Source organism: Schistocerca piceifrons, chromosome 3, assembly GCF_021461385.2.
Source record: "Schistocerca piceifrons isolate TAMUIC-IGC-003096 chromosome 3, iqSchPice1.1, whole genome shotgun sequence".
Taxonomy (NCBI): domain Eukaryota; kingdom Metazoa; phylum Arthropoda; class Insecta; order Orthoptera; family Acrididae; genus Schistocerca; species Schistocerca piceifrons.
The window spans coordinates 873,535,432-873,823,789 of NC_060140.1; the positions used below are offsets into that span (position 1 = coordinate 873,535,432).

General features: G+C 41.3%; 1 protein-coding gene, 1 non-coding gene and 1 pseudogene across 2 annotated transcripts; 2 read left to right on the forward strand and 1 right to left on the reverse strand.

Moving 5' to 3' along the window:
- The first annotated feature begins 9,276 nt into the window (after positions 1-9,276).
- On the forward strand, positions 9,277-159,699 carry LOC124789334 (tuftelin-interacting protein 11). The gene is made up of 14 exons (XM_047256653.1): positions 9,277-9,435; positions 23,718-23,845; positions 48,481-48,757; positions 50,772-50,955; positions 58,275-58,368; positions 90,970-91,180; positions 91,688-91,877; positions 98,995-99,204; positions 122,018-122,259; positions 142,618-142,814; positions 143,091-143,312; positions 147,528-147,734; positions 147,839-147,987; positions 158,286-159,699. The coding sequence occupies exons 2-14, from the start codon at positions 23,737-23,739 to the stop codon at positions 158,532-158,534; spliced, it is 2,541 nt and encodes an 846-aa protein (XP_047112609.1). The 5' UTR covers positions 9,277-9,435; positions 23,718-23,736; the 3' UTR covers positions 158,535-159,699.
- Positions 159,700-218,553: 58,854 nt separating this feature from the next.
- Positions 218,554-218,628, reverse strand: Trnas-cga. The gene has a single exon. It is a non-coding gene; the product is annotated as a tRNA-Ser (tRNA).
- A 57,553-nt stretch (positions 218,629-276,181) lies between these two features.
- LOC124790648 lies at positions 276,182-276,299 on the forward strand (annotated as a pseudogene).
- Positions 276,300-288,358: the final 12,059 nt, after the last annotated feature.

Genomic DNA, 288,358 nt, shown 5'->3' on the forward strand with positions numbered 1-288,358 from the left:
GTCTAAGTAAGTCGGGTGATGCTGAGGGAATTAGATTAGGAAATGAGGCACTTAAAGTAGTAAAGGAGTTTTGCTATTTGGGGAGCAAAATAACTGATGATGGTCGAAGTAGAGAGGATATAAAATGTAGGCTGGCAATGGCAAGGAAAGCGTTTCTGAAGAAGAGAAATTTGTTAACATCCAGTATTGATTTAAGTGTCAGGAAGTCATTTCTGAAAGTATTTGTATGGAGTGTAGCCATATATGGAAGTGAAACATGGACGATAAATAGTTTGGACAAGAAGAGAATAGAAGCTTTCGAAATGTGGTGCTACAGAAGAATGCTGAAGATTAGATGGGTAGATCACATAACTAATGAGGAAGTATTGAATAGGATTGGGGAGAAGAGAAGTTTGTGGCACAACTTGACCAGAAGAAGGGATCGGTTGGTAGGACATGTTCTGAGGCATCAAGGGATCACCAATTTAGTATTGGAGGGCAGCGTGGAGGGTAAAAATCGTAGAGGGAGACCAAGAGATGAATACACTAAGCAGATTCAGAAGGATGTAGGTTGCAGTAGGTACTGGGAGATGAAAAAGCTTGCACAGGATATCGCCCTCGCCCTCGCCCTCGCCACAGGACATCGTCAGCCTGCATCTGCACAGCTAGTCTCTTCGCCTCCGTCAGCCTTGCCATGGTTTCATCACCTGTTTCTCTCTGCTACCGCCTCCAACTGTTTATCGCAGCCACCTCATCATGCCTGATATAGCAGCTTCTATCCCTGTCACATTTGGAGACATTCTCATCGTTCACAACTTCACCACAGCTCTTCACCATAGTCCCAATGCCACTTCAATACTGTTCAATACTCTCCATCATCAAGTACCATCCTAGTACACCTCCCCACCTCCTGCTCCCTCTGTCACCACATGAAGCATGTCCTCTATCCCACCCCCTTACATCTATCCCTCCTTACCCACAATATCCTGTTCCACCACAGCAGTTACACATGTATCTCTCTCTGTTGTCAGCTGCCCCTATCTGTTTCCCTTTAGCCAAGACTCGTAAGCCACTGCCCCCCCCCCCCACTGTGGCATGTGTCACAGACCTCCAAGCAACAGTTGCGACAGATGACGTCACATACATCACCTCCTGAGCCTCACTGCACCGAGAGCAATGCAAACTGTGCTGAAGGATAACTCTACATCTACATCTACATCTACATTGATACTCCGCAAGCCACCCAACGGTGTGTGGCGGAGGGCACTTTACGTGCCACTGTCATTACCTCCCTTTCCTGTTCCAGTCGCGTATGGTTCGCGGGAAGAACGACTGTCTGAAAGCCTCCGTGCGCGCTCTAATCTCTCTAATTTTACGTTCGTGATCTCCTCGGGAGGTATAAGTAGGGGGAAGCAATATATTCGATACCTCATCCAGAAACGCACCCTCTCGAAACCTCGACAGCAAGCTACACCGCGATGCAGAGCGCCTCTCTTGCAGAGTCTGCCACTTGAGTTTATTAAACATCTCCGTAACGCTATCACGGTTACCAAATAACCCTGTGACGAAACGCGCCGCTCTTCTTTGGATCTTCTCTATCTCCTCCGTCAGACCGATCTGGTACGGATCCCACACTGATGAGCAATACTCAAGTATAGGTCGAACGAGTGTTTTGTAAGCCACCTCCTTTGTTGATGGACTGCATTTTCTAAGCACTCTCCCAATGAATCTCAACCTGGTACCCGCCTTACCAACAATTAATTTTATATGATCATTCCACTTCAAATCGTTCCGCACGCATACTCCCAGATATTTTACAGAAGTACCTGCTACCAGTGTTTGTTCCGCTATCATATAATCATACAATAAAGGATCCTTCTTTCTATGTATTCGCAATACATTACATTTGTCTATGTCAAGGGTCAGTTGCCACTCCCTGCACCAAGTGCCTATCCACTGCAGATCTTCCTGCATTTCGCTACAATTTTCTAATGCTGCAACTTCTCTGTATACTACAGCATCATCCTAGGTAACCATCCTGCAACCCCAAATTGCACATCTGTCCTTCCTTCCAACAGTTATTAAGAAACACACAAAACGTCAAAACACTGACATTTCTCACACTTCTACACCTAAAAAACCACAAACTGAACCTGGCGACACTCAGCGTACACATACAACTCCTCCCCCTCCAACTTCTTCCCCTACCATCAACACCTTCATCCTCTCCAATCCTGACCTAGAGTCCTCAAACCCAAATACCTCACCTTCAAAATAAAATAAAAATCTACCAAGCCACCACATCCAACAAATCTTTCCAAGAAAAGACTCTGTCTTACTAAAGTTCCTGAATCTCAACGTCCATACCGACCTTCTCTCCAAAATTCCTCCCAGTACCTTTTGTTCCAAAGCCTCCTTAACATGTCTCACCACAACACCCAGTTCCAAACAACCCTAACCTTGCTGCCACTTCCACCCTCATAGTAGCGATCATAAAGCTCAACCTTGAGATCATCGATTGATGTAGTGGCATCTGAATGGGACAACCACTCGGATTTAAGGATACAGGGTAATTTTCTGGCTCAATAGTATGTAAAAAACAACACTTATTTCTGTCAGGCAATGTTTATAATGTATATGTTTGACAGATTTTTATGTTGATATCAGGTAATGCAGCACACTTTCTAAACAAATTAGAAGTATTTTGAATATTTTTGAACCCTCTCGGGGTTATTAAAAAATTACAAAGAGATTTATGCATTTTTTTCCAAAATGCTTCCTCAAATTGAGGTACCATTTCATCCAGTGTTATACATTTGAAGGAAACCAAATTTTACCAGATATGCATGACATGATGGCTGAGGTACTAGACCTATTTAATTCGACCTATTATGAATATTACAAGGATAAAAAATATCACTTCTTACATTTTAATTTTTATAATTTTTTTCCTAATAAGAATAATAATTTAGTTGATTCTGCTATGAAGCTTAGGTCTACTACATAAGTATGGACTATTGCAAGTTACAGAAAAATATTAGAGAAATGGTTTATAAACTTTAGGAAATATTTGTATGTGAATTCTGAAAATACAAATTTCGGGAAATTGCGAACTAAGATAAGAGTCCAATTAAGCTGTGCCTCAGAACATTCCTGAAGCACAGTCTCCATCCTGCAGCATTTCTTCATCCTCAAGCTTCCTCTTGGCATTCCTTTTAGCACTTCTTGATTCTTTGGTAACTTGAAGAGCGAATCTTTCAGCCTCATGCACCCATTGTCTGACACACGCAAGCAACTGATCTAAATCAAAACTTGCAACCTTCCTATCACTCCATCATTGAAACATATCGTCTGGTAACCAACTTTTAATGTATTTAGTCCAACAAAAAATTCTTGCGTAATCTTTCCCATATGCAATGGTTGAAACTTTCATTTGTATTCTGAGCGCCCTCATGAAGACAATTACTAAGCAAAATAGGATCATTCAGGTCTCTAAAATTTGCTTCGCTCAGGAAGAGAATGCTTATGAAGGTATATTTGACCACTTTCTTGTGCTTTTTGGTAACCACACCAAGAATCCTTTAGGGGAAGTCAATGAACTGGGTGGTCATCTATGGACAACTTATAAAAGTAGGTGGCCCATACAGCTTTTCTCATTGCTCTAACATCATTCAGAGGTGCAGTCCGTCTAATGGCCAGTCCATGATAACTCTGAAGAAGGTCTATTTCACTTTCTGTCAATCTGCCTTGGCTAGACAGAGATTTTCCATCAGATAGGAACTTTCCCTTCATTTCTCTTCGTAGCTTCCTCAATCTAGCATCCATCCTCTTTTCCAAACGTCCACAACACTCCAGTTTTGTTACCAAGGTATCGCCATAAACATTGATCTCAATAATTTTATTGAAAGCTTTAGAGTCCCCATCGCCTAGGTACTTCGTATACCTACCGTTATAAATGGGCAGCGACGTCTGAAACATTTTTAGAGCTCCATCACACTCCGAACCCCCACTGTAACCATCATAATTCTTAGAACACTGATGTTCAATATCTCCTTCAGTGTTACCATGGCAGTATTTAGATAAGCACTCAACATCAACAACTTTTCCATTCGCCAGAGAAGTAGCGCTTACAACACCATTCAAGAAACAAAGTCCTTGATGTTGCCATGTCCCATGAAGTGCAACAGCATTGTCCCTGGCTCCACTAATATTTACAGTTTCTTCTACTGCTCGTTTCATAGATGCTTTAGACACAGCTGTGAAGGCACCTAAAAGTATTTTTATGTACTTGCTGAATCTACTTGGAGGAGGAGAAAGGTCCATCGAACCACAAAACGTTTGAGCAGCCTTTTTCCATTTCCTATTGCACACATTGCATTCACTAACATCAAATTCACATCATATTAATTATGCACAATGTTCGAAGTCATTTTCGAGTTAGATTTATTGCAGCATCTACACAGAGCAACTAATTTTGAGGCTAAACCCTTCCTACTACTTTGTTGTTCAGTTATTTCCAGGCAGCCTACACCTTCACATTGTTTACATTTCGCCACTTCCTTTGTCAAACAAGATAAGTTGCTCACATCATCAACAACAAATCCACTACAAACTGCATCATCATTAAAATTTGAACACCAGGATGCCTGCCATGTGGGAGTTTCTTCCCTGAAGAACTGATACATAGGTTACTTTCAACAGTGTGGCTTGCTTTGTTTGTGAACTGGTTAACACGGAATTTCCTTTTATTGTATTTCTTCATGCATGGCATAGTTCGTATTTATTGCGCACTAAGGGATATGTACTTCCACAAATATATTTAGCACATGGGCAACAAATATTCATTAACACGTGAACAAACTGCTTCAGCAGAACAAAAGTAAATACTTGCAAAGATAATCATTTACAGACACTAGAAACCTGCACTGTCACCAACACACACAATATATCATATGTATAATCGCCGGAAACAGAAAGTTCACACTTGTTTTCGAATTAATACTTGTTTCTGTAACAGAAATAAAGGGGGCGTGGTGACATATGTGACCATAACTTTAAAATTTGGTATATGTAGGTCATTTTTCATTTTAAACCCTATAATCTATATATCAATGTAATCAGGAAAGATTCTAAAATTTAATGAAGTCATTATAAACTTCGTTTTTTTCCACCATTTATAAGAACCCTGTATCATTAAAAATTTGAAAAGCCCCTCAGATCAATAATGACCCTGGCCTCTCGCCTTGTCTGTGTTGTGTCTGTATCTATCGCCATCATAGACCTTCTGCTTAAAGAGGGAGCCCCAAAATGTCACCACCACCACAAGGTTGACCCTTCGAAATGTTATCCTCAGCCCTATGTTGCCAAAAGTCACCTTACTGCAGATTGTAAAAACCCAGCTACCTGTCCACACTGTAAAGCTTCCCATTTTCTTAAACAGTACCCTTAACCTAGTATCTGCTCCTATCTCTGCAATGACTCCCAACCCAAATGGAATACTAAGACACAACCTACCAAACTTGAGCTCAATGTCTGAATTCATCTAATTGATATCCCCACTCACCACAACAATTTCCTCCATCTGACTTCACTGCTGAAGACATTATGAAGTTCATTACAATCATCCTTCAAAACGTACGTCCATTCTGACATCCACACACCCTCCAACAAATCTCCTTTGCTACCTGCTCTATCTTTCATCTCAACGCACAAGCTAGCTACTCCCATAGGTCCACTTTGTCTTCACCCACCTTTACACGCTTGTCTAATCCTCCTCAAACTTCATCCAGACAATCCGGTCTTATCCCTTATAATTCCGTGAAAGCACTGTAAAATCCTGTTCCAGAAAATCTGCTCCATCCCCACCAATACATAACATTTACTGCATACCCTACCCCAACACAATGTCCATATCTTTATCATTAATGAAACGTTCCTCCAACGCTACCGCACCATCTAAACCTCTCCCTTTATCCTCCACCACACAGATAACCTCATTCCCCTGGCTAGAGGTGGAGTTGCAATTGGCCACAGCAAGAACATCCCTGTCTGTTCCAAAAATTCCGGAACATTCGAAATTTCACACCAATGGTGTGTTAGAGCGAAATGCGGTTGGCATCGCTGTACACGCCTGTGTCCAATGTGAAACTAACAGAAGTTTCATTGTTGTATGTCTGTTAGTTATTTTTCAATGCTGTATTGAGTAGCAATTGTGTCGCACAGTTTTAAAATTATGAGATGGCAGAGTTAGAGATGCAATGCGTCTGCATTAAATTTAGTGTGAAATTCAAGAAAACGTTTACAGAGACACATCAAATGATGTAGGAAACCTATGGTCATGAGTGCTTAAGCTATACTCGAAGTTACGAATGGTTCACACGTAACATTGATACCCCACTCACCTCAACAATTTCCTCCATCTGACTCCCACAAGTCACCACGGAAGTTAAATAAGACCCTGGTTCAGAACGCCCTTCGACATCTACCGACGACGTTCATGCCAGGAACATTAACGAAATTATGCATGCCAATAGGAGACTGACTGTCCGAGAGATTGCAGAAGAATGTAAAATTTCAATTGGATCCTGACAAAGCATCTTGGAATGCATCGTGTTGCCGCCAAGTTCGTACCATGGCTCATGAGTCAAGACTTGAAAGACCTTCGCCTCGCTGTCTGTGAAGAGCTTTTGGGTTCCGTAACAGAATCATAACTGGTAATGAGACGTGTTTCTACAGTTATGGTGTTGAGACAAGGGTTCAATCTTCATAGTAGGCAGGGAAAAGTTCCCCAAGACCAAAGAAGCTCATGAGGCGAGGACAAATATCAAAGTCATGCTGATAGTTTTCTTTGACGTTGATGGATTAGTTCATCATGAATTGGTGCCACAGGACAAACTGTTAATAGATGGTACCATCAGGACGAGTTGCGACGCTTGCGAGAGAATGTGAGAAGGAAATGGCCCAAAATGTGGTGAGACAATTCATGGCTCTTACATAACAATAAGGCATTTGCACATTCATCCTTGTTGGTGCGTAACAGCTGCAAAAAAAAAAAAAAAAAAAAAAATCACTGTGCTGCCTCATCCTCCATGCTCTCCAGACCTGGTCCCTGCTGCGGTCTTTTTTTTTTATTTCGAAAGTTGAAAACCCCATTGAAAGGACGAAGATTTGCAACGATCGACGAGACAGAAGAAAATTCGCAGACAGCGTTTTGGGCGATCCAGCGAGAGGCTAACAAGACTGCTTCTGGAAGTGGAAACTGTGTTGGGATCGGTGTATCAGCTGTGGAGGAGAGTATTTCCAAGGAGATTTTCAGAATAAGTAAACGATAAGCATGAAAAAATTTTGTGGACATAGTTCCCGATTTTTTTGAACAGACCTCGTACAATACGTCCACCGAACACCTTATCCATATCCTCTTTTTGCAGTGCTGTGCCACCAGCTACATCTGACCTAATCACTCCATTTCGTATGACTTCCTATTCTACGTAGATCATATCTTTACCACCTACATTATTGCCACTGACCTCAACATCCAGAACTATTGTAAATCTGCTATTTTTGTCTCCTGCTACGTAGAAAAAGTCTATGACCATGTATGGCATTCTGGTCTTCTTTTCAAATTCCAGACATTCACTCTTACAATTAACTATGTCCACCTTATTGCATCCTCCCTATCTAATCGCCCATCCTTTGTCCATATTAACAATATCAGTTCCCATACCTTCCATCCCACTTCAGGAGTGCTCCAAGGCACCATTCTCTCTCCTCTCCTTTATCTCCCGTACACTGCTGATATGCCCAAACGACCCCTACCAGTCCACCTCCTTCAGTATGCTGACGACAGCACTTTCTTTGCCCTCTGCCCTACACTGCAGAAATGTCAAAGAGCTCTCCAAATCCACCTCAATCAGTTTACTTCCTGGTGTAACCACTGGCTCCTCAAGATTAGCCACTCCAAAATTCAGGCAATAATTACAGGATGAACCATCTGCACCTACTGCCTCCATGCGTTCTACCTTAACATTTACAACCATCCTACCCAGTTAACTAAGCCACTAGAATATCTTGTACTACCCCTTAACCGGCACCTAATGTCGAAACCTCATCTATTAAACAACCAACTGAAAGCTCACAATAGACTAAAACCACTAAAACGTCTAACAGGCCAAACTTGAGGATTACATCCCAACACTATTCTCCACACCTACAAACCCTTATCTGACATGTCCTCTGCTATGCAACCATTGCAGCGATCTCCATCCCACCAAAGTTCTATAAGTCCCTACAAAACTTCAAATGCCTTGCACTTCATCTCGCTTTCTGATCTGCTTACCTACTTCCACACGGATCTTCTACCATGTCATCAAATTGCCACCCTTCCTTACCCACATCGAACATCTCCACATCTTCTATACTACCCGGAAACTAGATTCCATTAACTGCATTGTCTCTCCTCTGTTCACGAATCCTAGTATGCTGGTACGCCTTCGTCCATATACCTACACACACACTCCATATCCTATCCCAACATAACTTCAATCAACTCTCTCTGCCAGACAATGAGATCTGCCCTGATACCGATCCCTCCTAGATACTTTGACTCTTCCCTCCTATCTTTTCCACATTAGGACTCCTCTTTCCTTTTCCCTCTCCATCCCTTTTCTTTTATAATTACTACTCTACCCACACAACACACTACTTATCACCCTCAGTCTTTCCCACCGACTGCATTTCCCACAATCCACCTCAAGTCGTACCTGTCGTCTCCATAATTTTCGTATCTGATACATCTCTATCTTTTTATCCACTCCCATCAACCCTATATGGAACACAATGTCTCCTCCAATAATATTTCTCACACAGTGCAGGCCCTTCAGATTTTAAGATTAGACTAAGTGAAAGTGCATTGCTTTAATGTGCTTTTTAATCAGAAGAGTTTCAATTTACTAAAGTGTGTTTTTAACTTGTATAAATTTTCGTTTTTTAACTGTCCGTTTTTTATTTTAACTTGCAATTAAAAAACAGACTCAAACTTTGTTTCTAATTACAAATTTTCTAATTCCCTTGGCTGAAGACCCGAATATTATACCGCTGACAACCTCTCCCCACCTTCCCCACCCATGTGCATCGAAGGGGATGAAATAACAATAAAGGCGTGCTTTGGCTTGTTTAGTTGGGTATGCTCTTACTCATTGATTACATTCGCAAGTGCGTAACAATCGAAATTATTGTATCGATTGAGACGATAGTTACATATGAATCTGTGGTTGCAATTATTATGCGTATCAAGTCTTTGGTTTTGTGTGACTCCGGTAGACAAGATTTTGTTAAAAAGTGAAAAATATATATGATCGTATAAGTTTTCATGAGTGAAAATAATTAAAACATGTTTTTAATGTGTATAATATGATGCGTATCATACAGTGTAGCATGCTTTAGAGGTATGCTTTAGAGGTAAGGAGAAATATATTTTAGCAAAAAAGTTAAGTAGCGATTGCTTCCTTATTACCACCGTACTTTTGCAATTTAAGAATTACCTTCCTACAGTAAGTCAGTGTAACTGCCAGTAAAGACTGGTCCAACCATACAGTATTGTAAACTTGCAGAGATCTGTACTTTGACCGAAATATATGATTAAAATTAACCACCACCACTTAACTCCGGTTGTCCTTTTCTTACGCCAGAGGCCAATGTATTACCACAGATTTTATGTGACATTCACAATCGTTGATTCGTTAACTTTCAATCAAATTGTCACCATCCAGCCTACCAAGACCTTGGTGTACGTTACCGATCATTGTCACAACAACCAAGATTTTGTGGTGCATGGGGGATCCAATATCGTACTGTAGGACATAACTCGTTTCCAAATAAAGAAACAATGCGGGCGTACTGTAGGACATAACTCTTTTCCAAATAAAGAAACAATGCGTACTATATAATTATTTTGTGACATGTGTTATTAGTGTTGATAGAAAAAAAGTTCAGATGAAATTGATTTTTAATACCACCAACAAAGCCAAGTGAAAAGTAAGTGCATGAATTCTAAGATCGTTAAAAGAGGGTGTGCACTAAACCCACTTCTCAACTTCCAAATGCAAACGATTCGGAACTAAACTTCTTGTTTGCAATATTATGAAAAGGGGAATTGCTACTTGACAGATTCCGTAGTCATGAGTGTGACGCTTGAACTATAGAAATGGACTGTATAATAATTTTAAAATGTCCCATATTAAATATTCCTCTTTCAATGTATATCATCTAAAAGGAAATTGATTACATTACTAAGTCTGAATATAATTTTCTTTTTGTAATTGATGGAAACCTATTTTAAAAATCATAGGTCATGGGTGTGACAAAACTCAGAGGTGCAATGTAGCACATTGACCATTACAGGGAAAAATCTGTGAATTTATGATTGTGTAAACAAATTAATAACTGTATAATACTGAAAACTTACTGCATTAGCCATGAAAGTATCAGAAAGAAACTTACATTATTTTCAGAGTAATAACATAATTTTTGCTGTTGTGGGTGTGACATAATTATGTCATGGATGTGACAAATTTCTCTCAATATTTAAGAGAATTAAAGGGTGATAATGTATTTATTACAAGTTTTACAGTACAAAAAAATCACATTGCTTAATGAAACTGGTGTTGGTGTTAAATTAATAAAAAAGATGCAGTTCTTTAAAGAGACTAACAGGCAGCTCATCTTCAGCCGACACTCTCTCTTAGCTGAACATAATACACAATATGGAGAGTGAAGCATTGTCATGCTCAAATAAATTAAGAAATGAATACCCAACTAGCTAACTAAAGAAATATACACAGAAATACAGTCTTAAATAGTTTCACGAAAGTAATAAAAAACTTTATTTCCTTTCATTTGAATCACAGGAGAATTCAAAATTTAACAACATTCTTTTGTAAAGAAACAGTTGAAATGTTGTTTTCATTAGCAGAAAAGAGTTTGTTTTCGTTCTCACATGGTTTTAAAAACATAACCTTGATTGCATTGGCCACCCACGCTGGTTGGCAAACAGCAACGAAATGCTGTCCATTTCCCCTCTTGATGATTAAAAAGGTTCCAGCTTTAATTTCCTTAGTTTCATTTATGGTTGCCAGTACTTCATTTTCTGATGTTGCTTGGTTATCTTGAACATTAGACTCTTCGGAATCTGAATAAACACAACATTTTTCTTGGATTTAGAGATATCCTGAAAGATTTCATATCTTGTCATTTCACTGCCAGATGTTTCCACAGCTAAAATATGGTGACTGTGATAGTTTCTATAATAATGGTTAGAATGCTCTTTAGGAATAGGAATGACATCTTCTCAAAGCCTTGACTGCCATTCCTTTATCTTGTCTACAGCACTGCTTGAAACGAAGAGAATGTGAACTTCATTCAATTTACCACTCGCATAATCTGAAAATAACTTTGCATTATTCACCACCACTGTCCGACTTCTGATTCTTCTCCAAACAGTTCTCTTCACTGTTCCTCCTATCCCATCAACAGCCCATTTGCCGTGTGAAGCAGCAAAGAAGTTCCACTCAATTTCAACTCCCAAACAGGATTTAGTGCAGCAGAGGTAGAACAATATAAATTTATTTTTAAACTGTGCAGTGCAGTTGTCAGGAAAAATATGAACTTCTTGTAAATTTCGATTCTGCTGTTTTAGATGTGCACCAAATTGCAAATTTGTCATGTGAAAGATAACCACTTGCAATTGCATAAGAAGAACAGTCTTTAGACTATCCCATACATAGCACATAAATAATGTTATTTGTGTATAGCTCCAATGTGCAGCCTAAATTTCATCTTGTGACATTAAAGAAAAGTTCTTGGCGAAGTCAACTTGCATGGCAAAAATAGTTCTTTGTAAGCTCTTCCTTACAAGATTCAAAATATTTGGCTTGTTTTTCTCGTATCCAGAAATGCCTTTTAAATGTTGACATCTGGTCCTCTTAACTCTTCAGTGGCTGCTTTCAGTGTTGATGTATTTTCCACCAACTTTGGCACTCCATCATAGTCCTTCCACTGCTTCCAGGACAGAATTTTATCTTTATTTTCATCAGTCAACCACAATGAGAGGTCACATTTGCACTTACTGCATTTTTGTGTCATGCAATCCTCATTTTCTACATCACAAGTAACTTTCTGAAGCAACTGGAACCACATGTGAACTGCTTTCAGGTAGACATTTAAAATTTGCATGGTATTTGCATACACACACATTATGAGGTGTTTCTGAAACTGGTGGTACATGACTTGGCCTTAGTTCATAAAATGTTGACTTTCCTAATGGATATAAGGGTTTGAATTCTTAAATTCCTCATAGGCCTCACCAACAGTCATAATCATATACCACTTCTGAACATGTTCTCGTTTTCTACTTCTACAGTCTTTAACAGATTTTACATCATGAATACCAGGAGTAGCTCGACTATCATCATCTTGACTCAAATACTCAACTACTTTATTTCTTGTTTCAGTTGACAAACTTCTTGAACCTTTTGGGGATATCTTAACATTTCTTTTAATGTCAGCAAGATCCAGTTCCTTAACCAGTTTCCTGACAACAGCAGTCCATTTCCTTGGACTGTTTGGAAGTGATTTTTTTGCCTTATGTACAGCTTTGCCTAATGTCGGGGAACATTTGTAAGATCCTAGTTCACTGGTATGGTTTGTTTCTGCCATATTTTTATGTTGCCTTTCTCTACACAACCTGTGTCTAGTTTTATCATTCTCTCTCTTAGTAGACTGTGTTAGTTCATCAGCAGTTCCTCTCTGTTCTTCATTCTTCTCATTTTGTCCTATGTGCCCTGTCAGTGACCCAACAACACATAAAACCCCACCGAACATCATAACACGTGAACAATAGACCCAAAAAAAAATATTACTTACCACAAAAAAGTTCTGCACTACACACTAGGTCACTCACTCCAATCACACACACACACACACACACACACACACACACACACAAACCAACCCTCATAATCTGCTTGCATACGCTGCATTTCACTATCTCCGCCACGGGCCCAAAAAGTTGCGGGAACTTAATGACGGACAACATGTCGTGCCCCATTTCAGCCCACAGATGTGCACTATTAAACTTAGAAGTCATATCCATACCTAACAAAAGAAACCACAAATTGGCTTAAACGACTTACCACGCGACAAACAACAAGCCAATAACATCAAACGACACCGCAATGACATAAACACAACAGAAACTTAATTCTTAACTCACTGAAACTAATTTCCATTCTTCTGTAACAGTCACGACTGACAAATGCACACTTCAAGCACCAGCACCCAAATGAACCCAATACACCACATAACACGCAGACCATACACACACCACCAGAGGACATCACCAACCGCAACAAGATGACATCTGCAAACACAACACACTCAAACTAAACTCCGCACTGCCATGATACCACACAACACAACACCCTTACGTCATGGTTCAAAGCTGACGGGTGGGGTCAGATGCCTCTGTTGACCCCAGTATTTTTGTAGTATGCAAGTAATGATGGGTACTGACTTGTTCTTGCCTTTCCCTCTTCCTCTTACATGAGATTTTAAATCTCTTTATCATAACTTACTTGTTTTTTAATGCTTCCGGATAACTGTTCAGGAAAGCAGCTTTCAAATATTGACAGAAGTTGACTATGGAATAAACTGAATTGACATTAGCATCTCTTTCTATACATAGCTCACCCCCTATCACTTTTTTCAACATACTCCTGTTCCCAGTAAAAAGCCTTATTGCTTTGTATGAATCAGCCTCATGATCAGAGACTCAATTAATAATCGAGTACACACTAATTGTTCCAGCCTAAGCTCTACATTATAAATGTTACCAATCAGTGTCTTACTGTCTCTCTGCGCACAAGTTGGCAAACTGTTTGCTGAAATTATGTTGGAACACCCAAATAATGATTCCAGTCCCTTTTTCCATTTGTATCTTTTCCCGAGGGCATGCAACTTTACTGTATGATAAAATGATGATGGCGTCCTCTTGGATAAAATATTCCGGAGGTAAAATAGTCCCCCATTAGGATCTCCGGGCGGGGACTACTCAAGAGGACGTCGTTATCAGGAGAAAGAAAACTGGCGTTCTACGGATTGGAGCGTGGAATGTCAGATCCCTTACTTGGGCAGGTAGGTTAGAAAATGTAAAAAGGGAAATGGATAGGTTAAAGTTAGATATAGTGGGAATTAGTGAAGTTCGGTGGCAGGACGAACAAGACTTCTGGTCAGGTGAATACAGGGTTATAAATACAAAATCAAATAGGGGTAATGCAGGAGTAGGTTTAATAATGAATAAAAAAAATAGGTGTACGGGTAAGCTACTACAAACAGCATAGTGAACGCATTATTGTGGCCAAGATAGACACGAAGCCCACGCCTACTACAGTAGTACAAGTTTATATGCCAACTAGCTCTGCAGATGACGAAAAAATTGATGAAATGTATGATGAGATAAAAGAAATTATTCAGGTAGTGAAGGGAGACGAAAATTTAATAGTCATGGGTGACTGGAATTCGTCAGTAGGAAAAGGAAGAGAAGGAAACATAGTAGGTGAATATGGATTGGGGCTAAGAAATGAAAGAGGAAGCCGCCTGATAGAATTTTGCATAGAGCATAACTTAATCATAGCTAATACTTGGTTTAAGAATCATGATAGAAGGTTGTATACATGGAAGAATCCTGGAGATACTAAAAGGTATCAAATAGATTATATAATGGTAAGACAGAGATTTAGGAACCAGGTTTTAAATTGTAAGACATTTCCAGGGGCAGATGTGGACTCTGACCACAATCTATTAGTTATGAACTGTAGATTAAAACTGAAGAAACTGCAAAAAGGTGGGAATTTAAGGAGATGGGACCTGGATAAACTGAAACAACCAGAGATTGTACAGTGTTTCAGGGAGAGCATAAGGGAACAATTGACAGGAATGGGGGAAAGAAATACAGTAGAAGAAGAATGGGTAGCTTTGAGGGATGAAGTAGTGAAGGCAGCAGAGGATCAAATAGGTAAAAAGACGAGGGCTAGTAGAAACCCTTGGGTAACAGTAGAAATATTGAATTTAATTGATGAAAGGAGAAAATATAAAAATGCAGTAAATGGAGCAGGCAAAAAGGAATACAAACGTCTCAAAAATGAGATCGACAGGAAGTGCAAAATGGCTAAGCAGGGATGGCTAGAGGATAAATGTAAGGATGTAGAGGCATATATCACTAGGGGTAAGATAGATACTGCCTACAGAAAAATTAAAGAGACCTTTGGAGAAAAGAGAACCACTTGTATGAATATCAAGAGCTCAGATGGAAACCCAGTTCTAAGCAAAGAAGGGAAAGCAGAAAGGTGGAAGGAGTATATAGAGGGCCTATGCAAGGGTGATGTACTTGAGGACAATATTATGGAAATGGAAGAGGATGTAGATGAAGATGAAATGGGAGATATGATACTGCGTGAAGAGTTTGACAGAGCACTGAAAGGCCTGAGTCGAAACAAGGCCCCTGGATTAGACAACATTCCATTAGAACTAATGACAAACTTGGGAGAGCCAGTCCTGACAAAACTGTACCATCTGGTGAGCAAGATGTATGAGACAGGCAAAATACCCTCAGACTTCAAGAAGAATATAATAATCCCAATCCCAAAGAAAGCAGGTGTTGACAGATGTGAAAATTACTGAACTATCAGATTAATAAGTCACAGCTGCGAAATACTAACACGAATTCTTGACAGACGAATGGAAAAACTGATAGAAGCCGACCTCAGGGAAGATCAGTTTGGATTCCGTAGAAATGTTGGAACACGTGAGGCAATACTGACCCTACGACTTAGCTTAGAAGAAAGATTAAGGAAAGGCAAACCTACTTTTCTAGCATTTGTAGACTTAGAGAAAGCTTTTGACAATGTTGATTGGAATACTCTCTTTCAAATTCTGAAGGTGGCAGGGGTAAAATACAGGGAGCGAAAGGCTATTTACAATTTGTACAGAAAGCAGATGGCAGTTATAAGAGTCGAGGGGTATGAAAGGGAAGCAGTGGTTGAGAAGGGAGTGAGACAGGATTGTAGCCTATCCCCAATGTTATTCAATCTGTATATTGAGCAAGCAATAAAGGAAACAAAAGAAAAGTTTGGAGTAGGTATTAAAATCCATGGAGAAGAAATAAAAACGTTGAGGTTCGCCGATGACATTGTAATTCTGTCAGAGACAGCAAAGGACTTGGAAGAGCAGTTGAATGGAATGGACAGTGTCTTGAAAGGAGGGTATAAGATGAACATCAACAAAAGCAAAACTAGGATAATGGAATGTAGTCGAATTAAGTCGGGTGATGCTGAGGGAATTAGATTAGGAAATGAGCCACTTAAAGTAGTAAAGGAGTTTTGCTATTTGGGGAGCAAAATAACTGATGATGGTCGAAGTAGAGAGGAAATAAAATGTAGACTGGCAATGGCAAGGAAAGCGTTTCTGAAGAAGAGAAATTTGTTAACATCGAGTATTGATTTAAGTGTCAGGAAGTCGTTTCTCAAAGTATTTGTAATGAGTGTAGCTATGTATGGAGGTGAAACGTGGACGATAAATAGCTTAAACAAGAAGGGAATAGAAGCTTTCGAAATGTGGTGCTACAGAAGAATGCTGAAGATTAGATGGGTTGATCACATAACTAATGAGGAGGTATTGAATAGAATTGGGGAGAGGAGGAGCTTGTGGCACAACTTGACTAGAAGAAGGAATCGGTTGGCAGGACATGTTCTGAGACATCGAGGGATCACCAATTTAGTATTGGAGGGCAGCGTGGAGGGTAAAAATCGTAAACCGAGACCAAGAGATGAATACACTAAGCAGATTCAGAAGGATGTAGGTTGCAGTAGGTACTGGGAGATGAAGAAGCTTGCACAGGATAGAGTAGCATGGAGAGCTGCATCAAACCAGTCTCAGGACTGAAGACCACAACAACAACAACATCTTTTAAGAAGTCTACATTGAAATCTTAGACTACTAACTGTTTCTTCTTGTCTGACATGTAGCTCGATAATGCATTTGTATTTCTCATAAATAGCTGAAAGCTTCGCAAAGGTCATTTTACAATTACCAGAAAAGTATTCTGCAATAGCAATTCACAAGCACATACTTCTACATTCTGATCTTCCCAAGAACTATTTGTTTCAACATATTTCTGACTTTATGTCCAATTTTTACACATGTTTGCAAGTCGTCCTTTTTCCATGTCAACTGTAGACAAAAATGATGCAAGTCTAAAATCCCTGGTATTCAACTTCTTCATCCATACTTTAATGTGATGTTCAGAGAAGCACAGACCATGTATCACCTCAGATTTTCCCCATCTGCTAGGCGTATAAGAAGCCCATCTACCTTATTGTTCAACTCTCTAAAGTTCTGATGAAACAAAATGATTTTATTTTTCTGGAAGCTGCTACAGATACTATATTCATATTTTGCTCTGATTTCTTTCAACATCTATGCTCCATAAGCTACCATATGGTGTGTGGTGGAGGGTACTTCATGTACCATTGCCCTTCCCTTTTTCGTGTTCTAGTCGCATATGGCTCGCAGGAATGGTGATTGCCAGTAAGCCTTCATGTGGTCTTGAATCTCTCTAAGTTTCTATTGATTGTCTTTTTGTGTGATATATGTAGGAGAACGCAAAATATTAGTTGCGTCTTCTAGGAGCACATGCTCTCGGAATAATAAATGACCAAGTGGGACACACAATGCCTCTCTTGCAGTATCTGCCACTGGAGTTGGCTGAGCATCTCCATGATGCTTTTGCACATAATAAGTGAAGTGGTAATGAAATGTGCTTGTCTTCCCTAATTCCTGTAGCAGCCTGTCTTTTACGGATCCCATACTGAAAAGCAGTATTCAAGAATTGATGAAATGAGAGTTTTGTAAGTTACTTCCTTTGTTGAGGGGCAACATTTCCAAAGGATTCTTCCAATTTCAGTCTGGCATCTGCCTTACTCGCATTTTGTTTAATATTGTTGTTTCACTTCAAATTGCTCCATACACATACTCCCAGGCATTTTGCTCCAAATGCTTACTCCTAATAGTTTATGGAGTAACTGCTTCCATTGATTGTTCTTCAATTTTGTACTCATACAGTTAAGGGTCTGTCTGTGGATTCGCTATACTATCCGACTCTAACCTAAAAAGAAGTGCTCCTTCGACTCTAGTAATCACAGGAATTTTCTCTTGTGTGCCTGTGGCTCCCCTTACATTTTCTGCAAGATTTTCAGCTAATTTGCCCTTCCCCTTCCTATTCAGGTGCAGGCCATGATTTGTGTATTCCAATTGTAGCAATAGGCTTGCTAAGATATGAGTTTTATATGATTAAAGTGATACATAAATTGTGCAGCCATGTATTCAAATTGATAAAGAAAATATTATGCAAAAGATGCTGTAAAATGTTGCTGAAACTGCAAAATGGTATTGACCTTGACTTTAGTACTTCAGTTGAAGACATTAATTTTTTGGAGATTAGTCAACAGAGTGACACCAGTGACATCGTGGAAATACAAAACTCAAGAAATGACAAATCAGTGATACCACTAAAAACCCAAAAATGTTTACAAAGCAATAAATGACAAAATAACATATCTCCATGGAGTAGTGATTTTTGGATTTGGATGTTCTTGTTAGTAACATGAAAACACCAGATAATAGTTTAAATATAGAGGTTTTTGCCAGGGATGTAATTGTAACTAATATGCAGTTTGGTGAGAGGTGGCATAGTCACTTTAAGATAGTAGTGACCCACAGTGTAACAGTACGTCTATTTAACGAGGCATGGATTCTATATCAGAACAAGAGATTAGATGCCAAAGGGGGAATATTCATTGCAGTCAATAAGAATATAGTATCTATCGAGGTCAAAAATGAGTCTGTGTAACATGTCTCTCGGAACACAAGTTAATTGTTGGATATCTTTACTGGCCACCTGATTCTGCTGTAAAGTTCTACAGTCATTCAAAGAAAACCTCTGTGAAGTAGCACAGCAATATCCACATCATGCTGTAAAAGGTGGAGGTGACTTTAACCTACTGCGTGTAGTCTGGTACATCTATGAATTTGTTGGAAGTGGTACGTACAGGCAGTCTTCTGAAGTACTTTTGAACACGTTTTCCAAAAACTGTCTTGAGCTGCTACTTTGGCAACCCATGTGCAGTGGAAATATTTTAGACTAGTAGCTACAAATAGGCCTCACCTTATTGACGGAGTCATTTTAGAGATAGGAATTAGTGATCATATCATCATAGTGACAATGATTACTAAAGTTAATAAATCTATCAAGAATGCTAGGAGACCGTTTATGCTAGAAAGAGCAGATATACAGTTCATAACATCCCACTTAGATAATGAGTTGACATCTTTTAGGCTCAGTGTAGTGAACGAAGAGAGATTATGGGCAAATTTTAAATGGATTGTAAATACGCTCAGGAGAAGTATGCGCTGAGTATAAATGAATTAATGACAGAAAAGGTCCCCCTCCCTGTGGTTTAATAATACAATTCAGAAAATGCTGAGGAAGCAGAGACTGTTCCAATCTTGGTTAAAAAAAATTGCACAAATGGTAACAGGCTCAAGTTAGTGGAAATTAGCATGTCTGTAAAAAGATTGATGTTCAGTGCATACAACAACTGTTATGCTTTCGTGAAAGATCTTGCCAAGAACCCAAGGAGATTCTAGTCCCGCGTAAAATCACTAAGTTGGCTGAAAGCTTTTATCCAGTCGTTCATTGATTGGTTTGGGGTGGCAACAAAGACAGCAAAAGGAAAGCCGAAGTTTTAAATTATGCTTGTAAGAAATAATTCACACAGGAGAGTCGTACAAACATACCATTCTTTGAACGTCACACAGACTCCTGTATGGAGGGCTTAGGGGTAGGCGTTCCAGGTGTCAAGAAGCATCTGAAAGAGGTGAAAACAAATAATTCATCAGATCTATATGGAATCTTAATTTAGTTTTTCCTTTCTGTTGTCATATCCTGCAAATCGCGGATGAAGGCAGCAAGCAGATTCCATATTCCTAGATTTCCAGAAAGCACCTGATGTGATGCCCCTCAGCAAACTGTTAGCAAAGGTACAAGCATAAGGAATAGGTTCCCAGGTACGTGAGTAGTTTGAAGACTTCTTAAGTAATAGAGCCCACTACATTGCCCTTGATGGTGAGTATTCATCAGAGAAAGAGTATCATTAGAAATGCCTCATGGAAGAGTGATGGACTGCGTTTATTCTATGTATACGTAATTGATCGGATAGACAGAGTGACCAGCAGCCTGCGGCTGTTTGCTGATGACTCTGTGGTATCATCATTCACTGGCTGTATGAGGAGACAAGCTGACTTAGATAAAATATGTAATTGGTGTGGTGAATGGCAGCTTGCTCTAAATGTAGAAAAAATGTGAGTTAATGCAAATGAGTATGAAAAACAATTGCGTAGCGTTTGACTACAGCGGTAGTAGTGTCCTGTTTGGCATAGTCATGTTGATTAAATATCTTTGTGTGACATTGGAAAGCAATACGAAATGGAATGTGCAAGTAAGGACGATGATAGGGAAGCCTAATAGTCGACTTCGATTTATAGAAAGAGTTTTAGATTTTAGGAAAATGTGGTTAATCTGTAAAGGCAAGAGCATATAGAACACTAATGTGACCATTTCTTGAGTACTGCTTGAGTGTCCAGGATCCTGAGCAGGTTGGATTAAAGAAAGACATCAAAAAAATAGAGGTGGGCTGCTTGTAGGTTCGATCAGCACACAAGTATTATGGAGACACATTGTGAACTTAAATGGGAGTCCCTGGAGGGAAGAAAATGTTCTTTTTGTGGAACATTATTGAGAAAATTTAGACAACAGGCATTGAGGTTGGCAGCAGAACAGTTCTGCTGCTTCTAACATATTTTTTGCAGAAAGACCAAGAATTTAAGTCAAATTAGGGCTCGTATATAGGTATATAGACAATAGTTCTTCCCTCATTCTGTTTTGTGAAGGAAAAAGGAAATGACTGCTAGTGATACAAGGTGCCTACTGCCAAGCACTATACCGTGGGTGGCAGATGGTGTATATAGGTGCATAAGGGTTATCCGGAAATTACGGTTGCGAGGCATGTAGCCTTAGCCTGGAATGTCTGTGGGGGAAGTTGGTACCACTGCTGTGTAGTGGGAATCCAGTGGAAGGAAAGAGCATTCCCAACGATCAGTAGTTTGTTGGTTAGTGTTTGGTGACTGTTAGAAATGAGCGTTCTCATTCTGGCTCCTGCCAAGTGTGAAACGCACACTGTAATTTGCTACCTAAATGCTAAGGGCATGAACGTTGCTGCGATTCATCGTAAAATTGTTTCAGTTTATGGAGAGGATGTATGTGACAAAATTGGTACGGAATTTCAATTCTGAAAGGACTGAGGTTCACGATGAAAGCAGAAGTGGAAGGTCATCTGTTGTGACTGATCATGTGGTGAAGAAAATTGAACATCTTCTCTCTGATGATCGCCATTCAACAATTGACAACCTGCTTGCAGTTTGTCCAAGCATTTCACGAACTATTGTTCATGAAATTGTAACTAATCAACTAAATTATCAGAAGTTGTGTGCATGATGGGTGCTCAAGATGCTTACCAAAGTACACAAAATGAACAGAATCAGTGCTAGTGCTGCATTTCTTGATTGTTTTGAGACTGAACGCGATTCTCGGAATATCATGGTGCCAGTATTTTGGGACAGAAAAGAGGTTGCGATCTTTGATTTTTTGGGAAGAGGTGAAACGGTAAATGCTGCAAGATATTGTGAGACCATGAAGATACAGAGCTATACAAAACAAACTACGTGGTATGCTGATAATGGGAGTCTGTCTCCTTCATGACAACACGGTTCCGCACACCACTCATGTAACACAGGAGTTGTAGACTTCTTTTGGTTACGATGTTTTAAGCCACCCCTCTCACAACCCCAATCTTGCACCTAGTGACTATCACCTGTTCATCACCTGTTCACTAAATAGAAGGAACATCTTCATGAAAATACTTTTCTGACAGTGATGAGATGAAAATCTAAGTGAAGAACTGGCTGAAAAAGGCTGTGGGAGATGTCTATGACACAGGAATCATAAAACTCATCCCATGGATGACAAAATGTTTTGAGGTAAATGATGATTATGTGGAAAAACAATTCAAGACTTATACTACAATGCATGTAAATTTTACTAAAATAAATTCATTTTTTCTATTTCAAAAAAATTCTCGTAACCATACTTCCCAGATTAGCCTTGTGGAAACAATGTATGATCGCAAGTAGAAGTACTTGTGATCATGGACTATTTGGTTTTTACATAATACACAATGTGTTAAAAAAAGAAAAACAAATCAGTTCACATTTGTTGGGTTCACCAGATCACAAAATATCTCCCTCTCTCTCCTGTCCCTGTCACCTCCCACTTCCTCCTCCTCTCTGTACGTCTTTTGTGAAACACAATCTGTGCCACTGCCCCCCTAGTAACTAAATGACATGCTGTAAAGAACATGAATGACATACAAATAAAAACATCACAAACACCAATTATGTAAAATATGTCGTGAAACTTCAGAAAATACACTGATGGCTTGCATTGTTTGCTAGACACTATTTTTGCATAGAATTAATATGTAGTCATTATTGGTAGAACTGTTGGCAGAGGCATGAAGAGCAAGGTATTTTTGTTCACTAGAGACAGGAAAGACTAAGCTTTTGTATTAGTCCAGGTGGTATGAACTTTGATGAGTCTAGATTAGAGCCAGTGGGAAGTCCTGTTGAGGAAAATCTATGAACTGGTGCAGCGGGTCAGTATGACACATTTTTGTATCACTGTGTGCTGAAAGCATATATAAGGGTTCCCTTACTTTTATATTACTTTTTGCAATGAAGATAATGCTGACAGACTTACGCGTAGTGTAGCACAATGTGTGTTAGCTTGAAAAATGTCAGCTTGATTGTGAATTGCTGAAGCCAACAGATGCCACCCAGATTTGGAATGTTTTGATGATTTCCGTAAAATCTCTTAATGAATGCTGGGATTGTTCCTTTGAAATCACGAAGTTAAACCATGTACTTCATTTACCTTTGTTTATTTCATGAATATGAAAAATTCATTGCTTTGCTTCTGTTGATTGCATAACTTTGTGTACTTCTGCCAATAATTCTATCATTATGATATGGAAGGAATTTGTTAGTCAGTGTGTATTTGTTTTGAGGCTCTTATTTATAGGTATGATAAAGCAGAGCCTACGTTGTTAAGACAAATTAGGCAAAGTCTGTCCGAAGGAACATTGCACTGTTCTTAACAGCACAAGCACTGCAGTGTTGTATTTATCTGCCGATACCAGGCAGCGACCTACAATTAAAATGTCGTCCGCAGTACAGGAATTACATAATGCATGGATGAGTACTGGTTGTGATGCAGGAACAATGGCATATGGAAGTTTGGGTCTGTCCGTGAGTGTTGTGCAAGGATAGCCAAAGCGGTTAAGGTGACTGTTCATGTAAAGCAGGAAATCTGGATTTGAGTCATCGTCTGGCACAAATTTTCATTGTTGTCATTACCTTATGCAGCTGATGGGTGTTTGCATTCGCAACTGTGAAGTATGTTTCATGTACTTATTTATAGCTTGTGATTTTTTTATTGTTATTCTGTTTAATTGCAGCTGTGGGTTATTACAAACAATGTCAGACGATGAGGTAGAGAAATTTGAGATAACTGATTATGACTTGGAGCATGAGTTCAATATTAATAGACCTACCAGGAGGCTAACAAAGCATCAGCAGATATATGGTAAGTAGCTCATGGCATAAGAGTAATAACTTTCCTATGAACATGATACTAAACTACATCAAGGAAACAGGTGTCATGAACCAACAGTTGTATGCCAATTTCATAAATGCATGATCTGAATCCTAAACATGCCATGATGGTACCTGAAAAAAGTGTACTGCCAATTCCTTCATGATCACCGGGATCACTATAACATAACACTAATCTTTGTATATCACTACTTTATTTCATTGTGTATGGCTTCTAAAACTTCACCCACTATAACAAAGTATACACTTCATTATTATGGGACAGTTGCTGAGGTATGAATAAAATTAATTATTTAACATTCATTTGCAGTAATAGACTATATGTGCAATTTGAACATGCCTTGTGGGGTGATCCAAGATTTCCACCCTCAGCTGCCCCTTACTTTTGCTTTGTACGTGTGCATCCATGTAAATGACTTTAATATTGGAGTAACTGAATGTGGAAAATATGAGAGAAGTAACATAACAAAATTGCCAGACTTGTTACATTTAGAAGTTTCTTATTTGCTTCCAGTTTTATATTTGCAGTTGTATTTGTACTAATAAATAAGTAAATATTTTGTCACATGTTTAGAACATATCATTTTTGTCTTTTAAGTTACATTGTTCTATGGCACAACTTGACTAGAAGAAGGGATCGGTTGGTAGGACACGTTCTGAGGCATCAAGGGATCACCAATTTAGTAATGGAGGGCAGCGTGGAGGGTAAAAATCGTAGAGGGAGACCAAGAGATGAATACACTAAGCAGATTCAGAAGGATGTAGGCTGCAGTAGGTACTGGGAGATGAAGAAGCTTGCACAGGATAGAGTAGCATGGAGAGCTGCATCAAACCAGTCTCAGTGTCTGCCAACAGCAAAATGTATCAAAGGCTTTAGGAAGACTATGCAATGTTCCGTAACAACACATTGCCTCCGATGAACGTGGCGTCATAACTGTTTACATTAGATTCGTTTTAGCAGTTACGAGCAGGATCGTGTGCATCCGCAGTTGAGTAGTACCTTTTCCCGCTTCTGGCTACAGAAATGTCGCTGTTGGCTGTGTAATAAGCAGTCGCAGCAAGCAGGTAGATGCTACCGGGAAAAATTTTACTGGAGCACCCAAGCTGCTAGATTCTTGCATGCGCAGCAGGCCCAGTTCTAGGAGGAGGGTGGGGGGGCAAATTCATACTATTGAGGGAAAAAACCTTGTTTCACAAAGCGACTAGCATCCAGCGCACGTTAGTCCATCGATTATTCATATGACTTTGAAATGCATCCCCGTCAGTTTTTGAACATTTTTGAACACATTCTAAGTTAATTTCTGAATCAATTGTAAGTTGATTTGTGAATGTGTGCATAGTGTACATGATGTCTCTGTCAGGGTAATCCTTGTCCCATGTAGAAACCAAGTTTCCTACAGACAAAAGGGGCTATACGAGCTGAGCAGAGTAAGGCCGAACGGATGAATGGCAACCGCTGTCTGATTGTGCGGTTGATTGGGTTTGCGAATGATGAGCATTGTTATAATTACTAGCTAAATCCATAGATTCAGACTACAGGAGTGGAAATAAACGAATAACAGGTAATAAAGATTACTTATTACCTTCTCGGTGTATCCAAGAAAATGAAAGTTTGACAGAAAATTTTTGGGCAGATCGCTATACTAGTAAGGGCCAGCTGTACAATCCCCGGCTAGCAGCCGCTTTAAATTCTATTCTGGAAGAAGCTCGGAATACGCGTTGTACAAACATGTAGCAACGCCTTACCGGAGAATAATCGCGGGATAACTAAACCGGTGATTCTGACAGAATTAGTGGAGTTAACCTGCGAATAAGCTTTGACATTGGCAGGAACAGTTACAGAACTAGTGCTAACAAGACAGCTTGTTAGAACGAGGAAGGAGAAGAAACGGGGACATGATATAAATTATGGAACAATATGACGATTCCAAGTTCGTATAAAAATTTCGTACTACTACTTTTCGATCTCATACTTGAGAAACTGCAGCGTATGAATGAAGTGTGAAACTACTTCCTAATGTAAGGCTTTTTGCTTGTAGTAGGCCTGATAGGCATTTGATATTGGTACTTTGTGAATTATATTCTGTCGTTACAAAAAAGACCGTTTGTGCCAAAACAGTCTCGTTTATTTGGCGTGTATTACAATTGTTGCAGTATTAGAAAGGCCTGTTTCGTTTTATCTAGCAGAGAGTGACAAAATAGACGTAATCAGATCAGGAAACCACACCAGTCTTGGGTCCTATTTGCATTAACAGCTTTTTCAGTATTAGACAATGACATTTTGACTTTTCATGTAGCAAAATATTTCACGAACTTTGATGAGGTAATAGATTCTTTCGCAGATAGGAAAGTACGCCATGTAAAGCTGTAGCAAGATTAAAGAGAAAAAAATTCTAGGAGCTAAGGATTGAAGAAGTTTGTATTGTCTTGCTTGTCTCATGTCTTTACTGGGTTTATGTATCCTGTATTTAACTTTATGTCACACAGGGCAGCAAGTTGTTAGCTGACAGGGAATAAAGAGTGCAAATTTTCTGAAGAGGGACCAGATTTCAAACCGGCCAATTGTAAGCAGGAGAGGCACCACAGGACATTTTAATTTCCACTGTCCTGAATATGGTTTGATGGCATTCATTACAAAATATACAATTCCACAGAGCGAAGCACACTGACGTACGACAGAAGAATGCTGTGTGAGGAGGCGAGGCACTGCCCTTTGGCACATTTACGACCAAATAACATGTCTTACATTTCCTCGAACACACGTTTTATGCATCAGACTCTTCAGAAAAATGTGCGCTACAAAATGCACATATTTTTGAAAATTTGATTTTTTAAAAATTTTTGACGTCCTATCTCAAACATTCAAGGGAGTGGCGGGGTATTGCACCGGTTCGGAAATATTGTAGATCCGGGGCTGATGCGCAGAGCAGTCTGAGTTACAGTGGGGTAGTGGGTAGTCTCCACGTGACCCGTATTTACATTTAGTGATTTTGCTTTTTTCGTTTACTGCTCTCACGTCAAATGAAAACAAAACAGATTTCTGATTTCCACCTTTCTGACAGTCAAGAATAAATTGCCTTGCAGAACAATGAAGTTATTTTTGTCGGTTTGCTAAAGAAATTTTCTTTTTAATTCCACACACTGTTCGTTGCATTTCAAGTGCACGTTTTCAACTTCTAGCACATATGACATAATGCCATAATAAAGAACCAAACATGAGATAACACAGTACTGGTACTCCAAGAAAATTTACATCCCGAAAACTACATTGAAAAGCTTAATGTCAGGTCGTGGCCTACTTAACTGGGAATATGGACATACAAATGTGCACTTTAAATGTGGACATTTTAGTATGGGTCTCGAAATTCCGATGCTCTTGGAGTATCCTGTGATGTCTTGTTTCTTCTATGACATAATGTACGATCTTTTAATGCTTTGCATGTATGAACATACGGGCTCCCTGTGACATCGTAGCTGCGCAAGCACGGTGACGCCTGTCATCTGGCGCTTTCTGGTAACTGCAGAAACGACCCTATTTCTAACAGGTCTCGGGAAAATATTCCGAATGGTGGTTTGAAAAGCGTTACCATCAAGGTACCATTCTGGCAAGCTATGTGTGATAATGTACGATGAATTTCTTAAATCACAGAGCGTTTGACTCTCATTTAAAAATCAACTCTGATGGCGAGCCATTTAGATGAATTTCGAGCCCAGATCATCAGACATTTAAGTCGTTATTAAAAATTTTACGATCTCATTTGTTTGATATATCTTAAATTGTAATACGCGCATAAAAGACCAACATTGTATGTGAAAGCTTAACTTCTCTTGCAGCATATTAATCTTACAGACCAATATTATATGTGAAAGCCTTGTGTTTCGTGTAGCAACACTATGTATATTAACCCATTTAGTCCTGAATTATTTGTTTTTCAAAAATTGATTTATATCTTATCTACATTCATTCACAAGGTTGTAAGGAAGAAAGTGAAAACAATTTTGAGTATTTATTTTTATTTAGTATTTCCAAAAATGGGCGTCCTTCCAGAAGGACGTCAGGACAATAAGGGAACATGTTTTTAAAGCATATGACATTGTACAATTAACTTGTTTTGGTTTTTATACTTTCAAATAAACATAAATAAATTTGAATTATGGGCTAAAACAGCTAATAAATACAAAAAACAAAGAAAATAACCTATACACATATTTTATGCACTAGTATGATAAGACAAAAAGCAACAAACATGAAGTGGTTCGTCACATTTTACACACATAGTAGTAGTTTTTTTGTGGCAACTTCGACATTTCAGCTGCTTCTTCTTTTTTGTTATCTCGTCCGTTGGTAATTCAGCAACATAATGTTCTCTTCCATTAAATCTAGAATCTAGTTTCGCCCTCTTTCTAGGACATCCTCTGCTGGTAGTGACTCTTTTGTTACTTTCAAGAATTGCAGTGACAATTCGACGAGGAAATGTCAGATGATCTATGGGTTATTCGTTGTGCTTGTAAAGATCCCAGGCATTTTGCTCTGCAATGTCTATAAAATGTGCAGTGATTGGGAAATACCACTTTTTCCCTCTTATAGAGCATCTATACAGGGATTCATTTTGGTCAGATCGATCTATGCCTCCCAAGTTAGGTTGAAGCACGCTAATCCTTTTCTTTTGTTCCCTGGAAAATCTTGCTACAAAGCGTAGTGTTTGCACTCTGTCAAAGTTGGTGGCTACAGTAACAACATTGTTGTCATTCCAACGTACAATGGAAATCCCGGATGCTGAGACAGAACAAATTTCATATGATTCTCTATTTTCTTTTATCATTTTATCTACAAATGATAGAGTACAATTTTTAACTCTGTTTCCTCTTATTGTTCCTGTTGCTTCCACGCCCCTCTCTTTTAGGTCATGTAGCACAGTAGCATTGAGCTGACTTGCTGGTAATTTATCTACACTTGGATTTTCTTCAGCACCTGAATCTTCATCTGTTACGTCATCAGTTGAATTTAGAGGAGGGTGTAATGTTAATATTCACACCAGTATTAGGTATTTCCTCATCTTTTGATTCTAACATGTCCAAAAGTTCCATAAGTGTACATCGTTTTCTGTGAGTACAAAATGACAACATATTACCCTGACTTCCTTCTGGCAGGACGGTTGAAAACATTATTGAATTACAACTGACAAAACTTTCAATCGTAATATGAGCCCATAAATAATATAGGTTAATTCTTTAAGATATTATATGACAAGTTTCAGAATTATTGACACAATATGAAAGAAAATATACTTATCCATCGATGACAAGGTAGGTCAGTTCGTCCACAGCAAAATCGGCCCTATTTTCAAGACACAATTTCTCACTCACTATAAACGACATCGTCAAACTGACTGTCGCAGCGCGCAACTGACTGCCTACTTCATATAACAATGCGTCACAGTCCGTTGCAACAATGCATTATTCGCAAAAATAAATAATTTCAACAGTGAGTTATGTCGTCCTTCCAGAAGGACGTCAGGGTTATCTGGGTTAATTTAAACCATTAACTTTTTCTATTTGTGCGTTCGCGCTAATTAACAATGATGTTGCTGTTGGCTGACTACATCACGTGTCCTAAGCTCTGAATACCCGCTGTCATCGGCATGTGAGATCACGTGACATGAGCTACGACTGGCTTACAAAAGCGCATCGCAATCTTGATTTCAGTGCTTCGGAAAGTAACACGCGGTGTTTGATGGAATTCGAATTTATGCTTTCGTAATACGAAAATATGCAGCGTATATGTTGCTGCACATCAAAGATCCTTCCAAAACGCGTTTTTTCCCTGTGTTTAGTTTTATAAAGTGCCGGGAAATTCTACTCCTGTGTAGAAAACCATAATCATTCAAAGGACTTATAGAGTTCCGAGAGAAAATATACTGTCAGTTAACAGGGAAAAAGTATGTTTTCACCTGGGAGAAAGTGTATTTTTAACCAGGAAATCCAGGAAATTTTTTTCCTTGTCCACGTATACACTCTGTATTACACATCAGGTTTCAGAGTCTGCTTAAACATCACAGTAAAAGAAGATTCTGTTTCATAATATAACCATTTCTGTCGGCCAGTTGATGTCATAACCATCATTATTTTCCTGTTTGTTACTGAAACTCTGAATTTCTGGTGAATATGGGATCTGAGAATTTAATTTCACTTACCTCAAATTTGGTTGATGCTTTCTTTGCTTTGCTTTTCTAATGATGTCCCTCCAGTCATTTGGAGTGTACATATATGAAATTTTCTTACTGGCTATTTCTACAAACCAAAATCACTATCACTAAGTAAGTAGGAATGCCCAGATACCAAGAATTTGTGATCATGCTCGAATCGTGACATAAGTTCATGAGAGACAATGACATTTTATGGTTGCTATAATGTCGTACAAGAATCTGAATATAAGGTTATTTTACTGTGTGTCGAGGTATGTGCTTTAAGAGGATGCACTAATTATGAAGTAGCTCTTGAAATCCCCTTCCTATCTATAGCTTTTATTTTTCAGTGCGATTTCATGTTAGTCTTCACAGTGTTTTACATACAACTCGAACATTTTTTCGCATTGTTAAATCCTGGTGGAGATATTTCCTTTTCGGATTCTTCCCTTGAATATAATGGATCTGGAAAGATGCTATATGTTCAAAATTTTAGTGTCATCAATTTTATTTGGTGCTCACTTCCTAAACTGGACATCCAATACACCAAAAAATTCATTTTCATTTATGCTTTTATATTGCCTTGCGACAGTACCTAATGGCTATTACTACTGCAGTTGCTCTTCTAAACAGCAACCAGTTGTGTGTTTACTGTGGCTACTTTAGGTACTTGGGCTATGCACGGCTCTGTTTACAAAGAATAGCTTGATGTAGTCATAGGGTCGAGTCACACGTCTGCTTTCATGCCCCGCGTATGGTCTTCAGTCCGAAGACTGGTTTGATAACAGCTCTCCATGTTACTCTATCCTGTGCAAGCCTCTTTATCTCCAAATAACTACTGCAACCTACAGCTTTCTGAATCTGTTTACTGTATTCATCTCTTGGTCTCCCTTTATGGTTTTCATCCCTCACAGTTCCCTCATCTACTAAACTGGTGACCTATTAAGGTTTCAGAATGTGTCCTATCAACTGATCCCATATTTTGATCAAGTTGTGCCACAAATCTCTTGTCACCTCAATTCTATTCAGTACTGCATCGTTAGTTATGTGATCAACCCATCTAATCTTCAACATTCTTCCATAGCACCACATTTCAAAAGCTTCTATTCTCTTATTGTCTAAACTGTTTATCGTCCATGTTTCACTTCCATACACGGCACCACTCCAGACAAATACCTTATGTTAACATATTTCTCTTCTTCTCTTTTTTTGTTATTGCCAGTCTACATTTTGTATCCTCTCTACTCCGGCCATCATCAGTTATTTTGCTACCGAAATAGCAAAACTTATCTACTACTTGAAGTGTCTTGTTTCTTAATTTCATTCCCTTAGCATCACCTGATTCAGTCCGACTACATTCCATTATCTTTGTTTTGCTTTTGTTGATGTTCATCTTATATGCTTCTTTCAAGACACTGACCATTCTGTTCAACTGCTCTTCCACGTCCTTTGCTCTGTCAGACAGATTTATGTCATTTGCAAACCTCAACATTTTTATTTCTTCTTCCTGAACTTGAATTCCTACTCCAACTTTTTCTTTGTTTTCCTTTACTGCTTGTTCAATATACATTTTGAGTAACATTGGGGATAGGCTACAAAGTCTCACCCCCACTTCAACCACTGTCATGCTTTCATGCCCCTCAACTCTTATAAATTCTGTCTGGTTTCTCTATAAGTTATAAACAGCTTTTCAAAATCTATAAATGCTATAAATGTAGGTTTGCCTTCCCTTAACCTATCTTCAGTTAGATAAGTCATGAGGTCAGTATTGCTTCCCATTCTACATTTCTCGGGAATCCAAACTGATCTTCCCTGAGGTCTGCTTTTCTACTAGTTTTTCCATTCTTCTGTAAAGAATTTGTGTTAGTGTTTTACAACCACGAGATTTATAAAACTGATATTTGGTGATTTTCACACCTGTGAAGCAACTGTTTTCTTTGAAATTAGAATTATTACATTATTCTCGGAGGGTATTTCACCTGTCTCATACATCCTGCACACCAGATGGAAGAGTTTTGTCATGGACAGCTCTCCCAAGGTTATCAGTAGTTCTGATGGAATATCGTCTACTCCCAAGGCCCTGTTTCAACTTAGGTCTTTCAGGGCTTTGTTAAATTTTTCTCACAGTATCATATTCCCACCTCATCTTCATCTACATCCACTTCCCTTTCTATATTGCTTTCAAGTACATCTCCCTTGTCATCTCAAGCTAGCCATTCATCTTTTACTATGTTCCTTTCCGAGCATGTTGCCTGGTGCTCCCTCTGAAGCTCTCGACAACATTCTTTCAACTTATCCAGGTCCCACTCCCATTAGTACCTACCTTTTCCCATTTTTTTCAGCTTTAATCCACAGTTCACAACCAATTAATTGTGGTCAGAGTCCGCATTCCCCTGTGAATGTCTTACAATTTAAAATCTGGTTCCTTGAAACCTTCTGGTGTCGCCAGGTCTCTTCCACGAATACAACCCTCTTTAATGTTCCTTAAAATAAGTGTTAGCGATGATTAAATTATGCTCTACCAGGCAGCTGCTTCTTTCACTCCTTTCCCCCAGTCCATATTCACCTACTGTTTTTCCTTCTCTTCCGTTTCCTACTAACAAATTCCAGTCCCCAGTCACAATTAAATTTTCATCTCCTACAACTATCTAAATAATTTCTTTTGTCTCATCATAAATTTCCTCAGTCTCTTCATCATCTGTGCAGCTAGTTGGTAAGTAAACTTGTCCTGTTGTGGTGGGTGTGGGCTTTGTGTCTATCTTGGCTATGATAATGCATTTACTATGCTGTACCAGCACAACAAGGCCATTTTGGTTGATGCTACAAGACCAGAACAGTCAATCATCCAGATTGTTGGCCTTGCAACTACTGAAAATGCTGCTGCCTCTCTTTAGTAACCACGTTTGTCTGGCTTCTCAACATATAACCTTCTGTTGTGGTTGTACCTTTGGTGTGGCTATCTGTAACGCTGAGGCACGCAAGCCACCCCATCAACAGCATGGTCCATGGGGTAGGGAGGGGGACAGAGAATTAATTTGAATAATTTTTATTCAAGAAAGGACATCTCAAATAAACAGAAAATGGTCCTAGGATATTTATTTGAAATATAGACAGAAAATACTGTTATCAAATGCAGTAAAGTCATATTAAGAGCATTACGAGAATGGTGGCAAAATCCCCAGACTAAATAGTAATCAAAAATACGCGAAAACTACATCCAGTTCGCAATCACAATACATTTAACATTCACCCACTCAAAACAGTTAAAAGAGTTCAACTTGATGATATAAAAATTATCACATGTGATACAAGGACTATTAACTTGTACTTTGTCTATCCTCATTTCCATGATACAAGTGGAAAAATTTGAGAGTCCCACTCTCGAGCACATTCACGCCTCTCAAAATATAAAGTCCTTCAGAAGTTTAAGTATAGTAGTGGCCATTCAGCACCCAGTATCAGATACCTCCATGATCAAATACTACTCATTACCACATACAGGTAATGAGCTCTTCACTTAGAAAGCTCTAGTCTCCTCTTGACTCCCATAGTGTTCTGCTGTTGTCTGCTTTTCAATTGGCTGAAGGCCATCCCCACCAAAAATACATTGTCGTTATGTTCTACAGACATCATTTGACTCAACTTGACTGCTTACCAGATGAACCTATTACATTACAACAATATTTAAATAAAGAGGTCTTATAAATATTTGTTCACATTCAGACCATTCACAATAAATATAAATAAATGTTTGTCCAATAATAAATAAGCCAGTATTCTTGCAAAAGTGTGCTCACAACAAATAACAACAGATTATCACTAAACATTGTTTAAACAGTAATTTAGACCTGCTTGTCAGAAGCTCCTTTTGGCACTCTTTTACAAAGGAGGTGTCAGCTAATACACGTAACTGACCACTTCTTAAATTACTGTGCTTTTGTATTGTCAGTTGTAATTAATATTTAAATGAAGTTACTGGCAAAATAGTAAACTGTTCATTAAGTAAATATGCAAGTATGACAAAATGTGTGCTATTCATGCTGTATTCATTTGCTCTGTAGTTATGGAGGAGACAATGTTCTGACAAACATTTGCATTATGAAAAGTTTTTAAAAACATAGTAAATCAAGAAACAAGATAAACACAATACTTAGCTTTCAGAGATGTCAGCTATAGAGCAATGCTATCATCCGAAATACTGTATGTTGAAATCACATGAAGTGTTTAAAAGTTATTAATTCAGAGGTTCATTGTGAAAATTTTTATTCACTATGAAATATTAACTTCTGTGGTTTTCAAGGTATTGAAATATTGTTGTGTCACTGGATGCACCTCATTTTATTTTAGATTGCAGATGTATTCAGACATGCTTTAATACTTAGCTGTTAATTATTATAGGTTCTTGAAGAGCTGTAAGAAGCTCTCTTTCACCTTGCCTGACACGCCACCTTTTCTTGTAGCATTGTCTCCTGCACAAATACCATGTAAGCAACAGCTGTCAAAATTTTCAGCTCTGGGATTTACACATTTCCGGCGACACTGCTCACTTTTGTAATTGGCCTTGGCTGTACCGGTCACCTAGCCGGACCTGCTGCACCCCACCCTGAGCTCTGGGCCCTCTAGTGTTCTGCCATACAACAATTTCACCTTCCTCATATCACTTTCAGGCAGCCAAATCGCTTGCCTATGTATGCGTAATGTTATAGCGTTTTCCCACTAATTTGAAAGGTATTCAGAAAATATTTCTGATGCACCCCTACATATCTTACTCAGTCCCAAGAAATATTTGAAACTAACACTTGTAGGATATCTGGAACCACCTCTTTTCCAAGACCTCATAATCGGACATGGCTCAAAAAGCCTCTGAAGATACATATTGTGCTAGCTATAGTCACTAAGATTCCAGGAGGAATGAAATATGTTTTCTGTATCTTCTTCAAGTTGTTCATGGCGCTGCATTTTGTAGCAGGGGTGTTTGCAGGAAGTCTTAGAACTAGAACTCTTATGCCCTTCCTTGTAGTATACTCTTGCCCTCAGTTCCACTGCCATTGCCTAATACATCTCTGCCACTTCCCAGAATGTTGCGACTTGTCTGCTCTCTGTTTCACCTTGATTGCAGACATTGTTGTCACCTGCTGCAGAAGTACCACTTTTCTCAGCAGCTGTCTCTCTAGTGGCCAAATCAAGCAAAACTTAACACGCAAACTATGAAGTGGTGCGCACACAAAATTGGTAGTTGTAGCACTCCTTTTCCTTTGCGAAGAATTGAGCACTGTGCTCATGTCCATTTCTTCTGTAGTCGACATAGGTTGTTGGGTCATGTAACGAGATGCCATTGGTGCTTAGGGTCGGAAGTGGTGCGAGTGGGGAAGGTGCGGTGCCCCACTCCCCTGTGAGAGGCCATACAGTATGACACGCAAAGCTTGTGCAGCATTCATTTCCTCACCTGAGTCCAACCCCAGGGAAGGAGGTTGTGGCAAAGGTGGCGGAGCAGGTGGCACCAACTGCAGTGGAGGCAGCAGCAGCAGCAGCAGCAGCGGTGTTGGCTGCAACAGTGCAGGAGCCAGGGTCACCCAGGGTCCGCTGACAGCTGAAGGGGGCATCCACAGCACAGAAGAAACTTATGAAAATGTTAGGAATGACGACGGAACCAGCCACAATGTAGGTGGCGGTGACACAGTTGGAGGATTCTGGGGACAGCGGAGGTACACTCGGTGCGCAGCTGCCCTGCGAAGTGAAAGCTGGTCAGTGCGTTGTGACATCCTCCCCTTATCCATGTGAATGACACAAGAGTCTTCGGCCACAGGTACTCTTAACACCGACACCCTTTTCAGCTGACGGCCAAACCTGTGAGCTCAAAGGGTGGCGGTGCCGGTTGATGGCCTGGCATTGACTGAGGCAGATGCAGCAGAATTGGGGGCTGACGACTGTGCCACAAGTTTGCCGAACTCTTACTGCCAATAGTGATGAACTTATACAGGCTGAGGAGCCAGTCAAGAGCTACTTCCGGTGACACATCTAAAACATATTTTTTCATCTGAGTATTAAATGTGTGCACTAGTTTTTCTGCTTCCCCATTCAATTGAGGGTGAAAAGGGGTAGCCGTGACATGGTGAACAACACACTTTTTTTTTACAATTGTCTTCTAATTCTTGAGATATGAACGGGGGCCCATTGTTGGTAACTAAAGCATACGAAGACCTTCCATTGCCAAAATTTTTGACAAAGCATAAATTGTTGCCGTCACAGAAGTGGACAGGCAGCGCACCCGAAACGGAAACTTAGAACCATAAATTACAATGAGCCAGCAGAAATTCAGAAAAGGTCCTGCAAAATTTACATGAATTTGTTCGCAAGGCTGCTGTGGATCCAGCCACAGTGCTGAAGAAGCATGGAGAGCTGCCTGAGAGGTGGCACACTGTGAGCAGGCTGCAACAACTTGGGCTATTTCTCCATCAGCACCTGGCCAAAAATCGAGAGCTGACACTTTTGTACATGACGCAACCCAATGGTCCACATGTAATAAACCCATAACCTCACACTGAAGGGCAGATGAGACTACAACTCAGAGAGCAGTGCCCTCTGTAGCTAACAGCAGCACTCCGTCCCAAACAGAAAGATGATTTTGTAATGCAAAACAATTTCTCAAAGAATCGGAAGCAAGGCTCAAAGGTTTGTCCGGCCAGCCATGTTTCACAAAAAAAATAACTTTACTTGGGACCAGGTTCTCATTCAAATGAGCAAAAAATAGGCAAAGTTTGGAATTTTTTTTGAGACAGTGAAAAGACATAAAAAGGATCTGCTTGGGGATTGTGATTGATTATTTTATTTTAGGAAAAAAAAAATAATAAAATGGTGCTTGCAATTGAATAGCTGCCCAGAACAGGGTTGTAACCAACAAGAGTAACTTTTTTCAGGAAGAAGGAAAACATTATATTGCATAAACGTTTATACTTTGCAAGCCAAAATTACAATGAAACAAGTGTACTGACTTCATTATTTGACTAACAACCACTTGTAAAGGTCACATGTAAATAAAAAACGAAGTAATGGAAAAAATACCATCTTGACACAGAACAAGGTCGTGAACTTCTACAAAAGGACAAGGTTGTAACCAACAACAGTATATAAATGATTGTATTTAACCACAATATTCAACAAAATATTCATACAAAACATTGTCAATACTAAATTTTTATAGATCTGTCAATATTTTATGTGTAGTGCAGAGGAAATAATCTCACTGAAAGTTGTTTATTGTAGTATGCATTCCTTTGTTGGCAACAGCTGAGAATAAAGAAGAGGAATTTCGGTTAGTGGTGCACTGTAAGGCTTAGAGTATGTATTTCGAACCCCTTGTGATACCTTTAAGATGGAATATGCATACCAGGGGTGTAATACATTTTGGTTGATTCTCATACGAACTGTTCCTGGATCATCTGCTGATATCTGCAGCCAATGTGATGATGTTATTTTGAGGCTCGGAACCCTGCTCAGCGGATGTTCCAAGTCACTCAAATCTTTGAAGTCCTCAGGCTGCGTATCATATGCAAGTAAAGGTTTCATTGGCCTTAGTGAAGCAATAACCTCTATTGAATGTTTAGGAACATGCACAGTATGATGTTTCTTTTGACCCTCATCAGGACAAAGTCTCAGTCACACTCCAGAAAACTTTGACCTGATACCAAGAACTTTAGATTGACTGTTGTAAAATATCCCAGAGTTTTTAAGTATTGCCAAAGTGACAACATAAGCCAATTATTGTTTTGCCCTATGCATCTGTCAGACCAAATAATTCGTCTTTTCTTCTCCCCGAGCAAGGGGCTGATAGTTTGAGGTGATGCACTTTAATATACGAAGAACTTTCGGTTGATCCGTGCCTGCCCACACTTTCATGCCAAAAGCACATTGTTGCATCATTAGTTCCAGCATTGTGTGTGGCTTGATTATAACATGAATACTGCCGTTGATATAATTCTGAGGAGTGGGACAATACAGGACAGAAAAGCACTTGCTGTAAATCCATGTAAAGTACAATGTAGTTAGGACTTTGTTTGGCTTTGTTTTCATCTTCCTTCATTGCTTTACAAGCTACTTCAGCCACGGAATGATGTAATTTACTGTGAACTTCAGTAGCTAATCTCTCTCATCTGCTTGTGCTGACATAATACCCAAGTACACCTGTCACAATATGAGCAGGAATCTGCTCTGGGGAGACCAAATTGCAGATTGAAATCTGAGTGAAAAATCTCTCTGTATGTGTGTTGCATTTATATTCAGGATGTTGTTCTCTAAAATATCAAACATATTTTTTAAATGTAGATCAGCAGACAAACAACTCTTTTTTCGGATTTGTGGCAATGATAATGAGTTTCTTGTTTTGACAACGATCATATGTGATTTCGCATAGCTTTTTTACATGGTCAGGTATAGCATAAGGCTGATTTTTGTCTTTGCTCCTCTTGTCACAGAATGACTCTGAACTTTTTATTATCTCTTGCAATTTCTGTATTTGATGAGAAGCTGTGTTATAAGCATGACGTAATATCTTTTGACAAATCTGGTAAGTGCCAGCTGACGGCACTGTTAAGAAATGAGAAAAACTGCAATGTCTATGTGCTCAAGTTTTACACAGTTTTGTACTAACAGTGCTGACTGTTGATCATAACTAAAAGTATAGAAGTCTTGTTGTGTCTTTTGTATACATTGGAATTTGTTTTCATTGGTCGATTTACCTGCAGCTGAATGCCTGAAATCACAAAAAACGATTATCACATTTTGAAGCAGTGTTTGGATGACTATATAGTATTTTTATAAACTCACTGTAATTTGTAATTATTTATACAGTTGAAGACAATGATTAAAGTCTAATGCTGTCTGAATGTGTAAGTCAAGTGCTCTGTTATGTTAGGTTATTATGCATTGTGTTACATAACCTTTTCAGACTTTTATCCATTGTGGATGTGGAACACTGCGACTGTGGTGTGAAAAGGTTTTCAGAAATTACTGCAACCAGTCGCCTTTTATGTAGATGTATTTTATTTAACCATGACCGGTTTCGAGCTGCCTAGCAACTCATCATCAGATGGTATATACATTTAGTGCTTTTTTGTACCCATTGTGTGGGTGGTTGAGTATCTGTGGCTAGACAGAAACGAGAACAAATAATCGCTACATGTGGTACAGTAACACGAAATATTTACAGCATAATTTATGTTTAACGTATAAGAGCAAATAATCACTACATGTGGTACAGTTACACGAAATATTTACAGTTTAATTTACGTTTTGAGGTGTTACTTACAGATAAATCTTTCTGCAGGTATATATATCTCTTTTAGGACGTATTTTTGAAACCATTGTGTCTTGTTTTTCACAATTTCACAAGTTAAAACTTTCACTAGATGTATATTACTTTTATGAGGCACTGTTGGAAACATATATCTTGTTTTTCGTAAACATCGCTGAACACACTTAGCCACAGATACGAATACAGGATTTACACATTATAAACAAGCCAAAGATTGCAATATAACTACAGTATCAAAGATTTCAAGTTGACCAGAGGCATTATTAGTCATCACACACACTGACAAGAGATTTGTCTTTATTACATAGAAAATAAATGTAAATTAGCTTAAACTAGTAAAATGTTTATTTATAAATTAACTGTGCAATTTTAGCAGGTATATAAAACTAGATTTTTTACATTATATTTCAGTTACATTTAAGATTATTGGTATTGAGAGTATTATGACAGCTAAGTTCTTGCTCCTTCCATTGGCTGATCTTGGCATATGATGTCTGGGATGAGAGGTTGATGGTTAACTTGAAATAATAAGTAATGCTGGTACTTGAAAGGGTGTGGAAAAGGAGTTGGCGGTGGGGGGGTGGGGGGTGTATAGGAAAAAGGAGAGGGGGGGGGTTGAGAGGGTGATGTGGAGAGAGAAGAGAGCTGAAGGGGGGGGGGGCATTTTGTTTCTGAATGACTGTTTAGTTTTTTAAGTTCAAAGAATCCTTAAAATTCTGAAAGAAGGAGTTATTCGCCAATTCTGTCTGCTCATTTAAAATGGTATGTGGGGAATTATGTTTGTGGGTAAAAATCTCTAATTGTTCGAGAAGATCCATCTTGAATCCCTTGTCTACAGTGTGTAGGATTTGAAGGTTAGTTTTAATGTCTGTTATGGAATGTTTATTATCTGCTAGATGGGTAGCAAAAGTGGATCTATTTAAGTTGTTTAGGCGAAGTGCATCAGTGTGCTCTTTGTATCGGATCTCAAAATTTCTACCTGTTTGCCCTATGTAGTAGCAGGAGCAGCTGTCACATCTTAATTTATATATACCAGATTTTTGGTAGGGTGTGCTGGCTCTTTTGGTGTTGTGGACTATTTTGTTCTGTATTTTGTTGTTAGTGTGAAAACTTATTTTGACATTATGTGGTTTGAATAGCTTAGCAAGTTTGTATGAGATATTGCCGAGAAACGGCATACAAACGAATTTGGTTTCTTCTGCTACTGAGGTCTGGCTTGCTGGTTTTGCTTTGTTAGATATAATGTTTTTATCTAATTTTTCAATTATGCTTGGGTCATAAGCATTGTTTGATGCTATTGTTTTTAATATATTGATATGAAATCAATATATTAAAAACAATAGCATCAAACAATGCTTATGACCCAAGCATAATTGAAAAATTAGATAAAAACATTATATCTAACAAAGCAAAACCAGCAAGCCAGACCTCAGTAGCAGAAGAAACCAAATTCGTTTGTATGCCGTTTCTCGGCAATATCTCATACAAACTTGCTAAGCTATTCAAACCACATAATGTCAAAATAAGTTTTCACACTAACAACAAAATACAGAACAAAATAGTCCACAACACCAAAAGAGCCAGCACACCCTACCAAAAATCTGGTATATATAAATTAAGATGTGACAGCTGCTCCTGCTACTACATAGGGCAAACAGGTAGAAATTTTGAGATCCGATACAAAGAGCACACTGATGCACTTCGCCTAAACAACTTAAATAGATCCACTTTTGCTACCCATCTAGCAGATAATAAACATTCCATAACAGACATTAAAACTAACCTTCAAATCCTACACACTGTAGACAAGGGATTCAAGATGGATCTTCTCGAACAATTAGAGATTTTTACCCACAAACATAATTCCCCACATACCATTTTAAATGAGCAGACAGAATTGGCGAATAACTCCTTCTTTCAGAATTTTAAGGATTCTTTGAACTTAAAAAACTAAACAGTCATTCAGAAACAAAATGCCCCCCCCCCCCCCCCACACACACACATAAAAGCTTGTACCACTTCTGCCCCCCCCCCCCTTCAGCTCTCTTCTCTCTCCACATCACCCTCTCAACCCCCCCCCCTCTCCTTTTTCCTATACACCCCCCACCCCCCCACCGCCAACTCCTTTTCCACACCCTTTCAAGTACCAGCATTACTTATTATTTCAAGTTAACCATCAACCTCTCATCCCAGACATCATATGCCAAGATCAGCCAATGGAAGGAGCAAGAAATTAGCTGTCATAATACTCTCAATACCAATAATCTTAAATGTAACTGAAATATAATGTAAAAAATCTAGTTTTATATACCTGCTAAAATTGCACAGTTAATTTATAAATAAACATTTTACTAGTTTAAGCTAATTTACATTTATTTTCTATGTAATAAAGACAAATCTCTTGTCAGTGTGTGTGATGACTAATAATGCCTCTGGTCAACTTGAAATCTTTGATACTGTAGTTATATTGCAATCTTTGGCTTGTTTATAATGTGTAAATCCTGTATTCGTATCTGTGGCTAAGTGTGTTCAGCGATGTTTACGAAAAACAAGATATATGTTTCCAACAGTGCCTCATAAAAGTAATATACATCTAGTGAAAGTTTTAACTTGTGAAATTGTGAAAAACAAGACACAATGGTTTCAAAAATACGTCCTAAAAGAGATATATATACCTGCAGAAAGATTTATCTGTAAGTAACACCTCAAAACGTAAATTAAACTGTAAATATTTCGTGTAACTGTACCACATGTAGTGATTATTTGCTCTTATACGTTAAACATAAATTATGCTGTAAATATTTCGTGTTACTGTACCACATGTAGCGATTATTTGTTCTCGTTTCTGTCTAGCCACAGATACTCAACCACCCACACAATGGGTACAAAAAAGCACTAAATGTATATACCATCTGATGATGAGTTGCTAGGCAGCTCGAAACCGGTCATGGTTAAATAAAATACATCTACATAAAAGGCGACTGGTTGCAGTAATTTCTGAAAACCTTTACATAACCTTTTCATTGTGCAACCATTGATTATGTTGTGATATGGTTTGCACAACTTGGTGATGTTTCACAATAAAAGCTAGACAGAATTTTGCTTCACTAGTCACAAGCTAGGCTACTTATTTAAGGTTATGGAATCATAATATTACAATTAAAAATAGCTGTGTGTAAAGTTGGGTTACAACCTTATCTGGTGGAGATTTTGTCACTATTAACTTACCCTCGTTGATATATATTGTTTTTCAGCATCCCTGAGTTGCTTATGTTTCATATCATGCCACTCACTCACATATTGTTTACACTTTTTGCCTCCATTCATGTGTTTTTTAGCACTGACTGTAAGAGGTACGCTTGATGCGTCTGCCACCTTATTTACAGATACAACCTTGTTCCGTGCAACCCGAACTTGTTACCAATCTAACACAAACAGAAGATTGTGTAAAGCAGTTACAATATCCTTACCTTGTGACAAGTACTGTTAACAACCTTTTTCCATGTAAAAACCAACTTTTGTAAAAGTAAGGGTTACAAACTTGTTCTGGGCAGTTATTAAATTATGGTTTGATCAAGGACCTGCGAGTTTGAAGTATGCAGACTGTGTGTAGTGTAGCCACTCTGGAGTTATCTTAAATAAAAAATGGATAACATCAGTCGATAGTATATTAAATTTACGTTAGCTCATACGTAGCCACAATGAAATAACCTTAAATTTAATGTTATAGTGCTAACTTAAACTTTGATTTTGATTTTTGTGGGTTTTTGTCACTATGGTTTTACAAAAAATAGTTAATGTAAACAAATTTCATACATTACGGGTACAGGCTCCCAAGAAAAGTGTTTACTTTTCAGGGGTCAAAGGTAGAAGTTAATAGGTTGAACTGTTGTTATTTTATGCTGCACACAGTTTTGAAAAATCATTTCTCGAGAAATACCTGTTTAAAGTTTAGGGAAAACTTTGAAATGTATTATTAGTTCAATTTGCATAAAAACTACATGTTGTTATATATTTTTGATGTCACTGAATACAAATCTGAAGATAGATTTTCAAAATTCAAAATGGCTAATCCAATATAGCAGACCAAAAATTATATTTTGGCTAAAACTTGACCAAAAAGAGTGTTTCTGTTACTTATGTTTTGTCTGAAGTTCCATATATCAACCCTTACTCTAACTTGAATCATTTCTAAAGAGCAATTCCCTCATTTAGTGAGAAAAGATGCTCTAGCTGAACTGGATATCCTGCATTTGGCAACCTGCACACATTGTTCGTCAGCTTTTTCAGCTAATATGTTTGCTTGCATACTGCAATATAAATCATTTTGTGAACATGCATCACAGTATGACAAGTTTTCTATCTGAGCCATGCGTCTCTGGCTGAGAGCCCCAGGGTGGCCGCGACACTGAATTGAACAATGCACTGTAGAAACTTCTTTGTCCCAAGATTCTAGGCACATATATGTTTCAAAACAGCAATTTAAAAAAAAAAAAAAAATTGAATTTTCGACCATTTTGAATGAGAACCTGCCCTTAAAACAGGATCTGTTGCTACCATGGCTGGAACTTTAGTGCTAGTAATAAGAAAACTGTCATCATTTAGAACTTCCACTTCTAAATAAAAACAAAGCAATTCCTCATTATTAAGTTCTGGATCCAGATCTGTTTTTGAATATGTCATGCATTGCGATGCGATTTTGTAATCCTTGTTTACAGCAATGTTTGACCCTTTCTTCCGAATGTATTACTGCTGCTCTCTCATTGGCGGCATAACACAAACAGCTGACACACCTTCTTTGTGCCACTCGTACCTCATGGCAAGCGCTGACAACATTCCTGCACGAAACATGGAAGTACGCCACTGTCCCTGGTCTAGATTTTTTCCCTGCATCTTAAGGACTGCTTCACTTCGTGCTTAACAGTATTCCCAATCCTGTAACAGTTATTTACAGCATACGGACATGGTTTTTGTGTGTTCTAGAGGAGCTTCATAAATGGTTCTTAAAAGCGAATTAGTCCAAAATGACCAAAAATTTACTTGTTTCTCTTGTTCTCTAAATGCCCTGTACACTGTACAGCATCAGTTTATGTACTTATGCGTCACAAGTTGGTGAATGTATTATAAAATTATTTTAGGCTATTGTGGGTTACATCCACAAATTTAATTTCATTATTGCCAGTCTCACTTCCTCCTGGGCAAATGTAACCACACTCATGTGCTCCCTTAGCAATTCAGAATGAAGATGTTGATACTACTCTGTCTCTTCCATTGTTCTTTTCTCTGATGCAAAAAGGTGTTGGCAGTTGGGAAAAACACACAAAAGGAATTGGAGCGAAGTTATTGTTGCAGGTCTTCTTCCTATTATATTTAAAACAAATTTAATTTTCTGTTCATTGTATTAGTAGTTGCTGTTAATAGTTTATTGATCCTGTTACTGCACAAAAGGTCTCTCGCTGCCATCTTCCTGCTCCCTCTCCTCTTCTCTAACCATCAACCTCACTCCCACACCCAGCAACACAGTTCGAGCACTTAACTTGTGGAGAACAGTTAGTTGTACACTAGGCAATCTCTCTCTCTCTCTCTCTCTCTCTCTCTCTCTCACTCTCTCATTAACTCTACTCTACTCTACTGGACCTAGTGTTAATTATTTCCTCTAAGTGGACTGATATCTCCCAGTCTGTTGTCATTGTGCTGTCGGATCGTCTCAGGGTTGATAATACAGTAGTGACTGAACATTGTTTTTTGCAAGTTTGTACGGATAACCCCAAACATCTGATTCCATTTGGTCCTTAATGTACACCTCCCATTTTTGTACTCTTCTTTCCTTATATTGATGTTTGATAGAAACTCAGCCTTTTTTGTCCTTCTATTTCCCCTAAAGATCTTTCGTTGTGTCTCCTTGCATGACATGCTCTGCATCTTAAGGACTGCTTCCCTCCGTTCTCAGCAGTGTTACCAGTCCTGTAACAGTTATTTACAATATGTGGACATGAATCTTTTATACTCTGTAAGGTAGCTTCCTGAATGGTACTTAAAAATGGGATTAGTCCAAAATGGCCAAAAATGCACTTTTTGATTTTCTTGTTCTTGAAATGCCCCATATACTGTAATGACAGCACCAGTTCATGGTACTCATGTGTCACAAATTGGTGAGTGTATTATAAAAAATTGTAGGCTCTGCTAAAGTGTGGATTACATACAAAAATTAATATATGAATGACTTGTACAGGTAGAATATCATACCATAATTGTGTAGTTAATCATTTTTTATTTTAATTTTAGTGGAGTTAGACCACAGTAGGAACCACTTACAAGTAATCTATAAAGTTCCACACAATGCTTATGCATAAAAAACAACAACTTGAACTACTATAGTTAAATGGAAAAGGTGTAAAGTATTTGATGGCTACTTCATTTGTGAGAAGAATTTTTTAATTGGGATTAGCAGAAGACCTGCAAAGGTACAGAGATGAGTTGCATGCGAGACATAAACTGTTTGTTTAGTTAGGATGAGTGTGACAGATATACTCAACAAATATCAGTAGGGGATGTTGGGTGCATTAGAAGAAAAGGTAATATTGTGTAAATATTTATTCTTAATATGCCAATCACCCACCTTCTGAGAGAGGACAAACATTAATACCTCGCATTTGCATAAAACCAGTCCGCGGCTAGTGATCTAGTGGTTAGTGTTGCTGTCTGCAGTTTGGGGGCTTCTGTGTCAGATTTCCTGACAGGTCAGGGATTTTCTTTGCTCGTGGAGTGGGTATTTGTGTTGTCCTAACCATTTCAACTCATCTTCATCAATGTAAAAGACACCAAAGTGGTGTAAAATAGAAAGACTTACACCAGGTGGCTGACACAACCCCTGACAGTCTCTCCTCACCAGAGTCCATATGACCATTTCATTTCAATGTATAAAATCAGAGAAATGTGAATCTGATTTGCAGTTGTGTTAGGGGAGGAGAGAATAAAGTTATGGCACTTTTCACCACATAGTATTAAGTGGTTTGCAAAGTAAAAGTGTAAATTTAGACAGAAATTACTATATAGGTTCATATAAATACAAGTATTACTTTCAAGCATGCATAACGGTTTCAATAAAGCAAATAAGATGAAATGGGAAGAGAGAACAATGTCAGTAGTTTATCTTGTTACAAAATTCATGAATTCCAACTAAACTTTGTCATGAAAAAGACTTGCCCCTCCCCCTTCCCCTATAATGAAGAAATGGAGCGAACAGTGGATGATGAAAGATAAAAAGAGAATTGTGGAGAAGGAAATGCACAAATTGATGCTTACTTATGTCTATTTATTTCCTGTGCTGTACAATCACTTTCAATCACAGTTATTTTGTTGTGGTATCCTTTGAACTTTAAAAATAATTTGTAAATTTGTCTTGATTACATGACACAAAAGATATTTCTTTTTTATGGCATTAAGAAGACTGAACAGCTGCCATTTATGTAGTCATTTTGATATAAACTATTTCAATGTCATGATCATCTCACTGTTTCTGAAATTTGACTGGGGCAGCGAGAAACACAAGCCTCTACATTCCAGTTACTTCCCTTCCAATCCACATTTTCCTTCACTCTTTTTGAGTCATTTGTCACTTGCTCTTCTTTTTTGACTCTATCATTGAAACTTTACGGCTAATTTGCCCTTTGGTATCCTCTCCCATCTTGTTCTTCTCATATGACCACACTACCCCAATCTTGATCTTCCTGTTTTGTTTCATAGAGCCCCCTTTTCAACTATGTCTTAATCTTCATTCCTCTAGCTAAAATTCCACATGGTTGCTTTTCATTTTTCTGTTTATGTGGTTGTATTGCTTCAGTTCAAATCCTCAAGAACTTTAATTCACTCATGTGTACTCTGTATTGATTTCCTTCAGTGTTCGTGTTTTGCAGCGTAGTTTACTTGAATGAGTCACTTGTAGATGATTCATTAGCCCATGCTCCATATACATTGTCATATTTGAGATATAACTTGCTTTGAAATGTGGGGTGGATATGGATGGCCAGAAAAGCACCACTTTATTGCCAAAAATAACAGGGTGTAATAGTAATCCTCTAATTCACTGATATCACTTGCCCGAGATTGACGTCTTTCTTTAATACAAATATACTATCATATTTGACAGAACTTCAAAATTAGACTGTGATGTGAAAGTGAATACACTTCATATGCTGTAACCACTGTGTGGACACTTTTATTGTTCCCAGATGACTGGTTTCAACAGTTTTATGCTGCCATAATCTGATCTTATGGAACCTGTTATAAAATTGTCATGTTACATTACAAGAAGTCAAAACATAAGACACTCCCCACATATACAAGTCTTGATAAAAATCCAGTTGATAAAATGAACACAGACAATAAAATGCGCACACGGTTGATAAAATCCTCATGTAGTCCATGCTGCAGAGTGCTGTGCAGCCATCAACGTGCGTGGGCGATTCAAAGGTTTTAACATCTGTGTGGATTTTGTTGTGTGTGTGCATTTTTCATCTGTGTGCATTTTATCAACTGGGCTTCTGTCAAGACCTGTATACATAGGGAGTGTCTTTCATGCTTTGACTCCATATAATGTAACATCACAATTTTATAACAAGTTCCATAAGATCTGATGATGGCAGCATAAGATTGTTGAAACTCGTCGTCTTGGAACAACAAAAGTATCTATACTGCAATTGCAGTGTACAAAGTGTGCTCATTTTGAACCATACTGATTTCCCCAAAGCACATGTGTATCTTACAAATACTATGAGTCCTACTGAAGTTGAGCAAAGCTTTATCCATGTTCAGCTTGTGTAAAAAATTACTCTCAGCACATAATTTGATACATTTTATCTTTACTGTTTGGGTGGAATTTAAACAGTACCACACATCAGTAAATTGTCCTCTTCACTGAATATAGCGGAGCTGTTAAAGCGGGTACACCATGAGAAACATTTCCTGCCAGTATGGACAGAAATGTGAACAGTACAGACATAAATATGTAGTGAACTACATTGTAAACAATGTTGGGATCACAAACAATATCAAACTTATTTTTGGTGATCTTTACATTTCTTAGTCAGTTTATATTACTTGTGATTGCAGGTATCTGGGCTGATGAAAACGGTGATGAAGGTGGAGGAGGAACATCAACTAGAGCCAGCTTTAGGGGTGCAGTTGGTGGAAAAGGATATAGCTATACAGCCCCTGTAAGTTTCGTCTCTGGTGGCATACAGCAAGCAGGCAAGAAGAAGCCTGGTGAAAATGAGAAAGAGAAGGAAGAAGAAGAAGAAGAAGAAGAAGATAGTGAGGATGGGGAGGAGACACGGGCTGGATTTGGCACTCGGAGACGGAGAGGTGCTGATATAGCTACTACATCAAGGTAATTTATATGTTAGGTTGTTTATAAAGTTTGTTACAGAAGCCATATATGTTAGACCTCTGTACTTCCTTTGACAAAACGCTCATTCAATCTTGGCTGTAATATCATCATTTGTATTGTTCTAACTTCTAGCCCCCCTACTCAGAAGGAATCATCAGTTTGCTATGCTAACAGTGGGGAGGGAGGCGGGAGGTAACAGTTGTAGAGGGAACCAAGGGATGTATTTATGCAGAGATGAAGAAACTCATGTAGTATGGAGTAGTGCGGATAGCTCCATCTAACCATTGTTGTAACTGAAGATCACAACAAACAGTAAGAAGTGACTTACATTGTTGTACTCTAGTCTTATCTCCGACATTTTTATACCTCCTTCTTCTGTTGATCAATTGAAGCTTTTCTCCTGTTACCTAAGGTTTCTTTGCAGTTTTTCGTCTTTCTACTGAATGGTTGTAACTAAAGTGCAGCTACTCACAGAGGTCAATTTTGAGCTGTAATTACCATATTGCATGGGACCTTGGTAGACATGCTAATGCGTCAATGCGGAACCAGTTTACAATGGAAAAATGTTAGTTTTAATTTTTGCCACCAGATGCAAATCTGGTACTGTGAATGCAGGAAAGGCGTACAGAAATGTTTGCATATGTAGTGAATTACAAACAGGACATGGACAGAAAAGGTCAAACAAGTGAGAAAGGCATAGTGTTGATTTTATTATTAACCATAGCTTAACACAGTTTGTTCAGTATGAGCCCCGGATAGGTCGATGAAATACTGCAACAATTTCACACAGCAGTTCCAGTGGAATCTGAGCAATGTGTTTCTATATACTGGCTTTCAGATCAGTTAGAGAATGAATGTGTCCTGGTAAATGTGTTACTTTAACCAAAAGTCACATGTATTCAGATCAGGTGATCTTGCAGGCCATGCATCTGGAAAACATGTTCATGGAAGGTTGCTTTCACTGGGTGAGCAATTTGTTGCCTCAAAGTTGTTACTTCTCTGTATTCACTGCATCCTGTAGTGAAAAATGTGCCTTGTCACTTCATATTTCCTGGCCACTTGTCAACAACTTAGACCTGGGCCAGAAACTGAAGAGCAAATTCAGAACAGTGTTGTGGATCATGATGTTTCAGTTGATGCGTCATCTAGATCTTTGACAGGTACCAGTGTAAAATAGACTGCAAAATTTTCCGTATTGTTGACCATGGGATGCATGAGCACAAGTACTACTCGGTTAGTGGCATGTGCTGCATGATCAGTTACAGCAACAGCTACCGTGCCAATAACTTCCATCAGGATAGGATGTTTTCCTCTTCCAGGTGCCACACGAAGCTCACCTGTGATTTGCCAGGTTTGCGCGTGGTGGCCACAATTGAAACTAATTTTTTCCAGCGTAAATTGGTTCCACATTAATGCATTATTTTATCTATCAGGTTTTGCTACCGTATCATAACTATGACTACGCTGGACCTCGATGAGTAGGTGCACTTTAATTATAACCACCCGGTGTATATAGTTTTCCAGCCTCTAAGATTGCAATTTTCAGAGACGTCCATTCCTGTTAAACTGAACCACCTACAGTGGTATTCATTATTGCAGTATCAACAACCTTTGTGAACATGAAATGCACCTGATCATTCTTCAATACTTCAGTATCCCAATTCTTCACACATTGATTGTTCCGGCCAGTTCTCTTAAACTTCATCGTACTTTTCATCATTGCTTAAGTGTGATCTGAATCTGTATTTGTTCCTGGGTATGCCTTACAGCCCATTTTATGACTTCAGAATCCATGTCTCAAGAATGGTGTAATCCAACTGGAATCTGCGTCTCCAGGACATTTCCAAATGCGTGTCCTCTATTTGTGGTTATTGAACAGTGTCTTTACTATTACTAGCTGATATTTGCTGCAGAACTCAACTAGTGAGCAGATTTTTCTTTATCGCTGTTACAGCTATTGTGATGTTTGTTATTTATGATGATAATGTCTAACAGTTGTTTTTATTTTTTCAAGTGAGGAAGATGAGGGAAGCGGATTAGAGTTCCGGCACCACAACAAAGTCAACTCATTTGTAGATGGAGATATTGCTGGTTTAAGAAGGAAGAAAGCATCAACTGTATCTACTTCTCTGATGCAAAAAGGTGTTGGCAGTTGGGAAAAACACACAAAAGGAATTGGAGCGAAGCTATTGTTGCAGGTCTTCTTCCTATTATATTTAAAACAAATTTAATTTTCTGTTCATTGTATTAGTAGTTGCTGTTAATAGTTATTGATCCTATTACTGCACAAAAGGTCTCTTGCTGCCATCTTCCTGCTCCCTCTCCTCTTCTCTAATCATCAACCTCACCCCCACACCCAGCAACACAGTTTGAGCACTTAACTTGTGGAGAACAGTTAGTTGTAAACTAGGCAATATCTCTCTCTCTCTCTCTCTCTCTCTCTCTCTCTCTCTCTCTCTCTCTCTCTCTCACTTGCTCACTTATTAACTCTACTCTACTGGACCCAGTGTTAATTATTTCCTCTAATTCTTTCAGATACTTCTCTTCCATTACACTCACTAGCCGGTGTCCTGTGTCTCCACCTACTCTGTTATGCAATTGCCAAATTCGGTTCTTACTTCTCCACACTCTCCCATTACCATTGCCCAATTTTTTCACTTTGCCTTCTCACACAGCGTCTCTGAGCCTCCTGCCCCACAGGTCTCAAGGTTATTGCAGCCTTTTTTCCCCTTTTCTCCTGCATTCCCTTCCCCTTTCCCCATCCTCCCTGTCCTTGCTCCTTCCCCCCTCTTGATGTTCTTGCTTATGTTGATCTGGCTATCCTCCTGGTTCCTCACATTTCTGTCTGCTCCACCCCTTTTTTCCTGGCTTTTTGGTCCCCCTTTGGGGTTTGACTTCCCATTCTGAATTTTGCCTCCATAGTGTGAGCCAACTGGGAAGAGCATATTACTTAGTGTCTTTGATGTGACCTTACCACCTCTCCCATCTTTTACTCTTGCCCTTGTCCTTTTCATGCTATGTAGCCAGCATTGTAGCCAGTTGGTGCGGTGGGGTCATTATGTACCGGTTTGCTTAAGCCCCTGACAACACAGTGATCATACGTCTGATACGTGAGCTGCTACCTCCCCATGCATGCCTAGTAATGGTTGCTTGTTATTCTTGAGCATCAGAACTCCTGGCAATGGCCACTATGCCAGACAGACCTTGCTGTGGCTAGGTGGCAACCGCTAGGAGAACCCCTAATTGGAGCGGGTGGTGTCAGGGTGGACACTTTGCATATGAAACGCATTAAACTCCAAAAAACTGCCTGTTCTTCCGCGACTCTCTCTTTAGTTGGGAATCGATCCTTTCACACTACTTCTTACGACCCTGTGGTCTTCCCTTCTGTAGCTACTCCCTGGGATTAGGACCAGGCTTGCTGACTTGCGGTGAAACCCATTCTCCAATCCCAGGTTTGCACCAGGACTGTTGGGGACACTTTCACTGCCACCAAGTCAATACTTTTTGTAGAAATAATTGAAAACAAGTTTGGCAAAGTGGACTCTCAGAGTAAGGTGCAGTCGAGTTCGCTGTTGATTAGAACTACTTCTGCCACCCAGTCTTCAAACCTTCGTGCCAGTGACCATCTTGGTGACATTCCAGTGTCCATTACTCCTCACTAGTTTTTTTATAGGGACCTCATCCTTCAAACTGATGAGGAACTCTGGGCCTATCTGGAACGGCAAGGTGTTCGTTTTGTTTGTCGTGTTCACCAAGGCCATAAGGACAGTTGCTTCGATACAGGTGCCTTTAGTCCAGCATTTGAGGGGGACACCCTCTCGGAGGAAGACAAGGGGTAGTTTCAAAGAACGTTTCAAGTGACATGTATCGAAAGTGTGACTGTCGCAGAGCAAGATATCGATTTTATTTACAGCGATCAGAACAACTATGACAGAAGACGAATGATGTGGATTTGAGTTGTAATATTGGCAACAACAAAAGCAATACATAAAAATTGTGCAATGGCGACATTAAATGTAATTTCACTTACCTTACTTATCATCAGTATCTTCATTCAGGACAATTCCATATTTTCTGTGTGCAGGCAGAAGAAGTCCTTTTTTTACATAGCTGGGGTATGCTCTAGCAACATCTGTTAAGAAAACAGGTAAAGTTTCACAGGGAAGTTTTTTACCATGTAGTTGAAAAATATACAGTTAATTTTTGTCTCCTGGCCATTTTTCTCCTCTGATGGCTGATTTCAGGGATTTCCGTAATCGCTAGATGTTTTGTGTGTGCACAGATGGAGCATCAAAAGACACGTATTTGACAGAATGGTTTACAAACTCATGGTGAAATCCCTCTTCCTTCAAAGTGTTGTATGATTTCCATCCATATTTAATGACATTGGTGCTTGGTGCTGGGCAAGATGAAGTTCTTAGTAAGAGGCACTAAAGTTTGTTTAGTCTTGGAATACACTTTCACAATGAAAAATTTTCTTGATTCTCTTTCTATGCCTCCATGTACCGAAATTTGTTCAGTTCCTTTGTTGAGAAGCCGTCCTTTCCCATATTTTCGAGTTGTTGTGTGTGACTCGTTTATTTCCACAATCTTGTTGACACCAGCTGTTGGACCACTGTAGTTAGTCACAATTACTTCTCAACAGAATCTGTAACAGTCACAAAACAGTATAAATGGACAGTCCACTTTCTGACTCTGTGTTTTACAGTATGTAATCTGTAACCCAGTAGGAAACTAAAATAATACTTTGCTGTATTGTCAGTTTAAAATTATCAAACCATGTGTTTTTCCTTATACTTGTTCTTTTCCAACATTTGCTGTGATACAACTGTAACAGGACTTCTTTTCCAACATTTGCTGTGATGCAACTGTAACAGGACTCGTGACCGCTACTTCTTGAACCTAGTTTGACGCAGTTCTCCCCTAGCAATCCACACAATTTCTAGTGTTGTGATTTGGGAGCAGATGGCCCTCACAACAGAATTCCAAATAATTTTCCATCATACTCAACCTAGGAATCAAATCATGCCACTTGAGTCTAACACTACTGGAAACTGTAGCTGCTTTGGTCATCTTGGTGAGAATACTAAAAATATTATTATTATTACTACTTATTATGTGTCAGTGCTGTTGCTTGAAGTGAGATTTTTTGCTGCAGGTTGTGTGTCATCACTGTAAACAGAATTGATATCTTACTCCAAGACAGTCGTGTGTTCAATATATATCACTTGCAAGCATTCTTGGAAATTACTGGTCAAGGTAATGGTTTACTGGTATTACTTGAAGCTGTATGTCCTGCCACACAAGAGGCGTTTTAGGTGTTTGTGTTTCTGGCATATGTCTTCCCCCTGTGCACCCAATACACTACTCAGTGAATGTAGATGCCCACTCTGTGAGGGGAGCTCCTATACTCCTCCACCCATGTGCATTAATTGTCATGGCCATCACTCCACGTTTGCTGGTTGGCCCGGGTTATATGAAGGGGAAGAAGATTCAGGAGTGTAAGTCCCTCGATCGTTTATTTTATTCTGAGGCTCATCAGAAATATGACCACCTTCACCCTGTCTCTGTGACATCTAACTTGGCCTCTGTTACATCCTTTTTCCCCTCCTCTCTGCTCCTCATCCCAGTCCTGAGCCCTCTGTTCTCTACCCTCTCTTGCAGTGCCCAAGCTATCCGCTCTGGGTGCTGTCCCCTATCTGGCCAAAGTGTACCCACTTAATAATAATAATAATAATAATAATGGTTTATTTGTCCATAATAACTTTTACAGTCGTGGACATAGTCAGTCGGTACATACATGAACAATAAAAATAGTTCAGTAGTAGAAATAAAGTACATACAACATAAAAATCCTTGATGGAGTACAAACATTTAGCAATTAACAGCTGCTTTAATTTTATTTTAAATATGTTTCCTTTTAACATTTTTATGGTATTTGGCAGTCTGTTGTAAAAAATCTTCCACCGGAAAATGGATTATGATCGGTTGCTTTCTTATTTCTGAATTTTATGTGGTAATCCTGTTTCTTCCTTGTATTATAACTGTGGATATCACTATTTATTATACTGTGCTCCATATTTTCTTTTACAAACAGTATAGTCCTTAGAACATATACTGAATACACTTCTTCGGCATCTCCTGGTGAGAGGCCCCCTCCCCCTTGCATCATCCTGATCAGAGGTCTGCTGCCACACGTTGCCAACAGGACCTACAGTCTGTGCACCCCAAGGTCACCCACTATCTTTTAGTTCCAGATCTAACTGAAGGCTGCTCTCTCTCTCTCTCTCTCTCTCTCTCTCTCTCTCTCTCTCTCTCTCTCTGGGCCCAGCCCTTCTCAACCTACAAAAAAGGAGAAGGAGAAGAATAGAAGAAGAAGAAGAATCATATGTGCTGGGACAAGACCCCTTCGGTGCTCCCAGAGGTGCTGTTTCCCCCCTGTTTGTGGATGTCGATCCATCCTTGCCAGTGACTGATGGCTATCTGACAGTGTGACTAGCTTCAGTTCATTCCCCTCCCATTTGGATCCCTGTTCTGTGCTTATTCTGTGGAATTGTAACATATTCTACAGTGACCTTCTGGAGTTGCAGCCTGTTATTTCTTTAACTCCACAGCTTTTCGTTTTCCAGGAATCTCATTTTACTGATGCCCCCTACTGACCCTTTGTGGATTCTGTGCTCTCTGTTGAAACTGGGTCAATCCTTTGGGGGCTAGCGTTTGCACATTGGTCCATATGGACATTGTTAGAACTGGGATCCACCTTTGTACCACATTGGAAGCAGTTGCTGTCCGGGTCCACTTGGACTCTGGGGTCTTGGTTTGCAATCTCTGTTTCCCTCCTGGCGGCCACCTTTACCTGCTGCCCTAATTGCCCCCCTTCAACAACTCCCCCCTCCCTTCCTTGTTTCTTCAGGATTTTAATGCCAATCAGCCCTTGTGGAGCAGTGCTTTTTCATCTTGTCATGGTCTCCTCATAGACTATTTTCTTGTGGACCACAGCCTGTGCCTTCTTAATGATGTTTCCCCTACCCAGTTTAGTGCTGCTTATAGCTCTTACTGTGCCATTGATCTTCTGCTCACTTCCCCTCCTCTTCTCCCTTCAGTACAATGTTCGCTGTGCATAATGACTATTTACCATTGATTCTGTCATCCCCCCCCCCTCCACCCCCCGTCCCCCTCCTGTGGCTTTCAGTCACTTTGATTGCCTGTATATGCACCCCAAGTTGTGTTTACCCCTCTTTGTCAGGCTGTAGTGATGTTATCTCTTATGTGCCTGATACGATTATTCAGGCTGCTGGCACTGCCACCTCCTTCTCGACAGGCCCTTTCGCTGCCGGCTAGTCCTGCAGTGGAACACAGCCATTGCCATTGCCATTCGTGATTACCGTTGAGTCTTGTGACGCCTTAAGTGACACCTATTCTATGACAGTCTCATTAACTTGCCACAGTCTGTTATTTAATCAAACTGAGCGAGTGGCTGTGTTGGGAATGCTTTGTCTCTGCACCCTCGAAGGCTTGTGTGCGGATGTGTTGTTTCTCGTGGAATACCTTGTGACCCATCTTGCATAGGCTTTGGCATCTGCCTTCTATCAGGCCGTCTTCTTCCTCTGGAAATAGCAGGCCGAAGATTCCTCCTTATGTTTTACTCCTTGTCAGGGTGAAATCCTCCAATGAATCTTATCTGGAATGAAATTTTTACTCTGCACCAGAGTGTGCACTGATATGAAACTTCCTGGTAGATTCAAACTGTGTGCCAGACCGAGGCTCAAACTCGGAAACTTTGCAAAGGTCCCCACTGTCTAATAAACTTCCTGCGATTAAGGGGACTCCGCCATGAGGTATTATTCTTTCACCCATCCTTTCCTGTCTTTATGTCAGCCATATCAGAGCAACCCATGGTTTTTTTAATCTGTAATGACCCCCTCCCCCCCTCCCCCCCCTCCCCCCTATGTAGTTACATGTTCCCCCTCACTGCCCTTGTTAGACTGCCCAGCGCCTTTTGCCCTACACACTAAACACGTACACCTACTTCCCATGTCACAGGTGTTAGTGGATGACCTTACGTGGTTACGTCCATCCATGGTTTTCATCGCAAAAGTAGTTTTCCTTCTTTCTGGAATTGGAGCCCCTCAGTTAGCATTGGCATTGTTGGGAGGCTTTTGGCCCTGCGTCCCTGCTGGCCCAGCTTTTGCCAACTTGCCCCTATAATTTGTCTGGTCTTTTGCACTGTTTTTTCCCCTTTTCTTGTATCTTCTTCCTCTGGTGTTGCCCCTGTTGTCATGATCGTGGTACGATGTGAGGATCAGAATGGGTTGGCAGCAGTGCTGGTGCCCCGTCACATGTAGTGCCTCTGGAGCACCCCCTGCTCTTGCCTCTCCATATCTCCCCACTCCCATTCTTTACTCTATTCTTCCTGCTACCCCAGCATTCATTCTACCTTTTTGTATGTCCACTTTCCTTTCCCTTTACCTGGACTGTGCTGTTGTTTGTCCAATAGTTTTTGCTACCTTGAATCGTGGACGCCATGACCTTGCTGTCTGGTCCCCTCTTCCACAACCCCTCTCTCTCACTCAGCCACCTACCCAACCAACCTCTCAGCCAGCCTTCCCCCTCCTTTGCTCCAACACACACACACACACACACACACACACACACACACACACAAACAGAGAGAGAGAGAGAGAGAGAGAGAGAGAGAGAGAGAGGAGGGGGGGGGGGAATGGGGGAGGGAGGTATGAATTGCCTTAAACACATATTTTAAATAAAAAAAAGGACACTAAATATGGATGAGAATTTTAACATTTGCAACTACATTCTGGGGATGTTTAATGCTGGAAATGAAATGAAAATTACCAGGAAGCTCATCATGAAAGACAAAAGTACTTGTGAAATATGCATACAACCTACTTATTATGATGTAAACGTAATAACCGAAGAAAAAGTAGCAAGTAACGGAGCCGAGCATTGTGTCGCAGTGGTAGGACATAGGATAGTGGTTCAAATAACCATTCAATTTTACATTTTTGTGGTTCCCATAAATTGCTTAAGGCCAATGTCAGAATGTAAGGCAAATGCCAGAACGATTCCTTTGAAAAAGAAACAGTCTGTATCTCCATCTGTACCCACTCCAAGCTTGTACTCTTGTCTCTAATGATCTTGTCAGCAGTGGAATGCTAAACCTTCCTTTCTTCTTTGTTTTGCAAATAATAGAATACCAGTTTAATAGTTTAAAATAAAACTGTTTTTGGACTTACTGAAAAACAAAGAAGTGAATTTCACTTGGTGGTACCATTTGCACACATATTACACCAGAATAAATAAAGTATTAATGTTTATGTTCTATTTTTAATAATTACTGGGATAAAATAACGAAGAATTTTTGTCTTTTGAGTAACAAAACAAATGATTTTCAATTACCAAAAGGTAAAAAGTGATTCCCAATATTATTATTGCACTTAACTGTTTTATGACATTATTTTTGAAATTAATATAATCTTTTGTCGCTGTGTTGTTTCAGATGGGTTTCCAGCCAGGAAAGGGCTTGGGAAAGGACCTCCAGGGTATCTCTGCACCTGTAGAAGCCCATTTACGCCGTGGAAGAGGCGCTATTGGTTAGTTTGATCATCAGTTTTGTTATTTGTTAAGCCATGTTTCAATGATTTCAACTAAACTGAGGTGGAGAAATATGTCTTACTGCATTTGACATGCATGTTAGGTATCTCGTATTTTACTGTTTGAGGTGTTGATGTACAGATTACCATGTCAGCAAAAATGGTATTGTAACTTGGTGTTTAGTTTGCCAGTAAACTGTCACTTGTTCATCAAAACATTTACCTAAAGATTCTCAAGGATCGCAAAAAAAGTGAAGGTTGGAACTTTTTTTGTTCTTGCCTTTGCAATGTTGTTGCTACATTTGATTTGTGCAGGCTGAAGGGCTCCTCTGTCTTTTGTATTATTTCATGGCAGTACTTGGTAAGCTCGTCATCAGTACCACAGTTTTTTATGGGCTAGCCTCCTCTCATTTTGTTTTACATCCATTCTCCTTGCAGATGTTTGAGATATCTATTGTGTTGCATTTTACTACATTTTCTGTGTCCTAGATTGCCTCTACAGATTGCTTCCAACTTCAAGACTGATTTAAAACTACATGCCAGCATGGGGTTTTAGAAGTGTTGTTTTCAGAATTGAGACTTTGAGGGCAGGACACACATCAAGTCTGGATAGCTTGCTCAGTAAATTTTGTCCACTAAAGGCAAGGTTGTTGATTAAAGTCAAGGATAGGCTCATAGTTTTAATCTGCCAGGAAGTTTCAAAACAATACACTCTCTGTTAGAGTGTGAATAATTCATTCTACATTGCTACCAAGTTTTTGCACAAAATACTTAGAACTTGACAAAGTAAGTTGGATCAAGAATAGCATTTCATTCTCATTCTTGCTGCCGGATGGGTCAACCTATTTGTTCTGGAGGGACAGTGCTCTGTTCTTTAAGAATGAAACATCATTTGCCTGTTTTCGTGTGGTTGGTAGTAGACTTGCAACACTGCAGAAACATCAGCACATGCACTTGGTTGCTTTGCAATTTTTCTCACACAATGTTACAAAATGTTAAGTAAAAAAAGTTGAGTTTTTTCGCACCTTATAGCCCCATTGGCCAGCTTTGTGGTGAACTGCTTATCATTTTGTTAATGGTCATACTTCCTGTAATATTTCAAAATTAAGTAACTCGCCACACGAAATTAGAATATTTTGCAGTGAAAAATAGGAGTCACTGTGAGTTCATGTTTAGTGCATATGAGGTCTGAGGTTGATGCCTATAAAATGTAGCTAAAACTTTCAGAAATTAACAATATGGGAAAATAATTCTCCTATTTGTATGTTGTCGTATGCCAAAAACTCATTTCGTTATCTCAGAGCAGTTATGTTACCATGTTATGAGTATTTTGCTCTCACTGTACCGTTTGCCTGTGTGAATGGAAATGAGTGAGAGTGAGTGAGTTTCATGTCCATAAATCATTTGCATTCTTTTATCAAAATGAAGTGTAACAAGTATGTTTACAGGATATGTGCACATGATTAGTGTTAACATTACTGAATACAGTATATGCAGCCACACGAAAAAACAACACTGATAGCCCTAGTAATGGGTAATGGTCATTTTTCCCTCTAGTGGTGTAGGTATGGACCTCACTGTTCTTCTCAGATTGTGATGAATTATTTATGACAAATTTTATTGATGCTCTTCACCATATAGCAGAGATGCTGAGTTGCAGATAGACACAACAAAAAGACCGCAACAAAATAAGCTTTCAGCCAACGAGGCCTTTGTCAAAAATAGACTACACACACACACACACACACACACACACACACACACACACAGTCTTCCCATCTGAAGCCAGACACTTGTTGTGTCTATCTGCGACTCAGCATATCCGCTGTGTGGAGAGTAGCAACTATTGTTTTCATAATATTGTTACATTCCATCCTGGATTTTCCATTGTTTGAATTTCATTAGCAAATATATGTATTGTGATGGCACAGTTAAAATGCCTAGCTCCTTGAAGAGATACGTTCATGCAGGGTGTATATGACCCAGGACAACCGGGAGATCCGGGAAAAACCTGGGAATTTTTTCATCCGGGAGAAAACCAGGAAAAACCCGGGAATTTTTTAGAATTCCGGGAATTTTTCATTGTTTTAGTTTTCCGTTAAATTTTGACTGGTAAAAACAGATACTGTAACAAAGGATAGTACTGTATCCCGCTACTGCAGAAGAACACTTCAACAATAGAACATAAACGAGAGAAAAAAACGAAAATAACTTAAATTGCAAAGGAAATGCGCCATATACAACAACAACACACAGTGCTCATGCAAGCGTGTGCCAACAGCAAAATGTGTCAAAGGCTTTAGGAAGACTATGCAATGCTTCATAACAACAAATTGCCTCTGATGAGCGTGAAGTCACAACTGTTCACATTTAGATTTGTTTTAGTAGTTACGAGCGAGCTCATGCGCATGCCCAGTTGAGTCAGATTCTCCCGCTTCTGGCTACAGCAATGTGGCTGTTGGCTGTGCAAGCAGTCGCAGCAAGCAGCTGGATGCTACCGGGAAAAGGGGGCGCCAAATTCATATTCTTGAGGAAAAAAAACTTGTTTCACAAAGCGCCTAGCATCCAGCACACATTGGTCTATCGATCATTCATATGATTTTGAAACTCATTCCTGTTGGTTTTTGAATATTTTTGAAAGCATTTTAAGTTGATTTCTGAATGAATCGTAAGTTGATTTTTGAATGCGTGCATAGTGTACGTGATGTCTCTATCAGGAGAATACTCGTCGCATCTAGAAATAAACTTTCCACAGACAACAGGTGACGTGGCTATATGAACTGAGTGGAGTAAAGCTGAATGGATGAATACCAATTGCTGTCTGATTATGTGGTTGATTGGGTTTGCGAATGATCAGCATTCTTATAATTACTAGCGAAATCCACAGATTCAGACTACCAGAATGGAAATTAGCGACTAACAGGAATAACAGGTGAGAAAGATTACGTATTATCTTCTCGGTGTATCCAAGAAAGTGAAATTTTGACAAATTTTTTCGCTAGATCGCTACGCTAGTAAGGACCAGTTGAACAGTCCCCGGCTAGCAGCCGCTTAAGTTCTATCCTGGAAGCAGCGTGTAAAACGTGTTGTACGAAGACGTAATAACGCCTAACCGGAAAATAATCACGGGATAACTAAATCTGTGATTCTGACAGGGTTAGTAAAGCTAATCAACGAACAAATTTTGACAATGACAAGAATAGCGACAGAATTGGTGATGGCGAAATTGTTAGAACGAGGAAGGAGAAGAAACTGGGACATCACACAAATTATGGAAGAATAAGACAATTCCTATTTTATATAAAAATTTCTTAATACTACTTTTCGATCTCATGCTTGAGAAACTGGTGCATATGATTGAAATGTGAAACTATTTCCTACCATAAAGCTTTTTGCTTGTAGTAGGCCTAATAGGCATTTGATAGTGCTACTTCGTGAATTATATTCTGTTGTGTTATAAAAATGACCATTTGTGCCAAAACAGTCTCGTTTACTTTGCATGTGTTACAAAATTGGTGCAATGTTAGAAAGGCCTATTTTGTTTTATTTAGCAGACAGTGACAAAATAGATGTAATATGATCGAGAAACCGCACCAGTCTTGAGTATTATTTGTATTAACAGCTTTTTCAGTATTAGAAAATGACATTTAGATTTTTCATGTAGCAAAACATTTGACGAACTTTGATGAGGTGATAGACTATTTCGCAGAAAGAAAAGCATGCCATGATTATAGGGGAAAACGATGCTAGGAGCTAAGGATTGAAGAAATGTGTACTTTTTTTGCTTGTTTCTTGTCTTTATTGGTTTTATGTATCCTATATTTAATTTTATGTCACACAAAACAGCAAGTTATTAGCTAATAGGCAATGAAGAGTGCAAATTTTCTGAAGAGTTCTTGTCCTCCTGATTACTAATAATCCCATTCGCTAATAATTGCGAGTTGTTGTTGTTGGTTTTTTTTTTTTTTTTTTTTTTTTTTTTTTTTTTTTTTTTTTTAAAAAAAAAAGAGGGGCAGGCTGTCAAACCGGTTGACTGGGAGCAGGAGAGGCACCACAGGACATTTTAATTTCCACTATCCTGAATATAGTTTGATGACACCCATTACAAAATAAACACGTTTGAATACCACAGAGCGAAATAAAAGTGACATGCGATACAAGAATGCTGTCTGAAGAGGTGTGTCACTGCACTTTGGCACACTTAAGACCAAACAACATGTATTACGTTGCCTGGAACACATATGTTGTATGTTTCAGAGTTTTCAGAAAGATGTGTGCTACAAGATGAGCATATTTTGAAAATTCGATTTTTTTAAATATTGACCCGATTAGCAAATATCGTAGATTCGGGGCTGATGCGCAGAGCAGTCTGAGTTATAGTGGGTAGTCTCCATGTGACCCGTGTTTACATTTAGTGATTTTGTTGTTCGGAAATGTGTGTGATATCTTATGGGACTTAACTGCTAAGGTCATCAGTCCCTAAGCTTAAGCACTACTTGACCTAAATTATCCTAAGGACAAACGCACACACCCATGCCCGAGGGAGGATGCAAACCTCCGCCGGGACCAGCCGCACAGTCCATGACTGCAGCACCTCAGATCGCTCAGCTAATCCTGCGCCGCGATTTTGCTGCTTCTCCTTCATTTACTCTCATGTCAAATGAAAACAAAACGGATATGTATGGCCGGGAGCTATCAAGTGAATTAAAATACATTCACATAATTACGGAAGGCTAAAATACGTTATTAGTTTCAGATTTTATTTCCACCTTTCTGACAGTCAAGCATTAAACGCCTTGCAGATCAATGAAGTTATTTTTGTCTGTTTGCTAAAGAAATTTGACTTTTATTAACCTTTTCTGCAGAGGCAGTCAATGTATTTGAAACGAAATGTTTAATTCCACAGTACTGGCTAGTTTCAACTGTTCGCTGCATTTCAGGTGCACGTTTACATCTTCTATCATGTATGGCATTATACCATAATAAAAGAACCACACATGATATAATACAGTATTGGTGCTCCAAGAAAATTTACATCCAAAAACCACACTGAAAAGCTTAATATCAGTTCGAGGTCTACTTCATTGGGAATCTGGACATATGAATGTGCACTTTAAGTATACATTTTAAATGTGCATATTTTAGTACGGTTCATGAAATACCGATGCTCTTGGAGTATCCTCTGATGTCTTGTTTCTTTTATGACATAATGTATGATCTTTCAATGTTTTACATGTACGTATGTACGGGCTTCCAGTGTCACGGTAGCTGCGCAAGCGCGGTGTCACCTGTTACCTGCGCTCTCTGACAACTGCTGAAACGAACCTATTTCTAACAGGTCGCGGGAAAATATTGCGAATGGTGGTTTGAAAAGAGTTACTTTCAAAGTAAATATCCTTTTACGTAAGTCGAACTATGTGCGAGAATGTACTTTGAATTTCTTGAATCATAGAGCGTTTGACTCTCATTTAAAAATCAACTCTTTGATGACGAGCCATTTAGAAGAATTTTGAACCCTGAAGGTCAGACATTTATGTCATTATTAAAAATTTCACTGGCACATTTGTGTGATATATCTTAAACTGTAACACGCGCAAAAAAGATCAACATTATATATCCGCTGTCATCGGCTGGCGAGATCACGTGACATGAGCTATTACTGGCTTATAAAAGCGCATCATCGATTTAAATAATTCGGAAAGTAGCATGCGGTGTTTGGTGGAATTCCAATGTATACTTTCGTAATATGAAAATCTGCGGCATACATGTTGCTGCACATCAGAGATATTTCCAAAACGTGTCTTTTTCACTGAGTTTAGTTTCCTAAAGTGCGGAAATTCAACGCCCGTGTATAAAACCATAACCATTCAAAGTACTGATAAGTTTTGCAGGGAAAATATACTGTCACTTTACACAGAAAAGTGTGTTTTAACCTGGGAGAAAATCCGGGAATTTTTTTTTTCCTTGTCCACGTATACACCCTGTCGTGACACCTGCAGGCCAACAACACAAGTTATTCTTACTGATTGCTTCTGTGCAGTCAGTACTTTCTTTCTAAGTGGTGAGTTACCCCAGAAATTTATTCTGTAAGACATTATTGAGTGGAAATACACAAAATATGTTAGGAGGTTGATTTTTTTTTATTTCCAAAACTAGCAATTATATGAAGAGCAAAAGTGGGTGAACTTAATTATTTGAGAGGCTTAGTAATATTCTTTTTTCAATTCAAGTTCTCATTGGTATGTACAACAAAAAAATTTGTAGCACTCTTCCCTGTTTAATGACACCTGTTCATGCAGTACATCAATTATTGGTATGACTCTGTGTGTTGTACGAATTGAATGTAGTGTTTTTTCAAAACTTAGGTAGAGTCCTTTTCTGAGAACCCCTTAATAATTCTTTGAAAAATGATATTTACAGTCTCTTTTGTGGCATTCTCTCTAATGGGATTTATCATAACACTAGTGTCATCTGCAAAAAGTACCAATTTTGCTTGTTGAATGTTAAGTGGAAGGTCATTCACACACATAAGGCATTTGACTGTGTAAATCACAATATCCTTTTAAGTAAACTAGAATATTATAGTGTAACAGGAAATGCTGCAAAATGGTTCAAATCTTATATCTCTGGCAGGAAACAAAGGGTGTTATTAGGAAAGAGCTTGATACATGTCTATCAGGCATCATCCAACTGGGAACTAATTACATGTGGGGTCCCACAAGGTTCCATTTTGGGGCCCTTACTTTTTCTTGTGTATATCAATGACCTTTCATCAGTAACATTACCAGATGCCAAGTTTGTTTTGTTTGCCGATGATACAAACATTGCAATAAATAGCAAATCAAGTGTAGTCTTAGAAAGATCAGCCAATAAAATATTTGTGGACATTAATCACTGGTTCCTAGCCAATTCTTTGTCACTAAACTTTGAAAAAACACACTACATGCAGTTCAGAACTTGTAAGGGGTGTCCCAAGAGTATATGTCTAACATATGATAACAAGAAGATAGAAGAAGTGGACAGTGTTAAATTCTTGGGATTACAGCTTGAGAATAAATTCAATTGGGAGGAGCACACCACAGAACTGCTGAAGCGTCTTAACAAATCTCTGTTTGCAATGCGAATTTTGTCAGACGTAGGGGATATAAAAATGAAAAAGCTGGCATACTATGCTTACTTTCATTCCATAATGTCATATGGGATTATTTTTTGGGTAATTCATCAAGCCAAGCTAAAGTTTTCCGGGCACAAAAACGTGCAGTAAGAATTATATGTGGTGTGAACTCAAGAACATCCTGCAGAAGCCTGTTTAGGGAACTAGGGATACTAACTACAGCTTCCCAGTATATTTATTCCTTAATGAAATTTGTCATTAAAAATATATCACTTTTTCAAACCAACAGCTCAATTCATGGAATCAATACTAGAAATAAGAATAATCTTCACAAGAATTTAAAGTCACTTAGTCTTGTACAAAAAGGTGTGCATTATTCAGGAACACACATTTTCAATAACTTGCCAGCAGCCATAAAAAGCTTAACAACCAATGAAATTCAGTTTAAGAGAAGCCTAAAGGATTTATTGGTGGCCAACTCCTTCTACTCCATTGATGAATTTCTTAGTAAAGCCAACTGATTTGTATATAAGTACAACATAACTTCTGCACAATTTCAGTGCAGTAATGTGTTCACTGAAAATTTGTGTGCGTGTGTAAGTATAATCTAACTTCTGCACCATTTCAGTGCAGTAATGTGTTCATTGTAAATAAGTATTACAGTAGTTGTATTACATGTTTATTACCTTATAAATAAATAAAAAACGTTTTTTATTTTAAATTCAGTGCATTAGTATTTGTAAAATGACTCTTAGTGTTCATTAAAAATGACGATCATTCCACTTGGGACCTGTGGAATGGTACATTAGCTTATTTGTTTTAGTTGTAAATATTTGTCATGTATTGTTGTTTTTCTGACATGTTCCACATCCAGGAGGACCTCCTCACTACGGATCAATTGGAATGAAAGTAAATCTAATCTAATCTAAAAAAATCTAATCAAGAGTGGGTCCAAAATTGTGCCCTGGAGGAACTCCCTGTACGACTTCTCCCCAGTCACTAAAATTTTCTATACCTGGCGCTAAAATTTTCTGCACCTCTAGCATTGTTCGAATTAATGAGCACCACTTTTTGTGTTCAATTTGTTAAGTATGATTCAAACCAGTTGTGTGTAAACCCATTGATTCCATAAAACTTGAGTGTTTGTTAAGAGTGTAACATGATTTACACGGTAAACTGCCATGGAAAGATCACAAAATTTCCAACTGGCAGTGTTATATTTAAGCCTTGTAATACTTGATGAGTGACTCTGTTGTTGTTGTTGTTGTTGTGGTCTTCAGTCCTGAGACTGGTTTGATGCAGCTCTCCATGCTACTCTATCCTGTGCAAGCTTCTTCATTTCCCAGTACCTACTGCAACCTACATCCTTCTGAATCTTCTTGGTGTATTCATCTCTTGGTCTCACTCTACGATTTCTACCCGCCACGCTGCCCTCCAATACTAAATTGGTGATCCCTTGATGCCTCAGAACATGTCCTACCAACCGATCACTTCTTCTGGTCAAGTTGTGCCACAAACTTCTCTTCTCCCCAATCCTATTCAATACTTCCTCAATAGTTATGTGATCTACCCATCTAATCTTCAGCATTCTTCTGTAGCACCACATTTCGAAAGCTTCTATTCTTTTCTTGTCTAAACTAAACTATTTATCGTCCATGTTTCACTTCCATACATGGCTACACTCCATACAAATACTTTCAGAAACGACTTCCTGACACTTAATCAATACTCGATGTTAACAAATTTCTCTTCTTCAGAAACGCTTTCCTTGCCATTGCCAGTCTACATTTTATATCCTCTCTACTTCGACCATCATCAGTTATTTTGCTCCCCAAATAGCAAAACTCGTTTACTACTTTAAGTGCCTCATTTCCTAATCTAATTCCCTCAGCATCACCCGACTTAATTCGACTACATTCCATTATCCTCGTTTTGCTTTTGTTGATGTTCATCTTACATCCTCCCTTCAAGACACCATCCATTCCGTTCAACCGCTCTTCCAAGTCCTTTGCTGTCTCTGACAGAATTACAATGTTATTGGCAAACCTCAATGTTTTTATTTCTTCTCCATGGATTTTAATACCTACTCCGAATTTTTCTTTTGTTTCCTTTACTGCTTGCTCAATATACAGATTGAATAACATCGGGGAGAGGCTACAACCCTGTCTCACTCCCTTCCCAACCACTGCTTCCCTTTCATGCCCCTCAACTCTTATAACTGCCATTTGGTTTCTATACAAATTGTAAATAGCCTTTCGCTCCCTGTATTTTACGCCTGCCACTTTCAGAATTTGAAAGAGAGTATTCCAGTCAACATTGTCAAAAGCTTTCTCTAAGTCTACAAATGCTAGAAACGTAGGTTTTCCTTTCCTTAATCTAGCTTCTAAAATTTCATCTTCATCTACATCCTCTTCCATTTCCAAAATATTGTCCTCAAGTACATCGCCCTTGTATAGACCCTCTATATATTCCTTCCACCTTTCTGCTTTCCCTTCTTTGCTTAGAACTGGGTTTCCATCTGAGCTCTTGATATTCATACAAGTGGTTCTCTTTTCTCCAAAGGTCTCTTTAATTTTTCTGTAGGCAGTATCTATCTTACCCCTAGTGATATATGCCTCTACATCCTTACATTTATTCTCTAGCCATCCCTGCTTAGCCATTTTGCACTTCCTGTCGATCTCATTTTTGAGACGTTTGTATTCCTTTTTGCCTGCTTCATTTACTGCATTTTTATATTTTCTCCTTTCATCAGTTAAATTCAATATTTCTTCTGTTACCCAAGGATTTCTACTAGCCCTAGTCTTTTTACCTACTTGATCCTCTGCTGCCTTCACTACTTCATCCCTCAAAGCTACCCATTCTTCTTCTACTGTATTTCTTTCCCCCATTCCTGTCAATTGTTCCCTTACGCTCTCCCTGAAACTCTGTACAACCTCTGGTTCTTTCAGTTTATCCAGGTCCCATCTCCTTAAATTACCACCTTTTCAGTTTTAATCTACATTTCATAACCAATAGATTGTGGTCAGAGTCCACATATGCCCCTGGAAATGTCTTACAATTTAAAACCTGGTACCTAAATCTCTGTCTTACCATTATATAATCTATCTGATACCTTTTAGTATCTCCAGGGGTCTTCCATGTATACAACCTTCTTTCATGATTCTTGAACCAAGTGTTAGCTATGATTAAGTTATGCTCTGCACAAAATTCTACCGGGCGGCTTCCTCTTTCATTTCTTACCCCCAATCCATATTCACCTACTACGTTTCCTTCTCTCACTTTTCCTACTACCGAATTCCAGTCACCCATGACTATTAAATTTTCGTCTCCCTTCACTATCTGAATAATTTCTTTTATTTCATCATACATTTCTTCAATTTCTTCGTCATCTGCAGAGCTAGTTGGCATATAAACTTGTACTACTGTAGTAGGCGTGGGCTTCGTGTCTATCTTGACCACAATAATGTGTTCACTATGCTGTTTGTAGTAGCTTACCCGCATTCCTATTTTTTTAATTCATTATTAAACCTACTCCTGCATTACCACTATTTGACTTTGTATTTATAACCCTGTATTTGCCTGACCAAAAGTCTTGTTCCGCCTGCCAGCGAACTTCACTAATTCCCACTGTATCTAACTTTAACCTATCCATTTCCCTTTTTAAATTTTCTAACCTACCTGCCCGATTAAGGGATCTGACATTCCACGCTCCGATCCGTAGAACGCCAGTTTTCTTTCTCCTGATAACGACGTCCTCTTGAGTAGTCCCCGTCCGGAGATTCGAATGGGGGACTATTTTACCTCCAGAATATTTTACCCAAGAGGACGCCATCATCATTAACCATATAGTAAAGCTGCATGCCCTCGGGAAAAATTACGGCCGTAGTTTCCGCTTGCTTTCAGCCGTTCGCAGTACCAGCACAGCAAGGCCGTTTTGGTTATTGTTACAAGGCCAGATCAGTCAATCATCCAGACTGTTGCCCCTGCAACTACTGAAAAGGCTGCTGCCCCTCTTCAGGAACCACTCGTTTGTCTGGCCTCTCAACAGATACCCCTCCGTTGTGGTTGCACTTACGGTACGGCTATCTTTATCGCTGAGGCACGCAAGCCTCCCCACCAATGGCAAGGTCCATGGTTCATGGTGGTGGGGTGGGGGGGGGGGGGGGGGGTGACTCTATAAATAGCATTCTTAGGTGAGCAACCCTTCTGAATTCCAAAGTGTGACACTACTTATTAAATTAGACTTTTTCAGAATTCTGTTTGAAATTCCATCAGCACTACATGAGCTATTGTTTTTTAGATTTTTTTTTTATAATTCTGTCAGTTTCAGTGTAGGATGTGGGTGCTACTTCTAGTTGCTTTAAGATTTGTAGAATGATATTTTTATGATCACATGACATTTTCAGTGTAAGCAGGAGGTGATCTTCTGTATTTTGAGAGTCTAGTGTCCTTTTAGAATACTTTGTTACCAAGATTACTTAATAACCACTTTCCCAAAATGACATCCTTCTGAGACATTTTTCAATTTTGGGAAAAGAGAGAAGTCTCTAGGACTCAGATCAAGTGAATTGGGGGAAGGGTGCAGCTTGTACAACAACAGGAATGCATTTTAGGTTTCTGTGATGGAAGTGACCATGTGACACGGGGCATAGGTCATGATGCAGCATCTACTTGTCTGCAATGTCCGATCTCACCCGATTCAACCTTTTGCTGAGTCTCTCAAAGACATGTTTTTAAAATACTTGATTGATAGTTTATTGTAGGTATCCCAGTAGGTTCACAACTCTTTGGTGAGTACATACTTCGCTACCAAAGGGCCTCACCCTTTGCAGCATTACTTCCTTTCCTTGCTGCAGGCTTATACTTCCAGTATCCCTTTCCCCCTCTGCCTCTCCATCAAATGGTTTTCTTGGTGCGGATTCTGCTTGTACTTGGCTTATGAATTGGGACTTGAGTTTCCACTTCAGATGTTTTCTACAACTTTCATTAAATATATGGTCTCCATTGTTGGGTTTGACCTGCCAGCAATTTTCAAAATTCTCAAGAAGTGCGGATTGTGCAGAGAAGGTCGCCAGATGCGGTGTGTGCGCTATTTTTGTGCCCTTTCATATTTGCACCCTTCCCTTTAATAAGGTAATACACCTAAAACCCAGCACAGTAGCCATCCTTTGGGGAAGGGGTTGTCAGGTAAGCCCCTGACTACACAGGCATCACACTGTTGGTGCCTGAGCTAAAAACTTCCCGTATATGCCAAAGAGATGTTACTGTCGTGATTGGGGGACTGGGACTCCAAGCAATGGATGTCTGGCCAGGTAGTCGTTGCTGAGCCTGCGTTGTGCCCATGGAGAAAGACCCCATTTGGAGGGGTGGTACCATGGCACATGAACCACAAATGCAGCAGATGAAGTTATCTCCCACTGGTGACCATACAGCCGCAGCAGTCTCTATGGAAGAAAAGTCTTTGTTCAGTGTAAAGAGATATAACACTAAAATGTTTCCTTCTTTTGCTACGCATTGGTAGGAACGTAGAGTGAAGTGGCTAGCAGAGGAATGCTTCCTGCAATACTTAGTTTGCACAAGGGCTTATGGTGATTCCTTCTTGGTCGCAAAGCCCTTATTGTGTGTGAAGAACTTAGAAGACAAGTTTGGGGAATTTTGGTATCCATCTCTAAAATGAAAATTATCAGTTTTGATCAAAACAGCATCCCCTGCTCAGTCATGGGCACTGCTCACTTGTATAAGTTGAGTGACGTACTGGAGGCTGTCACTCCCAATAATAGTCTAAATATGGTTCAGGGCATCATTTCTCACTGAGACCACCTCTTGCAATCTGATGAGCTGCACTCCAACTTTACCAACGGGTGTACACTTTATCTTCGTGTCCATAGAGGGCCGAAGGATGGTAGGGTTGCTAACAGTGTCTTCATCTTGGCTTTTGAGGACAATTCATTGCCTGAAAAGGTCAAGGTGTAAACTGATGCAGTGTGAAACCATATGTCACATCCCCCCCCCCCCCCCCCCCCCCTCCTGCCCCATGTGACATTTCAAATGTATGAAATTTGGGCATGTCTTTAAGTAGCAATGCTAGCCCCATCTACCGAGATTGTGGACAACTGTTGCGTGGCAATACTCCTTGTGCCGTCCCCCCCCCCCCCCCCCCCCCCCCAACCCCGCCTGTGTTAACTGTGGAAAGCACTATTCTCCCTGCTTGACAATTTGCACCATTTTCTAGAAACAGAAGAAATGCAAGAGTATAAGACTTCCAGCAAACTTACTTATCTAGAGGCCTAGAAGTAGTATGAACAGTTGTATCCAGCATGTATAACATGTATAACAGTGTCATATGCAGCAACTGTGGCAAACCTCGCCATATATGCCAAGGAGTAGGTACTTGTCTTCTTGGGGCATCAGGACTCCCGGCAATGGCCATCGTGCCAAGTGGCTTTTGCTGTGGCTCTTGGGGAGAGCCCCTGATCGGAGTGGGTGGTATCAGGGCAGATGACCCGCAATGAAGCAGATGAAGTTGTCTGATGCTGGTGGTTGAATGGCCCCAGCAGTCCCTAAGTGAGGTAAGGAACACTATAATGCTGAGAGATACAACCGCAAATCATTCAATTCCCGGGCTACATGAATGCGGGGCTCAAGGTTACGGACAGATGTATTCCCCTTGATACATAGTTTGTGCCAGGTCTGATGGGGAATTCTTTTTAACAACAAAGCCTCTGTTTTTCATTGAGCACTTAGAAGACAAATTCAGGAAAGTGGCGTGAATATCCAAATTGGGGAACGGATTGGTTTTGATACAAACAGCATCTCCTGCCCAGTCCCATGCATTGCTCGCCCGTGGCAGGCTGGGTGATCTCCCGGTCTCAATCACAAACCCCCCCCCCCCCAATAAAAAGTTAAGTACAGGGTGATTCACAAAGATATTTGCATATTTTAATATGTCATTCTACAAGTAAAACTAAAGAAAAAAGTTCATATAAATATAGGTCCATAAATGTTTAGTTATGGGGCTAAGGCTAATAAAAGATTTTGCCTGAAATTTAGCAACTTCGCTAATATGAAGCCATTGCAAAACTGTACGAGGTTAAAGTAAAGTATGATTTCTTTTTTGTTTTGTTTTTATTGGTCTGGCGAATCTAATAAAACATGTCCCAGATGTGTATCTGCAATAGTTTTCCAGAACATCCAGAGAAGCAAAGGTGTAATTTTGTAAAATTTTTCATTCATTAACTACTTAGCCCAATTTGTTTTTTAAATTCCAGACAGTCGCACAAAGTTTTCAAAAGGAGTTGTAGAGAATCTAATTTTGGAAAAAAATTTGGTAATAATGTTAACTGAAACTGTATGAATGTGTCAGATAATCTGCTTTTATTAATACCACAGCACTCGAGAATTCATGTTAAACCAGAAAAAACAAAGCTCAGTGTTAAGGAAGCTGTACAGTGTACAGACAATTTCACAATACATTCACAATAAATGTTCAAAAATGTCTCCACGGAGCTCAATGCATTTAGCTGCAGATGTATGAACAGATTTTGTTGCTAGTTTGTTTCACGGGGTTGTTCATAATTTTGTCAATTGCATTCATATTGTGAGCAAGTAATGCCTCACGTGTATTGACTTTGTCCTCATAAACTACTTCTTTCATCCATCACTGTATACAAAAATCCATTGATGTTAAATCAGGCGATCTGGGTGGCCACAGATGTGTAGCACCATGACCAATCCATTTCTGTGGAAAATGTTCATTTAAATGTATAGTAACGGCGCCATCATGACATTTGTAATCGCGCAGCAAGTGGAACATCTTTCAGCAAGCAGGGCATTTGTAAGTATGTCCCACCAGTTAGATGAATGGTCCAATAAAGTGTGTGTTGATTATATCACACCACACATTTATGCTAACTCGCTGCTGGAAATTGTGTTGCACTGTTGCATGTGGGTTTACTTCAGACCGTACATGCTTGTTATGTAAATTTTTTACACCATCTCAAATAAACTGGGCCTCATCAGTAAATACAATTTATTTGTGTAACTGCTGATTAGTATTTAACCAGTTTCACAACTCCAAGCGAAGGGTAGGATTTCCTGAATTTAAGTGATGCACTTTTTTTACGGTAAGGCTACAGATTATTGTGCTTTAGTGTACGCCATACCTTAGATTGTGAAATGCCTAATCGTAGAGAGATACATCATGCACTGGTAGCTGGGCTACGTTGAACAGCATCCATAATACCCTTCACATATTGAGCACTCGTACTCATTACAAACGCTAGGTATAGAACCTGTCTCCCGTAAGATTTTAAATACTCTGCTAATGATTCATGCATCCGGAATCCTCTGAGTTGGATAATGTACGCGATATTCATTAACTGTAGCTGTAGCATTACAATCACATTTGCCATAAATAAACACCATATTGGCGTATTCCTTTGTCGTAAATTTGAAAGGCATCCCTATTTCATAAATAATTTACAAACTAACACAGTTACTATGTGGTTTCACTTATTTGCATTATTGTTATTATGTTCTTTCACTGAACAGTACAGGAAACTAACTCGTTACAAGGTTAGGAAATGACTGAAACAACTCATTAATGGTTGCCAACAATGACATAAACGTTTCTACATTCTTAATGGAAAGTAAACGAATTTACATGGATAATAATCTTTGCTTCTCTGGATGTCCTGGAAAACTATTGCAGATACACACTGAGACATGTTTTATTAGATTCATCAGACCAATTGCAACAAAATAAATGGAAATTGCTCTTTGCTTTAACCTCGTACACTTTTGTGATGGCTTCAGTTAGCGAAGTTGCTAAATGTCAGGCAAACTCTTTAGTTAGCCATAACGCTATAACTAAACATTTGCAGATCTATGTTTATATGAACTTTTTTCTTTAGTTTTACTTGTAGAATGAAATATTAAAATATTTGTGTGTCTTCGTGAATCACCCTGTATAGTGCAGGGAAGGATATTCCATAGAGATCTCTTCCTCCAGTCCGATGACAAGTTGAGCGCCAGTCTACAGTGGCAAGATGTACACTTTGTCAGGCATCTGTATAGTCGGCCTAAGGACAACAGCACTGCTACCGGTGCCTTCATCTTGGCCTTTGAAGGTGATTTGCTGACTTCAAAGGTCAAGGTGGTGATAAACCGGTGTGATGTTAAACCTTCTGGTGACAATAACTGTGCCTGCTGTACCTCGAATAGTGGGCCCTCAGGCCTCCTTGTGGGTTGGGGTCACTCTTCCTCCCATTGCTCTCCAACATCTAAAGGCCTAGTTCTGAGGATGAGCTTGAGATTATAGTGTCCCATGAGAACGTAGATATCCCAGGAGCTGAAGAACCAATGGACACACAGACCATAAGCCCTGAGCAAGGTGGCAGAAGATGATCTTGAGGCATAAACTGCCTCCTTGGTGACTCCACGCTTTCCCAGGCTACAGAAAGTGTTGTCCTCTAGTGAAATTGTGGTGGTTTTTTCCCGTAGCTGGCAGAGTTATGACAACTCTTTAAGTGTCACACCTGCTTTTTGCGTTGTGCTTCAGGAAACCTGGTTTCTAGCAATAAGGACCCCTACCCTTCGTGGCTATTGGGGGTATTACAAAAATTGTACTGACTGTAACAGGATGTCATGTGGTGTCTGTATCGATGTCCTTACCTGTGTATATAGCACACCTGTGCCCCTCCAAACACCTATAGAAGCTATGGCTGTCAGGCTGAGGACATGCAGGGAATTAACATGTGCAAAATCTATATTCCTCCAGATGGTGAAGTACTGTGCCATGTATTGGCTGCACTAATTTCCCAACTCCCCCACCTTAGTACATCTGGCTGATTTTAACATCCATAATCCTTTGTGGGGTGGAACCGAGATTACTGGCCGTGGTAAAGATATCGAGGCTCTAACTAACTTGACTCGACCTTTGCCACTCATTTCAGTGTGGCATATGGCACATACTCAGCCATTGATCTCTCAATATACAGTTCTGGCTTTCTACCATCTATCCACTGGAGAACTGACGACAACTTATGTGGTAATGACCCCTTTCTGCTCTTTCTGTCATTCCCCTGGCATCACTCACCAGGACGCTTGCCTAGATGGGCTCTTACCAAGACTGACTTGGACACTTTCACCTCTGCTAGCACTGTTGGATCTCTATCGCATGGCAACATCGATGAGGTGATCCAGATCATTACTACTACCATTGTGACTGCAGCTGAATCGGAAATCCCTTGTTTCTTTGATTGCCCCCCCCCCCCCCCCCCATTAAGACAGTGCCTTGGTGGTCGCTGGAAATTGCAATGGCCATTAGAGATTATAGGCGGGCCCTGCAACATCAAAAGCACCTCCCATCCCCAGAGCACCTCATTGCCTTCAAATGGCTGCATGCCTGAGTCTGTCAACTAATCAAACAACGGAAGCTAGAGTGTTGGAAATGATACATCTCCACCATCAGTACACAAACCTCTCCTTTCCAGGTTTGGGCCAAGTTCAGGAGACTTTATGGATATGACCCCTGCAGGAATACCTGGAATTTCTGCACATGGAGCTGTAGATACTGACCCAGACGCAATTGCAGAGTATCTTGCCGAGCATTATGCTCGAACCTCTGCATCTGAGAGTTACCACCCCACCTTTTGTATTATCCTAAAACAGCAGGAAGAAGAATGATCTTTTGCTACATGTCACCCTGAGCCATATAATGCTCCATTCAGTGAGTGGGAATTTCTCAGTGCCCTTGCCAATTGTCCTGACATGTCCCTTGGGCCAGAACGCATCCATCACCAAATGATTAAACATCTGTTAGCGGATTAACAGCAACACCACCTTGCTGTCTTCAGCCGCATCTGGAGTGATGGTGAGTTCCTGTTGCAGTGGCATAAAAGTGCCAAATATGGATAGCTACCATCCTATTAGCCTCAGAAACATTCTGTGCTAGCTGCTTGAACATATGGTGAACCAGCGGTTGTGTTTGCTCTTTGAGTCCCGGGGCCTTTTGGCTCCATCCCAAGGCAGTTTTCACCAAGGTCGCTCCACCACTGACAGCTTGGTATATGTGGAGTCTGGTGTCTGACTGGCCTTTTCCCACTGTCAACACCTTATAGCCAATCTTTTTTAATCTGATGAAAGCCTGTGACACCATGTGGTGCCACCACATTCTCGCTACATTACTCGAGTGGGACCTCTGGGGCCTGCTCTCGATTTTTATACAGAACTTCGTGTCGCTCCGCACCTTCAGAGTTCGTCTCAGTGCTTCATACAGTTCCCCCCATATCCAAGAGAAGGGGGTCCCGCAGGACTCTGTACTGAGTGCTCCACTCTTTTTAATTGCCATTAATGGTATTGCAGCAGCAGTGGGGTCCTCAGTATCACCCTTGTTATATGTTGATGACTTTTGTATTTCCTTTCACTCATCTAGAGTTGACGTGAGTAAACATCGATGGCAGGAAGCTATATGAAAGGCACAGTCATGGGCTCTTACCCACGGCTTTCAATTTTCGGGCACCAAGACTTACATCATGCACTTCTGTCATCATCGTACTGTCCACCTACATCCAGAACTTTACCTTGATGACCATCTGCTTAACATAGAGGAGACTTATCACTTTTTAGGAGTGGTTTTCGCCATCTGCTTAATTTGGCTTTCCCGTCTTTGTCAGCTTAAGGACAAGTGCTGGAGGCATCTTAACATTCTTCGATGCCTGAGTCGCACTAACTTGGGTACAGATCGCTCTACACCGTTGTGGCTGTACAAAGCCCTTATACAGTCCTGTTTTGACAGTGGGAGCCTTGTGTATAGTTCAGCATTGCCCTCAGCATTGCGGGTGCTGGACCATATTCACCACTGTGGAGTTCGACATGTAGCGGGAGCCCTGCGAACGACCTCAGTGAACAACGTACTCATGGAAACTGGGGTTCCTCCATTGCGGATCAGGCAACAGCAACTGCTTGCAAATTATGACGTGTACATTCGCAGCTCGCCTCAACATCCAGATTACTGTCTCCTTTCCCCTAATACAGCGAATCATCTTTCACAGTGGCGGCCCAGATCAGGGATTACGATTGCTGTCTGTGTCCGGTCCCTTCTCATTGAACTTGAGTCTTCCCCTCTACCACATTTCCTCTGGGTCCATCAGATACAGCTCCATGATCCGTGCCTCGGCCTCAGCTCTGTCTATCGCAAGGCCCAAAAGACAATTCCTCCTGCAGCCTTCCACCACCAATCCTTCTCTATTCTTGGTGAGTTCCAGGGCTCAGCAGTAGTCTACATCGATGCTCGATGATCACTTTGGCTTCGCTTACGCTCATGCTGGCTATACTGCACAGTGCTCCTTGCTGGATGGCTGCAGTGTTTTCACTGCAGAGTTGGTAGCCATCTCCTGCACTCTTGAGCATATCCGCTCCTGCACAGGTGAGTCCCTCGTCATCTGTAGTTACTCCTTAAGCAGCCTCCAAGCTTTTGACCAGTACTTCCTACGCCATCCTGTAGTAAAGACTATCCAGGAGACTGTTTATGCCATCAAAAACTGTAGACATTCAGTGACCTTCATTTGGACCCCAGGATATATTGGAATTCCAGAAAATGAACTTGCTGACAGGCTGGCCAAACAGGCTACTGGTATACTGCCTCTGGAAATTGACACACTGAAACTTGATCTCTGATCGGCCTTATGCCATAAACTTTTTGGCATCTGGGATACCAAATGGCACAGTGTAAATGCGCTAAATAAATTACATGCTATAAAGGAGATAGTGTAGAGGTCATCCATGTGAGCCACTCCAGGGACTCTGTTGTTCTTTGCCGACTCACTGTTATCTCTTCCATCATGAGGATCCATCCCAGTGTCGATGCAGTTCTCGATTGGCAGCAGCCCACATCATTTTGGACTGCCCCAGTGTAGCCTCCACAAGGTGGTCATTTACCCTTCCTGATTCGCTCCCTAGGTGCTAGGTGACAGTGCCTCGGTGGTTGATCTACTTTTATGTTTTATTCGAGAGGGTTTTTTTAATCATTCAATCTAAGGGTGTGTGTGGCCTTCTCTCCCAGGCCTTCACCCTCTCTCCATTTTAACAATTCAGTCATTCTTTGCTGTTTGTTCGCCTTGGTGTTCATCTTTTCCTTATCTGTGTGTTGAAATTTTAGAGTGTTGCAGAGTGGCTGGCTTGTTCTTTTTGATTCTTGCAATCAGCCAGCCCAGGCCATCAGCTATACTGCCTTAATACCTTGTAACGCTTGTTTTCCCCCTTTTAATATATGTTTTTCCCTTTTGGTTTGCTGCTTTTGTTTTACTCTTTCAGTGTGGTTCCCAGTTAGTTTTACACCTTTTTTACTTTTGCAGATTCTTTTGGGGAATAATTTTAATCTGAGACCTGTTTGAATGAGGAAAAAGGAACTGATGACCCTGCAGTTTAGACCCTTTACTCTCCAAACCAACCAACCAACCAACCAGCTACAATGCCGTTGTCACCATTTGTGATGGTACTCCCACCTGTTACATCTCCTACAGGGTGTATACGACCCGGGGCAACAGGGAAATCCGGGAAAAACCCGGGAATTTTTTCATCCGGGAGAAAACTGGGAAAAACCTGAGAGTTTTTCGGAATTCCGGGAATTTTTCATTGTTTTAGCTTTCAGTTAAATTTTTGTAATTTCGACTGCAGAATTGATACTGCAGCAATAAAATATAAACTAGGGGGAAAAAATAAAACTTCAGTGGCAAAGGAAATGTGCATTTTATGACAACAAAACACCGTGCATGCACAAGCGTCTGCAGATAGCAAAAGTATGTCGAAGGCCGTAGGGCGCAGACTGTAATTCTTCGTAACAAAAAACTACTTGCTATGAGCATGACGTCACAACTGTTCATATTAGTTTAGTTTGACCAGTTGCCAGCGGTCTGTTGCGCATGCGCATTTGACTCGCGTATAAGCAGTACCTCCTCCCGCTTCCCTCTACTTGAAGTTTGGTTGTTAGCTGTATCAATAGTAGCAGCATGCAACCAGATGCAACGAGAAAATTTTTTCTCGCACGCCCTAGCTGCCAGATTTGCTCTTGCACAGAGTTGTCTGAGTTGTAGTGGGGAGGGGGTAGTTGGTTGGTTGGTTTGTGGGATTAAAGAGACCAGACTGCTACGGTCATTGGTCCCGAAGGGGGTTAGTCCCCACATGACCCGTGTTTACGTTAAGTGATTTCGCCACTTCTCTTCGTGTACAGTTCCCATGTCAAATGAAAACAAAACGGATTTCTGTGGCCGGGAGCTATCAAGTGAATTAAAATACATTCAGATAATTACGGAGGGCGAAAATATATTATTAATTTCAGTTTTCTGATTTTATTTTCATTCCAAGTTAGTAGCAGGCAAGCATTAATCGCCTTGCAGAAGAATGAAGTTATTTTTGCAAGTTTGCTAAAGAAATTCCGCTGAGGCAATCATTTTATTTGAAACGAAGTGTTTCATTCTACAGTATTGGCTAGTTCCAACTGTTCGATGAATTTCAAGTGCACGTTATCATCTTCTGCCATGTATGGCATTACGCCATGATAAAGAACCAAACATGAGATCGTAGAGTACTGGTACTCCAAGAAAATTTACATTCCAAAAACCACACTGAAAAGCTGAATATCAGATGGAACCTACTTCATTGTGAATCTGGAAAAAGCCAATTTGCACTTCAAGCCGAATTATGCATTTTAGTGTGGTTTACGAAATTTCGATGCTCTTTGGAGTATCCTCTGATGCCCTGTTTCTTTTATGGTGTAATGTAAGCTCTTAGTGCTTTATACACACGAACATGCGGGCTTCCTACACCACTGCAGTTGCACACGCACAATAATGGGTTTTCTGGCGCTCTCTGGCAACTGGTAAATCGAACCTATTTCTAACAGTATTGCGAACGGTGGTTAGAAAAGCGTTACTTTCAAAGTAAATTTCTTTTTACGCAAGATGAATTATGTTTCGTGTGAGAAAGTGGGATGGATATCTAAATCGCAGAGCATTTGAAACTGAACAGTTTGAGGACCAGCCACTTACAAGAATTTCGAGCCTAGGCATTTATGTCATCATTTTAAATTTACTGGCACATTTGTGTGATGTATCTTAAAGTATAACACACGCAAAAAAGATCAATATTACATGTGAAAGCTTAGCTTTTCTTGTAGATATACGGTACTGTGTACATTAATGTAAACCGTTAACTTTTCCTCTTGTGTGTTCGCGCTATGTAACCAGTAATCTTGCTATTGGCTGACTATAACACATGTCCTATGCTCTGAATAGCTGCTGTCATCGGCTGGCGAGAACTTGTGGCTTGAGATGTGACTTGCTTACAAAAGGACATCGCAACCTCGGTTGCAACGCTCCGGAAACTAACGCGCTGTGTTTGGTGCAATTCGAATTTATACTTTCGTAATACGAAATTATGCATCGTATATGTTGCTGCAAATCAAAGGTCTTTCCAAAACTTCTCTCCTTTTTTTTTTTATTAAAAGTCTCCAAAACTTCTCTGCTCCGTCTTTTTTTTTTTTTTTTTTTTTCCGGGAAGTTCTACGCGATTAATAAAACGTTAGCCATTCAAAGGATTGATAAGTTTTACAGTTCCGAGGGAAAATCTACGGAAAACCTACTGTCACTTAGCACAGAAAAAGTGTATTTTCGCCCGGGAAAAAGCATATTTTTAAACGGGATATCCGGGAGAAATCCGGGAATTTTTTTTCCTTGTCCCTGTATACACCCTGCTCCTACAACGAACCCTCAGGGCCGCTTGACTAAACCTGCCCCCCTGATGATTGGAGGCTCTCTCCTTGCTGCTCCCCCCACACTTACTTTGGGATCGTTGGCATTCCGCCCACCAGGGATATTGTTCCCTGCTTCCCAGCCAGAGACAAATCACCTTCCTCCAGCTTCTCTTGCCAGGAAGGGGTCACTCGGGACACTTCCGTCCAAGGCTTCTTCTGGTCTACAACCAGACATCAGCCAGTGGCTGATAGAACCACAGGCTGCTCATGGCAGGGCTTCACTGTTGTCATCATTACCTGAAACTGATTCATAGAAGCCCTTTCAGTCATCCAAATCCTCTAAGAAGAGGAAAAAGTCCTCAAAGAAGAAGAAGATTTTGTGGCTCCCACAGACCTTGCCTGTTTCACTCCTGTGGCCGAGGTGGAGATTCTGGCGGCCCCTGATGCCCTGGATCACTTCACAGAATGGAATCCTTAACCTATGTGTGCTGATGCCTTAACTCCTCAGCCAGTGGTGGCAGGTGACCCTAGGGCATAATCTGTCTCCTTGGGTCCCTTGTGGTCTTATGGTACATCAACAACATTATTCTCCAGTGGAATCGTAGTGATGTTTTCCAACACCTGGCTGAGCTATGTCTTTTAAGCACTTCCCCTGCCATCTGCATTGCCCTTCAGGAGACTTGACTTCCAGCATCGCAGACCCCACCCCTTCGTGGATACCGTGGGTGTTACAAGAATTGTGCTACCTCTGACAGGGTGTTCGGTGGTGTTTGCACACATGTTCTGTACACACTATATAGTGAACTTATGCCTCTTAATACACCTTTGGGGGCTGTGGCTGTTCAGGTAAGAGCATTTCAGGATATTACCATCTGTAATGTCGTCGTCCCCCCCCCCCCTCCCGCGCCCCTGCCTCCCCCCTCCCAATGGTGAAGTGCCTGTTGCTCCCACACACTTCAGTGTGGCACACAGAACTTTCTTGGCCATTGACCTTTTCATCTGCAGCCACAGTCTTCTTCCATCCATCCACTGGAGAGTCTATGATGATCTGTGTGTTAGTGACCACTTCCCAATCTTCCTGTCCATTCCTCAGTGTCCCTTGGACGCTTGCCCAGACAGGCTCCCAACAGTGTTGACTGGGGTGCTTTTGCCTCTGCTGTCGTCCTTGGCTCCACGCCGTAAGGAGATATCGATGAGGCAGTCCAGAATACAACTGCAGGCATTCTTTTGGCAGCTGATTTAGCAATCCCATGTTCCTATGACCTGCCCCTACGGAAGACAATACCTTGGTGGTGGTCATCAGAAAACACAGAGGCCATTAGAGATCATAGGCAGACTCTTCAAACATAAGCGCACCTGTTGACGGAGGACCTCTCCAAAGATCATGTGTCTCTACGGATACCAGACACCTGCAGTTGTACCTGGTATTACCTTGAATGACACTGTCTACACTGATCCAGATGCTGTAACCGAATATTTTGCTGTATGTTATGCTCGAGGATCAGTGTTTGAGAATTATCAACCTACCTTTTGTGTCCTAAAACAGTGGGTGGAATGAAAGCAATTATCTTTCACTACACACCACTTGGAGCCATATAATGTTCCATTCAGCAAATGGGAATTCATCAGTGTCCTAGCCCACTGCTGTGATACAGCCTCAGGGCCGGACCACATCCACAATCAAATGATCAAGCACCTATCGGTGGATTGTGAGTGACATATCCTTGCCCTCCTAAACTGTATCTGGAAAGAGAATTAGTTCACATCTCAGTGGCAAGAAAGGATCGTCATCCCATTGCTGAAACTTGGTAAGCACCTTCTAGGGATGGACTCTTATCGCCCAGTTAGCCTCGCCAATGTCCTCCATAAGTTGCTGCAATGTATGGTGAGCCGGCAGCTGCATTGGCTCCTCGAGTCTTGTGATCTTCTGTCTCAGTCAGAGGGTGGTTTCCAACAAGGCTGTTCCACTAGAGATAATCTGGTTTACCTGGAGTCTGCCATCTGAACAGCATTTGCCTGACCTCAACACCTTATAGCCATTTTCTTTGACCTGCAAAAGCATGGCAACACCACATCCTCACTGCCTTACATGAGAGGTGCCTCAGGGCTCCACTCCCGATTTTTATCCAGAACTTCTTGTTGCGCCACAGTTTCTGTGTTCGAGTTGGTGCTTCCCACTGTAACCCCCTCCCCCCCATATCCAAGAGAATGGAGTCCTGCAGAGCTCTGTACTGAGTGTTCCTCCCTTTCTAGTAGCCATCAATGGTCTATCAGCAGCTGTGGAGTCCTCAGCGTCACCTTCCTTGTGTGCTGTTTACTTTTGCCTCTACTATTGCTCCTCTAGTGTAGGTCTCGCTGAATGACGACTGCAAGACGCCATACAAAAGATGCAGTTATGGTCCCTCACTCATGGCTTTTGTCTTTCAGCCATCAAGACTTGTGTCATGCATTTCTGTCAATGTCGTACCATTCATCCACAACCAGAACCTTACCTCATGACCAACTACTCAGTGTGGTAGAGAGCTGTTGCTTTTTAGGACTGGTCTTTGATGCTTCATTGACATGGATTCCCCCATCTTCGCCAGCTTAAGCGAAAGTTCTGGCTGCAATACACATCGCTGAGATGCAGATCACACTACCATTCTGCAGCTTTCCAAAGCCCTGATACAGTCGTGTTTTGATTATGGGAGTCTGGCATATGTTTCGCCATCACTATCAGCATTGTGAGTACTGGATCCAGTACACCACTGTAGGGTTGAACTTGTGCCTTTCGAACTAGCCCTGTGAACGGTTGGGTCCCTCCATTGCAGACCAAGCACAACAACAGCTTGTCAAGTATGCTACACACATTTGCAGCTCCCCTAAGCATCCAAACTACAGTCGTCTCTTTCCAAACACAGAAATCCATCTCCTACAGTGGCTCAGAGCAGGGATTACTGGATGCAATCTGCATCCAGTCCCTCCTCTCTGAACTCCAGTTGTTCCTCTACCACCTCTCCTCTGGTTCCACTCATGTACACCTCCTTGGTACATCCTTTGGGTACAGCTTCATCTTGACTTCTCACAAGGTCTGAAAGACTGTTCAGACTGAGGCCCTCCGCCACCAATTTTTCTCCATATTTGGTACATCCCGGGATTCAGAAGTTAGTCTATACTGATGGCCTGATGGTTGCTGGTCACATAGGCTTTAATGAGTATCCATGTGGGGCATACTAAACACTGCTCTTTACTGAATGGCTGTAGTGTTTTCAATGCAGAGGTGGTGGCCATCTCTTATGTTCGTGAGCATATCTGTTCCTGCACCAGTGAGTCATTTCTCATCTGCAGTGACTCCTTGAGCAGTTCACAAGCTCTAAACCAATGTTATCTTTGCTATACCTTGGTGGTGGCTACCCAGGATTTCTCTGTATGCCCTTGAACAATGTGGATGCTCGGTGACCTTCGTCTGAACCCCAGACCATTGTTATCCCGGGGAATGAACTCACTGATAGCTTAGTCAAACTGGCTACCAGTAAGCCTACTCTTTGAGATCAGTATTTCGCAAACAGACTTTCAGTCAGTATTAGGCTGTCAAGTTTTAGTAATCTGGAATGGGGACTGGTGCACTCTTGACTTCACCAAATAAACTATGGATGATAAAGGAGACTACGAATCTGTGGAGGTCCTCCACGCGGCTTCTCACAAGGGCTCTACTGTCCTTTGCCGGCTCTGGATTGGCTATACCTAGCTGCCTTGTGGTCATCTCCTTGGTCGTGAGGACCCATCCCATTTTTGTTGTGGTTACCATTTGACAGAGGTCCACATTTTGCTGGACTGTCGCAACCTTGCCAACTTGCGATGGACTCTCAATCTTCCTGACTCACTGCACCTGGTATTAGGAGACAGTGCTTCAGCAATTGACTTAGTTTTACATTTTATTCGTGAAATGGGCTTTTACCACTCTCTTTAAAGGAAGGCTGTGTAACCTTATTGGCCCATTAAGGAGTTGGCTGAACACACTGTTGCCTCCTCTGCCCAGACTGGGCTGTGGATGAGCGGGTCAACCCTGGCCCTCACACGTTACATGCTCATTTAACCCCCCCCCCCCCCCCCTCCCACACCTTACATCCTCTCCTGTGGTGTGTTCGGCTTATGTTTCTCTTTGCTTCTCATGCCCTGTTTTCCCTTATCAAGCCATCGTTGACGTTAGGTACCTTGGGTTTTCTTCTCCGGGGTTTACACGGTAGGCCATTTCTAATGTACAGTAGACCTGTCTGTTCAAGGAAACAGGGACTGATGACCTTGTAGTTTGGTCCCTTTATTTATCCAACCAACCAGCTCAAAACGAGCTTGGTGTTTTTGTATAACAAATTTCGATAAATGGGCTTGAATCTTGTGCCTTAAATATCAGTGCAGCTTATGTCATACGTATTTTAATGTGTGTAACAGTTCTATTATGTTGTGTTATACACTGTTATGTATAACATACATATGTCTACTAATAAATTTTAGGAAACTGATGTATTTTATTTTATTTATAATGGAATATGCAGTGTTGTAACTTCTCATGTTAGATGTCTCATACTATACTGCTACCTGGTGACAATAACTAAGACTTAAGGTCCAAATGACTTGCAGCAGTTAGTTTGCCTGTTTCCTTCAGAAGGACAACTTCAACTGGTTGCCATGTCATGCAGGATGGCATGTTATATTCCTTATGTTTATTACCTCAGAAAGAGTAAGATCAGCATACACATGGGTTTCTGCACCCTTTTTGTGCACTCTGAAAGTACTCTATACAGAGTCTAATACACTGAAGTGCTAAAGAAACTGATATAGGCGTGTGTATTCAAATACAGAGATACGTAAACAGGCAGAATAAGGCGCTGTGATCAGATATACCTCTGTAAGATCGGTTACCGCTGCTACAGTGGCAGATTATCAAGATTTGGGTTTGAACGTGGTGTTACAGTTGGTGCATGAGCGATGGGACACAGCAACTCCGAGGTAGCAGTGAAGTGGGGATTTTTCCATTTGACCATTCCATGAGTGTACCGTGAATATCAGGAATCCAGTAAAACATCAAACCTCCGACATTGCTGTGGCAGGAAAAAGATCCTCTAAGAACAGGACCGACAATGACTGAAGGGAATGGTTCAATGTGACAGAAGTGCAAGCCTTCCGCAAATTGCTGGAGATTTCAATGCTGGGTCATCAGCAAGTGTCAGCATGCGAACCATTCAACAAAACATCATCGATATAGGCTTTTGGGGCGGAAGGCCCACTCGTGTACCCTTGATAACTGCATGACACGAAGCTTTACGCCTCTCCTGGGCCCATCAGTACCAACACTGTACTGTTGAGGACTGGAAACATGTTGCCTGGTCGGACGAGTCCCATTTCAAATTGTATTGAGTGGATGGACATGTAAGGGTACGGAGACAACCTCATGAATCAATGGACTCCGCATGTCAGCAGGGGACTGTTCAAGGTGGTGGAGGCTCTCTAATGGTGTGAGCATTTACAGTTGGAATGATGTGGGACCTCTGATACGTCTAGATACGACTCTCACAGGTGACACATATGTAAGCATCCTGTCTGATCACCTACATCCATTCATGTCCATTGTGCATCCCAACAGCCTTGAACAATTTCAGCGGGACAATGCAATGCCCCACACATCTCGAATTGCTACAGAGTGGCCCCAGGAACACTCTTCTGAGTTTTAAACACTTCCACTGGCCACCAAACTCCCCAGACATGAACATTATTGAGCATATCTGGGATGCCTTGCAATGTGCTGTTCAGACGTACTCTTACTGATTTATGGACAGCCCTGCAGGATTCATGGTGTCAGTTCCCTCTAGCCCTACTTCAGATATTAATCGAGTGCATGCCACATCGTGTTGTGGCACCCTGCGTGCTCGCAGGGGCCCTATACGATATTGGGCAGGTGTGCCAGTTTCTTCGGCTCTTCAGTTTATGTTGCAAGTTCTGGGATTATGGGAAGATAATGTACATGTAGCACAATTGTGTAATGTTAATAACGACTTTGGATCAATTCGGTAAATTATTGTATTTTTTGTGTGTTGAACACAAAACATGCAATTAGTAACTCAACAGCAGTGATATTATTGTATAGGTTGAATATTCTACTTAATTGTATAACAACATTTTTGATTAGGATAAGATGTATTGACCTGTATTTTGTTGTAAACATTGTCACATTTGAAGATGGCGTTGAAGTGGCAAAAATTAGTTATCTGTGTAGCAAAACTTGCAATCTAGGCAATAAGTTGTTCTGAAAGGATACTAGACTCTCGTGATAGATTTAATATAATCTCTTGCTTCTTCAGCTAAACCATTTAATCCTATTCAAACTGCTACATTTAGAAAGTGATCATTAAAAGCACTCACAACTTGTGAATTATCGGTCACGACATTGTCAGTTACTTTAATTGTTGTGGTAACTTATATACTGACTGGCTGTTCTGTCTCCCATTTAACAATATTTCACATACTTTTGATCTTACTATCCACATTATTAATTTATGTTACAATATACATTCTTCTTGACATATTAATGACTTCCCTTAAAATATTACAGTATTTTTTGTTGTATGCAAGTAATGTCTGATCTTGACTTATGCTGACCTTTACCTAAATTTGCCTCTTCTTCTTACATGAGATTTTAAATCCCCTGGTTATCCATGGCTTGCTTTTTTTTATGCTTATGGATAACCTTTTAGGAAAGCAGTTTTCAAATATTGACACAAATTTATTATGTAATAAATTGAATTGACATTAGCATCTCTTTCTACATACACTTAGTCTCATACTATCTCTTTCAACTTTCTCGTAAAACATTGTATCCTATTCTTAGTATAAAGCCCCACTCCTTGGCATGAACCTGTACAGGGCTGTAAGGTGCTATATTGTTTATTTTTGTTAATTTGCACCAATCCAATAACAGTTGGATACAAATCAGTTGTTTCAGCTTAAGCACCCCATTATAAAAATGTTATCAGTCAGTGTCTTACTGTCTTGCTACACACGAGTTGACAGACTGACTGCTGAAATTAGATTGCAATACACAAATAAAGATTCTAGTTCATTTTTCCTGTTCATATCTTTTAAGAAGTCTTCATTGAAATCTCCACAAGTTATTGACTGTTTCTTCTTGCCTGACACATAGTTCATCTTCTTGCCTGACACATAGTTCAATAATGCATCAACATTTCTTACAAGTAGCTGAAAGTTTCCTTCAGAGGATCTGTAGTATTTTACAATTACCAGAGAAGCATTCTGTAGTAACAACTCTCAAACAAGTATTCTGCAGTAACAACTCTCAAGCACATCCCTCTAGGTTCTGATCTGCACAAAAACGTTTTGTTTCTATATAATGCTGACTTTATGTCCATCTTTTACATACATTACAACTCCTTTTTCCATGTTGACTACATATACTTTCCATGTTGACTACATATACACAAATGATGCAAATCTGAAATCCCTTATATTTAACTTCTCCATCGGTGTAGTTACATGATGTTCAAAGAGGTGCAGAATATCTATTACCTCAGAATTTTCCACATCTGCTAGGCATACAAGAAGCTCATCTTTCTTGATTTCCGACACCCTAATGTACTGATGAAACATTAAATTTAGTTTCCTGGGAACTCTTGCATTCATTGTGGGTCTGTTCTGCTTTAATGTCTTTCAGTACTGTCTGTCTGTAACCTGATTCAAACCTAAAAAAAAATGTGCCCCTTTGGCTCCAATAATCACAGGAATTTTGCATTGTGTGCTTGTGGCCGCCCTTGCACTTTCTGCAAGATGCTCAGATAATCTATCCTCCCACTCCATTATTTATGTATCCCCATCTCCCAATTGCAGCAACAGTAATGGGATGGATATGAGACAATCCACTCAGTTCTCTGCTGATACAGCTGACAGCCGCAGCCATAGCACTTGTAAAACCTCCACAAACCCCGCATGAGTGTCTGCTGTTGCTGTTCCTGTCTTCCTTCAGGTCACCTTTAATGCTATATTGTAAGTTGCCAGCCAGGCTGTCTCCTGCTCTTGCTATGAGTACCTGATCCTCTCCATCAAAATCTCTGTCACCTGGCTAAACTTGGCAGTAGGTTTCACAGTGCTTGTGGCCTGTTATTCTACACCGAGGTTTTCCGTAGCATTCGACCTACACCACTTTGTGACAACTGCATAGTAGCAGAAATCTTTTTCTTTGTACTTGACTTTTCTACAAACCTAGGCTTAAAGTTCTTCCTATGACTGCTTCACTCTACTTTGGTTGAGGCTCTTCTATTTCAGGTGACAAGTCAAACTGATTGTTTACCATTTGAAGTATAATGTCTGAGGTTTTCTCCTTTTGCCTGTTAATTATTACCTTTTACCAGCTCCCATTGTCTCTTTCCCCATTCAACCTATTTAATTCAAAATACACCCTTTTCAGTTATACATGAAGGTCAAAAACCTTTCTCCCCTGCTCCACAATTCTCTTGTCTCAACTACATAATCTACATCTCTACGGGAGAGGCTCATCTGACACTTTACTGGCTTTCCAGTGAAACCTCATCTCACAGTCCAGACATGTTTCTCCTGTACTAACCAACCAATGGCAGCATTCACATTTATCACACCTGTCCCAAGCTTTACAGTAAACTAAAAAGTACTACCACATGTTTAAAGTGTAATAAAGTAATAATTAGTGACAACTTATCTTTGGTGAGATGTACAGCTAATTTATAGGTGGCAGGATTGGTGATAGATACAGATCTCCTCCCAAGTTTAAATAATTGTAGGTGGCAGGATTGGTGATAGATGCAGATCTCCTCCCAAGTTTAAATAAAATGTTAGAGACATTTTGTACATAGCCGTGTATGACCTATTTTGCATTGCAAACTACTCGAATTTCATGCTGTGGATTACTTAATTTTGAAATATGCAATAGCTATGATCATTATTAAAAAACTAGCAGTTCACCAGAAGCTGATGAATGACACTATAAAGTGCAAAAGAATAATTTTTCTTTACTGAATAGTTTCTTTAAAATCATGTGAGATAGACTGGCACTATTGCATCTTGTGTGTGTGTGTGTGTGTGTGTGTGTGTGTGTGTAAAACTCTTGTCAGCACACAGACTACTGGTTTTCTATGTATTCTCACACTTGGGAGTGGCTGTCTCAGTTTCCTATACACTGATTATCTTGTTCCGTACTCTAATCAGAGACTACTGACTTATCAAAATATTGGTCGTATTGGCATAACCTGTTAATATTATCATTTACAGATTCACTAGCTGTAACTTACAAGTTCTGGTGGTGAGTAGGCTTCACCTGTTCTACACCTCTCCTACCATATGGTGGCCACATGCAATAGAATCCTGTCACCACTACTGCTGTTCACTTCCCTACCACACTAAACCTACCTTTGTTCGGACCAACTGAAACAGAAAAAAAGGCCCCATAAACGAGACACATTTTAGTTACTTATGCTCCTACCTGACCACAGTTAAAGGATGAGACATGTTTCTTTATTTGAAACAATCGTGTAACATTCTTTATGTTGTAAAATTAATGCACACATGTGCACGTGCACACACACACACACACACACACACACACACACACACACACACACTCTTTTTTTATAAAGTTTAGTTAGTCGTAATAGCAGCTCCAGTCCAGTATGTCTGAAGCAAAGAGAGATTGTCTCAACATTTTTTTTTTGTTTAATAGGTGCGTATGGACCAGAGAAAGGGAAGAACCAACAGCAATCTATTGAGGTCGTTGATTCGGAAGAGGAAGAAGAAAGAGAGTTTGGGGAGAAGCTCTCACAGTGGAGGCGGAAGGACGCTGGGAGCAAGAAGCGTATCCGCTATGTCTACAAAAGTGTGGACGATGTATTGGAGCAGGGTAAGACCCAGCCCTCGATCAGGAAGGATTACAGGTCAGCACTTGTTATCGCTCGTAAGGAGAACTGTAAACTCACAGATAATTCTTGTTTGGGCCACAGCATGTGCATATTCTTCTGCATTGCTTGTGGTGATTAATGTGACGATTAGGCTGTAATAACAGAATTTACAGCACATTATATTTGCTAATGTTATGACACCAAGTTCATGTTCTCACCTGTTTTCTATCCTTGTATTTGGGATGGGCTTTTTTGTTTATTTGATTATTGGCTTTTTCAGTAAGAATGAAATTCTAAGAGGTGACAGAGTTTGTATTTGTAACAATGTTGTTGCAATGCTTGATTACTTTTCCTCCAGAAAACATTTTCACTCAATGAAATATATAACATTATTATGATTAGTTACAGAAAGAATTCAGTTTTTTACTTTATTTCTTTCTTTCAACATTTTTAATGGTAGTGCTACATAGTTCTGGTTATATTTTCTAGCAGTTTGTGTTCACTTGTGCGATTTGTACTTATAACAATATTTTTCTCTTACAGTCAATTCAGCAAGGTGAAAGTGATCGATATGACCGGACCACAGCAGAGGGTGCTAACAGGCTACCATGCAATTGCCGGCCAGCAGAGGCCATCAGAAGAACTGGAGGTACGAAAAGACAAGGCATTTACAAATTTTGCTTTGCCTGAGCTCCAACACAACCTCAATTTGCTGTTGGATATGTGTGAACAGGTAAGTTGAAGAACTTTCCTTCTTTGTTACTTGGTTTGCTCAAAAGGCAATATGAAAACTGAACTTATTATTTACCTTCTGACAGGTAAGACAACCAGCAAAGAAAGTATAATCTGAATACTATCTGATAGGCATATTACAGAGCCACAAGACAAGGGAGCCATAACTGGTAGAATCACATTCGAAATTCAAGTTGCAGATTGTGAGTCAGCTTTCTTACTGTTTCCCAAATCACTCTAGGTGTATTTGAGGAAATGTGATTAACAAAGACTAATCTATTTGCTTTGAAAACTTCCTCTATTGTGACTTTGTACAGGATGACTGATTTTATGTTGCTTGAGAGTATTGTAGTTCTAACAGAAAAATAAAAGAGAATGAAATTCGCAAAGTATATAAAGCATTTGCAAGCAGAAGTGATGAGAGTAATTCATTGTGACATTTCTGGTTATTTTTCTCTTCTAAAGTGCTAATTGTTGCCTTTAATAATTTTCCATAATTGTATCATATCTTTTCTCTATGATCATCCAATAATTCACTGTTGGTTCAAAATCCTAAATTCTCCAGCTGTCTTTCTCACTTTTTTTGTGAATATCTTCAAGTTATAAAACAGTGGCTGACAGCTACTGGTCTAATCTGTTTCATAGCAGTTAAGTTTTTCTTGCTATTCATTAAAATAATGGTAAGTAGCTGAAAAAGTTTGAATTTCACACTGTCGCTTGCAAGTTCATGCACATCAGCTGTAGTTCAGTTTTTTTGCAACATCCATTAAGAGCATCACTTTGAAAATCAGGGTAGAATACTTTCCTTTCATGGGTGGACTATTTAAAGAATGTGATTGTTGTCACAAACTGTATAACCCCACATTTAGGTTCCCGGAATTAATGGTATCCCACCATTTAAAAAATCTTTTATCATTCCAGTCAAGTTTCAAATATTCACAGTGTTAATTCACACCCATTAACATATTTACAATTTTCTAATGCATCACTGTTTTACAATTTTTCAGCAATTTATGCTTTATGGGACAGTTTCCTTGGAGAAAAAAACAGAAGTAATTGACAAAAAATGCACTGGCATGGCATTGGCCTTTAAGAAGTGTTTACAAATGTTACGTGATTATGTTTCTACTCAGCAGATCTAGATCAGTAAAGTCTGAACAATTCCTGCTTTGTCTCCGGCTACCACTCTGCTTGGCATGGTTGCTGATGGGAGTAGCTTGAACCTTCCATTAGTTATGTATTTTTTCATGCTTAGCATGACATGTTTCGAGAATTTGTTCTCATTATCAAGTGTAAATATTTATGTAAGTATTTTTGTGATGTTTCACAAAGAAGCAGTGTGAGTGATGGTTTGCTTGTGTGTGTGGTTTTCTATGTAATGGAAGAGGCACAGTACACCTTGTGACCTCAAAAAGATGACTGCAGTGCAAGAGATGCAAGACAACACACACACACACACACACACACACACACACACACACACACACACAGACATCACACAACATACATAAATATTTGCACTTGGCAGTGAGAATAAATTCTGAAAATGTGTTGCGCTAAATTTGAAAATATACATAACTGAAGCAGTGTTTCATTATTTAAATAATGAATGACACAGTTGCAGGCTTTCCAGAAACATTGGTTATGGTAACTGAAACTAAATCAATCCTTTCTACATCCCAGACAATTACCAGTTTCAGTTCCATCAGCAACTAACCATAGTAAAAAAATTGGATAATCATTTTTTTGATAATAAACAAGTCCATGGCGAATATTTTGATGCCTATTACATGCATGTATCATATACAAACTATGAAAATACAAAGGGGGGAGGGGGAGATCCTGTATCTAACTTTTGCCACTTAAAAAGTTATTTCCCACATTTTACTTTTTTCTTTTTTTCAAGTCCCATCAAAAATGCAAAAGCAGGTGTTTCTGGTAAGATTAAACAACTCATAGGTTCTTACTCATTTAAGAAACATGAAATGGAATTGAAATAAACTATAAGATCTAGCATATTGAAAAACATGTAAATGTTGTGTGCTAATGGTTGGAAAACAGGAATTTATGACACTGTAAAATTTTTTTAAAATTGCATAAACTGTAGTTAATGTACCATGTGAGATAGTTGATTAATGCTTCTGGCATCTGGTAACTTCAGGTATTCATTGTTTCATTGCTTTCAGCTTCTAGTTCTCTGTGGTGTTATCATTGAGACGCGAGCTATAATTTTCTGTAATTCTGTGATTGGTTGACATCCTCTCCCTGAAATTTTCAGTTTCTTCATCTGTCTGTTGCTTTTCTTAAATACATAATGTGATATTCATTTCTATTGGTCCATTTCATAAAACCTCTCACCCTTAAGTGCTTGCCTTTTCATTGTCCAGGTTCACTGTACCAGATTGTTGATGCATTTTCCAATTTCTGAAATCCAATTATTAATTCCATGAACCTTTATTTTATTCAAGAATCTGATACCTCACACTAATTGGAACCTGGAAGCTCGTTTCTTCAGACCATCTGCCACCAACTTTCGTATTTCATAAGATTATACATGTATGACTATCAACATTAATATTATATTTATTTAATGCAACAAAATTTACAGTTAGTATACAACTTGAGCCTCCCTCAAGCAATTGCCTGCTCAAGTACTTTTAATGACTCTGGGAACATGACTTTTATAATACATCTAATAAATCAGTTGTATTGTAAAGTTACTAAACAAAATCATACATAGCCGCTTTTCTTTCTTGGCTATTTTACAAGGCTACTACTCGCTTTTCCAGCGGTGGCTGCTCTTCTAATCTTCTTATGTGCTGATAACCACAGCATTGAGCATCCAAAAAAATTAAAATAAAAACAGTTTTCACAAAATATTGATTATTGTACTGGCATATTACTTGTTAGAATGATAGGAATCTTATGATTTGAAATTGTGAAGTTCTATTTGTATGCTAGTGCTAAACCAGACATGGCAGTAAAACCAGACATGGCAGTAATAATGTCTGTGTACAGGCATATTTGGATGCCGATGATTTTTATATGGTTGCTTTATTTTGTTTTTACATAGTACCATGTTCTCTCTCTCTCTCTCTCTCTCTCTCTCTCTCTCTCTCTCTCTCTCTTTTCTGATACTGCATCAAGTTCTTTGTATTACTTAGGGACCCACAGAGAAATATTCACAGAGCTATTGGCAGTGTGATACAATGAGTGTTGTGCAGTTAGTGGACCAAAAATTTCAAAGAAAATTGGTTATCTGTTTAGGGTGACTATCATTCTGGAAGATCATCAACTAGTCAAAACATTGCTGCTGTTGAGAAAGTGCATTTGTCATCATGGACTTTGGTCATGCTGACTTCGGAATCAGCTCGTTGTCAATGGAAACATATGTGCCTAAGCAGGTTTCAGTAGAATGGACATAATTCTGTGTTGACACCATATTGGTGAAGACTGCTGATGGGACATCAATGTCATTTATAGGTATTCAACCTTTTTGTTGCCCCGACAGAAGCTCTCAATGTTCAGAAGACGACAAACTGTTCAGTGCTGCACTAATAAACCAGGTGATTCACAAGGAGTACTGCAGATAAACCATTCATTGTGCAGATAAAACTGTAGGGTCTCATGGATTTAGCAACTGTACCCCATTTAATTCAGTACACGTGCCTGACTAGGTATGATGCTACACAGCTTGCTAGATCCCTGCTTTCATGATGTGGGACTCTGTTGTTCCTGGATGTTCTCAGTGAACAAAACAGCTGTATAAGTATCTAATTTTGAAAGCTGTAAGAAAATATTGCAGTGCTACTAACAACATAGCCTGGAAAAGCCTTGTAAGTTTTTATTCTGGTGTTAACTATTCTTGAGATGAGTGAGATGATACACAAAGTGTGTACTTCGAAGAAAATCAAGTATTTAATTAATTAAAGAAATAACCTCCTTTTGCTAGACCAATGTCAAATACTTTCGAGGCAGGCATATTGAACTTAGGTGCAGATGAGACACAGTTTTTACATGTTCCTTTCTCAATTAGAGGAAGGATTTTAGTTTGAGAGCAGACCTGAAGAAATGAGTCTACAACAAATGAGGAACTCTACAGTTTAATTCTTGCAAGGAGTGCGAATGGTGTGTACCTGTACTCATGTTGCACTTTAGTTTTGTGTTTTCGGAATTTTCATTACTCCTTCCTGTGTTGTTACCGTGTGCATTCGTCTTCAAGTATTTTTGTGGCTCTTCCATTTTACAATTAATCATTGCTTTTAGATTGTACATATTTTAATCCTTTCCCTTCCCATCATGCTTGTTTTATATTTTGTCACTTGATTCTGAGTTCCATTTCAGCACCTCTGTATTTGTCCTGTACTAATTACCATGAAGACATAGGTCTTGGGCAAGCTGCCTATTACTGCACAATTGTTTATATTCTGCGTGCAATATATACAGCAAAACCATGAACATTATGCAGTCTCTTGACTGAATTATAATTTATTTCATAACTCTGTTTTCTGTAATTATGAAAAATGTGTTCCCAAATGTGAGTGAGCACTGATACAGTGCATAAGTTTTTGAATTTGGCTGCTAAATGTGAGGCAGGAACTGAAAGGTGTGTTTTAAAGACTTGATGATTATGAGGGGGGATGGTGATGATGCTCGTGCTTATGGTATTGGAGATGCATTAACAAATTTCAGTGTGAGATAATCTTGCGTTTCCTTATTGCATACATCAAGCATAAATAAGTTTAATTAAAAAAGGAAAACATTATTCATTAAATAAGCAGTAGTAATACAGATGAAAGAAATAAACAAACATAGAGATTACTGCCTTTTATCCTATAAATACTATGTATAATTATGAGTCTAATTGCTTGTCAGTAGTGTTCTTCAGGAGACAAAATTCTTGTAGCTGCCGATAGACACATGTATGAGTACCAATGGTCTTTGTCTCCTGTTATCGTAACAGAAGATAGGTCCCTCTAATCTTCTGATATGAGGTACCTGCCCTGCCGTTCTGACTATCTCCAATCCTGCCCTCTTTCCTCCCAGGAAAAGAAACTAATAGTTCAGAAAGTTATGAGAGTTTTTTGGTACGTTCCTATGTTTCTGTCAGCACTACTAAAAAAGTCATCACCTCCTGAAGAAAAGTACTCGGTAATCGTTCTTCTCATAATTTTACAGTTTTTCAAGTGAATTTACATTTTGTTAAGAATAGTTCATTTCATATGAATTTTTGAGCTTTGTGATTCAATAACAGTGAAGTATTAGGGACCGGAAAAATTCGCGTTTTGCCATAAATGCGAAATAGATGAAAATTCTGCCTCAGAAGGCGAAAATGAGAAATTACTTAATAGATGCTGTTCTATAGCGAATTGTATCCAGATGGGCTATTTATCAGAGATAATTTGAAATAGTTTTATTTTCTATGTACAATATTGAAAATTTAAGTAATTATTGGCAAAGCCCAATTTGGAAAGATAATGCGGAAAAAAATGGTGTACGAACGCAATGATGTATCAGTGCACCATGCCAGTTGTGTATGGTTGAATGGTCTGTTTAAGATACATGTCACATAATGCTATGTAGTACTCAGCTGTGGGACCTAGCATTTTAAGAAAGAAACACGTATGTTTGTTTGTTAGATAAAGCTCAAAATATAATATAATACAGACAGTTTTAATGTGGCAAATTAGGTGGCAGATGCTTTGAACTGTAGTTCATTAAATACTACTGCTAGAGGCCGGGCCTGAAATACGTCAACAGTACCATGCTAACGTCAACAGTCAGTTCCACGATAGCCGTCCATGAATGCTTTGTGTTGTTTATTGTTCATTATTTTCTTTTCTTCTTTTGAAATAAGTGAAGTGACTCATCCGGGTCCATCACAGATTAGGATTACGGCCTTTACAACACCTGAAGAGGTTGGTGATCCCTGTGACAATGTGTCAGTTCTGCTGTAGGCTGCTGCTCAGTGAAATGGAGGTGGGTTTTTTTTCCCTGCACAGCTCCTTCCCCTGTGGCGGTTAAAATTCTGTCTGTCTATGCCCATGGCCACCTGCAACAACAGCCTGTAGCGCTTGCCTTCTGTGTTATAGCGTTTTGAGGGGGGGGGACTGTAATATTTCTTGATGGTGCCAAAATTCTTCCCCTAACGTTAAAATCGAGTGCCATAAGTTCTGTTCAGCTTCTATGCTAAGTGCTTTGTCAGTTCTATCTGTAGCGTTGTTAATCATGGGTTGTAGGGCTATGAATGTCCACAAAAGGTCGAAATTAATGGTCTGCAGATTTTTCAATCTTCAAATTGGGCAGGAAAAGAACAAATAATGCCCAGAAACACCATATATTAGAGACATGTTTACTTAACTGGTGGGGAAAATGCTGCTGCTTTTCAACAGAACAATCATTTTTGAAAGCTTAAATACAGCCAAATGAAGAAAACAAAGGCCATTGTGGAGGGAAAAGGTGTTGAAGTTCCTGCAAAAGCAAACATTCCAGTCAGAAAGTTCCCTATCAGCATTTTCGCTAACAGTCAGTTTCAAAGAAATGATAATTTGTGTCTTAACATATGTAGTGCCAGCTTTTAAATTTGTGTGTCTGATCATTTACAAAGAAAATAGATGCAAATTTCGACAAAAATAGATGCTAATTGAGCAAAAAATAGATGTGAATTGTGCCAGAAATAGATGCTATGTTTTCCGGTCCCTAAGTATTATAAGTGTGTAGTATAGAATAGAAGAGGATAACAATTCTCTGTTGTAGTCACATGAGAGTCCTCTGACCTCAGACTCATGGCTTTAAATGTGTTATTCCAATAGAGAAATCGTATGATTCTAATTCTGCAGTTTATATTGCGTGGATAATTTTCTTTATGTTATGTGAATATCGTTTTCTATATTTATTTATGGCTTTTCTTTTGTTGTGTATCACTACTTTGTAAACTAAACAGAACTTTCTTCTGTAGTGTAGTTGGTATGATCTGCTCGATGACAAACTATAACTGAAGAGGAGGCCGATACACAAATTATTTTCCTACAGATAGCTTAACAAGACTTTGCTAATAAGCTTCCATAGTTTTATGATCTCTAGAAACTGATAGTGTATGTTTTTTTCCCAACATGCAGGACATAATCCAGAATGATCGTCGATTGCGTTACACAAAAGATCAACTGGTTGTTATGACTCAGGAGAAAGATAGACTTAAATCAAAAGTAAAAGATCAGGAGCAGCAAATAGAAAAACTACAAGCCCTTTTGACAATGATTGATGATGCTTTTAAGGATGGGAACAGTTTGACCCTTGATAAAGCAGCAGCATGCTTCAGAGAGGTGCAGGTTAGTATATTAGATTTAAGTTAACAACGCTTTGGAAAGTTGAGAGTCTATTGTTTGTGCAGTGTCTCCAGCATGGATTAGTTTGTCACTATGTACAGTTAGTGATCATATTAACACAAATTTTTCTTTTTATTCTTATGTATTTGTTTTTACGTGGGGTTCTATTTACACAGCAATATGTGATAGAAGCTGACAAAAACACCGAAGTTTATGCGATCTTCAGTTTCCAAATCAGAGATGTGGATACTGGTGCATTTGTGTTGCAATAAACTGTTGTAACTATCATTCTTAAAACAATTGCAATTTGTCATACTTTCCTTTATTGATGGGCTCCATAGTTTTGAAACAGTGGACGTCATAAGACTTTGTGGCAATGGTGTTTAATGTTTAGCTTAGCTGCTGCCACCCTTAGTAATGTAATATAACCAATACTGTGTGTAGCATTCTAGAGCCATTACATGAGGATTAGGAAATTTCCTGTATACCATGACAGATCACTCCCTGCAACATGTGCAACCTATACATTATGCAGAGGATTATCATGTAGGTTTTTTGTTTAAAATGGGTGATGAAGTAAAGCTAGGTCCATCACTTATGGTACTCTTGATTCCCCACTTAAATGATACTGCAAAGCATTTCTTATATCTGTCTGTAATTTCTATAAAGAAGCCCAGAATGAAGCACAATCCATATGGTACAGTGCCAGCATTACATGAGTAGTTGGAGCTTGTTTCCCTTGCCCTTCCCCTTCCCCTCCCTGCCCCACACGAGGCCACTACTTACCCCATAGAGACTATTAAATCTAATGGTATAGAACTACGGAAACATTTGCAGTCTGCGTCTCTCACTGGATTGTGCGCAGACATTTTTATATATTTTGGTTAATCTCTGCTATAGTTTGATTTCATGATGGGACGTACTGATTGTTCTGAAGAAAATTAATTTTTAATTTATGTGGTGTCTAACATTTTGTTTAACAGCTAGAAAAATTAATAGCTTTACAAACGGGCTGTGTAAGATGCCCATACAGAAGTATATGGCTATACAGAAAAGCTTGTGTGAACATCCAGCTGATGTCTTATTTTTTCAAGTGGCATACACAATCCATAGTGATATATGGGAGTGTACAAAGTTCATAAGTTTGTTCTCTGAAAGTTTGAGAACTCTTTATATAGTTCATGCATTTGCTACCAGAAGCCTTGTCAGTGTTCATCTGAGAATTTCAGGTGCTACTTGCAAACATTCTGGGTGACACAGCAGATGTCTAGATGGTAGACCATTTCATCCCAACATATCTTCATTTACCCACTCAGAATCCATAAAATATGCAGTTCCTCAAATTATTCAGTTGATGTTACGAAGAGGAGCACAGACAAACATTTATGATGGGCTCTAAAAAAAGAAGTAATTGCGATTTAAATTCGGTGAGCCCATACAATTTGCATCTGCTCATTATGCAAAACACATTCTCTTTAGATGCCTCATGTTTCACAATTGCATGAGGGTTTTTTGCACTCTAGATCATACTGTTATGATGATTAACCTGAAATATTACCTCGTTCACAGGATATTACGCGTCATCAACTTCACCATCTCATAGTAGTTTGTCAATTTCGTTGTGCAAGGTAGTGTGTTTCGACTTGTCTGCTGGTGACAGTTTATGGACAAGCTCAAATCAAATAATGGAAAATCGAGGATGGAATGTAACAATATTAGGGAAGGAAGTTGCTACTCACCAGATTGTGGAGATGCTGAGTCGCAATACGCACAACAAAAAAATTCACACAATTATAGCTTTCGGCCATTAAGGCCTTTGTCAGCAATACACACACACACACACACACACACACACACACACACAGATATATATATATATATATATATATATATATATATATATATATATATATATATATTTTATAATTTTTCCCACGTGGAATGTTTCCTTCCATTATATATATATATATATATTTTCACGCAAACACAACTTGCACAAACCTCTGCTGTCTCAGACAACTGAAACCACACTGCGAGCAGTAGCACAGTGCGTGATGGGAGTGGCGACTGGGTGGGGGTAAGGAGGAGGCTGGGACGGGGGAGGGGGCGGGATAGTATGGTGGGGTGGCGGACAGTGAAGTTCTGCAGTTTAGATGGAGGGCAGGGAAGAAGGTGGGGAGGGGGGAGTTAAGTAGCGGAAAGGAGAGAAATAAAAAGAAATTAAAAGACTGTGTGTGGTGGTGAAATGACGGCTTAGTGCTGGAATGGGAACAGGGAGGTGTCTGGATGGGTGAGGACAGACACTAATAAAGGTTGAGGCCAGGAGGGTTACGGGAACGTAGGATGTATTGCAGGGAAAGTAAGCAATTCAGAAAAGCTGGTGTTGGTGGGAGGGATCCATATGGCACAAGCTGTGATGCTGTCATTGAGATGAGGGATATCATGTTTGGCAGCGTGTTCAGCAACAGGGCGGTCCACTTGTTTTTTGGCCACAGTTTGTCGGTGGCCATTCGTGTGGACAGACAGCTTGTTAGTTGTCATGCCTACATAGAATACAGCACAATGGTTGCAACTTAGCTTGTAAATCACTATTGGTTTCACAGGTAGCCTCTTTTTGTTGTGCCTATTGCGACTCAGCATCTCTGCTTTATGGGCAAGCTGCTTTTTGTACAACTTGCAGGACAGGCCTATTTGTTGAATACACCTTACAGTATGTCGTGATACTGTTAATTTACTAGTGTTGTTGATATGGTGGTGATACAGGTTTGCTTGGGGGACACTCCAGCTTCACATCACTTACAAACAGTTCTCTCTTCCCTGCCACTCAGCTTGAACTGACTTAAGTGACTGCAGATCTTTCAATGGGTTTGCAGGTCCTCAACCAGGATGCTCCCTGGAGATGGAATTTTAGTGACCTCACATGTGCCTACATGTCGTGAGAGCACCTTCACCTATACCCGTTTTCTCCCTTTACTCTGGCCCCACACGTTCCTCATGTACACCTTGTCACTCACCACCATTGGTGCCACATTCGTGATCCGATTAGGAGTGCAGGCTTCCCTTTGGTGGCCAAGAATAGTGCATCCCCCCACTGCGTCCCACTTAACCCTCAGATCGCTGGGGTCAACACACACTGACATTAGGTCATTGAAGAACCAGAGGTTGTTCAGTGGGATGTTGATCTTGAACACAATCAACTTGGGAGGGGTCGTTTTGGCACTTCGTAGCAAGCTGTGTAAGCTCAGAAAAATGGTTTGAATAGATTCTGAATGTTTATCACCATCATGGTCCTCTTGTTTGGGATAAGCCACAGGAACCACATAAATGTACCTTCAACCATAAACACAAAATGATTACCATCTTTGGTGCACTGTTGCGGGCCAAGATAATCAATAAATAATTTGTTAATGGGTGGAACTCATCAGTGAACTGCAAGAGGGTCCTTTCGTTATTGATGGGTTTCCCTCACTTATGCTCCTCATACCTAACCACTAACTTCTGGAATTCAGCTTTCATGTTCTTCAGTGTTATGTGCTCATTAATTTTCATCTGCATCTTATGGACACCCAAGTGCTCGCCACACAATGATTGGTGAAAATATCTAAAAACAGCCAGACCAAGCCCCTGGGAAGGCAGATTATCACTTTTCCGTTATGTCTAATGCATAACAGAGTGAATATCCTTTCCTCCATCGAATACTTGTTCACTTGATGCCTCTCTGTAAGTTCTTCTTATATGGCAGTTAATTCCTCAGCTTTTTCTTGCTCTTGCTCAAGATCACAGAAGAATGCAGGGATTTTGTTCAGTACAGCAGCCGCCACTTGGCAACAGGGCACCCTTGCAGCACCTGCAGGTAACAATGCCTCTGGCTCATCTTCTGCTCCCCCTCCCAACTTCCTGACAGAATATGTGGCTTAGTGCGTCAGCCATTTGCTTCTCTCACTCTTTGGTATGCACAATGTCAAAATGGAAGGCTGAGATTCACATTGCCCACCATGCTATTCTCCCCATTTTGCATGGGTGGACCAAGACCCAACTCCTATGATCCAGCTAATACACTGAATAGTGCAGTTGGGGAGACCGACTGCCTGATAACTTTGTCCTTTAATCATTCGTTCACACTCTTACATAGCTCTTTTTTTTTTTTTAAAGAAAAAGGGGGCGAGAGCCGACAGGGTGCCCGCCACACTTGATCATGGTCGTTTATCCTAATCTGATAATTTATCTTATTCATCACCGCTAACCTGTTGGTTAAGACATCTGGAAACTGATCTGGCAATCCAAGCAATTGCTTTGTTCTAGGTTCCGGCAAGTGCCCGACATCGAACCCTGACCCTTCATCTTGCACACGACACACATTAAATAAACTTTGATGCCTACAAAATGTAACCCTTTTGACAAGGCAAAATTTAAAATAGTACTCCTTGCAGGCTACTGAGAACACATCAAGAAATCACAACCCAGTAACATTTTCAGAGTCAGGTGCTCAACCGCTAAAAATCTTCTTGGCCACGTGAACTTCGGAATTCTATGTTTGATGCAAACCTGCCCGATGACCTCTAAGGTGTTGCTCTAAATGGATCAGCAATCCTCCTCAACCTACTGTAGATGTGGCAGACTGGCAATATGTGTACTCATATTATACCATTCACGATCGACAAATGATACACTACTACCTGACTCAATGCATACACTGGTTCAGAAGATAAGGCAGCAAACACATTATGTTAACTCTGCACATTGTGTGACAGTCACGTGGTGCTAAGTAGGTATCCTGTCCCCATGCCAGCCTCTGGCATCAGCTGTTGTTGTGTTGCCTGAATTCCCTCTACCCTTCTTGCCCCCCCCCCCCCCCCCCCCCCTCAGTTTCTCATCAACATGCTTAACATTCTCCACACTGATTATTATTTGTTGTAGGTCAGAAAATGAATAAACATTACCTACAGTTGGTCTTGTGGTTGTATGCTCTCCAGAACAATCACTACTGCTTCACTTTTGCTATACCCATACAGAGGGCAACCATTGCCGTCCACACCAGGTCAACATAATCAGGCAATGTCTCATCAGCTGCCTGCAGCTTAAAAAAATACTCATTAGTTAGAAGGGGAGGTATCTTCTAACAAATCAACACTTTCTTCAACCACACCCAGTAAGGAAGTGCATGTGCTGCTCACGTCTCCAACTGTTTGTGCTGTGATGGTAATTGGCTCATCCAACGCACCCCACAGCCACTGGCACAACTCAGCCAGGCTGTTCTCGTCTGCTTCCCCTCTGATTGCAGTTCATGCTACGAATTATATTTTTTTTTCTTGCTCTGATGATATAGGATGCTACAAACACACAAGAAGATGTTACAATGGAACTGATAAAAATCCTTTAACTATCTAACCCACTGACTAATGATAATTTCTCTTAATTGTCAGTGCCAAGGGATGTATTTGCACAGCAAAGGTATGGTAGAGAGATCCTTATGTTGTAAGCCACTGAATCTTTTTTTACAAATCTTATTTGCACAGCAGTAACTACAAGTTTTGCATACATTGGTTCTTGAGCAGGTACTTTGGTTCCTAATATAGTTAAGCACTACGCAGTTATGAAATCACTAATAATTTTAGAAACACCACAGACTTCCGCCCAAGCAGGTATACACATGTAGTGGACTTCTGCCTGTTAAAAGAACTAAATGTCAGCAAGGTTCCTACCTACCTAATATTTAACCAAATAGACTTACAAAGCAATTGGGCCTCAGCCCACAAATATGATTTTAAGAAAGATTAACGGGCTTCTGTCCTTAGAAAAATTGAGAATTCGATCTATAATTTACATTACTTTATCATGGGCCATAGGCCACTACAAACCGAACAAAAATATGTAAAAATACTAATGGGCTTTTGCACTTTATTGTGGGCCATAGGCCACTACAAACCGAACAAAAATAAGTAAAAGTACTAATGGGCTTTTGGCCAAAACAGTTAAGCACACAGTGGGTTTCTGCCCCTTAAAGCAACAAAGAAATTGATCTATAAGTTACTATAAGTCGTTGTTGTTGTTGTTGTTTTAGTCTTCAGTCCAAAGACTGGTTTGATGCAGCTCGCCATGCTGCTCTATCCTGTGCAAGCCTCATCATCTCCGAGTAATTACTGCGAACTACATCCTTCTGAATCTGCTTAGTGTATTCATCTCTTGGTCTCCCTCTATGATTTTTACCATCGACGCTTCCCTCCAGTACTAAGTTGGTGAACCCTTGATGCCTCAGAATGTGTCCCAACAACTGATCCCTTCTTCTACTCAAGTTGTTTCACAAGTTCCTTTTCTCCCCAATTCTATTCAGTATCTCCTGATTAATTATGTGATCAACACATATAATCTTCAGCATTCTTCTGTAGCACCACATTTTGAAAGCATCTAGTCTCTTCTTGTCTAAACTATTTATCGTCCATATTTCAATTCCATATGTGGCTACACTCCATACAAATACTTTAAGAAAAGACTTCCTGACACTTAAATCTGTACTCAATGGTAAGAAATTTCTCTTCTTCAGAAACTCTTTCCATGCTTTCGCCAATCTACATTTTATGTCCTCTCTACTTTGACCGTCATCGGTTATTTTGCTGCCCAAACAGCAAAACTCATCTACTACTTTAAGTGTCTCATTTCCTAATGTAATTCTCTCAGCATCACGTGATTTGATTTGACTACATTCCATTATCTCATTTCAATTTTCTGCTATCCTACTTTCAAGACACTGTCCATTCCGTTCAGCTGTTCTTCCAAGTCCTTTGCTGTGTCTGAGGGAATTACAATGCCATCAGCAAACCTCAAGGTTTTTATTTCTTCTCCCTGGATTTAAAAACTACTTCAATTTTTCCTTTGCTTTTCGTTAATGCTTGTCCATTTTACAGATTGAATAACATCGGGGATAGGTTACAACCCTGTCTCACTCCCTTCTCAACCACTACTTCCCTTTCATGCCCCTTGTCTCTTATAACTGCCATCTTGTTTCTGTACAAATTGTAAATAGCCTTTTGCTCCCTGTATTTTATCCCTGCCAGGTTTAAAATTTGAAAGAGAGGATTCCAGTCAAGTTGTCATAAGCTTTCTCCAACTCTGCAAATGCTATAAATGTAGGTTTGCCTTTCTTTAACCTGTCTTCTATGAGGGGTCGTTGGGTCATTATTGCCTCGCATGCTCCTGCAGTTCTATGGAATCCAGATTGATCTTCTGCGATGTCAGCTTCTATCAATTTTTCCATTCGTCTGTAAATAATTCGTGTTAGGCCATGTCCTATGTAAATGTCAGAAGTGACCGATAGTGAGCGACGTCTGGATACATGACACTCCAGCAACAAGCAGCAGCATCGAGCAGAAAGCTTGAGTGTCCTGCATGCGAGTGAACACAACCTGCTACAAGGTGGCTGCTTAGAACCAACCAGCTCTATAAAACGGTGCTGCTATACTGTAGAATACTTTATTTGTAGAGTAAGGCTACAAAACTAGCTTTACTTAGGAAAATAAAGGGAAAAGGAATGCTATGCATGAAATTTACAAAGAGAAGAATCTTCATGGAAAACTTCATAATTTATATCATCAACTCTGAAGATCACCAGACAAATTCTTTGAATAAATGTGAATGAGCAGAGGAGCATTCGACTCTCATCAATAAATGAAAGACGAATGTTTTTTTCGTGATCAAGAACTTTTAACAGCTGATAAATGTGGAAGAATGACAGACTAATGCAAAAGAATGAGTGTAGCACCTGTGAACTAACTGTGATGTAACGGTAGCATTCCTGGCTGGAAACTGTAGTTAATAAACAAACCTGAATTGGGTCCTGGCTACTTCTTATATTTTAACTGACTCAGCTACAATTCTGTATACTAAATTTTACGTATACTGTTTAGACTGCATCGCTAAGTATATTTTTAAGGTCTTGCCAAAGTATTTGTTCTTTTAAGTGTATACACACCTATCCCAGTATATTAAGCACATTAAATTCCTAATAAAATACAATGAACAACCGTGAAATTTTACTGATATTTAATTTTGCGAACATAATTCATCAGCAGTCAGTGTTAAGGTCAAGTGTTTCAGTTAATCTAAATAGTATTCAAAAGTAAAGCATTAAAAATTTTGAAAAGAAAGTCAAACATTTTGTGAAATAATTTGTCTAAAAGTATGAAATAAAAAATATTAGAGAAACATTTAATGTTCCTCATTTTCTGTTCAGGATTTTGAGCATCATTCAAAGGCACATGGAATGTTTCTCTGATTTGTTTATTTCTTTTACACAAATCATTTCTTTCATTTTTTTATTTTCAAGTTTTATTCAGAAAGCATGACCTCATTGACAGACACCTCATTCGCTTTCCTAACATCCTCTGTTCTCAAAAATCCTAACTGTACTTGATTCGAAGGAAGCCTTTTTGACTTTTAATTCCACACCGATGTGTCTTTTTATGTGCAAAGTAGCTAGGCCCTCAACAGATGAACTTTTTACACTTCATTTACATAGCTTTCCAGCTGCTTTTTGTGAAATATTTAAATTTTTCCTCAACTCAGTAATTAAGTTTTCCTTAAGTACCCTGATTACTTTCAAGCAATTAAATATCTCCATGCAAAATCAGACCTCATGCTGGTCACTTTGATATCTCATTTGCCTGTTTCTCTCTCCTTGTTTGGCTATGAAAATTCGGACAAAACCTCATGGTGTAATTTATAGGATGTCTTGTTTTTGCTCTGCTCACATGTCTGACAAAAAATATCGAGTGTTAATCATACGATAAAATAGTCCTTTGTGTGTTCTGTCACTTTCAAAAAACGTCATTTCAGTATCTTGAATCGTTTATGAGATATGACGATTTTTACGACCACTTGATTCTCAAAATGCAGGAAAGGATTTGGACACACCGCGAGCAATCCGTTCATGGATATAACCATCAATATCTCAAGAATAAAAACAGATATCATTCCACTCTCAACTTTAATTACAATTTAGATATATTGGTTACATTTCATAAACAATAATGTATGGCATAAAATGAACTACACGGGAAGTCTATGTGATGTGATTTTATCTCTGCAAACCCTTAAAAATTTCGTGCAGCCATGTACTCAGTTTTGTGCAGCACAGTAACTATGGCGAATAACGAAAGTAAATTCTGACCTTTATTGTGGAAAGATATCAAGCTGTAAGATGTGAAGAATCAAATTTTTTTTACCATATAGTTTGCTTTTAAATCAGATGATAAGTATTTCATAGATGTTGACATGTCCGCTCCACTGCTTTGCTGAGAAGATGCGTGGCTGTCGCTCTCACTGTTGCGTGTGCTGCAGCAAGATTCAAACATGTTTGAATTCAAACATCATTAGTTGTAGCAGAGGACATGCAGTCCATGCACGTTGCGCATGTTGGACACTTCCGTAACTCTACCTGCGGTGGTGTTCCGTTGTCTGAAGCTGTCGCACGCTGTCGATCGCTTGTCGCTTACGTAGGGTGTGCAGGGTGTATACGACCCAGGACAACAGGGAGATCTGGGAAAAACCTGGGAATTTTTTCATCCAGGAGAAAACCGGGAAAAACCCGGGAATTGTTTAGAATTCCGGGAATTTTTCATTGTTTTAGTTTTCAGTTAAATTTTTGTGATTTTGTCTGGTAAGAACCAATACTCTAACAAAGGATATTATTGTATCCCGTTACTGCAGAATAATACTGCAGCAACAAAACATGAACGGGAGAAAAAAGAAAAACAAAAATAAAACTTAAGTTGCAAAGGAAATGTGCTCATACAGGCGCCTGCCAACAGTAAAGTATGTCAAAGGCTTTAGGAACACTATGCAATGCTTTATAACAACAAACTGCCTCTGATGAGCGTGACGAGACAACTGTTTAGATTCATTTGAGCATTTGCGGGCGGGCTCTTGCGCATGCACAGTTAAGTCTCGTATGAGTAGTACCTTCTCCCGCTTCTGGTTACGGAAGTGTGGCTGGGCGCCACTACTTAATATTGCCCCTGTTTGGAAATATTGTAGATCTGGGGCTGATGTATAGAGCAGTCCGAGTTGTGGTGGGGAGGTGGGTCATCTCCACGTGACCTGTGTTTACGTTCAGTGATTTTGTTGTTTCCTCTTCGTTTATTGCTCTCACGTTAAATGATAACAAAACGGATTTCTGTGGCTGGGAGCATTCAAATGAATTAAAATATGTTCGCATAATTACGGCAGACTAAAATATGTTACTAGTTTCAGATTTTATTTCCACCTTTGACAGTCAAGCATTAATCGCCTAACAGAACAATGAAGTTATTTTTGCCGGTTTGCTAAAGAGATTTGGCTTTTATTAATCCTTTCTACTGAGGCAGTCAATTTATTTGAAATGAAGTGTTTAATTTCACACTATTAGCTAGTTTCAACTGTTCGCTGCATTTCAAGTGCACATATGGCATTATGCTATAATAAAGAACCAACCATGAGTACTGGTACGCCAAGAAAATTTACATACGGATGTGCATTTTAAGCCGAATTATGCATTTTAGTATGGTTCGCGAAATCCCGACGCTCTTGAAGTATCCTTTGATGTCTTGTTTCTTTTATGACATAGTGTAAGATCTTTTAATGTTTTACACGTACAAACATATGGGCTTCCTGTGTCGTCATAGCTGCGCAAGCGCGGTGACGCCAGGTATCTGGCACTTTCTTGCAAGTGCTGTAACGAACCCATTTCTAACAGGTCGCGGGAAAAGATTGCAAATGGTGGTTTGAAAAGAGTTACATTCAAAGCAGATTTCCTTTTACGCAAGATGAACTATGTGCGAGAATGTACGATGAATTTCTTAAATCACAAAGCGTTTGACTCTCATTTAAAAATCAACTCTTTGAGGACAACCAATTAGAACAATTTTGAGCCCAGATGATGAGACTTTTGCACCGTTATTAAATATTTTACTGGCACATTTGTGTGATGTATCTTAAAGTGTAACACACGCAAAAAAGATCCACATTATAAGTGGAAGCTTAGCTTCTCTTCCAACTTATTAATCTTCGAGACCAATATTATATGTGAATGCTATGTATATTAATTTAAGCCGTTAACTTTTCTTATTTGTGTATTTGCAATACTTAAGAGTGATCTTGCTATTGGCTGACTACATCACGTGTCCTGTTGCTGTCATCAGCTGGCGAGATCACGTGAATGAGCTATGACGCTTACAAAAGCGCATCGCATAATGGTTCAAATGGCTCTGAGCACTATGGGTCTTAACTGCTGAAGTCATCAGTCCCCTAGAACTTAAAATTACTTAAACCTAACTAACCTAAGGACATCACATACATCCATGCCCAAGGCAGGATTCGAACCTGCGACCGTAGCGGTTGCGCATCGCAATCTCGATTTCAGTGCTTCATAAAGTGACATGCATTGGTTGGTGGAATTCAAATTTATACCTTTGCAATATGAAAATATGCAACGTACATGTTGCTGCACATCAAAGGTCTTTCAAAACGTGTTTTTCCCCCTGAGTTTCGTTTTCTAAAGTGCCGGGAGATTCTAAGTTGGTATATAACACCATAAACATTCAAATGGTTGATGACTTTTACAGAGGCGAGGAAGAGTATACTGTCACGTAACATGGAAAAAGTGTATTTTCACCTAGGAGAAAGTGTATTTTTAACCGGAAAATCCGGGATTTTTTTTTCCTTGTACACGGTATACACCCTGGATGTGGCCTTAGTATTTTGCAACCGTGACTTGTTAAAAATATAGTTTGGTAATTTTCACACTTGTCAGCACCTGCTTTCTTTGGAATTGAAATTATTATATTCTTTTGGAGTCTGAGGGTATTTCTCTTGTCTCATACATCTCGCTCACCAGATGGAAGAATTTTGTAATGGCTGGCTCTCTCAAGGCTATCCGTATTTCTAATGGAATGTTGTCTACTTCCGGGGCCTTGTACCAAGTTAGATTTTTCAGTGCTCTGTCAAATTCTTCACGCAGTATATTTAAAAACAAAGATGATGTGACTTACCATATGAAAGCGCTGGCAGGTCGATAGAAACACATACATACACACAAAATTCTAGCTTTCGCAACCAACGGTTGCCTCGTCAGGAAAGAGGGAAGGAGAGGGAAAGACAAAAGGATGTGGGTTTTAAGGGAAGGGGTAAGGAGTCATTCCAATCCTGGGAGCGGAAAGACTTACCTTAGGGGGAAAAAAGGATGGGTATACACTCGCGCGCGCGCCCACCCACACACACACACACACACACACACACACACACACACACACATATATAAATCCACACATACACAGACACAAGCAGGCGCACACTCGCGCGCACACACGCGCGCACACACACACACACACACACACACATATATATATATATATATATATATATATATATATATATATATATATAGATAAAAATCCACACATACACAGACACAAGCAGACACATTCAAAGGCAAAGAGTTTGGGCAAAGATCTCTGCCCAAACTCTTTGCCTTTGAATGTGTCTGCTTGTGTATGTGTGTGTGTGTGTGTGTGTGTGTGTGTGTGTGTGTGTGTGCGCGTGCGCGTGCGCGCGAGTGTATACCCATCCTTTTTTCCCCCTAAGGTAAGTCTTTCCGCTCCCAGGATCGGAATGACTCCTTACCCTCTCCCTTAAAACCCACATCCTTTTGTCTTTCCCTCTCCTTCCCTCTTTCCTGACGAAGCAACTGTTGGTTGCGAAAGCTAGAATTTTGTGTGTATGTATGTGTTTGTTTGTGTTTCTATCGACCTGCCAGCGCTTTCGTATGGTAAGTCACATCATCTTTGTTTTTAAATATATTTTTCCCGCGTGGAATGTTTCCCTCTATTATATTCATCTCTTCACGCAGTGTCATATCTCCCATCTCATCTTCATCTACATCCACTTTCATTTCCATAATATTGCCCTCAAGTGCATCTCCCTTGTATAGACCCTCTATATACTCCTTCCACCTTTCTGCTTTCCCTTCTTTGCTTTGGACTGGTTTTACATCTGAGCTCTTGATTTTGATACAGGTGATCTCTTTTCTCCAGAGGTCTCTTAAATTTTCCTGTAGGCAGCATCTATCTTATCCCTAGTGATATAAGCTTCTACATCCCTTCATTTGTCCTCTAACTGTTTCCGCTTGGCCAGTTTGCACTTCCTGTCACTCTCATTTTTGAGACGATAGTATTCCTTTTCACCTGCTTCATTTACTGCATTGCTATATTGTCTCCTTTCATCAATGAAATTCAATATCTCTTGTGTTACCCATGGTTTTTTATTATCTCATCTTTTTACCTACTTCATACTCCGCAGCTTCAACCATTTTTTCTCTCAAAGCTACCCATTCTTCTTCTACCATATTTCTTTCCCCTGTTTTTGTCAATCATTCCCTAACACTCCCTCAGAAATTCTCTACAACCTCTGGTTCTTACAATTTATCCATGTCTCATCTCCATAAATTCCTACCTTTTTGCAGTTTCTTCAACTTTCCAGTTCATAACCAAGAAATTGTGGCCAGAGTCCACATCTGGCCCTGTAAATGTCTTACAATTTAAAACCTGGTTCCTAAATTTCTGTCTTATCATTATACAATCAATCTGAAACCTTCCAATGTCTCCAGGTCTCTTCCAAGTAGACAATCTTCTTTCATGGTTTTTAAACCAAGTGTTAGTGATTTAGTAATGCTCTATGCAAAATTCTACCAGGGGGCTTCCTCTTCTATTCCTTACCCCCCCAGTCCATGTTCACCTACTATTTTTCCTTCTCTTTCCTTTTCCTACTATCGAATTCCAATCCCCCATGACTGTTAAATTTTCATCTCTCTTAACTATCTGAATAATTTCTTTTATCTCATTGTACATGTCTTCAATCTCTTCATCATTTGCGGGGATAGTTGGCATATAAACATATATAATAAGTGTGGGCTTCGTGTCTATCTTGGCTACAATAATGCTGTTCGTAGAAGCTTATCAAATTCCTATTTTTTTATTCATTATTAAACCTACTCCTGCATTACCCTTATTTGATTTTGCATTTATGATCCCATATTCACTTGACCAGAAGTCCTGTTCCTCCTGCAACCAAACTTCACTATACTCTGGTCATCATAAAAATAAACCTGATGTAAACGTTACGCCATGTATCCTTCTGCATTTTCTTGAATCTGATTGGATTTCGTTTTATGTGGAGCGGAAGCCAAACTGTGATCAGTACAGTCAAGTACGATCATAATGTGTTTTATGCTGTGTTACACGCACATAGACTAAGCGACAATGCGGGACAACAGCTTTATCGGTGCATTAAACTTTGACAGCACTGACCAGCCAGCAGTCCAACTAACTTGCAATGGTGTGAGTAGTTGCAGTTCAGACATAAAAAAAAGATGAGACAATATATATATATAAACAAAGATGATGTGACTTACCAAATGAAAGTGCTGGCAGGTCGACAGACACTCAAACAACCACAAACATACACTTTAAGGGAGAGGGTAAGGAGTCATTCCAATCCCGGGAGCGGAAAGACTTACCTTAGGGGGAAAAAAGCACGGGTATACACTCGCGCGCACACACACACACACATATCCATCCACGCATATACAGACACAAGCAGACATATTTAAAGACAAAGAGTTTGGGCAGAGATCTCTGCCCAAACTCCTTGTCTTCAAACATGTCTGCCTGCGTCTGCACGTGCGTGGATGGACATGCGTGTGTGTGCGAGTGTATACCCATCCTTTCCTCACCCTAAGGTAAGTCCTTCCACTCCCGGGATTGGAACGACTCCCCACCCTCTCCCCCAACCAACCTATTCATCGGTCACTTAGAGGAAGCCTTCTTGGTTACCCAGGCCTGCCAACCCAAAGTTTGGTACAGATTTATTGATGACATCTTCATGATCTGGAATCACAGTGAAGAACTCCAGAATTTCCTCTCCAACCTCAACTCGTTTGGTTCCATCAGATTCACCTGGTCCTACTCCAAATCCCATGCCACTTTCCTTGATGTTGACCTCCACCTGTCCAATGGCCAGCTTCACACGTCCGTCCACATCAAACCCACCAACAAGCAACAGTACCTCCATTACGACAGCTGCCACCCATTCCACATCAAACGGTCCCTTCCCTACAGCCTAGGTCTTCGTGGCAAACGAATCTGCTCCAGTCCGGAATCCCTGAAGCATCACACCAACAACCTGACAACAGCTTTCGCATCCCGCAACTACCCTCCCGACCTGGTACAGAAGCAAATAACCAGAGCCACTTCCTCATCCTCTCAAACCCAGAACCTCCCACAGAAGAACCACAAAAGTGCCCCACTTGTGACAGGATACTTTCCGGGACTGGATCAGACTCTGAATGTGGCTCTCCAGCAGGGATACGACTTCCTCAAATCCTGCTTTGAAATGAGATCCATCCTTCATGAAATCCTCCCCACTCCACCAAGAGTGTCTTTCCGCCGTCCACCTAACCTTCGTAACCTCTTAGTTCATCCCTATGAAATCCCCAAACCACCTTCCCTACCCTCTGGCTCCTACCCTTGTAACCGCCCCCAGTGTAAAACCTGTCCCATGGACCCTCCCACCACCACCTACTCCAGTCCTGTAACCCGGAAGGTGTACACGATCAAAGGCAGAGCCACGTGTGAAAGCACCCACGTGATCTACCAACTGACCTGCCTACACTGTGACGCATTCTATGTGGGAATGACCAGCAACAAACTGTCCATTCGCATGAATGGACACAGGCAGACAGTGTTTGTTGGTAATGAGGATCACCCTGTGGCTAAACATGCCTTGGTGCACGGCCAGCACATCTTGGCACAGTGTTACACCGTCCGGGTTATCTGGATACTTCCCACTAACACCAACCTATCCGAACTCCGGAGATGTGAACTTGCTCTTCAATATATCCTCTCTTCCCGTTACCCACCAGGCCTCAATCTCCGCTAATTTCAAGTTGCCGCCACTCATACCTCACCTGTCATTCAACAACATCTTTGCCTTTGCACTTCTGGCTCGATTGACATCTCTGCCCAAACTCTTTGTCTTTAAATGTGTCTGCTTGTGTCTGTGTATGTGTGTGTGTGTGTGTGTGTGTGTGTGTGTGTGTGTGTGTGTGTGTGCGCGCGCGTGTGTGTACCCGTCCTTTTTTCCCCCAGGGTAAGTCTTTCCGCTCCCGGGATTGGAGTGACTCCTTGCCCTCTCCCTTAAAACCCGCATCCTTTCGTCTTTCCCTCTCCTTCCCTCTTTCCTGGTGGGGCGGCGGTTTGTTGCGAAGGCTTGAATTTTGTGTGTTGTTTGTGTGTCTGTCGACCTGCCAGCGCTTTCATTTGGTGGGTCACATCATCTTTGTATATATATATATATATATATATATATATATATATATATATATATATATATATATATATAGAGAGAGAGAGAGAGAGAGAGAGAGAGAGATAGAGAGAGGGGGGGGGGGGGGGGGGGGGGGAACATTCCACGTAGGAAAAATATATCTAAAAACAAAGATGATGTGACTTACCGGGTGAAGGTGCTGGCGGGTCGACAGACACACAAACATACACACAGGGTTCGGGCTTTCGCAACAAACTGTTGCCTCATCGGGGGGGGAGGGGTGGGGGGGACGGAGGGATGTGGGTTTTGGGGGAGAGGGTGGGGAGTCGTTCCAATCCCGGGAGCGGAAGGACTTACCTTTGGGGGAGGAAAGGACGGGTATACACTCGCACACACACACATGTCCATCCACGCATGTGCAGACACAGGCAGACATGTTTGAAGACAAGGAGTTTGGGCAGAGATCTCTGCCCAAACTCTTTGTCTTTAAATATGTCTGCTTGTGTCTGTATATGTGTGGATGGATATGTGTGTGTGTGTGTGTGTGTGCGCGAGTGTATGCCCGTCCTTTTTTCCCCCTAAGGTAAGTCTTTCCGCTCCCGGGATTGGAATGACTCCTTACCCTCTCCCTTAAAACCCACATCCTTTCGTCTTTCCCTCTCCTTCCCTCTTTCCTGATGAGGCAACAGTTTGTTGCGAAAGCTTGAATTTTGTGTGTATGTTTGTGTGTCTGTCAACCTGCCAGCACTTTCATTTGGTAAGTCACGTCATCTTTGTTTTTAGATATATATTTCCTACGTGGAATGTTTCCCTCTATTATAACCATATATATATATATATATATATATAAAATAGGGAAACATTCCATGCGGGAAAAATATATTTAAAAGCAAAGATGATGTGACTTACCATACGAAAGGGCTGGCATGTCGATAGAAACACAAACAAACACATACATATACACAAAATTCTAGCTTTCGCAACCAATGGTTGCTTCGTCAGGAAAGAGGGAAGGAGAGGGAAAGACGAAAGGATGTGGGTTTTAAGGGAGAGGGTAAGGACTCATTCCAATCCCGGGAGCGGAAAGACTTACCTTAGGGGGGAAAAGGACAGGTATACACTCGCGCGCACACACACACATATCCATCCGCACATACACAGACACAAGCATCCATCCGCACATACACAGACACAAGCAGACATTTGTAAAGGCAAAGAGTTTGGGCAGAGATATCAGTCGAGGCGGAAGTAAAGAGGCAAAGATGTTGTTGAAGGACAGGTGAGGTATGAGCAGCGACACCTTGAAATTAGCGGAGGTTGAGGTCTGGCGGATAACGAGAAGAGAGGATATACTGAAGGGCAAGTTCCCATTTCCGGAGTTCTGACAGGTTGGTGTTAGTGGGAAGTATCCAGATAACCTGGACGGTGTAACAATGTGCCAAGATGTGCTGGCCGTGCACCAAGGCATGTTTAGCCACAGGGTGATCCTCATTACCAACAAACACAGTCTGCCTGTGTCCATTCATGCGAATGGACAGTTTGTTGCTGGTCATTCCCACATAGAAAGCTTCACAGTGTAGGCAGGTCAGTTGGTAAATCACGTGGGTGCTTTCACACGTGGCTCTGCCTTTGATCGTGTACACCTTCCGCGTTACAGGACCGGAGTAGGTGGTGGTGGGAGGGTGCATGGGACAGCATTTACACCGGGGCGGTTACAAGGGTAGGAGCCAGAGGGTAAGGAAGGTGGTTTGGGGATTTCATAGGGATGAACTAAGAGGTTACGAAGGTTAGGTGGACGGCAGAAAGACACTCTTGGTGGAGTGGGGAGGATTTCATGAAGGATGGATCTCATTTCAGGGCAGGATTTGAGGAAACCCGGAACCTCCCACAGAAGAACCACAAAAGTGCCCCACTTGTGACAGGATACTTTCCGGGACTGGATCAGACTCTGAATGTGGCTCTCCAGCAGGGACACGACTTCCTTTTGTGTGTATGTATATATATATCCTTTCGTCTTTCCCTCTCCTTCCCTCTTTCCTGATGAGGCAACAGTTTGTTGCGAAAGCTGAATTTTGTGTGTATGTTTGTGTTTGTTTGTGTGTCTATCGACGTGCCAGCACTTTCGTTTGGTAAGCCACATCATCTTTGTTTTTAGATATATTTTTCCCACATGGAATGTTTCCCTCTATGTTATTTAATTTTTAAATAGAATGAAATAATAATCAGAAAAACTCCAGCACTGCCACGCACTTCTTAGGTGACGAGATGGAAAGCATAAAATGCCTTCATTCTTACCTTACATAGTATTCCAATTACAAACAAGAGTGAATGAAAATTCCTAACTTACACACAGGATAATTCTTCTGAGCAAGCTGTGTGTGATGCAAAGGCGTACTGCATAGATTTCACTGTACTGTTGAGTACTGAAGCCAATGAAGGTATTAATTAGAGTTGGTCATCAGGTAATATCTTAGCTCCTTCATTATCCAAGTTCGAGAAATATGTTTCAGTTGTGGAACTGTCGTCTGCTATGTTGATAATGAGTCGGCCAACAACAGAATCCATGAAAACAACCGGGCACCGCATTGTCTCCTCGTCTTTTATGACGTGCTGCGCTGTATCCCTCCAGTGTTCGGCAGTGACATGTGAAAAAGCTGCATGCGTTAGTTCCAGAACATCTGGGAGCTTAATAGTCTTGATATTTCTTGTGACAAATTCCTTAACTTGGCTCCAGATCTGTTCTGTTGGATTCATATTGTAATGGTACACTGGCAAATGTAAATTTGGAACATTTGTATGGTGTGCTCAATGATGTGGAAATGATTGTTTTCCATGTTTCTGTGACACTTAATACATCTGTGACATAAAACGACGGACCTAGTCCAAATAAAGAGTATGTGGTTTTTCATTTTTGCCTTAAAAATTAAGTAGTTGTGTTTTATTAATTTAGCTACCCTTTGTTAACAGTCCTTCATAAAAAATCGATAATTAAGAATTTATATTTGGAATGAAAACAGGAATTTTGTGTGCATAATGCAATTAAAAAGAAGAATGACATGCATTATTCATAAAAATGATGATGAATTTTACAGTTATGATGTAGGTATTTTTTCTAACTGAAGGAGAAAAAAAAATGACTTTGGTGAGACTTGAACCCAGAAACCATGAGTTGCAGTGAATAATCAATCTGCTACGCTACTGGTAGATCTATACAGGGTATGTGAAGTTAAAATTCAACTGTATCTAATGCAGCCCTTGGAAAACTTTAAAGCCGATTAGCTCTGTAAATTTATGAAAAACATTAAGAACAGCCTATTTTTTGGCATTTTTAACAGTGTTCCACACGCGTTTCACTATGGAACAGTTAGTAGCCCCCGTCATTTGTATACTGTGAATTAACAGCACAACAGTCGGAGCACAACTGTACCGAGGCTGTGACTGTACACAATTTTTGAAATAAAAACTACATGTCTAAAGTATGATTAAGAAATACGTTGATTTTTGTTAATACATTTGAATATCTTGAAGTTTCATTTAACGTAACTTAGTAGCTATATATAGCATACATAGTAGGACCTACTTCCAAGAGTGTAACAACACCATTGTACGTGTGCTACGGCTTCTGACCATTCATTGTGTTTGTGGTTATTTACATCGGGTTTATTCTTATGATGAACAGAGTATAATTTCCACTGTATTTAACTTTAACCTATATATTTCCCTTTTTAAATTTTCTAAGCATGATTAAGGGACTTGACATACCACACTCCGATCCATAGAATGCCAGTTTTTTTTCTCCTGATAATGAAGTCCTCTTGAGTAGTCGCTGCAAGATCCAAATAGGGGACTATTTTACCTCCGAATTATTTTACCCAAGAGGATGCCATCATCATTTAACAATACAGTAAAGCTGCATGCTGTCGGGAAAAATTGGGGCTGTAGTTTCCCCTTGCTTTCAGCCGTCTGTAGTACCAGCACAGCGATGCTGTTCTGATTGATGTTACAAGGACAGTTCAATCAATCATCCAGACTGTTGCCTCTGCTGTTACTGAAAAGGCTGCGGCCCCTCTTCAGGAACCACACATTTGTGCACTCTCTCAATAGATTCCCTTCCATTGTGGTTGCACCTACAGTATGGCTATCTGTATCACTGAGGCATGCAAGCTTCCCCACCAACAGCAAGGTCCATGGTTCAGCAAACAGTTAAGGTTCTAAAACCTGTCATGTTTCACTAAACATAATTTCCCAAAGAGCATCAAACCAGACTTTACAGCAGTTAACAAAACTCTGTACATTTACAGTAAAAAAAGAATCCGCCTACCAGAGCTAATGAACTCATTGCATTCATTCTCAAAAAAATTGCAAGGTGATGAGCTTTGTCTTTTAAGGAAACCAGAAATAACAAGGCAATAACACTACCAATCAAGACAACTGCTTGAAATCAGAATACAGCCAGTAACCTGTACCAACATGTGCTCATACATGGCACAAAGTATGTTCCATAAACAGTTTATGGCTTAATGTTAAGTTGAACGCAGGCTGGACTAACACTTCCAACAAAAACAGCATTTTGTCCCCACTAGAATTCCAACCCGAGGTACAGCAAGTTGAAATCACCAGCATCAATAAAACCTAATTTCACTGGTCTGTAGAAATATACTCCTAGGTGGAATCCAGTGAATGCTCACTGTTGATTGAACAGCAGAATGAATACTCAGAGCACAGCCTTGGAACAGTGTGGTGTTTGCACCTCGTGCCACTATCATTAGGCCAACACAATCGCCAGCTGCTCTCCCTCTCTCCGGCATATGCTGCAGTCAGCACTCGGCCAAGACTCCACTGGCCTGGTTGTACATGGATAATGCACATGATCCCAACACGAGTAAAACTGCAAGCCTATGCTCCGATCATGTCAGAAGCCTAACACCGTCTCCCGGTTTCGCGCTTGTGCCTTGCTTAACATCCTACCTTCAGCCGCAGTGTGTGCCTTCTTTCCCAGAGTGGGAAAGAATATTTTTGCACCAGAGCTTGACCATGGAGAAGGAGTGATAGGTACACACCAGTTGTTGATTCCTTCGGACTCCCGAAGTACACACTTTTCATGATTTCCAGTGTGTCACTCCAATTCTGCAGGCAACTAGGACTTTTCACAGGGCACAGAAATCATTTACGTCAGGACTGGTGCACCCATGATGATTTACGGTTCCTATGTGATGGTAGCTTGTTAAATTGTGTTCAGAAGTGTGTGTGTAGCGTTATAACAGTGACTGTTGTGCAAATTCCCAGATTCAAAATGTTTTTTATTGTGAGGAGAATGGCATTTTGTAAACATTGATGGTTCATCTTTCTGGCTGTGTGTGGGAACTGCATAGATAGACATAAACCAATTTCTGAATCCATTCTGTCATTAGAAATATTTTGTGAAGATGTTGTTGGATAGCTGTTAGGAATGTTAAGAACTACATTACTCAGTGCACACCTGTACTAGTTATTTTATATTTGTCTGTTGATTTCGGTCCATTTCAGACCTTCCATATGTCATGTGTATCAAAAGAGAACGAGCTATACAGTGTATACAATGACTGCAGGTAGTGCCTCATGAAAGATATTTATACCTACATTTTACATTTGTTATGTGCAGACTGTTACATAATTATAAAAATATACTTGCAAAACTTACTCAATTGTGCATCCCATAATTGCAATGTCTACTCATCCTGAAATGTTGTATTAACAACATGTTTTATACCCAACATATCCCCTGCCTTATAGTGTAAACACTGAAGTGCTAGTTAGCAAAAGTTGCTGCTCTTGTTCAAATATATTGAAATTCCCTCACTGTCTAATTACAACATGGTATTGTTAAGCCGTTACAAAAATGCCACTATGAATTAAACAGTGCAATTACGAAGAGGATACAGTCAGTTCCCTCTAATTGTATTAGGTTAAGCTTTAATTACATTGACACACTCCATGCATAATACATGTACAATATGTGGACAAATAATCTTTCATGAGGTGCTAGCTGCAGTCATTTTACACTGAGATGGCATTCGCAATTATGGATTGCTATAAAAACAGCGTGGCTCAGTATTTCTGCAGGGGACTTCCAATGACTTGTTGAGTCCATGCCATGTTGAGTTGTTGTGCTACGCCAGGCAAAAGAATGTTCAGTATGAGATTAGGAGGTATACCACAAATTTTATAACCTGAGTGTGTAGTTTGTTTTCTGTTGATATACATGACCTGCGGATGGTCTGAAATGAACCAAAATCTGTAGTCAAAAACAAAATGGCTAGTACATCTGCATATTCTATCACTGTGTACTATTGTGAATATTGTAGATAACCTCAATAACAAATTTACAAGCTTTACTTTTATTTCACAAGTTTTACATAATCCTGTATGGTTGTATAGTTAGTCTTTTGTTGTTAATTGTGAAGAATTTTATTTATTGGTATTTCAGGATCGATATTATGAAGAATATCGTATGTATGAGTTGGAGAAGCTGGCATGTGGCTTGGTTGCACCCTTGATCCATGAGAAGCTGAAATCGTGGAAAGCTTTAGAAAATCCAGCAGAACCAATACGTCTTTTCCAAACCTGGAAGGATATATTGGAAGTTGGACATCCGCCTGGGACAGAAAATGGCCCTTATCAGCAGTTGGTTTGGGAAGCATGGATGCCAGTCATTAGAACTGTTATTAGGTAAACTAGATGAATTTATTAATATTACTGGTGGAGAAAGATCAACTTCTCCCAGATGCTGTTGTGCCTTCTGCTTGGTTTTACTGGTTTCATCCATTGAGGATAATGTACCAAGTATTTGAGTGCAGATATATCATGTGTTAAAATTTGTTTTGATTTTGATAATTTTTAGCATCATTTGAAATTTTGTTAACTTTAATCCTTACTGCTTTCTTTTCTATAGGTAAATATGTATTCTGATTTCCAGAATTTATAAGATTTGCACCTTGTAGGACTAATGCAAACTGTGAAAATAATGACAACTTGCAGCATGGACCATAAAGGAATGTCCAGTGTTTAAAGAATGGTCAGATTATAGGTCTCCCAGGAAATCTTAAATGCATAGGAAATGTAGCAGCCACAGTCTGTGTCAGAATATGTTTGTTGTAAGACAACATTGTGTCCCCTCTTGTATGTATACAAGGATCTAGAGAGTTGGGACTCAATATGATGGTGGAACTCAGATAGAATATCCGAGGTGAAATGTACGGTGCTGCCAGTAGACACACACAAATCTGCAAGAGATACACTTCTAGCTTTTGGAACTAATAGTTCCTTTGTTGAAGAGAGGAGAGGGATAGGTTTAGGGAAGGTTAAAAAGGAAGGGCGGGTCACTCTGGCCATAGGATGAGAGTGCCCCACCTGTAATGAAGACGAGGCTAAGTGAAGGTACCTTTATGGTGTAGGGACTAAAGAGTTTTTTGTGTGATACTAGGAAATTCAAGAATTTCACATGATTCAATACGTTCTTGGTGCTGCCAAACTAATATGTACAAATTTAATTAAACCAAGAGGAATGGTGCACGCCTAGCACAACCTCGAAATTGCTACCTGCAGGGTGTATATGGCCAGGACAACCGGGAAATCCAGGAAAAACCAGGGAATTTTTCCTCCGGGAGAAATAAGAGAAAAAACCCAGGATTTTTTTTTAGAATTCGGGTGATTTTTCATTGTGTTAGTTTTCAGTTAAATTTTTGTGATTTTGACTGGTAAGAACTGATACTCTGACAAAGAATTTTACTTTAGCTCACTTCAGAATAATATTGCAACAGTAAAAAAGAAAAAAAGAGGCTAACACCAAAATACAGCTTTAGTTGCAAAGAAAATGTGGCACTTCCAATAACACACAAGTATCTGTGTGCCAAAGACTGTGGAATACTTTGTAACAACAAACGGCTTTCGATGTTTCCCGCGGACCTCACTTTGATGAGTGTGAGGTCCCAACTATTTACATTTCAACCAGGTTGTGGGAAAATGTTGCCAGTAGTGCTTTGAGGAGCGTTGCTTTCAAAGTAAATTTCCTTGTATGCAAGATGAGTTATGTTGGGAGTGAGAATGTGTGATGAATTTATTAAATCATCGAGCTTTAGACTCTCATTCAAAACTTAACAATGAGGACCAGTCACTTTAAAAAAATTGGGCCTAGACGACCAGCCATTTATACCATTATTGAAAATTTTACTGGCACAATTGTGTTTGGTATATCTTAAAGGGTAAAATGATAAAAAGAACAAGTTTCAAGACAAATTTTTCATATTTATTGTAATTTTTTCATAGATTACAAATTATGCAATAACTATGGCAAAAAGTGTAATCATTCTTTAAAAAAAAGTGTGAAGTGAGTTCTTGAGCAATTTTACACTTAATTAGCTTTTCTATGGAAAAGTCGAAGTGCTCGATGAAACACGTATTCAGCCAGGTAACCAACAAAATGTTTGTTGCACAGCAGTGAAAATTTATGATAATACTTGTCGGAAGTATTCAGCTGCTGCAATTTAAGCTGTGTGTTCATGATCTTGTGTAACCACACCCTTAAAAAATTATTTTTAATGATCAGTACTATATGCAAAAGCTTAGCTTTTCTTGTAGCTGTACTGTGTGTATATTAACTTAAACCATTATCTTTTCTTATTAATGTGTCTGTGTTATTTAACAAGGATGTTGCTATTGACTGACTACATCACATGTCTTATGCTCTGAACATCCGCTGTCATTGGCTGACAAGATCACACAACATGAACTCTGATTGGCTGACAAAAGAGCTTCACAATCTCGATTTCAGTAGTTCAGCAGCTACTGTGCTATATTTGGTGGAATTCGTGTTTACACATTTGTAATATGAAAATATGCGCTGTAAATGTTTCCATACATCAAAGGTCTTCCCAAAATGCATTGGTTTTTCCTGGTTTCTTTTCTGAAAGTGATGGGAAGTTCTGTGACAGTATAAACTCTTCACCATTCAAATGATTGATAAGTTTTACAGCTGCGAGGGAAAGTATATTGTCATTTAACACAGAAAAAAATTTGTGTTCACCAGGGGTCGACTGTATTTTCACTTGGGGAAAAAATGCAACTCTTGTTCACATGACCACAGTCTCTGGCTGCCGAGGTCTTGAGCTGGGAAATCCAGGAAAAAGCTTGGACTTTTTTTTCCTTGTCTGTGTATACACTCTGTACTTGTGAATTAAGTAATGAGATAACCTTACAGCAAAGCTCCTCAACAAGCAACAACATAAAAGTTCTGAATCATCATCTGGATATGCATTTAAACCATCGTTCAGTACTAACTTTTTCTGATGATTGACGATGACGACAGAGATGATATTGCCCCACATCAGCTTCCCCCTTCATTGCAAGGTCAGCAGCTTGATGTCTAGAGAAGTCTCACCATTTATGTGGCTACTGTTCTGCACTGCAGTCTAAGAGGATTCAGGCTCCACATGGAGGAATAGGAAGCCCTTCATGGCTCTGCATACAACAACATTATTTCAAAATTGATTTCATCTCAGTGTTAATGGTAAGATGGCTGAAAGCAGACTTGTTCGTGTGTAAGGCATTCCATTCCTGACCGGTTCTCTTCGCTACCAACATACAGACTGCTGCTATATCAATATACATTTGTTATATATTCAAAATGTGCTCCATCTACTTGCTGCTGCAGCAGCCCTGTGATAATGAGATATATTAGTGAATGCTAATGAGCCTTTTATTCTTGGCAAAGTTAATGTATGTAACGCATTTTCACCTCTAACAGGGTTTTAATAGTTGATCATCTCCGTAATGAGTGAGTCCTATGTATTCATGGAACAGCACACATTTTCTTTACTATAAGAATTATCTGCTTCATAAGCTCTTCTGCATTTCCACCAATGTATGCTCAGAGCTGCTGTTGGAAATATGTGTGCTGTAAGCTCTCCAACAAAAGCATCATCTTGACCTTGAGATACTTGTGACACAATCAGGAAGTATAATATAATCAGTGTAACTAAGGTCATTGGTTTCCAAACTGTTTCCTAGATTCATACACAGTTTTATATATCACACCATAATGAGCAAGAGAACAGTGTCTGCAAGACTCATTTTTACATCTTGGTCCTGCTGTCATGACAAACAGCATCAAACCACTGATGGAAATGCCTTGCAACTCTTCTTGTTTAATGACAATATTATGAAAAGGATAGATTGGCACTCACCTTATAGCAGAGATGCTGAGTCGCAGAGGGGGGCGGGGCGGTGGGGGTGGGGGAGGAATAAAATAAAAAAAAAATTAAAAGGAGAGAGAGAGAGAGAGAGAGAGAGAGAGAGAGAGAGAGAAATACAACTCTTGTATACATGACCACAGCCTCTGACTGCCGAGGTCTTCTCATATAAAGATTTTTTTTCTTTTGCAGTTTTCTGCTGCTCATTTGGTTTTTCAATAACTTCATAATTACATTTGATGTTTAGCAGATTAGAGAGGAAGCAGCAGTTGTAGAATTTAAATGTTCTTCAGATAAGCCCATCTGTGTTAAAGATTACTGTCAGTGTCTTGGCCTTAACTTAGCTAAATTGTGGAATGAGGATCCTCTCGCTAGTATTATTGCTTAAAAGATGTTTGGAGCTCATTTGATGATGGGTTTCTCAGGTGCTCCAATCTCGTTCAGTGAACTTGATGCTCCATTTAACAATTCTGCCAATTGACTAAAAATTCCATAACATTTATTTGCTGTGTACCAGGTCAGTGTATCTTCTGAAGAAACCAGTCTTGTGGCCTTGTGCTGATGAGATAAATACTGTACCAGTTTCACAAGTTAGTTTGAGATTTGATCACTTGAGAGTCTTATGGGGAACCTACAGTGTGTTGTCAGGGTGGCTGCCTCATATATTTATTTAATAAATTATATCCAATCCAGTCACAGTTTTCCAAATTACATGTTTTGACTATTATTCGTTGTCCATATTAGTATATTTACAAGTATAAAGGCTTATCCTCGGCTGATGACACCTAGTACTAGTAATTAGGTATTGTAGGTATTAAGTCTGTAAGGAGCAGAAATACGTGAACACTGAGTAATTTTCACCGATTTATTCACAAATATAGGTTACAATAACATGCATACTATACAAACTCACCTTCACTGTGTCTGTCACCCTAGCCTGAATAATTACAGACTACCAAGGCTAACCAGTGTGAACTGAGAAAGACCAATATTTGGTCCAATCCTCCACTGACAGTACATCACACACACTTTGCCAGCATCACAGCTGTGGAGGCATTTTGTGGCGGGTGGTCACCTGCACTGATGCAAGTAGCTGGCAGCTGCACGCATGTGTGAGCACGAGTTGCTGCTTGCATGCCTTTAACTCTTACAATCAATCACATGCAGAGAAGAGCTACCTAAGGTGTCACCTGGGCATCATAAATCTGTTGTGCTTGTTGCAGCATCGGAAGTGATTGCAGTATTTATGTAATTTTCAGACTCAGTAATGGTTGGTACTGACAAGTGAGCTTTTAATGTACTAACTTAGTGGTGATGTGTGCTACAGAAACCAGACAAAGTAATATAAGAATTAAGAACATAATATTGCCACTAATTAGGAATTAACTTTACTGGAAGGCTCAAAAGACTTAACCTCTTTGCTGACTGTAGAAAGAGACTATTTCGTGTGTTGGAAAGGAGAATGTATGACTTAGTGTGAATCAGAGTTAGCAGTTGACATTTTAATATCATTTTCACAGTATGAATTTCGAAATATGTAACTACATCTGTGTAGATTATTTTTGTAAGGGCATCTGACCACCTGGCCATTGTGTACCTTACCACATTAGAACCACCATCAGTCCTCATATTTTAGTCTCTTTAATTCTTAAGATTGTCTCTTGATTAATATTCCTTAACACTTTTGCTGCTTTGGGTGTCTAGACGTGTCCTGCTACCCGTTCCCCAGGTGATGTGGATGTCTGTATTCGTCTGAGCTGTTGACCACTCACTGCTGCAGACAAATTACATCCACATGTATATAAGTGAATAAAAAAATTTCGAGTATTTATCATACAACATGTGTGTGTCAGTATGCTATCATCTGCAGAAAACCTTGTTTGAATATCTTAAATTGTTTATGTGACATGGTGATTGTTATGCCCTCATGATTTGTGATGTGCAGAGAGGTGGATGGGTGCATTGCACATGACCATCCTTCAGATATAAAACCCAATAACTCGAGAATGAAATGAGATATCGTTCTGCTCTCTGTTTTAAATAAAATTTTGATATCTTATCTACATTTCATTTGCTGCAACATATGAGCTAAAATCAACTACACACAAGGTTTACCAATGTGTTTTTACCTCTATAGACTCTTTAAAATTCCATAGAATGTTTTACTTAATTTTACAGAGCACACTAAGTTTTGATGGACAACGAAAAGAAATTCAGTTTTTTATCGAGAGAAGATATCAGACTCTAAGATGCGCAAAAATCCAATTTTTTCACCTAATAATTAATAAAATAATGATTCGGATGATTTTATATTGGGTGGAACGCTGTCTCTCAGCAGACACACCAGCATTTGGCGAGCAGTACAGCATAACAAAAGACACCTCAACACAGAATGCAGAGAGCACATCTGTAACAGTGAAAGGGTTAATTATCCTGCATCATATGAGAGCAGAATTAATTTGAATATTATAAACAGATCATTAACAATGGTGTGTAATTTGGAGACAATTCTTGACATCTGTATAAACAAAACTAGCCTCTGCATTGCCTGCCTGTCATTTGAGATATTTGTGGTTTAAATATTTGTAATATACAACACTGTAAATGTAAAGAAATTATAGGATGTTAGTACTGTCGAGGCCATATTTAGGCAGGTGCAAAATGTGTAGCTGTACAGGGCAGCAAAATTTTTGGGGCAGAAAAATGTTGCCATTGGTTTTTTTTTTTTAAGTATAATTTTAATGTTCATTACATCAGCCTTCAGGCATTCGATAATTTATCGGCAAAGTGTTGACAAATAATTGTACCTGTCATTAAATTCGTATTTTACTACTAGTCTACCTAGTTTTTCATGTACAAGCACATTAAAGCTTTGTCAAACAGGAAGCGCACAACCTGTGTGGGCACCCGCCGCACTCTCTGTGTTGCGCGGATGCATGCTACAGCTTCCTCCTGGTGAAACAGTTGGTGGGTGCGCACACTAGCCCGCCCTTGCCTGTGTTTTGCAGTTGGCAGTTTGTGATTTTCTACAAAATCTGTGGCAGGCAAATGTGCACAAGATGGCAGCAGAAATAGAAAGAATGATTGTGTTGGTGCTGGAAATTTATTTTGTACGATACGAGAATATGACACTGTGATTATAAAAATGCGATGAAAAAGGCAGCAAGAAGGAAGAAAACTGACGCAAGTGTATTTCAGACTGTAGTGTACAGTACAGTTCAGTTGGAAATAATAATGGATTTGCACAAACTAGTGGTGTCATTGTAGGACAATTTAAGCTACAAATATACCGTTTTGACAACAGTTTCCGCTGTATTGATTGTAAGTCTATAGGCCTCAAAAAGTCATCACCATTGAGTGAGTATACTGAAGGCATTTTTCACCACACACCAGCCCTTGCATATTTGTTTATTGAAAACTGCTTTTGAAGGATCTTACAGGGCTGCTGATTCGGGGAACCTTTCTTCACCTGTGAGCACAGGACAGATGGACATATTTGAGCCTGGGCATGATTTCGAAGGCTGATACATATTCCCCATCTGAACTCCCATAAAAATTCAGAAATTTAAAAACTTATGCTGCTACAGTGTCTGTCATAGTGATCCATATCGATAACCATGAAACTGTGATCAATAACTGCAAGCCAGACATTGAAAACAAGTTTTTATAACAAAAATAATATGAGCCACTATTTTTAGGACACTTCATTCTAACATGCTTCCCATCTACGTTCTCAGTGCAGTTAGGGAATTGTCACCATTCCATTAGTACCATCTCAATTTTCTTCCAGAATTTCTCTGCTGGTTGACATAAGTACAGTGGATGTGAAATGTCGTAGAGGTCTTGACACCCACATATCTGACTTAGCTGGAGGGAGTTGCCTTTCCCATGTGGAATTAAAAAGCAATGGTCTGGTGTGAATCACCAGTGGCCAAATATCTGGAACCAAATGTACTGTTTGTTAGTAGTAAATGTGGCGGATGGAATGAAATAATTTGCTTATGGTGTGACAGACAGGTGAGGCTGTTTGAGCAAAACAGGAGAATCTACAAGACTGCTACAGCAAATACTTAAAATTCGTAAAGGGAGGCACCAGTTGAGCCAAGAAGTATCAGAATTGTCCATGAGCAGGTCATATGGAGTTTCTTCCTGATACACAGTTGCCACATCATAAATAACAAATGTGTTGAAGAGTCAGAGAAAACAGAGAAATATTTTCCTGATGATTGGGATTGAGAAGAAGAAGCATAATTCAATCCCTAATGTGGGACCACCTGGGGGGGGGGGGGGACCAAAGCGAAAATAAATAAATAAATAAAAATGTGGCTGCAATCACAAGAAACACCACCACTTGTATCCCCTGCAATTCTTTTATCACCCAGCTCAGTGGTGTCACAATGTAGTGCTGGTCACCGTTGCAATTTTTGAATGGGGAATCTTCCAGTGACTTTTCTCGCACCAGTGAAATGTATGAGAAGGCAAAAGTTTGTTTCAGTGTAGACAATTGTTGATTGACCTGTAGTTCGCACTTGTTTGTATACAGTGCTGACAATATTTTTCAGTTCAATGTTTTATGATAATAACTATTTTTGAAAATATACAGGTACAGTAAGTAATAAAATAAACTAAATGGTTTCTACAATAAATACCAATACAATGCAATAATACAACAGTACAACAACAACAATAATAATACAATAATACAACAATATAATAATACAATAAATATCTATCATAAATAATATTCTACTAAGGAGTGACAGAAGAATCAATTACATCACAAATAAAGTGCTTACCTGAAAGAAATTGACAAGTCTTTCCTGTGAACCTGTGGCTTTCTCTTGTTCATTTGATTTTTTGAGATTTTTGGTTAAATGAGTTTGTGTAATGTTCCCAGTTGTTGGCGAGACATTCAAAAATAACTGAAGAAACGGTGTTCGCAAGACCAAAGCTCCTCGCAAAGACAGTGAAATTCCCTGTCATCTTGTGGTTTAGTGTTAATTTTATGTTTCTACTTTTTTTTTGTTCCCTCTAAGCGAGTTTGGATAAAGGCAACAGTTGATTGCCATGAGAACTGCTACTCATGTTTTTTGGACAGCAGCTGATTCGCTCACAACGAGCGTAGTTCAACAACTGGATAGCTGCATCCTGTCTGCCCTCTGTTTGACTACAGCTGATCGCAGTGGCAACAGAGCGTTCTGAGTGCACCAGCAGGGCACTCTCTGTCGGACACAGCCTTACTCTCCATGTAATCACATAGCCTACAAGATTTTGCGTGTGGTGTGTTGTTCAATTCTTCATTCATTGATAGTTACATTGCTATCATACACAACACAGCATTTCATGTGGTTCTCTATTTAAAATTAAAGTACGTAATTCGAGTACTAACATGTATTGATGTATTTGATGTAATCAAATTACAGTGGACTCTTGACTATCTGGCTCATGACTATCCAGTCTTTGGACTATTTGACCTACGGGTACTTAATTAACATCGTAATAGTACTTCTCTGTAATAAAATGAGGATTAATTTGTTTTGCACACCAGTACTGAACTTTTTCAAAGATTTAGCAAGCAGGCACTGGCTGCAATTGCGTGGCCTTTCAAAATGTTTTGTACATCTTTTTTGCTTCTAATATATGTGGAGTCACAGTTACAATATTGAACAAATTATAGGAATCACTCATCAAAAAGTGATATTAGAAGTGCTCACAAACAACAATGAACACATGTAGAGAACAGCTGTCCTGGCAACCCTGTGTTGTTTGTTTCTTCAGTTGCATATCAGATGGCCTACTACTGGTTTTTTGATGTCCTAGCTTCTAGGGGTCTAACACTTTGTGGAGACAAAGAAATGTTTGACTGTGCAAAAAATGGAAATATCATAATTTGTCTGGAAATAATTGCAAGGTGTGATTCTTTTTTTGGCTGACCATATAACAAGGTTTGGTGACTCAGGAAAAAGATTTACTTCATCCTTCTCACTAGCAACTTATGAAGGTTAAATATGTCTTTTGGGGAGGTCAGTGACCCAAAACATGTGTAATGAAGTTATTTATTCTAAATACTTTTCAATAGTAGATTCTGCACCATATATCGCATAAGGACCAGTGAAGTATAATAATTAGATACAAAAACGAAGATGGGCTCTCAGTTGAAAGAGTCCTGTGTTTTATAATAAATGCAGGTCGCAAAGCAGTTTTACAGATTTTGCTTCTATGTCTGTAGCTAGTCCTGCCATCAGGTGCTGAGTATTCTCTGGGTTGCACAGTATTTTATTAGATGAGAACCAGTTTAACGTTAAGGTGTGGGTGTACTGTGATTTCTGGTGTAACCTTAACATATCTCGACCTGAGGTGATTAAAGTTGTGTTGCCTGCATATCAGATAACTGACTGAAGTGCAGCATAATGTGGTAAATCGTTAAATGCAACACTGAAGAAGAATGGTCCAAGGACAGAGCCCTGAGGCACCCCATAAGTGACTTTCTTCAAGGAAGAATGCCTATTTTTAATTGACACAAATTGCCTCCTGTTACTTAGATAAGAATTAATAGTTTCTAGTGCTGTATTATTTGTTCTATAATACTATAGTTTGTCTAGTAAGGTGTCATAGGGGATACAGCCAAAAGCATTACTCAAATCCCATACCTCTAGAGAGACTGTATTCTTATTTTCAAATGCAGTTAATGTCTGATTAACAATTTCAAAGACAAATTTAAACATGGCTGTTTCTCAGCAACCATATATTAATTTCAATGTAAGAATTATACAGCCAACCGGTTGCACATAATTTTTTGGTACACTGACCTAGGTTACAACACCTCTAAGGATGTCTTCATCAGTGTGAAATTTTGATAAAACAATAAAACTACATTGCAAAAAAGCAATAGTCAGAATTAAGAGCAGGTATGCTAAAGTCGAAAAATAAAATAAAACTTTTCCAGTCTTTGGCAGAGCTCCTTCTGTGTAATTTTCATAGGCAACTAGTTTGGCAAGTTTAACTTAAATTTTATATTTTTTTATATTTCATTTATGTAAGCTTTATGAAAAATTTTGTACAACTCTGTGCCACATTTGTAATTAATTTTATACACATTGTAAAGTGAAATTTTTGTGATACTAGCAACATTATCAGTGTATCATTTAAGCTTTTCACCTTTTCGGTTTGGCTTAGAACTGTTTCTTTTCAGTGGTGAACAAGAGCACCATAAATCAATATACACTGTGTGATCAAAAGTATCAGGACACCCCTGAAAACATACGTTTTTCATATTAGTTGCATTGTGCTGCCACCTACTGCCAGGTTCTCCATATCAGCGACCTCAGTAGTCATTAGACGTCGCGAGAGAGCAGGATGGGGGGCTCCGTGGAACTCATGGACTTCAAACGTGGTCAGGTGATTGGGTGTCACTTGTGTCATACGTCTGTACGCGAGATTTCCACTCTCCTAAACATCCCTAGGGCCACTGTTTCTGATGAGTTAGTGAAGTGGAAACTTGAAGTGATGTGTACAGCACAAAAGCTTACACTCCGACCTCGTCTGTTGACTGACAGAGACCGCCGACAGTTGAAGAGTGTCGTAATGTGTAACAGACAGACAACTATCCAGACCATCACACATGAATTCCAAACTGCATCAGGATCCACTGCAAGTACTATGACAGTTAGGCAAGAGGTGAGAAAACTTGGCTTTCATGGTCGAGCGGCTGCTCATAAGCCACACATCATACTGGTAAATGCCAAACAATGACTCACTTGGTGTAAGGAGCGTAAACATTGGATGATTGAACAGTGAAAAAAACATTGTGTGGAGTGACAAATCATGGTACACAATGTGGCAATATGATGGCATTGTGTGGGTATGGCGAATGTCCGGTGAACGTCATCTGCCAGCGTGTGTAGTGCCAACAGTAAAATTTGGGGCGGGTGGTGTTATGGTGTTACATGGCACTATCACAGCACAGGCCTACTTTGATGTTTTAAGCACCTTCTTGCTTCCCACTGTTGAATAGCAATTTGGGGATGGCGATAGCATCTTTCAACACGATCGGGCACCTGTTCATAAAGCACGGCCTTTAGCAGAGTGGTTACATGACAATAACAGCCCTGTAATGGACTGGCCTGCACAGAGTCCTGACCTGATTCCTAAAGAACACCTTTGGGATGTTTTGGAAAGCCAGCTTCATGCCAGGCCTCACCAACTGACATCGATTCCTCTCATCAGTGCAGCATTCTGTGAAGAATGGGCTGCCATTCCCGAAGAAACCTTCCAGCACCTGATTGAAAGTAGGCCTGCACAAGTGGAAGCTGCCGTCAAGGCTAAGTGTGGGCCAACACCATATTGAATTCCAGCATTACTGATGGAGGGCGCCACGAACTTGTAAGGCATTTTCAGCCAGGTGTCCAGATACTTTTGAGCCCATAGTGTGTGTCTTAAAGAAGTTAATAGAGTTTCAACAGTTGGTTTGTCTACAAGTCCCAGTTTGCATTTCTCAGGCAATCTGCGAATAACATCTGACCTAAACACGTCATGCCTGGCTTCGTATTTGCAGTCACACGGTTATTATCTGACTGTGCATAATGGTACGTGAGGAATGGTGGATCATGATCTGCAAAACATTCATCTGCTATTCTAACAGCGTAAAAGTTTCGTGAGAAATCAGCTATAATTTTGTCCAAAAGAGGCATTCCCACTTGTTGGGCTATTATTAATACAATATAAATTTAATGACCTGAATAGGTTTAAAAATGTTTTAGGGCTGGACTCATCTGAGTCAGACAACCCTATATGTTGAAATTGCCATATACTGCATTTGTTCTGAGTTTTAAAATTTTTCTCATCATTTGTCAATTTCCACCCCCACCCCCCCCCCCCCCCTCCAAAAAAAAAAAAAAAAAAAAAAAAAAAAAAAGAGCTACATCGCCATTTGGAGATCTGTATACAAACTGTCAATTATTGTACTCTGCTTGATCAGTCTTATACAACTCAATTCTCCATTTAGTGCAGAGGAGTATGAGCATAAATTTATTTTAGAAAATGGTGTGTATTGTCAGGTACACATTGCAACCCCTACCCACATTTTTCTGCACATTGTAGCTGCCAGAATGTACTCATTAGGTATGAAGAAATCTACTAGATTTTCTATAAGCCAGTGATCTGAGACACACGATGCATTACATTTTATCCAGTAATGTGTTCCTAATACTGTGAATGTTTACTTGCAGGAGGATAAGTAATTAGCATTTTTTTTTCTCTCTAAGCAATCAGGACACAGTATTTTTTTTACAGGAAGCATTAGTACTGTGTGATGACTCGTACTGTGAACAAAGAAGAATATACGGGTATTTGTCTATTGTAGTTCTCTGTTGACACATGAACTTGAAGTTAAATTGCATCTATGGGGTATTGTAACAACAACTGAACTTTTTGATTGCTTATGTTCTAAGAACATTTTTATATTTTTAATACAGGTGACTGGTTCATTATATGCCACATAATTTGAACTACTTAAATACATAACATAGTTTCTTGCGACATTACTTTTGTTTGGCTGATATCTTCTAGGAGAGCACTCGTTTTTGCTCCCAGTTTTGGGGTTCCAGTAGCTGCAGTGTTGCTATTTATGTCATTTACTACACTAGTTAATTTCTTGCCGTGACTGTCCGCAAAAAACACCACATTGTATTTATTACCTCATAGATTTTTGTTTGAATAGCCATGTCTTTAGCCAGCAATTTAGTTTCCTGTTGTTTATAAAAGTGTTCATTGTCGTCATTATTAATACTACAGTCAGTGTCTGTGCTGCTTTTGTGACAGTATGTTTATCTTGGCTTTTTGTTGCTGGTGATACACATTTTTCTTGTTGGAGTTGTTATTTGAAGCACTAGAACCCTTGTTCAGAGTAAGGAGTTTGTTATTATCAGCGTTTTTAGTCATATCATGAGCACAGTACATCGGTTGTGTGTTGCTCACTTTCTGTTGTTAGTTTCTTTTTTTTTTTTTTTACTACTTTGAATTTTTTCATGTGGTCCTCATATTCGAAATGTGTTGTAGCTAATTCCTCTTTTAGTGCATTAGTATCTTCTTCCTGTGATGCCAAAAGAACTTTAAGAATGCACACAATGAAGCATTCAGCAGATAGTTTTTCTGTTAATATTTTGTGTGTCTTCAAGAGTTCTCCATGTTCAGAACGTATTGCTGCTAGATCTTCTTTTACTATATTTATTTCCTTTTCATTTATTGTTAGGGAATCCTTTAAATTGATTTCTACTAAAAGTTTGGCACATGTACAACACTGCCACTGATCTTCATCGTTTATGAATTTGTGATTTATTTTTATGCACTTAGCATGATACCAACACTTTCATTCTGTAGATAAAATACATCTTACTATCATTATGGAGCACATATAACATACAGAACAATCGCATAATAACTAACTAAATATTAGTTACCTGCATGGATACTATCAGAAAGCTGCGCTGCATATGGTTACAAAAGGTCCTACTTCAAGAGAGGACAGAAATGTCAGTCCATACCACGTTATTAGTAGAACTGTTTTCCTCGTACTCTAATCGTTGAACTACCCAAGAATTTCTTGTCAAAATTCGTGTCACTGGCTTTGAAGATTCTATCCTCCGTGGGTGCTGATGACCATGATGTTGAGTGCCCCACAAACCACCATCATCATCATCATCAATCCTCCACCTGACAATGTATGCTATGAGCACGTGGAACTATATAATTTTTTGTGCCTTGATACTTTTATAAGAAAATTTAATGTCTAGCAGCAAATTTAATTAATTCATGTGCTAAACTTACCACCACCACTACCACCACCACCACCACGACGATCATCGTCATTGTTATCAATCTGCTTCAAGTTTCAGGTGCTATAAGTATTTTTATTGTACTAGTTGAAATTGTTGCAAAACAAAATAAATTGTGGTATGATGTAGAATTGTTTGTATGAGGATATGTAGGCACTATCTTATAGAAGAAGAAATGAGCGGTGGATAGGTGCGCATACATGATGATATTGATGGCTGTGTGTTCCCATAGGAGACAATTGCAACACATTCAGGTTTTCAGTAGTTTACCCGAACGATTAAAAGTGAATCCACGAATAGCTCCTTAAAAAAAACCTTTGCCAATGTTCTCTCCATCTTTCTCTCCTTTTTCAAGCTTCTGGTGTATCTCTAACGATCGTATGTGTGGAATATTAAAACCTAATTTTCCTTCCTTCATTCATTCATTCACTCAGATTTGTTCTTCTTTGTCAGACCAAACTAACCTCATGTATACATGTACAAGAATGAGCCATCAGCTTTCCCTCCTCCTAACTTACCTTTCCTCCTAACTCCCCTTGCTCCTGACCCCCTTTGCTCCTAACTCCCCTTGCTCCTGACCCCCTTTGCTCCTAACTCCCCTTTGCTCCTAACTCCCCTTGCTCCTGACCCCCTTTGCTCCTAACTCCCCTTTGCTCCTAACTCCCCTTGCTCCTGACCTCCCCTCCCTTTTGACCGCCCCTCCCTCCCCTTGCTCCTGACCTCCCCTCCCTTTTGACCTCCCCTCCCTTTTGACCTCCCCTCCCTTTTGACCTCCCCTCCCTTTTGACCTCCCTCCTGACCTCCCCTCCCTCCTGACCTCCCCTCCCTCCTGACCTCCCCTCCCTCCTGACCTCCCCTCCCTCCTGACCTCCCCTCCCTCCTGACCTCCCCTCCCTCCTGACCTCCCCTCCCTCCTGACCTCCCCTCCCTCCTGACCTCCCCTCCCTCCTGACCCCTCCTCCCTCCTGACCCCCGCCCCTCCTGACCCCCCCTCCCTCCTGACCCCCCCTCCCTCCTGACCCCCCCTCCCTCCTGACCCCCCCTCCCTCCTGACCCCCCTCCCTCCTGACCTCCCCTCCCTCCTGACCCCCCTCCCTCCTGACCTCCCCTCCCTCCTGACCCCCCTCCCTCCTGACCTCCCCTCCCTCCTGACCACCCCTCCCTCCTGACCTCCCCTCCCTCCTGACCACCCCTCCCTCCTGACCTCCCCTCCCTCATGACCTCCCCTCCCTCATGACCTCCCCTTCCTTCCCTCCCTCCCTCCCTCCCGGCCTTCCTTCCCTCCCTCCCTCCCTCCCGGCCTTCCTTCCCTCCCTCCCTCCCTCCCGGCCTTCCTTCCCTCCCTCCCTCCCTCCCTCCCGGCCTTCCTTCCCTCCTTCCCTCCCTCCCTCCCTCCCTCCCACCTGGCCTTCCTTCCCTCCCTCCCTCCCACCCGGCCTTCCTTCCCTCCCTCCCTCCCACCCGGCCTTCCTTCCCTCCCTCCCTCCCACCCGGCCTTCCTTCCCTCCCTCCCTCCCACCCGGCCTTCCTTCCCTCCCTCCCTCCCACCCGGCCTTCCTTCCCTCCCTCTCTCCCACCCGGCCTTCCTTCCCTCCCTCCCTCCCTCCCACCCGGCCTTCCTTCCCTCCCTCCCTCCCACCCGGCCTTCCTTCCCTCCCTCCCACCCGGCCTTCCTTCCCTCCCTCCCTTCCACCCGGCCTTCCTTCCCTCCCTCCCTCCCTCCCACCCGGCCTTCCTTCCCTCCCTCCCTCCATCCCGGCCTTCCTTCCCTCCCTCCCTCCATCCCGGCCTTCCTTCCCTCCCTCCCTCCCGGCCTTCCTTCCCTCCCTCCCTCCCGGCCTTCCTTCCCTCCTACCCTCCGTCCTGACCCTTCCTTCCTTCCCTCCTACCCTCCGTCCTGACCCTTCCTTCCTTCCCTCCTACCCTCCCTCCTGACCCTTCCTTCCTTCCCTCCTACCCTCCCTCCTGACCCTTCCTTCCTTCCCTCCTACCCTCCCTCCTGACCCTTCCTTCCTTCCCTCCTACCCTCCCTCCTGACCCTTCCTTCCTTCCCTCCTACCCTCCCTCCTGACCCTTCCTTCCTTCCTTCCCTCCCTCCTGACCCTTCCTTCCTTCCCTCCTACCCTCCCTCCTGACCCTTCCTTCCTTCCCTCCTACCCTCCCTCCTGACCCTTCCTTCCCTCCCTCCCAACCCCTCCTTGCTACTAATTCTCCCTTTCCTCCTAATCCTTCTCCTCCTCGCAACAATTTTCCTTTTATCTCCTCCTTCCTCCTGACCTCCCCCCCTCGTCCTCCTGACCTCCCCCCTCGTCCTCCTGACCTCCCCCCCTCGTCCTCCTGACCTCCCCCCTCGTCCTCCTGACCTCCCCCCTCGTCCTCCTGACCTCCCCCCTCGTCATCCTGACCTCCCCCCTCGTCCTCCTGACCTCCCCCCCTCGTCCTACTGACCCCCCCCCCCCCTTGTCGTCCTGACCCTCCCACTCCCCTAGTCCTGACCCTGTTATCTCTTCCTTAATGCTACCTTCCCCATAACACTGGCTAAATTCTGGCTCTTTTCCAGCTTGAAACCCTGTCCCCAACCTTTATCGTTCCTTCCCTGCCAACTCCCCTCTCCTAATTCTCATACCCATCCCTCAGACGTTGACTCATCATGCCTTACACCTTCCTTTCTCCTTCCTCCCAGTCACCTTCCGTCCCCTTGTGCACCTTCTCCCTCCCTCACCTAATGCTGCAGTAATTGTTTGTTTGTCTATCCACTGCCCTTTTCTTTTTCATTTCAGTTAGGACATTACATTATCACATCAATGAATTGTTTGTTTGCTAAAGAAAGTGTATTTTCAATGTGCGTGGTAGGTTTTGACTGCAGAGTCTTATCTTGAATGATGAGAAGCAACTCATGTTTCAAAGCAAATTTTTGTTTGTCACAGAATGCTCAGTGACCAGGCTTTGTATTTTTGCTATTGATGGCAGCAAATTCATTATTTTTGGGTCCTCTGTGTTACAGATAAAATGATTTCTAATTCAATTTCCTGTATGACATGTCTGTATTAACATTGGAAAAACTTATTTAGAAATTATTAATATTATTTGAAAGGCACATTTGGAAAAGGTAAGCGACCTCCAGCACCACATCTGGAAAATCTTTCTTTCAAACTTATCTGCAGAGCTGTTCAGTGCTAGTTATTCACTTTTGCTATGTAGGGTGTTAACTACTGTTAATTTGAAAATCTGTATTTATGGTAATTACTACAATCTCATCATATAAAATTACTATTATTTGTAAGAAGACAACATTGACTGCCTAAAGTTAATGCCAAAAAGGATTTTTTGAAAGAGCATGGCCAGTTCTTTCCCTAACTCGAATAGGGCTCTGTTTCTAACCATTTTGTCTTTAACCAGATTTTAAACACTAGTCTTAGTTCCTTTTGCAATGGCCAGTTTATTATATCGTAGTTTGCACCTTGAAGAAAGTGGCAGGAAAGTACTGTACTTGAATATTACTTTGATTCAAAAATTTTGAAGTAATTGACCTGAAAATACCACTAATTCAGAGGTAATGTAGTGGAGGTAGCAAGGAAGTGAATATAATAGTAAAGATCAATTGCTCCCATTATTCATTATTCAACTTATACTCCTGAAAATACATGCCTCATCCATTGAATTTAACACAGGCTGGCAAAATATTTCTTCCATGTGTTAACAGCAGTGCCTGTCTTGACACATGGCTGAGATTTATATTCTCTTCACTTAATATTGGAACGAGTTATATGCATGTCATTTATTACAACTAACTTCCATTTGGTACATCCATGTGTCACTCATAATACATTTGTTAAAATTTTAGAGAGATTGACCAGGACTTCAGTAGGTGCAATTTTTAGTAGTGTTAACAGAAATACTTTGAAGTTGAAAGTAGCGGTCCTAGCTTTTGGACTGTTAGACTGTGTGTTCTTCTTCTTCTTCTCCTTCTTCTTCTTCTGTTCTTTTTTTTTTTTTTAAAAAAAAAAAAAGAAGACAGATTTGCTGGGGAAAAAGGGAAAAACAAGGGGTTCATTCAGACTGAGTGGAGTGTGATGCACCTTGTTATTGAAAAGAGACATAAAAGATGAAGGACAAAGTATATGTGGTCAAGAGAGCTCATTGGCAAAGACTCTATCATAGATGCTAGAAGAAACAGGGTGAGAAATAAATGTTGATTAAAAGAGGAACGAAGCGGAAAAGCGAAAATAATAATGAGTGATTCTTCAGGCTTTGTTGGCTGATTTACAAGTTTTTTTTTTTTTTTTTTTTCAGCTAAGTTGTCATTTACTCTTTCCACAATATTTCAACAACTTCCCTGTGGTCAATACAGCAAGATAAGATCCCCAACAGTTACAGTGAACTTAGTGCAGCTGCTTCACATGACAACTCTGACCAGTCATTTAACAAAGTTCTGTTTATGGTTCTATGGCAAAGTCTTGGGCAGCTAGTCAGTCTTACAGCAGCAGTTTGAAGTCTGTGGAGGAAACCTGGCAGCAGTGCTGCTGTCATGGATCTTCTTTTGCCATATGAAGCTTTGTCACATGTTAAGTGCAGATTTCATTACTCTCTGGACTCCAACCAAAGTGTGAATACAACAGGCCATGTGGTATCCTAGCAGTTGTTGCCAAAATCGTAAAGCAATCAAAAGAAATTCCAAACCAACTAAAAGACTATGCCAAAATGTGAAAAAGTTTAAGTTACTTATTAAGTTTGGTTAGAGTCTGTGTAGCAGGAAACGAAGTGTGCACTTGAGACATCATGAAGGTATCAATGGAAATTGTCGAAGTATAGTGTAAAGAGAAAATGACAGCTTAAAACCCATAAACTTGTGATGCAACAGTAATGCAGCTAAGGAATAAATTGAGATTATGAGATGGTGTGTTGGAGAACAAGTTCTTACTTTTGCAATTTTGGGAACGAATGGCCATTGGGTGTAGCAGCCACTAAGGTTTTATCTGGAACATTTGTGATGTTAAAGGAGAAGAACGCCTGAGAAAGATTAGTGATATATATGTTGGGAATTGGTGTTGGGGGGAAATACATTTACAATTGGACATGTAGGATTTAGGAAAGCGGGCATTTGTTATGTGAGAGGGGAGTCAGTAATTGAAGTGGAGGTACTATAGTTTCTTCATTGGTTTGATGTATTCTCAGATTAGAATGGAAGCCTCTTTGAGATGGAGGTTAACATCCAATGAGGTATTATGACCAGATAAATTAAAGTTTCCCCCTCTCCCTCTCACTCTTACTTCTCGCTATATGTTTTTCCTTCCTCTCTGAACTGAAGCTGACACAGTGTTTATCAGTGTGCTATCATTGACATCATACTCAATCTATAGCTTGCTGTTTGCCTTCACCCATCCTGGTAGCAGGTGGACTACTTCCCAGTCTTTGTGAGCAGCACCCCCCCCCTCCCCCCTCCTTACTCTCATGCCTAGCCCCTTCCACCTCTTTTTCCAGCTTTCCTCTATCAATCCTTTTCTTCCTCCCTGAAGTTCCAGTAGCTAGACTCTACTTCGTTTTTGTTGGGGTTTCTAAAAATTGCACCTCCTGAAGGTAACTTTATTTTTACTTCAGCTAATTTTTTTTAGCTGATATTAGATTACAATTTTATGATGCTAAATGTTGTTAAATGGTGACCTGTTAAATCAATAGATCAACTTTCATTCCTGAGGCACTGGATTAACATGTAACGTGCTGCAGCAAGCAGTTTGATGCCGGTTGTGTCTCAGCTAAATCTAGGTCACCTTACAGAGAGAATTTTCAGAACTGTACATCCCAGGCAGTTTTTCCCCAAGTGCTGTTCATATGTAGTCAGTGAGTGGTGGGCATAGATTAATTATTATTATTTTTTTTTTTAATTCAGTATAATAAAATTCTACCACATTAGTGTTAATTGTTGATCTTTAAATTTGTTGACTTTTTCAATGCTTCAGTAAGCAGATTATGTATTTCTTATTCTTTCATTGTGAATACTTTGTTGACAGCACATGGAATTGTCGAGACTGTGAACCTGTCATCAATCTCCTGGAACTCTGGCTGCCACTGTTGCCAACTTGGGTCTTGGAAAATATCAGAGAGCAGCTAGTTTTGCCTCGTATTCAACGGGAAGTGGAAGAATGGAATCCTGTTACTGATACTGTCCCTATACATGCATGGATACATCCATGGCTGCCATTGCTTGGTATGTAAGTTCACATTGATATAACTGGATCACGATACAGGTACACTTACTGTACTTTTCAGTTTTACTGCTAAATCACCTTCTCTTCAAATAGTACAGTAATTTTATTTCTTTAATTTGTTCATGAAAAATGAGTCTCTTTCACTTTTAATGCAGTTTTGAAAAGGGTTTGAATTCTCTTTCCTGTTTAAAGAAATTTGTGTATAGTGATGCTTAAATATTCACTCATCATTTTATTGTGTTAGAGATATTATATTCCTTTTATTTTCGCTGCAGGGCATCGTATGGATTCTACTGTGTTCCCTGTCATTCGTAGTAAGCTGAGCAAAGCATTAGTAAATTGGCATCCTTCAGATCATTCTGCAAGGTTGATGCTGCAGTCCTGGAATGCTGTTTTTCCTCGTGGTGATATGGAAGCTTTCTTAGTGCATAATATACTGCCAAAATTGCAGTTAGCATTACAAGAAATGACTATCAATCCACAACAGCAGCAGTACGGTGAGTTGATTTTATAGAGTTTCCTTTTATAAAAATATTAAAATAGCAGTAACATGAAGATACTTACTGCAAGGCTGTCCTGTTTTAATCATGGGAGCATGATTTTAACATGTAGCATTGGTCTATCAGATTAGGAGACCTAGCAGTGCATAGCTACCTAATCTTTCATTTGCTGCACTATGTTATGTGGAGAACTCTGAGTCATGGCACCAAGCTTAACCTTTTTCTTTTTATTCTCATCCATGATAGTGACATTATCTACGTAGGTTGAAGGGTATAGTATTAAAGGACTTCCAGTAAGTGCTGGACCGTAGAGTAATGTGATTGAATGTTAGACTTCACAATGACAACATTTGCTGGGATACCCTAAATTGTGAATATTTTCTTTTGTTTTAAAAAAGGAATTAAATAACCTCTATTAGACATCACACTTCTAAATGTTGAAAATGAGCTCGCATTAGGTTGGTGCATAAGTTCATAGTGTTTTTGTTTTGCAATGTTAGTATTCCAATCAGTGTGTTTATTTATCGATTGTCATTTTTTTTACTGGTAGTTCACTGTTGCTATTTGAGTTTACGTATTGTCATTTAGAGATACTGAGTGGAGCTGTGGACACTAGAAAATGGAGTGCCAAGTGAAGAAATCAGAACATTTCCAACATCTTTTTTCTGTTTGAGTTCGTTAGTGGGGTGACAGCAGTGGAGGCAGCCAGAAACATGTGCACCATTTATGAGGATTATGCCATTCTACAGCGTATGGCAAGAAAATGATTTTCTCAATTTAAGGAGGAAGACCTTCGTGGTTTGATGATGATTGTTTAAGTGCATTAATCCACAATGATCCATGTCAGTGCACTCGAGAGCTGTTAGATTTGATGAACTGTGAGCATTGCACCATCATGCGAAATTTGCATGCATTGGGTAAGGTTCAAAAATCCGGTGCGTGCTCTAAGCCAAAATAACAAGAATCAGCAGTTGGACATATATGCAGCTGTGCTTGCTCGTTATCAATTGGCTAGTGAACAACACTGACGATTCCTATCCTGCATCGACACTGGTGACGAGAAATTGTGTCTTTATGCTAAAATAAGGACTGCTGACAAAGGCCTTAATGTGTGAATCTTTTTAGCATCTCTGCTATATAGTTAGTGGCAACTTTTCTTCTCTGGTATTGTTATTGACCATATCCGCTGTAAGATTTGCTCTTTGCACCCTTCTACCACCAATCTTTACTAATGTTTAAGTGGAGAACATATTCTATCAAAGTGAGAGCCACTTGTATACCTGCTATTACGTAAACACTGTTCGGCCTTTTATGTCTCCATGATTACCACCTTGTTATCAGTTAGGATGAATGGGCATAGTTGGAGGGTATGTACTAGCAACACACAATATCCTGTTGCAGAGCATGCTCAACAGTTTGACAGTCATCCTCGGTGCCTGTTTCACTACGTTCGCCCTCTGGATTCTTACCCCAGACAACAGTTTCTCTGAACTCTGAAGTTGGGAGCTGGCGTTATAACATGTCCTTAGTTCTTGTCACCCAAATATTTATTCAGTCTCAGCATTTCTTCACAGTAACTATTCCTTTCTTCACTCCCGTTTAATTTTCTATGTCTTTCATTTTCTGACCTGTCCATTTTTCCACTTTCACCCCACCCTCCCCCACTCCCCTCCAACCTCTTATCACATAAAATGCTCTTAGCTCTCCAGTCTTATTAACTTGTCCACGATGTTTTGGCGGAAATCTCTGTCTTGTGTATTACCCTACCTTCCATGTTTAAGATCCCACGTTTTCAAATCTCGTCCGGTGCAGTCCCCAACAATCACTCTTTCCTTCTCATCACATCTAGTAGATATCCCCCGACCTGGGATTCAGCATGATTTTTCCGAACTCTCCCTGTGTCCTGAACCTCAGCAGTTCTTTTCCTTCACCCACCTTTTTCCCTTTCATCCCTTCTACCAGGAGGAGGAGCCACGCTCCGAAAGCTTGCATATTTAATACCTTTGTATGTGTGTCATCCTGCCACCGCTTGGTGAGTGGATTCTTTTTGTCTATGCAGTTACATTATATTTTCAAAAAAATGATTACTTTTGAGGATAATAAGCGGATAGACTTAGAGAAGATGGCAGCCAACTATCTGAGCTTCTGTATATGCTTCTTTTTATGTGTTCTCCATTCTGTTTGGTGTGATCGTGCTTTTAATGGCTTGGTTTATTGTTCAATATTTTGATTCTTTGATGCACATGTAACTATAGTTATCTTGCAGCTGATAGGGCATGGCATATTGAATGATGTGACAAAATGGGTGAGAGAATTTGTATTTGGGAGAAGCATGACTCAAATATTGCAATTCTGATTAAAGTTGTTTGGGATAACCTAAATCATACAATTTGTCAACCTCTTCCTATTGTCTAACTGGATGAATCCTTTATTTCTTATTGTTGGTGGCAGTACATTGAGACTAGAAATGACAGTTGCAAAAGAAAACCAGGTGGTCTGTCTACACCTGGCCAGAACATTAACGATAAAATGAAAATAGGTTGCTTGCACAAATAACTACGCTTTGGCATTGAAGCAGCAGTGAGGAATCATATTGGCAAAGAGATATTTAAGGAAGAAATGTAGAGATTAGATAGTTGTGTGGATGGTACGAAAAGAATCTCTCACACATCTGAATGACAGAAAAGTTGAGCAGTAAACAATGTGTTGGAGGGAAGTAGCCTTAACTAACAAAATGTGTCAGCTTAAGTTTCTGTTACGTAAGCAGCTTAGCTTGATGTTTATTAGAAGATAATACTTTCCAGTTGTAGACCTTACATGCAGTTACTGATCTGTTCTCCCTTCATTCCTTTCAGTTTCATTCAGTTCACTTCAAGTAAATTTTTGTGTCACTGATTCTGCTCTTTCGCGCCTATGACTGCAGCTCTTCATGGCTCCATGATCCAAAGTGGCATTTGCCATTCTTAAGATTGCCATCTCTTGTGATTTCCTTTTAATTCATATTCTTCCAACTACTTTAGAATTTTATTCTCTGGCATTCACTTGTTCGTATTTGGTGATCTTAAAATGACAAAATTTTGTCTGTTGGTAGTATTTCATTGCCGGTTACCCTGCTGCACCTTCATGCTATACATTATTTTACTTGTAATTTAGGGGAAGTTTTCACTTAATCGTGTAATTGTCGTTTTTCTGACATGCCTCTCTCTCATTTGCTGGATGAAGGAACATCTGCTTCTGATGACTAATTCTTGTCACCACCTTAACAATTTCAGAAATCATTACTTCTCACATACATTAGTTAATGGATGTGAGTGCAGCAGTATTCTTCATCCACAGCAAAAAACAAACACATTATTATTTGTAAGTGTTGTTTCTTTCCTATCCTAATATATACTTTATATATGAGGGTTGCCCAGAAAGTAATGCACCACATTTTTTTTCTCAGACAAAAACAATGCTCCGAATGCGAAACATGAAGTACGTATTATTTGAAGTCTCCTGAGTGAGTACGCCAAGTTTCCGTCACTTCCAACATATAGAGTGGCTGCAGGACAGTTTCAAAATAGCATCTATAGGCGAAGTATGTTACAAGGAACATGCCATCATTGAGTCTCTCACTGCAGAGAAAGGAAACTGTGAGGAGTATTCACAAATGCTTGTGCAAGTCTATGGAGCATCTGCTGTTGACACAAGTACAGTTAATCACTGGGCACGGAGGGTGAAGTCGTCAAAAGGCAGTTCGGTGGAGCGTCACAATTTGCAGAGGTCAGGGAGACCATCCACGGTTATCACAACTGACAGCCCTGACCTAGCTGCCTTGGACTTCCTCTTGTTTGGGCCATTAAAGGATGCTATTCGTGGAAGACTTTTGAGGTTGATGATGAGGTGATTCACACAGTGAAGCACTGGCTCCACCACCAGACAAGGATTGGTACCAACTGGGCATACACTCCCTTGTTACGTACACTCCATAGTTTCACGCTGGAAGAAGGCTATAGAACAGGATGGAGGTTACGTGGAAAAACAGGGTGTGTACCTAAGACACCATTCTTTTGTGCATGTAATTCTCACTATATTCAATAAAGAAGAAAAAAAATGTGGTGCATTACCTTCTGGGCAACCCTCGTATGTCACACACGTGTTATGTGCTCTTTGACGGTTCTGTTACTAATCTCATTTAACTTTATTATGTATTTTTGAATTGTTTCTCAGATCAGTGGAAATGGGTCATGGACTGGCAAGATCTAATACCAACACACACGATGGCCACCCTGCTGGAGCGATTTTTCTTTCCCAAGTGGCTGCAGATACTGACATTGTGGTTGAGCCATAATCCAAATTATGAGGAAGTGACGAACTGGTACACTGACTGGAAAGGCATGTTATCTGAGAATTTACTTATACAGCCTGGAATTCAGGGTAAGTCCCAGATGCTAGCATTGTGAAGCAATGCTTTACTTAGTTTTTACCTATTCAGCAGGATTTGCCAGTAAGGAAGTATCTTTCTTTCCATATCCCTGTAGAACAGTTTAGGAGAGCACTGGAGATGATGAACAGAGCAGTATCAATGCAGTCGCAACCATCATCCCAGCCAGGTGCTGTAGAATCTGTCTCGTACCTCACCAACATCGAACAGACCCCTGCTGCTCAGCGTGGGAAGGAACGGATGGAGGTTTGTGTCGTATAACTGATACATTTATTAATATTTTACATACCAGAGCTATAATATTTATCTATCTGTGGAACTTGGTGTATTTTAGAAAAGAATAATGTTTCCATAAAAAGTAAGGGGAATATTGCATAGTGTTGTTTTCTCTCCCTTATCTTATTTATTTAAAACCTTTCCCCTTAGTTTCTCCCTCATTATGTTTCCAAATCCTTAGTATGTAGGGCTGTTGAGCTGATGATTACCTGAGCATTGTAATTGAAAAATGTAATGTATTCCCTGTTAGTAACTTGGGAGTGCCATGATAGTTGCAGCTTGGTGTCAGTCATTATACTATCATTAAAATAATGCAGTAAATTTCAAACACACAAAGAGAGAACGTTCTGTTAACATGAAATAGAGCCTAAAATAAATTATTACCACTCTTTTTCTTTGGAATAGTGTAGGCTTTAGTCCTCCCTTTGGATCTGTAGGAGGGAAGTGCCAAAGGAGGGGGCAAACATGAGGAAACAATTGAATAACCAATGAAAGGCTAATATTCTATGATTGGGAGTGTGGAATGTTAGAAGTTTGGATGTGGTAGGGAAATGAGAAAATATGATGACTGAAATGCAAAACGCAATGTAAAATTAGTGGTGTGATCAGTGACATGAAATGGAAAGAAGACAAGGAATTTTGATCAGATGAGTATAGGGTAACATAAACAGCAACATAAAATGGTGTAACGCGGGCAAAATTTGCCATGAATAGTAAGGGCAGGGAGTGTGTTACTGTGAACAGTTCAGTGATAGGATTCTTCTCATCAGAATCGACAGCGAAGCAGTGCCCCAAGATGACCTGTAGTGGAGTAAGCAATGGAAGAAAGATAGGAGAGTATGGACTCAGGAATAGAAATGGGAGAGGAGAAAGACTAATTGAGTTCTACAGTAAATTTCAACTTGTAATAGTGAATTCACTGTTCAAGTATCACAAGAGAAGAAGTTACACTTGGAAAAAGGACTGGAGACATGGAAAGATACCAACTGGATTCAGTGTGTAAAGAAGTGGGATGCTGAAGTAGTGAGGACTGATGAGGAGCTTTTGAAGTTTGTTAGGACTGTAGATAATGCGACAGTGAATACTATAGTAGGCAGTTCAATCGAAGAGGAATAGATGTCTAAAAATCGTAATCTTAGAACAGAAAGTGGACAGACAAATATAGGAACAGGGAAGGTAAGAAGCAATGCAAGGCAAAACATTAAGTAACCGAAGAAACACTTCAATTACTCAATGAAAGAAGGTGGTCACAGATGTTCAGGAAAAGAAAGGAATATGGCAATATAAGTCAATTAGGAATGAAATAAACAGGAAGTGCAGGAAAACCAAAGAGAAATAGATTCAGGAAAAATGCTTAAATCTTGAAGAAGGAAACAAAAACATAGCCATTGGAAGAATTGTTTAAGTATATAGAAAAGTCAAAGCAGCCATCATAAAGAAAATTAAAAACAAAGGTGTCTACATCAACAGTACAAGAGGAATTCCATTGTTAAACACAGAGGAAGAATGCAAATAGGTGGAAAGAGTGTATTAATGGACTCTATAAAGGGAAGAACTGCTGACATGGTAGAAAAAGAAATGGGAGCCAATATGAAAGACAAAATTGATGATACGTAGCAGAAATGAGATTAGCAATAAGTTTATCATGAAATTTGGGGTCCACGATTTCATGAAATGAAGGAATTCTGCTCCCTTAGAAACAAATTAACATTTGACAGGCAAAGAAAGAAGGAAGTAAAGAGCATACCAGCACAGGCGAAAATGGCATTTTGGGGTAGTGAATCATGGGCACTGAAAAAATCGAAACACAAGAGAATCATCATTTGAGATGATGTGCTACAGAAGAATGTTGAAAATCAGATAGACTGATATGGAATGAGGAGGTTCCACAGAATTGAATTGGCATGGAGGAAAATGTGTGGAAAACATTGGCAAGAAGGGAAGACAGGTTAATAGGACATCAGAGAATTACTTCCATGATGTTGGAGGGAGCTGCATAGGGGAAAAATTGCAGTGGAAGACAGAGATGGAATATATCCAGTGAATAATTGAGGATGGTCCGTGCAAACTGTACTCTTGAATTGAAGAGATTGGTGCAGGAGAGGATTTTGGATTGTGCCGTGTCAGACCGATCAGAAAAGTGATTGCCGCGCCCAAGAGAAACAGAGGCTTTAATATGATTGCCAGTATCTCATAAATTAAAGCAATCTTATTAAGTGATAACTGACATCTATTTTGTGTTGACCTATAGTACATATAACCTACCATTTCATACGTGAGTTGTGGTGTTGGTAGTGGTCTTCAGTACGAAGCTCACTATGCTAGTTCATCCAGCACAAACCTCTTCAAATCTGTATAACTGCTCTAACCACTATCAATTCTGATGTGTAATGTAGTCTGGCCTTGGATCTCCCTCTACAATTTCTGTCCCTTTTCCCTCCTCCACACTTAATTGAGCCACAATTTTTTTTTCTTCCCTGATCGAGTCAGTATCTCTTCAGTAGTAATGCATTCTTCTGTCGCCTGTATTAAAAGCATCCACATTTCAGTTCTGCACAAGGCTCTACTCCAGACAAATAATTTCAGAGGGGACCAAAAAAAAAATGTTGATGATGATGAAATAATGACAACACAATACCCTGTTGTTGAGTGGAGAAACTCTTTGACCCAGCTGGGAATTGAACCTCCGCATGACATTCAGCTGTGCTGACTGCTCGGCTTTGGAAGTGGACACATCCAGAGAAGACTTAGTAACACTTAAATTTATATTTTATGTTAATAAACATAGCTTTTTCAGAAATACATTTCTTGCTCTTGTCAGGGTGCATTTTGTGTCTTCTGTAGTTTGGCCATTGTTAGTTATTTTGCTGCCCAAATAGCAAAACTGTACTATTTTTGATGTCTCATTTCCTAATATAATTCTTTCAGCATCACCTGATTTAATTCAACTATATCCCATTATCCTTGTTTTACTTTTGTTAATGTTGAGTCTTCTAATCTTTTCGAGACTTAATCCATTAAATAATGATAACCCCCAGCAAATGAAATGTGCTTCTATGTAAAACTAAAATACAATCTCTATATGGTCTAATGTTATTTGATCTTAGTCTGTTATAGCTATTAGCCTATGGTGACAGTAATCACAATGAAACTGGAGTTTTATCTACCAGTAAAATACTCTCCTCTGTCACAAATAATGTTAGTATTCATTTTAGTTTCTCAAAACAAGACGTATTAATCTTGATGGAGGTAATGTGATCATTACTTGAAGTGTCCAAATTCAGTCTCAGTATCCTATTTGTTTGTTTCCATGTGACTGGTTTTGGGCCAACTGCCCATCTTCAGATCATTTATTATAGTTACAGAGCAACCTTTTTAATGTGGAACTCAGTGTGTACTGTCATAACAGTGACTGTCGTGACAGAGAACTCTCAGTTCCACATTCGACAGGGTACACTGTAACTGTAACAGATGGTTTCAAGATGGGCATCTGGCCTAAAACTGGTTGTATGGAAACTGGGAAAGTGATCTGAAAACTGAATTTGGACACTATTTTAGTTTAATTTGTAATAGCATATAGTAACAGACTGAATATTAAACACTGTACCTCAGACCAAACATATACAAGTAGGTTAACATGTAATATTGGAAAACTGCATCCAGTTTTTGTTCTTTAAATGCCAAACAAAAAGACATTGTATATTTGAAGCAAAATGTAAACAGTTTTTCTTCCTTACATGAGTCCATTCAGTTTATTGCAGTTAACTTTCTGAAAACATGCTTGCCTGGAGGAGTATTGCATCATTATTGACAACACAGGCATTGCAGTATCACAAGTAATTGCTGTTTCACTTCTTAAACATAGTAAATTAAAAAGAACCCTTTCAGATGACTTCATCAGAATATCAGCCAATTTTTTCTTTGCTACAGTTTTGGTGGTTGAATGATTTGTCCACTTGTCACGAAGAAATCAGCCTCACTGTTAATTCTCAAATTATCTTCATTATTATAATCACTCCATCTTCATTTTGTTTGGTTTTTATGCCAAGGGGTCAATGCCAAGGGGCCTATGAAATGAATAATTAATCTAATCTATCATGGATACCTGTTGTTATATCAAAGTTCCATTGTAAAGTACTTGTAAAAGCAGTAGTTTCTTCCTAGTCACATCCAACAGTTAGCCCACCATCAACAGATATTGCTACATAGTCTATTCTCATTATGTTTGCAGTAAAACAGCCAAGGATCTGCTTTCTTCATCCCTTCCATCAGCTGCAAGCTTTTGACGTAGAACCCAGTGATTCTGCGCTACTTCAGCATTTAGAGGACATTTAACTACCACCCACTTTTGAAGAAATTGACATAATGGCCTGGGATATAAAATCTGCAGTCACTGGTTTTAAAACATATTATCCACTTGCATGAATATCAAGAGCTCAGATGGAAACCCAGTTCTAAGCAAAGAAGGGAAAGCAGAAAGGTGGAAGGAGTATATAGAGGGTCTATACAGGGGTGATGTTCTTGAGGACAATATTATGGGAATGGAAGAGGATGTAGATGAAGATGAAATGGGAGATACGATACTGCGTGAAGAGTTCGACAGAGCACTGAAAGACCTAGGTCGAAACAAGGCCCCGGGAGTAGATAACATTCCATTAGAACTACTGATAGCCTTGGGAGCGCCAGTCCTGACAAAACTCTACCATCTGGTGAGCAAGATGTATGAGACAGGCGAAATACCCTCAGACTTCAAGAATAATATAATAATTCCAATCCCAAAGAAAGCAGGTGTTGACAGATGTGAAAATTACCGAACAATCAGTTTAATAAGTCACAGCTGCAAAATACTAACGCGAATTCTTTACAGACGAATGGAAAAACAGGTAGAAGCTGACCTTGGGGAAGATCAGTTTGGATTCCGTAGAAATGTTGGAACACGTGAGGCAATACTGACCCTACGACTTATCTTAGAAGAAAGATTAAGGAAAGGCAAACTTACGTTTCTAGCATTTATAGACTTAGAGAAAGCTTTTGACAATGTTGACTGGAATACTCTCTTTCAAATTATGAAGGTGGCAGGGGTAAAATACAGGGAGCGAAAGGCTATTTACAGTTGTTACAGAAAGCAGATAGCAGTTATAAGAGTCGAGGGACATGAAAGGGAAGCAGTGGTTGGGAAGGGAATGAGACAGGGTTGTAGCCTCTCCCCGATGCTATTCAATCTGTATATTGAGCAAGCAGTAAAGGAAACAAAAGAAAAGTTCGGTGTAGGCATTAACATCCATGGAGAAGAAATAAAAACTTTGAGGTTCGCCGATGACATTGTAATTCTGTCAGAGACAGCAAAGGACTTGGAAGAGCAGTTGAACAGAATGGACAGTGTCTTGAAAGGAGGATAGGACAGTGTCTTGAAAGGAGGATATAAGATGAACATCAACAAAAGCAAAACGAGGATAATGGAATGTAGTCGAATTAAATCAGGTGACGTTGAGGGATTTAGATTAGGAAATGAGATACTTAAAGTAGTAAAGGAGTTTTGCTATTTAGGGAGAAAAATAACTGATGATGGTCAAAGTTGAGAGGATATAAAATGTAGACTGGCAATGGCAAGGAAAGCGTTTCTGAAGGAGGATTGATTTAAGTGTCAGGAAGTCATTTCTGAAAGTATTTGTATGGAGTGTAGCCATGTATGGAAGTGAAACATGGACGATAAATAGTTTAGTTTAGACAAGAAGAGAATAGAAGCTTTCGAAATGTTGTGCTACAGAAGAATGCTGAAGATTAGGTGGGTAGATCACATAACTAATGAGGAGGTATTGAATAGAATTGGGGAGAAGAGTAGTTTGTGGCACAACTTGACTAGAAGAAGGGATCGGTTGGTAGGACATGTTCTGAGGCATCAAGGGATCACCAATTTAGTACTGGAGGGCAGGGTGAAGGGTAAAAATCGTAGAGGGAGACCAAGAGATGAATACACTAAGCAGATTCAGAAGGATGTAGGCTGCAGTAGGTACTGGGAGATGAAGAAGCTTGCACAGGATACAGTAGCATGGAGAGCTGCATCAAACCAGTCTCAGGACTGAAGACCACAACAACAACAACATCTATCGTGATTGCATTAATTTAAAAAAAAAAAAAAAAAAAAAAAAAAAAAAAAAAAAAAAAAAAAGATTGGCTTCATTTCAACATAAGCCATCCTCAGACCTGCAGGCAAACCTGTATACTGATCTGAGGATGGTTCATGTTGGACTGTAAATGGTCATTTTAAAAAGATAAAGCCATGACTATGGATAGTAAATCTGTTTTAAAACCCACGCATTGTGTCTCTTTAAGGGATTCCATTTCTTCATTAATAGCTTGCATCCATTTTCTGTTCTCAGTTGACTCCAAAGCTTCAGAAAAATAGTTCAGATCGTTATGTTTGTGTGTATCAACTTTTGTTACAGGAATTCACCACTTTTCATCCAGGCTAGTTTTCTTCATTTTGTTCTGTTTCCCAGTTTATCATCTTCAGAAAATTCAGAAGCTTCAACTTTCAGGAATTTTGTGGCTTCTTTGTTACAGTCACTTGCTACTTGACTTCCTTCAGAATCAAGTGTGCCACGTTGTCCTTCATTATGACTTCTCCCAGAAGCAGAGTGCCTATGACATTTGCCTTCTTATGCTTTGGGTACCAAGTCTTGACTGTTTCAGATCTGGGAATTCTTGCCAACAAATAACAAATTCAACATGATCACTTCAGAAGCTACAAACTGCTTCTGGTTTAAATTTTACAATATTATTTAAGACTAGTTTCCTTTTGGAAGTAATTCAGACTCTTTAAATTTATCTTTGTCATTGACATACCTAACAAGGTGTCCAAAAGCAGCCTGTCATCAAACTTTGAATGGAAATATTTGTTTATAAGAACATAAGCAAACTGTGCCAAAAATTTCTGAAGTGATCAAGATTTCCTTTTAGTCGATTGTACCACAACTCATTAGGGGTTTCCTTTGGAAGTGATAACCTTCCAGCTTCTGTTCAGAGTGCTTTCAGTAGTTCACTTGTCTTCAGCAGCAAATGTTCAGCTTCAGTGATTGTCCAACTCTAATGTTCAGTTGTACCATTTTTCTCAGGGACATAGGGGGGCAGAATCAATAATACTGTTCCCTTATCTATGAGAAATTCCTTGACATCTTTGTTATTAAATTATTTAGCTCCATCACGTCTTACTTGCTTAACTCAATGTTCACTGGTTTGTGCTTTGTTTAAAAACTGTTTAAACACATCATATGCTTCACATTAGTGTTTCAGAAAGAAAATTCAGTGGTCAAATGTTATTGTGTAGCTGTGCCAGTTGGCTGCTCTAGCAGAGAACTAACGAGCACTCGTATCAGCCACATATAAAACATTTTCCATTGTAGCACTGTATAATTCAGAGCATCATCTAATTTCAATATTAACTGTTCCTTGACCAAATGCACACATATTAGTACCTGTTTTCCCTATAAAATCACTTCATGCACATAAAATTCATTGCATTGTTTATCTGGAGTTATATGCTTTGAGGCACCACTGTCACAATACCATTTATTTGGAGCAGTGTACGTTCCAGTAGATCCATGCACAATGTGTGGAGTAATTAGTAGCTACATGCCTGAAGTAAATACATTTCCTTTACCTTCTCTGTTTGCTACGAGTTAGTGTTGTCATGACTGTTCCATGGAAACTCTGCTTGACAGTGCCCTAGTTGTTTGCATTTACTACGCAGAAATTTTAGCTTTGCTCGATCTTTTGATGACTATTATTTCGTTCTTTTCATGTGTTTGAAACCACAAATTCAGTTGATTCCATTGTATTTTATTCACACAGGTCAGTAGCATAAAGTTTTTTAATGAGTACTTTCAACCTGTGATTTACTGAGGTATTGTGCCCCATAGATCTTCAAAATTATTGTATTATTTTCCAGAGTAGATAAGATTTGACTGTGTAACATTCTTTCAGACAGCGTATTCTCTCCATGTTTTGTTAACTCGTCATTTACATCTACAAACAACTTTAGCAGCTTAGCTACATGTGTACCAACACCTTCTGTTTCAATGCATTTTACCTGGAAAAAGTTCCAGTTAACATTTTTAAGCAGTGTGCTGCTATGTTCAAATTGCACACGTAGTTTGTCCCATATTTCTTTAGCTTTATTGCATGTCAACACAAGTTCAGCAGTTGGTTTACTTAGCACACTTGCTATCATATTTGGTACTTTTGTCATCCCTTTGTCATACTGTGTACGCTAAATGTCTTGAAGAGTTCATGTGAACAAAGCATCATAGAGACATGCATTTACATTTTTCCCAATCATCAGGCCCTTTAAGTTATCTATATTCACATTATACTCACCTATGGTAGCCATGTTCGTACAGGAGGTTCCCTTTACTGTATGACTTGTCAGACAAAAAATTTCATCTGTCAACACAAACTGAATTGAGTCAATCTTCTTCTGAAACTGTGTTTCTTCTTCTGAAACTCCATTTTGTTCAATTAGACGTTGGCTGAGCCCATACCCTGTTGCAAAAATTATTATTAAGTTTGGTTAGTACAGTTTCGTTAATGAACAGTTTACTTCCATTAGACTCTTCCTGCTTTCTGTTATTGAAATGCCATCCCACTGTCCAGCTATAGGGGAGCAAGTGACATAATGCAGTAGCTACAGGCAATGGATTTACAATATAGGAAGTGGGACTCAGATCACCATTTTGCTGCATCGATTTGTGTATCCTTAAATCTTGTAGGGCAGATTCCAGTATGGTTTCTGTGTAAGGATGTAACCAGTTTCCTTCCTTGTTCTTTGTATCTAATGACCTCATCATGAACAGGTATCAAATCCTTATATATATTCATTACATTACATTAATACTTGTTCCATAGACCATGAATATGCCCTTTTGTAATGGTGTGGAACTTGGCAGTTTAACATAAGTTTTCATTACACAATTATTTTTCTATGGTACTACTTCATATCTAAAAATTTATCTAATGACTAGAAGAAGTTGTCATTCAGAAATAGTTTTAATTTGTTTTTAAATGTTTGTTGGCTATCTGTCAGACTTAATGCATTTGGCAAATGACCAAAGATTTTTGTGGCAACATAATTCACCCCTTTCTGTGCCAAAGTCAGATGTAATGCAGAATAGTGAAGCTCATCCTTTCTTTTAGTGTTGTTGTGATGCACTTCATTATTATTTTTCAATGGGGATGGGTTATTAATAACAAATTTAATAAGCAAATACATGTATTGCTGAGCTACTGTGAATATCCTAAGTTCCTTAAATAAATGTCTGCAAGGTCAGCATGGTGGGGTCCAGCTATTATTCTGATTACATGCTTTTGTGCAATGAATACTGTTTCTTTTAATGACGAATTACCCCAATATATGATGCCATATGAAAGCAATGAGTGAAAATAGGCGCAGTAGGCTCATTTACTGATATTAAATAATGGAAATTCCATGTAGGAATGTGAACATGAACAATGTAGGAAAAGACAGATTGCTACTTACTGTAAAGAAGACAAGTCAAGTTCCAGACAGACACAGTCAAAAGACACTTACATATAGCTTTCAGCCACAGCCTTCATCAGCTAAAGAGACTTACACACGCAAGCAAGCAGGCCTCTCTCTCTCTCTCTCTCTCTCTCTCTCTCTCTCTCTCTCTTTCACACGCACACACGTCTGCCAGCTCCAGTGTCTTGGTCTGCTCTGTCTCTCTTTTACTGATGAAGACTGTGGTTGAAAGCTATGTGTAAGTGTCTTTTAATTGTGCCTGTCTGCAGCTTGACATGTCTATTTTACAGTAAGTAGCAATCTGTATTTTCCTTACATTGTTATTGTTTATTACAAAAATTTGCAATAACCCGTTCCTTGAATCATGGAAAGGTCAGTACCAGGATGTTTCCTTTGAAAAAGTGTTGGCCATTGTCCTCCTTGCTTGTGCATTTTGATCATGTGGCCTTTCTGAAATGGCCTTATTGTGTACAGGGCACAAAGCTCTAATTTTCTCCAATTTGTTGTAGTGACATGACATAACTAGCTGCCTCAAATGCGCCTTTTTGCGCCTTTGCTTTAAAAACAAAAAAAATCTGAGCAATAAATGGTAGTATTAAATGTGTTGCTCATATTCTTCGTAAATTGAATGGGGTGTAGAATTTGCTAGGTTTTTTGTCAGTAAGAGCAATTTGGAAACAAGGTTTTAATTAGATGGTAATATTTATCAGTCACTAATGTTTTGTTACAGATGCTGGCAGAAGCGGTTCGAACTGCAAGTCAGATACCACAAGGATTTAAGGACCTCATTCAGAAGCGTTGTGAGGAACGTGGTATTGTTTTTGTGCCACTTGCTAATAGGTACCGTGAAGGCAAACAAATTTATCGCTGTGGAAAAGTTCAAGTGTACCTGGATCGCAATGTTGTTTTTGTCAGTTATAATGGTGGAAGCACATGGGCTCCAACATCACTTTTTAGTGTGTTGGAAATGGCTGCTTAAAATTTTTGCAAATGTTCTTTGTTGTGCAAAGGGGCCGGTGTTCAGCAGCATTTAAAAAGAAGTTATATGCTGTTTTATAGTGTTGTGTCAAATGAGAAGAGAAATAAGTATGTGCATAACTGTGTGACAATGGTGTGATGAAAGCGGAGACACTGCCTGTGATCAAATTAAGACCTCACTTTTTGATCGTGAAAAAAATTCAGATTATGTACATATCGAAGCGAATTGCTAATTTTGTTTATTTTTGTACTTGTATTGTGAAGTTTAGGCTAAATGTCTCAAAGTGATATACTGTGTATTCCAAAATTTTAATGAAATATGTTGTAATATTATTGAGAATATACTATTCCCTTAAAATTTTAAAAAGATTACATGTGACTTTATAACGACCATGTAACCTGATAAAAGTATTTTGGGCAGTAAAATTTACATGGCTGCAATCAGTATTCCCCACCTCTTGCTCACTGATATGCTGCAGCTTATTGTTTGAATAACTGCGGTCAGTATCTTGCTAATAATGCAGGAGACCAAAAGTGCTACAATAAATGTGTTGTAAATGCTTATTGGAGGATAATTTAAGAAAAAAAGGGCAAATGAGCCAATGACAAATAGGGAGTCAAATTGAGCACTCTATATACAATAACTTTATTTATTTGTGTAGTTATTCAGAAAAATGCTGAATTGTTTTAACACACTATTGAAAATAATGTTTTGTCATCTAAAAATTGCATTGTACGATGTCTTCAGCTGTACTGGCTGTATCCTACCTTTCATTAGACTTAAAATTTGCTGATATTAACTAATACTGACTTATAAATATGCTCATAAACAGATGAGTTATCTTGCAACATGGATATTGGTATTTATTAATAGTTATTAATCAAACCCAGACTGTGCACTGTGTGCATTGATATTTATACATAAGAACATATTTGCATGTAACAGAATCCTTGGCAGTATTTGAATATTATAGCATTTATATAATTTTGGTAGTATCTCATGTTTTGTGATTGAGTGTACAAAATGTACTGACTAGAGCTTAGTGTCAGTCTCATTTTACTATCCAAGGGAAATAGTGAAACATATTCCTTAAGACAGTATTTCGGTTTTGACAACAAAGTTGTTTTGTAGGCAGGAAATTAATGAATAAAAACTTTTTGCTTTATAGGTGATGATCACTCATAAAATTTCAAGCTTTTTGGAAACAGTTTCTGTCAACAGCGTCCAGTGTATATCATTTTCAACTGCTCACGCAAATTATTTTTTTTATGCCTGTTCAAAGCTATGCTGTTTACAATAGATTATGAAAGCTTGAGGTAATTATGAGGTGATGCGTCGATTTGAAGAGATTTTAAAGCCCAAGTATTTCAATAAAAATACTTGTTGTGGTAAAGATGTTATAATGTTTTGTTTTAATTCATTTGAGATTTAGCAATTTCTGTCTACTTGTTATAGTGTTTGAATATCAACAGTATTATGAAAGAAAAGATTGCTGCTCACCATAAAGATGACGTGTCGAGTTGCGGACAGGCACAGTGGAAAGACTGTTACAGATGAGCTTCAGGCAAAGTCTTCTTCACAAAAGAAAAAAAAAACACACACATTCTCACAAGCAAGGACACATCATATACATGACTGCTATCTCCAGCTGCCCCCACACCAGAATCTGATTCTGATCAGAGTGGCTGGAGATAGTGGTCACATGTACCCTTTGTGTGTGTGTGTGTGTGTGTGTGTGTGTGTGTGTGTGTGTGTGTGTTTATGGTGAATAGCAATCTGTCCTTTTCATAATATTGCCAATATTCCAACCTAGACTTTCCATTGTTTTATTGTGTTTGATTACTTACAAAAGACCACGACATAATTTCTGTCACTTCTGAAAGAGATTATTTTCAATCCATGTATAAATATTCAGATGTGTAAAGATAAGTACACATTCCCTTTTGAAATCTAGATTACTAGGCCACAATATTAAAATGGTAGGAATGAACTTTATCCTTCCTCTGGAATGTGGAATGCAACCCCCCCTCCGCCAACCCATCCACCACACCTTCCCCACTCTTCATGGGCTCCACCTCTTGATGAAGTTATGAAGTTCATGTTTTGTCAACCAATGATGAACTCTTTTTGTAGGGAAATTTTTGAGCCACTTAAAAGATATGTTCACTAATGCGGGGGTTTTGAGTACCAGTGAATCAAATTATCCTCTTTCCCTAGTGTGTTTGATATTTATATTGTATTTATTACAATATTAGAGCACCATCTACTTTGTGTGTGTCAGGGTGTATACGACCAGGGAGATCCGGGAAAAACCCGGGAATTTTTTCGTCCAAGAGAAAACCGGGAAAAACCCGGGAATTTTTTAGAATTTCGGGAATTTCTCATTTTTTTAGTTACCAGCTAAATTTTTGTGATTTTGACTGATAAGGAACAATATTCTAACGAAGGATATTACTGTATCCCGCTTCTGCAGAATAATACTGCAGCAACAAAATGTGAACGAGAGGAAAAAAACCCGAAAATAAAGTCGCAAATGAAATGTGCCATATACAACAACAAAACACAGTTCTCATACAAGCATCTGGGAACCAAAGTGTGTCAAAGGCTTTAGGAAGAAAATGCAGTGCTTCCTAACAGCAAATTGCCACCGATGAGCAGGACATGACAACTGTTCACATTAGATTCATTTGAGCAGTTGCGGGCGGGCTCTTGCGCATGCGCGCTTGACTCGCGTATGAGTAGTACTGTCTCCTACTTCTGGCTACAGATGTATGGCTGGGCGCCACTATCTAAATTGCTCAGGTTTGGAATGAGTGATCATGATGTTGTCATTACGACTATGGTTACAAAAGTTAAAAAGTTGGTCAAGAAGGCTAGGAGAGTATTCTTACTAGAAAGAGCAGATAAGCAGTTGTTAGCATCCCACTTAGTAAATGAATCGACTTCATTTACTTCCAGTATGATGGACGTGGAAGAATTATGGGCAAACTTTAAACACATTGTAAATCACATATTGGACAAGTATGTGCCGAAAAAGTGGGTTATGGATGGAAAAGACCCATCGTGGTTTAACAGCGCAATTCAGAGAATGCTCAGGAAACAAAGGCAGATGGACTCGCGGTACAAGAAAGATCGGGAGAATGAGGACAGGCAAAAGTTAGTAGACATTCGTGCTGCTGTAAAACGAGCGATGCGCGAAGCATTCAACCACTACCACCGTCATACCTTAGCAAAAGATCTTGCTGAAAACCCAAGGAAATTCTGGTCTTACGTAAAATCGGTAAGTGGGTCGAAGGCTTCCATCCAGTCACTCACTGATTAGTCTGGCCTGGCAGTGGAAGACAGCAAAACAAAATCTGAAATTTTAAGTTTAGCATTTGAGAAATCTTTCACACAGGAGGATCGTACAAACATACTGCCATTTGAGTCTCGTACAGATTCCCGTATGGAGGACATAGTGATAGACATCCCTGGGGGTGTGAAGCAGCTGAATGGGTTGAAAATAAATAAATCGCCAGGTCCTGATGGGATTCCAATTCGGTTTTACAGAGAGTACTCTACTGCATTGGCTCCTTACTTAGCTTGCATTTATTGTGAATCTCTTGCCCAACGTAAAGTCCCGAGTGACTGGAAAAATGTGCAGGTGACGCCTGTATATAAGAAGGGTAGAAGGACGGATCCTCAAAATTACAGACCAATATCCTTAACATCGGTTTGTTGCAGGATTCTCGAACATATTCTCAGTTCGAATATAATGAGTGCATCAGCACGGCTCTAGAAAGCATTGCTCCTGTGAAACGCAACTCGCCCTTTTTTCACATGATATCTTGCGAACCATGGATGAAGGGTATCAGATGGATGCCATATTCCTTGACTTCCGGAAAGCATTTGACTCGGTGCCCCAGTGCAGACTCCTAACTAAGGTAGGAGCATATGGGATTGGTTCCCAAGTATGTGAGTGGCTCGAAGACTTCTTAAGTAATAGAACCCTGTACGTTGTCCTCGATGGTGAGTCTTCATCGGAGGTGAAGGTATCATCTGGAGTGCCCCAGGGAATTGTGGTAGGTCTGCTGTTGTTTTCCATCTACATAAATGATCTTTTGGATAGGGTGGATAGCAATGTGCAGCTGTTTGCTGATGATGCTGTGGTGTATGGGAAGGTGTCGTCGTCGAGTGACTGTAGGAGGATACAAGATGACTTGGACAGGATTTGTGATTGGTGTAAAGAATCACAGCTAACGCTAAATATAGATAAATGTAAATTAATGCAGATGAATAGGAAAAAGAATCCTTTAATGTTTGAATACTCCATTAGTAGTGACACAGTCACATCAATTAAATGTTTGGGCGTAACATTGCAGAGTGATATGAAGTGGGACAAGCATGTAATGGCAGTTGTGGGGAAGGCGGACGAGCATGTAATGGCAGTTGTTGGGAAGGCGGATAGTAGTCATCGGTTCATTGGTAGAATTTTGGGAAGATGTGGTTCATCTGTAGAGGAGACCACTTTTAAAACACTAATACAACCTATTCTTGAGCACTGTTCGAGTGTTTGGGATCCCTATCAGGTCGGATTGAGGGAGGACATAGAAGCAGTTCAGAGGCCGGCTGCTAGATTTGTTACTGGTAGGTTTGATCATCATGCGTGTGTTGTGGAAATGCTTCAGGAACTCGGGTGGGAGTCTCTAGAGGAAAGGAGGCGTTCTTTTCGTGAATTGCTACCGAGGGAATTTAGAGAACCAGCATTTGAGGCTGACTGCAGTACAATTTTACTGCTGCCAACTTACATTTCGCGGAAAGACCACAAAGATAAGATAAGAGAAATTAGGGCTGGTACAGAGGCATATAGGCAGTCATTTTTCCCTCATTCTGTTTGGGCGTGGAACAGGGAGAGAAGATGCTAGTTGTGGTACGAGGTACCCTCCGCCACGCACCGTATGGTGGATTGTGGAGTATGTATGTAGATGTAGATATTGTAGATACGGGGCTGATGCACAGAGCAGTCTGAGTTGTAGTGGGGATGTGGGTAGTCTCCACATGACCTGTGTTTACATTTAGTGATTTTGCTATTTCCTCTTCGTTTATTGCTCTCACATTGAATGAAAACAAAACGAATTTCTGTGGCCGAGAGCTACCAAATGAATTAAAATACTTTCACATAGTTACAGACGGCTAAAATATGTTTTTAGTTCCAGGTTTCATTTCCACTTTTCTGACAGTCGAGCATCAATCGCCTTGCAGAACAATGAAGTTATTTTCGTCGGTTTGCTAAAGAGATTTGGCTTTTATTAATCTTTTGCACTGAGGCAGTCAGTTTATTTGAAACGAAGTGTTAATTTCACACTGTTGGCTAGTTTCAACTGTTCGCTGCATTTCAAGTGCACGTTTTCCATCTTCTATCTCATATGGCATTATGCCATGATAAAGAACCAAACATGAGATAATACAGTACTGGTGCCAACCGGAGTGGCCGAGCGGTTCTAGGCGCTACAGTCTGGAACAGCGTGACCGCTACGGTCGCAGGTTCGAATCCTGCCTCGGGCATGGATGTGTGTGTTGTCCTTATGTTAGTTAGGTTTAAGTAGTTCTAAGGGACTGATGACCTGAGAAGTTAAGTCCCATAGTGCTCAGAGCCATTTGAACCATACAGTACCGGTACTCCAGAAAATTTACATCCAATCTGGACATAACGATTGTGCACTTTATGCCGAATTATGCATTTCAGTATGGTTCACAAAATTCCGATGCTCTTGAAGTATCTATTGATGTCTTGTTTGTTTTATGACATAATGCAAGATCTTTTAATGTTTTACACTTAAGAACATGTGGGCTTCCTGCGTCATCGTAGCTGCGCAGGCACAGGCGCAGTGACGCCTATTATGTGGCACTCTCTGGCAACTGCTGAAACGAACCAATTTCTTACAGGTCACGGGAAAATATTGCGAATGGTGGTTTGAAAAGTGTTACTTTCAAAGTAAATTTTCCTTTTACTCAAGATAAACTATGTACGAGAATGTACGATGAATTTCTTAAATCACAGAGTGTTTGACTCTCATTTAAAAATCAACTCTTTGAGGACGACCATCTAGAAGAATTTCGAGCCCAGAAGATCAGATATTTACATCATTATTAAAAATTTTACTGGCTCATTTGTGTGATGTATCTTAAAGTGTAACACGCGCAAAAAGATCAGCATTATATGTGGAAGCTTAGCTTCTCTTGCAGCTTATTAATCTTCGAGACCAATGTTTTTTGTGAAAGCTTTGTTTTTCTTGTAGCAACACTGTGTATATTAATTTAGACCATTAACTTTTCTTTTTTGTGTGTTCGGCCTACTGAAAATTGATCTTTGGTATTGGTTGACTACGTCACGTGTCCTATGCTGTCATCAGCTGGCGAGATCACGTGACATGAGCTATGACTGGCTTACAAAAGTGCGTCGTAATCTCGATTCCATTGCTTCGGAAAGTAACTTGCGGTGTTTGGTGGAATTCGAATTTATATCTCCGTAACACAAAAAAACGCAGCATGTATGTTGCTGCACATCAAAGATCTTTCCGAAACGTTTTTTTTCCCCCTGAGTTTCGTTTTCTAAAGTGCCGGCAAATTCTACGTCTGGGTAGAAATCCATAAACTTTCTATGGACTGATAAGTTTACAGTGCTGAGGAAAGGTATACTGTCACTTAAGACGGAAAAAGTGTATTTTCACCCAGGAGAAAGTGTATTTTCAACCGGGAAATTCGGGATAAATCCGGGAATTTTTTTTCTTTGTCCATGTATACACACTGGTGTGTGCAAAGCAGAGTATAATGTTGGTCCACTCTTTTAAAATTAGACATGACATACTTCAGTACTAGTCATATTAATAATAATAAATAATAATAATAATAAAGTATTGCAGTCCTTGCCTCATTTTACAGACCATACACCCACTCGTATGACATAAAACAGTGTTTTCTACTGACTTTTCATGATCCAAACCATAGCGGCATTCTTTGAAGTAGCTCCTCAGTTTTTTTCATGAGGCTGAATGTACCCTGTTTCAGTCCATAAATTGCCTAATAGGCAAGTGTCAGGAGGATTTGCACTATGTGATCTGATGTTTTTCCGACTTATTTCTAACTTTCAGAATTCCTAGGTGTCTGCCCAGGTTACATCATAAGTTCTTCACAATAATGTGACAGACAGACTTGATGCCTTCTTCAGTTGGTTCTTGATAACTGCTGCTCTGTTCGGATTGGCATCCTATATATTGGGTGCTTATAATTAAACCGCAGCTACTCATAGAGGTGCAGTATGGGATGGAATTATCATATGGCACAGCGAAACTTGGTATTTATGTTAATCCATTAATGTGAAACTGATTTACACTGGAAAGTAATTAGTTACAATTTTGTCTAGCAGATACAAATCTGGCACTGTAAATATGAGAGAGACATATAGAAATGTTTCCATATATAATGGATTAGTAACAGGATGCAGGCAGAAAAAAAAGAGGTATGAGCACCAGAGAAGTTGATGAGATATTGGATCCGTAAAATGATATAAGCAACCGTTGCTCGCAGCAGTTTCTGTGGAATCTGAACACCGTATTTCTGTATACTGGGCTTCAGATCAGGTAGAGATTGAATGTTTCCCTGGTGGACAGGTTCTTTTGGATGTCCTGAGCCGAAAGTCACGTGGGTTCAGGTCGTGATCTTGCAGGGTGTGCGTTTCAAAAATTTCTGGAGATAACAAGTTCATACAACATTGCATTGAGCAGATCATGTACTGGGTAAATGACTTGAGGTGTTGCCTCAAATTGCATTAAAATAGGTATGCAAGGCGGTCTCAATAACGCCCAGATCACGATACGTCTGACAGGTCCTCTGAGTCTCTTCTCTTCAATGGAGAATGGACTGAGAATAAAGATGCTTGTGAATCCACTCCACACAATGCACCTTGTAGTGTAAAATGTGCCTCATCACTCAACAGAATATTTCCTGCTCACATGTCATCGACTTAGATCTGCGTCACAAACCGACGAGCAAATTCGCAATGTTGCTACATATCATGAGGTTTCAGTTGCTACTCCACATATGTTTTATTTGAGTAGCAGTGTAGTAAAACCACAAAAAAATTTCTGTACTGTTTACTGTGGGATGGACAACTCTCATAACACTGCATGAGTATTAGCACTAACAGAGGCACGTGCTGTGTGTTCATTTACAGCAACAGCGACTTTATCAATAATTTCCACAGTGCCTTTCTCTTTCATGTGCCACACCAAGCTCACTCGTCCTTTCAAATTTTGTTATAATTATCTTTAAACCATTTACTGACATCGGGTTTCTCCTCAGACCTTTCAGTCAGCAGTACTCTCTCAGTGCAGCAATTTAATTGCCACCATTCATATAAAACTGTCTTTAACAGCGCGTGGTCTCTCTTCTTGATAGTCATACTGTTCACTCATGTTGTCTCTTGCCAATGACAGTGTGGATATCCCCATCATACAAACAATATACAGCACCAGATTTGCACCCAATGACCGCAATTGGAACTATTTTTCTTTCCACTGTTAATCAGTTCCACATTAATGTATTAGCATTTCTATCGAATTCACTGCCATATGTCATATGATGATTACAGCCCATGCTGGACGTCTTTGAGAAGCTGCGCTTCAAGTATAAGCACCCAATACTTTGGCTGTTATCTCCTTCATCACTCAGCTCCACATTGGCCCAAGAAGAAGCAGTCATCAGGAACTACATGAATGTGCCAAAAAGTCTGTCTGCTGGAATATCGTGGACACATTGTGATCTGACCCAAGCAGACACCTGAGAATTCTACAAACACATAAGCTGTTGTGAATGTTTGATGATAAGTCTGTGACTGTTACTTGTAATAAGGAAGTAATTATCATCAGCTCTTGATGGTAAATTATGACACTATTCGGTAATATTTTAATGTGCTTGAAAAAGTGATGTGGGCATATGAAGTATTTGTGCACAAAATACAAATACAGTAACTGGGGGAGGGACAGCACTCAAAAGGGGAGGAGGAAGAGAAATGAAACTTTTTGTGTGTTATTTCAGAATTGCAAATTTACCAAGAACTTGGCAGTATGAGGTTACTTTTACAGAATGACATTGCACCCCTTCTGGCCTGGATGCCTGTTCTAATTCAGCTGGGAAAGGTCTTATAATGCCATTGTAACCTCTGCTGAGGCAAATTATCCTGCAAATGTGTAACTAGTCCTTGATATGCTCGGTACTGGTAATGGCACTGGAACGGAGTTGACAGCCAAGCTGGTCCCACAAGTGTTCTATCTGGGACAGATACAGGGGTCTTGCTGGCCATGGGCATAACTCTACATCATGCAGACAGTTTGTAGACACATACCATGTGTGGACGAACATTATCTTGTTGAAAAGTGGCACAACAACACTGTAGCATGAGAGGTAATGTGAGGATGCAAAGTACCATTGTGCCATCAGAGATCCCCCAGTTATTACCAACCATGACCTGAAGTCATGGACGGGCGGTCGCAGAGGGTGGGCTTACTGGTAGTTGGGAGCTCCAACGTCAGGCACATAATGGGGGCCCTTAGGGATATGGCAGCAAGAGAGGGGAAGAAAACCAATGTGCACTTTGTGTGCATACCGGAGGGAGTCATTCCAGATGTGGAAAGGGTCCTTCCGGATGCCATGAAGGGAACAGGGTGCACCCATCTGCAGGTGGTCGGCACCAATGATGTGTGTCGCTATGGATCAGAGGAAATCCTCTCTGGCTTCCGGCGGCTATCTGATTTGGTGAAGACTGCCAGTCTTGCTAGTGGGATGAAAGCAGAGCTCACCATCTGCAGCATCGTCGACAGGACTGACTGCGGACCTTTGGTACAGAGCCGAGTGGAGGGTCTGAATCAGAGGCTGAGACGGTTCTGCGGCCGTGTGGGCTGCAGATTCCTCGACTTGCGCCATAGGGTGGTGGGGTTTCGGGTTCCGCTGGAAAGGTCAGGAGTCCACTAAACGCAGCAAGCGGCTACACGAGTAGCTGGGGTTGTGTGGCGTGGACTGGGCGGTTTTTTAGGTTAGATGGCCTCGGGCAAGTACAGAAAGGGCAACAGCCTCAAAGGGTGCGGGGCAGTCAGGACATGTGGGGAGCAATCAGCAATCGGTAGTGTAATTGTAAACTGTCGAAGCTGCATTGGTAAAGTACCGGAACTTCAAGTGCTGATAGAAAGCACCAAAGCTGAAATCGTTATAGGTACGGAAAGCTGGCTGAAGCCGAAGATAAATTCTGCCGAAATTTTTACAAAGGCACAGACGGTGTTTAGAAAGGATAGATTGCACGCAACCAGTGGTGGCGTGTTTGTCACTGTTAGTAGTAGTTTATCCTGTAGTGAAGTAGAATGGCTAGTTCTTGTGAATTATTATGGGTGGAGGTTACACTCAACAACCGAGCTAGGTTAATAATTGGCTCCTTTTACCGACCTCCCGACTCAGCAGAATTAGTGGCAGAACAACTGAGAGAAAATCTGGAATACATTTCACATAAATTTTCTCAGCACGTTACAGTCTTAGGTGGAGATTTCAATTTACCAGATACAGACTGGGACACTCAGATGTTTAGGACGGATGGTAGGGACAGAGCATCGAGTGACATTATACTGAGTGCACTATCCAAAAATTACCTCGAGCAATTAAACAGAGAACCCACTCGTGGAGACAACATCTTGGACCTACTGATAAGAAACAGACCCGAAATTTTCGACTGTAAGTGCAGAACAGGGAATCAGTGATCATAAGGCCATTGCAGCATCCCTGAATGTGGAAGTTAATAGGAATATAAAAAAAGGGAGGAAGGTTTATCTGTTTAGCAAGAGTAATAGAAGACAGATTTCAGACTACCTAACAGATCAAAACGAAAATTTCCGTTCCGACACTGACAATGTTGAGTGTTTATGGAAAAAGTTCAAGGCAATCGTAAAATGCGTTTTAGACAGGTACGTGCCGAGTAAAACTGTGAGGGACGGGAAAAATCCACTGTGGTTCAACAACAAAGTTAGGAAACCACTGCGAAAGCAAAGAGAGCTTCACTCCAAGTTTCAACGCAGCCAAAACCTCTCAGACAAACAGAAGCTAAACGATGTCAAAGTTAGCGTAAGGAGGGCTATGCGTGAAGCGTTCAGTGAATTTGAAAGTAAAATTCTATGTACCGACTTGACAGAAAATCCTAGGAAGTTCTGATCTAACGTTAAATCAGTAAGTGGCTCGAAACAGCATATCCAGACACTCCGGGATGATGATGGCATTGAAACAGAGGATGACACATGTAAAGCTGAAATACTAAACACCTTTTCCCAAAGCTGTTTCACAGAGGAAGACCGCACTGCAGTTCCTTCTCTAAGTCCTCGCACAAACGAAAAAATGGCTGACATCGAAATAAGTGTCCAAGGAATAGAAAAGCAACTGGAATCACTCAACAGAGGAAATTCCACTGGACCTGACGGGATACCAATTCGATTCTACACAGAGTACGCGAAAAAAGTTGCCCCCCTTCTAACAGCCGTGTACCGCAAGTCTGGAGGAACGGAAGGTTCCAAATGATTGGAAAAGAGCACAGGTAGTCCCAGTCGTCAAGAAGGGTCGTCGAGCAGATGCGCAAAACTATAGACCTATATCTCTGACGTCGATCTGTTGTAGAATTTTAGAACATGCTTTTTGCTCAAGTATCATGTCGTTTTTGGAAACCCAGAATCTACTCTGTAGGAATCAACATGGATTCCGGAAACAGCGATCGTGTGAGACCCAACTCGCTTTATTTGTTCATGAGACCCAGAAAATATTAGATACAGGCTCCCAGGTAGATGCTATTTTCCTTGACTTCCGGAAGGCGTTCGATACAGTTCCGCACTGTCGCCTGATAAACAAAGTAAAAGCCTACGGAATATCAGACCAGCTGTGTGGCTGGGTTGAAGAGTTATTAGCAAACAGAACACAGCATGTTGTTATCAATGGGGAGGCGTCTACAGACATTAAAGTAACCTCTGGCGTGCCACAGGGGAGTGTTATAGGACGATTGCTTTTCACAATATATATAAATGACCTAGTAGATAGTGTCGGAAGTTCCATGCGGCTTTTCGCGGATGATGCTGTAGTATACAGAGAAGTTGCAGCATTAGAAAATTGTAGTGAAATGCAGGAAGATCTGCAGCGGATAGGCACTTGGTGCAGGGAGTGGCAACTGACCCTTAACATAGACAAATGTAATGTATTGCGAATACATAGAAAGAAGGATCCTTTATTGTATGATTATATGATAGCGGAACAAACACTGGTAGCAGTTACTTCTGTAAAATATCTGGGAGTATGCGTGCTGAACGATCATGTAAAATTAATTGTTGGTAAGGCGGGTACCAGGTTGAGATTCATTGGGAGAGTCCTTAGAAAATGTAGTCCATCAACAAAGGAGGTGGCTTACAAAACACTCGTTCGACCTATACTTGAGTATTGCTTATCAGTGTGGGATCCATACCAGATCGGGTTGATGGAGGAGATAGAGAAGATCCAAAGAAGAGCGGCACATTTTGTCACAGGGTTATTTGGTAAGCGTGATAGCGTTATGGAGATGTTTAGCAAACTCAAGTGACAGTCTCTGCAAGAGGGGCGCTCTGCATCGCGGTGTAGCTTGCTCGCCAGGTTTCGAGAGGGTGCGTTTCTGGATGAGGTATCGATATATTGATTCCCCCTACTTATACCTCCCGAGGAGATCACAAATGTAAAATTAGAGAGATTCGAGTGCACACGGAGGCTTTCAGACAGTCGTTCTTCCCGCAAACCATACACGACTGCAACAGAAAAGGGAGGTAATGACAGTGGCACGTAAAGTGCCCTCCGCCACACACCGTTGGGTGGCTTGCGGAGTATAAATGTAGATGCAGATGTCATTCTCTATGACTGGTCACATTGTAATGCCAGGAGTAACACCGCTGTGCCTCTCGAATAAATTGGAAGAAAGGAACTTCTCTCCAGGTGGGTGGGGTATTTGCTGACAATGGTGATCCGGGGCAGTGCAGAACTGCGATGCGTTGCTGAATGCAATGTGATCTGATTCGTCAGAAGTCTATGTTCCCCGTTTGAGGCACCTACCAAATGCAGTCATTTGTATTGTGTTAATGGCCTGGGATGGTAATTCCATGGTCCAACTGCTGTTAGTCTCTGACCAATGGTGCAGAATGTGCTTGGATAGCAGGTGCAGGTGCAGGTGTAAAGAACTTACAATATAATTTTTGCGCAGTATGATCCTTGTGGTCAGACGTAGTTGACCAGAACATTGATGACAGATGTAGCCAGCTGAATTGAGACCCAAAGACTCTGTCAGATACTGATAACACTATCTCCCATGAGTACATGGCGTCTCCATGTCCTTCACAGTCATCACTGAATGTCAGACGCTGTTCATGCCCATTGTATATCTTACCGGGCCCAGTAACATCACAAAACACAAACAATACTGATGCACTGTGGTGGCCTTTCTACTTTGTCAGAAAGAATTGTAGTTCAAATCAGCCAGTGACATGTACATTGGCATCGAGCTGCAGTTTCTGGGTGATTTACTTTTTCTTGTCAGACTGTGTATGTATTTTCATAATGGAAATATTAACAAAAACAGATACAAAAATTTATCTCTCTGCTTCCATGTGACACTAAAATGATTCACATCATTCAACAGAACCTCCTTTAATTTTTGAAGTTCAGAGTTCAGCTTGCTGGTTGTTACATTCTAAGAATCTATAACCATTTCCACGGAAGAAATATTGTGACTGATAATTGAGCTTTTTGATGTATACACAATTCCATTTGTGAGAACTGATGGAATATGCACTCTTTTAACACTGCCTAAATCGACCATAAGCTGGAACAGGACTGATGCCATTTTTACACAAATGTAGCAGTGTTTAGGTCTCAAGCTGAAACTGCAGAAATTGGAATGAATCCTCTTCATTTCTTAGTTACGGAATTTTTAAACATACCGGACTCTCTTAAAGTTTCATCACATTCCACAGAAAGGTATTAATCTTTCACAAATGTATCATAAAATTATGTTTGCACTGTCCTACTTTTCCTTTGAATTTTTGCTCTTATCATTTACATAAAATATCTTCAAAAATTTTTGTTTGTGGGACATTCACAACTGTTCTGCAAAATGTTCATGCTAAACAAATCCGCTGCAGTGGTAAAATGCTTTTATTGACCAAAGTCTTATATGACAGAAGTTGCTATACACTGCCATGGTTTTGGTATTATAGCCCCATCACCAGGCATATTTGAAATCTAAAGTAAAACAATAATTGTAACCTACTCCTTTAAACAATTAAAAATTTTTAGATAGCCTAACTAGCAGTGCTAGGACACAATGTCCACGTCCAAAAACAACTAGCAGGCAAACTAGCACAGATGGATTGTCATAATATCTCCCCAATTGTGGCTTCAAAGAACGTGGACTTTCAAATGGGAAAATGTCTCGTCCCAAAATTTCTACCGGGAGTGCATGCAGACTAAGAAAATACAGCCGCCATAGGACATTATGTGGAAGTCGTACACTAGCCCAAAGCTCAAGTAAATAACGACCCTATGCTGCAAAAAGCAAATCAACTATAAACCTGATTTGGTGATCAACTATAAACCTGAGACAACGGTGGTAACATTCGAGGTCAGCACTAATAAATTGCACCTTGTGGGACCTGCGTGGCTACAGCAAGAGGACTGAGCAGTAACATTGCAGTTTGTATCCATGGTAAACACCATGAAGGGACCACATAACATTGCATGAAAAGGGAGTGAAATACAAGTATGTACGAATGCCGATAAAAGAATAAGTAGAAATTTAGCTAAAAGCCACAAGTAATGCCAGTTCAGTATGAGAGATGTTCACCTTATCAAGCAAATAGGAAAAAGCAGCAAGGACACAGATTAAGGGGTGGTGGAAGGGTTAAGAAATAGGAGAGGAGAGAGAGCATAGGGTCTGTTTCAGTTTAACTTCCAACTAACGTCTTAAGGCGGCTTTATTTTTGTAGACTGGTTGAATTGCTGCTGGCAGTTTTGGAGGCTGCCATATGGTGCGGCGTTGGAACATTGTGTGCCACAGGGATTGGGGATCTTAGCTTAACCATTCAGATAATGAGGATGGTATAAACATCTGTTGTCCAGGGAAGTGGACCTCTGTCTGGGTGGACGCTTACTTCCCGGGCAGGGACTTCCATGAAGCCTAACTCTGTCTTATACCCTCAGTGGGTCAGGTGGTCCATTGGGCAGTATTTAAACACCCACACCCCAATGAAACATTGAATGGATAATCCACCTGAGATATCTGTATAAGTGAGTGAAAGCAGTTATAGTCATAGACTACATTATGTGGTAAATAGTGTCATTATTGCCGTGAAACGTGTAGACAGTGTGTTTGAAAAACTTTGGTCCTTTACACATCTACAAAGTTCTAGGGGGCCTCGCAGGGCAACTTAAATATGTCAAGATGCTGCACAGTGGTACACACTGGTCTGATACTCTGAAAGCTACTCAAATAAACAAGTTATTGAATGCCGAACTATCTGGAGAATATGTTGTCAACAGTGATCTGTACACCAGGCTACATTGTCATAAAGGAGTTGTACCATCTTGGAACATTACGGATATACACTCCTGGAAATTGAAATAAGAACACCGTGAATTCATTGTCCCAGGAAGGGGAAACTTTATTGACACATTCCTGGGGTCAGATACATCACATGATCACACTGATAGAACCACAGGCACATAGACACAGGCAACAGAGCATGCACAATGTCGGCACTAGTACAGTGTATATCCACCTTTCGCAGCAATGCAGGCTGCTATTCTCCCATGGAGACGATCGTAGAGATGCTGGATGTAGTCCTGTGGAACGGCTTGCCGTGCCATTTCCACCTGGCGCCTCAGTTGGACCAGCGTTCGTGCTGGACGTGCAGACCGCGTGAGACGACGCTTCATCCAGTCCCAAACCTGCTCAATGGGGGACAGATCCGGAGATCTTGCTGGCCAGGGTAGTTGACTTACACCTTCTAGAGCACGTTGGGTGGCACGGGATACATGCGGACGTGCATTGTCCTGTTGGAACAGCAAGTTCCCTTGCCGGTCTAGGAATGGTAGAACGATGGGTTCGATGACGGTTTGGATGTACCGTGCACTATTCAGTGTCCCCTCGACGATCACCAGTGGTGTACGGCCAGTGTAGGAGATCGCTCCCCACACCATGATGCCGGGTGTTGGCCCTGTGTGCCTCGGTCGTATGCAGTCCTGATTGTGGCGCTCACCTGCACGGCGCCAAACACGCATACGACCATCATTGGCACCAAGGCAGAAGCGACTCTCATCGCTGAAGACGACACGTCTCCATTCGTCCCTCCATTCACGCCTGTCGCGACACCACTGGAGGCGGGCTGCACAATGTTGGGGCGTGAGCGGAAGACGGCCTAACGGTGTGCGGGACCGTAGCCCAGCTTCATGGAGACGGTTGCGAATGGTCCTCGCCGATACCCCAGGAGCAACAGTGTCCCTAATTTGCTGGAAAGTGGCGGTGCGGTCCCCTACGGCACTGCGTAGGATCCTACGGTCTTGGCGTGCATCCGTGCGTCGCTGCGGTCCGGTCCCAGGTCGACGGGCATGTGCACCTTCCGCCGACCACTGGCGACAACATCGATGTACTGTGGAGACCTCACGCCCCACGTGTTGAGCAATTCGGCGGTACGTCCACCCGGCCTCCCGCATGCCCACTATACGCCCTCGCTCAAAGTCCGTCAACTGCACATACGGTTCATGTCCACGCTGTCGCGGCATGCTACCAGTGTTAAAGACTGCGATGGAGCTCCGTATGCCACGGCAAACTGGCTAACACTGACGGCGGCGGTGCACAAATGCTGCGCAGCTAGCGCCATTCGACGGCTAACACCGCGGTTCCTGGTGTGTCCGCTGTGCCGTGCGTGTGATCATTGCTTGTACAGCCCTCTCGCAGTGTCCGGAGCAAGTATGGCGGGTCTGACACACCGGTGTCAATGTGTTCTTTTTTCCATTTCCAGGAGTGTAGATATCACAACTCCAACAAGAAAGGGAAAACAAATGTGTCACTGAAGTCCAGAATTTCATGAAAAAGACCATCTCTCTCCTCCCGTATAGCAATCTCCCCACCACAGAGGAATGATACAGAGTAAAACTTCACTATAAAGATGGCTTCCATACTTCAGTAGAACTTTACTGGGTTCTGGATACGTGAGGAGGAATTGTCTATTAGCTTACGGTAGACCTATGTGTATCTGTTTCAGGAGACATATTTTAAAATCTCTGGTGCCTCTGAGCCATATGCTTACATTCTCCTTTGAAAGGACAGCCTTAGTGGAGAGAGAACTAAAGAATGACTGCCAATTTTTGTAAACAGCTCCTACCACTCCTCACTTCTTTCCCTCACATCCAGCCTACAAGTTGTTGCTGTATCAGTGCATGTATGTCATATAGGTTGCCAATACTCTACTTGCCCCCACATGATGTGTTTGATGAAGTATCTCTCTGTGACCACCTTACTCAGCTCACTCACCCATTCATCCACTGTGGCTTTTTAACGCATACAGTGTGCTTCAAGCACCTTCCCCAGGAGTAGAGAGCCTTCTAGTGTCCCCATGTGTGTGTGTGTGTGTGTGTGTGTGTGTGCGTGTGCGCGTGTGTTATATACGTAACGCAGCACACACTTCAGCACTGCAACTAGGTTGTTCAGTGCTATTGATCTATTGCTGTCAGGTACACGGCACCATGATGGCTGCTCAGTAGGGTGTACTGGATGCTCTACAGACTACTTGCTGTTTTAGAGCACCATGGTAATGTCCAGTAACTGGAGCATGACATACCAATATGATCCACCATGCTGCTGAAGTGTCTGTTCCATATTCTTTGGCCCAGCTGAAAAGACAACCTGTCCCATGGGGGCGCGATAAATACTGGATCGGGACCAGGTGAGCAGCTCTTTGTACGTTCAAATGATGGCCAACTGCAGAGATCCTTGCAAATGGCTAACGAGGATGAAATAATGCTGCATTATTCGAGACAGCAAAAAGAGATCGTGGCAACAGTTCGTGATTTTCATAAACCTTTCCATATGGGAGATAATCAGGAGGATCTTTGGGAGAGGAGGGAGGTGCCCAGTAACTGCTGTAACATGGAATGGCTATCTCTAGAGTCTGTTTTGCCTCAGTTACCACTGCTGCCAGTCACAGTCACTGGGACTTCAGTTCCACCTCTGATGAAGAAAACTATTGCCCCTTTTTCCTGTGGCAAATGGATTCTGTATTATCTGCAGCTTACGACATGTCATCAGAGCCCATTACAGTATGTCATGGCACCTCACATGGCAAGGCGAAGAAATCCTACTTGCCCATTTTTAACTTCTTTTGGGTGTCAGGACACTTTCCCAACTCATGCAGTGAGGTAATTTTAATGCTACTTTTAAAGCCTGGGAAAGACTGTATACCAGAGCGCGTCAAAACGCTGCTCAGTCTCGCTCGCTTCTCACTGAGTACGCGGCTCGTTATCGCTGGCACAGGCGCTTGAGGTGGGGATGACTGACGTCACGGTACGAAACTGAGCTGAGACGAGGATTGTCGAATAGGACAAGTGCCGGCCCGAGACTGCGAGAGCGCGAGCTGACCGAGAGACTCGCATTATCGTAATGTAACGGTAGGCAGTAAACTGTCATGGGACTAAACTCACAACAGCATGAGTGGTTGCGGAACCGGGACCAGTGTAATGACTACCATCACAAAAGATGTTGTGTTGAAGAAACTTGCCGATGGGACGTACATTCTGATAAATAAAGTGGGAGTAAGGAGTGACAGTTCCAGTTGGGAAAAATTTAAGGTAAGCCTTTCAGTTATTACTAAATAATTACAGAATAGAGCTTCCGAATTCGATACGTGATAGTATTTGATTAATCGAATCGCTTCGTTTGTGTAGCATGTTTAATGAATTGATACGTTTGTTGTGTCCGTAAACGAAAAGAAAAATTGTCTTCGTGAAACATACATGAAGGTGTTTATTACGACTGTTTCAGGTGGTTGTTGAAAGAGATACACATCTTCCGTTGGTTACGTTCAGTGCCAAAATGGAAATTGTGGAGCATTGTTTGCTTACAAAGGAAGCACAACGCGAATGAACAGACATAAATGTAAGGATAATCGACACTTGTCAAGCGTTGCATCTCTATTAGGGACAAATGTGTTTTAATGTGTGCAACAGACCTCCGACCATTTAATATGGTAAGTGGTGAAGGGTTCATAAGCTTAGCTCAAGAACTGATAAATACAGGAGCAAAAAATGGACAAATCACCGCCCAAGACGTGCTACCTTCCCCAAGGACTGTAGCACGACATATTAAGGAATTAGCTGATCAAGTCAGGAGTGAACTTATTCCAGTAGTGAAAGACGCAACTGGTAAAAACCAGTGTTCAATGACGTGATGAGTCGACGGACAAATGGAAACTAAAATACAGTGTACTCTTATCTACGAGGTTTCCTGATGTTGCAAAGACTGGTGAACATTATCATTACGGAAATATATGAACAAACGGCAGAGTTTCAGATAACGTCCTCGGAACTATGACAGGTTACTTTAGTTACAGATGAGGGAGCTAACATCAAGAAAGCACTAGAAGCACACAGACGACTCCCATGTCTGATGCACTGTATTAATGCAGCACTGAGGCACACATTGAATGAAGGTTTCTTAGTCGATGAGATTCCTGCAGTTTATGACTCCATCATGACTGTACGTAAACTAGTAGGCTTTGTGAAGCGATCTGGCTTAGTCGTGAGATTAGATAAAACCTTACACCACGATGCAGAAACCAGGTGGAACAGTGTGTACATGATGTTAGACTCATCCCATTCACAGAAAGACCAAATAGAGACCGTTTTGCGTGATTCAAACAAACACGAGATGATGACGTCGTATCAGAATGCGACTGTGGAAAGCGTTATTCAATTTCTGAAGGTTTTCAAAGAGGCCATGGACGATTTGGAAGGAGGCAATGAGCCAACACTACCATTTGTAGTGCCGTGGATTTTGAAACTGATAGGTCTCTGCTAAACTGGAAATGACGATGTGACAATGTGTAAGCTAAAGAAAAGGGCAGAACTGTTTATAAAACAGAAAGTTCTACATGAACTACATGACATTAATTACGTGGTAACGTTCTTGCATCCCTGTTTCAAGGAACTATTAGTTTTTCCCGAAGAAAGAAGAGAAAAAATTCATCAAGATGTGCGAAAAATGTTAAATAACGTTGTTGATACGAACGTAACGAAAGATGTCATGCCTTCTCCCACAAAAAAAATTCAAAATTGGCAAACATTCACCTCAAAATCGAAAGATGAGGTTGAGAAATACATGAACATGGAGAGTCCAAACGATGAGTTCACAAATCTTCTTTCATGGTGGAAAACAAATTCGTGTGCCCTGTCGAAACTCAGCAAAGAGGTTTTCTGTATACCTGCCAGTAGTGCCTAGAGTGAAAGAAATTTTAGTAAGGCAGGGTTGGTACTGACTCAGAAAAGAAGTTGTCTAGATTCCTATCGCGATAATGATATTCTCATCATCCATAACAATAAGAGAACCAAATAAGCTAAATTTGAATCACAGAAGCAAAGGCAACTGACAACTGGTTTTCTGAGGTGTGTACGTAATCAGATATAATACTGAGAAGTGATAAGTAACGACTTCACAATTATGCAGTGAATATTACATACTTCATACTAAGTAATGTAAATTGTTGTATAACTATGGTACTAACAGGAGAACAGACTGAACTGCAGTGCAATATCTTCAGAAATGGGACTGCTGAATTAAGGTTTCATATTAATTTGCGAAACTATATTCTACATTATTCGTTTTGAATACGTACACTTTCTTTTAATAAAATGAATTTATTATTGTGTACTACGGTCGTTTACATCACTTGAGTAGAAGAAAATTGGTTGTGTATAAGACGCTACTAATTCACTAAATAACAGATTTATTCCAACTGCTTCCCCAAGAAAATAGTTAAATATACTCGTAAGAAACCTTGTAACAAACCATGGCTTACTAAGGGTATAAAAATATCTTGTAACCGGAAAAGGGAAATGTATCTGACAGCAAGAAAGAGTAGTGACCCAGAAACTATCAAAAATTATAAAAACTACTGTGTTATATTAAGAAAAGTTATTAAAAAATCCAGGAGTATGTGTATCATGTCTGAAATCAGCAACTCTGATAATAAAATTAAAACAATTTGGAATATTATTAAAAGAGAAACAGGTCAACCAAGAGCAGAGGAAGACGGTATTACCATCAAATTGAATGAAAACTTTACGAACAAAAAGTCAGAAGTTGAAAATATTTTTAATAATCATTTTCTAAATGTTGTGGATATAGTAGGATCCAGGTGTTCATTAGAAGATGCTAGGCTGTTAATGGAAGAGGCCATACCTATGCAATTTGATACAATTGAAATCTCACCCACTTCTCCCTCTGAAATTAGGAAAATAATAAACTTGCTTAAGAGCAAAAACTCACATGGAATTGATGGCATTTCCAGCAAAATACTAAAAGCTTGTTCTCAACAGATAAGTAAGATTCTCAGCCACCTGTGTAATAGCTCTCTGGAACAGGGCATTTTCCCTGATAGACTGAAATATGCTATTGTTATACCTTTGCATAAAAAGGGGGATAGATCTGATGTCAATAATTACTGTCCAATCTCCCTTCTAACAGCTTTATCCAAAATTTTTGAGAAAGTAATGTATTCAAGAGTAGCTTCACATATCTGTAAAAATGAAGTACTAACAAAATGTCAGTTTGGTTTCCAGAAAGGTTTTTCAACAGAAAATGCCATATATGCTTTCACCAGTCAAATTTTGAATGATCTGAATAACCGAACACCTCCCATTGGGATTTTTTGTGATCTCTCAAAGGCTTTTGATTGTGTAAATCATGAAATTCTGCTAGACAAGCTCAAGTATTGTGGCATGAGTGGGACAGTGCACAAATGGTTTAATTCGTACCTAACTGGAAGAGTGCAGAAAGTTGAAATAAGTAGTTCTCGTAACATGCAAAGATCAGCACATTCCTCAAACTGGGGAACTATCAAGAATGGGGTTCCTCAAGGGTCAGTCTTCGGTCCTTTGTTGTTCTTATTATATATTAATGACTTGCCATTCTATATTCATGAAAAGGCAAAGTTAGTTCTCTTTGCTGATGATACAAGTATAGTAATCACACCTGAGAAACAAGAATTAACTGATGAAATTGTCAATACTGTCTTTCAGAAAATTACTAAGTGGTTCCTTGTAAACGGACTCTCACTGAATTTTGATAAGACACAGTACATACAGTTCCGTACAGTGAATAGTATGACGCCATTAATAAATATAGACCTTAATCAGAAGCATATAGCTAAGGTAGAATATTCCAAATTTTTAGGTATGTCCATTGATGAGAGATTAAATTGGAAGAAACACATTGATGATCTGCTGAAACGTTTGAGTTCAGCTACTTATGCAATAAGGGTCATTGCAAATTTTGGTGATAAACATCTTAGTAAATTAGCTTACTACGCCTATTTTCACTCATTGCTTTCATATGGCATCATATTTTGGGGTAATTCATCACTGAGGAATAAAGTATTTATTGCACAGAAGCGTGTAATCAGAATAATAGCTGGAGTCCACCCAAGATCATCCTGCAGACATTTATTTAAGGATCTAGGGATATTCACAGTAGCTTCTCAGTATATATACTCTCTTATGAAATTTGTTATTAACAACCAAACCCATTTCAAAAGTAATAGCAGTGTGCATAACTACAATACTAGGAGAAAGGACGATCTTCACTATTCAAGATTAAATCTAACTTTGGCACAGAAAGGGGTGAATTATACTGGCACTAAAGTCTTTGGTCACTTACCAAATAGTATCAAAAGTCTGACAGATAACCAACAAGTATTTAAGAAGAAATTAAAAGAATTTCTGAATGACAACTCCTTCTACTCCATAGAGGAATTTTTAGATATAAATTAAGAAAAAAAAAAAAAAAAAAAAATAAAAGAAAATAAAAAAATAAAAATAAAAAAACACAAAAAAATAAAGTTGTTATATTAACTTAAGTATGTTGTTAAATTAACCTAATTATGTCATGTATTGGAAAATTCGACTCGTTCCACATCATTACGAAATATCGTATTCATGATCCATGGAACTAGTATTAATCTAATCTAATCTAATCTAGCAGGTGGATCACATCCTAAGCTGCTGCTTTAGATCGATTTTCTTTTGGGTGCTATTGTACGACTGCCGGTATAACAGTCTTTGTTGGTCAGTTAGTTAAATGCTCGGTAGATCATTTGAATGATTGTTTTATGGAAATGATGTGGAAAGAGCGTATTTTTTTCTCTGGCTACCACCTTTTCAATAGACATTCTTCAATGGAACAGAAGGAGTCGTCCAGGAGAAGTGATTTTTAAGTTCGATTTAAAACTCACTTTGCTATCTGCCAGACATTTTAATTTTTAAGTTCGATTTGAACTTTGCTTTGCTTTGCTACCTGCCAGACATTTTATGTTATTAGGCAAATAATCAGAGATATTTGTTGCTGCATATTGAACTCCTTTCTGAGCCACTGACAGCTTTAACAATGGGTAAGATCTTTTCTCCCTCTCGTGTTCTCCCTATGGACAAGACTGTTCTTCTCAAACTGTGATGGGCTGTTTATAATGAATGTCATTAGCAAACATATGTATTTTGACGAGGCAGTTAAAATGCCAGCCTCTTTGAAGATTATTGTGCCTACATGATTTCCGTGACTGAACATCGCATATTATTTTTACTGCTCTCTATTGTACAATCAGTATTTTCTTTCTAAGTGATGAGTTACCTCAGAACATCATTCCATAATGCATTTCTCTTTGTTGAGTTCAAGCATCATAATCTCAAGGTTCTTTCAGCTTTGGCAACAGGTGGATCTGGCTTTTTGTAGTTTTTCTTATGCCTGTTGCTGTGATTTGTATATTTTCAATCAGAAAACACAGCATATAAAAATAAAATTGCAAGGCAGTGATGGTTAACAGAAGGGTATCAAACGATAACAAACGGTAACTACGTGCATTGATTAATACATTAAGCATCTATGACCTGAAAAGTGGAGCACCTCAGAAGATGGTCGTTTCCTTCGAGCGTTCCAAGTATGAAACTACAGAGCCTGCGGAAGACTGTTCATGAGTACAAAGCACCTGCCTTCTCGAACATTCTACCTGTACAGCGTTGTTGCAAAAGTGAAATATCTTTTATAGAACTAGGGCCTACAACAAAATAAAAATAAAACACAAAAGTTACACAATTACCTTTGATAGCAAAGTCTACAAAATTAACTCTGAAACAAATATGTTAACAACCTTGCCCGTAGTTGACGGCAATCTTTAATGCTGACGGAGGTTGTAATAAATACAATGAACCGTATTAAGTCGTCGAAGAGTGAACAAACAGTGGGATAATAGCTAAATAAAGAGGAAGAAATAAACACAAGCATAAAGGCAATAAACTTCAGAACTAATTCCGCGAAAGGAAATCTTGCGTGTGCGCAGTTACACACGAAATAGGAAACATTTGTAAAATGAGACGTCACTTTAAAAACAGCCGTAAGTACTAAACGCACACACACAAAATTCAACATTAATATCTATGGTAGGCAGGAAAGTGGGTGGCTAGTTTTCCTTGCTACTGCAAGAAATGACTACGTGTTAATGCTTAGTTTAGACCCCACGAAAAGCGTGTATCTTCATGTAGAAAATAATTTACAGTCGTCATTTCTTGCTTTATCAGAAGGTTTCACGATTTCCCTTGTCACTGTTACGTGACAGTTTCTGAGTAACCTGAATGCCACCACTGATAGCACTTTTACAGGAAACTTTGGAAGCTTTACTTTTATAATTTCGTGGACTGGATTTGTTCTAATGTCTCAGTTTTGATTCGTGCGACCGAAATGTGTCTTAAATCTCCCAAAATGCATTCATACATACGAGCACAACTGTGACATGCCACACGTGCATGTTCCTTACTAGTATACTTGTAACTCGGATAGCCGCACACAGTACGATCAGCGTTCGGGACGGCCCCATGCGACCGGCGGCTCTGCAGGTGGCCAGCCGAGTGTATCGGGTCGCCTCGTTATCGAGACCGCGCTCTCGGAACACGATAATCTTGCAGGCAGCATTCTCGCTGCTCAGTCTCGCTTACGAGAACGAGCGGGAATTCGGCGACAGTTGACGGCCTCTTCTGTATACACCCAGGTAGTTATCGTAGTGTTGACTTCACTAACAGTGTGGGTAAGAGCTTGCAGCAGATGGCAAACTGCCGCCTTATTTGGATCTGGCACTCCAGACAACTCCAGTGTGAGTTCAGGAGATACTGCTTCACCTTTGATAACCTGACCCTCCTGGAAGTGACTATATAACAGGGTTTCGGGTTTACTGAGCCGGCATCACTTCATGGGTACATTTTTTTTACTTCGAGAAGGCTTACAATATTACTTGGAGGCACAGTAGCCTAAGGCAGCTCCATTAATGGGGTTTTCCAGGATATCTTCCAATCTTCATCACAGTCTTTCCTGTCACTGCATTATTGTAGACATTGAGTAAGTGACATCCTCTCTGATTGCTTTGAGCAAAAGAATTGTATTCCTCAAGGAAGTGTTTCATATGCGGCTGTCTTTGGCATAACTGTTAATAATATAACATCGGCAGTTAGATGTTCTATCCAGTGTTCTTTGTTTTTAGACAACTTCCCTGTCTTTTGTTCCTCCTATAGTCTTGCAGCAGCTCTTCAGTGGCAACTGTCTATTTGATGGTTGGAAGAATAGACAGAGAAGAGGGTTTTGATTTCTCAACCAAGAAGTGTATATGCATTCTTTTTAACCGTTCACATTCTGTTTCAGATTTTCTGGAGTTGGAGATGGGGGTGGGGGACACGGATTTAAATTTTAAAGACACCCTGAGGTTTATGGACCTCACATTTGACTCTAAACATACATACATGAAAGGTATTAACAGTTGCGAATACGAAGAGCCATCTGCTATACAAGGGAACGACGGCAATGTAAATTTGTGCTGGACTGGGACTCATCCTTGGATTTCCCACTCTCACAAGTGGTCACCTTAACTGCTTTGGCTTTCCATGCATGATCCATGGTCAGACCCAAACTTCCAATCCTCATCATTCCTGCATCATAACCTTTACTTGTACACATTATGTAATTCCAGTAGAGGGGAGGCCATTTTAATTGTAAGTCACTGCCTGTTATTGACAGATGAAATGATGTTGTAGTGCCTATGTTGTTAAGAATAATAATATTCATTCGGATGTGCATGCTTGTTCAAAGGACTGAATCACAGCGACTGCAGCCATTATGAAATACTTGAAATGTATTCACAGTTGCAAATATGAACTACCATCAGCTCTATAAGGAAATGACAATTAAAATTTGTGCCAACCGGATTACGTGCTTTATGTGAGTCACCTTTACTGCTTTGGCTATGCGGCTATTTATGTATGAACCATGGCAAAAGCCAAACTTCCATATGTCATTGTTCTTTTGTCACAACATGTAATATTATGTAATTTCCATATGGTGGATAGCTACAATATTACTGTGCCTGTGTTGTTAAGAAGAAAGATGCAATATTCCCTTGGATGCAGGAATGGTGACATGTGGAAGTTTGGGTTTGGCCATGAGTCGTGCATGGATAGCCAAAGCGATTAAGGTATCGACTTGCATAAAGCGGGAAATAAGAGTTTGAGTCCTTGACTGGCACAAATTTTCATCATCATTCCCTTATACACTTGATTGTTGTTGTCCACAACAGCAAATATATTTCATTTATTTCATAATGGCTGTAGTCGCTGCATTTCCTGTTCCTTCGGACTTGCATGCATTTCTGAAGAAACATTGCATCATCCTTCTTAACCACACAGGCACTGCAATACCATACTAAACTTAAATGGTTGCCACATCACAGAGACCTGTAAAGACAATCCGTAAAAGTACTCATTTCTTCAAAATGTCTTAGCCATGATTCATGGGTAACAGACTAAACTTGTCTGCTCCAGTTTTACAGGGCATTTGTGTGATCTTGACATGATTGTGGGTGCACTGTGTATGTATCTACTCAACCCTCACATTTAAAACTTTTAGATGTGGTGTACTATGCAGGAATTTGGTTGACTCTTGGTGCTCTAGAACCAGCTCCATACAGAGTTTTTGCACTGAGGCTAGTGAGCTGCCACTTTAATATCAGTTGACAAATCCTCATGGAGCATACCATACCATGCTGTTGCTTGGGCACCAATGGAAAGGCTTTTTCATAATTGATGTGAGCAACTAGGCACTATGGGGTATGCTCAAAGGAGTGCCTTTTAGATATGGGTGTAGTTGGATTTAAAATTTTTGACCAATGTAGGAATATATCTCCATCTTGGTTCCTGCAGAGATCCAGATTTATTTTAGATTTTTTGCTGAAACTGGTAAGAATTTTGTAGTCTCTCCTCGGTAGCTCCGATCTGGATCATATCAAACCTGAAAATCTACATAAGTGTGGAAAGGTGTTCATACAAAAATGTACATGACGTTAATGTTAGATTTCATTAACACAACTCTTTATTCCTTAAACAGCTTGAATAATAGTAATGGTGACCAGTTCATGTACTACAAAAAATAGTTGGCGCAAGTCTTCAGACCAGTACTCACAATTACAGTGGCAAAGTTAATTGTTCTATTGTGGCACAAAATAAATAGTTCACTGTTGCATGAAGTTGATGCAGTACACAATTAATATTGTCGTACAGTAGTCCATTACAGATTATATTCTTCAGTAGTTCATTTAAGTGAGTTTATCACATGACTTACTAAGTTCATCATTAGCTCACTCCACTGACAGTTGCCATATACCATACGTGTTCACAACACAGTTCAAGTACACTATTCTTAGATCACAGAATCCACTTGAAAGCAATTAAATATCAAAGTTCTTGTGCTTCGTGGTTGGCAGTATGCATATTTTTGCGTACAGAAGAAACATATTTGTGCTGTGAGCCAACACTGAGAGCACACTCGAATATAGGTGTCACTCATTAGCTCTCCAACTGTGGACTGCCAATTTTGGGCAACATCGACTACTTTCAGACAGTTATAAGAACAAAATGTTGTTTTGAAAACTACATAATACTATGAAAAATGGTTAGGTTGGAAATTGCTGTTTTGAAGAACTACAAGAAATAATGTGATTTTGGCTTATAGAAATTATTGCTCATCAGAAATTTAGAAACATTTTTTGGAACTATAATCCTTACACAATGAAAATCCCCTTGTTTACATCTATGAGGACCATATTGCAAATTAGAGACAATTTTGTGAAATTATCAAATAATGAAGTAATTCCTCAGTACTGTATGTAACTTTATTCAGAAAAATTCAGGCAGTAAAAAAACTGTAATCGAAGTCTGGAACCTCACAGTATTTACAACAGAATTTACAATGAAAAGTGTCAGCCTCTCTCAACTTCAAATTCAATTAATTTCAGGAAAATAAAATGTGTCACTTGAAAGTTGGAATATTATGCTATTGAATGATATAAGTCCTTATACTGAAATATGTCTGCTAGCTCTCTCTCTAAGTTTGCAGAATTGTATGGAATGAATATTTTGACATCATGATATTTTCTAATCAACAGTCTCCATGTCAATTAACCAAATAATTGAGTAATGATCAGAAGAATGTACTGAGTAATGAAGCTAAGTTAAATTAGGCTTATTTATGGATATGCAGTTTTTATGTCCTGACAACACACTACGTCACAACATAATATGTCCGTGGCTTTATTGGAGGTATAAGGCATTTGGAAAAAATAACAATTTTTGGGGAAGAGAACATAGCAGGTGGCTATGCTGTCTCATAACCCCCCCCCCCCCCCCCCTCCCCCCTCCTTACTTCCATCACTGCTACTGAATAAGCAGATAGTCGTTGGAAATAGCTACCTGGGTTATTCAATGTTCAAACAGAAAGTAACTAAACAGAAAACATAGCATATTACAAATAAAATTTTCATGAAAAAATCACATATTCAGATTATTGGGTCCCTGTCCAGGGCACAAACAGAAATTACAAGGAAATGCGAAATTTCTAACTTGTATTACAATACATAACTTCTTGTTGCAAACAAAGATACATTTACAGGTTGAGTAATTACGTCCATAAGAAAAAAGAAAGGCTTTTATTGCTCTTTCACCAAAAACATAGAGAAAAACATTTCATACTGATTAAACAATGCACAGTTTTCCTTATCACTCATACTTTCAACTCAAACAATTGGTTTTATGCCTCCCATCTCCTGCTCACTATACAGCTCCAGCTGATGAGTCCTATAGTGTCGTTAGGTATTGTTCTGCTCATGGAAGAAAAACAAACTAAAGCTCTACTTTAGTATTATAGTTACTACAGTTATTACTATTGCTTTACTTGCAACAGAAATCTCATCATATAACTTGATAACTGTTGCTTATATTACAAATGTTTAACTGTATATTTCAAATGACCAGGCACATATTTTACATATTACAAAGAGCAGAAAATCATTATCATAGTATCGTTAACAATTAACTAGTTAAATTAAATTTAAAAGGGTGGAAGCTGCTTCCAAATCATCTTGTTACTGCACTCAAATCAGATTACTACACTCGCTAAACTCGAAAATTAAATTCTCATGAAACTCCTAAAATTTTACTTACCATTTACTGTTGTCAGAATATTCATATTACATCTGAGTTACTGTTATCAGTTAATTAGCAAAAATATTCTTTTAGCATGTCATTACCAAAATTGCTAAGACCATTACTTGACCACGGCAGGCTGGCCGCACGTATGTGAGCAGAAGCACCAATGCCCTCAACGCCAAGTGAACTGGTAGCACGCTAGTGGAAGAAATGAGCATTATGATAAGTCGCAAGGAGAACACTAACTAAAACAATCTGCTGGTTAAAATCAAGACCGTTGTTGCTGAACATAGATAAAATTGTATTTCATGTCTTTGATCTCTATTAATAATAATAATATCAAATGGATTGTCAGGAGCAATCATTTGTGACTCATTATCCATCATCATATGTCCCTAATTAAGGCAGTGTTCTGCCACTGTGGATTTCTATGGCTGGATCAAATGAGTGTGACAATGGTGCGCCACACACCAGTCTTGAATAGTATGGGTTGTTTAGCCAGTGTCATCCCGCAGTGACACAGAATTTTGTACACCCAGGTTTCTTCAGTCCTGAATCATCCTTTACTGATCCAAGAAGGGCTCTAATCTTAGCTGGTGGCATAAATACACTTTTAACGTTGTATCATCTTAAAATTCTTGAGATGTTCGAGGTGTACTTGCAGCAAAAGGTAAGAACAGGTTTACGAGTGTCCTCTAATAGTTCACCTGGCAGTCTGAACTGAAGAGCATGACATATTTGTTGGTCAGGATAACCATTATGCTAAAAAACAACTCGAAGATAGTCCAATTTCTGTATTAAATTTTCTGTGTCAGAAATGGTAGAACCTCTCTTCACCAAAGTCCGCTAGACCCCCATACATTGGTGTGGTGGATGACAGCTGGGTGCATAAAGATAACAGTCAATATGAGTGGGTTTACACTATACACTATGCCCCAAAGTCCATCATCATTTTTGTGGGGAAAAAAAGGAAGTTTGCCATCCTTTTCAGCCTCCATCACAAATTTGATACTAGGATGGAAACAAAATGTCTAAGCATCAATTCCATGAGGTCAAACAGTAAAAGTATTGTCAACATATCTCCAAAACAGGTGGGTTTAAGAAACAAAGTCCTGAGTGCCATGTTTCAAAGTCTTCCATAAACAGATTGGTGACTATGGGAGAATAAGGTCTCCCCTTTGCCTTTCGATCAGTTTGCTTAAAATATGTAATATTGAATAAGAAATATGTCAATGCCAGAACATGACAACATAACTGGCTGTTTCATTGTCAAGTTTCTCACCAATTAACAACAAGGTCTCGTCAAGAGGAACTATGGTAAAAAGTGATACGTCATCAAAACTAACTAGCAAGACTGAAAGACAAAGGCATAATGACTACAACTGCTGAATAAAATCCACTGAGTTATAAATGTGATGTTCATATTTTCAAATGGAGGGCTGAGAACAGAAGCTAAATATTTGTCAAATTGTAGGTAGGAGTACCCAAATTGCTCACCTTTGAATGAAGAGGAATTCAATGTTTGTGAACATCGGATGAACCATATAATTCCAGGGGCAGTTCCAGGGCAAAGTTTTTTTAACCACTTCATCAAGAAAGGAACTCTTCTTAAGAAGTGTGAGGGTCTTCCAGTTTATTTGTTCTGTAGGATTATTCTGTAGTCTTTGAAATGCTACGTCCTCCAGTAAGATCCATTTTAGCCAAATAATCTTTGTTTGAGGGAAGAACTGTGGCACTGTCTCTGTCTGCTGGAACAATTACTAAATCTTGATCATCTCTCTCACGAACTGGATGACTACACTTTCAAGAGATGAAGTATTGCTATGTCAGTGATGCTGGATGCAGCTTGTGGGAGATCTCCTGCCTGATTTTCTCTGTCCAGTCCCCAGGAAAGCAGGACATGGCTTGCTAAAATGCACAAATGAAATCAATAATGGGGACATTCTCCGATCTGGTAGCAAAATTTAAGCCTTCCTCTAAGTCTGATAAGGTAGCGTCCACAGTTCCTTATTAGTGAGGTTACTCACAATCCATTGATGGGTGTCATCTTTAAATATGGTAGTTTGAGTTGATAACACTTAGATGATTGTTTAGTGACAGTGCTCCTCCACGCCTAGTCCAAAAATTCCCAAGAAGAACTATGCACTCATTTCCAAGATGCAGCAAACAGCCACGATGAGCTTTTCAAATGCAAATAATACAAATCTTTGGATATAAAATCCAGTTGTCTACAAGTAAAACAAATGTACTCACATACTAGAGCAACTGGCATGCTTTTTAATCTTATTAGCTGTATTCAGTGGATTTTGTATGGTAATTGAAGTCGTCGTGTCTTGGTCCTTCAGACTTGCTTGCTTTTATGTTGTGTCACTTTTAACCCAAGTTCATCTTGAAGAGTCCCTTTTGTTAATTGCTAAAAAACTTGACATTGAAACAGCCAAGTTATGTCATTGTGTGCTGTCATCGACATATTTCTTATTTAATGATATATATTTTGAGCGAGGCGCTGGAGTGGCAATGGGGAGCCCTCTTTTCCCCACAGTTGCTAACTTTTTTATGGAAGACTTTGAAGACATAGTGCTCAGGACTTCATTTCTTAAACCCACCTGTTTTTAGAGATATGATACTTTTATGGTTTGGTCTTGTGAAAAAGATGCTTTGAACAATTTCTTAGATCATTTTAATTGTCTCCATCTTCGTATGAAATTTTGAATGGAAGTTGAAAAGGGTGACAAATTTCCTTTTCTTGATGTTTTTGGCCACAGAAATGATGATGGGACTTTGTGGCATAGTGTATGTCATAAAGCCACTCATACTGATTCTTATCTTTATGCAACCATTTGTCAGCCACTGCACCAATGCACATGGGTCCTGCGGAATTGGACGAAGAGAGCTTTTTGGTATTTCTGACACAGAATGGTTATACTGACCAACAAATATGTCATGCTCTTCAGTTCAAACTGCCAGATGAACCATTAGAGAGAATATGGTGCAAACTGTTGCTTTTTTAGCTTTTGTTGGGAGTATATTTTCAAACATGTCAAGAATTGATCATTTGGGCTGCGGAAACCCGGAGTATACAAAATTCCATGTCATTGTGGGATGGCTTATATAAGCCATACTATCCATACTGTTCAGGACCAATGTATGGAACACCATCATCACACTCACTTGTTCCAGCCAGAGAAATCTGCAGAGGAAGAACACTGCCAGAAAGAGGGTCATAAATATTAAATAATGAGATGCAAATGATCACTCCCACTTCCCACTATTGGGAATGTGTTCTAAGGGAATCTGCTGAAATTCGATTATCTGATAAAATTATTAATAGGGATGAGGGTTTTCTCTTTAAATAAGACATGAATCCAGTTTTACTTTGTATTAAAGAAGAAGCATCTTCATTTCAACAGCAGATTCTTTAGTTAGTGTCTGCTTAGCAATATATCATTCTGCTTATTTCTTCCACCAGTGTGCTGCCAGTTGACTTGTGCTTCTTGAGGGCAGTGGTGCTTCTGCTCTTGCACATGGGATGGGCTGTCTGCGGCGTATAAAGGAGCCATCGATTCTGTTGGGAACTTAGTTCCGGCAAGATTGTGCATCAACACACTCACCTGAAGATGGTGGCCAGCTGGTCCATTGAAATATTGTGTCAAGATTACTGCATTATCCGGTTTCATGCCCGGGAAGAGTATTCCTAAATTTGGTATAATTGCTCATTACATTGACACAAAAATAGCTAATAAGATTAAGAAAAGTGCATTTTACCCTAGTATGGGTAGGCATTTGTTTTACTCAAAGGCAACTGAATTTTATATCCAAAGATTTATATTATTTAGAGATTTTGTCTCTGCTGTCGGCAGCACCTTGGGAACATGTGGACAGTTCCCAGCATTTTTGGGCTTGGTGCAGAGGAGAGCTGTCAGTGAACAGTTATCTAAGTTTCATCAACTTTGTCAACGTACAATATCTGATTAGGATATCCAGCTACAATTGTGAATTGTTGACATTATTCATCCAGGGATAATACTACTTTGATGTCACTCAATTGAGGGTTTTCATATGCTACCACTGGGTAGAGCTCCTCATTTGATATAATACTGACACACTTACAGACACTGGTGTTCAAACAGTAGTTGTGATTGAACAGCATTGTTTCTACACCAGATGGCTGCTTTTGGAATGACCTCACCTCACCTGCAAGGAAATGGAATTACTAGTTAAGCATGGTGTTTTTGTGTTTTCTTCCCATTCATTGCCATCAGTGTTATTACTTACACTACCTCACAGGAGGCACCTTTGCTGGTTCTCCCACAACTGGGTGAACTTTTTTTGATCCCTATAAATATATATACTGTTAGTGACCTCTATTGCCAGTTCATCGAGGTTGTTATTACCTTTGGTAATAAACACACAGTTACCCATGCCTGTGCATAACTGGTTAAAATATTTAGGAGAGCAATGTAGCTGATTTGTGTGTGTGCTGCAGTCACAGCTTTGGTTGTTGTGATGAAGTATGCTGGGTACTGCATGTAACGCAGCTGACGAGTGTCTCTGTGTCAGAGGCAGTGCATTCACACAGCATGCTTCACTTGGCACTGTGGGTTGAAAGTCATTGTTACAGCATCACAAGCATGGTCTGTCAGTGAACACACCCTCTTTATAAACTGTAAATATGTGGGTTAAAACTGAATAATTTTTTGTAGTATATGTTTATTTACAGATTTTCTCCTTGTTGCTGACTGTTGCTGCTGCTGTGAACATCTCCACTTCCTTGTCCAGTAGTAGTTCTGCTAGTGCTGTAAGAGTAACAACAAAAAAATCTTATAATGTCATACACACATGATAATAATATTAATATTTGTAGGTGGTTGAATACTTACTGCAATTGCTGACACTTCCTACATGGTGGGAAACTGGATAGATGTTTTGAAAATTGTATATGATTCCAACATGCGCAGTGCAGTGTGTTGGTGGACCCAATCAGGTATGCATCTTCTTGGCATCCTGTTCCATTGTCAATATTAGTTGAACAATATTCCTTCTGTCTACAGTCATGTGGTCCACCGCTATCATGCTTTTATGTTCTTTATACAGAAAGCTGTGAGTGTATTTCCCTGATAGATATGTACAAAAAATAGACATGCCAAGTTCTTCTTTGCTCAGCACAAGCGTGCTGTCAATTGAACACGAGATCTTCATGTACATACAGAGAGTGATGAAATGATATCACTTATGTCAGCATTGCATGCAATTGGTTGAACAGGTGTGCTCTGGGCAGGGGGTGCACATGCAGGTGAGATCTTAATGATAAGGATGTCAGGATTCGCCATAATGGCCTTGATGGACTTGGTCAGATGTGAATTCTGGAGATGGTCTTGATGATAAGTAAGCACTGCTGCTGAGTCAACAAAATATAACAGTGCTGATTCTTATGTCAGGGTTTCCAGAATGGCTGTGGTGCACATTGCTTGAGACAATGATGATAGAATTCCAGGAACAGCCTTGAAGATAAAAAGCACTGATATTGACATCAGGAAAATATAATAAGCATAACTGCCTGAGAACTGGAGTGACCTCTAGGCCATGGTCAAGGTTAACTCGTGTGTCCACCGACCCACAGCTTATATTCACACTCCATACGAATCTAAAGAAATATTATTAATTCTCATCTAATTTATTTCAAACTTCATATACAGTCTTGTATTGATAACAAAAGTATACTGTTAAAATTTCTTGCCATTATCAAACATCAGTTTTTAGAAATTGCTGAGCTAGGATATTTTTTAGCTTCAACCATGTTAACTTGCCAATGTAAAATAAATTATTTCAGAATTATTATTTGTTTAAATTTTGTTGTGTGATTGTTTTGAAAGAGTGAGAGAATGTATGGAGAGCACATATAATGTGTAAAGTTTATTTTATTGGAAATAATGTAAAAAAAGTATGCATGACAAAATTTTTACAATCTTGAGATATATGTTAAGTGTATCCCATTTGAACACTTTTGTATAAAAACAGCCAGAATAAGTGTTAAGAGCCAAATAACTTAATATTTTATTTCTGGGGATGATTTTGACTTTGTTAATTTGTTTTTGTTTAAATTTAGTGTTGTAAGTTTAAATCTTTTGCCTTTACATCCTGCAATTACATTGAAGAGTCAAAGAAACTGGTACACATGGCTAATATTGTGTAGGACCAACACGAGCATGCAGAAGTGCTGCAACATGACATGGCATGGGCTCAACTAACATCTGAAGTAGTGCTGGAGGGAACTGACACCATGAATCCTACAGGGCTATCCATAAATCCGTAAGAGTACAACGGGGTGGAGATCCCTTCTGAACAGCACGTTGCAAGGCATCCCACATATGATCAGTAATGTTCACTACTGTGGAGTCCGGTGGCCAACAGAAACTTTTAAACTCTGAAGAGTGTCCCTGGAACCACTCTGTAGCAATTCTGGACATGTTGGGTGTTGCATTGTCTGCTGGAATTGCCCAAGTCTGTTGGAATGCACAATGGACATGAATGGATGCAGGTGATCAGGCAGGGTGCTTACCTATGTGTCATCTGCCAGAGTCATATCTAGACATAAAAGGGGTCCCATATCTTTCAAGCTGCACATGCCCCACACCATTGCAGAACCTCTACCAGCTTGAACAACCCCCCTGCTGACATGCAGGGTCCATGGATTCATGAGGTTGCCTCCATACATGTACATGTCCATCTGACGATACAATTAGAAACTAAACTCATCTGACTAGGCAACATGTTTCCATTCATCAACAGTCCAAATGACCAGCCCAGGGTACACGAGTGGGCCTTCAACTCCAAAAGCCCATATTGATGATGTTTCATTGAATAGTTTGTCTGCTGACATGGCCCAGCATTGAAATCTGCAGCAATTTGCAGAAGGGTTGCACTTCTGTCATGATTCTCTTCGGCAGTCATCGATCCCATTCTTGCGGGATCTTTTTCTGGCCACATGGATGTTGGAGATTTGATGTTTTACCAGATTCCTGATGTTCATGGTACACTCATGAAATGGTTGTATGGAAAAATCTCCACTTCATCACTACCTCGGAGATGCTGTGTCCCATCACTCGTGTGTCACCTTTAATACCACATTCAGACTCACTTAGATCTTGACAACGTGCCATTGTAGCAGCAGTAACTGACCTAACAACTGCCCCAGACACTTGTAGTCTTATAAAGGCGTTGCTGACCACAGCACCATATTCTGCCTGTTACATATCTCTGTATTTGAATACGCATGCCTATACCAGTTTCTTTGGTGCTTCAGTGTATATTGGTTAGGAGGTGGATTACCCTTAGTATCTGATAGCAGGGAGCCATTCTAATTGGCTGTTTAGTTGATCAGCCAATGAGAATTAAGCATTTCCTGTCATTAGTGTAGGTTCATGCATTTAATTAGTGAGTAAAAGAGTCTCACAGTAACCAGCTTATAGGCTAGTTACTGTGGAGCCACACACAAACTTTTGATAAGATGTAGAAGTTTATCAGTTCTATTGGTTATTTTATTGTAAAGGTGAAGTGACTGAAGTTTGTGATCATTTGTTGAAATTTTGGGGTTGCTGAGGTTCAGTAGTTTGGAAGTTATTTTCTTATGAAATTAATGATTGGTTACCAACTACATGTGGTGTGTTATGTAAAATTTATGGAACGTTAATGTGAGCACTTCTTTTCAAGAAGACCACTGGACAATTGGATGTAGTAACCTGCAAATAGCTATTGTTCAGTAACTGTTTAGATAGTGGAATTTATTCAATTTGAATGTGTAATTCTGGCTGCTTTGCATATGTAAAATTGTAGCAGAACATTCCAAAAGTGAAGGCTTGATAGCTATTTATTTAATTTGGGAAGTAATTAATCAGAATTGATTGAACTTTAACCTTTCTGTATGTAAATAGATAGAATTCCAAACACCTAATATATTTTTTTATTAATGTGCAGGTACTGTAACTGTGCTGGGGTTATGCAGTCTGTGTTTGGTGGGTAGTGTTGGTGTTACTTCAATGCTGCTTTTCATTGACTGAATTAGTATATATTCTTACAGAGTAAAGGGGATGGACTTCAAGAAGCCTGTCAAGGTAGGTGAACTGAAATTTCTCACCAAAATGTGGAATGTTATCTGAAGACGGTTTAGGAGAGCAGACGAGATTAATATGCCCCACTGTAGTAAGTTAAGTGGTTTTTAGGATTCAAGGTATAAACCAGTGCTTCTGTGCTTTGGCATGTTCACATAAACAGATCAAACACAACCATATATTCCTCCTTCACCTGACATCTGAATCATTTTGTACTGTCTCCAACCTCAGCTTGACCTCCATCACCATCTCAGCTCTGCATGTAGCTACTCATGTGCCAGAGACAGATGACCTAAATTCCACATCACCCCCAATCTGTTTGTGGTTATACAAAGGAAGTATGTTGTGACCTACATAGGTTAACAACAGGTATGTTCAGTGGAATCAACAAAAATATTTCATCTATGGAGATCAAAATTGCATCTGACTGTGAAGGTATTTGGACACAAGTAACCAGCCTAGGTGATAAGTTAATCTAATGTTTTTATAGACCAACCGATTCCTTTGTAACGGTTGTAGAATCATACAAAGAAAGTCTAGACAGTAGTGAGGAAATGCTTGTGAAGTAGTTGTGAGTATATTTTCCGAAATCTGTCTCAGCCATCTGGTTCAACAACCTACATGCAGTGAAATTTTTGAGATCTTATAGCTACAAACAGGCCAGGAAGTTTCATATCTGTGCTCACTCTGCTGCAGAGTGAAAATCTCATTCTGGAAACATCCCCCAGGCTGTGGCTTAGCCATGGCTCCGCAATTTCCTTTCTCCCAGGAGTGCTAGTTCTGCAAGGTGTGCAGGAGAGCTTCTGTGAAGTTTGGAAGGTAGGAGACGAGGTACTGGCAGAATTAAAGCTGTGAGGGTGGGTCGCGAGTCATGCTTGGGTAGCTCAGATGGCAGAGCACTTGCCCACGAAAGGCAAAGGTTCCAAGTTTGAGTCTCAGTCCAGCACACAGTTTTAATCTGCCAGGAAGTTTCATATCAGCGCACACTCCCTGCAGAGTGAAAATCTCATTCAGGCCTGACATTGTCAACAGTGTCTGTATACAGACAGAGACTCAGATCGGCTATTATGATGTCATTATAGTGATGATGGCTACTAAACTTAATAATATCATCAAGAATTCTAGGAGAGTGTTTAAGTGGCAAAGTGCAGATAACCAGCTGTTAGCTTCCTACTTAGACAATGAAAGGACATCACTTAGTTCCAATAAGGTGGCCATAGTGGAATTATGGGCAAAGTTTAAGCTGACTGTGCAAGGTGTGCCGTAAGTCACAATTGGATATATTTAATGTTATTGTATTGAAATAAGGAGAAACATGAAAAGCAAACAGGAACATGAAAAGACACCCTAGCACTTGCAGGAACTGTATTGAATGGAAAAAAATACATGCAGGAATGGAATAATACAAAAACAAATGTTCTTACCTTGTGGATTTTGCTGGTAAATGAAGCAGTAATGCATTTAAGCATTCCATGACTTTATTGTCATTATCATATTTCTTGGGTCTTCCACTGTGTGGTGCATTTGCCACAGACCCAGCTGCAAAGGCCTTTCTTTCCAGTTTCCGAAGACTCGCCTCCACTTGGGGCTTCTTTCCTGAAGCAATTAAAAAAGTTTTCCCTAATTTTGTCATATGCCTCACCTGTTTGTTCCTTTTCATGCACTCATCTGTTTCTACATTATTGAATCCTGCCTAGTCATCGAATATGGGGTGTCTAGGAAAACTGCTTTCTCATATTGCTGGACAACAATTCAAGCAAATCATATTAATGAGTTTTATTACAAAAAGTCGGGTGCAGCACTTATGTTCTCTTTGCATTGAGGCCACTGCTGTCGCATTGTCATCCTGGAGAGGGGTCTGTCAGTGTGCAATTTGCTGACGTCTTCTTCACAGCCCTCTCTGCTCTCTCATTCCTGACTGGCGTGCCAGAACTTGACATTACACCACAACATAAATCTACATCTATACTTTGTAAACCACCATGACTTGCATGGTAAAGGGTATGCCATTATTGTCTCAGTTCTTAGGGTTTCTTCTTGTTCCATTCACGTATGGAGCGTTCAAGTAACAATTGTTTGAGAGCCTCTGATTATTCTAATGTTGTCCTCGTGATCCCTATATGAGAGATATGTAGGGAGTTGTAGTATATTCCTAGAGTCATCATTTAAAGCCAGTTCTTGAAACTTTGTTAGTAGAGTTTTTGGGATAGTTTACTTCTATCTTCAAGAGTCTGCCAGTTCAGTTTCTTCAGTATCTCTGCGACACATTCCCAGAGATCATACAAATCTGTCACCATTCGTGCTGCCTCTCACTGTATACATTCAATATCCCCTGTCCGTCTTATTTGGTATTGGTCCCCACACAATTGAGCATATTCTAGAACTGGTTTCATGAGTGATTTGTAAACCATCTCCTTTGCAGACCGATTGCACTTCCCCAGTATTCTACCAATAAACCGAAATCTACTACTTGCTTTACCCACAATTGAGCCTATGTGATCATTCCATTTCATATTCCTACAAAGTGTTACGCCCAGATATTTGATATTGTAGTAACAGGATACTGTGTTTTTTTGTTTTGTGAAGTGCACAATTTTACATTTTTGAACATATAAAGCAAGTTGCCAATCACTGCACCACTGTGAAATCTTATCAAGATGTGATTGAATATTTATGCAGCTTCTTTCAGACAGGACTTCATTATAAATAACAGCATCATTTGCAAAAAGCCAGAGGTTCTTATTAATATGGTTTGCAAGGTCATTAATAAACTCATACAACATGAACAGCAAGGGTCTCAACACACACCCAAAGTTATCTCTACATCTGACAATAACCCACCATTCAAGATAACATGTTGTGTCCTTCTTACCAAAAAGTCCTCAATCCAGACACAAATTTCACGTGATATCCCATACGACCATACTCTTGACAATAAGCATAGGTGTGACTACCTTGATCCAAAGCTTTCAGTATGTCAAGTGAGAAAAATGCGAATTGGATTTCACATGATTGATGCTTTTGGAATCCATGCTGGTTGGCATGGAGGAGGTCATTCTGTTTGGGATACCTCATTGTGTTTGAGCTCAGAATATGTTCTAAGATTCTATGATGGATTATAGTCAGAAGTGGGCTAATTCAGCCATAAATTCTGTATAGAATCTGATAGGGGTTCAACTGGGCCCTGGAGTTCTGTTCAATTTTAACAGTTTCTCAGCACCACTTACGCTGATGCTTATTTTGCTCATCTTTCAAGAGGTACGAGAATTAAATTGGGGCAATTCTCCTGGGTTTTCATTTGTAAAGGAACACTGGAAAATGGAGTTATCCATTTTAGCTTTTGTTTTGCAACCCTCAATTCAATTCCTATCTCATTTGCTAGGGACTGGACACTAAATTTGGTGTCACTAACAGCCTTTAAATACAACCAGTATTTCTTAGGGTTTTGTGATCATGTAACAATATTCTGCTACAGTAGTCACTGAAGGTCTCATACATTACTCTCTTGACAGCCAAAAGCGTTTCATTTGGCATCTCCCTGTCTATAGCTCTATGCTTTGTTTTATCACTATTATACGGTAATCTCTGGTTCTTTAGTAGTTTCTTTACAGTGACTGCATACCATGGAGGGTCCCTCCCATTATGAATTGTTCTACTGGATACATATCTATCCAGTGCATGTGTTGTGATCAGGGATAAATACAACATGGCCAGTAAACTGAACACAACTTTATTCCACGGAAGCATTGAAGATTTGAACACAATATTTACATAATGCTCAGAAGGGCAAATTACGTACGCAAAGAGCTGTAGCAATACACATTGAGACCTGAAGCCAAGTATAACTAGCCTTAAATAGACTGGGGCCCCTGGTGGGTTCTGACGGTGGTCTCTCTTACTCTCTCTCTGACACAGACACACAAGTCTGAGGCACCTTCTGCAGACAACATAGCACTGTTGCATGCACATTGTTTTGAAAGTATGTGCTCATGTCACTGCACTCCACCTCTGTTAGGCAGATTCTAGAGATGCCCATACTGTCCTCCTAGTCCACTGGGATCTGGCTAAGGTGGCAAGGTGCAATGGGAGTGTATGATATGAAGTGCTTCAGGTACAGACACATTCTGTGCTCACCTTCCCGTGTGAAACCATACAGCAACGCCAGGGCTGCAGCTCTCAGAAGCAATAGAGGAACTTCTGGTTTGTCCACCAAGGATGGGTGCCCTCGCCTGCCCGGGAGTGGAGAACCGGCAGCAGCAGTTGATGTGACACTTGATGGGACAGGCTCGGAGAAGATGGTGTGGGTCAGTAGTTGCCAGCCATCCACACAAAGGCAAAGCTGATCATGATGCCTCGAGCAGAAGCTATCTTCTATGTGGATGTCACAGATACATAGATACAAAAATTTTGGACAAGGCTGTGATGGTGGCAGTTGCGGATGTGGGAATACAATGAATGACATTTGGGAAACAAGAATAGGTGTAAATGACTAACAGCCATTAAGCATTGAGAAAGGGGCCAGCGAAATTCACATGTGTATAGTCCCATGCATGCAATGTCCATGGAGATGCTTGGTGCATTGTGCACTGTGAACAGGAGGCAACCAGGTGGGTAACGTCAACATCCAAGCCAGGCCAAAACACATGTTGATGGGCTAACACTTTTGTGCATGATACACCCCAATGATTTGCATGTAATAAATGGAGAACCTGTGAATCAAGGACTGAGGGGACACTACCCAAGGTGCAGTGTGATCTGTGTCTAAAAGCGGAACACCATCCACAACAGAGAATTGATGCCACATGATGTAATAATTACAGAAAGATTCAGACGGACAAAAAGCTGGTAAATCTGGCCAACCGTAACGAATGTTGTGACCTTCTATAAACAGAATCTGAAGCTATAGCTTCTTGATCCGTGTGATACTTACAGGAAATCCATCAACTGTCTGCTGTGGGATGACATCTATGTGGAAACAAAGCAATTCCTCCTGATCGAATCCTGGGTCCGGACCTGCCAGCAAGTGGGACAAAGCATCAGCATTTGCGTTTTGATTCGTATGGTGGTAATGAATCTCACAGTTGTAAAGCAAAAGGAAAAGAGCCCAACACTGAATGCAATGTGGTGCATTATCTGGTAGTGATGCAGAAGGACTGAATGAGAAAACCAACGGTTTACGATCAGTGACCAAGAGGAAATTGGTACCATAGAGGAAAATGTGGAATTTTGTCATAACGTATACAAAGGCCAAAGTTTCCTTTTCTGAGAGAACCCAGTTTGTGCAGGAATCAGCATTTTTGAGGAATAAGCAATAGGCCGCTTGGAGCCACTGGGATATCTTTGAGCCAGTACCTTCCCTAACCTGTACTATGAAGCATCCACTGTGGTTCCCCAGCCAAAAATTTCTGGCAGTAGGTGACTTTGGTCAGAAAATACTAAAGTTCTTTGACTGATGTAGATCTTGGAAGTGACACAACAGCAGAAACATGTTGATGCAGGAATCTGAGACCCTGCGAGGAACTTCAAACCCAAGATAAACGACAGAAAACTGAAAAAATTGACATTTTTCAAAAATTACACATCAATCTGCCTGCTTGGACAGAAAAAGAGTATGGAGACTTTGTAAATCGTTCTTAGTAGAGGCACCAGAAACTACAATGTCACTCAAATAGTTTGCACAATGCAGCACAGACACCATAAATTGTTCCAAAAACTGCTGAAAATTAGTGCGAGTGTTGGTGACTCCAAAAGACAACCACAAGAACTAGTCCCCCCGCGGGGCTCGTCACTCTTTGGCGGGTTTGTGTTTGACTACCACGGGGCCCCAGCCTTTGTAGCACTTTTTCCCTTCTGCGTGTCTATCCTCTTGCTATTCTTTTTACTCTCGCTTGGGGGACATGAACGGGGTATTATTGGAAATGTTCTGCATTCTGTTACTGACCTGTGAACCGTCTCAACTTTCTTTTTGGCTCCTTTTTCCTTTCTTTCTTTCCCTTCTTCTCTTGTTCCTCTGGTTCGGCGTTTGAGGATCCTCTTTTTTCTTCTTTCTCCCTGTGCGCTCCTGAAGGCCGTCCCACGAGTCTGATGCGTAAAAGGTGACTGTGTAATGTGTATTTCCCAGCCCGGGGCTGACAGGTAGGGTTTGCATGTATCCCTGGTACAGGCCAGGCCTAGGGAGAGGTGATTTCCTAAGCTGTAATCTTCCACGATTGCCCATTGGTCCCTCTGTTAGGTGTTCGGGAGGTGTGACCTGAGGTCTGAACAATCACCTAAGGCGGGTGTGTCCCCTTGTGTAGGGCCTCCCAGTTAGAAGGAGGACGCCATCAGAGACGCTGGCAATCACAGGGGATTTCCTCATGATGAGTCACTCATCCTCTCCATTGACGTCGACGAAAAGTAAACGTAATGAGGTTACTGATTCGAAGACTCTTCCCGCTGCACCGCAGTTCCTTGTTATATCACATACTGAAGACAGCCAGTCCTTCACCACGGTCAATCCGTTTATTATTCTGAGGTGTTGATGCAATTGCTGGCCCTGTGGAATCCTGCTCTCGTTTACGGAATGGCATCTTGCTTTTGGAGACAGCTTCTGATGATCAAGCACAGCTACTACTTGCTGCCTTGCTTCTTCACAGCTATCCTGTTCGTGTCGAGGCACATAAAACTTTGAATTCTCCCCATGGTGTAATTTACACCAGGTTGCTTGACGGTCTAACTGAGGCTGAAATACAGTCTTATCTCTCTGATCAGGGTGTCATTGCCGTTCATCGTGTAATGAAAAAGATCGATTCCTCCTTGGTGCCCACCTGCACTCTTTTCCTCACCTTCGATAGGGTGGGGTTGCCGTCCAAGCTTAAAGCAGACTATGAAATCATCACAGTCCAGCCGTACATTCAGAATCTGATGCACTGTTGCCAGCGTCATCGGTACAATCACACTAGAATGTCTTGTCGACACCCAGCCAAATGCGTAACCTGTGGCAGGTATGCACACAAGGGTGAATGTCCACCACCTTCTCCCTGCTGTATCAACTGCAGTGGCGGCCACGCCACCTCCTCCCAGGATTGTCCCATGTATCTAAATGAGCGGGCTGTTCAAGAGATTCAGGTAAAGGAAAAAGTGCCTTACCCAGTAGCTCGCAAGTTACTGGCTAGTCGCAAACCCTGTGTTTTCCCATCTGGCACTTATAGTTCAGTTCTTCTTACCCCTCGCTCCATGAAGGACATGGCTACACAGACATGCGACCACAAATTTGGCTCTGAGGTTGTGAAGTCCCCCAGTGTCAAGGTAGAATCGCCACTCCCCATCCCACTGTGCAACAAACTGTCAAACTCTCGCCTAAAGGGGCGGAGCTACCTACTACACAACTGGCAGGCGGGAAAGGCCCGAGAAGACTTCCTCTGTCCCTCCAGCCAAACACCACCCGAGTCTTTCTCTACCCAGAAGGGCTCAAAGGAGTCCGTTAAAGACAAACGGTCCTCCCCTTCACCAACTCGAAGATCCTGCTCGATGGTGTTGCCACATGGTCACTTAGCCCAAGCGGCCTCTGTCTCGCCGGTGTGCACCACCAACCGTTTTTCGGCGTTGGACTCCACCGACCAACCACAAAAGCATGCTGATGCTTGTGTGGACCCCGTGGAACAGGATTTTCCTGCTTCTGTGCCCTGTAGTAGCGACACTCCACCGGCTGTACCTCAGCAGTCACTGAGTTGACACCACTACATCTCTTCCTCCTCATGATTGTCCTCCAATGAAACGTTTGCGGCCTTCGGTCCCACAAAGAGGATTGGTGGCTGTTTCTAGCATCGCAGTATCCCCTTGTACTTTGCCTTCAGGAAACGAAATTGCGCCCTCAAGACCGCTTTGTGCTTCCACATTACTTACTGATTCGTTTTGACCTTCCCCCTGAGGTCAGCATCCCACCTCATGGGGGCGTCATGCTACTTATATGGGATAACCTTCATACTCAACCCATCTCCCTGACTACCTGTCTTCAAGCTGTTGCCATTCGCCTCTTCCTTCCCCACCTGACTTTCTCCCTCTGTACCATTTATGCACCTCCGTCCTTCAATGTCACCAGGGCCAACTTCCATCAGCTTATTGAGCAGCTACCTCCATCGTTTTTGCTATTTGGTGACTTTAATGTGCATCATCCCCTTTGGGGTTCTCTGAGGACCTGCAGAGAGGTGCCCTCTTGGCTGACATTCTTAACCAACTCAACCTCTTCTGCCTTAACACTGGTGCACCCACTTTCGTTTCTGACTCCTCGCACACCCATTCCCATTTGGACCTATCCTTTTGCACTGCCCAGCTTGCCCAACGTCTTGAGTGGTCCATTCTTTCTGATGCCTACTCGAGCAACCATTTTCTGTGTGCTCTCCATCTGCTGACTCCTACCCAATCCACATGCATGCCCAAATGGTAGCTTACTAAGGCTGGCTGGCAGATTTACTCCTCCCTGGCGACCTTCGCAGAACAAGATTTCCTCAGTTGTGATGACCAGGTGGGCTATCTCACAAACATTATCCTTACTGCTGCAGAACATTCCATTCCTCGCACTTCCTCTTTACCACGTTGTGTCCCAGTCCCTTGGTGGACTGATGCGTGCCGCGACGCAATTCGTGCACAGAGACGAGCTCTCTGCGTTTTTAACCGCCACTCTATGCTGGAAAGCTGCATTCATTATAAACAGATGCATGCAAAGTGTCGTCGAGATCTTCGGGATAGCAAAAGGGCTAGTTGGATTTCGTTCACTAGTTCTTTTAACAGTTCCACACCTTCCTCTGTTGTGTGGGCTAACCTCCGACGTCTCCCTGGAACCAAATCCATTCCTCCATTTCCGGCCTGACAGTAGGTGCCACTGTCATCGTGGATACTGTTGTCATCTCCAACACCTTGGGCCGCCATTTTGCGGCAGTTTCGAGCTCTTCCCACCATGACCCTGCCTTTATCCATAGGAAACGAGTGGAGGAGGCTCGTGCAATACCCTTCTCTGAATCGTGAGTGCTACAATGCCACCTTCACTACAAGGGAGGTAGATCATACTCTCAGTTCATCCCGGTCCTCTGCCCCAGGGACAGGTGATATACACATTCAGATGTTGGAGCACCTCTCTCTTGCGGGCAAGCACTTTCTGCTTAACACGTAAAACTGCATGTGGGCTGAGGGCACATTTCCTGGACGCTGTCCTGAAGCCAGTCATACCCATACTTATGCCTGGTAAGGACAAAAAACTTCCTTCTAGCTACCGCCCCATCTCTCTTACCAACTGCATTTGAAGGTGATAGAATGTATGCCTGACTAGCGTGGTGGCTCGAACCTGGCCATTTCCTCACGAATGCACAGTGTGGATTTAGAGCACGGCGTTCTGTACTTGACCATCTTGTTACTTTGTCCACCCATGTCATGAATGGTTTTCTGCGGAAATCCCAGACTGTGGCCGTGTTTTTCGATTTGGAGAAGCCTACAACACCTGCTGGAGAACTGGTATCCTCCGTACTCTTTAAATGTTGGGCTTCTGTGGGCGCCTGCCCTGTTTTCTTCGGGCATTTTTACAAGACTGCGTTTTCAAGGTGCATGTGGGTTCTGCTTTGTCGGACACCTTTACTCAGGCAAATGGTATGCCTCAGGGTTCCGTCCTGAGGGTCATCCTCTTTGCTATCACCATTAACCCTATCATGACCTGTCTCCCACCAGGCGTCTCTGGCTCCATTTTTGTCGATGATTTTGCCATCTATTGCAGTTCTCCACGGACCTGTCTCACTGAGCGGCGTCTTCAGCGCTGTCTTGATTGTCATCACACCTAGAGCATCGCCAATGGCTTTCGCTTTTTCACTGACAAAATCGTCTGTATGAATTTCTGGCAGCGCAAATGGTTTTTCACATCATCTCTACATGTTGGGCCTGTTGCCCTTCCGTTCGTTGACACTACGAAATTCCTGGGGCTCATGGTCGATAGGAAACTGTGTTGGTCCTCCCATGTCTCTTACCTGAGAGCCCACTGTACACAGTCCCTCAATGTCCTACATGCTCTTGGTGGTACTTCTTGGGGTGCCGATCGAAACCTCCTCCGTTTGTATTGGTCGCTTGTCCGTTCGAAACTCGACTATGGGTGCTTTGTGTATGCATCCGCACACCCATCCCTTTTACGCCGTCTCGACACTATCCATCATTGTGGCATCTGTTTGGCGACAGGCGCCTTTTACACCAGCCCAGTTGAGAGTCTGTATGCTGAAGCTGCTGAACTACCGCTGTCCTACTGCTGTGACTTTCTCCTCAGCAGGTATGCATGCCGTTTGTCTGCCATACGTGGCCACCCTTCCTATGCCTCATTCTTTGATGATTCCTTCGATTGTCAGTATGGGGCTCGTCCCTCTTCTCTGTTACCTTCTGGAGTCCGCTTTCGCTACATGCTACGGTGGCTTAACTTCACGCTTCCTGCAACTTTGAACCCTTCACCACCTTGGCTTCGTGAAGCCGCTCATGCTAACCTTGGCCTTCATTTGCTTCCTAAGGACACTACTCCAGCCTTGGTCCACCGCCTTCAGTTTCACGACCTTCGCATGGAATTAAGCGATAGTACCTTTGTATACACTGTTGGCTCTCGGACTGACCGTGGGGTTGGGTGTGCATTCGTCATTGGCACCCATATCTTTCGATACCAGCTTCCGGTCCACTCCTCAGTATTTACAGCCGAGCTTTTCGCCTTGTATCAGGCTGTGGAGTATATCCGGTGATACAGCCTTCCCAATTGTGTCCTCTGCTCCGACTCACTCAGCGCCCTCCAAAGTCTCTGTGCGCTGTACACTGCTCATCCCTTAGTGCAGTGAGTACAGGAAAACTGCCACTTACTCACTCTTGGTGGAGCCAATGTCATGTTTCCCGCTGAGAGGAGATTATTTTAACTCAGCTGCGTGTTGGGCACTGCCTTTTTAGCCATCATCATTTGCTCAGTGGCGCTGCCCCACCACTTTGTGCGCATTGCGCTCAAATTTTAACTGTCTGCCACTACCTGCTGGAATGCCCCCTTTTTTTTACCAATTTACGTTCTATCTTGGGTTTTCCATCTGATTTATCAGCTGTTTTGGCAAATGACGCGCGGGCTGTCGCCTGTGTTTTACTTTTTATCCGCCGGAGCAATATGGCGAGCGCCATTTAATTTTTAGTTTTGGATCTCCATTTTTGTATGGTGTTTTTTTAGTCCTTTTCCCACGTTCCTTGTTTAGATGTCTCCTATTCTTTCCATTAGGACTGACATAATGCATCTAACTCTGTATACTGCACTTGTTCAGACACTAAATCACTTCATCTGAAATTGTGAAACCAAAAAAGCATCCAACCCAAAAAGATTCTCCGAATGTGCATTATCTGCCACAAGAAATGGAAATGACCAGACTCCTGACATGTAGGTTACTGGAGCAAAGAACTGACCGAGAATAGGAGTGCTCTGTTTATTGCAATTTACTAACTTTTGTGACACAGGGAGGAGTGAGGGGTGGGGGGTGGGGGGTGGGGGGTGGGGGGGGGGGGAGGGATCCCAACTCCATACAAGTTTGTGAGTTAAACAAGGTTACCGCAGCTCCTGTACTGAAGACATATAAATACAAATATACATATACACACATACATAATAATATAAACAGAACAACACCAGTCATTATTAAATCTGAGCAAAGTTGAAATATAATCACAGCTACAATTCGTCAAAAAGTTATGTCCAAATGTGACAGCCATTTAATGGCAACAGGGCTGGCCTCCACGAAGTCTCTCCACTCACACCAGAATCTTCGCAGTGGGCAATCTTGCACTAGATGTTGTAATGTTTGTTCATCAGTTTCACAGTCACACATTGGGTTATCATTGGCGCCCCATTTGTACAGCATGGATTTAGTGCTCGCGTGTCCGGATCTCACATGGTTAAGCTGGCACCAGATTTTACGAGGAAGCTGCATTCCTGGGAGTTGTTGGCTGGGGTCCTCTATATTGTGTCGGTTAATGTCACTATTGGTCCACTTGGTTTTCCAGGATTTGTGGCAGTTATAGGTATTTCCTTGGGAAAGTGTTCTGTCTTCCCATATTGGCGCTCTTGATTTAAGCCGATATCGACAGCGGTCATCTAGTACTTGGTTTATCGGTAGTACTCTTGCCTTATCTGCATGATTTATTTTTTGCCATTCCTGAATTGTTGCCTGCTGTCTACGGATTTCAGGCGCAGTGATGTTTGAGAGGACATGAAGCCATTCTAGAGGTGTTGACTTTAGTGTCCCTGTTATTGTCCTCGTGGCTTCATTGATCTGAGCGTCAATCTTCTTTACATGGGCGCTTCTACTCCACACAGGGGCACAGTACTCTGCCACGGAATAGACGTGTGATATTGCTGCAACACGTAGTGTATTTGCATCCGCTCCTCATGTGGTACCTGCTAATCTCTGGATGATGTTATTTCGGGTTTTCAATTTCTGGCTAGTTAGTTCCAGGTGTTTCTTGAAGGTAAGTGACCTGTCAAGAGTTATGCCTAAATATTTGGGAAATTTGTTATGTTTAATTCGTTTTCCGCAGAAAGTGATATTTAGTTCTCTGTCTGCTAGTCTGTTATTTAAATGGAAGGCGCAGGTCTCTGTTTTATTTGGGTTTGGGCACAGTCTCCATTTTTTGTAGTACTGGTTTAGTACTTCTAGGTCAGCAGTTAGAGTTCTTTCACCATCTTCTAGCCATTTGCTTTAAGTAGCTATAGCCACGTCATCAGCGTAGCAAAACTTACTCGACTCAGTGCCTATCATGTCACTGATGTAAACATTAAAAAGCAGTGGAGCCAATACAGATCCTTGGGGGAGTCCGTTTTTTATTCTTTTTGACTTGCTGCTTTGTGACCCCAGGTTTACTTTGAAGTATCGGATTTTCAGCATTTTTTCCAGCAGGTTTGTCAATTTCAAGCATGGAATCATGGCGGGCTCTGATGGTGGTATATATATACAGGGTGGTCCATTGATCGTGACCGGGCCAAATATCTCACGAAATAATCGTCAAACGAAAAAACTACAAAGAACGAAACTTGTTTAGCTTCAAGGAGGAAACCAGATGGCGTTATGGTTGGCCCGCTAGATGGCGCTGCCATAGGTCAAACGGATATCAACTGCGTTTTTTAAATAGGAACCCCCATTTTTTATTACATATTCGTGTAGTACGTAAAGAAATATGAATGATTCAGTGGGACCACTTTTTTTGCTTTGTGATAGATGGTGCTGTAAAAGTCACAAACATATGGCTCACAGTTTTAGACGAAGAGTTGGTAACAGGTAGGTTTTTTAAAGTAAAATACAGAACATAGGTACGTTTGAACATTTTATTTCGGCCGTTCCAATGTGATACATGTACCTTTGTGAACTTATCATGGCCGTGCGGTTAAAGGCGCTGCAGTCTGGAACCGCAAGACCGCTACGGTCGCAGGTTCGAATCCTGCCTAGGGCATGGCTGTTTGTGATGTCCTTGGGTTAGTTAGGTTTAACTAGTTCTAAGTTCTAGGGGACTAATGACCTCAGCAGTTGAGTCCCATAGTGCTCAGAGCCATTTGAACCATTTTTTGAACTTATCATTTCTGAGAACGCATGCTGTTACAGCGTGATTACCTGTAAATACCATATTAATGCAATAAATGCTCAAAATGATGTCCGTCAACCTCAGTGCATTTGGCAATACGTGTAACGACATTCCTATCAACAGCGGGTAGTTCGCCTTCCGTAATGTTCGCACATGCATTGACAATGCGGTGACGCATGTTGTCAGGCGTTGTCGGTGAATCACGATACCAAATATTCTTCAGCTTTCCCCACAGAAAGAAATCCGGAGACGTCAGATCCGGTGAACGTGCGGGCCGTGGTATGGTGCTTCGACGACCAATCCACCTGTCATGAAATGTGCTATTCAATACCGCTTCAACCGCACGCGAGCTATGTGCCGGACATCCATCGTGCTGAAAGTACATCGCCATTCTGTCATGCAGTGAAACGTCTTGTAGTAACATCGGTAGAACATTACGTAGGAAATCAGCATACATTGCACATTTAGATTGCCATCGATAAAATGGGGGCCAATTATCCTTCCTCCCATAATGCCGCACCATACATTAACCCGCCAGGGTCGTTGATGTTCCACTTGTCGTAGCCATCGTTGATTTTCCGTTACCCAATAGTGCATATTATGCCGGTTTACGTTACCGCTGTTGGTGAATGACGCTTCGTCGCTAAATAGAACGCGTGCAAAAAATTTGTCATCGTCCCGCAATTTCTCTTGTGCCCAGTGGCAGAACTGTACACGACGTCCAAAGTTGTCGCTATGCAATTCCTGGTGCATAGAAATATGGTACGGGTGCAATCGATGTTGATGTAGCGTTCCAACACCGACGTTTTTTAGATTCCCGATTCTCGCGCAATTTGTCTGCTACTGACGTGCGGATTAGCCGTGGCAGCAGCTAAAACACCTACTTGGGCATCATCATTTGTTGCAGGTCGTGGCTGCAGAGTCGTCAATTATTCATTTAAATATGAGCTATAGTTCCTCTACATGCTCCTGTCCTGTACTGAAAGATTCAAGTTGCTCACAGAGATGACACTACTGATTTTTTTTTTTTTTTTTTTTTGGTTTCCTGAACGTATGTATCTTTTTGCTTGTTTGAGATGTCCTTTCAATGTGGACATCCTCAAAGGGGTCAGACCTATTTGTTGCCATGAGATCCAATACACAGAGTGTATCGAAAAGAATCATCTGATTAAAAAAAATCATAACTATTATGTTATTCGAGATATGTGAGTGAACAACGTACTGTTGGGAAAAGCAAACTCTTGAATTTTACACAGTTCCCACTAGGTAGCAGCAATCTGTGCCCACTTCAGTTCTAGTAAAAGTGGTGTCGGGATAACAGAAAGCATTTTGTGTTCTATGCTTTGTGCAGTGCGGATCAATAATAACTGTTCAGTGTGACTTTTGTACGAAATATTGCATGGATCCTTCTAATTCTTCTACAGCATAGAGCATTAGACAATAACAGGAGCGATTACAAGAAACAGGTTGTTTGTGTGAAGACAAATAGCTGGGTTGTCCCCGAATGTCTGACACTGATGTTGAACGCTTTTGCCATAGTATCACTAGGACTCCGCAGAAATCCGTTCGCCATGCGGCTCAACATGCCCCCGATGTCCGTCCAGTATGTGTTGCTTTGACGTTTACACGTGAGACCATACTATATTCAGCCACTTAAGCTTTTCATGAAGGTGACAAACAACAATGTCGGGACTTACGTAATTTCTTTCTTGGCAAGATGGAGTATTACAGTTTTTTCAACACTTAGTGTTTAGTAACGAGGCAACATTCCATTTAAATGGAAAGGTGAACCATCATAATGTGAGAATATGGGTTACAGAACAACCATTTGAAGTTGTACTACATGAAAGGGACTCTCCAAAATTTAGTGTGTTTTGTGCAGTTTCGCGGGAAAAGGTGTATGGTCTATTTTTCTTTGCCGAGAACACTGTTACAGGAAGCACATATCTTGATATGCTTGAAAACTTTCTTTTCCCACAGTTGGAGACTGATTCGAACGACTTCAGTTATCAACAGGATGGGGCACAACCACAATGGTATCTGGAAGCGCGAGAATTTTTAGATTGAAGGATTACTGAACGATGGATTGGTCGCAATGGACCAAATGATTCGGTCTTACATACTGGCCTCCAAGATCAGCAGACCTGACTGTATGTGTTTTTTTTTTCTTGCGAGGGTTTATAAAGACTCTGTTTATGTGCCTCTGTTCCCAACAACAATGAATGAACTGAGATATTGCACAACAGCAACTGTGGAAGCTGTAACTCAAGATATGCTTGGTGGAGTGTGGGAACAATTTGAATAGCACATTGACATATGTTGTGCATAATGGGTCATTTGAGCACCTATGCAAAAGTTATGAAAAAAAAAACTTTTTGAGTTTCCCGTTCATCAAAAAATAAAATTAATTGTATATATTTATTAGTTTCAGAAATATAGATGTGTCAAATCGGATGATTCTTTTTCATACACTCTGTATTTCCACCATGAGTGGGGAGCTGAACTATCTGTTCTAGGTAGTTTTCAGAGAATGCATTTAGTAAAGATTTACAGGATGTATTATAATGCCCACCACGAATAAAACTGAAATTTTTCTAGTTGATTATTGGATGATTAAAGACTCCACTGATGATTACAGTATTATTGGGGAATTTACATACAAGTAATTTTATGCCCACCGCTGATACTGTCTTGCCCAAACAATCACACATTCAGCTTCAATTTCTATCTCAGTGGATTTGAGTTTCTCGTCTGTTGTAAAAAATTAACACCATTTCCATTTCCCTGTCCTTTCGGATACATGCTAAAAGTTTTCCCCAAAACTCTCAATTTCATGTTTCAACCAGCTTTCTGTACGTAGTATTATGTGAGCTTCACTGCTTTTCAGGAGCATTTCCGATCTGGCACTTGGTTGCAAATTCTTCGGCAGTTAACCATTAGGATTTTAATACTCTCATATGTGGGAAATATTTCTTTTGATCTTACACTGATACTTCTGCGTTTCCTACAGCTACTGTTATCTGGATTGGACCGAGAGTCGCCTCATCTAAAAAAAACCTCGTTTGCACGCCACACACAGTCAGCTACCTGAGTAGCAGCCTCTGATGTGTAGTGCACACCAGACCTGTTTAGTGGGACCTCACAGCTCTCAGCCCTATGGTGCAAGTCTAGGAGGTTGCAGCCTAGCTTGTCATAGAACTTTCTGGTTCAGTCCTTCCATTCGACTCAGAACCAAAGGACCATGATGAACTCTGGGGACAATGCTGCTAATTGTGAGCTTTCTTGAAACACCACGCACAAGGCTGGTCTTCTCTGCCTTCTCTGTCAGTCAGTGAAATGATTGAAGTATGACCTCAGAGCCGAGATGACAGGCATCATTTGTTCCAACTTGCGACACAGTCTGCAGCTGGTTGCACCATGTTCACTCAATGGCTGCTGCAATAGCCTCTTCAGTATTTTGAATAAGGCCCCCAGGCATACACAATGAGTGCGTCTGGTGCCTTTTCCTGTCCCTTGCTGCCATTTCCCTAAGGGATACCATCATTCGCCGTACATTTCAACTGACAATTCCCCTACCCTTTTGCGTTTTCCTCCTCTTGACACTGGACAAGACAGGTTTCCCCAAAATAGGTAAATGGAGCCCCACTGGCTCAGTTTCAGCACCTCAAACTTGCTGGTTAGGGGATTGGTACAACACCCTCATTGCTCCCTGGTCCCTGTCTACTATGTACAGGACGCCTAGATCTACCATTGAAGCCCCACTCGCGGTCAAGTGGACGAGTAGTGACAGATCCCGTACTTTTCTGCAGAGGAGACAGGATCCACAGGAGAGTATAGTACTTGAGATACCTTTGATACCGGTACCACAGGTACATGACTCTCGGGAGTATTTCTAACATGACTCGCAGCAGCTGACAACCGTATCGCAGTAGTCAGTGCGAATTTCAGCTGCTTACAAATGTCAATCAACTCATTACACTTTCAAGAATAGCATTCACTGTGAGGCTGCATTTCAGCTGGTGCGATGTATTACAGGACTTTGAACAAATAACTTTAAATTGAACCTTCCGATTATCTTTCAGTCTCTTGAGCCACAAAGTTGTTAATTCCCTATAAGAATTGAAGCAAATACACAAGACGAGATTTCTATTAAGGCAATAGAAAAACCGGTGGTAAAACGTACTAATTTCCTAAAACTTCTTGAGATTAATTAAAGCTATTAGCAAACTCAAAAATGGAGTTAATTTACGATAAATGTATATCATATATACTGTACTCCTCTTTATGGGTAAACTAGATGTGCCACTATACCTCATTTGGAATATCTGCTTCACTAACTAACTCACAAACGTCGATATGCTAAAAATTAGATTACGCAAAGGACAAAGATAGCTTCCGAAAATTCTCAAAACTGCACGTTTATTTGCGCTGATATACAATGAAATTCAGGGGCGACCTGTTCTTTGGCAGTAGCTGTGATCCACAAACGCTGATTTGCTACGAAATAAGTTACCAATCCAAAACACCCGTACAGGTAACTTGAGAAAATATAGTTTTGCAAGCGTCCGAAAATTCCCTAAAACAACCCGTTTCTCACGTATTATACAATGAAATCAGAGAACGTTTGGTTTGAACGAGAATAGGACTACTGTCGTCAAAAGTCATAAAAGAGCACAAATAAGTTGAAGCCTACAAGTGACATAACAGTAAGAGTTCATCACGATACTCGCGAATGTTCGAAATTTCATAATACATCCCAACACAAATGGGTATTGATACAACAATGAAAGATTATGCAGAAGCAATACGAATAGTAAAATATGCGAATCTAGAATTTCAAATCGGCGCATGGATCTTGGACATGCAGTCTCATACAAATGAAAATTCCGAAGTCGGCTTTTATATATAAATAAACGTGCAAATTTACGGATTTTTCACTTAGCTCTTTCTGTGCCAACTTCTGCACTGGCGTGCGGAATAACATTGCAGCGTGAGTTTATCTCGATCAAAATTACTAAAATGGCAACACCAGCAAAGCACGTCTTCTGTCTGTTGCAACCACACTGTACTATTATAACACAAATGTCTTCAGCTGCATTATCTTGATAGGAAACAGCACGATCACATGTTGTAGCATTCGTCAGAAAATGGCTCAAATGGCTCTGAGCTCTATGGGAGTAAACATCTGAGGTCATCAGTGCCCTAGAACTTAGAACTACTTAAACCTAACTAACCTAAGGACATCACACACATCCATGCCCGAGGCAAGATTCGAACCTGCGACCGTAGCGGTCGCGCGGTTCCAGACTGTAGCGCCTAGAACCGCACGGTCACTCCGGCCGGCCATTCGTCAGAACCAGACGCAATACAATACGATAACACGCCGTATTTTCGTGGAGTGACGCCTGCATTGTTGTAATTTGACGCATAGCAAATTTTCACCTGCACTGTCGTTATCTGAGTGGCCTCTACCAGACAGACGTACTATGTGCAGGGAACATTACTTTCGATCTAGACTACATTTCCGGATCCATGTAACCATGAAACTGTATGTCGCTTTCCGATCGTTCCTTCTAGCCTAGCCTGTAAAGTGTGCCCTGAAGAAGTATGCGCTGGGTAAGAGGGTTAAGGACAGTAAGTACCTGGTTTAATAACAAAATTCGGAAAATGCCGAGAAAACAAAGACTGTCACGCTCCTGGTCAAAAAAGGACATAGAAATGTCGGCAGGCAAAATTTAGGAGAAATACCACTTCCACCTTAGCGAAAGATGTTACCAAGAATGAGCGAAAATTCTGCTCCTATGTAAAATCAGTAAGTTGGTTGAGAGCTTCTATCGTCACTCGTCTACCAGTCTGGTGTGGCAACAGGGGATAAAAAATCATTCATGCAGGAGGATCGCACGGCCTCCCGTCTGGACATAGAAACAGGCGTCTCTGGCTTTCAGAAGCAACTGAATGAGCTGAAAATATATAAATTGCGGATTCGGTTTACAAAGAGTACTTTTGTCATTGGCTCCCTTACATTAACCCCGTCTTACCTGAAATATGTCATGCACACTAACTCAAGGCATTTCCCCAGACTGAAATTTGCCGTTCTCTTTAAGAAAGGTGATAAAAGAGATGTCAATAACTACTGACCTGTTTCAATGCCGACATAATTTTCCAAAATTTTTGAGGTGATGCATTCTAGTATAGTATCTCACCTTAGCAACAATAATGTCGTCAGCAAACAGCAGTTTGAGTTCCAGAATAGCTGCTCTACTGAGAATGCCATTTACATGTTCACTCATCAGGTTTTGCAAGCATTGAATAATAAAAAGCAGCGGTTGGTATTTTTCGAGACCTCTCTAAGGCATTTGACTGTGCGAATCACAGTATTCTCTGAGATAAATTAGAGTTCTGTGGGATTAATGGTATAGTTAACCAGTGGATAACGTCAGATGTAACCAAAATAATGCAGAAACTTGTACTGAGTAATTCAACAAATATAGAGGGGAGAAATTACTTATCGGATTCATCAAGGCTCAATTTCAGGTTCACTGTTGTTCCACGTACATGTGAACGACATCCCATGTGATATACAACGAGCAAAATTAGTTCTTTTTCCAGATGACATTAGTATTGTAATCAATCCAGACATACATATAGAAATAGATGAAATGGTAAACAAAGTTATTAAAAGTATCATTGACTGCTTTTCAGCAATCATAATGTTCAAATGTGTGTGAATTCCTAGCGGGCCATACTGCTGAGGTCATCGGTCCCTAGACTTACACACTCCTTAAGGGTAACACATGGTGAGAAAATAATACATAGGGTGGAAACTTCAAAATTCTGCTGTGTCCATATCCATGAAAATTTTAATTGGAAAATGTACTTCTGGAACTCCTAAACTAACTTCATTCAGTCACATTTGCACTTAGAATCACTGCAAAACTTGTGTAGAGACAAATCCGTTAGTTGACATATTTTGCATGTTTTCATTCAATAATGTTATATGAAATAATGTTCTGGATTAACATTTAAGAAAGAAAGTCTCTGTTGTTCAAAAACTTGCTGTAAGAACAATATGTGGTGCCTACCCACGGTAACCTTGTAGACGTTTGTTTAGGGAGTTAGGTATTCTGACTACTGTTTCACAGTATATTTATTCCATCATGAAGTGTCTTGTAAATAATCCACTACAGTTCAAGACGAATAATGATGTGCATAATTACAATACCGGAAGGAAAAATGACATTCATTACTCAACCTTAAGATTGTCTTTTGCACAAATAGAGGTGCACATTACTGCAACAAAAATTTTTGATCATTTTCCCAGTGATATGAAATGTCTGACAGACAGAAAAGTACAATTTGAAAACAAAGTTTCTCCTCGACAACTCTTATTCCGTAAAAGAATTTCTATCACCGTAGGGTGTAAACGGTGGTTGGTAGGAAGTACTAACTCTCTCTCTCTCTCTCTCTCTCTCTCTCTCTCTCACACACACACACACACACACACACACACACACACACGCAAAAATGGTTCAAATGGCTCTGAGCACTATGGGACTCTCTCTCTCTGTCTCTCTCTCTCTCTCTCTCTCTCTCACACACACACACACACACACACACACACACACACACACACACACACGCAAAAATGGTTCAAATGGCTCTGAGCACTATGGGACTCAACTGCTGTGGTCATAAGTCCCCTAGAACTTAGAACTACTTAAACCTAACTAACCTAAGGACATCACACACATCCATGCCCGAGGCAGGATTCGAACCTGCGACCGTAGCGGTCGTGCGGTTGCAGACTGTAGCGCCTTTAACCGCTCGGCCACTCCGGCCGGCACACACACACTCCCACACACACACACACACACACACACACACACACACACACACATATATATATATATATATATATGTTCAGCATGGAACTATATGTGCGAATTAATTTGCGATGAGAATGTAAAATGATTCGTTCCACATCATTGCGATTTATCGTGCAAAATGATCCAAGGAACATGAAATTAAGTATCAAGGATCTCTCGCCCAGTGCACCGTCACAAGCGCCTGGAAAAAGGTGCAGATGACTCGCCGTTGGAGCCGAAATATCGCATGCGCGGGAAGGTGAGTTGGACAGATTCTGGCAGCTCACTCACGCGGTGAGTGCAAGTGACGTCACATGGTGCAAGGGGCCGGCGCCATGTTTGGTAATGCTGCTCTCGTCTTCCCACAATCATCCGTCCGGTGTCGAAAAACCTGCCTCCGTGCCGTTGATCTCGATTGAAATTTTTATTGTTTAATCTGATCCTGCCGTCTTTTTCAGTAGCTTCTTGTGTCCGTTCTCCAGGCAATGTTCACCAACAGCCAACTTCTGTTGTTCCTTTTGCTTTACAGGCTGGGTGTGCTCAGCACAACGTTCAGAGACAGTGCGAATCTAAAACTTCCTGGCAGATTAAAACTGTGTGCCGGACCGAGACTCGAACTCGGGACCTTTGCCTTTCGCGGGCAAGTGCTCTACCAACTGAGCTATCCAAGCACGACTCACGCCCCGTCCTCACAACTTTACTTCTGCCAGTACCTCGTCTCCTACCTTCCAAACTTAACAGCAGCTCTCCTGCGAAACTTGCAGAACTAGCACTCCTGAAAGAAAGGATATTGCGGAGACATGGCTTAGCCACACCCTGGGGGATGTTTCCAGAATGAGATTTTCACTCTGCAGCGGAGTGTGCGCTGATATGAAACTTCCTGGCAGATTAAAACTGTGTGCCGGACCGAGACTCGAACTCGGGACCTTTGCCTTTCGCGGGCAAGTGCTCTACCAACTGAGCTACCGAAGCACGACTCACGCCCCGTCCTCTCAACTTTACTTCTGCCAGTACCTCGTCTCCTACGTTCCAAACTTAACAGAAGCTCTCCTGCGAAACTTGCAGAACTAGCACTCCTGAAAGAAAGGATATTGCGGAAACATGGCGTAGCCACAGCCTGGGGGATGTTTCCAGAATGAGATTTTCACTCTGCAGCGGAGTGTGCGCTGATATGAAACTTCCTGGCAGATTAAAACTGTGTGCCGGACCGAGACTCGAACTCGGGACCTTTGCCTTTCGTGGGCAAGTGCTCTACCAACTGAGCTACCCAAGCACGACTCACGCCCCGTCCTCACAACTTTACTTCTGCCAGTACCTCGTCTCCTACCTTCTAAACTTAACAGAAGCTCTCCTCTCGCAGGACATAAAGTCAACAGACCCACCGACAAGATAACCTCCGCTTCACCCGACCAGCACACAACAGTGAGTTCAATGGAACGACGCCGCGCGGGATTAGCCGAGCGGTCTAAGGCGCTGCAGTCACGGACAGTGTGGGTGGTCCCTGCGGAGGTTCGAATCCTCCCTCGGGCATGGGTGTTTGTGTTTGTCCTTAGGATAATTTAGGTTAAGTAGTGTGTAAGCTTAGGGATTGATGACCTTAGCAGTTAAGTCCCATAAGATTTCACACACATTTGAATGGAACAAAATAGAAGGTATTGGCGCCCACAACCAATTATACATTGAGCTGTCAAACTACACACTGTGCTGGACAGCGTCAACCAATGAGGAAAATACACTGCCTGAATTTACGTCAATGGCCAGGGCAGGTAACTGGAACGGTAACGGCCACAAGGCAAAAGATTCCGCTGGTGCACTTCAATTCAAATAACCAAGTACAGTTAAACTCCACAGGAGGGTGGCTAAAATTTGCCAACTTGGAAACACACGTTGTTGCTTGTGGGAATATCCCAACAGCCAATGACGAACTCCAAACGACCCAGTGTGAACAGTCGTGACTTGCTGGTAGATTAAGTCAAAACTCAACTTTCATGTCCAGGATCGGTGAGCCACGAACCTCGTAGCAATGGGAACAGCCCCACAAACTCTGACACCGCAAAGAGGCCGCCAGCAGTCCCAGCCAAACCATGCGCCATGGCTGCTCCACGCAGCATAATAGCGATAACCGTGGGCGACTAAACACAGAATAGCAACAAGGTTTAATCCAACACACAGCATGAGCCAGCCATGGCTCACACACATCACCAGTGACTTACCTTACATCCTTACATTTACGTCTGCCCCTACAGCGCCAACTTTCCACGACTCCTTTAACTACATTTTTCAGCAACGAATCCTTCGTAAAATCTACTCATCGATTCTCTCTCTTCGATTCATTATGTTCTTCGTTATACATTTTTTCTCGTTGGCTCGTTCCTGAACATCTTCATCCTTACTTGAGCAATATACATGATCAATAGTCTCCTGTAACGCCACATTTCAAAGGTTTCTAATCTTTTTATTTCTGTCTCCCCCATTTCCCACACTTCACACGTCTACACTTTTTTATGAATCTCTTTCTGGTCTCAACACATTATATTTTTGATTGTCAGCAGCAGTTTCTTTTGAAAGAAAGCTATTCCGTGTTGCAATCTTTGCTACTGTGTCTTTATTTCATGTTCTTCCTTGATATGTTGTACTCCTGAAATATCAAAATTTGTCCACCCCTTCAAGAGTGCCTTGTCAGAGTTTAATTTTTATATGTCTAGCATGTCGACTTGCAGCGTACACTGTTACGTTAGTTCCAGTTTTTTTATGCCTCACTGAATTTCTCTTTGTTTTCGGTGACCCCAGCTTTGTCATCAGCAAACAGGTGGCTTCCATCAACTCCCTCTCCTGGATGATGCCCTCTCTCCCTCCATTTATCCCTCCTATCAACCTATTAACTCTGATCCCCACTTCCCCCTCCCTTCCTCTGTCCTTTTCCTGGGCTCCCTTCCCCCCCTCCCCCTTCCATCTTCCTTTTTCCCTGCCTACCCTCTCTCTGCCTCCCTTCTCTCCCCCGAGTCCTTTTGCATTTCCCTCTTCTGCCTTTCCCCATTCCCTCGCCGGCCGCCGGCCTAGGTGGCCGAGCAGTTCTAGGCGCTATAGTCTGGAACTGTGCGACCGCTATGGTCGCAGGTTCGAATCCTGCCTAGGGCATGGATGTGTATGATGTCCTTAGGTTAGTTAGGTTTAAGTAGTCCTAAGTTCTAGGGGACTGATGACATCAGAAGTTAAGTCCCATAGTGCTCTGAACCATTTGAACCATCTAGGGGACTGATGACCTCACATATTAAGTCCCATAGTGCTCAGAGCCATTTGAACCCATTCCCTCTCGCGTCTGCCCTGCTCCCCCCCCCCCCCCCCTCATGAGCCCTCTCCTTCAGTCGGTTCCCCCCCCCCCTTTCGTTTTTCCTCTCCTCCCACTTTTCTTCCCCTCATCTGTCCAGGTCACCCCCCCCCCCCCCATCTTCCCTTGGCTGTGGTGTGTCGTCTTTGTGCGGACGTTTTAGTGCAGTGTTTCCAGTGATTGTTAAGTGTTGTGCGTCTTTTCTGAAGCGTTGCGAACGGTCATCATACTGTCGCTGGGTGTGATTTTTATATCTCTTGCGAACAGAATCCAGACTGTCGCCGTGTTTTTAATCGTCTGTCTACTATCTACTATTTTACCTGTCTTCTTCCTGTGTATTTTATTAGCATCGCCCACCCTTTGTTTATGTTTTAACTTTCACAATTTTCCGCCGTTTTACAATTTAAGTTGCCGTTTTATCGCCTGCTTTTATTGATTCTTATCTTCTTGTATTTTAAAAATTCTGTAGGCTGAAGAGCAGCGTACTAAGCTGCTGCCAGTCCGAAATTCAATAAAGGAAAAAAAGTATACATTTCACGAATATGAATGGTGTTAAAACGCTCGCCAGAAATCCAATTCACTGTGCAAAACTAAATATTTCAAACGGCGACTATCACGTCTTTTAAGAAATATTATATGACTGTTAATCCTAACCTTGAGAAGTTAATCAAATGTATGCCTAGCCAGGCATATGGGATCTTACTGTACTACCAACGCACCAAGATTAAACTACTGAAGACAACAGAGTGTATAAATTTAATAAGAAACGTAAAGCAGACGATGCAACTCCTAATTATATCAATGTAAAATTAAGACGACATCTACAGCAGCAAAGAGAGCTAAAAAGGTATGTGAAAAAGTGTGGCTTAAGGAATAGATTAGAGACAGCTTTAAACGAAAGAAGTGGGTTTGTGGCTTAAGGAATAGATTAGAGACAGCTTTAAACGAAAGAAGTGGGTTGGTGTAAAGTTATATTTAGCCCGTTTGCAGTTAGTAAAATTTATCTCCCCATTACAATTTTACCACATGATGCAACTAGTGAACGATTACACTCATTATGTCAGTAAACAGATCAAGACAACGCATTGTAAGAAAATATCAAATTTAGTTACAAAACAACGTGGGGAAAAATGTCTAAGGTCTACATAAAATTTTCATAGTAATTTTAAATTCTTTAGAAGAGTTTAAAATTTAACAGGTATCGTTTTTATTGAGAAAGAGTTAAGTATTTTAAACAAAGGATCGAAGTTTAATGTTAAAAATAAGCTCCAAGGAAGTGCTATCAAGAATCTCATAATACTAAAGTAGCGTTAGATGTGGCAAAACTCCCAGTAGATGAACAAGGAAGACTTATTCAAGGCAAGTAGTTTGCTCTTAATATCAATTAGCGCTCTCTTAAAGTAACAGTGTACAACATTACATGTAAACCTCAGCTGGTGTAGTGATATGCATACTGCTTGCTTTTATGGAGTTGTCAGGAGAAACGCTATAGAGAAACGAGTGCTGGGATGTGAATCGAAGTCTACCTAGCGTCAAAACTATGGAACACCTGGTTCTTGTCGATAAAGTACCGACACAATTCTTCAGGTGGTCTTAACTCACTGTACGAGTCAAGGTAGTGGATGGTATTTCGTTTCTTTCTTAACGCCGGCCGGAGTCGCCGAGCGGTTCTAGGCGCTTCAGTCTGGAACCGCGCGACCGCTACCGTCGCAGGTTCGAATCCTGCCTCGGGCATGGATGTGTGTGATGTCCTTAGGTTAGTTAGGTTTAAGTAGTTCTAAGTTCTAGGGGACTGATGACCTCCGATGTTAAGTCCCATAGTGCTCAGAGCCATTTTTTTTTCTTTCTTAACAGTTGCAATACAGAGAGTGTCATATTCTCCCATAACATCTAAATTGCCAGTCCCATATTTCTTGAATTTCCACATCATCTTTGGTATTGTATTGTGCATAAACATTCCACTAGAATAGAATACCCCCCCCCCCCCCCCCCCCGCCCCACAGACACACACACCTCTGATGTGCCTCCTGGAACTCAAGTCACACTACTGCATGGTTTGAGATTTGTGTCTTCTGTCTTTATACCAAATTGGTAGTCACTCAACAGTTTTTCTTCGAGACTCAGTTATTTGTGGGGGAATGTCTATATGACCCTTGAAAATTAAATTTCAACCACATACGGTTTTTTTGTAAAATTAATTTCCATGGTCAGTTTGAAGATTGTCAGAACATCGATTTGTCCCCTTCTGCAGCAATTCCGCAAACACCTGTGTAAATTCCTTCCCTGCCTTCGCCTTTGCAGGCAGGGCCTAGGCGAATTTGAGTGTGAAAATTGATTTATGTCTATGAGATAACCTTGCCATAAATCAACTAAACTTCATATTATGATATGTCTGTGTGGCAATATTTTGTGTGCAGGTTTGTGATGCTCATGAACGATTTCTTCCATAATTACTCGATGATACATCTTCCTTGATTGTATGAAATGATTGATAAGATCTCATTTGCATGAGCAGTACCTGCTGCAGCTGATGCTCTGAGTAGTCATAACCGTTCTATGATTTCATTCAGGTCATCATAGCATACACTGCAGGTGCAGAGTTTTCATTCTTTGCTGAATGTCAATGCCTTTGCTTGCGCCATATGTACCTTTTGAAGCAGGTCCAATACTATTCCTGTATTTCTTACTTTATAGCCTTTTTTTTATCCTTGTGGGTTGTTGCCTCTCCTCTGTGTGTTAGTCACATATAATATTTCAGCGTATGTTTGCTTCCCTTTCGAAACATACTTGTCAGTAGTTGAAGTTTTGAAGAATATTAGTTCTAATAAACCAGGTTTTCTCTCAAATTTCGCATTCCACACCTATATTTTATCCTCGGTTAACAGTATAGGATGGGTACCTAGCATACGTGGCTCATCTTGCTGACACTACTTATCACTATGTTGCTTCACAATTTGTCACTGACATGTTGTTGTATACTAAACCAGTTTTTTGATGACACACAACTTATGTAAGGAGCGATCGAAAAGCTTCTGTTTGACTGCATTGTTGCAGCATATATGCGACCCAGCACGACTTTGTTATGGCTCTCTAAGCACCGACATGTAGGCAACGGGTTAGTGTTGCCTTCTAATGGAAATTTTTTATTTCCTTTTTTACACACTCTGGTACTATAGGGATTGATGGGATGCAAATTTCATATCAATTACCTTAAAAAGTGATTATTTTACATGTAACGTATGTATTTCTGAATAACAAATATATGAATTGCAGGTTATTGACTTGCGCAAATGAGTGCATGTTATAAGATAAAGCTGCTGAGATATGAGCTAGATCCTAGGACATTGCTTTAAGCATTTGTGCCTGCTATTCCCAAATATAATCTGAATATGTTACCTTTTACCAACAAATTTTAGAATGGAAACATCCCAAAATGACATTTTATACTTTTTCCGCTTTGAAGTATCGGTCATGAACTTATGTTTCAAAGTGGATCGAATGGGTGAGATAACTTTTATCCCTTCTCCTGTAAGAGAAAACATATAACTTAGCATTAACGATTTTCGAACTTCTGTGAGAACATAATTCTCACGCAGAAGTGACAGAGGCCATTTGGAAAATTCTTATCTTAGGCAAGAAATTTTACTTTTCACATGTTACTCAACACTTATGATTTCGTTTTTCACAATATCAAAGTAATGCCTGCTTCTTGGAAAAAGATGTCCAAGCTCAATATAAGACTTTAATTGAGAAATCTGTTTTCTAGCTGTTGTGGTTCTGAGTGCAGACAGTGTGGCGAGTTAGGTATTTACTTAGTACGTGAAAGGTCCTGTGTTCGATACTCACCAGGGAATAAAATTTTTCATCACACCGAAAACCTTCCTTCACCTCTGGCAACACCAAGTGAAGAATGCTCAGTCTGGAGTTATTCAGAATTCTCGTGAAATGTGATGCATTCCCACTACCGAGTGGAGTGAAATCGGATTAAGTTAGACCATGAGAGAGGCGAATTTTGCGATCACCTAAGATTCACAATGTTGTTTACTGGCGAAATGTAGTTTTTGCGTCGTTACTGAAAAATAAGAAATAAAAACATCATTACATATTTGCATACGATGGCTACAAGAAATTCGTTTTTTGCAACACAGTTCTCTTTCGCAGATATTTCTCTTTTTCCTAACGAGATTTTTTCAAAATTATGGAACAAGACTGTAAATCACAAGTATAATTTCGTCAAAATGTCTGCAATACTCATTCTTATTAAAATTTTATATGGGTTTGTTTTTTTATCAAGAAAAACATAGTGAGAAATATGTAGAAATGCAAGAAAAATGTAAAGAAGACAGTATTGGAGCCGTCGATTGCTGACCAGAGGTGTCAACTTTAATAAATAAGCTTATCTTTTAGGACAGCTCGTTTTTCTGAGTTTACATTTCATGTGTTAACATTGAGCCCCATTAAGTTATTGTATGCTTATCATTAATTATTTTACTACGGTATCGACTTTGGGTCTACTGGTTGCAGATCGACCCACAATGACAAGCAGCTTATTTATTAACAACGGTTCTATAGAGAGAACTTACGTTAGTGGTAAGACAGCTAGTATATATTTATTAAATTTACATCAGTATTTTAGTTGCAATGTGAACCTTTATTAAAAATAAAAAAAATCAGTCTTCACCGATGTTTTACATGCAATGTTAAAAAATTGTCAAAAGTGCTCTGTATTTTATGCATTTTTTTATCGATTAGGGACAGACAACACCGCAGCTGTTTTCGTAATTACACTGTAGAAAATACTGCAACCGGCCACAGGTTTTTTAGCAATGATTTTATTGTACCGTTACTACTTTCGTATGGGAGCCCATTGTCAGTAGATAGGTGAGTTTTACATTTGTATTCTAAAATGTAACAAAGTTTTTGTGATTACGCAGTTTACTAAAGGCTTTACATTTATATCCTAAAATATAACAACAGTTTCACTGATCACACAGTTTACAGAAGGTTTTATATAGTGTATATGCACTATACGTTGTACTTACTTAATGAGAAGCTCTCCTTTACATATTGTAAGACAGAGGTTTGATTCTCTTTTCCGATCCACCCTGATACATGAGCTAAACTAAATAAAAGATGGCGGATACATCTGTTTATATCGGCTGCTGATTTGATGTGCCAAAGACAATGACATGTGTACAGATATGCCATGCTTCTGGTGCTACAGCAAATGTAGTTCTACATAGTAGAGATTTCAGAATGAGATTTTCACTCTGCAGCGGAGTGTGCGCTGATATGAAACTTCCTGGCTGATTAAAACTGTGTGCCCGACCGAGACTCGAACTCGGGACCTTTGCCTTTCGCGGGCAAGTGCTCTACCATCTGAGCTACTGAAGCACGACTCACGCCCGCTACTCACAGCTTTACTTCGGCCAGTATCTCGTCTCCTACCTTCCAAACTTTACAGAAGCTCTCCTGCGAACCTTGCAGAACTAGCACTCCTGAAAGAAAGGATATAGCGGAGACATGGCTTAGCCACAGCCTGGGGGAGAGTGAAAATCTCATTCTGGAAACATCCCCCAGACTGTGGCTAAGCCATGTCTCCGCTATATCCTTTCAGGAGTGCTAGTTTTGCAAGGTTCGCAGGAGAGCTTCTGTAAAGTTTGGAAGGTAGGAGACGAGATACTGGCAGAAGTAAAGCTGTGAGCACCGGGCGTGAGTCGTGCTTCGGTAGCTCAGATGGTAGAGCACTTGCCCGCGAAAGGCAAAGGTCCCGAGTTCGAGTCTCGGTCGGGCACACAGTTTTAATCTGCCAGGAAGTTTCATAGTAGAGATTATTTAAGAGTTATACATTTAATTATGTAGAGTTGTGAGCTGCTGGTAACGGCTAATGAAGAAAATTCTCTAGGTCAATAAATTATTATTTCTGTCATTTCAAATTAGAAGAGTTGTATGAAATTTTGGAGCATGAGCGTAGCCAGTGGAGGTGCAAAACCCTCCTGAAATGTTGACGAAGCTGAAAAAAATGAGAAGTGATTTTAAAATCAATTGCAATGTAGTCCATATTTCAAAATTACTCCATTTTCAAACCGCTGCTATTGTCAGCATGAAGTAGTGCGCAAAGGGATTATGTGAGTGATGATCCAGCGTTGGCAATAATATTGGCACCAATTATTGGACTGAGGTTGATAGGAGTGTGATCTGCTAGCAGTTACTGTCGCAACGAGGAGGCGTTTGTCCACACGACAGCACCTTAGAACTACCGTCGGCGCCTCGTTTCCTGCAAACTGCCTCTATAGTTGTTATTACGGTGGTGAGTAATTTCTGAATGTTTATTTCGAGTAATGTTGTATAGGAGAGAGGAACAGCTAGTGCGCGCAGTATGATAATCTCTCTGCTTTTTTTTTACGTTTGCTTTTTACATGTATGATCACAAGACGTCACGTAGCCGCCACACGTTGAAACCCGCGCCATTGCGCGGCGTACACGGTGGAGCGATCTGATGGCGGCGTTGCGCCATCGAGTGACCTTCGCAGAAGAGCTAGCCGTACGAAGGGTGTGGTTTCGGAGGGCGAACAGGTGTCTACCAGGGCCAGAGGTCAGTGGTGGAAGCGACCGTTGGATTTAGCTGTACGCCCTGTCTGTCGTGGCGGACTGCAACAAGGAAGAAGGCGTTGGCAAGATACGTGCGATACGGCGAGATGGGCGCAGTTTGCTTCAGGGCTGTTACCGAAGCAGAACTTGGAGACAGCGGAATTGCCTGTGTGTGTGTGTGTGTGTTACTAGACAGGGCTGTTCTCTTGTGTTGGAGGTCCGCAATGTCATTAAGTGGTTGTGCTGCTGTGTTTACTGAGTGAATTCAGCCTGATACGCACACACTATGAAAACAGTACTTGCCTCCCAACTGTGATTCATACAGTATCTCTCAATTCTGGATTCCCTAAGTTTTTCAAATGCGAACTCTTTTGGCCACTGGATTTGCTGTCATTTGATTTTTCGTTATGTTCTATGCAATCAACCCTCTCCTTATTTAACTGTCACGTTGCAGGTGATGCTTATTTGGATTGTATTTTTATTATAAAAATTCTCTTAAAGATTTGAACTAGAATTTGCTCCTTGCGTAATGATTTTGTGTGTAACCATTAATATGTATGTATTTTAAATATTTTTTTAAAATTACGAAGCAGCATTGATACTTCACTGGTTTTCACCGTAGTGGAATTTCATACTGTTACGTGAGCATGTTGGTGTTGAGTAAATTCTTCTTGTTGAGCTGCTACAAAGCTGATTTGTTTGCCCGTACTGTAACAGTTTTGGTCTGGGAAAAGCAATTGTCTTTTAAATTTCCAAACTGTGCTATTTTTTGAGAAAATAAATATTCAGAACTTGTTTGAATAAAATAAAAATTATTTTAGCAAGGAGCACGAACCACCACAGCTCAACCCAGTCCTACCATTCCCTCTAGCGGCAATATATAGTTGTACTCCGCAAACCACAACGTGTTATGTGAGGTAGGGTACTATAGTATTAGTATCATCTGTTTCCCCGCGGTTCCATTCAGGAACGGTAACCGAAATAAACTGTTCAGACGTTCAAATGTGTGTGAAATCTTATGGGGCTTAACTGCTAAGGTCATCAGTCCCTAAGCTTACACACTACTTAACCTAAATTATCCTAAGGACAAACACACACACACCCATGCCCGAGGGAGGACTCGAACCTCCGCCGGGACCAGCCGGAAATAACTGCTTTCTAACCGCGCGGTCTGAGGCGTCTTGTCACGGTTCGCGCGGCTGTCCCCGTCGGAGGTTCGAGTCCTCCCTCGGGCGTGAGTGTGTGTTGTCCTTAGCGTAAGTTTGTTTAAGTTAGATTAAGTAGTGTGTAAGCTTAGGGACCGATGACGTCAGCAGTTTGGTCCCATAAGATCTTACCACAAATTTCCAAAAACTGCTTTCATCACTCAGTATTTCCTCCGATTTCCCCTCCCTCATTATAATGAACCTTACTCGATACATTTGTTGGAGAATCAGATATCCTTCCATTATTTCTGCTCAGAACCCCTTTGTTCCTATTCAGTGCACTTACTGCTCGTTCAACTGCTAATTTTTAACATTAAAAATTCCTTTGCTCAAAATCCAGCACTCCTTCACAACCACCGAGCGAGGTGGCGCAGCGGCTAGCACACTGGACTCGCATTCGCGTGGACGACTGTTCAATCCCGCGTCCGGCCATCCTGATTTAGGTTTTCATTTCCCTAGATCACTTCAGGCAAATGCCGGGATGGTTTCTTTGAAATGTCAAGGACGATTTCCTTCCCCATCCTTCCCTAATCCGAGCTTGTGCTCCGTCTCTAATGACCTCGTTGTCGACGGGACGTTAAACACCAATCTCCTCCCACTCCTTCACAACTACAATCCATTCCGGACGCGTCCTGACTGTGCAATTAATGAATCTTCTGGCATGATGTTCATTATATCACAAAACATAACCCTTTTTTCTTTATGCTAACGTGTGTTTGAGCGTAGCAGTAATGAAGCCACTTCCCATTTTCACCCTCAGTTTCCTTGTAAACTGGTTCACAGACTGTCAGAAGTCATACGTTGGCAGTAGCTGCAAGCAGCAGAAAACCTTGCGAATTCCATCGACAAGTTGTGAACAGAATTTAGAGTCACAGGGATAAAGATAAATCGAACATACCACAACAGCGGCAGTCTGTTTCGGCGATTACCTATAGTAAAATGATGAATTATACGAAGGATATACCCTTGGATTCGGCGACAGTACTTCCTTAATTAAAAAGTATACATATTGACCGTAATTTGGTTCTCAAAATGTTCACGGAGTTTAATGGCAGACTTAATGGTTCGTTTCTCAGATCCCTCATCCACATTTACATCTAAACTCTGCGAATCACCGCAAAGTGCATGGCAGATGGACTATATTTTGATTTCCTCCTAAGCCATTCACGAATGGAACATAGGAACGTAGGAAGAACAACTGATTATAAGCGTCTGTGTGATCGCTTAATTTCCTAATTTTATCTTTGTAATCTTCACGAGATCGAGACATAGGTGGCTAAAGAATGTATGACTTTTCTGCCGTAAGATCTACCTTTTGGAATATTGTAAGTAGATTTTCGCGAGATAGGCGACGACTTTCTTCCAGTGTTCCCAGCTCCGGATTTTCTGCATAACAGTTACAGTCTCTTCCCAGTCAACCAAACTTGTGGCCATTCTTTGTACACGCTCTATCCCCCCCCCCGCCCCCTCCAGCGCAGAGTCCTGTGGGTCCCACACGCTTGCATAGTATTCAAGTATGGGCTGCAGAAGCATTTTGTTTCGAATTTCTTTCACAGACGTGCCACAGTCCCCAAGTATGCTACCAACGAAAAGAGATCTACTGTTTGCCTTTCCCACAACTGTTCCCAAGCGATCATTCCATTTCTCACCTCTACACACAGTTACTCCCAAGTATTTGTATGACAAGACTGATTCCAGTTACGAGCCATTTATCTTGTAACCAGAGAGTAACACGATTTTTTATTTCGTGAAATTCACGACTTTACATTTGTCTACATTTAGAATTAGTTGCCAGTCCGCGCACCATTCAGATATTTTATAAAGGTCTAACTGATTACTACTACAATTCTTGTCGGATAGAATTTCCTCGTAAACAGCCGCTTCATCTCTCAGATTTCCGTCAATCTTATCCCTTGAGTTATTAATGTACAACGTGACGAGTAACAGTGCAATTACATTCCCCTGGTGCACAAGGGACGTTAGATCTACCCCTACATCTGAAGAAGACTCTCCATCCAGGATAATGCGCTGCGTGCTGCCTGTCAAGAAATCCTCGATCCCGTCACAAATCTGGCTAGATTGCGATCTCATTTTATGTCGCAGGCGTTTATGTGCCACCGAACCAAATGTATTTCGGAAGTCTAGAGACCCTGATTCCACCTGGTTGCTTCTGTCGCGTGGGATATCATGTGCGAAAAGTGCAAGTTGGATTTCGCAAGATCGATACTTCTGGAATCCATATTCTCTTTCACGGAGAAGTTTACAGTGAGGAAGTCATGGGATAGCGATATGCACATAAACAGATGACAGTAGTACACCAGATACAAAAGGGCAGTGCGCTGCAGAGCTGTCGTTTGTGCCCAGCTGATTCAAGTGAAAAAGTTTCGAAGAAGATTATAGCGAGAATGAAAAGATTTTGTGCGCAGAATGGTAGTTTCAGAAATCATTTTGTTTTGAGTCATCAGTCTGCTGACTGGTTTGACGCGGATCACCCCGAATTCTTCTCCTGTGCCTACCTTTTCGTCTCAAAGTAGCATTTGCAACCTACATCCTCAATTATTTTAAGGACGTATCCCAATCTCTGTTTTCCTCTATAGCTTTTACCCTCTAAAGTTCCCTCTAGTACCACGGAAGTTACTCCCTGACGTCTTAACAGATATTCTATCATCTTGTCCCTTCTTCTTGTCAGTGTTATCCAATTATTCCTTTCCTCGCCGATACTGCAGAGAACCTTCTCATTCCTTACCTTATCAGCCCACCTAATTTTCAACATTATTCTGTAGCACCACATCTCAGGTGCTTCTTTTTTCTTTGGTTTATCCCACAGTCCATATCTCACAGCCATACAAAGCTGTACTTCAAAAGTACTGTCTCAGAAATTCCTTCATCAGATCAAGATCTGTGTTTAATACCAGTAGACTTCTCTTGACCAGGAGTGCCCTTTTTGCTAGTGCTAGGCTACTTTTTGCGTCCTCCTTGCCCCGTCCGTCATGGGTTAGGTAGCAGCATTCCTTAACTTCATGTACTTCGAGATCACCAATTATGATATTAAGTTTGCCGCTGTTCTCACTTGTGCTACTTCTCATTACTGTCCTCTTTCTTCGATTTACTCTCAGTCCATATGCTACATTCATCAGACTGTTCAGTCCATCCAAAAGTTCCTGTAAATCTTTTTCACTTTTACTTACGATAGCTATGTCATCAGCAAATCTTAGCATTATATTCTTCCACCTTGAATTTTAATCCCTCTCTTGAACATTTCTCTTATTCCCATCATTTCTTTCTCGACGTATAGATTGAACAGCAGGGCTAAAGACAACCGTGCACTTAGTTCTTGGTTTCCATTCTTATTTTTCCCTCTTGGCTCTTGTACACATTGTGTATTACCCATTTTTACCTATAGCTTACCCCTGTTTTCTCAAGATTTCGAACGTCTTGCACCATTTTACATTGTCGCACGCTTTCTTCGGGTCGAAAAATCTCATGAACCTGCCTTGGTTTTTCTTCAGTCCTGCTTCTACTGTCATCTGCAACATTAGAGCTGCCTGTCTGGTGCCTTTACCTTTTCTAAAACCAAATTGATCGTCATCTAACAGATCCTCAATTTTCTTTTCTATTCTTCTGCATTTTATTATTGTCATGAACGTGCATGCAAGAGCTGTTAAGCTGACTGTGCGATAATTCTCGCACATGTGGGCGCTTGCTGTCTTCGGAATTGTGTGGATGATATTTTTCCGAAAGTCTGATGATATATCGCCAGTCTCATGTATCGTTTTGTTGCCACTTGCCCGCAGAGATTTTCGAAATTGCGATAGGATGATATCTGTCTCTCCTGCCTTATTTGCTTGTAAGTGTTCCATAGCTCTTCTAAACGCTGTTTCTAATACTGAATACTCTGCCTCTCCCTATCGACTTCTGTTTCTTCTTCTATTAGACCAGGTAAGTCCTTCCCCTCGTAGAGGCCGTCAATGTGTTCTTGCCACCTGTCCCCTCTCTCTTCTGTATTTAACAGTGGAATTCCCATTACACTCTTAATGCTACCATCCTTGCTTTTAATTTCACCGAACGCTGTTTTGACTTTTTTTATATGCTGAGTCAGTCCTTCCAACAACCATCAAGGCTGAAGTTCTACTCAGGTATCTGGGAAAACTCAGATTATTTATATCAGAGGCCTACTTGATTGATTACTACAGTTTCCAGAACTCCACCAATTTTTGGATGGCATAACTCTAATTTTCTTGGCCTACCAGCTGCTGCCCGCAATTTTGTAGTGTGGAGGTTTGTACTGTCGGTAAACATCTTGTATCAGCTGGCCATTGGCAGACTCAGCGACCTAACGTTGTTACAACATGCGAAATTCACATTAATTACTATTAATATGTGGCATACTTGAACATAAACCTTCGTATTCTGTGCCTACACGAAACCTCATAATTTCCGTCTATCATTTCTGTCATATAACAGAGCGGGGTGGCGTAGTGCTTAACGAGCTGGATTCGCATTCACGAGAGCCGGGTTCAGCCCCAGAGCCCGACGTTCAGACTTGGGTTTCCGTGGTCTCCTAGATCACTCTGGGCGAATGCCGAGACGGTTCCTTTAAGAGGTCACTGCCACATTCTTCTCCTTCAATTGTAAAAAATCCGAGCTGTCGACGTGACAAAAAAACACTGAACTTATTTCCCTATGTCTACCGTAGCAGATGATCGATGAGACTCAGAAGCGGAAACATGCGTATGTTGTCAGCATTGTGCAAGATGGAAATTCTTTTCCATCTACTTCTCCTCTCTCCGTGACGTCTTTGTACCGCTTCCCCCTCACTAATTAGTTATTGTTTGAGGTGATACCACTTGTTGGAGTTTCGTAAACGTTCACTGCCCTCTCTAAATGAAGTTTACTTCCGTACAAACACATCTCTCTCACTCAGTCTCTCTCTCTCTCTCTCTCTCTCTCTCTATTGATGTGCAATCTTTAGAAAGTGTATTTCTTCTGAAAACATACACCTTTTTAAACGGAACAATGCCTGTAGACATTAACAAACTAAACGTATGGTAAACTAAAATTAGAATGTCAGTGGTGTTTGTTGCAGGATTTTAATGCATGTCGTTTACGAGATGTGGTATTTTGAAAAGTTTCCACACCGATACTTGTACAATACCTGTGGTAGTGTGATAGCACACACTAAAGAAAAACACAAGTGCATACACCAGCTATGTGGATTCTGACCAGAAACAAGACAACTGACCATCACAGGTTGTGTTCAAAATGACCTTCGGTAGCGAAAGTACACGCTTCCAGTCTGGGATAGAACTACTGCTGCATACGTGTTAGCATTCCAGCGGAGATCGAACAGGTTGCAGTAATGCGTCGTTGCAGATCATTGGGTATAGTTGATATGTCCTTGTACACAGAGCCTTTCAGTTTTCGCAACAGAAAAATGTCTGCAGCTGTACAAACCGGGGAAAGGGCCGGCCAAAGTACAGCTCTTCTGCGTCCAATACAGCGATCTGGAAACAATTCGTGGAGGCATGCTGTAGTACTTCCAGCACGTTTGAGCTGGACAGTCATCATGTTAGTACCACAGGCCCCTTCTAGTCGGCAGAGGAACGTCTTCTAGCATCCGTGGAAGATGGTCTGTTAGGAAGCTGCGATACTTATGGCGTTCAGTGTGCTGTCTATGAAACACAGGCCTATGAGCTGATGGTTCACTATCCAACACCAGACGTTTACACTCCATGGGCGCTGACATTCCACCGGACGATGCCATCGGGGATTGTCAACAGACCGTTTCGGCTGTTTACCTGACCTTGATTGGTAACCGTAGCTTCATCACTAAACAAGATACATGATCCACCTAGAGTATCCTATCTTAATGTCCATGGTCAGAAGTTAACACGATTCTCATGATCTTTCCCATGCAGCTCTTGACGGAGGGAGATGCGACAGGGATGGAACCTTTGTCGATGGAGAATGCGTAGGACACTTGCCTGACTCGTGCCACTTCCCCGCGCTACTGCACGGGAGCTAACGTGCGGATCAACTGCAGCAGCAGCAAGAACATTAATGTCTCCCCTCTTCTGTCGTCACTTGTTTCCTTCTGTCACTTTGTCTGGGTGTTACGCTACCACTTTCACATAACTCTCTGGAGCGACGGATAAATAATTGCCGGATGGTTCACGTTTATCAGGATATCTTGCTGCATGCGCCGTACAAGAAAGAACTCCGTTCTTCCTACACAGCATGTCGCCTTTTTCTGCATTGTTGGTAAATTCCATCGTCCACTTTCGACCCACTGCTTGGACTGTCACACACTAACTGACCAGTAAGTCGCAATGCACTAATGGAATACAGAAACCCACTGTAAGCAAACATAACAATCGTACCTAGCAATTATGCACGCTGAATGGCACAGACAGGTGTCGATATGGAAACTTTTCAAATCACGATATGTCGTAAACGACTCGCACTATAATCCTGCAACAAACACCACTGATATTTTAATTTACCATAATTTTAGTTTTAGGAGGTACTGTTCCATATGAAAAGTGTATGTTTGAACAAAAAATACCCTTTCTAATTATTACTACAGTCCGTTTATTGGCTAACAGTACGAGCCCCTGACTACAAGTCCATTCTGTGAGAACCGCACGTCAATAGCACTTTCTATTTCCGCAGTGTTTGCGGTGCAAGTTTTACGTGGATGACCCTATATACGTGCCCTTTTATGTTCTATTATAGGTGCACCTTATTATGAGGTCCATTTTTTCGAACAGTCCTCCTAAAATCTAATCCTGGCTACGCCTATGTTTTCGTGGTACATTCGGTTTCTCAATTCTAGTTCATCATCGAGCGGTTCTAGGCGCTACAGTCTGGAACCGCGCGACCGCTACGGTCGCAGGTTCGAATCCTGCCTCGGGCATGGGTGTGTGTGATGTCCTTAGGTTAGTTAGGTTTAAGTAGTTCTAAGTTCTAGGGGACTCATGACCTCAGCAGTTAAGTCCCATAGTGCTCAGAGCCATTTGAACCATTTTTTTTACACGCTTCACAGAGTAACAAATATGTTGATACACTGATACATATAGTAACACTACACCACAATACATCATCCCACACTGCAATCCAGATGCGGCGTTCGTGGCAATATAGGTAATCCAAGTTTCATTTACCGGCGTGGATGAGATGCTCGCCGGCAACTTATTATGGCTCTAAGCACTATGGGACTTAACATCTGAGGTCATCAGTCCGCTAGACTTAGAACTACTTAAACCTAACCAACCTAAGGACATAACACACAACCATTCCCGAGGTAGGATTCGAACCTGCGACCTAGCAGCAGCGCGGTTCCGGACTGAAGCGCCTAGAACTGCTCGGCCACAGCGGCCGGCTATCTATTCATGTTATCGCTATTGTTCTCCTGGTTTTTGAATTCGCGAACCGTGGATTACGTCTCGTGAGGTGCACGAACGATTACACAGCATCAAACACCTTTATATCCACCCCGATAGCTGAATGGTCAGCGTGACGGACTGCCGTCCAAAGGGGCCCGGGCTCGATCCCCGGCTGGGTCGGGGATTTTCTCCGCTCAGGGACGGTGTTGTGTTGTCTTCATCATCATTTCATCCCCATCCGGCGAACAGGTTGCCCAATGTGGCGTCGAATGTAATAAGACCTGCACCTGGGCGGCCGTACCTGCCCCGTAAGGGGCCTCCCGGCCAATGACGCCAAACGCTCATTTCCATTTCCAAACACCTTTATAGTCACAAAATTTACTTGCTCTCTTAGCCTGATTCCTTAACATCATCACACCAAGCACACGGTTAAACACCTCCACGTGACTCCCTCGCTCGTTCTAGCGCGAAGAAAGAAGAAGCGACCATAGCGCTGTCATCATAATCGATATCAGCGTTACTCGATGCATGCTTACAATGTACAGTATTCCTGTTTTCTTGAATGGTTATCTCTGTGTTCCCGTGCTGGACCAAACGAGTAGCGAAATTTGAGTTATTTAGGTTGCTGAGACGAATGACATCCATGTGTTTTCTCCGTATCGTACGTTAAAACTCTTACCAGTTTGGTCAGTTGGACACTGAAGATAAATTACAAGAACTAAAAAGAATCAAACTAATAGCTCACAATAATTTGCAGCTGTGACACCATTAGTAAACTTCCCGATAGAGTTAAAAAACAAATACAGTATCAAAGTACGAATTTTAACGTAAGATACGGAGAACACTTGGATGATCTCCGGCTCAGCAACCTAAATAAATCAACTTTCTCTGCTGACTCGCTCCAACACGGAAACACAGAGCCAGGCATCGAAGAAAACTTAGACCGCCAACTCGTCCAGTTGACGTAGTGTTTGGTGGCCTGGCTTTCTTACTTCAGGCATAGTCCCGTCTGCACCATGTGGCTTTTGATGGCATTTGTAGATTTTTCATCAGTGGTCCATACCCGTGGCTCCCAGTGCCCATGTACGCTGCCTGCACCCGCTATCCATTGGAATGTTTTGTGTTTCATCTTGAAACCATCCAATTTAGATGATTCTGGCAGTTAGAACGCCATCTAAACGTTGGGAGACCGTATATTTTTAGCGAGTCAATGTTAAATTAGTTATGTGTATACACCTGAAGATGCGATTAAATCATCGCGGAACTTGTTGTGTATGATCCTGTAATAAAGTAACTATTAACAGCCAATGCAGATGTCTAAACGTTTTTAGATTTTAATAATTTTTTTTTAAAATTAAAATATTTCTGTTAATCCTGATATCGGATGGCCTTCTCCAGAGTGCCGACCAGATGGGAATGGAGCACCTTTGGGATGAGACCCCGGTGTCCAACATCACTGCCTTTTCTGGTTTCGTCTATTGAGGGAGAATGGGCTTTCATACCTCCACAGACATTCAGACACGTCACTGAAAGTGTCTCCAGGAGAGTTTAAGACGCCACAAAGGCGAAGTGTGGATATGCCCCATATTAATGTCGTGTAACAGTTATCCGTATACTTTCGATCGGGTGGTATTGATCTGAAGTTGGTCAGTGACGGCCGAAACTGATAATTTATTATTAAAACTGCGCGCAATTGTGTAGGAAAATAAAATGTTTTCAAAACAGCTTAATTGGAAGGCACCGTCAGAGGAGAAGTTAGCGCCTTACGCACCTCAGGGTGGCGCGATACGGCCGCTGCTGTTAACGAGTTATTAAACCAAGGACAAGGAGGATAAAGTCTGCAGTTCTCGCAGACGACAAGGTTGTGTACACGGATGTGAAGTATATAGATATATGCTACGAAATTCAGAGAAGAAAGGAAGACCAGGGTTTAAAGTCCTTTCGACGATGAGTTGATTTAAGACGGAGAACAAACTCAGGTTAGGGAATGACAGAGAAGACAACCTGCCGTGCCCTTTCAAAGGATTCACTCTCGATGGGTGTGCAGGGATTTAAATCGCCGTCCTCACAGATCTGAGTCCAGTGTCTTACCACCGCATCGCTTCGTTCGGTAAAATGCAGAGATACTTGAAGATGGACTGAGACTGGTGCAAAGAACACCAAATGACTAACGAAACCAAACTATTCGACGACGATCGGTGATCAGTCACTGGAATCAACCTTCTGATATCTAGGAACTTGTTCGAGCGATTTAAGGTGGAATGGCAACACTGACGGCGGCATATGCCAGTCAGGTCTACCAAGGAAGGGTAATGCAGGCTTGAAAGCGGTCGCTTACAAAGTACTCGTTCGACAGTGTGGCACTCTTCTATTAACGGCTTTCTTTTAGTTTCCTTCGTCGGGTGTAATGGTCGCCTAGTAAAGCGAGTTTCGGAAACCTAAAGGTTACGGAATAGAAAGTCAGTTCAACAGCGGAAAGGCCAGTGGATATGATGGTATACCAATTCGATGCTACGCAGAGTATGACAGATAGTTTGCCGCTCTCGTAGCAGCTTTGTGCCGTAGGTCTCTGGACGACCGAAGTGTTGCCAATGATCGGAAAAAAAACAGGTAATTCCCGTTTCCAAAACGGGTTGTCGAACAGACGCACAGAACTGTAGGCCTATATGTCCACCTCGGTATGTTGTAGAATTTTGGTAAGTGCTCGTATATTATGACATTTCTGGAGACCTCTGCAGGAACTAACTTGGGTTTCTCTGCCTCGTGATGACTGGGTGTTGTGTGATGTCCTTAGGTTAGTTAGGTTTAAGTAGTTCTAAGTTCTAGGGGTCTGATGACCATGGATGTTAAGTCCCATAGTGCTCAGAGCCATTTGAACCAACTAACTTGGGTTCCAAAAAACAACGATCGTGTGAAACCAAGCTCGTTCCGTTTGTCCGCGAAACCCAGAAAGCAGTAGAAACAGGCGCTCTGGTACATTCCGTGCTCCTTGACTTCCGGAAGGCGTTGGGTATTTCACGTCGTGCCTTTTAGATAGGACGTTACAATAGTGATCAGACGTGCAGTATGAATCACACGCAGGACAGGTGGCGTGAGATGCCACTATGTATACAGTTTATATGCGATCTGGTAAAGATCACTAGCTGACGGCCACTATTTGAGCTGTAGTCAAAATACTGTCGTTTTTATTTGCAGTTCTGTTTGCTTAATTTTCTAATTGTTTATTAATTATTACTATAACTGTGCTTAGTTATGAGAATGAATGAAGATGTGAATCTGAAATAATGTTTTATGCAGAGTTTTTATATTATACCTTGAGGTAACTGGTCACATGAGGAGTGTTCGAGAATGACGTGTGTGTTAGTCATTCATACCGGGGAATTTGTTATAAACTATTTCGACAGTTTATGCTACTGGGCAAAAGAGATAATGAGTTCTGTAAAGTAGTTTTGTTAAGAGGAAGTTAATTTTATGTATGTGGAGTTTCAAAATTTATTTATTTTAATTTACTGTTCTGATTCAGTGACAAATTTTTATTGGTTCTGAGCCGGCTTGATGCTATTTTCCGATTGGTTGTGATGTTTCTCTGCCAATCATAAATTAGCGTATTCGCGCGTTTTTTGGGAAACAGAAACTTCTTTTGTTAGAGAGATGAGTAGAGTCGGGGTCTGGATCTCATAGTGATCAGACCTGCTGATATGAGCTCTGATGATTATTATTAGTTGACTCAGTTCCGCACTGTCGCTTGCTCCAAAAAGTGCGCACTTACGGTCCATCCGATGACATGTGCGGTTGGATAGAAAGTTTTCTGACAGAGAGCAGTATGTCGTCCTGAATGGGGTGACTTCAACAGAAAGAAGCGTAACTTCAGGTGTGCCCCAGGGCAGTGTAATAGGTCCGCTGCTTTTCACGATTTACATAAACGATCTGGTTGATGTTATTGACAGCGGCCGATGATGCTGTGGTCTACGGGAAAGTAGTACCACACGAAAGTTGTGAACAAATCAATGAGGCTTTGCAGAAAGTAAATGCGTGGTGTAATGACTAGCAGTTATCTCTCAATATTAGTAAGTGTAACCTATTGCGTATAACAAGGCGAAAATCCCCATTAATATACGAGTATAAAATAAATGCCTAGTATTTGGAAGCGGTAACTTCCGTCAAGTATCTTGGCGTGACTATTAGAAATGATCTCAAATGGAATGATCAGATTACACAAGTAACGGGCAAGGCTAACGCTAGATTGCGGTTTATTGGTAGAATCCTGAAGCGATGCAGTCCTACAACAAAGGAAATTGCTTACAATACGTTAGTTCATCCAGTCTTAGAGTATTGTTCGTCCATATGCGACCCTTGAAAGGGTCCTGTAGTCCCCTTTCATCATCATTTTATTTGCTTTCCAATGATACAGAAGTCTCTGGCATGCGTGAATGAATGAATGTGGGTATGTTTCATTTTGCTATACAGTGGTTTAGTGCAAGATTTCAGGTATACAGAGAGGTTTGCTCCCTTTGTGTGAAAGTTAACGGTGTTAGGTTGGCGGCGAAAGCCTCATCTCTGGGTTTTCCTGGCCACGGGTTCGCGTGGGAGACGTTGGAGGGTGTGAGACGGCCAGTCTGGTTCCAGCTCGCCTAGGGTCTGCAGCCGAAGTCTCTTCGAAGAAGATCCCTATGCAGACTTGATTTTGATCCGTAAGAAGAACGTATCACAAAGGTGTTGTATATGTTGAAGTGCCCTCGGATCAGTGTGAATGTTTGTGTGCCTGCAACTCCTTGTGTATGCATTCTAATCTTTCCCGAATCTCGGTAATTTTTCCTTGTTTGTGAATTTTCTTTGTCTCATTACTATATGTTCGGGGGAAACCATCCACATGGGTTAATATTAGTTTTCTGGCCCTCTCCCATTATCCGTTGTCTTTTCAAATGTGTCCTCTGTAAAATGTTAATTGTTCGCGACTGCGTGGTTTGATGTTACTAAGATCTCGGCACGGCAGGTAGAAAGTGTGTCTCCGTGAACCACTTGGGCACACGAGTCTGTTGTGAAACGTGTAGCGTTTCACAAGCAATTCTACTTAGTTACCAGGCAACAGCAGTTGTATAGATGCCTTAGATAAATGTTTTAAGGAATAAATAATTTTACCTCCAATATTATCCAATGTACTGATGTTACGTCTCTGTAACCTACGCCATTTATATTGTAGTTTCCTTGTTAGCCCATCCATAGCGTTTCCATGTGCACAGGTCCAATATTTAGTATTGCCTTTTTATTTAAAACAAATGCCGTAGACTAGATCTCGCTTTCAGGGATGTTGCTTGTAAGGGATCCGTGATCCCACGAACATAGATATTAGTATCCAACACCCAGGTCGATAGCAGACAGGAGTCGATTATCGAGCGCTGCAGGAGTCAGTGAGATTAGTGTCGGATGGAAGCAGTACCGGGAAGACTCGCAAAAAGAAAAGATGGCGGTCGAGCTGCGTACAGTGTCAATGGCGGATGTGCCAAGTGAGGAGTAAATTGTAAATTCACCGGAGTGTGACGAATGAGCGCGTCCCCTTATCGTAGTGGGGTTGACCCTGATTAATACAGATTCGCAAGTGATTGTAACTGTAATTAAACGTGTAAGGCGTAGGTAGCAACTGCCTCAGAATTTGTGTGTTAATAGAAAATACGTATCAGTTTACCCCCGAAACCACAGCAGAAAAACCGATGGCCTTTCATCCATTAAGCACACAGTCATATATTCATATTAATTAACTGTTTTGCGACTTCGGTAAATCACACAAAACCCAATAAAGGACGTAACGGGGGTTTTACATGCTGCAAGCTGCTCTTATGCATGGTGTTCAGGCACTCTTTATTTTAATGTATGATTCACATGAACAATGCCTGGATCATATTAATAATTACATCCTATTTTTTATAAACGACTTTATAATGAATGTTCTTTTATCAGTTTTTCTTATGAATAAATTAAGTAATTTTCTGACTCAGCCCAACTTCTTATTTGTCGTGTTGCTAGAGTTGGTGGCGACCCAATCTTTTACGTCGACTTCAATTTCAGATAGCGACCTTTTACTCACGCTACTTACAAATGGCTCAAATGGCTCTGAGCACTATGGGACTTAACAGCTGTGGTCATCAGTCCCCTAGAACTTAGAACTACTTAAACCTAACTAACCTAAGGACATCACACACAACTATGCCCGAGGCAGAATTCGAACCTGCGACCGTAGCGGTCACGCGGTTCCAGACTGAAGCGCCTAGACCCGCACGGCCACACCGGCCGGCTCGCTACTTACACCCTTACCAGTTGGGTTTGATTCAAGAGATTGAGAAGGTCCAAAGATTCGTGACTGGTACAGTTAGCCATCGTGAGAGCGTTACAAATCTCACTGAAAAGTTTGAAGTGGGACACACTTGCAGATAGACGACGCGCTAAACGGAAGGGGCTGCTCACTAAATTCCGAAATCCGAACTTCGCCTAGGATGTAGAGCAAATATTATTACCACCAACTTTGAAATAATCGCGCAATGATCGGCATTCAAAGATAAGGGAAATTAGAGCTCGTACTGTGGCGTTCAGACAGTCGTTTTCCCCTCGCGCGATCCGCGAGTGGAACAGAAGGGGGGGGGGGGGGAGAAATGATTTTGACGCGAATTGTGCCCTCCGACACACACCGCTTGGTGTCTAGCGCAGTATATATTGTAGCATTACATGCGTATGTCCGACACAGTCGGATCTACTTTGCGTCACGTGAGTGACCCATGACCCATGACCCATGACGTCATATCAACTTGAGATTTTTTTATACATATAATTCATTTCTAAATTTTATTGATTATTTGCAGAGTAAAGAATTTAATTATGTACCAAATTTAATAGGTAATGACTTTTAATAAGATAGATATAAATATGTTTTGACATAGCAAATCACCTTGTTGCATTATGCATGATATGTTTTCTCTTTGTAAGAACAAAAACTTCCGTGGTGCTCGAAGGCGCGATCAAGTAGTCGTCGAGTGCGGATCTTCTGTAACTTTCATGAATGGGCATAGAATTGTTAATTTACAACCCGATGTAGATTTAAAAATTATTCTAGGGAACCACGGCCCTACTTTGGTGCAAACAAATTGTGCGCAGTTTCTCAAATATCGGCGAGGAGTTTAAGATACGCGTCTGGATATCGGGCATTATCGTAGCGTGTAGGAATCAGTAACGTTAGCCGCAATTTATGGTCATTAGCTTGATAATAACTATCAAAGACTTATATGGGCGGCATAGTAATCGTCTTCATGCTTAAAGCAAGCGAGAAGCGATTTACTGTCGGGATACGGCAAATATTAATTATTGCATAGTCAGGTTGTTGATACGTTGCTTAGCACTCATAAACGGACAGTGATAGAATTAATGAAACGATCTTTTAAGTATCAGTGATCACTACATACACATCAGAAACTAATTACTCTGTGAGTGACTTCTGGATTGGATGAGGTTTTTTTTTTATTTAAGCTAACTGGTATTAATAAACTTCTTTCGAGGTTGTAACTTCATCAATGGTGTCACGCTCATTCATTTTAGTAGAACGATAGATAGTACTAACTACGCTACTATTTATAGTTTTAAAAGAAAAGAGAGCTTCAAATGGTTCATATGGCTCTGAGCTCTATGGGACTTAACTTCTGAGGTCATCAGTCCCCTAGAACTGAGTACTACTGAAACCTAACTAACCTAAGGACATCACACGCATTCATGCCCGAGGCAGGATTCGAACCTGCGACCGTAGCCGTCGCGCGGTTCCAGACTGTAGCGCCTAGAACCGCTCGGCCACTCCGGCCGGCCGAAAAGAGATCACATACCTGTTTTTCTTCTGAGAAATTTTCGTACTTCAGTCTTCTCAAACCAGAGACACGACTGATACTCCCTCACAGCACTACGATATCGTGAACCACCACACACATGTGGCCCCTTGTCACTACATTTCTGCATTGAAAACCCTGAGATATAGCCGCGGTACGAAGGAGGAAGAAAGAAGAGGAAAGATCAGCGAAAGAAACTGAGCAAAGAGAGAAGGGGAGGTCATAATATGTAGATATAGATTAGTATGTGATATTTCGGTACCAAAATGGTTGAGAAGTGCCGTAAAGCGTGGAAGAGAGTTCGATTTAACGCATGGTGTGAATTTCAGAAACTTTTGGTGACATTTTGAATAACTAAATACCGCGTGGCGTGTTGCTTACTGACGCACGTGAACGTTTTGGTTATGTGAGACTGATTATGGCAACATTCGACCAAGCTATTTTAAGAGAAACAATCCGTGTGTGAACTTTCTGGGAAGTATCATTAATAATTATCATAAACTGGCTATGGTTACGAATGATGTGTGTGTATGAACGTTTCAGAGTCTGTACAGCTTAGAATAAGGCTTCGTAGTATCGTGTATTGAACCAGGGACCTAGAAACGATGGAGAGGCTTCGTCCCGCCGTAGCCCTCAGTGGTTCACAACCCCACAACAGACCACAGCAGTCCACCTACCCCACTGCCGCCCCACGCCGAACCCAGGGTTATTGTGCTGTTTGGCCCCCAGTGGACGTGGAATTTTCAGTGTGCCTTCAACCTAGCTTTCACTTCCCAATAACGTAAAGACCTGCGGTTCAGACTCCGCGTTAAACTGTAGGTCCACTTTCCCTTGTTCAGTAACTGAATTAGGTTATGGACGCGCAAATCGTTCGAAGTGAAAGACTTGTACCAGGCCATTGAGTCGCACAGATGTATTATTTAGTCTCCTTGAATGTCACAGAAATGCTTAATAAGCTGCAGTGGGAAACATTACAAGACAGACGTTGTGCATTGCGAAAAGCCTTACAAATTTTGGAGAACCTACCTTTCCTACCTTCCAAAATGAGTCAAGAGACCTGAATTCTTGCAATCACTACGGGGCTAAAATTAGAGAAAGCCTGGCGTATAAGCAGGGGTACGACAATATTTCTTGTCGCATACCATCCGCGTATGGAAAAGTAACAGCTGGGGTAGGGGGAAAGCGACTGGTACAAACTATAGCGCCCGCCACACAGCTTATGGTGGAGTATTATATGTAGAGGCTTGCCGATAGTTGTCTCCCCGTGCACAGTTCGCAACTGGAAGTGGGAAGAAGCAAATTGTAGTGGTGTTAAAAGTGCTAAACACAGAATAGAGGCTTGCGTGGTATAGATGTTGATCAAGTTTTCTTGCTGGCACCTTTAAACGCGATGTTTAAAGTTGCAGTCTTGGCCCTGCGCTACGTTTCACAGACAAGAGGAAGTATATATACATTGCCTGACAAAACAAGTGAAGTACTCAGAATACATGGTCTATGTCAGTGTAACTTCGTAGGTGTACACATGATAGGCGGTCATATAACTGATTAGGGCGGCAATTGTCTGTGATAGGTAGATTCAAATGGTTCAAATGGCTCTAAACACTATGGGACTTAACATCTGAGGTCATCAGTCCCCTAGATTTAGAACTACTTAAACCTAACTATCCTAAGGACATCACACACATCCATGCCTGAGGCAGGATTCGAACCTGCGACTGTAGCAGCAGCGCGGTTCCGGACTGAAGCGCCTAGAACCGCTCGGCTACAGCGGCCGGCTGTGACCGCTAGAACGGCCACCAGAATGTATTAGTGCTGTTCGTGTTTAGTGTTGTCGCCAGGCCTGGAAGAGTATATAAGGAACGTGAACAGCGGCAGATGCTCAGTGATCACTGTGAGGGACACAGAGTGTGCCGCGTATTCATGTGAGACAGCGTTATCAGCACCAGATAGAATTTGGATTTGGTTGTGGGTTTGCATTTGGCCAATTTCTAGATTTGTGAGGTATTCAGATATCCCAGTGGACCGGCGTTGAACTGCATCCGAACGTTAGGGCAGGCACACTCGTAAACGTTCTGATCGGCCTCTTCTGACTACCCCAAGGGAGGGCTACCGTGAAGCACACCGTAACCCTTTCCCATCTGCACCTGCTATCCGAGGACAAGTAATGGGCTACCTGCAACGTTCTGTGTCATCCCCAACCATTGGTCGGACGCTAGCAGCGGCCGTACTACAAATTACTGACCCATACAAAGGCCGCTGTTAACTGCTGATGAACAGCATCGCATTGTGTTCAGCAGTGCATCGTGGTTCTGCATTACCCAGGGTGATCACCTTTGGCGAGTATGTCGGCGTTCTGAGGAGACGCCCCATTGTTCCAGTGTTTTGGACAGGCACAGTGGAGTCATACCTGGTGTTATGCTGTAGAAAGCTGTCGGGAATGACTTCTGGTCGCCCTTGATTGTGGTTGAAGAGAACTAGGACGGTGCAAGAGTATGTCACGGACGTTTCGCGTCCTCTAATTTTATCCCCGACGTTACAATATGGAGATGCCATTTTTCAACAGGACAATGTTCACCCACACATGGTAGACTAGAAGTTAATTGTAGTTCGGCCAGAAATTTTTTCTCAGCTGACAACAATGTTGCGAATGCGAAACGTTACGGATTAATGCTTTGAAGTTTCCTGAGTGCACGCACAAAGTATCCTCCGACAGATAGAGTAGCGGCAGCAGTGTTTCAAAATAGCATCTTTAAATGATGTAAGTTACAAGCAGCGTGTCTTCACACATGTCCACCTGTCTCAATAAACTGCCTGCGTGATACTGAGGTACTCCTGTGGCCAGCCGGATCCCTAGATCTGTCTCCGATGGAACATGTATGATACCAGCTCGGACGTTAACTCTTTCCCTGTGCCAATATCCAGGATATTAAGGACCAGTTACAACAGCTAGATGTCAGCTTGCCTCCGGGAGGAAACAGCGACCTTCCAAACCGACTAGTGCATGCGTCCAGGCCAGAATGTGTGCATTGCCATACTGATCAGTGGGGTCATACTTCAAAGTTCTTTGTAAACTTGAATTCGATTTTGGTATCGCCGAAATAACATAACTTACCTTCTCAACCAGTGAATTTTCATTTAGTTTCTTCGTATCCTTCTGCGTACTTCACTCTTTTGTCTGGGGTACTTCACTTTTTTGCCAGGTGGTTTAGTTTTCGTGCTTGAGGAGGGTTTTGGGGGAGGAGACCAGACAGCGACGTTATCGGCCTCATCGGATTAGGGAAGGACGTCGGCCGTGCCCTTTCAAAGGAGCCATCCCGGCATTTGCCTGGAACGATTTAGGGAAATCACGGAAAACCTAAATCAGGATGACCGGACGCGGGATTCAACCGTCGTCCTTCCGAATGCGGTACCAGTGTGCTAACCACTGCGCCACCTCGCTCGGTCGTGCTTGAAGACATAGTGGTCTTACCGACCCATCGAACCAGGCGTGTGTTCGAAAATAAGCGAAGAGAGATCTACACCTATGCTCTACAAGTGATATTAGAGTGAAGGATTCGGGTACATGAAAATAAACGGAGAGAGATCTACATCTACACCTCTGCTCTACAAGTGATATTAGAGTGGAACATTCGTGTACATGGTGTGCCACTGCCTCCCATTCCCGCATCCCCCCTTTTTACCCTTTCTTCTGTCTCAATCACGACTCGTTTGTGGGAAGAGCCACAGTCAGGTAACTTCTGTATAAACTCGTATTTTTCTGTTATGCTAATTGGCTAATTGGCTCTTCTTCGGACATACTACTTCCACCAACACATACCCTGATGAGCGAAACCTTGATAATCACTGCCCAACGCGAGACTGACGTTGCCAGGTGCCGCTGTGAGCACGTAATGCGATGACCAAAGTACGCAAACTGAGCGCAGACGTACGAGGACTCAGTCTATGGACCGTAAATTGGGAAATCCACTGGCATATACGACTTTGACAAAGGCCTAATTGACATGTCCCAGCAATTGGGAACGAATACCTCGGAAATGGCACAGCTGGTCAGGTATTGGTGTGCTGCTGTCGTCGGCATCTGTGGAAAGTGGTAGAGGACGTTGAACCTTCGAGTAGGCGACGAGGTGCTGGGCGTTCACGCTTCATCACAGAACATGGATGTCGAATGATAGCTTGCTTTGTAAAGCAGGATAGGTGGCCATTGTGTCAGATCTGACGACAGAACATGATGCAGGTGCAGGCACAAATGTTTTGGAGCACACCATTCAGCGCACATTGTTCAACATGAGGCTCCACAGCAGATGGCAGCTACTGGATGATCAAAAAGTCAGTATAAATTTGAAAACTTAATAAACCACAGAATAATGTAGATAGAGAGGTAAAAATTGACACACATGCTTGGAATGACATGGGGTTTTATTAGAACAAAAAAAAAAAAAGAAATTTCACAAAATGTCCGACAGGTGGCGCTGGACAGCAAAACTGCTACGTGACGGGTGAGAGGTACGCCGATATGTTACAGAATCGCATCATCCCCAGTCTGGCTGATAAACACCTGCTGGAACGTACGATGTTTCTGCAGGATGGCGCTCCACCCCATATTGCTAGACGCGTGAAAGATCTCTTGCGCGCGTCGTTTGGTGATGAGCGTGTGCTCAGCCGCCACTTTCGTCATGCTTGGCCTCCCAGGTCCCCAGACCTCAGTCCGTGCGATTATTGGCTTTGGGGTTACCTGAAGTCGCAAGTGTATCTTGATCGACCGACATCTGTAGGGATGCTGAAAGACAACATACGACGCCAATGCCTCACCATAACTCCGGACATGCTTTACAGTGCTGTTCACAATATTATTCCTCGACTACAGCTATTGTTAAGGAATGATGGTGGACATATTGAGCATTTCCTGTAAAGAACATCATCTTTGCTTTGTCTTACTTTGTTATGCTAATTATTGCTATTCTGATCAGATGAAGCGCCATCTGTGGGAAATTTTTTGAACTTTGTATTTTTTTGGTTCTAATAAAACCCCATGTCATTCGAAGTATGTGTGTCAATTTGTACCTCTCTATCTACATTATTCCGTGATTTATTCAGTTTTCAAATTTATACTGACTTTTTGATCACCCGGAATATATACTCCCATGTTGATCCGACGTTATCATCTGTTGGGGAACATTTAGAATGTAAATTTTGAGCATCAAACACAAGTAACTTTATTTGCACGGTGCGTCTGTATCAGAGAGAGATTACATAAAACCTCACTGACAATTCACGTGTATAATGCATGGGAGAAGCGACGTTTCAGCTATTCTGAACACTCCTCGCTCCATCGATCGTAGTCTATTTCCAGAGGAATGGCCAGCTGGGCATGTCTAGTGATGTATTACCGGCGCTCACAAGAATTGCCATGCGCGGGAGTCCGTCTCTGCCTGCTTTCAGTTCCTGCACGTTTACCCTCTTCCACAGGTGCCGTGGATAACGTCTTCTTGTAGGAGTACGATTTCATCAATTTGGCCTCTCAACTCTTCTCCGTTTAGATGTTTACCTTGATAAAAGTTACGCAAGAGCATAAGGTACTCCTTACTCCAGCGCTTCCAGAAATCTCCTGCTGTTTTCTGATTGAGATTAAACTCTCTCGTCTGCTACCATCACCGGCTCAAGACCCCCACGAGGATGTGTGCTGAATTGAGTACTTCGTCCTCAATTTCGAAAATGGGCCTTGAGTTCAGGGAGGCTTCAGTATTTACGAGGGCGGAGTGTAGTAGCCCGTCTGTAGTCGAGTGTCCGAGAAATTCCCCGTGGACATCTTTTCGTTGAGCTCCCATTCTTTCCCAGAATCCTCCCCACCAAGCCGCTCGCGGAGTTACAAAGTTCGAAGTTATGCATTGTTGAGGGAAGTAATGGTGATTCTTATCAACAGATATTGTCTATCACAGTTCCATTATTTCTTTGTTGGCTGTATGGAACATTTGAGCATTGTCGTTGTAGATGGTGTGTGGAATGCTGCTTCGACCAATAAACCTTTGTCTGCCAGTAAGGACCGGTGCGTTGATGCGCTGCGGACTAGCTCTAATCTCAGCGCAGCCAAATAGTGCAACATAGCATTTAGCGCTGGTGTTTCTTACTTTGGCGTGTAGCGGTGCTGCAAAATCAACAGCGGTTACTTAGAAGGGTCTGTGTGGCGTTATCCACTCGGCTACTATTTCTTGACCGATGACACCGCACGCTAATATGCAATGGGAAGCAGCAGCGTTAATAACCTTCTTTATGGTGCGACGAACATATACTATCTAAAGTGAGGTCCGAAGCTCCGAAAGTACAATTCTGATTCCCAGATGATGCAAGGAAATGTGTATTCTAGATTAAAAGCTTTGTGAAATGATGATTTGCGTCTAAAATAAGTGGGTGACGTTCTTCTGTAGTTAACCTGGCGTATTATAAACGATCACCGAGACGTGACATGTCTTTGTCCAAAACGGGTTGAGACCTTGTATTTTTGATTATATTGGTGTTGGTGCGTTTTCTTTTAGAGCCTGGATTATTTGAAAAAAAAAAGACTGAGTCGGGGTCATGCAGTTTTTTCCGTTGTACATTCTTCGTACAAGTTCACTTTGTCAATCAGTCTTCTTTAAAATCGGAAAACGTGGACTGTGACTCATAGTAACTTCTGGCGAGAACTAACTCTTTCAACAGCTATTAGTGGTTGGGGCTGTAAACAGAACTTTGACATAATGTTATAAACAACACATAGTGCATCAGGTCGTTAATAAATATCTCAACTGTGAACTATGAGCAAATGATGTATAATATTTTACAATAATCATTCATTCACAATTGTAAGTATTATGTACCAAAAGTTTCGCTAAATCCTAATATGTAACAACAATTTTACAGTCAGAAAATAATCCACTGAAGGCAGCACAAAATGTGCTGAAACATATCTGGGTGAAACAAAACAAAAATAAGGTGGGTTGCATAAGGCAGAGTTCCTCTTCCCATTTAGTAGCAAGCAGGGACATAACAAAAAGAACTGCAACACCACAAGATGATTATTTCTACGTCAAGCCAGGTATTCCTTTGCAGTTCTTCAACAAATTCCGCAACACAACCATCAAACTTCAAAAAACCACACTCAATATAAAATTCAACAAAATACGTTTGGCGTATAAAATAGTACCTAACTATGTAACCATAACTGAAAACAACATGTCATCAGCAGCACAGCAGACAAAACGTAAGGGTAAAGCAGGAAATCCGGTCTATGTATTCCAAAAAATGTGTTTTGAATATTGAATTATACATATTGCATATAGAACTAGCAAATCACATTAAGTGATCACCATTTTTGATGAATTAATGTACAGGGTTAGAACACACACAGATACCATAATAGGCATAAAGTGACACTCCAACAAAAGAAACTCACCAAAATGATAAACCACACAAACACCTATCAACCCCACCACCAATACAACACACACACCTTACACAAAAGAGTGATTAATCTAACAGACATAAAATTATTGGAACAAGAAAGCAGCCTACTTGAAAAGTATCCCAAACATAACATAAACACAATGGTGTCACACAGGACAATAGAAAACACGATAACAGAAACTGAACACATCATAAAGCAACAAGAAAAACTACAGACACCTGAATTCAATGCAAATCTAACAAGAGAACTAGTTGCTGAGGAAATAAGAAACATAATTAAAGAGAACAAAAGAGCCATAAAAGAAAACACAAGGACTGTTGAAGAAAAGACATACAGAAAACTACAGAACAAATTAACGCACGAAAATGCTGTCGTCACAAAATCCGACAAGGGTAATTCAACAGTAGTCATAAACAAACAGGAATACATTGACAAAACATTAGAATTCATCCAAAGCAACAACATCACAGAATTAAGAAGTGATCCAACAAAGTAAGTTACAGAAAACCCTGAAAAACATAGAAATCATTTTCACAGAAACACAGATTAAAAGTATGATACAGAAAAATCCCAAGGCTCCCACCCTAAAATCATTGCCTAAAGTTCAGAAACCCAGAATACCTATACATCCAGTGACAAACTTTACCAAAGCACCAACATACTACTTAGCAAACAAACACACACTCTGCTACAGACAGTGTACAAATACACTGAAAATAGAAGTCTAAAGAACTCATGTGACTTAACAGAAAAAATAAGAATTGAAAACATGCCAAACACAGCAACACTGATTTCATTTGACATAATTTCCATGTACACACACAAACACACACCCCAACAAAAGAAACCATCAGCATCATAGAAACAAACCTCCAACTACAAGGAAACATACCTGCAACAAACATACAAGAAATATCAGCCATCCTCAGCCTCATCACAGAGAAAAACTACTTCACATTCAACAACAGATTTTACTCTCAACAAGATGGACTACCTAAGGGATCCCCAATTAGTGGCCTCCTAGCTGACATTTTCCTCAATCAGATAGAAAAACAAATCTTTGACAAAATAGTGATACCAAAACGGTACAAAATAATATATTGGTACAGATATCTAGATGACATAATTTGCTTAATAGATGAACCACAGCCTCGCATATAAGAACTCCATGACAACATAAACTCCATCCACCCACAAATACAGTTCACCATTGAAACACAAACAGATGAAAAACTTAATTTCTTAGATCTCACTATACACAAAATAAACAACAAACATGAATTCACAATCTACAGAAAACCCACAATCACCATCACCACTATTCATCGATCCATTCACCCCATAACTCACAAAGAAGGCAGCTTCAGATATTTACTACACAGACTGAACAAAATATGCATGAACAAACAAGATTACACACAAGAACTGAACACAATAAAACAAATTGCACAGGAGAATGGATATGATGGAAAGAGAGTAGAAAAAATAAACGACAAAATACAAAAACAAACGAAACATAACCATGAAACACACCAACAAACACAACAAAACACACAACAAATCAGCAGACAGTAAGCAACAAATGGCACATAATGACTTACAACAATAAAGTCACACACAGGATGGGTAATATACTAAAGAAACAAGGACTCAACATAGCATACAGAACCAACAACACAATACAAAGCAGACTTGGAAGAAATACCACCAACGCTGACAAATACAGCCAGTCCGGTATATACCAACTTACTTGCAACTGCTGTCAGTCTATATATGTGGGGCAAACATGCAGGAATTTCAGAGCCAGGTACACACAACACCTCAGAGCACTGAAAAGCAAATAGCTCACGCTCAACATTTGCAGACCATCTGATAGCACACAACCACCACCCAACCAACATTGAAACTGACTTACACATTCTTAAAACTACTAGCAACTTATACAAAAAATCAACTGTATAAGAAAACTATCACATCCAAAAATCAATAGCCCAAGGAAAGAAAATACTCAGTGAATACACATCACTGTGCAATAAAACCCTCTTCGCCACAATAGAAGAACTATAGCCACAACACCCACACAAAAACTACTCATGAGAAAGAAAAAATCTCTCTCTCTCTCTCTCTCTCTCTCTCTCTCTCTCTCTCTCTCTCTCTCTCTGCCACAGTCCTGAAAAACACACACACACACACACACACACACACACACACACAAACCAAACATCACAGATGTCAAATACACTTCAAACTCGCGTGTCTCACTCAGTCAAACGTGCTACGAAATAAATGAATACTACACAGCCACAACAACACGTAATGGCGGCGAAAACTCTGCCTATGTTTCGAAAAATCGGAGAAAGTGCAGTGTCAAGAGACCATAGGTCACTAAATCTGTCTATTCACTTCGCCAACAACAAATGAGAAAGCACCACAATATCAAAACCGTAAGTTATACACGAAAACGTGATATATACTCATTTACGTTTGTAAATGCATAAAAACAGAAAAATAAAAATTAACTTTTGCTGTTTGCAGATGAGAAGTTGTAGATTGTGTAGCAGGAGAGCTACCAAAATAAAGGTCCAATAGCATCATGTAAGGTATGTAAACCAATGCATACATCCACTCTTTTTGCCAATTAGCTATAAACAGAACTTTGATATAATGTTATAAACGACACATAGTGCATCAGGTCCTTAATAAATATCTCAACTGTGAACTATGTACAAATGATGAATAATATTTTACAACAATTATTCATTCACAATTGTAAATATTATATACCAAAAGTTTCGCTAAATGTTAATATGTAACAACAATTTTACAGTTAGAAAATAAAAAATAACCCACTGAAGATAGCACAAAATGTGCTGAAACATGTCTGGGTGAAACAAAACAAAAAAAAGGGTGTCTTGCATAAGGCGGAATTCGTCTTCCCACTTCGCAGCAACCACGGACATAATATTGATAAAACTTGAATCTGCCGCCATCTAGAATGCAGCATGTCAGGGCCCTATTACATACAAGAGAATTGTCTGAAAGTAGCGGTATCCTAGATGCCCAGTGTTCACACTGCCAACGGCACTATGTTCGGCAAGAGCAACTGACGAAGTGGAATGTTCCGAATTTGTACAGACTGACTTATTATGACCTTTCTTGCAAAAGAGACAAACCGCTTTTACTTTCTTCCTACAGTCTTTTGCTGTAAGGCCTTGTCTAAGCCAAAGAAAGCGCCTGTTATTGTATCTCAAAATCTTGAGGCGATTGTGAACATTGTTTACTGTCTCGCAATCTTGTGCCCAGGGACCTGGCTGCTCACGAAACACACCGTAGGGCTGTTCCTTACGTACTTTATTTCCTGGCTTAGAGCGAACATCGACGGCTACCGTAGACGGTAGAGTGCTAGTTGATTTATAAGTTTCTCCTCGAATGCCTTGTGTCGTCAGCACCCCATCTACCTCTTAGTTTCAAAACGTTCCCTTCTCACAATGTTACTCTTTTGGTGTGGATTATCCAGCGCCGATATAATTATGTTCTCTGGGAAAGCACGAAGTATTTTAGAAACCAACACTCGACCATAGGATTCTATGTTCTCCCCTAGCGCCTGTAGATCCTCGATGTGCTTGTTACAAATGTTAAGTTGAGAGCTTCTGGGGAGTCAGATGATATAAGTGGGACGGCTTCCAGATTATCAAGATGCGCCTGAATAATTCTGCCTTACTCATCATAACACTTACGCAAAAACTCTTTGGTGTGCTCGTAGGAAGCTGCAGTTACAGGAATTTCTTGTATAACACACTTGGGTTCCCTTTCGAAATGGCCCCAAAGGAACATGTGTTTATTGATAATTGAGATGTTTGGGTCTGCGTCAATGAGAGATTCAGACTGTTCCCAGAAGCGAGACCAATGCTCGGTGTTATTGGAGAAAGGCTCCAGCTTAATCTGTGGTAGTCTAATACTGTTACACAACCGCACAGAAAACCCCGAAGACGTCCCTTAGTATCGTGTTTTGCCTTCAGGTACGCTAGTTTCGCCAAGTGTGTGCCATCTTCGCGCGCTGAGACATCGGCTTCGTACTCTGCGTCGTAGAGTAAGTCTTGAATAGTGTTATCCAAGATCATAAAATTAGCTAAAGTCTCCTGTAGATGATGTTTCATCTCATTTATGGGCGTGGAGCCGTTAAACGGATTTATTTGGCTGACGAAGCGAGTTGGAACGCTGAGTTTCTCGTCTCTGTTTTAGCTTTACTGTTTCAGTATTCGTGGTCATGAACCGTGACAGTACTCTGCAAGAATCCGTATTGGCCTTCTCACTAGGGGTCAACTATGTTTGTTACGCAATCAACTACCTTTCTACGTTATACTCAACTATTATTTCAGTTACTAGTATGCGAGCAGTAATGTAGTGTGTTTTTAGTAATGAATAGAGATAAATAGAATGCCTCATGCGTTAATAACTTAGGTGGAGGAGCGAGTTACGTGCTAAGAGATCCCGCCGTGAAGACGACCCGTAGTCTCTCGGAAACGGTGTGCGCTCGTTCTACGTGTCATTCACGTTCTCATGATTCTGAAAGTTCCTGTCCGTGTCGCCACCTCCATGGGCCCCCCTGCGGGTCCGGGGATTAGAATAGGCCCGAGGTATTCCTGCCTGTCGTAAGAGGCGACTAAAAGGAGTCCCTCCCCCTCAAGGGGGTAGTTAGCGCCTGCGTCCGGAGACGGACGGTTCCACGACCTCTATTTGCGGTCATTTTGCTTTTTCACTTCTCGTTTCTTCCTTCCTTTGGTTGGTTCCTTTCTTTGCTCTTCTCCACCTCACTGTCTTCCTTACTCTTTCCCTTGTCTTCTTCTCCTTGCCTTCTCATTGCCTTCTCATTGCCTTCTTCTCCTTGCCTTCTCTGGTCTCCGCCTCGGCGTTTGAGACAGTCTGTCCTCTCTCTCCCTCTCTCTCTTCTTTTTCCTCTTCTTCCTTCCTCCCTGTGCGCGCCTGAAGGCCGACCCACGCGTTCGCACGCGTAGCCAGTGACGGGGCAACGCGTAATTCCCCGCCCTGGGTAGACATGTAAGGCACGCACGTACCCCCTGGTAAAGGCCAGGCCCAGGGAGGGGTGATTGCCTGAGCTGATACCTTCTGACCATGCCGATTGGTCCCTCCGTCTGTTTCTCGGGAGGTGTGACCTGAGGTGTAAACATTCACCTAAGGCGGGAGTGCCCTCTGAGAGGGTCCCCACAAGGAAGGAGCGCGCCATCGGAGACGCTGGCAATCATGGGGGATTCCTCTGCAATGGATTTCACTCCATCTCTCTTGACTTCTGCCCAAAAACGGAAACTTGACCAGCCACCAGTGACAAAAGTACTACCGCCTGCCCCACAGTTCCTCGTCGTTTCTCGATCTGAGGACGGAAAGGATTTTTCCTCTGTCAACCCTTTCGTTATCCAGAAGGGTGTAGATGCCATAGCCGGATCTGTCAAATCTTGTACCAGGTTGCGTAACGGTACCTTATTACTAGAAACTGAGAGCGCCTTTCAGGCACAAAAACTGCTTCGGGCCACACTCCTGTACACGTTCCCTGTCCGGGTGGAGGCTCACCGAACTTTGAATTCGTCTCGTGGTGTGGTGTATACTAGATCCCTCGACGGATTGACTGACGAGGAGATTCAATCTTTCCTCGCTGAGCAGGGCGTGACAGCTGTCCATACGGTCATGAAAAGGTCAACAATGACCTTGTACCGACCCAGACACTTTTCTTGACCTTTGATAGTGTTAAGCTGCCATCGCGCATCAAGGCAGGCTACGAGGTTATTTCTGTTTGCCCCTATGTCCCGACACCTACGCGCTGCTACCAGTGTCAGCGTTTCAATCACACTCGACAGTCTTGTTCCAATGCGGCTAAATGTGTCACTTGTGGCAGGGATGCCCATGAGGGTGACTGTCCACCTCCGTCTCCTCGTTGTGTGAACTGTCAGGGTGACCATGCCGCATCCTCCCGCGACTGTCCTGTCTATAAGGAAGAACGCTGTATCCAAGAAATTCGGGTCAAAGAGAAAGTGTCCACCTCGGCTGCTCGCAAGCTATTGGCTAGTAGGAAGCCCACGCTGCTCCCAGCGGGGAAATACAGTACTGTCCTCGCCTCTCCTCGGACTACCAGGGAGGTGGCAACCCAGACATGCGATCTGACCTTCAGCACCACGGTCGTCCGTTCGGCCAGTGCTAAGATCGCGCGGTCGACGTCTCCTCTTCCTCCCATCACCCCACAGACACCAGCCCCTTCATCAGCTTCTGCTAAGACGCAGAAGTCAGATGCACGGGCCTTCAAGAAGGAACCGTCCCGTGCAGACTTCCTACGTACCTCGACCTCCCAGCCTTCGACCGGTACTTCCACCAAACGACCTTCCAAGAAGGCTCATAGGAAGCACAGTTCTTCTCCGCCACGGCGCATTTCTTCTCCTGCGCCACCCAGCGGTTGCCGCCCCAGGCCGTCATCCGTTTCGCCTGGCCGCACCGCTGGTAGCCGAACATCTGGCCGTTCACCGGCGGAGGAAGCTCCCCCTCCCGGCCATCTTACCAAGGTGGCCGTTGAACCTATAGACCCAATGGACGATGACTGTCCGCCTACTGATAGCGGCGGCAGTGCTCGCTCGAAGCCAGGCTCTCAGCGGCCTTCGAGATGACCCCTTCTTTCATCTTCCTTTTCTTCTTACGATGGCACTTATTCAATGGAATATTCGCAGCATTCGCTCCAACCGAGAGGACTTGAAGTTGCTGCTCCGCTTGCACCGTCCGCTCGTCGTAGCCCTCCAGGAAACGAAGCTACGCCCATGCGATCAAATTGCCTTGGCACACTACACCTCTGTGCGTTTTGACCTACCCCCTGTGGTAGGTATTCCGGCTCATGGAGGGGTTATGTTGCTGGTCCGGGATGATATTTACTACGATCCCATCACATTGCACACCAGCCTGCAGGCAGTTGCCATCCGCATTACTCTCCCCACTTTTACATTTTCCATTTGTACCCTTTACACTCCATCGTCATCTGCCGTTACCAGGGCAGACATGATGCAGCTAATTGCTCAGCTACCTGCCCCATTTTTGTTAACTGGAGACTTCAATGCCCACCATCCCCTTTGGGGCTCTCCGGCATCCTGCCCGAGGGGCTCCCTGTTAGCAGACCTTTTCAACCAGCTCAATCTTGTCTGCCTCAATACTGGCGCCCCTACTTTTCTTTCGGACACATCTCACACCTATTCCCATTTAGACCTCTCTATATGTACTACCCAACTTGCACGCCGGTTTGAGTGGTATGCACTTTCTGATACATATTCGAGCGACCACTTCCCGTGTGTTATCCATCTCCTGCATCATACCCCCTCTCCGTGCTCAACTAGTTGGAACATCTCCAAAGCAGACTGGGGGCTCTTCTCTTCCAGGGCGACCTTTCAGGATCAAACCTTCACAAGCTGCGATCGTCAGGTCGCACACCTCACGGAAGTCATTCTCACTGCTGCTGAATATACCATCCCTCACCGTACTTCTTCTCCACGTCGCGTACCGGTCCCCTGGTGGACCGCAGCATGTAGAGACGCTTTACGTGCTCGTCGACGTGCTTTACGCACCTTTAAACGCCACCCTACAGTGGCGAATTGTATCACTTATAAACGATTATGTGCACAGTGTCGTCGTATTATTAAAGAAAGCAAGAAAGCCAGCTGGGCTGCTTTCGCAAGCTCCTTCAACAGTTTTACTCCTTCTTCTGTTGTCTGGGGTAGCCTGCGCCGGCTATCTGGCACTAAGGCCCACTCACCAGTTTCTGGCTTGATGGTCGCGAATGACGTCCTTGTGGCCCCGGAGGATGTCTCCAATGCCTTCGGCCGCTTTTTCGCAGAGGTTTCGAGCTCCGCTCATTACCACCCTGCCTTCCTCCCCCGCAAACAGGCAGAGGAGGCTAGGCCACCTAACTTCCGCTCCTCGAATCGTGAAAGTTATAATGCCCCATTCACCATGCGGGAACTCGAAAACGCACTTGCCCGGTCACGGTCCTCCTCTCCAGGGCCTGATTCTATTCATATTCAGATGCTGAAGAACCTTTCTCCTGCGGATAAAGGTTTTCTTCTTCGTACTTACAATCGCATCTGGACTGAGGGACATGTTCCCGCATGCTGGCGCGAGTCTATTGTTGTCCCGATTCCTAAGCCGGGGAAGGACAAGCACTTGCCTTCCAGTTATCGATCCATCTCGCTTACCAGCTGTGTCTGTAAAGTGATGGAGCGAATGGTTAACTCTCGTTTGGTTTGGCTGCTCGAGTCTCGACGCCTACTTACCAATGTCCAATGTGGATTTCGTAGGCGCCGCTCTGCTGTTGACCATCTGGTTACCTTGTCGACCTTCATTATGAATAACTTCTGGCGGAAGCGCCCGACCGCGGCTGTGTTCTTTGATTTGGAGAAGGCTTACGACACCTGTCGGAGGGCGGGCATTCTCCGCACCATGCATACATGGGGCCTTCGCGGTCGCCTCCCTCTTTTTATTCGTTCTTTTTTAATGGATCGACGGTTCAGGGTACGTGTGGGTTCTGTCCTGTCCGACACCTTTCGCCAGGAGAATGGGGTGCCACAGGGCTCAGTTTTGAGCGTCGCTCTCTTCGCCATAGCGATCAATCCAATAATGGATTGGCTCCCAGCTGATGTATCAGGCTCCCTTTTCGTGGACGATTTTATCATCTATTGCAGCGCGCAGCGTACACGTGTCCTGGAGCGCTGTCTTCAGCGTTCTCTTGACCGTCTTTACTCCTGGAGTGTCGCCAATGGCTTCCGTTTTTCTGCCGAGAAGACGGTCTGTATTAACTTCTGGCGCTACAAGGAGTTTCTCCCACCGTCCTTACGACTCAGTCCCGTTGCTCTCCCATTCGTGGAGACAACAAAATTTTTAGGTCTTACTTTTGACAGGAAACTTAGCTGGTCTCCACATGTGTCATATTTGGCTGCCCGTTGTACCCGTTCTTTCAATGTCCTCCGTGTTCTCAGTGGTATGTCGTGGGGAACGGATCGAACCGTCCTACTTCGTCTATATCGGTCGATCGTCCGCTCCAAGCTGGATTATGGGAGCTTCGTATACTCCTCTGCACGGCCATCCATCTTACGCCGCCTCAACTCCATACAACATCGGGGTTTACGACTTGCGATCGGAGCGTTTTATACTAGTCCCGTAGAGAGTCTTCATGCTGTCGCTGGCGAATTGCCACTCACCTACCGGCGCGATATACTGCTTTGTCGGTATGCCTGTCGGCTACTGTCAATGCCCGACCACCCGTCTTATCGTTCCTTTTTTGACGACTCTCTCGACCGTCAATACGGGTTGTATGTCTCTGCCCTGCTACCCCCTGGAGTTCGCTTTCGTCGCCTTCTTCAACACCTTAATTTTTCACTCCCTGCAACCTTTCGAGTGGGCGAGAGCCACACGCCACCTTGGCTCCAGGCTCAGGTTCGCGTTCACCTTGACCTCAGCTCGCTCTCAAAAGAGGTTACCCCCTGTTCAGTCTACCACTCCCGTTTTGTCGAACTTCGTTCGAAGTTCATTAAGATGACCTTCATTTGTACAGATGGCTCAAAGACCAATGACGGGGTCGGGTGTTCCTTTATTGTCGGGCACAAAGTTTCAAATACCGGCTCCATGGCCATTGTTCGGTCTTCACAGCTGAGCTCTTTGCCCTCTACCAGGCTGTTCTTTACACCTGCCGCCACCGACATTCTGCTTATGTCATCTGCTCCGATTTCCTGAGCGCCATCCAGAGCCTCAGTGATCCGTATCCGGTTCACCCTTTCGTGCACCAGTTCCAACGCTCTCTTCAGCAGCTGGTGGACGTCGGTTCTCCGGTTAGCTTTATGTGGGTTCCTGGCCATGTCGGTATCCCTGGGAACGAAGCTGCAGATGCCGCGGCCAAGGCTGCGGTCCTCCAGCCTCGGACAGCTTCTTGTTGTGTCCCTTCGTCGGATTGTAGCAGGGTAATTTGTCGGCGCATTTTATCGCTGTGGCATGCCGATTGGGCTGCCCTTACGGACAACAAGCTTCGGGCCTTGAAACCTCTTCCCGCGGCTTGGACGTCCTCCTCCCGCCCTTCTCGGCGGGAGGAGGTCGTTTTGGCCCGGTTACGAATTGGACACTGCCGGTTCAGCCATCGCCATCTGCTGACGGCTGCGCCGGCGCCGTTCTGCCCATGTGGGCAATTGCTGACGGTCCGCCACATTTTAACGTCCTGTCCGGATTTTAACACACTGCGTCTTGATCTTGGCCTGCCATGTACTCTAGATGCCATTTTAGCGGATGACCCACGAGCAGCTGCTCGCGTTCTTCGTTTTACCAACTTGACAAACCTCTCTAAGGACATTTGATTATGCTGTTTTTTTAATCCTATGCCTGTCAGTCTGTCTTTTATCGTGTTTTCCCTTTTAGTTGTTGTTCTAAACTTGTGCCTCGCGGTGCATTCTTAACGTATCTGGGCGCTAATGACCATTGAAGTTGTGCGCCCTAAAACCACAAAAAAAACCTCCATGGTATCGGTACCAAAAATGTCGGGGAACAATTAGAATCTGAATTTTGAAAGTCAAACAGAAGTAACTTTGAAACTTCCTGGCAGATTAAAACTGTGTACCGGACCGAGACTCGAACTCGGGAACTTTGTTTTTCGTGGGCAAGTGCTCTACCAACTGAGTTACCCAAGCACGACTCACGACCCGTCCTCAAAGCTTGAAGCTTGAAAGGTAGGAGACGAGGTACTGGCAAAATTGAAGCTGTGAAGACGGGCCATGAGTCGTGATTGGCTAGCTCATTTGGTAGAGCACTTGCCCGCGGGCTGCTGATTCCTCGACTTGCGCCATAGGGTGGTGGGGTTTCGGGTTCCGCTGGATAGGTCAGGAGTCCACTACACGCAACAAGCGGCTACACGGGTAGCAGGGGTTGTGTGGCGTGGGCTGGGCGGTTTTTTAGGTTAGATGGCCTTGGGCAAGTACAGAAAGGGCAACAGCCTCAACGGGTGTGGGGCAAAGTCAGGACATGCGGGGACCAAGCAGCAATCGGTATTGTAATTGTCAACTGTCGAAGCTGCGTTGGTAAAGTACCGGAACTTCAAGCGCTGATAGAAAGCACCGAAGCTGAAATCGTTATAGGTACAGAAAGCTGGCTGAAGCCAGAGATAAATTCTGCCGAAATTTTTACAAAGGTACAGACGGTGTTCAGAAAGGATAGATTGCATGCAACCGGTGGTGGAGTGTTCGTCGCTGTTAGTAGTAGTTTATCCTGTAGTGAAGTAGAAGTGGATAGTTCCTGTGAATTATTATGGGTGGAGGTTACACTCAACAACCGAGCTAGGTTAATAATTGGCTCCTTTTACCGACCTCCCGACTCAGCAGCATTAGTGGCAGAACAATTGAGAGAAAATCTGGAATACATTTCACATAAATTTTCTTAGCACGTTACAGTCTTAGGTGGAGATTTCAATTTACCAGATACAGACTGGGACACTCAGATGTTTAGGACGGATGGTAGGGACAGAGCATCGAGTGACATTATACTGAGTGCACTATCCGAAAATTACCTCGAGCAATTAAACAGAGAACCGACTCGTGGAGATAACATCTTGGACATGACACGCGTAAAGCTGAAATACTAAACACCTTTTTCCAAAGCTGTTTCACAGAGGAAGACCGCACTGCAGTTCCTTCTCTAAATCCTCGCACAAACGAAAAAATGGCTGACATCGAAATAAGTGTCCAAGGAATAGAAAAGCAACTGGAATCACTCAACAGAGGAAAGTCCACTGGACCTGACGGGGTTCCAATTCGATTCTACACAGAGTACCCGAAAGAACTTGCCCCCCTTCTAACAGCCGTGTACCGCAAGTCTCTAGAGGAACGGAGGGTTCCAAATGATTGGAAAAGAGCACAGGTAGTCCCAGTCTTCAAGAAGGGTCGTCGAGCAGATGCGCAAAACTATAGACCTATATCTCTGACGTCGATCTGTTGTAGAAATTTAGAACATGTTTTTTGCTCGCGTATCATGTCGTTTTTGGAAACCCAGAATCTACTATGTAGGAATCAGCAAGGATTCCGGAAACAGCGATCGTGTGAGACCCAACTCGCTTTATTTGTTCATGAGACCCAGAAAATATTAGATACAGGCTCCCAGGTAGATGGTATTTTTCTTGACTTCCGGAGGGCGTTAGATACAGTTCCGCACTGTCGCCTGATAAAGTAAGAGCCTACGGAATATCAGACCAGCTGTGTGGCTGGATTGAAGAGTTTTTAGCAAACAGAACACAGCATGTTATCAATGGAGAGACGTCTACAGACGTTAAAGTAACCTCTGGCGTGCCAGAGAGGAGTGTTATGGGACCATTGCTTTTCACAATATTTATAAATGACCTGGTAGATAGTGTCGGAAGTTCCATGCGGCTTTTCGCGGATGAGGCTGTAGTATACAGAGAAGTTGCAGCATTAGAAAATTGTAGCGAAATGCAGGAAGATCTGCAGCGGATAGGCACTTGGTGCAGGGAGTGGCAACTGACCCTTAAAATAGACAAATGTAATGTATTGCGAATACATAGAAAGAAGGCTCCTTTATTGTATGATTATATGATAGTGGAACAAACATTGGTAGCAGTTACTTCTGTAAAGTATCTGGGAGTATGCGTGCGGAACGATTTGAAGTGAAATGATCATATAAAATTAATTGTTGGTAAGGCGGGTACCAGGTTGAGATTCATTGGGGGAGTGCTTAGAAAATGTAGTCCATCAACAAAGGAGGTGGGTTACAAATCACTCGTTCGACCTATACTTGAGTATTGCTCATCAGTGTGGGATCCGTACCAGATCGGGTTGACGGAGGAGGTAGAGAAGATCTAAAGAAGAGCGGCGCGTTTCGTCACAGGGTTATTTGGTAACCGTGATAGCATTACGGAGATGTTTAATAAACTCAAGTGGCAGACTCTGCAAGAGAGGCGCTCTGCATCGCGGTGTAGCTTGCTCGCCAGGTTTCGAGAGGGCTGGCGTTTCTGGATGAGGTATCGAATATATTGCTTCCCCCTACTTATACCTCCCGAGGAGATCACGAATGTAAAATTAGAGAGATTAGAGCGCGCTCGGAGGCTTTCAGACGGTCGTTCTTCCCGCGAACCATACGCGACTGGAACAGGAAAGGGAGGTAATGACAGTGGCACGTAAAGTGCCCTCCGCCACACACCGTTGGGTGGCTTGCGGAGTATAAATGTAGATGTAGATGTAGGAAGGCAAAGGTCCCGAGTTCGAGTCTCGGTCCGGCACACAGTTTTAATCTGCCAGGAAGTTTCATATCAGTGCTCACTCCGCTGCAGAGTAAAAATCTCATTCTGGAAACATCCCCCAGGCTGTGGCTTAGCCATGTCTCCGCAATTTCCTTTCTCCCAGGAGTGCTAGTTCTGCAAGGTGTGCAGGAGAGCTTCTGTGAAGTTTGGAAGGCAGGAGACGAGGTACTGGCAGAAGTAAAGCTGTGAGGACGGGCGTGAGTCGTGCCTGGGTAGCTCAGATGGACGGGCGTGAGTCGTGCCCGGGTAGCTCAGATGGTAGAGCACTTGCTCGCGAAAGGCAAAGGTCCCGAGTTCGAGTCTCGCTCCGGCTCACAGTTTTAATCTGCCAGGAAGTGTCATATCAGCGAACACTCCGCTACAGAGTGAAAAATGGTCCAAATGGCTCTGAGCACTATGGGACTTAACAGCTATGGTCAACAGTCCCCTACAACTTAGAACTACTTAAACCTAACTAACCTAAGGACATCACACAACACCCAGCCATCACGAGGCAGAGAAAATCCCTGAACCCGCCGGGAATCGAACCCGGGAACCCGGGCGTGGGAAGCGAGAACGCTACCGCACGACCACGAGATGCGGGCCGCTGCAGAGTGAAAAACTCATTCTAGAAGTAACTTTATTTACACGTCACAGCCGGCCTGTGTGGTCGAGCGGTTCTAGGCGCTTCAGTCTGGAACCGCGCGACCGCTACGGTCGCAGGTTCGAATCCTGCCTCGGGCATGGATGTGTGTGATGTCCTTAGGTTAGTTAGGTTTAAGTAGTTCTAAATTCTAGGGGACTGATGACCACAGATGTTAAGTCCCATAGTACTCAGAGCCATTTGTACCATTTACACGTCACATATCACTGACAATTCACAGATATAATGCAACGCGGAAGCGTGGTTTCATCGATTCTCCATATCACTAATTACTTTTGCAGTTGCACGAGGTTGTCGAGACTGGACCGTGGCTTATTGGAGGCATGCTGTGTCGTCGGACGAATCTCATCTCTTTCAACACCCGATCCGTGATCGCGTTTGAGTGCGACGTGAACCGCACTGTGGAAGCAGGTACGTGGACGCAGTATTATGCTGTGGGGGACTTTCATGGGGCCTGTAAAACCGAAGGCACCATGACGGCTGTGGACCACTTGCATCCCTTCATATTTGAAGTCTTGCTCAAAATGGCCTCTTTCAGCAGGATAAGTGTCCCTGTAACAAGGCCCCAAAGTAGAGATGCACTCTGTCAAAACTACGTTTCCGTAGCTTTGGTACAATACATAATTGACGTAGTAAATGATAGGATTACCGGTAGTATTGTTAGCATTGGTAGGGAAAGAAAATAAATGTTTAAAAGAGAAACTAGGAGCTGACAACTTCTCTTTGTTTTTTGTTTGGTTGTTTGTTTCTCAAATAATTAGCAGCGCACACCATTCAGCGTTAGTCCTTTGTATATTTTATATCCCTACATAATATTAATTCCGTTTTATAAGTAATGAAAATTAGTAAGTCGCGTAAATTCCGCGCTTTCATGTAAGTAAAGCAATTACTTTTGATGCAAATACAGTTTACACGCAGAAACATAAAAAATATATATAATTATTGTTTTCATTTTTGTGCTCAGTGGAACGTTCTTCACCATGGTCAAAGGCAAGACTTTCCTGGTGTCATTGAAAATGCGAAAGTTGTTTATGGATAACAGAAACAAGTTTTATATAAGTTCGTCGAAGCACTGAAGCAATGTAACACACAGTGGTTACGGTTACTACAAGCCACACCACAAGTTGGGAAACGGGGCCAAATTTCTAGTAGTTTACTGTCGAGTTGAGATTTTCACAAATGTTTTATTCGTACCTTACAGAAACTAGCAGTACGGCAATAAACAGCCTTTTAAACACGCCGCTACCGGCAATCAAGTAATTTATAGCAATACAACAATTTTAAAAAATTAAAAAAAACACGGAAGCTAGCAGTACGGCAATAAACAACCTTTTAAAACATGCCGCTAATGCCAATCAAAGTAATTTATAGCAATACAACAATTTTAAAAAAATTTAAAGAACATTAGCAAACAGGCTACTAAAGTAAATAAAGAACTTTATTAATAAAGTACAGTGAGGTAGTGAAGCTTCCAACACCGACATTAAAAAAAAAAAAATTAAACCGGTCTGAGCAAACACACGATTAATGGCACTAAAAGGAATTTGCTAACTTGGAGGAATTTAAAAAATTTTTAAACAAAAGTGTCCTGGAATATCATTAGAACATAACAGATATGAAGGACCCGTGTAAGGCGGCCACAAATCACCCACTCAGGTATGTTCAGGTTAGGCAGAATACTGACCAATTTAAATACGCCCCTAAACACAATTGCCACTCTCAGGCTGGTTACTGTACCGACTTTTAGCCAGCGAAAACTTGTTATAAGATGGCTTAACTTGCTGACAGAATTAGAGCTAACCTCGTGCAAGGAAACATTACACCGCACAGTCCTGAATGAGCGACCACATGGTCAACCAACAAGAAGCATGAATTTTCTCATAACCCACGACAGAATAGCGAAACAATTAAACTGCCAAAACTACACCTCCCATCGGGCAGTAACGAGAGGAGGAGGAAAGATCACTGTCTTCAATTACACTGGTGCCGGGGACAGGAAACACGATCCCCGGAGGCCACAAGGCGGAAGAGACACTGGTTACGCAAACTTATTACTTAATGATTAAACCTCCCACGTACGTAACTTGCAATTATGCTCGAACAGGCAGTACACGACCTCCAATGGCCAGGATCCACACATCCGACCGCTCACGCGTCGCCAGCGTACGCAACACGCCGCGGTCACGCGACAACACGCTCTGTCACCGGAGTTCACGTCTTGTCTGCAACGTTGACGGGTAGTGACCGCTCCTTCATGTTAGATGTCTCCTTTTAAACTCCAGTGTTGAAACGGAGGATTTAAAGAAGCTTGTTAACGTCCCACCAAGGCGAAATGAACAGCAACTACTCGTGGGGCGATTCTGTATACAACCAACACGCGGGGAGCTCTTTCGTCAACTCGACCCGCTCGTTACACACAACCGATATACATCACGTGGCGACTCGGTACGACCGACCACGCCTGGTCCGCGCTGGAGAGCCACACTGCCCTCCCGCGTCCACCACACTCTCTGCGCGCAACGCCCCTACTTCCGCGCCACCACACGAGGTTACAACCGGTCAAAGATCACACTTCCTCCATAGCAGTTTCCCGGAAGCAAAAAAGCAGATATCGATAGCAGAGGGAAAAGACAACCAAGCAGCCACTTAATGACAGACAACATATGAAACATGTCAGGGGAAGAAAAGGAAAACCAATGCAATCTAAACACAAGGTGTAGCACGAGTCGATACACGGCTCACAATGTTTGATTTATTTTTATTTAGAGGTTTTTCCTTATTTTACCTTATTTTTAAGGAAATTGCGTTTGCTGCAGCTACATGATTAATCTGTATTGTTTTATTTATGTTTACTACAACATACTTCTGCTTCACTTTACAAATCAACAATTTTCTAATGAAACCTGCGTTAACCGCTGACAATTTCAATTTTGCAATAAATACCGTTTAAATAACAGAGAGAACGATAACAATGTTGAACAAAAATGTTACACAGGTTACGTGGCCCTTTATATATCCCCACTCTCTTTCTAAACGATTCAGCACTTGGACTTTGGTAAGACACTAATCGCATGCGCAATACGGTCGTTACAAGGTAGCACCCGGTAGGTGTGCAACACACCTAACTACAGGTAACGCGGGTACTAGAGATCAGAAATGAGCTCCGTATGCTCTCCTTAAACTCACCTACCAGTCCTGTGACATTATCTCCGTACCTGCCGTCTCCGTGTGCCCGTAGACTCGACTTTGTGTTTGTTGCAGCCCACTCGTCACCTGAGTCTGTTGTCGTGTACAAGTGCACTCGAGTCACACAGAAAGGAGAGCGAGTTCGCAACTGTAACCGCGGACTCGCGGCATTCCCGCTACATAAGCAATCGTTTTGAAAGAAATTTCTGATATTAAACTGTAAATTATTACTCTTTTATTTCACAGAATCATGATTTCGGCTTTATAGCCATTCTCAAGGTCAAGATGGAATGTCACAAAATGTCCGATCTGCCTAAATGACGGAAGCAAGTCATATCAATACAACTACTCAGATGTTCGCAGTGAATATTGATCTGTTTATACGTACATTAACGTAAATAAAAGATTTTCGAAGACTGCCGTACATTTAATTTAGTATGTAATATATTCAGAAAATCTCTAACAATTACATTGCGGTATAAATATTTTCGTGGTGTTACTGGGTCTGTAACAACATACCAGAAAATATGACATGAGAATGAAGTGCAATTTTTAAATGGTGATTAATTACTAAAATTAATTACAGAAACAAATGATAAACTACACAACTCGCTTTTAGCTCAAACGCAAATTGCCACGAGAAAAATGAATGCAGGGATAGCGTGCTTTTTTGTCGCAGGGATGAAACAGTGACGTTGCTTTGTGTCCAGGTTTCATTTGACGCAGCACACATTTGTTTTCATGGTGGAGATGGTATAAACAACAACACAACCATTTTGTTTGCGGTGGACGAGATCTGTATGATTCTCGTCTGAAGCGTGGACTACAGCGAGAAAATTACTCTGGATATCAGCACTCCTATAATGGAATACATCCTCCATTAGATACTTTGCATTAGCTAATTTAATTTTCATCTTACACACTCCACAGTCACACAAAACACAAATTCGTTAAAGACCATCTGATCCCGTCAATCGAATACAGTGTGTTTATAAATGAATATCGGGATTTTAACGCTTTATAATATTTATTATATTCAACTTACAGTTATAAATGATATGTCAAATGAAAGAGAAACTCAAACAGTTTTACCAAGAACCTTATAAATGTTCAATGTGAGTACCATTTGTCACACGGAACACATCAAGTCTATAGCCGAGTTCTTCCCAAACGTCGACAAATGTGTCTTCAGTGATTGTAGCAACAGCTGCTTCAATCCAGTTTCTTAATTCAGGGAGGTCTACTGGTAGCAGAGGCACGTACACACGATCCTTGATGAAGCCCCAAAGGAAAAAATAGCATGGCATTAGGTCGGGTGAACGTGGAGGTCATGCAAAGCGAGCCCTGTCATTGGATCCCTTGTCACCTATCCAGCGCTTGGGTACAGTGAAGTTCAACCAATCTAGCGGATTGCGGCGGAAACATTGCACGCTGCGCTTGCGCACTGGTGCCAAACACAACTGTTTGAGTTGCTGTTTCATTTGACATATCATTTATAACTAAGTTTAATGTAATAAATATTATAAGCCGTCAAAACCCCGATATTCATTTATAAACACCCTGTATTTCGCCTTCTCTGTGCTACTGCACAGCAGCAAGGTCGTGTATTAATATTACATACTAAAGATAAATCTCGACTAACCTTTCACTCTTGCGTGATTAAGAGAGAACGAGTATGAAGCGACCGAAGCATTGCATTTCTCAGAGTCGTCATACTCGCGTAACTGATGTGTCGACAGAAGTGCCGACACAGTGTGGTTTGAGGAGACCGAAATACATGCCATAAACACACGAAGAATGGCGTGAGGTCTGAAACAGGATACGTAATGAATGCTATAAAGAAAAGTACGTAGCTTCTGGAATACTTAACTTTAATCCATCCTTGGTACATCGCTATTGACGATACAAGTGAGACTCTATAGTTTCAGACAATATACTGCTAATGGCGCCTTGCTAGGTCGTAGCCATTGACTTAGCTGAAGGCTATTCTATCTGCTCTACAAATGAGCGAGGCTTCGTCAGTGTGCATCGCTAGCTACGTCGTCCGTACAACTGGGGCGAGTGCTAGTACGTCTCTCTAGACCTGCCGTGTGGTGGCGCTCGGTCTGCTATCACTGAAAGTGGCGACTCGCGGGTCCGACATGTACTAATGGACCGCGGCCGATTTAAAGCTACCACCTAGCAAGTGTGGTGTCTGGCGGTGACACCACATTCCTCCCCCGCAAATCGGCGAACGGTCGTGTTATAAGGCTTCCGCCCGCCGTGGGGAGGACCCCATGTTGACGTATGCGATGAGGTGGGGAGCCTAACAACAGGCGAGGCTGTGCCACCCGCACCCGGCCATTCGGTCAGAGGGGAGCTAGGAAACGCCTGAAAACCTAGTCCAGGGTGCACGTCAACATGCGGTGTATGCGCCCGTAGAGATATAGGAGGGGCCGAAGGGTCGACCTCCATTGCGTCGGGGCACCCGACGGGCGAAGACGACATCTGGTCCGGAGCGGGCAAAAGTTCCATAGCGGAGGACATCTGGTCACCGGAAGCGATCGGCGGCGCGTGACCCAGGGAGGCGCCAGGCGGTTGCAGCGACGCGTCCACTGGGGGCGGCGCCGGCGGGAGAACAGACGGCGGCGGCGGCGCGTCGCCGTGGGGCAAAATGGAAGGCAGCGTCGGTAACACCTGGGGAAGGGGCGAGCCAGTAGATGGGTCCCCAGGGCGCTGACCGGACGGCACCGTCGCTGAAAGCAGACGGGGAGCGGCAGAACCCGTGCGACGACAGAGGCGCAGCTGATTGAGATGCCGACACACCTCACCAGAGGCCCCCAAAACCAAATACATCGCGCGCCGAGGCAGCGAAGAATGCGCCCTGCGAGCCAACGCTGTGAACCGCGATAGTTGCGATAATAGACAACGTCGCCTGGAGCAAAAGCAGGAGTCTGCCGCTGCACAGGAACCTGATGCGGTGGATGCAGCAAAGACATCAAGGTTCGATGAGGACGACCGTGGAGCAACGCAGCCGGCGAGCAACCATCTCGGGGCTGAGAGCGATACGAAGACAAAAAGAGCAATAACGCGTCCTCCCGAGAATGCGACTCTTTCAACTTCAACATCTGTGACTTGAAAGTCCGGACCAATCTTTCAGCGGCACCGTTTGACTGAGGCGAAAACGGCGCGGATGTCAGATGTTGAATACCATTGGCCTGGCAGAATGACTGAAATTCTGCGGACATGAATTGTGGGCCATTGTCGGAAACAATAGTCTGTGGAAGACTTTCAATGCAAAAAATAGCGGATAAGGCTTGGATGGTGGCAGAAGACGTCGTGGAAGACATCCGGACAACAAAAGGAAAATTACTGAAGGAATCCACCACAACCAACCATCGAGCATTCCAGAACGGACCAGCAAAATCGATGTGCAATCGTTGCCAAAGGGAAGTGGCTTGCGGCCATGCAAAGAATTTCCGCGGCGGTGCGGATTGTTGTTCGGCACACGCCATGCAAGAAGAGCACATATTCGTAATCGCAGCATCGATGCCGAACCAAGTACAGTGCTGACGAGCAAGTTGTTTCGTTCGCACTATACCCCAATGTCCTTGATGGAGAAGCCGTAAGACAGAGGACTGTAACGAACGTGGGACCACGACTCTGGACTGATCATTATCAGAACGCAACACCACGTCGTACAAAAAGTCTCTCCTTTTGAGCAAAAAATCGGCGAACCAACGGATCCTCGATCCGTGACTTTGACAAGGGCCATTGCGTAGCAAAAAACGCAAAATGATAGCAAGGACAGGGTCAGCAGCTGTGGCCGTAGCTACACGACGAAAATCAATCGGAAACGATTCGACCACGTTATCGGTTTCCGCATCAATGAACATGCAAGCAAGTTCGGAAGAATCGAATGCTTTATCCTCAGCAACAGGCAAACGGGACAACGCATTGGCATTGCCGTGCTTAGCAGTGGACCGATACAAGATATCGTAGCGGTACTGCGAAAGGAAAATAGACCAGCGAATGAATTTCTGCGCTGTACGTGGAGGTACAGGCTTGTTCGGATGAAAAAGTGATGTCAAAGGTTTGTGGTCTGTGATGATGGTAAAGTGACGACCATACAAGAAATTGTGAAACTTTGTAACACCAAACACGAGAGCCAAAGCTTCTTTCTCGATTTGTGAAAAATTTCTTTGCGCTGACGAGAGCAATTTGGACGCAAAGGCAATAGGGCGATCATGCGAACCATCTTTGTGCGCAAGCACAGCACCGATCCCGAAATCCGATGCATCTACCATCAACAAAAGGAGTTTCTGGGGATCGAATGGCGTAAGGCAAGTATTAGAAAGCAACGCCGATTTCAACTGGCGAAAAGCGCGTTCGCATTCCGTCGTCCAGACAAACGGAACACCTTTACGGCGTAAGCGATGAAGCGGAGCTGAAATAGAAGAGGCATTGCGCACATTCAATCACCTTGTGATTCCAAATCGTGTAATGTTCTTGCGACCTCATCACGCAATGCGTGGGGAACATTGCGCGCTCTGAAAAATTTCGGTTGCGCGTTGACTTTCAGTTCCAAATGTGCTTTATAGTTCTTAGCGCAACCAAGGCCCGGTGCAAAAATGTCTGCAAATTCTTCACATAGACGAGAAACACTGGCTGAAGGCACAGTCCGGTTCACTGATAGGACCTGATTGACTATAGACAAGTTAAACAACTGAAATAAATCTAAACCAAACAAGTTTACCGCAGTAGAAGAACGAAGAACGTAAAATGACACCAGTTTTGTTTGTCCCTTGTATGTTGCAAGAAGGCTGCACTGTCCTAACACAGGGATAGGCTGTCCTGAATAACTAGTGAGGTGAACATTTACGGCACGCAACGGAGGTTTGCCCAGTTGTTTGTACGTGTCGTGATTGATCAACGAAACTGCAGCTCCGGTATCAAGCTGGAATGGGATCACTTTGCCTTCAAAGTCCAAGTCTACAAAAAGTTTATTGTCCTGCTGACAAGAGCGACTGTCTCGTGCAATTTGAACTGATACAGGTACAGAAGCACTTGCGACCGGACGAGATTTCTGGCGACGTCGACGCACACTATTTGTGGGACGAACACAGTCACTGTTAGAGAAAGTGGCACTGGGCGGAGTGGAATTAACTACATGAATGTCCATGAGCAAAGGTTCACGAGCCTGATTGTCCATGGTTCGATTCCGGCGCGAAGCAAAGGGACTGGAATGGTTGTGATTGTCTGATCTGAGCTTTTTCTGGCAAACACTTTGAACATGTCCTTTCTTATGACAGTAAAAGCAAATAGCTTGGCGTGACGGGCAATGTTCACGCGAATGTCTAGTCGCACACCGCGGGCATGATTTCACTGCATTTGCTCGCTTACGCGGCACACGTGGAGAGCGAGGCGGCAGCTGCACGGACGAGCGCGAGGGCTGTTTATCGTTCCGTGCAGCGCGCCCGGCGGGCCGGTTAATGTGACACACGGCTGGCGAAGTTTCAAATGATTCCTGTGCAAAGTCAAGTGTGTCTTGCCTATCCAATATATCTATCACTTGTTGAAGGGAGGGATTAACTAGTTTCAAAATCTGTTCCCGTATACGAACATCAGAAACGTTCTGTGCAATTGCATCACGCACCATTGTATCTGAATAAGGAAGTCCACATTCACACTCAAACGCACAATCCCTAGTAAGGCCTTGCAATGTTGCAACCCACTCCCTATTAGTCTGACCGGCCGTACGTTTTGTACGAAAGAACGTATACCTTTTTGCAACGACATTTACTGTTTCTTTGAAATAGGCATCTAACGCCGACAAAATTTCTTCGTAGGACAGAGTTGCTACGTCGCGTCGGGGAAACAATTTCACTATCACACGGTAGGTGGACACACCTACACAGGCCAATAAAAAAGGCTGCCGCTCGTTACCTTGAATTCTGTAGGCGGCGAGATGGAATCCAAATTGGCGTGACCACTCCGTCCAGGATTCCATGGCAGGGTCAAATGGCCGGAACGGGGGTGCAACAGCATGTTGTGGCTGCGGTAGCGGTGAAGCGGCGGCCGCCGCATCGTTTTGCATTGCACGTTGACCCTGGACGAGCTGTCCAAGGGCATCCAATAACGCCTGCGTCTGCTGATTCTGCAAGCGATAAAATTCGGACAGTACATCTGGAGATTGTGGCGAAGCCATGACAAGTAAATTAGAGCAATACAAACGCAAATCCTCTTTTAAGCCTCGTCGCCATATGATGTGTCGACAGAAGTGCCAACACAGTGTGGTTTGAGGAGACCGAAATACACGCCATAAACACACGAAGGATGGCGTGAGGTCTGAAACAAGATACGTAATGAATGCTTAACTTTAATCCATCCTTGGTACATCGCTATTGACAATACAAGTGAGACTCTATAGTTTCAGACAATATACTGCTAATGGCGCCTTGCTAGGTCGTAGCCATTGACTTAGCTGAAGGCTATTCTAACTATCTGCTCTGCAAATGAGCGAGGCTTCGTCAGTGTGCATCGATAGCTACGTCGTCCGTACAACTGGGGCGAGTGCTAGTACGTCTTTCTAGACCTGCCGTGTGGTGGCGCTCGGTCTGCTATCACTGAAATTGGCGACACGCGGGTCCGACATGTACTAATGGACCGCGGCCGATTTAAAGCTACCACCTAGCAAGTGTGGTGTCTGGCGGTGACACCACAGTAACTACAGCGGGAACGAAGGGAACCCGCTAACACGGAGGTAACACAGGCGCCTTGATTTGTGGATTATGCAACCCTTAATATTCAGTCTCATACTCGCTCCGTTTCTCATACATGGGTACGACCTTAACTGAGCTAATCTACTAGGGGAATTACCGTAGCCTACGCTTACTTACGAAGGTCTTCAGTAGCCTGTGGTGGTTTCACAACTCTAGGCCAAAACCGTGCTAAGTGGATTGAGGAACTAAATAAACTCTCGTTGAAGCCCACCAGATATCGTGATAGAATGCATCTGGGTTACTTACCGGGCTCCAACTCCCTGCCCACAATCCACCGGCCTGTAATTTACGGGAAATGCATGACGTGCTGCCACATACCTCAGTAAGCCTACCAAGGACTTATCGAACCTGGCCACGTAGAATCACTGCTGTACTGCGTCCGCTGACGAAAAAAAATCGAAACACTACGAGGGAGTTGTGCGAGGTAAACAAAAGTTGTAGGCATGTTTCTACATCTGGAAATGATATCTATTCAAATTTGTCGACAGTCGCGTAAGAGTGGTGCAACGGCCTTGCCGCAGTGGAAACACCGGTTCCCGTCAGATCACCGAAGTTAAGCGCTGTCGGGTGTGGCCGGCACTTGGATGGGTGACCGTCCGGGCCTCCATGCGCTGTTGCCATTTTTCGGGGTGCACTCATCCTCGTGATGCCAATTGAGGACCTACTCGATCGAATAGTCACAGCCCCGGTCAAAGAAAACCATCATAACGACCGGGAGAGCGGTGTGCTGACCACACGCCCCTCCTATACGCATCCTCGGCTGAGGATGACACGGCGGTTAGATGACCCCGATGGGCCACTTGTGGCCTGAAGACGGAGTGCGTAAGAGTGGTGCTAGCAGCGCCACTATGACGATCACAACCAGTTCTGCTATAAATACACACTGTAACGGTCGCGAGTGTTAGTTACGTTTGAAATTGGACGTTGTGAGTTGACGTTAGTCGAGAACGCCTTTATGGCCACAAAGATGCCACTATCAGCACCTCACTGAGCTTGAACGAGGTAGTGGATATTCCTTCTACGATATTGCAGATAGGTTTGGTAGGAATGTAGCTACTGTACTTGACTTCTGGTAGCGATGGTCACTAGAATTACGGTCGCAAAAAGTCAGTGCTTCGGACGGTGACCGATAGGGTAGATCACCGCGTTTGGGGTATGCCTCTGGGGCATCGTACTGGATCTGCAGCTGCAATTCGAGCAGCAGTTGGCACCGTTACAAATCGGTTACTTCAAGGTCATCTCCGAGCACGACGCCCTGTAGCGTGCAATCCACTGACACCAAACCACCGCTATTTGTGACTTCAGTGGTGTCAGGCAAGAGCTCATTGGAGGGCAGGGTAGAGGTCTGTTCTGATGAAAGTTAATTCTGCAGAAGGAGGCCAGTCAAGGGCCTGCCCCAATCTGTCTACATGCTAGACACATTGTACCTTCACTTGCAATTAATGGTCCGGGATGTGATTTTGTATGACACCAGGAGCACTCTCGTGGCTGTTCCGCGCACCCTGACTGCAATTTGTACCTCCATCGGTGATTCGGCGTGCTGTGCTGCCATTCATGAACAGCATCCCAACAGGAAAAACGCTCGCACACGTTATGCTGTTCTGGCCCTACATGCTCTACAGACTGTCGATATGTTGCCTTGACCTGTTCGATCATTAGACCTGTCTCCGATGGAGCACTTATGGGACATCATGGAGAACAACTCCAGCGTCATCCACAAACAGCAATAATCGTCCCTGTTTTGACATACCAAGTGCAACACGCTTGGAATCCCATCCCAGAAACTGACACCTGGCACCTGTACATCATAATGCATGTATGTTTACATGCATATATTCAACATTCTGGTGGTTACACCAGTTGTTAACGTATCAGCGTCCGCCCCCGGTAGCTGAGTGCTCAGCGCGACATAATATCAATCCTAAGGGCCCGGGTAGACAAATAACAAAAGGAAAATGTGAAAGGAAAATTTACTACTTGGAAAAATTGAAACAACAGACGAAATTCATAAATTTTATACCTCAGTTATCTCTGTACATAGTTACAAGAAATAAAATTTTATGATATTGTTAAAAAAAGTTTCGATTCCCTGCTGGGTCGGAGATTTTCTCCGCTCGGGGGCTGGGTGTTGTGTTGTCCTCATCATCATCATTTCATCCCCATCGACGCGGAAGTCGCCGAAGTGGCGTCAAATCGAAAGACTTGCACCCGGCGAGCGGTCTATCCTACGGGCTCTCTTCCTGCAAACCATCCGCGCACAGTGGATTGACGAGTACAGAGGTAGACATGCTTCATAAGCCTGGTTTCTGGTCCTGGTGGCTTATTGCGAAATTGAAGCACTTCGTACTAGTTAGTTTCACGACATTTATTTTATATAACCTATCAGCATTTCACATTAGCAATGGCTTATCTCGTGCTTACATTAACCTGCAATGTTGCAATGTTAATCACTGACATATGTTACCCAAAAATTTATTCCTGAAATTTCATTACTCGACGTTAATTATTTTTTTTGTGTTGCCATCTTTGCGTCAGTATATTAAGTAAGTGGTCATAACGTTTTTGCTCAACAGTGTATTTTTAAATAATGGCAACGACGCTAGAATTAGATAATGGCTTTAACTACAGGCTCTCTTCCTGCAAACCATCCGCGCACAGTGGATTGACGAGTACAGAGGTAGACATGCTTCATAAGCCTGGTTTCTGGTCCTGGTGGCTTATTGCGAAATTGAAGCTCTTCGTACTAGTTAGTTTCACGCCTCACACAAAGTTTTTTCGAGGGTTCGGGAGCTTCCCTCTCGGGTGATGTTCTCGGAACGCCACCGACTGAGGACGATAGCAGCGGGAGTCTCGGGCGCGGCTGTCCGTCGTAGAAGAAAGTGGCGGGGTGCTTGCAGCAAGAGCACAATGTGGACGCGAGGGAACCGCCCGGTCTCACAATCGCGTCTATTGAGGGCGCCGTGAAGGGCCGGGTGCTCGAGAAGGGTCGCGCTGCAAAGGAGGACCCTTTGGCCGCGCGGGGCGCGCCGGGGATTAGAAAAGGCGGCTGCGGCTGCGGGGGCGGCAGATGGCGGCGGATAAACAGCGCCGTGACGACGCATAGCGATGAGGCGGGCTTTGTGCGTGCCGTATTCCACCGCAGGCCGCGGCCCGCCGCCACCATTCAGTGACGCGGCGAGAGGGGCCTCCCAGGTTTATGGGCGCCCCTCACACGCACACACACACACACACACACACACACACATGCGTGCACACTCGCCGACCGTTTGGAGCCTCCGTCTACGTAAAATTACGCTATGCTTAATTCATATTTACGATACTGCAGTGCCTGTATTGTTGTTAAGATCTACGCAGTGTTCCTTCGGACCTCAATGCAAGTCCGAAGGAACAGGCACAGCGGTGACTACGGCCGTTATGAAATACATGAAATGTATTCGCAGTTGCGAATACGAACAACGATCAGCTCTATAAGAGAATAATGACATTAGGACTCGATCCCGAATTTCCAGCTTTACGACAGCGGTCGCCTTAGTGGCTTTGGCTGTCTGTATACGACTCACGGCCAGACCAAAACTTCGTTATGTCATTGTTCCCGCGTTGAACTGAGTAGAATTGTCTCCGTGTCTGGAGACGCTCTGGACAGTGAGGCGATACCAGTCTAACTCACACAGCCCGACGGCCAGGGGTTATGGTGAGGGGTGTCATTTCGTTTCGTAGCAGGACTCTTTGGTTGTCATCTAATGCACCATTACAGCACAGCGGTACGTTGACGATATTCTACGCCCCGCTTTTTTACCCTTCGTGGCAAGCCATTCTGGGCTTTCGTTTCAGCAAGATAATGCCCGCCCCAACACGGCAAGAGATTCTACTGTTTGTCTTCGTGCTTACCAAATCCTAACCCCGTCAACAATGTCACCGGATCTCGTCCCAGCTGAGAACGTTTCGAGGATTATGGGCACGGCGCTTCAACCATCTCGGGATTTTGACTATCTAACGCTCCTGGTGGACATAATCTGGCACGATATCCTTCAGGAAGACATTCAACAACTCTGTCAATCAATGCCAAGCCGAAAAACTGCTTGCATAAGGGCCAGAGGTAGGCCAATGCGCTATTGACTAGCTCAACTTGCGAGGCTTTTTCTCTCTAATAAATCCAAAAATTTTTCTATAGTACTAATAATTTGTTCGACTGTATATGTGCGGCACTTCTATCGATTTCCGTCCCATTCGTACAATTCCTTCATGGTGTGTCTTTTTTTTTTGTCTTAGAGTGTGCTTGCTAACGCTTACATTCATATTCGATGTTAACAAATTTTCTTTTTCTCGTTATTACCAGTCTGATTTCACACTCTCTCTATTTCGGTAACGTCAGTCGTTTTTCTACCAAATAGTTAAACTCGTGGAATACTTTCAGTGTCTCATTTCCTAATCTAATTCCATCAGCATCACATGATTTAATTTGAGTACATTCCATTATCTTCGTTTTACTTTTGTTGATCTTCGTTTGTAACCTCTTTTTAAGACATCTGTTCCACTTATCTGCTTGTCCAAGTCGTTTGCCGCCTCTGAAGGAAATACAATGTCATCGGGAAATCTAGCAATAATTATTTCTGCTCACTAAACTTTAATTCCTTTCACAAAATTATCCTTCGCTCCATTATTGCTTGCCCCGTGTACATCTACATACACATCTACATCTAGGTGATTACTGTGTTATTCACAATAAAGTACCTGGCAGAGGGTTCAATGAACCATCTCCAAGCTGACTCTCTACCGTTCCACTCTCGAACGGCGAGCGGGAAAAACGAGCACTTAAATTTTTCTGTACGATCACTGATTTCTCTTATTTTGTCATGATGATAATTTCTCCCTATGTAGGTGGATGCCAACAGAATTTTTTCGCAATCGGAGGAGAAAACTGGCGATTGAAATTTCATGAGAAGATCCCGTCGCAACGAAAATCGCCTTTGTTTTACTGATTGCCACTATAATTCAGGTATCATGTCTGTGGCACTATCTCCCCTACTTCGCGATAATATAAAACGAGCTGCTGTTCTTTGTACTTTTTCGATGTCATCCGTCAGTCCCATCTGATGAGGATCTCACACCGCACAGCAATACTCCAGAATAGGGCGGACAAACGTGGTGTAAGGAGTCTCTTTAGTAGACCTGTTGTACCTTCTAAGTGTTCTGCCAATGAATTGCAGTCTTTGGTTGGCTCTACCCTCAACATTATCTATGTCGTCGTTCCAATTTAGTGTATTTGTAATCGTAATACTTAAGTATTTAGTTGAATTTACAGCCTTCAGATTTATGTGACTTATCGCGTAATCGAAATTTAGAGGATTTCTTTTAGTACTCATGTGAATAACTTCTCACTTTTCTTTATTCAGGGCCAATTGCCACTTTTTGCACCATACAGATATCTTATTTTGGAATTCGTTTTGGTCATCTGATGACTTTATAAGGCGGTAAATAACAGCATCATCTGCAAACAATCTGAGACGGCTACTCAGATTGTCTCCTGTGTCATTAATATAGATCAGGAACAATAGAGGGCCTATAACACTTCCTTGAGGAACGCCGGATATTATTTCTGTTTTACTCGATGACTTTCCGTCTATTACTACGAACTGTGACCTTTCTGACAGATTAAACAATAGCGAGGGAAGGCTAGTGCACTACTTGCATGTACTTCGACTCTTATAACAGCTGTCTGGCTTCTGTACAAGTTGCACATAATTTTTTTTGCTCTGTCAGGTTTATTCCTGCTGCCTTCAAAATTTCAAAGTGTGTATTCCAATTAAAATCGTTCTGTTTAGGAAAAGGGCAAATATTTGGCTTCATCGAGAGAGAAATATCGCTGATGTCTTGCCTCTTGCAGCGTAGTCGAATGCTTAGCGTCGCTGTCTTAGACGTGTAAGGACCTAGGTTCTATTACCGCTACCACCTCGAATTTTTCTTAGGTAGGGAATTCGGAAATGAAGTCCATCCAGTCCAGCGGGTGTAGCGGGAAATCCAGGTTCGAGTTCCGTCCGGCACTAATTTTCATTATCGTTATTCTCTTATACAGCTGATGGTTGTTTGTATTTGTAACTATGAATACATTTCATGTATTTCGTAGCGGCTGTGGTCACCTCAGTGCCTGTTTCTTCGGTCATGCTTGCATATCTTAAGGGACATTGTATTGTTCTTCTTAACAACACACGTACTGCAATATTGTATTAATGCGTGAGTGGCATTTACGTTTACGATATGACTTTCCTGGATGAAAATAAAGCTTCTCTCAAAGAATCAGCAGATATTCAGGAACAACCAGTCGTGTGAAACACAGCTGCCTTTATTCACATACGATATCTTCATACAGGCAGATTTCGTCTTGTAGTTTCCTTGTGCATTAGTTTCAGTCTCAGCAGTTTCATGAATCAAAAGTATTGTCTCAGAAAAGATAAGAATTTAAAGTTCCCACTTGCAGAACATTTGACGTCAGACCAATCGTTCGTAAAATCATGTTGTGGCCACATAGCGCAGGCAACCTATTTCACGTGAGGGCACTGCAGGTAGCATAACTAACCGTGCGCAGGCGTACTCTTTTTACACTCCACCGCAGTTCGGTATAATAAGTGTATCTACTAATAAAGTGCAGTTTAAAAGGAGCATAAAGAATTTGTTGGTGGCTAACTCCTTCTACTCCATAAAAGAATGTTTTTTAATGAACCTACTGCTTGAAATTTTTACATTCTTCCGAGGCGTTAATTCACAATCCGTTAAGAGGCGTAGTGAAATATTTTATGTCACATTCGTGGCTATACTGTTTCCACTGAAATTAGATTAGATGCTTGTTTATTCCCTAACCAATAAAATGGCTGCTATATAAAACTTAACTGCGGTACACTTCAGTGTAGTAAAGCTTCGCGAACTTTTTTCGGTTTCACAATGCTTGGCTACAATAGCCTAGAAATTATCTTTAATATTTATTCATTTAAATCTTTAAAAAGCTTACCACAGTTGAGCTACAGATCCCAAAACGTGTAAACTTGCTGTCTCTCCAGAACTACGAGGACCGCCTCACGTAAGATTAGTGGGAGTTTCATTAACAGATAACTTATTTTGGAAATATTTGTTACGTATATTTTTTTCGGCGTGTTCCACATCACTGATAATTTCTCCACTATTCGTTAGGGAATAAACAAGTATGTAACCTAATTTCAGTGGAAACAGTACAGCCACGAATGTGACCTAACATTTTTCACTACGCCTCTTAACGGACTGTGAATTAACAACTCGGAAGAATGTAAAAATTAAAAGCTCTCTTACCTGCTATCGAAACACAGGAAACGGGAGGGAAATCTCATATTTCCCGAAAAGAACCTTCAGAGTGTCATATCTTGCCAAATATTTTAGTCGAGAACTAGTCAGAAAAGTGGAATGAGAAGTCTTATTCGGTGGAGGTGGACCTGATGCTATATTGAGAAGAAATATGTGGTATTAAAAAGTAATCATAACACTAACTTTATCAGTTAAAGAGAATTTTTAGAAAACTAATCATACGATGTGACGTATTAATCACAGAGGAGGGTTGCAGATTCGTCACAGATGGATGATGTAGGCTGATAAGCACAGAAATGAAACAGTGGGTGGGAGAAAATCAAGTGAGATAATGTCTTAAAACAAAGTCAGGACAGAAGCTTACAGTAATGTTTTTCGTTTGGTAGGCTCTGTCTCTCTGTGTGTGCAAACAACAAGGAAGGGTCAAGTACTTGACGAGGCTGGTCAACTATCTTTCCGTTCCATTCACAAAGGAAGCCAAAGAGGATTGCTTAGATATTGCTCCATGTATACAGCATGTGAGTATGAATTTTGCAGCCTTCCCAAGGTTCTGAATGTAATTCGACACTGTATGTCACTTGGCATGATGACTGGGATACGAGTAAATAATCTTCCTAATATTCTTACAAAAAAAAAAAAAAAAGATTCCTAACGTACAGAATCCATATTTTAATGAAGGAATATGAGATTTCATCTCAGATAAAGGTAGAGTCCCATGTCTTACAGAAAACAGCGAACGACGACACAGAAACTGCAAGATGAAGGAAAAAGTCTGATAATAAGGGGTTTGTGTCGTTGGAAGGAACGAATTTTTCCAGATACCCATAGGCAACGTGTGTGTTCGCGCATTTAATCTAACTTGCCCCATTTATGTCAAAAACCTAGATATTGGTTTAAATTTACTCCAGATAACTATTTATCCTAACAGTGAAGATTAGGAAGACTTTAAAATTCTTCCGAAAGCTGTTTACGTTAGACGTGAATTGTCTGTGATTTTTACTGGGTAAAGTTTGAATGTTATATTAGGTGCTCTAGGAATATTGTAATCCCATTAACGGCGCAACAAAGCTTTCTCGGACAAAATCGTTCTGGTGTGAACACTGTCGCTTAGTGGGCAATCTTCAGCGCTCGTCGCTTACTTTTCGTCTTACGACTGCCGCTTTATGTCTTTGCATTTCCAACCCATAACTATCTACCAAATTTTTCTCCCCACCACGTTCCTTATCCTGCTTTGCCATTATTATACAGGGTTTTTCAGGAGGAATGGTCAACAATCAAGGATATGACAAGAAAGCTCACTTGAAGCAAAAGACCTCATATGGACGTATGCCCTATTCCGGTTTCCGAGGTGAAACACATTTAATGTACATTCGTTTCTGGGCCAGTGCCGCGCACGTGTCTTAGCCATCCGATTTCTTTGACGTTTTATTCTAGTCCATCCTACCTCGTTGCTTTCAACCTCTGTAGGCGGGATGTCTTTCTGTCATTAAACTAGCCCACTGAATGCCCAATTGTCCGTGGTGCGTTGTGAGTGAAATAGTGGGAGTGATTGGAAGAGTATCAGAGAGAAACATCGAGTAACTGTTTGTACCCGCGCTGGCTAAAATGCCGCACATCTACAGCAATCAAGAACATGCAGGTGTCTCGTATGTGTACTACTTCTGCTACGATATTGCTCCTACTGCCCCCGGAGAACACCGTCGACTCTTTCCTACACGTCGATTTCTTGCTCGTAGACTGCATATCACAGTTTTCAGCAAATGGTGTGAGACAGGTGTCCTTCCAAGTTCCCATTTTTCTTCACAACCTAGCAGGAATAGCAACAAATTGTTGAAATGGTGCGGCGTAGTCCTGATACCAGTGGCGAATTTCTGCACGTATCAGTGTTGCACAGATATGTATAAGGCAACCATTACATGCGGAAAACTTGTACCCGTTTCACAGACAGCTTGTCCACAATAATCACATTGACGACTTGAATGCTGTCATTGGTTAAATGACAGTTGCCATTTGCTTCCATCAATGCTCTTCACTGATGAGTCTCGTTCACTCGGAATGGAATCAATAAAAGAAGTAAAATCATCTATGGTCTTAGGAAAATCCACACCCTGCAGTGGAAATCAATTTCCACGTTCGTTTTATGATCAATGTTGATAGGTAACATTTCCATAGGTCCAGTCATTTTAGATACGCGAATGGCGGGACAGAGTTACTTGCACTTTTTTGGAAAATTCATTTGTTGAACATCTTGAGCACGTTCCTGTGGCTACGAGGACTGCAATGCACTTCCATCATGAAGGACACTTTCCAAAATTTACCAGAGATGTGAGGAAAGATGTCAACCGCACTTACCGCAGTCGCTGGATTAGTTCTGGTAGTACAGTTAGCTGGCCACCAAGATCGACAGATCGTACGCCGTTAGACTTTTATTCACAGGATTGAATGAAGTCTGATGTGTACAAACGAAAGGTGAATAAGTGAGATGAACTACTTGATCGCTTCATGGACGCTGCTGCTCTCATTAGGAAACGTGCAAAGACACTCAGACAAGAAACACAACACGTTCTCGCAGCAGAGCAATAATGTTTTGAAGTTGACGGTGGGATAATCAAACTTTTACTGTGAACTGTACAACAGCTGCAGTGTGACGTGTACGATAATGTTTGGAGATGAATGTGTTAAAAATACGTATTTTTCAATTTACACTTTGTGAAACCCATATTGTAAGTTTACTAACTGTTATGGAGGTGTACATTGTACTAACTCTCACTAGGGGAATGATGGAAAGCAAAGGACATTAACGTCATTTCCTCACTGATCTTACTTAAAGTTCTTTGCATGTAATAATTCAATCATATTCAAAGCCGTAAAACTTCTTGGAAAAATGTTTTGTCAGATCGTAACTAGCGCAATACCCTTTTATTTTTGAGAGTAGTGTATAGAACGGCGAAAAATTCCTTTCTATGCTTTCAGTAATGTAGTGGTTTGTAAAGATTGCTGTAGAGTCTAGCTGGCTACTCGTCAAAGACGCTACAAACTGTCAGTGGAAGCTGAAACCTCATTTAAATTTATTACACTCTGGATATAGATCGAGCGGTATCCGCTGATGTGCCATGACAGCGTATTTAATGAAAATGGATGATACATCCGTAAGCAAAGTAACTGCTTTTGAAAAAACAATAGTCTTCTTCCAAATGAGCTTGAGCGTGCGTGCAGGTTCGTGCTATCAATCCAGTTCGCATTAATCTCGACAATCTATAGTTCGATGTAGAACTTCGTATTAAACAGTTCAGGTTTCGATGAAAACAACTACGAACATTTACCATTTAAATACATGAAAATCAGCTTATATCCTTGAGATTATACTTTTCCTACATAAGTTCGAGCAAATTCTAGTAATGATCATTTTGTATTAACAGCTCAAACTTTCTTGAGATCAAAATTTCCGCAATGGTGGGTTACAGCAATAGCTTTACTTTACAAAGACTCTCTCGCTAACAAATAGATTTAATTCTGCAACGTCTAGCATAAAAAGGTGAACACAGCATTGTAATGTAACAAAATAAAAACAGTTGTGACTCTTTTTTTTACTATCAGTATAATGTAATAGAATGAATATGAGCCGTGACTTATATAAAAAAGAAACACACATTAATGCAATGGCTCAGCATAAAAGAGAAATAACTAATGTAGGAATATTATTAACAGTTTAATATGTTGTTTAATTTAGCCCGACGCATATAACCACTCAGTAAACTAGCTCAGTTCTCAGGGTTTACGGAATTGTAAATATTCATTTGTTTAACTATTAAAACACCACAGATATTTCTGAATATGTGCCTACATCTACATCTACGTGATTACTCTGCTATTCACAATAAAGTGCGTGGCAGAGGGTTCAATGAACCACCTTCATGCTGTCTCTCTACTGTTCCACTCTCGAACGGCACGTGGGAAAAACGAGCACTTAAATTTTTCCGTGCGAGCCCTGATTTCTCTTACTTTATCGTGATGATCATTTCTCCCTGTGTAGGTGGGTGCCATCAGTATGTTTTCGCAATCGGAGGAGAAAATTGTTGATTGAAATTTCATGAGAAGATCCCGTCGCAAAGAAAAAGGCCTTTGTTTTAATGATTGCCACTCCAATTCACGTATCATGTCTGTGACACTATCTCCCCTATTTCGCGATAATACATAACGAGCTGCCCTTCTCTGTACTTTTTCGATGTCATCCGTCAGTCCCACCTGATGCGGATCCCACACCGCACAGCAGTACTCCAGAATAGGGCGGACAAGGGTAGCCTAAGCAGTCTCTTTGGTAGACCTGTTGCACCTTCTAAGTGTTCTGCCAAAGAATCGCCGTCTTTGATTTTGCTCTATCCACAATATTATCTATGTGATCGTTCCAATTTAGGCTATTTGTAATTGTAATCCCTAAGTATTTAGTTGAATTTACAGCCCTCACATTTGTGTGACCTATCGCGTAATCGAAATTTATCTGCTTTCTTTTAGTACTCGGGTGAATATCTTCGCACTTTTCTATATTCAGGGTCAATTGCTACTTTTCGCACCATACAGATATCTTATCTAAATCAGTTTGCAAGTCGTTTTGATCATCTGATGACTTTACAAGACGGTAAATGACAGCATCACCTGCAAACAATCTAAGACGGCTACTGAGATTGTCTCCTATGTCGTTAATATAGATCAGGAACAATAGAGGGCCTGTAACACTTCCTTGGGGAATGCCAGATATTACTTCTGTTTTACTCGATGACTTTCCGTCTATTACTACGAACTGTGACCTTTCCAACAGGAAACCACGAATCCAATCGCACAACTGAGGCGATACTCCGTAGGCACGCAGTTTGATTAGAAGACGTTTGAACGGTGTCTTCTGGAAATCTAAAAATATGGAATCAATTTGACATCCCCTGTCGATAGCACTTATTACTTCAGGAGTATGTAGAGCTAGTTGTGTTTCACAAGAACGATATTTTCTGAATCCGTGCTGACTATATGTCGATAAATCGATTTGTTCGAGGTACTTCATAATTCAGTATATGTTCTAAATCCCTACAGCAAATCGACGGTAGTGATATAGGCCTGTAATTCAGCAGATTACTCCTATTTCCCTTTTTGGGTATTGGTATGACTTGAGCAATTTTCCAGTATTTAGGTGCGTAACTTTCTATGAGCGAGTGGTTGTATATAATTGCTAAATATGGAGCTATTTTATCAGCATACTGTGAGAGGAACCTGACTGGTATACAATCTGGACCAGAGGCCTTGCCTTTATTGATTTGAGCTGCTTTGTTACACCGAGGATATCCACTTCTATGTTTCTCAT

Bases quoted from the DNA above. Each gene is read 5' to 3' on its own strand.
- LOC124789334 (XM_047256653.1), top strand. From the start codon at position 23,737: ATGTCAGACGATGAGGTAGAGAAATTTGAGATAACTGATTATGACTTG. The intron at 91,181-91,687 runs GTCAGCACTTGT...TTTCTCTTACAG, and splicing joins TCGATCAGGAAGGATTACAG to TCAATTCAGCAAGGTGAAAG. The intron at 142,815-143,090 runs GTATGTAAGTTC...TTTTCGCTGCAG, and splicing joins TCCATGGCTGCCATTGCTTG to GGCATCGTATGGATTCTACT.